The 261,315-nt window shown below is 49.6% G+C and overlaps 3 protein-coding genes and 1 long non-coding RNA gene across 55 annotated transcripts; 2 read left to right on the top strand and 2 right to left on the bottom strand.

The window, feature by feature from the left end:
* Positions 1 to 5,160: 5,160 nt before the first annotated feature.
* Positions 5,161 to 13,915, bottom strand: LOC119858817 (zona pellucida sperm-binding protein 4-like). The gene is made up of 12 exons (XM_038410265.2): positions 13,686 to 13,915; positions 13,228 to 13,349; positions 13,044 to 13,146; positions 12,259 to 12,414; positions 11,369 to 11,556; positions 10,778 to 10,875; positions 9,594 to 9,724; positions 8,993 to 9,182; positions 8,748 to 8,895; positions 7,249 to 7,327; positions 6,551 to 6,667; positions 5,161 to 5,316 (listed from the first exon to the last, which is right to left on the bottom strand). The coding sequence occupies exons 1-12, from the start codon at positions 13,897 to 13,899 to the stop codon at positions 5,222 to 5,224; spliced, it is 1,641 nt and encodes a 546-aa protein (XP_038266193.2). The 5' UTR covers positions 13,900 to 13,915; the 3' UTR covers positions 5,161 to 5,221.
* Positions 13,916 to 19,095: 5,180 nt separating this feature from the next.
* Positions 19,096 to 23,914, bottom strand: LOC119858990. Of its 2 annotated transcripts, none has more exons than XR_006282795.1 (5): positions 23,862 to 23,914; positions 23,435 to 23,528; positions 22,763 to 22,917; positions 21,616 to 21,829; positions 19,096 to 21,527 (listed from the first exon to the last, which is right to left on the bottom strand). It is a non-coding gene; the product is annotated as an uncharacterized LOC119858990 (long non-coding RNA). The 2 variants fall into 2 exon arrangements; XR_006282796.1 differs by having other exon boundaries at positions 19,209 to 21,527; positions 23,435 to 23,554.
* Positions 23,915 to 29,759: 5,845 nt separating this feature from the next.
* LOC119858811 (zona pellucida sperm-binding protein 4-like) lies at positions 29,760 to 35,772 on the top strand. Of its 2 annotated transcripts, XM_038410253.2 has the most exons (12): positions 29,760 to 29,972; positions 30,309 to 30,430; positions 30,512 to 30,614; positions 31,244 to 31,399; positions 31,866 to 32,053; positions 32,280 to 32,377; positions 32,772 to 32,902; positions 33,291 to 33,480; positions 33,570 to 33,717; positions 34,113 to 34,191; positions 34,643 to 34,756; positions 35,617 to 35,772. In XM_038410253.2, the coding sequence occupies exons 1-12, from the start codon at positions 29,786 to 29,788 to the stop codon at positions 35,736 to 35,738; spliced, it is 1,638 nt and encodes a 545-aa protein (XP_038266181.2). In that variant the 5' UTR covers positions 29,760 to 29,785; the 3' UTR covers positions 35,739 to 35,772. The 2 variants fall into 2 exon arrangements, with proteins under 2 accessions (XP_038266181.2, XP_043374891.1); XM_043518956.1 differs by having other exon boundaries at positions 29,762 to 29,972; positions 30,309 to 30,614.
* A 53,190-nt stretch (positions 35,773 to 88,962) lies between these two features.
* Positions 88,963 to 259,319, top strand: CAMK2G (calcium/calmodulin dependent protein kinase II gamma). Of its 50 annotated transcripts, none has more exons than XM_043519600.1 (24): positions 89,017 to 89,272; positions 91,165 to 91,259; positions 161,751 to 161,810; positions 180,671 to 180,725; positions 181,794 to 181,859; positions 184,880 to 184,952; positions 189,136 to 189,238; positions 190,128 to 190,211; positions 191,091 to 191,185; positions 193,975 to 194,097; positions 196,537 to 196,620; positions 197,190 to 197,232; positions 213,200 to 213,262; positions 217,462 to 217,502; positions 238,475 to 238,507; positions 242,125 to 242,193; positions 243,649 to 243,693; positions 244,345 to 244,393; positions 246,632 to 246,745; positions 248,233 to 248,358; positions 251,076 to 251,151; positions 251,721 to 251,815; positions 252,955 to 253,200; positions 256,973 to 259,319. In XM_043519600.1, exons 1-23 carry the CDS (start codon positions 89,208 to 89,210, stop codon positions 253,185 to 253,187), a joined length of 1,890 nt encoding a protein of 629 aa, XP_043375535.1. In that variant the 5' UTR covers positions 89,017 to 89,207; the 3' UTR covers positions 253,188 to 253,200; positions 256,973 to 259,319. The 50 variants fall into 50 exon arrangements, with proteins under 50 accessions (XP_038267218.1, XP_043375561.1, XP_038267217.1 ...); XM_043519599.1 differs by having other exon boundaries at positions 256,649 to 259,319; XM_043519598.1 differs by having other exon boundaries at positions 89,018 to 89,272; positions 256,646 to 259,319.
* The last annotated feature ends 1,996 nt before the right edge of the window (positions 259,320 to 261,315 follow it).

Here is a 261,315-nt window from a genome sequence, read left to right as displayed (position 1 = left end):
CCCATGTTATTTCTCGCCCCCACCCCACCGTTCCTCAGACATTCTTGTTAACTGCTGGAAATGGCCCACCTTGCTTATCATGAAAGGTTTTCCTCCTCCCCCCCCCCCCCCCCCCCGCTGGTGATGGCTCATCTTAAGTGATGACTCTCCTTGCAGCGTGTATGATAAAACCCCATTGTTTCATGGGTGTGTGTGTGTGTGTGTGTGTGTGTGTGTGTGTGTGTGTGTGTGTGTCCCCACTGTATTTTCCACCAAATGCATCCGATGAAGTGAGCTGTAGCTCACGAAAGCTTATGCTCTAATAAATTTGTTAGTCTCTAAGGTGCCACAAGTACTCCTTTTCTTTTTGCGAATACAGACTAACATGGCTGCTACTCTGAACTCTAAGGTATCGTTACAAAGCTTAGAATCTAGACTTTTTGCATAAAGCATATTCCAGTTTGTTATATTTACACTCAAGCATACGAGTGCAACATCTCACTATTGCTGCTACATAAGTCCATGGTACACCCACATCTTTAATACTGTGGGCAAGTATGGTTGCCCCCCCTCCCCCCAATCTTAAAAAAAAAGATTTGGAAAAGGTACAGAAAAGGGCAACAAATGATTAAAGATATGGAATGACTGCCATGTGAGGAGAGAATAATAAGACTGGGGCTTTTCAGATTGGAAAAGATGACTAAGGGGGATATGATCCAGGTCTATAAAAATGATTGGGTGTGGAGAAAGTTCTATTTATGAGAAGGCATAACACATGAGCTAGGGGTCACCAAATACAATAGGCAGCAGGTTTAAAAAAAAAAAAAAAAAACCACCACAAACCCCCCCCTCAAAACTAGATAAGTTCATGGAGGATAGGTCCATCAATGGCTATTAGCCAGAATGGGCAGGGACGGTGGCCTTAGCCTCAGTTTGCCAGAAGTTGGGAATGGATCACTTTCCTGTTCTGTTCATTCCCTCTGGGGCACCTGACATTGGCAGTTCTTGAAAGATAGGATTTTGGGCTAGATGGACCTTGTGTATGAACAGCCATACTGGGTCAGACCAATCTGGTTTTCAGTAGTCCTTGTTCCATGGAAAAGTTCAGTTCCTGGATGGCTTCTGCAATACCCCTTGTTCTGGCCTACTCCCTCAGCAAAATACAAGTAGAGCTGAGGAGTAAGTGTCTTTCAAAGGAATGAGTTGATCCAAAAATCAGCTATCTAGCCAATTCCCCATGGCTTGACAGTTCTGTAGTCTCTCCCCTTTAAGTTGCATACATTTTACACTGTCATTAACATTATGCCAGAGAACTTCCTCCATGTGATCTGAGAGGTGTACAAGGGATGCAGCGCAACCATTTGCTCGGTTGAAGGGGAGACTGCTGAGATCCTGATCTGGAGCAGAGTTAAGCAGGGCTGTCCCCTCAGCCCCATCATCTTTAACCTCGCTGTGGAGCTGTTGCTACAAGCGATCTCCAATGACACAGATGGCTTCAACCTCCACAGCGAGAGGGCGAGTGTCCTGGCTTACGCAGATAATCTGATTCTGACTGCAGATGACCCAGAGTACTTCCAATGTATGCTAGATGCCACCAGTCGAGCTGCTGATTGGATGGGGCTCCGCTTCAATGCGAAGAAGTGCGCATCTCTCCATAACGAGAGCAGCAAAAGGGACTCTGCAGCCGACAGGGTTCCAGATCCAGGGCGAGCCCATCATCCCCCTGGCAGAGGGGCAGGCATACCGGTACCTCGGCATGCCAATGGGTTTCTGTGTCCAGTAGACACCAGAGGACACCATCCAGGAGATCTTGCAGGATGCTGCCAAGATCAGTGCCTCCCTGCTAGCACTGTGGCAGAAGATAAATGCCCTGAACACCTTCCTGATCCCCCACATCTTTTGTCCTAAGGGGATCTGCCATGGTGAAGGTACCCCTCAACAAGGCAGACAAGATCATCCCACAGCTGGTGAAGTGGCTGTTCCTTTCCCAGAGAGCCAGCAACAAGCTGGTCTATATTGCCCACAAGCATGGTGGTGCCAATGTCCCCCGCATAGGTGACCTGTGTAACATTGCAGTGATCACCCATGCCTTCTGCCTGCCAACGTGTTCCTTACCATGGCATCAGGACACTGCAGCAAACTCCCTCCATGATGCAACAAAGAAGCCGATTGGCAGAGCCCCCTCCAACCAAGACACCAGATTCCTGAGCGGTTTGCTGGATGGCAAATTTGGACAGGACGGTGGCGACATCGCTTCACTGTGGTCCCGCGCTCGCAATGCCATGCGGTGCCTGGGGAAGCGCATGGGCTGCTGCTGGGAGTGGTGTGAGGAGTGCCAGGAGCTGGGAGTCCTGGTGCCGCAGATCAGGTCTGACGACAACACCATCATCACCCCAAGCGCCAGGGGCATGCTGGAGAGGACCTTGAAGGTGGCCATCCACTCGTTGTATGAAGAAACCCTGAAGCGTAAACCAGACCAGGGTAAAGTCTTTGAACTGACCAGCAAGTGGGACACCAGCAACCACTTCCTCGCCGGGGGCAGCTTCACCCATTTCGCTGACTGGTGGTTCATCCACCATGCCCATCTCAACTGCATCCTGCTCAATGGAGCCATCTGCCATGGGAACTGAGACAAGCATTGCAGGAAGTGTGACTACTCCAACAAGACCCTGCCCCACATCCTGTGCAGCTGCAAGCCCCACTCCAGAGCCTGGCAGCTGCACCACACCATCCAGAACCGCCTGGTAAAAACATTGCACCGTGCTTGGAGGAGGTTGCCGTGAACTCCACCATCCCTGGGGTGGACAGCCAGTTGCGACCTGACATGGTAGTCACTGAAGAGGACCAGAAAAAGATGCTCAGACATCATGGTCTCCTTCGAGACCAGGACCCCGGCCTTCTGTGAATCCCGAGCTCGTAAACTGGAAAGATACAGCCCCCTGGCCAACACCCTGAGAGTGAAGGGCTACAAGGTGCAGATGGATGCCCTGATGGTTAGGGCCCTGGGCACTTGGGACCCCTGCAATGAGGGTGTGCTGCTGACCTGCAGGATTGGTCGACAGTATGCATGGCTCATGCGGCGCCTCATGGTCTGACACAATCTGATGGTCCAGGGACTTCTACATCGAACACATCACTGGCCACTGACAGTACCAGGAGGTGCGAGCTGGTACAACGTTGTGCCTCAACCATGGGAAAGGGACTGACAGACTTTTCATTGGACCATATGAACTGGAACCATAAACTCACTGAACATTAAATCCCACCAAATGAGGTTAGATCCATCCTCATGGCATCTGCTCATTATACTCCACACCTGAACATAGTCATTATATGGACATTGAGATATGGGGGTACTTTGACCAGTTAAACTTTTACCCCCAATAGGGGAGATTGCAGATTTATTCTTTATGCCACCTGCTCCTAAACTGAATTTTGCACCCCTTGATTATCAGGGAATAAGGTACAGATTATCAGAAACTTCTATGCCTAAATTCTGTACCGTTGTCTTTTTACTTCAACATTATTGTAATAAAGTTAAGAAATCTGTTCTTGTCCTCCCATATAGAAGGAAGCTATCTTGTGTTTAGCAGGGAGGAGTGTTTTCTCATCCCCTTCTCTCAGCCTATGTGCTGACAGAAACACACCAACATGCAGTTTGACAGTTTTTATACTGGCAGAATTTAGGTGCTCTTATTTTTAAGGAGCTCTCTCTATATACTCCTGCATGGTTTTCCTATCAGGGGAAACTTCAGTTTCCCTTGCCCTAGATTCCTGTTCTGACCTCACCGCTTTGAGATCTGCTGTATCCTACTAACTCCTGTGAAGTGGTAGTACCAGACTCCTGATGTCCTTACAACTCCAGGGGAGCTTTCTGGCTTATACCCACAGAGTCTGGACTACTGAAACTGCAACCTAAGTAATCCAATCTTAGGCTAAGATCACTGAAGATAAGCAGGCTATTTTACAGTTCTTAAGATCAAGCCACAAAAAGGGTGGTGCGTTTGGCCCTAGGCCAAGCTGAGCTCTTACAGCTCAGCAGCATTAAGACGGCCAGTACTCTTGTTGAAAGTCTAACTGGTCATTAACTGCTCAGAAAGTGTTTACAAGTAGTATGCCACTCCTTTGATGCAGGGAGGAGAACTCATTTGGCTGATGGCCTGGGGCTGACTGTCACAGCAAGCTGTCCCCACAGAGAAGTATTCCTCATTCTGCAGCAATGGTTGCTCATTCTAGGGTACAGGTTGATCTTAGTCCCACTACGCTGTTAGTTCAAATGTGAGTGTAGCATCACTCCACCTCTTGAGCTTCAGGCTCATGTGTAGTACAACCACCACTGCCTGCCTTTCACCCTACCAGGAGAAAGCTGACCATTAACACTGACCTCTGCTGAGAGGACTGGTAAATGTTACTGCTACTTAACTACTGACTCTTCACAATTCCCCAGGGCTCCCACAAGGCCTTTCAGGCTTCCCTGAAAGGCTCCGTTTCAGGGAGCTGTACAATAGCAACCTGAGGGCACTGTAACTGAAGCAGTGTCCCTTGTAGCAGGAGGGGAGAATTGGAGGTTTCATTCTTTAGTGGAGATGGATCCTGCGAATTAAAAAAAGTTTCTGGGGCAGAAAGTTGTTTTTGAAGCCCAAAAACAAGGGAACCCATGCCCACACACAAGGGGCTACAGATGCCCCTGCTTGTATGCTAAGTATATTAGCAATCAAGGCAGGCTTTATTGCCGAGGCAAAAGGCTACAGCCAGGTGAATCTTGACAAGGTGATTGGTTTGAGCATTGGCCTGCTAAACCCAGGGTTGTGAGTTCAATCCTTGGGGGGGCCATTTATGGATGGGGCAAAAAATTGGGGATTGGTTCTGCTTTGAGCAGGGAGTTGGACTAGATGATCTCCTAAGGTCCATTCCAACCCTGATATTCTATCTGTTCAGAATGCTGACAAGCCAGCAGGTGTTCCACCACTTTATGTAGTTGGTGCTGGTAGTAGCCTTGGTCATGCACTTGACTGGAGACCATTCTAATGGGCATTGAGAGGGAAATTTCTAGGCACCAGGAAGGAGAGAAATACACTAGTCAAAGGCTACACATTGGGATCTCAATTCAGTTGAATACTAGACCTTGCCTGCCCCACCCCAGTAGCAGTAGTCTCCCAACTGATCAGAAAGATGCAGAAATGGTAGACAAGTCTGAAGTGTTTATTGCAATGTAATTTCAGGCTGCATTTCTTTGTACTCACTACATTGCAGAGACAAGTATCATGAACAGGGCTCCCACAAATGCCACACCAGCAACAGCTAGCACCTGGGGTGCTCCAGCAGTCACAGGCAGTCCTGTTAGAGAGATGGAGTATAACTCAACTTAGGCCCCACCCATATTGGGGAAGGAGCTATATACGCATCATGATTTTTGGTGTAAAACTCTCCTCTACACCTAAATATTAAGCCATTTGACACCTCACTCTTGCAGATTCCCTTGGTTGGAAGTCCAGAGCCTTCAGCCTGTGCTTACATCTGAAAGGGGATAGTTCTCAAGTGGTTTGTTAGCTGGAACATCTCTGGAAAATTTGACCTCCCTCCCACTGGTGACAGGCCTTTCATTTTCCCAAGTCTAATGTATCGAGGCAAACATTAGTATGTGGAAGCCTGTTGACTTCTGCTTTAGAAGCACAAAGTCAGGAGGAACACAAAGATCTGATCTAGTGTACTAGTTTAAGACGACAGGAGATAAACTAGTTTGGCATTAAAAGGGAAATGTTTAGAGATTGGAGCCTGTGTTATTCCTAAGTGTCTTTACCAAGTAATAGGCAACAAATTGCTATTTAAAGTTGTTTTGTATAGTTTTGTCTATGGTCTGATTTTTTTAAAATTAAAATAACCTACATCTAAAACAGAGGGAGCATGGGAGCTAGATACTTTATTAGTAGGAACCTCTCACTGCCATAAGAGCAGGACAACTTGTGGCACCTTAGAGACTAACAAGGTTGTGCATAAGCTTTCGTGAGCTACAGAAGTGAGCTGTAGCTCACAAAAGCTTATGCTCAAATAAATTGGTTAGTCTAAGGTGCCACAAGTCCCCCTTTTCTTTTTGCGAATACAGACAAACATGGTTGCTACTCTGAAACCTCTCACTGCCATGTTACTGATCAAAATGAACAGCAATTGCAGTTTTTACTTTGGGGCCCTTGTGATGCTACTATAATCTGAATTGGGGTTGTAGTTGACATTTCAGGGGTTTAGGTGCCAACAGAGCCACCTCAGAGTTTTCACCATCTACTCCCAGGGTGATGGAGTGAATGGGGTAAAGATCAATCCCCCACCTTGGTATTGGTCCAAGTTCAGACACCTAGGGATAGAGGTTCTAGACTCAGATGCACTGTCCTCCCTGCCAGTTGCAACAAGGGAATCAGTGTCAGACAGGGAGTAGTGCATCTTGGTGCTCATCTGATGCCAAGGTGAGATCACATCCCTACAACTGATGGAGCTCTGGCAGTGTCATTTATGGCTGCACCCAAGCTCCCTTGTAGAGAGACTAAGTGCTAGGAGTGGTCAGGTCAGTGGTACTCACGAAAGCTCTGCACAGCATCTTTTCTTTCTGCACCATCTTGGAAAAGAAACACAGGCCCCCTGCTGGTGATGGGCAAAAGGCCAGTCTCTGGGTGATGCTCAGAGCTCCTTCTACCCCCTGAGAGACATGAGGAACACGTTTTAGATTCAAAGCACCATTGCCCCAGAGTGAACTGGTAGCCTGTTCCCATCATCCCAGAGGAGACTGCCAGACAGTACAAGTTAGCATCCCCTGCAGCAAAGGTTGCAATGCATAGCCCACTCCCCCATTCTCCTCCAATGGGGATCAACTTGTGTCCAAGCTTTGAAGAGGCAGCTGCATTGATCTGCTCTTAAGAATGCAGCACCTAGCAAAAAGTAGTGACATGTTTGCACTTCATGGAAGTCTCATCTGCTGCACCATCAGAGGGTACTAGCCACAATCACTGCCATTTGAAAGGGTTGGTGACAGTCCTAGAGTCATGCTGGGCCCAAATCACAACTGACCTCAAATTATATAGTTTGTCTGTGCAACTCCTCCTACCTAGTGGCAATGCCTTGTATACAGGCCAATGGCCATTTGCCTCCTGAAAGAGCAGGCTTGCTTTTCAGCCAGGCATCACCAGCCCTCAGTGGTTGTTACAGATAGAGCATTGAGTACAGGAGTCCTGGCAGCAGCTCTTATCCCCACCCCCTAGAGAACAGAACTTGGGCACTTACTGGCTCCAGCAGGGCAGGAGATGGTGCAGGACTCCAGCCTGGAGGGCCAGCACATGGAGGCACTGCAGTGCAGGTACACCTAGAGGAAGAACAGGTGTTAGGAATCAGGCTCTTGCCATTAGCTATAGGAGCAGTGCTGCAGGGGATTCTCTAAACAGACTAGGGGCTGCTGTTATACCCCAGCACTTGACTTCAAGGCTTCTGGGAGCCCAGCCAGTAAGTGATGACCCCCCCTGAGAGGGGGGCCAGCAGTGTGGCCCCCCTGCTATCCCACACTAAGGGAAGGAGATTCAGTGTCAAGTCACAGACAAGCCTGGATTGTGTTTAGATGGTCAGAGCCACCCACTCTGGACAGGAAAAAGAACCAAGGGGTTAGAAATATAAATTGTGTACATCCCAATGGGAATGTACACAGCTAATGCAGTTGGAAGAGCTCCCTGAAAGGCAGATTTTGACAAACAGAGCAGGTGGTTAGAGATTGCAGGAGAGTTTCTCCCTGACATGTCACATCTACAGAGCAAAGCAATAGTCAGAGGTCTCAGTGTGAGCCAAGAGGTGGGGTCTGCACCACATACTTTAAGTGGTGAGACAACAGCACCCAACTCCAATTTACAAGTCAGTCCTTAAGCTTGTTCAGTCCATTTGATACTGTACAGTCAAGGCAGTTTAGTCAAGACTCCTGCTACCATAAAGCATCTGCTAGTATCTCTAGTATATGGAAGGAATGTCACCAGCACTTGTTTAAAGCTCTAGAAAGATGGTTCTCAACCTGTGACCCATGGCCTAGTCAGCACAGAGCTGTGGCCCACGTATCAGATGCAGCTCAGTGGTAAATAGGTTGAAAACCACTGCTCTAGAATGAGCAGCGTTGGACATTGCTTCTCCACTCACTGTAGGAAGCCTGCTCTAACATAGCTTTCTTCCTCAGTCAGTAAATACTTCATGTTTGTGATGCCTCAAGAGACCTGAGGCAAGTCAGTCTTTAGCATGGGGATATGACTGCCCCAGGTCCCAGTGAGGAACTTAGAAAGCAGGTTTAGAAACTATGGGACTGGTCACAACTCCAAGTCCTGTGATCTCACTGGAGAACTGGCCTCAAGACAAGTCTATAGGGCAAGTGTATTTGTACAGCCAATCAGGCATAAAAGGTTAGTTTTAAAGGCTTTTCCACATTGCCTGCCATTTACAAAGAGCAGCCGAGGCTCTGTTTTTGAGCTGCTTCTTCCCAGACTCTAGGAAGAGAGTCCCAGGCTCGCTGCAACATCCAGTTCCTCTCCCTAGTCACTAGCTACAGAACCACAGTTGGCCATTAGCTGGTTATGATTCAGCTGAGGTGTTGGTTTGCTTCAGCATGAATGGTCAAAGCCCCCCTTCTGCTTGTTTGAGGGCCCTGTAGGCCAGGTCTCATGTCCACTCTGAGCAGCTCATGAGAGGCTGGGCTGTTGTTCCAATGGAGTGGAGCTACAGTGGCTGACAAGAGCCTTGAAGAGAAGCCATACCGGCCCTGTGAGCGCCTGCTGGGAGGCAGGCTCCACGAAGGTGAAGGTGCTGATGATGAAGCGCTGGTGGTGAGATGGGAACTGCAGCCCTGAGGTGGCTCCCACAGGCACCAGCTGGGTGCGGTAGTTGTCTCCTGCATATGGGCACCTGGGAATCAGGGGAGGAGGGAAAAGCAGCTGTGAGAAGGTGCCCTGCACTCCCCAGGCCCAAATGGAGACCCCTCACCCTGGAGGCTGTCACTCACCCATCCACCAGGATTGGCCACTGTGGCTGCTGCTGGGGGTTGGCACTGGGAGTGGCCCAGCAGTGGTGCAGGACCAGAACCAGATCTGGGTCAGTTCTCTGCAGGATCCGGACCTCCACATAGATGGGGTCCTGCAGAACCTTCACCACAGGGTAATCTCGGTCTGTGTAGTAGGAGCCATAATTCTGCTCTGGAACAGAGAGGTCACTGCAGATCAGCATTAGATGCAAGTAGAGAATCTTAGTGCATTATACAGGGCCAATACCCACCGGCTGTTCAGGCAGCGCCTGGACTCCCAGCTTAGGGTAAGCATTCCCACTGTGCTAGATCTAGCCCACAATGCAGGAGCAGGGCTGCCTTTCCATACACCGAGGACAGATTCAGCCAGAAGTGAGCTGAGAGAGGTTAATGGAATCCTAAATCAAAGTGCAAAGGACAGTCAAGTCAGTCTTAACTCCCCCATCCTCCCTAGATCCATTCCATGGGGTCTTAGCTGCCCTTCCAGCCCAGATGAGGCCTTAAGCCAGAGACCAGATTCCTGCACCAAGAGGTAAGAAGGAGCCCCTGCTCCACCATGTCACTCTCCAAGGAGCTCTCCTACCTGTGGCAATGCGCAGCTCCAGCATCAGGGGGCCAGGCTGGGACACAGCAGGGGGTGGGGGCAGGGTGAAGACCTGGACACTCAAGGGAAGGAAGTTCCCACTGATGGAGTAGCTGCAGCGGACGTGTAACCTGGTGGTGAGAGTGCCAAGATGATGAGATGATCAAGGCCAGGCATGTACTGCAGAGATGGCATTGAGGGGAAGGGCATCGGGGGTATGAACCCCACAGTGGGAGGGACAGGGTTCAGGGAAGCTGAAGTGCCCCATATGGGGCACCTGGAGGTGAGGCAATTAAGGATTAGTCCCATCTAGGGAGAACCCAGTGGGTGGTTCCTATAGACGAGGGACTGCAGGGCAATAGGGAAGGACTGAGGAGAGCTGCCATAGGGAGTTCTACTTCAGGATTGGCCCCAAAGGGACAGAGCAGCCAGGGTTCCAGGCAGGTGCCAGGGGGGCAACTAGAAACTGCCAAGAGGAGGCTTCCCAGCAGGAAGCCTCACAAGGAATCAGACTTCCAAAGAGGAGTGGACGATGAAGTCCTGGGAAAGGCACCTGTGATCAGGCAGAGGTAGGAAGTTGAAGATCTTGTAAGGAGACAGCGATAGCTGCTTGATCCCAGAGTTCCTGGGCTGGAAGCCAGAGCAGAGGGTGGGCCTGGTTCCCCTCCCATCCCCAGGAGACGGGATAGGAAAGCCTCCCACAGGGAGCAGAGTCAGTGACTACTAGAACTGGGGCAGGTGACCCAACACAGGGTCAGATACTTTAGCATATTGGATTCCTACACCAGAATGAGTGAAGAGGGACCTGACCAGAAGGCTGGAGTCCTGAGCAGAGGCTGAATGTGGAGTTGGTACAATGCCAGGTCTGGCTGCAGAGGGACACACTGGCTGGTGAGTTCACTCCATTTCCTCCCCACACCCCAGCCCAGGGAAGGGTTACAAACCAATATCCTGTTTGTTGACTTGCTTCATGCTCAGCCCCATTCACCCCACAGCCAATCTTCCCCAATGAGCTGTGAGAGCCCAGGGTTCTGGGGGAATAGAGTCACTGTGCAGTGTCTGGCACCTGCCATGTAACAGATGGCTGGAGGAACAGCTGGCCCTGAACCACTCCCATGCTATTGCCTCACATGACAGAAGCAGCTCTAGAGATGCAGGGTAGAGTTACAAGCCCCAGGAGTTACCTGAAGGTGCTGTCCCTGGTGATGGAGCCCAGAGTCCAGGTGTTCACATCCCTGTCTGCCACCAGCTCAGTCTCATACACACCTTGGTCTCCAACCATCTGCAAGGAGAGAGCAGTCAATTTTATTTAGCGTGTGCTTGGTCGTCTAGCCAAGAGATGGCATCTTCAGTGGCGGCCTAGAAGAACTGCATCACACCACTAAACCTAGTCAGGCAGCATTCACCGACAACGTGCAGCTGTTATGGTACCCCCATAAGGCACATATAAATAAATAAAACTGGAATTTTTATGCTACATATGCCATGTAACATTTTTGTAATGGGTTATAAAAAAAAACTTAAAAGCAGTTTAAAAATGTTTAACACTCAAATGCCCAGCTTTCAATGGAGTTTAAACCCCAAATAAATTCATTTTATCCTGTATAAAGTTTATACAGAGTAAGCTAGTAAATTGTTTGCCCTTTAACACTAAAAAATGCACAGGTGTTTGCCCCCCCAGGTATTAATACACACTCTGGGTTAGTTAAGTAAAAAGTGAACCCCCTTCTATTGCTGAGTGACCCCATCCTGGCCTCCCCCAGCTCAAATCTTACCTGGAAAGTCGTGCCACAGGCAGACAGTGGGAACCGGAACAGGACAAAGGCGTTGTTCTGCCCCACAGGGACACAGCCAGCACCACGCCCATTGGCCAGATGCACCGAGTCCAGGATCAGGGGGGGCAGAGTCACAGCCCGAGAGACCACGAGGGAGAAATGGCCATCTGGAGTGCACTGTGCTGTCACTGGAAGGGAGCCGGGGACAAGTCAGGGTCACCTTCCTACCTGGGTTAGCCAGTCTCAGGACACTGGAGCAGAAGCCAGCAGCTTGTCCTGGAGCTGGATAAGAACCCACCATGTTCTACTGCACCCCTCCAGGGCACAGGCTGGCACTGCAAGGGACCCTGGCACATATAGCTCATGGTAAAAAGAAAAGGAGTACTTGTGGCACCTTAGAGACTAACAAATTTATTAGAGCATAAGCTTTCGTGAGCTACAGCTCACTTCATCGGAAATGCATCCGATGAAGTGAGCTGTAGCTCACGAAAGCTTATGCTCTAATAAATTTGTTAGTCTCTAAGGTGCCACAAGTACTCCTTTTCTTTTTGCGAATACAGACTAACACGGCTGCTACTCTGAAACCTGTCAAATAGCTCATGGTGGAGCTGTAATGGCCATGAGGCATGTGCTGTGGATTCCAGGGCATGAGGCTGGGTCTGTTATTGGTCACGGCTAAAGCACTCAGCCGTCAGTTTGAGGCTGGATGGAAAGCATTGCACGTGGCCTTGCTATCACACTAACTAGCCCAGCACCCAGCTGTCTGCAGGACTGGGTACATGGAAACCCCACTCAGCTTTGATGCCAGGTATCTCAGCCACTGCCCCCCCACACCCACATGTGGGACCATTACAGTCAGCTCTGGACAATTCATGTGCACAGAAACTCACCTGTGTTGCCATAGTAACAAGGCTTCACCCTATCACTGGGGTTGTAACAACAGCCTTGTTCTTCACAGACTCCACGAGCAATGGGTGGGGAGGCACAGGGCAGCCTGTCCTGGCTCTGGATGGCAGCACAGACATCAGGGCTTGGAGCATCCAGGGCTGGGGAGAGACAGGTGGGAAGCAGTATGGAGCTCAGAGCAAGGGGAAGGAACTGAGACTAGGCTGGGCTACAAAGCATGCTCCCTCCTGGCCTGGCTAGGGCCTTTGAGGCTCTCTCAGGACCCCACACATTCTGCAGGGCAGACATCCTGCCTCCAGCTCACACTCTGCTGAGGGGCTTCAATCTGAACCATCCAGCACCAGGGGGAACCTGGTCTGTGCACTCTCAGCCCAGACACTCACCATTTCATCCAGGACCAGTTTGGGTAATGGGGGAGTGGAGACATGGCCTCTAGGGAAGCCTCCAGCACCTGTCACCATTCCCAGGCCCTGCCTGGAGCCCTTAGGGGCTAATGCAATACAAAGACCATGAACGCCAGGCTCTCCTATGTGAGGAGAGCAGCCAAGCAGGAGGGACTGCTCTCTGCCAGGGGCATTGCCTTGCTCAGCCTGCAAAGAAGGGCAGTCACTGGCCACCTGACCCCAGGGAGGAGAAGAGGGAGACACAGGCCTTCCTCATGGAGGCAGTCCAACATCTCCCTTTGTGTAACTGGGGGAGAGCAGCCATCTCCACAAGATCATTCACAGCCACAGGCTGGGGCATTCAGCATAAGACACTAGGCCCTCACCTGGCAGGCTCCTGGGGCACCTGAGCACCTTCTCCTCATGCAGGGCCCTGCGCCCACCAGCAGCCATCCCCTCAACACCAACCACCATCAGGTAACCGCCATCCTGGGGAGAGAGACCCACAGACATCAGGGCTGGCAGAGCAGCAAGCACAGAACCCAAGGCAGGTGCCAGAAGGTCACTCACCCATTCAGAGACATAACAGCCACCATAGGAGGCACCAACTGTCCTGGAGCCATCTGCAGCCTGGGAGACCCAGACCCCACAGCTGGAGTCATTCTGCAGAGCATGCAGCTTCCCAGCCACATCTAGGGAGGAAGAAGGAGATCAGCAGCCAGTGCAGGGGAAGAGGGCACAAGAGTCATCCATGGAGCTACTGCCCCCTGCACAGAGGGGACAGGCTCTTGGCTATGTGTGGGGGGGGGGGCAGGTGGGGGTTGCCTAGGCCAGGCCAGCACAGAAGCCCTGCCCAGCTCAGGTCAGCCATTGCTCAGGCTCCCTAGGACTCAGCCAGCTGCTAGGCAGGGCTTGGACAGGCAGAAGGATCCCTAGGACAGCATCAGTCCCTTCCCCTCTCCCTAGGGCAACACACTGGGCTCCCTCCAGACACCCAGGGAAGGTCACACAGGTCTGGCCTCACTTACCCCAAGCAGTCAGTGCCAGGGAGCCCTCCCCAGCCTGGCCAGGAGGCAGCATGAACTGCAGGCTTCTCTGGCTACAGACCAGCTCCCTAGGATCCACCAGGGCTCCCAGAGCCAGAACAAAGGGGTAATACAGCAGCCAGAAGCACACCATTCCCCCATAGAGCTGCCTCCTCCACCACACCCCAGCCATACTGTTCTCCTGCCAGTGACCCATAAAGCATCTGCCCCAGCCTGCCTCCTTTGTACCCTGCAGGCAGCTGGGATTGGCCAGAGCCCAGGTGGCCATTCCTGCAAGGCCAAGGGAGAAGAGCCCAGCCCCTCCCTTAAGATCTCGCCACACCCTGCACCAACAGGGAGAAACCCTGGGGGTGAGATGGAGCTTCCTGGTCCTTCTCAGGAGGATGTGGAAGATGGGTCTGTGTTCATGGCACTTTACTGAGGGGAGGTCAGTTTATTCCTTCCTATTGGAACCCCGGGAGGGTTCAGACCTTCCTTCCTCTCCAAACACTGGCGCTGGGCCTCGCTCTGCTGAGGGGTCAGCCTGGCCCCTTGCCAAGGTCCCCCTGCTGCATGATAGGGCATCCCCCACTTCCAGGGCATCTGCCACCAAGCCAGCTCTGGACTCACTCTCTAGAGCTGCCGTGGTACCAGACTCCCCCTGGAGCAGGAAGGCTCCTCGGGGACAGCCCCAGCTGGCCCCTGCTCAGTTCACACACTGGGCTGGCTTGGGCTGGAGGATGGCCAGGTTCCTTGCATCAGGCCCCTGCAGAGGGAGCTGTGAGTGGGGGAGGGCCTGAGTCTCCATTGCTATAGTTACCAAAGCAGAAGGGAAGTGTTTTACCCCCTCTGCTGTAAATGAGGTGCAGGCCAGTGTAGAGTCAGGCCCAGAGAATCCAGTTCTAGTGGGAAGCTAGGTTTGGTTTCTCTTTGCACCCTTGCCTCCCAGCCCAGCAGGGACCCAGGACTATCCAAGTCTATTGAGTCTTGGGGACCCCAAACTCATCTCTATTTCCTTTGAACAAATGCAGGAACTGGACTTGCCATAGCAGCTTGGGTCGAGGGAGGGGTGCATGGGATGTGCCTAAAGCTTGTGCTTTCCTGACAGTTTCAAAGTACAAATGGAAAACTATTTTTATCCCGTGGAGCTGTATGGATCCCAACTTCATTCATCAGGAGCGGGGGACCTTTAGAGTTACAGCACAGCCCTCTACCATTGAGCTAGAGGAATAACTGGTAGGAGCACTAGGCTGTTAGCCTCTATGGCAGGGGCGGGCAAGCGTTTTGGCCTGAGCGCCACATCTGGGTATGGAAATTGTATGGCAGGCCATGAATGCTCACAAAATTGGGGTTGGGGTGCAGGAGAGGGTGAAGGCTCCGGCTGGGGTTGCAGGCCCTGGGATGGGGCTGGGGATGAGGAGCTTGGGGTACAGGACGGTGCTCTGGGCTGGGACTGAGGGGTTTAGATTGTGGGAGGGGGATCAGGGTTGGGGCAGGAGGTTGGGGCATGGGAGGGACTCGGGGTGCAGGCTCCAGGTGGCATGTCTCCCCTCCAGCTCCTATGTGGAGCCGCAGCCAGGCGCTGCCCCGTCCACAGGTGCTGCCCCTGCAGCTCCTATTGGCTGCAGTTCCCAGCCAATGGGAACTGCGGGGGCAGTGCTTGGGGCAGGGGCAGTGTGCAGAGTCCCCTGGCTGCCGCTACAAGTAGAAGCCAGAAGGGGGACATGCTGCTGCTTCCAGGAGCTGAAGCAAGCGCTCATGGAGCAGCCTCCCACAACGCCGCTCCCTGGCTGGAGCTCAGGAGCGGAGCAAGCCCCAGACCCCACTCCCGGGGGAGCTCAAGGGCCAGATTAAATTGGCTGGTGGGCCGTAGTTTGCCCACCTCTGCTCTATGGGTATGTCTGCACAGCTTGCAGCAGCAACCTGCGGGCCCATATCAACAGACTTGGGCTACTGCACTAAACATAGCTGGGTAGACATTGTGGCTCGGGCTCTGAAGCCTAGGGAGTGGGGTACGTTTCAGGGTATTAGCTCCAGCCAAGCCCCCACTTAAAAGTGCTCTTGACACAACTGTTTTTGCTGTGGTAGCATGAGCCCAAATCTTTCAGCCTGGGCTTGGAGACTCAGTGCCATGGGTTGCCGCTGGCTGCATAGATGTACCCTACATGGCTGAAACGGAGGAGAGATGCATGCTTTGCCAGCAGGTTTCAGAGCTGTTTGCTGACAGCCAAGGACTGGTTTGGCGCAGGACTCCTGGGTTCTCTTCCAGGCTCTGTTAGGGAGTGATTCGAGTAGTCATTTTCCTTTCTGCCATCAGGCTCCCTTCTAGTCTCTACCCCCTCAACTGCTGTTATTTATATTACCATAGCATTTGGGGCCCTGTAGTCGCCCACACTAGCTCCTGCCCCTCCTCCTATCCCACCCAGACCATGACTCCTGCCCTCCCAGCTCTGTGTTTATCTTGTCCCTTTCCATTGTCCCCCCCATCCTCTCTGTGTGGGTCAGGCCCATTACTCCTCCGCAGTGCAGCCTGGCCCAAGCAGGGGGCATTGAGATCACAGGAGAGACAGGTGCCTTGCTCTCAGTTCTGGTGCTCAACACCACAATGTCCCCTCCCGACGAGCAGGAAAAATTTAAGGGAAAGCGCTGCTCAGTGGAGATGGAAACTGAGAATTTAGCTCCAAACAAACCTCCACTGAGCCTGAGCAAACTGATTTTTTCAAAGGCTCCTGACTTGGCTCCATGTGGGAGGAGCTTCGCAGAGCCAGCAAGAGGTACAGCCCAAACATCAAAACAGCCACTCTGGGACGTTTCAGCTCCCAGCTCCCCACCAGGAGGGTTCTAGAACTTCTCAATGAAGCAGCTATTTTCTCTCTAATGGGGCAAAACCTATTCTCTTCCTCTCCCCACCCCCAATTAATTCTTGCAAACAGCTGCTGCATTTTAGGTGAAACTTTCCTTTAAAAAAAAATTCAGCCTGAGGCGGACACCTGTGCTGGAAAACTTCAGCGCAAATGGCTCAGAGCAACTGAAAACAGAGCCCTAGAATGGAAAACATCAGGCCAGCGTTCACTAAAGGCAGAGCTGGTCACAACTGACTTGTCTGTTTTAAACTGTCTCAGCTATGCACACATGCCGCTATTCCAATGGACCTAGGTTGCATTAAGGCAAAATGGATCTTCCTACAGTTTTCAATAAAGAAAAAGCACTACAGATTGCACCAGCCCAGAGGTTGGGGCACTCAGTAGGGATGGGGGAGATCCAGGGTCAAGGCTCTGACTCCAGGAGAGCAGGGACTTGAGCATAGTTCTCCCTCATCCCAAAATCCCCTAACACTAGCTATGGGTTATGCTGGGACAAGTCTCTGTGTGAACAGACATTCTATCTTGGACTCCAGAAAGTGGGTAGTGGAGATCACAGCAGGGTTGCTGGAGCTCTGCTGACTAATTCTGCACATCTCTCCCGCTTTTCTGGGGAAGCCTGTAGCTCAGCCAGGATCTCCCCCAAGACTGGTACAGAAGATGTTATTGACCTTTGTACAAACACAAGATTCCCATTGCTCTTTGGGCTCTCTGTCCCGCTTGCCAATTCTATAGCCCTCTCCTCACTCTGGAGAATGTCACTTCCCCAGGGCAGCTATTAATTCTCTCACCAGCCACTGCCATCCTGCTGGTCAGCCAGGATCCAGTAGCAAACACGAGAGAGGAGCGCTGGGATTAGTTAACAGTTCACTCAACTAGCAGTTGGTTTTATACAGTTCCTGCCTGTATTTCGCTTTAGTATCCTCCACTGGTTGAGCTGGCCAAGCACAGGGGAAGCATGGAGGGAGTCCTGAGCTTTCCAGGGTGGTGGCATTTGGATCATACAGAGATACTAATTGACCAAGCTAACTAGCCCCATTCAAGCCTGCCTAGCAAGAAGACTAGTGATCACACTGAGATGAGGTACAGCACTGATGCGCCATATGCTGTAAGACTCAAAACAAGCTAAGTTCCTTGGTGCTGCTGCCAGATGAGCAAAGCATCTGGTTTCTGGCTGGGAGGTCACAATTGTCCATTCCTGCACAGCTGGTCAGACAAGGAGTAGGCAGGGTTGGGCCCACCTCCCTTAAGGCAACAGGCAGGAGTGGCAAGCCCTTTCCCTGGTGCTATCACTGAGGCAGGAGCAGACACATGGTGCTTCACTGGGCCTCCCTCCACAGGCTGAGCAGGCTTGAGTTCAAACCCATAACTGCTCTGTGACGTTGCACCCCATAATGCTTTATAGAAATATGCTTCTGAGTGTAAATATGACAACTGGAATATGTTTTATGCTAGATATGCCATGTAGCATATCTCTGCAAAGGTTATGATCTACTGGATATATTCATCCTATTTGTATGCATGTATCATTTTTGTATTCGAAGTTATGAATATTAGCTGTGTACTTGTTTGATTTTAAGTAGCCTCAGTGAAGCATTTGGTCAGCTTCTTGAAAAAAGACTATTATCAGGAAACCCCCAATCAAGAAACTCTTAAGTTGACAATGGACTTTGAGATCCACATCCGAGCTTTCCTGGGAACATTCAAACTAACATGTAAGCAATGGCATGGGCCTGTAAACAACTGAGCCGTGCATGGACATGCGACTTGCCCATATGACTCCAAAACTCCATCGTGTAGCTGTGATTCTGCATAGGAAAACACAAGGGGTTTCCACCCATAAGAGAGACTATATAAGGCCCTGGGAAACCCCTCCATTTTGTCTTCAGCTGGCTCAAAAGATAGCCTCTCCACCCCAAAGAGATGCGTGAAAGAAACTGGAACAAAGGACAGTAACTACAAGGGTGTGAGTGATTGCTGGACCCAGACTAGGAGGAAGGCTAGGCTGTCAAAGAAGCTTATTGGCACAGCTCTGAGGGTGAGATTTACCTGCATTTAGTTTCTTACCGTTAGGCTTAGACGTGTAAGTTTTATTTTACTTGGTAATTCACTTTGTTCTCTCTGTTATTACTTGGAACCACTTAAATCCTATTTTTTAAATTTAATAAAATCACTTTTTACTTATTAATCCAGAGCAAGCAAGCAATTCCTGAGGGAGCAAACGGCTATGCAGATCTCAGTCAGTATTATAGAAGGTGAACAATTTATGAGTTTACCCTTTATAAGCTTTATACAGCGTAAAACAGATTTATTTGGGGTTTAGATCACATTGGGAACTGGATATTGGGGGCAGGAGCACTTCTTAAGCTGTTTTCAGTTAAGCCTGCAACTTTTGGGGGACGTGGTTCAGACCTGGGTCTGTGTTTGTAGCAGGCTATCATGTCTGGCACAACCAAGCAAGGTACTGAAGTCCCAAGCTACCAGGGAAAACTAGCTTGGAGATAGTCCCAGCATATCAGGTGGCAGTCCCAAGGGGGTTTCTGTGACCCAACCTGTCACATGCTCACCATGATAAACAGCTTCCGCTTAGCCATAGCCAGTAATCGAGGTGAAGAGACAGGGCAGACTATGCCAAGGGAACCAGGAGCTGTGGCAGAAGCCAGGAGAGTGGAGGGAAAGCTTCCATAAACAATGTGTCTAGCAGGGATTTTGCCCGTTGCTCCACCCACACCCATCTCAGGTTCGTTCTCCCCTTCTCATGGGGAGACTGCAGAGATGGGCAGAGAAGAGCCAGAGACACAGTATGTCTGGAATGGTTTTAATTCAAGATTCTGGTTTCACAAGTGCATTTCTCCTCCATCTCCACCATGCAGTTGCCAGGAGTGACATGGACTGCCCCTCCCCCAACTGCTGCGCTGGCCCAAGCTGCAGTCCAAGGTGCTCTGAGACAAGCGTGCAGGAAGGAGACAAAGCAGTTATTAGCCATACACCCAGTCTGCACGGCCCAGGGAGGGGTAGGAGGAACAGGAATCTTCTCTCTCCCACTGCCAGCCCTTTCCTGCTCATGGCAGACTCCCACCCTGCCCAGGGGCTGGAGAATGTGGCAGCTATAGATGAGGCAGTAGATGCTATTTCAGATGTGACCACAACACCCAGAATGCAGCCTGAAATGCAGAGTCACCCAGTACACAAGTTGTTGCTCTGGCTTAGTGCCCTTGTTCGATTGCCCAGCAGCATGTACGGTTCCCTTGAAGGGAATTTCTACCACTGGGCAGCTCACACCAGGCTCAGGGACAAGGTCAGCTTCAGACTACAGTTACACCAGGGCTCAGATACTCACCCCATCCATCCACGGCAGCTTCTCCTCATCCAGTCCTGGAAGAGTACATCAGCCCCCCAGCTGGTGATGGGGAAAGGCCTATCTTGAGGGTGCTGCTTGGAGCTCCTCTTGCCCCCCATAAAGCCAGCAAGAGTTTAATTGCAAGGCACAGACAAGAAACCTGTACTCCCACACCACCAGGTCTCTACTTCAGGAGACCCACATAGCCTAGCACTCCCCGCCTTCCAGAACCAGGACACTCCCCATTGTTCAGGGATTGAGGAGTACATGTCCTTTTCCCTTGGGATGAGGCTGAATTTGGACTTCTCAAAGAGGCTCTGGGAGATGGAGCTGCTCACTGCAAGAACGATGTTACCCCCAGTATTAGAGGAAGTCTGTGCCCAGAAGCAACAGTCTCATGGCAGGAGGGAGAAGAGGAGGACCCCACTCCCAGGTTTCTCAGACCCAGTTCCAGAGAGACAGCTGATTCCTGCTAAGCCTTCTTATCCCATCCCACAGAGAGAAGGGGAGGCAGAGGGGCCAGGACACTCACAGGCTCCAGACTGGAGGGCCAGCACATGGAAGTGGTGCAGTGCAGGTACACCTAGAGGAGAGGGCATGGGTTAGGGCCTGGAGCTCTTGAAGTTCAGAAGCAGCCACCTTGGGGCAAGTGTAGCGGGGTTGGAGGTTGCCTTTGTATCCATGTGCCAGGAGCCCCAATCGTGTAGGCACCCATGTGTGCGTTCAGGAGTTGGGGGAAGCCCTATTACAGCTATGCCGAGTGCCTTGGGGGGGTCAGAGCAGCAAGGTCAATGCATTGCAGGGTCCCCGTCCCCATCCCCTCCCCCGCTTGTAGGCAAGGAAGCAGCACAGAGTTCGGGGCCTCACCTGAGCAGAACTTGGCCACATGGCAGAACTGGAGGAATCTCACCCTGCAGATAAATGAGACCTAAACCCATTCAAAGGGATGGAGAGACTGGACATGAGCAATACCTAGGGCTGGGCTGAAACAGCAGGTTAGGCTGGGAGTATCAGAGCTGGTCCGGAGCAGCACTAGGGACGAGAAGGGCAAAACCTGCAAAATTGGAGATTTGTGATGGAAAAGTGAATCAGGAGATTCAAACAGAAGCTGAAATGTGGTGCTGCATTACCTCATGGGAGTCGTAGCTCAAACACCTTCCTCCTGTGGGCTGAGCGCTCCTGCATCTCCCATGATGCACTGCAGTCTCCCCTCTGTCCAAGTGGGATGGTGCACCATGGGACTCCCACAGCATGCTGTGTGCCTGAGGTCTTAGAATAGAGACAGGCACAAAGCTGGACGTGCAGGGCTCTCTCAAAGTTAGAGCCCATCCTACTAATTTCTGGGAGTTACCCAGGTATCCACTGCTGCAAGCAAGAGAATTGTTCTTCCTCTAGTTGCTGGCAGTCAAGCTTGGCTTTTTAGAGCCAGTTTCCCTCCCTAGCTCAGGGGCTGGAGGAGATAGGTGGAAGGACCCTGTATTGTTCAGAAGCCATACTGGCCCTGTGAGCACCCGCTGGAAGGCAGACTCCATGAAGGTGAAGTTGCTGACAATGAAGCGTTGGTGGTGAGAGGGGAAGTGCAGCCCCGAGGCAGTTCCCACAGGCACCAGCTGGGTGCGGTAGTTGTCTCCTGTGTACAAGCACCTGGGAATGGGGAGGAGCAGCTGTATGAAGGTGCCCTGCAAATCCCAGGCCCAAATTGAGACCCTCACCTGGACCCCCAGTCACTTACCTGTCCACCAGGATCAGCTACTGCAGCTGCTGCTGAGGGTTGGCACTGGGAGTGGCCCATCAGTGGTGCAGAACCAGAACCAGATCTGGGTCAATTCTCTGCAGGATCCAGACCTCCACCAGGTTACCTGAAGGTGCTGTCCGAAGTGACAGAGCCCTGACTCCAGGTTCTCACATCCCTGTCTATGAGAATGAGCTGGTGGCACACCAGCCATCTGCAAGAAGTCAGATACCGGCAGATTGACCAAACCAATAAGGGTCAGTTTTGACTCAGGTCAGAAAGCCTGTTAAGTATTCATCCCACACAGCAGCTGGGCACTGACAAGCAGGCGCCTTGGCTCCCATCCTGGAACCCAGACTGCTAAGTCGCATGTGCCACTTCCCTGGAAAGTGGTGCCACAGGCAGAGAGTGGGAACTGGAACAGGACAAAGGCATTGTTCTGCCCCACAGGGACACAGCCAGCACCACGTCCACTGGCCAGACGCACCAAGTCCAGGATCAGGGGTGGCAGAGTCACAGCTCAAGAGACCGCAATGACGAATTGACCATCTGGAGTGCACTGTGCTGTCACTGCAAGGGAGTAAAGGGGAAGGTGATCCTGACCTGTCATCTGAGCTAGCCAGTCTCAGGACACTGGAGAAGAGACTCAAGTTCTAGTGCCCATTTGAATGGGACAGTACTCCCTCTCCATGCCCAAGGATGAGAACTCCTCACTGGAGAGGGACACCTTCCGGTCTCTGCACTTCATCTGGAGTCCCCTCATTTCCAGCCAGGTCACTGGGAGAGCCAGGCTGAGCCCCTAGCTGGATCAGGCTCCCCAGATAGGAACCCCATTGCATTAGGAACCCAGACCAGAGGCTAAGGAGCCAGGATCTCATATTCTTCCAACCCTGAGGACTCAGGAGAGGGACAGAGTCCCAGTTAGACCAACACGGTAGTTGTCCATGTAGCTGTGAAAGGGTCATGGCCTCTGCATTGAGTGGTAGTCAGCCCTTGACATTTCAGGCAGGGTGGAGTGTGAAGTTGGTTTTGCAGTCACCCAGCCCTTACGAGTGAAGTGGTAAGCCCCATGCAGCCGTCCGAGCACCCAAGTACCAGCAAGCTCTTCACAGCCACCGTCTGTATAAGGGCTTGCACACCAGCTCACCTGTGTTGCCATAGTAATAGGGATTCATCCTGTCACGGGGTTGTAGCAGCAGCCTAGCCCTTCTCAGTCTCTCTGGTTGATCAGTGGAGAAGCACAGGCTAGCCTGTCTGGGCTCTGGACAGCACTGCAGAGACTGGGGCTTGGAGCATCCAGAGCTGGATGGAGACAAGCTGGGGTTAGTGAAGAGTCACAGAGAGAATGAGGCTGAGACCCACTTCTGATTCTGCTGACCCCTCTGAGAAAGCATAAAGTGCCTGCAGCATCAACTTCTGCTCCAGACATCCCTGCTCAATTCCAACCCTGATCTATGTATTTAAAGAAATAGACTGCAGACTTTAACCCAGGGACACTACGTGCTATAGAAACACACAAGTGGCTTCCCTCTCTAACTGTAGGTTTGCACATCTCCTCCCAATTGGCCTGGTGGTTTTCTGGGCACTCCTCAGGCCCAGCCCGAGTTGAAGAGGAAGGTGTTTCCCCAGTCAGGGTCTCAGCTGGTGTGTGCAGAAGCCAGAAATCAATCAACCTGGCCAAGTCTATTTGATGTATCCGGTCACCCTATGGAAGGGCAGAGACCCAGACCAGAGAGTAGACAGAAAGGAGGAGAACATCAGATCCCAGTTCAGTGCACTAAGGGTCTGTCTGGAGCCACTGCTAGCATTTGACTCTTACCCGTCAGGGCACCTGAGCACCTTCCCTTCCCACAGAGTCTTCTGCCCTGCGGCATCCATCCCCTCACTCCTGACTCCATCATGTAATTGCTGTTCTGAGGAAGAGTCAGCACATTCAGGCCTGTTAGAACAGCATCAGGAGAGGTTACGGGCTCTCAGCATTACCCACAGCTACCAAGGACGTCCCAGCAGCTGTCCCCATTATGCTATTTGTAGAGTTAGGGAGGTGAAGTGACTGAAAAAGAACCAATTTCTTCACTGCAGTTGAAACAGAGTCCAGCTCTGCTCTTGCACACCAAAGACAGCTTTTTGGGCTCTTAGTAGCTGAACTCTGGAGAGGCTGCATGGAGTCCCTAGTACTACCAGACTTAGTTACTGACACCCCAGAGGTGGGCACGTTTGACAGATTATGACTTGTGAACTCTCACCTTCTTCAAAATTGGGAAGAGAACTCCACTCCCCTTTCTGGGCTAGGGGAACCCAGGAAGAGAGAGCAAGTCACTCAAGCCATGCTCTGCATTGCAGCTCCGCAGGTAGTACCACCAGCACCGTAGTCACCTTCTCATTGAAGCCTGTGAGAGGACCTCACTGCTCAGAACAGGGACACCATTGGCCACCTGCACTGTTTACACTAGAGCGCCCCCTGTTGGAGCTGCACCAGTTGGCAGTGGGGTTTCATTAGCAGGGAATAAGCCTAGCATAGATCAGCCCTCAAACACAAACAGCCTTAGTGAAGATCTCTGTACATTGTAGAGCATCCTGTCTATTACAGGAGAGGCAGTGGGAACTGGTGTATTTCAATGAGAACACATTGTAAAGACAGTTTTCTACCTTCTCCCCTCCCCCATAAGAAAAAGGGGATTTCTCACGCTATTGGAAAGCCACTCACCTGATATGGAAGTGCCATAAGAGGCACCAACATCACATGAGGGGCAGTGTAAGCCACTCAGAGATCAGGAGGATCAATGCAGAGCACTGCATCACACAGGACCCATTGTTGGGTGAGTGGCAATTAAGACACAGGTCTAGCTGGTTTTGATACCAAGCATTAGTGCCACAACCTAGTCACCTTTGGTTCAGGCACTACTACCCTAGGCCTTTTGAACAAGGGAGGGAAGCAGCAGCCAATGCCATCCTGGTGACCAGCTGGGATTCACTGACGGTTCCAGGAGACCAACAGGACAAAAGCTATGCCAGTCCCAGCACTCTCACTCACTCACACACTCTATGACATAGCAGCCAGCATAGGAGGCTTAACTCTCACAGAGCCACCAGGGGCATGGGAGACCCAGGTCTTACAGGCAGAGTCATTCTGTAGAGGATGCAGCTTCCCCTGGTGAGAAAGCAAAGAAAAGACTGGAGGAGGCTAATGTCCAGTGCTAGAGAAGTTAGAGTCTTGAGCCTTTCCTGGGACTCCTCCAGCCACCCACTGCCAGACCTCCCACAGGAGACAGAGACAGCACCAGCATTTCACTCAGGAGGTCTCAAACTGGGAGTCAAGACTCCTCAGGTGGTCACAAGGTTATTAAATGTGGGGGGTCATGAGCTGTCAGCCTCCACTCCAAACCCCACTTTGCCTCCAGCATTTCTAATAGTGTTAAATATATAGAAAAGTGTTTTTAATTTATAAGGGGAGGTCACACTCAGAGGCTTGCTGTGTGAAAGGGGTCACCAGTACAAAAGTTTGAGAACCACTGGTTTAGGTGGACCCCTCCCTGCTCAGTGCAGGCCTTTAACCCTCCTGTGAGCATTCCAGCCCTTAAAGCCACACCACTAATCAGACTGGCTCTCCTGCTATCACTGGAACAGACAGACAAGGACTCAAGAGCAACATAACTGAGTCAGTCCATCTCATTCAGCCCTTCCTACTGTAGACAGCCAGGCAAGACAGTCAGTGCAAGGAGACTCCTCCCATCAACAGCAGAGCAACCTGTAGGCTTCTCTAGCCACATACCAGCCAATAGCCCCCTTCTCTCCCAGCCCCCTGAACCTCTACAATCAGCCAGTCAACAATAGCCCCCATTCTTCATCTCTATTAGAAAACCCTAAAGCCCCTGTCCAGCAGAGACTCATTTATACTCAGCAGAGAGAAGGGACTGGCCCAAACCCAGCTGGAAGCTCTGGTGGGAGGCAGGTGCTAATCACTCAGTCCCTTCCCTGATCTCCCAGTGCCCCACCCTCAGCTGACGCTATTCAGGCTCATTACCAGTCCCTCTGCTGCCCTGTGTTCAGGAGCCCTGGGACACCCGAGAGGGCTCTTCCTCCGCGCCTCAAGCCGTGGGTCACAGGACACAGGAGGCTTCACTGTATTGGTTTCCCTGAGCCCAAATGGATTTTCCTGCATATTCCCAGGGGGCTCTCTCTGTCCCCTCCCTGCACCCTGGGCTGTGGGGCTGGGGCTCCTGAACCCCCACTTTGTAAATAGACATCTGGAGAAGCTTCTGCTGCCTGTGCTATCCTTGTGCTAGGGACTGAGAAAGGCCAGCAGCTGCTGGGGCTGTGTCAATCCAGGACCTCTCTCCAGTTAAAAACTTCCCATGGCTGGAGCCAGCAGGTCACCTCTTAGCACACACACCAGGGTGGGATCCAGCAGACAGGACTGACAGATGGAGTCCAGTTCCACTGAGGATGTGGGGTACATTCCACTTCTGCTCTGTGCTGCCAGTCCCCACAGCCCCATGAGCTCGGAGAAAGTACAGAGCAAGGGGAGAGCTGGGTATTGGAATCGGCACCCCTCCTTGAGCCCTTGTTTGCATTTCCTTCCAGTGCAATTGCTGCTGTGGGAAAGTGCTGAGTTGGCACAGCCTGGGGCCGAAATCATCTGTCCATGCAGAAAGGATGCTATGGGCTGGCAGCAGCATCCCCATCACCAATGGCCTCCCTCTGGAGCTGGAGGGCCTCTGAGTGAGTGGGTACCGGCAACTCCAGTTAATGCCCAGTCTGCCCTTCCCCCTTCTGCCACATCCACCAATAAGGCACACCTGGGGTGGGGGCAGGTTTTGTGGCATGGTCACGGACCATCATATGACCTGGCTGAGACCCTGCAGCTCATGTCAGATCACACTTGTTAGCATCTGTCCTCCGGGAGGCCATTGAGCAGTGATATCAGAATGACACCGAATCTGGCTCTCCCTAGTGCCCGAAACCAGCAGGTGACCAACAGGAGTGATACTAGCGAAGCACCAGGGTCTGGCCACTGCCTTGGTGAACGTGACCAACATTCTGCCCCCATTCGTCTACCCTTAGAGCATGTGCTGGCCTGGGGCTGAGCACTGCCATCATTCCACTCATGCCAGCCGGGAGGAGGAACAAAGCCAAGGAAGAGCTCAGGGGCAGAGAACGGAGACAATCTCCTTCAGCAAAGGAGATTCCCTGAAACGGAGTTGGCAGCAATGGCATTAGTGACCTGCGTTAACTGCATAGCTCTTTAGAGGAACCATTGCTACACACTGGTGCCTTTATCTAAAGGGCCCCACTGCCCAGTGGAAACAATGACAGGGTCACGTCCTCTCCTCACTGACGTGAGGCCATTGCACTCACACAGGGTCTGTCTGATCTTCCCAGCTGCTCTGTGAGACATCCACGTGCTTGTTCTGCTCTAGCTAGTGGCCTCGGCAGCATGGGCGGCTCAGCCTAGCTGCCTGATGACATCCCTGGAAGGTGGGTGGAACTGCACTCTTTAATCAAAACTAATCCAGCTCTGTGTTTAAACTGAACTGTTTGGTAACTCCAATTAACGTTTGCACATTAGCCCCGCACAGGGGCAATAGACAGCTACTATCTGAACTGCCCAGGAGAGGGCTGGACAGCACAAAACACATGTTTTGGGGAAAATCCAGGACTGGGAATGTGGAGGGGAAAGCGGGGGGGGGTCACCCTGCAGGTAGCAACTAAGGCTGGTGGAAGCCAGAGTGTGACTGGAGTGTTGCTCACAGGTTGCTGGGAGTCAGAGCTGCTGGACCAGGGCCGTAGCTATACACAGACAGGCAGGGTGTGACCTGCCTGCTGGCAGGCCGATTGTGAGTGACTCAAGTTGGGAGCTACAACAGCAAACCATGGTGAGGCATCCCCAGTTGCAGGACAGGGATGACACAGCCCTTCGCTAGTCTGGATTGCACCCTGAAAGGTGATAGGAGCAAAATGCAGAATGTATCCGTCAAAGAGTGCAGTTCTCATTTTAGGTGTGCACCTAATGATCATGGTTATACTGAGCAGGTGTGGACAGAGGAGCCATGAGGGTTTGTATCCGGCACTGTTTCACTACAGCTGGACTGGCCAGGGGGATAAGCAGTAGCTTTTGAGGAGAGGCAGACTGGGTGGACTTGGGGCATGGCTGGGAAAACCTGGCTGAAGCAGGGGGAGGGAGTCCAGCTGGGGTAAGTAGTGGGGATGAGGGCTCAGCTCAGTGTGCAGCTTGTGTACCATTATGAAGGTAGCATATGGGCCTTCAGTAAGCCACTGCCTGTGATATGTGCAGACAGGAGCAGAGAACTTGAGCCAGCAAGGAGCAACTTCCTTGTGTGTTAAAAGTTTCTATAGTGCTAACTAAGAGCTTAATGGGAGGGGAACTGGAAATGTTGGCAAGGGGGTGTTGGTGCAGGGAATGGTGGGTAAGTGCTGGAGAAGGAGGGAGGCACACCAGTCTATTCTTACACACTTCAAGTTACTGTAACCACCGGGTAATAAAATTGCTGAGATTTTGGGATATAGACCATGGATGAGGTTTCTCTCACAAGCCCAGATAGGAACCACACATTGCAAAACATGACTATTATCCTACATCCACTACAGCAAAATGTACAGGAATGGGGATGCAAACTGAGGTATCACATAGCAACTGTGTGACCTAATGGAAAGACCACTGGCCTGGGACTATTCCTAGCTCTGCCGCTGGCTGGCTGGGTGACCTTGGGTGAGTCATGTCACCTCTCTGTGCATCAGTTTTTCATCTGTAAAATGAGGATAATGTTGCAAAGGATCTACTGATGCAAACACTACATAAACACTAGGTCTTGTTTGGTATTACTTAATCAAAGTAGTCTATCTACTGCGACCCTAAGAATGAACTACAATTGCCTAAACAACCACTAACTCCTTCAACAAACTATTCTCTTTCTTTTTAAAAAATAAGGAAACTCACTGACTAAAAACCTTTATTAACATAGACTTAAGGTTGCCTGGAGATATCTCATGTCCTTCCAGAACCATGAGTTCAGTAAAACTTAAAAATCTGAAAACCTGGAAAAACATAGTTAAGGTACATGCCAGTGCAACCAGATCCACCTAGAGGTCTGAGGATAACAGCCAACTGCTTCTTCCAGTTACTCTGTTAGCTTAAGTAGTAGTGGACCAAGCTGTGGCTCTAAAGGTTCCTACCCTGCTGATGATTCAAGTTCAAGGCACTATGATCCCATGTGATTATTTTTTTAAACATTTGGACTATGTGAGTTCTAGGCACATCCCATGTCCCATGCACCCCTCCCTCAGCCCAAGCTGTCATAGCAAGTCCAGGCCCTGCATTTGTTTAAAGGAAATAGAGATGAGCTTGGGGTCCCCAAGACGCAATAGACTCAGGTAGTCCTGGGTCCCTGCTGGGCTGAGAGGCAACGGTGCAAAGAGGAACCAAACCTAGCTTCCCACTAGAACTGGATTCTCTGGGCCTGACTCTACACTGGCCTGTACCTCATTTACAGCAGAGGGGGTAAAACACTTCCCTTCTGCTTTGGTAACTATAGCAATGGAGACTCAGGCCCTCCCCCTCTCACAGCTCCCTCTGTAGGGGCATGATGTAGGGAACCTGGCTGTGCTCCAGCCCCTGCCAGCCCAGCATGTGAATTGGGGGGTGGCCGGCTGGGGCTGTCCCCAAGGAGCCTTCCTGCTCCAGGGGAAGTCTGGTGCCACAGCAGCTCTAGAGAGTGAGTTCAGAGCTGGCTTGATGGCAGATGTCTTGGAAGTGGGGGATGCCCCTTCATGCAGCAGGGAGACCTTGGCAAGGGGCCAGGCTGACCCCTCAGCAGAGCGAGGCCCAGCGCCAGTGTTTGGAGAGGAAGGAAGGTCTGAACCCTCCCGGGGTTCCAATGGGAAGGAATAAACTGACCTCCCCTCAGTAACATGCCATGAACACAGACCCATCTTCCACATCCTCCTGAGAAGGACCAGGAAGCTCCATCTCACCCCCAAGGTTTCTCCTTGCTGGGGCAGGGTGTGGCGAGACCTCAGGGGCGGGGCTGGGCTCTTCTCCCCTGGCCCTGCAGGAATGGCCACCTGGGCTCTGGCCAATCCCAGCTGCCTGCAGGGTACAAAGGAGGCAGGCTGTGGCAGATGCCTTATGGGTCACTGGTAGGAGAACAGCATGGCTGGGGTGTGGGGGAGACAGCTCTATGGAGGAATGGTGTGCTTCTGGCTGCTGTATTACCCCTTTGTTCTGGCTCTGGGAGCCCTGGTGGATCCTAGGGAGCTGGTCTGTAGCCAGAGAAGCCTGCAGTTCATGCTGCCTCCTGGCCAGGCTGGGGAGGGCTCCCTGGCACTGACTGCTTGGGGTAAGTGAGGCCAGACCTGTGTGACCTTCCCTGGGTGTCTGGAGGGAGCCCAGTGTGTTGCCCTAGGGAGAGGGGAAGGGACTGATGCTGTCCTAGGGATCCTTCTGCCTGTCCAAGCCCTGCCTAGCAGCTGGCTGAGTCCTAGGGAGCCTGAGCAATGGCTGACCTGAGCTGGGCAGGGCTTCTGTGCTGGCCTGGCCTAGGCAACCCCCACCTGCCCCCCCCCCCACACATAGCCAAGAGCCTGTCCCCTCTGTGCAGGGGGCAGTAGCTCCATGGATGACTCTTGTGCCCTCTTCCCCTGCACTGGCTGCTGATCTCCTTCTTCCTCCCTAGATGTGGCTGGGAAGCTGCATGCTCTGCAGAATGACTCCAGCTGTGGGGTCTGGGTCTCCCAGGCTGCAGATGGCTCCAGGACAGTTGGTGCCTCCTATGGTGGCTGTTATGTCTCTGAATGGGTGAGTGACCTTCTGGCACCTGCCTTGGGTTCTGTGCTTGCTGCTCTGCCAGCCCTGATGTCTGTGGGTCTCTCTCCCCAGGATGGCGGTTACCTGATGGTGGTTGGTGTTGAGGGGATGGCTGCTGGTGGGCGCAGGGCCCTGCATGAGGAGAAGGTGCTCAGGTGCCCCAGGAGCCTGCCAGGTGAGGGCCTAGTGTCTTATGCTGAATGCCCCAGCCTGTGGCTGTGAATGATCTTGTGGAGATGGCTGCTCTCCCCCAGTTACACAAAGGGAGATGTTGGACTGCCTCCATGAGGAAGGCCTGTGTCTCCCTCTTCTCCTCCCTGGGGTCAGGTGGCCAGTGACTGCCCTTCTTTGCAGGCTGAGCAAGGCAATGCCCTTGGCAGAGAGCAGTCCCTCCTGCTTGGCTGCTCTCCTCACGTAGGAGAGCCTGGCGTTCATGGTCTTTGTATTGCATTAGCCCCTAAGGGCTCCAGGCAGGGCCTGGGAATGGTGACAGGTGCTGGAGGCTTCCCTAGAGGCCATGTCTCCACTACCCCATTACCCAAACTGGTCCTGGATGAAATGGTGAGTGTCTGGGCTGAGAGTGCACAGACCAGGTTCCCCCTGGTGCTGGATGGTTCAGATTGAAGCCCCTCAGCAGAGTGTGAGCTGGAGGCAGGATGTCTGCCCTGCAGAATGTGTGGGGTCCTGAGAGAGCCTCAAAGGCCCTAGCCAGGCCAGGAGGGAGCATGCTTTGTAGCCCAGCCTAGTCTCAGTTCCTTCCCCTTGCTCTGAGCTCCATATTGCTTCCCACCTGTCTCACCCCAGCCCTGGATGCTCCAAGCCCTGATGTCTGTGCTGCCATCCAGAGCCAGGACAGGCTGCCCTGTGCCTCCCCACCCATTGCTCGTGGAGTCTGTGAAGAACAAGGCTGTTGTTACAACCCCAGTGATAGGGTGAAGCCTTGTTACTATGGCAACACAGGTGAGTTTCTGTGCACATGAATTGTCCAGAGCTGACTGTAATGGTCCCACATGTGGGTGTGGGGGGGCAGTGGCTGAGATACCTGGCATCAAAGCTGAGTGGGGTTACCATGTACCCAGTCCTGCAGACAGCTGGGTGCTGGGCTAGTTAGTGTGATAGCAAGGCCATGTGCAATGCTTTCCATCCAGCCTCAAACTGATGGCTGAGTGCTTTAGCCGTGACCAATAACAGACCCAGCCCCATGCCCTGGAATCCACAGCACATGCCTCATGGCCATTACAGCTCCACCATGAGCTATATGTACCAGGGTCCCTTGCAGTGCCAGCCTGTGCCCTGGAGGGATGCAGTAGAACATGGTGGGTTCTTATCCAGCTCCAGGACAAGCTGCTGGCTTCTGCTCCAGTGTCCTGAGACTGGCTAACCCAGGTAGGAAGGTGACCCTGACTTGTCCCTGGCTCCCTTCCAGTGACAGCACAGTGCACTCCAGATGGCCATTTCTCCCTCGTGGTCTCTCGGGCTGTGACTCTGCCCCCCCTGATCCTGGACTCGGTGCATCTGGCCAATGGGCGTGGTGCTGGCTGTGTCCCTGTGGGGCAGAACAACGCCTTTGTCCTGTTCCGGTTCCCACTGTCTGCCTGTGGCACGACTTTCCAGGTAAGATTTGAGCTGGGGGAGGCCAGGATGGTCTCCCTCAGCTGGAATAGAAGGGGGTTTAGGTCAAACAAGGTGCACTGGCAAGTCCCTTTCTGAGGCTGATGCAGCGACAAACCCTGCTGGACAAACAGTGGCTCCTCTGGGGCAAATCTCTGGCTTCCCCTCATCTGAAGCCTGGCCCTGCAAGAGTCAAAGCTGGGAGTCAGTGACTGATCTCTCCTTCCAGATGGCTGGAGACCAGGGTGTATATGAGAATGAGCTGGTGGCATCCAGGGATGTGAGAACCTGGAGTCTGGGCTCCATCACCCGGGATAGTACTTTCAGGTAACTCCTGGGGCTGGTACCTCTACCCTCTTCTGCTCTACATCTCCAGAGCTGCCTCTGTCATGTGAACTCTGCTCAGCTCATGGCAATAGCATGGGAGTGGTTCAGGGCCAGCGGTTCCTCCAGCCAGCTGTTACATGGCATGTGCCAGGCACTGCAGTGACTCTCCCCAGAACCCTGTGTTCTGTCTGCTCATGGAGTCTAACGGAGATGATTAAAAACACAGCAAGTCAATGGAAGGGCAATACTGGGGTGTCCCTCTTTACTTATGGTCTTGGGCTTCTGGGCAGTTGGAATTCACAGGTTCTGACTGATTCCCACTTCTACCCCTCAACTGAATCTCTGCAGTGCATGTCTGGCCATGGCCAACTCAGGCTTGTTGGCTTTCTGCTAGGTTACAGGTCCGCTGCAGCTACTCCATCAGTGGAAACTTCCTCCCCCTGAGTGTCCAGGTTTTCACCCTGCCCCCACCCCCAGGTGTGTCCCAGCCTGGTCCCCTGGTGCTGGAGCTGCGCATTGCCACAGGTAGGAGAGCTCTGTTGCGGGGGCTCACACAGATCTCTTGGAAGGATTTGGCTCTCAGTTGGAGGGGAGCTAAATACTGTGTGGGATGGGAGGGTTTGGGACATGAGATTCTAGCCTGGCAGTGGGACAAGGCTCTGACCTGTTCAGGCTGATGAGTGATGTGTTTTAGATTTACACTAACCTCTCTCTCTCTCAGCTGGAAGTAAGCTGTATCTGTCCTCAGTATTCACAATGCAGGAGCAGGGCTGCCTTTCTGGGCTAGATCTAGCACAGTGGGAATGCTACCCCCTGAACAGCTTGTGGGTATTGGTCCCATATGATGCACTAAGCTTCTCTACCTGCATCTCATACTGACCTGCAGTGACCCCTCTGCACTTAACTGTTTCAGAGCAGAGTTATGGCTTCTTCTATGAAGACCGAGATTACCCTGTGGTGAAGCTTCTGCAGGACCCCATCTACGTGGAGGTCCGGATCCTGCAGAGAACTGACCCAGATCTGGTTCTGGTCCTGCACCAGTGCTGGGCCACCCCCAGCACCAACCCCCAGCAGCAGCCACAGTGGCCTATCCTGGTGGATGGGTGAGTGACTGGGGGACCAGGGTGAGGGGTCTCTATTTTGGCCTGGGGAGTGCAGGGCACCTTCTGACAACTGCTCCCCTCATTTCCAGGTGCCCATACACAGGAGACAATTACCGCACCCAGCTGGTGCCTGTGGGAGCCACCTTAGGGCTGCAGTTCCCATCTCATCACCAGCGCTTCATCATCCGAACCTTCACCTTCATGGAGTCTGCCTCCCAGCGGGTGCTCACAGGGCCGGTATAACCTCCCTTCTATTCCAGTAGGGACGATCAGTCTCTGATCAATACTCTCTAGCACTCTGCATGTTTGCACCATGTCTGTCATATTGGTCCTGTTCCACAAGTCTTTCTCCCTTCCATGTTAGTCATCTCTTTCCCTAATGAGACAAGAACATCATGCAACAAAGTGTCGGGCAAACCTTAGGCTGGTTAAGATTCTTCATCTCCCTGACCTCCATGATGCTCCTCACTGCCCAGCCTCTCCAGTCCTCCTACACTAACAGGCCAGCCACCCACCCCACAGGTTCAGGACCCTGTAAGCTGGAGTGTAGCTTCACTCCCCTGTAAGCAAAGGCAGGGCATGTCAGGAGGGGCCTGTCCAACCTGAACCGTCATCTCTCTCTCCACTCCTAGGTGTACCTGCACTGCAGCGCCTCAGTGTGCCAGCCTTCCAGGCTGGAGCCCTGCACCCTCTCCTGCCCTGCTGGAGCCCGTGAGTTTCTTCCCATCCTCCTTGCTTGGCCTGTGGTGAAGAGGGAGCAGGTGGGGTGGCTGCCAGGAGTCATGGATGTATCTGATCAGCCATGAGCACAAACCCATCTGGCCTGGAGACAGCTGGGCTTCCTGTTCATCAAAAGGGAGTAGTTTCCAACTTGCCCTGCTGCTTGCACAGCAAGGTCACCTCTCTGAACAAACCAGTGAGGAGTTCTCCACTCCATTTGGAATGGGAGCTCACTTCCCCTCCTGCTCCAGTGGATGTGGCTGACAATGCAGCTGTCGTTCTCTAGTGCCATGTCAAGGCAACACCAGATGTTTCAGGGAGCTGTGCTGAAGCTCTGACTAGCTTGCCTCAGACATGAGGCGATGGAAGCATAGATGCTCCTTGGTTAACAGGACTTCCAGACTTGTCTGCTCTGCAGCTAAACAGCTGTTGTCTGTCATAGGGGGCAAGAGGAGCTCTGAGCAGCACCTTCAAGATGGGCTGTCCCACATCACCAGCCAGGGGCCTGTGTTTCTCCTCCAGGCCAGGCAGAAGAGGGAAGTGTCTCCAGAACTTGGTGAGTCCGGCCTAGTGTCCTTCTTTGTAGAAGCCTTAGTTTCAGGCAACAGGTTAAGCTCTAACATCTCCACTGTGGGGGAGCTCCCTATGGCAGGACCTCTCCAAAGATCATTCAGTCAAGGCCTCCCTGGGGTGACCCTACAGTGGTAGGGCACCAAGCCAGTGAGGCTAATTCAGTCATTGACCTGCCCATGGCCAGTTGTAAGGATGCTCAGGGAATTCACTCGTGTCTCCTTGACTAAATCTCCAACCTGACTGGCTTATCTGGGTTTACAGCCCTATGGCATGGGCTAGTAATATTTAATTGCTGATCCTCATCCCACTGTGTCCAAATGGACTTGGAGGGAGGGCAGCCTCAACTCATCACTAGGCATGCATCCCTCTGATTGTCCTAATCTGAATAACTCTTCTAGGGGCATCCTGCTTAAAGCCTTCAGGGAACTCTCAACCCTATGTTCTGAGCACACTGGTCTCACATTGCCACCAGAGAAGGCTGGGCCCATGACAGCATGGCCTAGAGACAGGACTGCAGGGGCATGCAGAGCTGCTACTGACTCTCCTACTGGAGGAACCACTGGCTGCACTAACCCATCCAATCTTCAGCAAACATGGCCTGGTGGCAAGGGGCTAGGACAATAGCCCACTCTGATATCAAGATGGGAAGGACTCTGGGTTTATGAGAGAACCAGTCTAGTTACAGCATACTGCTGTTAACTACTGTATAATAGGCTGAGCCTGTAACTAGGAAAGCTGGAGGAGGAAACAGTGGCTAGACCAAATAGTGGAGCAGGATGGGGGTCTGATCAGGGCTCTAAAGGAACTTGCTTGCTACAGACTGAGTTTCCTTTCTTTGAATAGGATCATCAAGGAACACTGGAGCAGCCTGGATCTTGGCCTTAGCTGGTGTGGTGCTGATGGGGGCACTGTGTGTGATGCTCATGGCCATCATGCAGGGCAGATGGAGGAAACAGAGCCTGTGAGATCCATGTGATACAATAAACATTATTGCAAGCATGCTTTCTCTGTTTCCTGGGCTGGGGCAGTATGGCCTGGCCCTGGGGGAGGCAGGGGAAACAACTTGCAAGTTTGGCACAATGAGTGATGGTATTAGAATGCAGAGTCCATCTATGTCCCCTAGGCAGCTACCATCCTGTCCTTCTACCACCTGTGTCTGTAGTGGGTGCTAGCTGGGAGCAGGACACTGACTAGTAAGACAGCTGTTGGGGGGGGGGGGGGGAGCTAGCTAGTGTTCTGTGCTCTTCAGCTGTCCCCTCTGGCACACAGCAGGTGTGATCTGGAAATCTCAAAGCCAAACAGCAGCTGAGCACCAATAGATCCAAGATTAGCTTGGGGGGGGGGGGGGGAAAGCCCTCTAACTTAGCTCAACTGACTGATTTTAATGATTGGTAGCAGTACTCTTCCACTGTCTCTTTGCGGCATTGGGGTAGTGCATAAGAACAGCCATACTAGGTCAGACCAAAGGTTCATCTAGCCCAATATCCTGTCTTCCAACAAGGGCCAATGCCAGGTGCCCCAGAGGGAAGAACAGAGCAGGTAATAAAGTGATCCATCCCCTGTCGCCCATTCCCAGCTTCTGGCAAACAAGTTATGGACAACATCCTGGCTATTGTCCATTGATGGACATAGCAGTGTGTGTGGGCTTCTTTTGTTTTTAAACCTGCCACCTATTTTCATTTAGTGACCACTAGCTCTTGTGTTATGAGAAGGAGTAAATAACATTTCCTTATGTACTTTCTCCACACCAGTCATGATTTTATAGACCTCTATCTTATTTATTCCCTTCCCCCCCCCCCCCCAGCAGGGAAGTCCCAGTCTTATTATTCTCTCCTCACCTGGAAGCTGTTCCATACCCCTAATCATTTTTGTTGTCCTTCTCTGCATCGTTTCCAATTCTAAGCTTTTTTTTTTTTTGTGCAGGGAGGGTAGGGTGTTAAACATCTACAGATAGAGATTCCACCTGATTTTTCTTTTCCTTTTTCCCAACAGGGGGACATTGTCAGGTGGAGTCTGATGGGGGCGGTACACCTGTCAAACCATAACGCAGGTGCCCTGAGGGAAGCTCAGGGAGGAAAGAAACCTCCTGTGGAGCAGAAGGGCAAAATTCAGACCATGAGGGTGGACCCTTCTGACGTTTAGAGGGTTTAAGCAGGAGGTGTCAGAAAAGTTACCACAGGGATATCTAGCTTGCAATAGCTAAGCGTTCATCATGACATCGCTTTCTGATCCTTTGTCAGCACTTCCTATGAGGGTGAAGCAGAATTTACCAAACAGTAGATTGTTCACCCCCAATAGGGAACGTGAGCTGGATTTAGACTGAGACAGGTTAGTTTGACTCTCCTGATGTGGTGTTGCAATAGTAATCCTACTCTGCATGAAGGGCATTGCGAACTCAGACACTTGGTGTATGTGCTTGGCAGGAGGGTCAAGGGGGTGATGCCCCCATCTGGGGGATTGACTAAGGGCCTCTGTCAGAATCCCCCTTAAATGTAACAATACAGCACCAGGGTCTCTATTTGGCCCTGGATAGCCAGCCGCCTCCTCTGGGGAGTAGAGACCAATGCAAAGAGTGGTGTCAGGGTTGGGGCATAGACAGAAGGAAGCTGCCTCTCTCCTGTAGCACACCATGTGTTTGTGGGGAACCTGGTGCTAAATCACTCACAGGCATTGTGGTTCTGGGCCAGGGCTTTGTATGTAACAGCAGCTACCTCGCTGGCATCTCTTGAAAGTCAGCCTTTGACCCAAGGTTTGGGGTCTTCTTTCCCAGCCCCTTGAGCAGAGGGGGGCTGCAGGGAGGTGGGGAAAGGTCTGCTTGCAGCAATTCTCAGCATGGGCTCCTAGAGCAGGTGGACAGGATGACCAGACAGCAAGTCTGGAAAATCAGGACAGAAGGTGGGGTGTAATAGGAGCCTATATGAGAGCCCCAAATAGCAGGACTGTCCCTATAAAATCAGGACAGCTGGTCACCCTACTCACAGGGCACATGTATTCTTTCTTTCTCCCCCTACAGCTATAGAACACCTGTTGCAAATGAAGTCTCTAAGGCAGGAGGAAATCAAGGCATGCAATACAAGCCCTTCCCTGTTGCCTTGGGAGGGGAAGGGTGCATTCAGTGATTATTTTGAGGGATTTGCTTTGTGTGGTTTTTTTTTTTTTTTTTCCCCCTCTTCTTTATCCCTTTCATGGTGTTTATCTTCCAGGAAGCTTGGGTGTTCCGTTGATCAGCTCAATCTCTCTCTGGCATGTGTCCTGACTGGTTGAAGGACTTAGGGAAATCTTTAATCTTTTTAGGCAATCCTGTGGCTTCATTCACCACCCACTTTGGGAATTGCAGCTTCTTATCTACTGGTAGTAAAATAACTCCCCTCCCTAATTGTCAGTTTTGATAACCTAATGACAGTGCTTTTAAAGTCCCCTTCGTATGGATCCCACTACCAGTAACTGCATACACACAGGTTTCAGAGTAGCAGCCATGTTAGTCTGTATTCACAAAAGGAAAAGGAGTACTTTTGGCACCTTAGACTAACAAATTTATTTGAGCATAAGCTTTTGTGAGCTACAGCTCACTTTTCCACTGAATGCATTCAACGAAGTGAGCTGTAGCTCACGAAAGCTTATGCTCAAAAAAAAATTGGTTAGTCTCTAAGGTGCCACAAGTACTCCTTTTCTTTTTCCTTTAACTGTGTATATACAAAAAGTGCCAGCAGGTGGCACTCAAGACTAGGTAGCATAGCTTCTCCTTAGCAGGACCCATGAAACTTGTTGCACACTTCAAGGCAGAGCTGTGCAAATTAGATTTGGGGTATTTTGGTTCAGCAGCTGAACAGAAGAATCGGGGCAGGGCATCATTGTGGGCTGATCCAAAATGAGAATTTCTCAACAAAACAAAAGTAAAATTCTGTTCCAGGTTCAGTGTTTTGTTTGACTGGAAATGGAGCCCCTTTATTTAGCTGTTGAGGCTTCTTACCTTTTGAGGGGGAGGGGCAGTCAATTCAAAGTGAAAGGTGTCATTTAAAAATATGTAACCTAAACCTTGTACTTCTTGGAATTGCTTTTTTCTGGCCGACCCCCCCCCCCCTTGAGGACTTCAGCTTGAATTTGTGAGGTATTTCAGCCAACCTAGATATGCCATTTTGGAAGGGGGAGGGGAAACTTTGTCTAGCTCTACAGCCGAGAGCTGCTAGAGAAAGCTATTCACGGTGGCTGTGTGGGTGAAAATAGGATCTGCCCTGCAGTGAAGGGCAGAGGCCCATACACAAAGCATAGGGCCAAGGCAGAAGTACAAGGATAGCTCTGTGCTGCAACAGTCCTTCAGCAGCCAAGGAACAATTGTCCTTAAGGGATGCCCACATGAGTTCTAGTAGGGGCATTCCTCTATCTGCATGCTCTACTTATCTTGTATGCCCCCAGCTATGGGCATTGCTAAACATAGGCTGGGTTACACAGAAAGAGGGGAATAACTGAATATCTAGCTGTGTGCCTGCTCCCCTGTAAACATCCCTGCTAGTACCCTCCCCATCTGTCCCTCTGCTACCTTACCCTTGCTCATTTCAGAAAGGGAGGAGCTCCTGCTGACACCAACAGGGTCACTGCTGAGAATCCAGCCTGGGTGGGCATCCAGAATCAGCAGCACTGCTGCAAAGTTGGGGGTGTAGCTTCCCTGTGCCCGTGTGTGTGTGTGTGTGTGTGTGTGAAGTGCTGGGGGCATACTGGCTGAAAGGTGCTATCCCTGTGCAAGTTTACTCTAATCTGTCCTTCTATTGCCAATCCCTAGGACACTGGCTCTTTCGCAATCGCTTCAAGTATCCCTTTAAAGGCCTGCGCCTGAGGTGCAGGTACCTAAGCAAAGGCCAGCAACCCCTACAGTGTAATGGTGGCTCTGATAGCAATTTTCCCTACGGCCCTGGGTAAGTCATTTTGCTGCTCTCTACCTCATTCGCACCCTGTACAAAAGGGGGAGGATAATCCTGAGCTCCCTCCCAGGTACTGGGGATGATTCATGATGGAATGGGTGGAGAACTATAAAATACCATGAAGGATACTGCTGACAGCATGGGATTGTGTTGGGTTACAGGGAAATAGCCAACAGTTCTCCAGCTAAGTAGTGATCTGCCCAGACTCTCAGGGGCTGAAAAAACTGAGTAGTGTCTGTAGAACAGCTTCCCTAAAGAACTACAATGAACCCAGCAATCTCCAAGATCTAATTGCCTACACGCTCAGTCCAGCAGAATTTGTAAACACCTCTGGTGGTGTCGGCCACCAGCTCTAAGTGGTGACCCTGGATAAATTATACTTTGTAAGCTGTCATTCCCTCTGAGCTCACATCTTCCCTTCCCACTTGCCACCCATGCCATGCTGGGACTTGTTCTCCCAGGGAGCTCCTCTCACAGGCGCTGGAGGGAGGTGTGGATGCCTGACACTGGACATGTCTAGTCAGGCTGGAGTTAAAAACACCTCAATTCCCTCACGCTGGCCCTGCAGCCCTCGGACGGCATGGCAGGTTGTGTGGTTTGGTGTCAGCCAGGGCCGCTGCTTCAGCAAGCGCTCGGTGCAGCATCTCTAGGGCTGCAGAAGGCCCCTGTCTCTTCTTCTCTACCAGCCTCTTTCTCTCTTCCCCCACTGGTGCAGATCCCTCACTTCCGCCTCTCCCCATGACTCCAGCTGGGACAGGCATATGGCATTGCTTTACCAGAGCAGAAGAGAGAATCTGAGTACAATTGCATAAGAGCATAACCTGTGAAATAGACCCATCAGATTAATTTCATGCTCCCCTCTCCTGCGCCCAACGGGTGCAGGAGGCAGCTTCATGGGCACTGCCCTGGCAGTTTGCAGGTGATCTGGACATCCTGGGGACTGTGACTCACTGTGGGGAGGATGGGCTGGTGCTGCAGGTGCAAATGCAATGGTGGCCAAAAGCGCCTTTGCAATTTGAACCCCTGTGAGACCCAACCCAACCCATCCCAAGGGGCTTCAGCCAATGCTCCCCCACAGCCCTGCGAACCATTACTGGGCTGTTAGGGTAAAGGCTGTGCCGATCTCAGAGTGGAGAGAGAACCGGGGGCTGGGACAGGGCTGGTGGAAATGTGCTTAGGTGCCATCCCTGGGAGCAGATTGCCCATAGCCGGACCCCACAGGGGGTCTTGCCCCTTCCTCTAAAGCAGCGAGCACAGGCTACTTGTGGTGGCAAGACACTGGACGAGCTGGACCCAGGCTCTGATCTATCTGGGCAGCTTGTGTGCTCCTAGTTGCATGGAGCCCCCTTCTGCCTACCCCTTCCTGGAGTTGTGTTTAGCCCCCTTGAAATCTATGGGCCCACATGGAGGGAGATGCTGCTCAGCCAGACTGCAGGGGCAGTCCCCACCCTAAGAGAGAGTCTGGGCATGTGTTGGGCTGCTCCCTGCCCTGCCCCTGGCTGGGAGGGGTGGCTCTCCACCCTGTGAGCATCTTCCCAGAGCTGCAGGACCCTGCCCGGGAGCAGTCAATGCAATGCTGGTTCCCAGTGAAGGCTGAAGGCGGCTGCTGGTGGTTGCCCAGGCAGAGATGGGCCCTTGGCACCATCCTGATGTGTGTGCTGGGGATAGAAAGACACTGGACAGATGGACAGAGCCAGGCTCTACAATGAGTGCACTGTTCCCCCTCGGATTCATGTGCCCAAGTCAAAAGACAGCCTCACTGCTCTGAGGGGCCGGGTGAAGCGGCCAAGGGTGGGCTGTGAGGTCATCCTTAATGAGAGCAGAAATGTAGTGTCAACAATGCCAGCCCTTGTACAGCTGTGTTTGTCCACCATGGCTGGATTATTTCTGCTCCCAGAATGGGGCTGGGAGCGGGGCCAGTGGGCTTGGAAGTGAGTCAGGCAGCAGGGACTGGAATAGACAGGGGAAAGCAGAGAGATAAAGGTCCTTTCCGATAACCCACCGGTTAGCGCTGCACTTCATAGCCGCTGATAAGATAACAGGGTGGATCGTGGGGATGTTAGCCACATCGGGCACATTGGCTAGTGTGACAAAGCTCTGTCCTTGCCTTCGTGGGTCCCCCATTTCCTTGCAGATTTCGCTAGCCTCAGAGGCTTACTGTGACCCTCCATGTAACCCTTCTTTCTCTAGAGACACAAGGGTCACAGTCTGAGCCATTTTTATCATGAGAAGTTATCCTTCCTTGCACGCTCTCTGTTGTCTCTCAGTCTCAGTGATTAAACAGGGGGCAAAGATGTGAGGGGAGCCCGAGCCCACCCTCTACTCCGGGCTCCAGCCCAGGGACCCTAATAGTGTCAGCGATGGTAGCTGACCTTTTAGAAACATGACATGTACAATTCCCTGGGCTACTTCCCCCACAGAAGCCCTCACTTCCTCAAGCTCCACTTCACCCTTACCTCAGGGCCTCCTTCCTTGTGCCTGATATGGTGTGTACTACTCAGCCTCTCCAACCACGCAACTTCCTGCCACAGCTCCTGACATGCACACCCACCTGAGTGGCTGGGAGGCTTTTAACGAGTTTCAGCCAGCCCCTGATTGGCTTCAGGTGTCCCAATCAACATAGCCTTCTCCCTGCCTTTTTGGAAAGTTCTTAATTGGTCCCAGGTGTCTTAATTGGTCCCAGGTGTTTTAATTGACCTGGAGCAGCTTCCATTTCACTGATCCTGGTACCAGGGATTTCTTTAGCATGGAGCGAATCTCTCTCTCTCTCTTTCCCCCCCCCCCCCCCCCCCCCCGCTCTCTCATAGCCTTCTAGCTTGCAGGGAGGGGGGAAGCTGCTACTCCTGCTGCTGGGCCCTAAGCTATCCCTGCTGCTCCCCTGGCTGGGCCAGACACCACCCCCCCGTTCTCTGCTACTTGGCTGCTGGACCCCCCACTCTTGGGTGCTGCTACTGCTCCAACTGCAGCCCTGGGGTGGGGAGGGGGCTGCTAGCCCACTCCCCAGAGAGGAGGAGTGAGGGACCCCAGCCACTGCTGTTGTGGATACCACCACCAGCACCACCACCTGACAGGGGTCCATTCTGCCTGCCTGGACGACCACCTGGAGTTCCTGGAGCTGCTGCTGCTGCTGCTGTGGAGTCTGCTGCCTGGAGCTGCTGAAGCCCGAGGAGGAGAAGAAGAGGATCATCTGCCAGTGGGGCAGCACCTAGAGACTTTGCAGACCACCGTGGAGGGGGCCCTAAGACTGAGTAATTTCCAAACTGTGCTCTTGTGGTGGGGGTTTTGACTGTGTTTGTAGGGACACCGGGGGTGTGGCGTGGAGCTGCCCCCTGATCCATCTGTGTGTCCCCCCAACCCCCACCACTACTACCACCACCACTGCCCCCTTCACCACCCCCACTGGCTGTATACCATCTGCCTCAGCTCCTGCCTCTGGACTCAGCTGCTTGCTTGGCTTGCCACGCCCTATTTCCACCCTTTGGGCCAGAAGCAGCAGCCAGCTAAAAAAAGACTTGTGCAAGTGCACATGGGCACATGTGCCCCCCCTGGACTGCCTACCCCCCAGCTTTGCCCTTTACTACCTGCCCCGTTTGCCACTTGCTTTGCCTCCTCTTTTGCTCCAGCACCCCTTACTAGCTTCAGTTTGTTTGCCTGCTCCGCCCATTTCCTTCTGCAGCCTTTGTTTGTTTGCCCCGCCCCAGCCTCTGAAGCTAGCCCCTTGGTTTCCCTGTTCTACCTCCAGACCACTTAGCCCCTCGCTCTGTGTGCCCATGCCCCCTCCCATGCGCTTGTGCAACTCCCCATTTCAGTTGCAACCCTCTTCACTGCACCTTCAATGTTGTTGAATCCCGCCCCCCATAGTGCACCAAGAGGAGCCGGAATTTCCACCTTGTGTCGGTGACTGACCCCTAACCCCTGATTGCCCCCCGTCCAGCCCACCCCTTTTAGCGCCCTCCTCCCCTGCCTGCAGCCTAGCGGGGAGGAGTGGTCGACCTGTTTCCCCTCTCCCCTCCTCCTTTTGGTGTCCCCCTTCCTCCTTGCTCATGATGGCGGGGGATGAGACGGGTGAGACCTCTCCAGTAGCCCGAGCTCTCCCTCCCCCGCCTGCCCCTCTGTCACCCCCCCAAGCTTCTACGTCCGCTGCTAAACCATCTGCCATCGCCCCCGCTGGGGCACCAGCAGCGACGGGCACCGGGGTGACCTCCACTGCTGCCACGTCTATCACCCCCTCAGATTTGGGGGGAGTCCTCCCAGCCGGCGGGAAGGGCCAGGGGAAGAAGAAGGGGAAGGGCCCCGCTAAAAAGACCAGGCCCTCCATGGCAGGGGCTGCCCCCAATGCCCCGGCCCCATCTCCAGCTGGGGCGCCCCTCCCCGCTGTTCCCTCCACCAGCTCTGCAGGTGTCCCTCCCCCGGCCCCCAGAGCATACGCCCAGGTGGCGGCAGCCCCTTCGCCTGCCGCTACATCATTTCTCCAGCCCACCGCCTCCGCTACCATCTATAGCGGCCGGGGCCCCTTTCCCACCATGACCAGGAAGCACGGCGTCCGTTGCCTCCTGGTGCCCGCCTCACCCCACGTGGAGACCTATGTGCGGGCGTTGGCGAGGGTGGTGGGGCCCACGGCCATTGTGGCGGCCTCCAAAATGTATGGCAAGGTCGTCTTCTTCTTAGCATCGGAGGCTGCCGCCCAGGAGGCGGTGGAGAAGGGCCTGGCGGTGGGGGGCGTGTTCGTCCCCTTAGAGCCGCTAGAGGACCTGGGCGTCCGCCTGGTCCTGACCTCCGTCCCTCCCTTTCTTCCCAATGCTGCCCTGTTACCCGCCCTTTCTGCCTTGGGGAAGCCCATCTCTGTCATCAGCCCTCTCCCGTTGGGCTGCAAAGACCCCGCCCTCCGTCACGTCCTCTCCTTCCGCCGGCAACTGCAGCTTCAACTGCCGCCGGCGGCGCGCGACGAGAGGCGCTGGAGGGGTCCTTCCTAGTCCCCTACCAGGGGACCCCTTACAGGGTGCATTATTCCACGGGGGAGGCCCGGTGCTACCTCTGCCGAGCGATGGGGCACGTCCGGAGGGACTGCCCCCTGGCCCGGGAAGGAGGGGCATCCGGGACCCCCGAGCTCCGGCAGGGCAACGGCCCCGTCATCGCCGACGCCCCTGGCTGCCCGGCACCCGAAACTGCCCCTCCTCCTTCCCAGTCCACCATTGCTCCCGCTCGGGCCCAAGGGGTACCCCCCCCACTATGCCCAAACGAGCGGGAGAACCCCTCCCCCGCTGTTTGCAATCTGGCGAGGCCTGTGGAGGAGGGTGCGGCAGGGACAGCGCCAAGCATGGGAGAGGACCCGCCCCAAGGGGAATCTTCCCTCCCTTGTGCTGCCCCACCGTTACCCCCTCGAGTCCCTGAGCCATCGCCTCTGCCCCCTGACACAACCCCTGCTAGCCAGCCCCCGGATGATGCCATGGAGGGCTGGGCCCTAGTCCAGGGGAAGCGGGGCAAGCGGAAGGCTCGAGCTCCGCTCCTCCCATCTGACGTAGAGGCCCCCCGGAAGACCAGGAAGGGGGGCACCGATGCCGAGCCTTCCGCTCTACCCACGGGTGTGTTCCACCCACCAGAGCCGGCTGGGGAAGACGTGGCAGCACTGGAAGGCGGCATCTCCCCTCCACGGGAGTCCCTCCCCTCCAAGACCCCCGGGGCACCATTTGAAACCCCAGTGTGCCCCGAAGTAACCATCGCGTCAGGTGCCGGCGGGGAGAATCCCGGGGTTGCGGAAAACAATTTCCCCTCTATATATGAGGAGATCGAGGCCCTGGGTCTGACCCCGGTCACCCAAGGGGAGGACGATCCTATGCCAGCGGGCCTCGATCTGGGCGACTTCTTTCCAGCCCCCTTTTCCCCATACTCCCTCCCCGTAACTGTTGCTTTTGCTCCCACCTCCGAGGAGCCCCTGGACTCCTCCATCAACCCGGCTGCAGAGGGCACCCCGCTGAGAGCCGCCGAGCCAGTTGAGGCGACGGCCAGTGCCACGCGGCTGGAACCTGAGCCACCAGGGGCATCCCTCGCTGGTGAGGAGCATTCGACCTCCTTTCTGGGAGAGGACCCTACAGAAGAAAGTCCACCTCCTGATGCCGTGGCTGCCAAATCCACCAGAGAGCTTGCGCCCGGCATCAGTGAGAGCCCTCTCCCGACCCAGACTCTCACCTCTACCCCTGCCCCTGCCCTTCTCCCGCCCACCTCCCGAGATATTATTGCCACCCCTGGGACAGTCTCCTTCCCCTTTCCAACAGATGACTCCCAGGGAATGGCCTTTGTGTTTGCCCGTCCCGACCCACCAGGGGCTGCTATCCTCCCTCCGCCGCCCCCTATCGCCCCAGCATTCAGGTCAACCCATCAAGAGCCCCGCCGGGGGTCCGCACCCTGTCTGCCCGTCTCGCTGGGCCAGGGGGCTGTACCAAGGGCCCCATCGGGAAGCAACCAGACCATAACCCCAGCCCCCCATGCGCTGCGAGAGGAGTTGCGGGAGTTCCTAGAAGACGTCCGTGGCTCCCGCAACAAAGTCCAGCTTGCCCTCCAGTGATGGGGGGACTTTAATCAAATCCTCCGGGCCGCAAGGGCCCTCATGGGGGAGGGGAAAAGGACCGGGAGACAGGGCGCCGCGGCCTACCAGCGGGTCCGCCACTTCCGTGACTCCTTACTCACCTACGGGGTGGGTCACGGACTGCTACGCGGCCCGCCGGGAGCCACGAGCATCCCTGCCGGCGAGGATCCCCCCCAGCCCTCCTCATGGCACCCTTTACCATCGCAACATTGAACACCCGTGGCTGTAAGATGGGTCTCCGCAGGTCCCAGGTGCTCTCCTTCCTTCGAGAGGGGAGGTACTCTGTGGTTTTCCTGCAGGAGACCCATACGGATCCGACCGCCGAAGACAGCTGGTGGCTGGATTGGGGGGACAGGGTCTACTTTAGCCACCTCACAGTTCATACGGGTGGAGTGGCGACCCTGTTCTCCCCCGACCTACAGCCCGAGGTGCTGGGGGTCGCCGAGGCTGTGCCGGGTCGCCTGCTGCACCTCCGGGTCCAAATGGAGGGGCTCGTAGTCAACCTCGTCAACATCTATGCCCCAGTAGCTAGCCCAGAGCGGCTGCAATTCTATCAGCAGGCATCCGCCTTCCTCGGCACCTTGGATCATCAGGAGTGCCTGGTCCTGGGAGGGGACTTTAACATCACCCTTGAGGAACGGGACCGCTCGGGAACCGAGCAGAGCCCGGCCGCCGTCGCCGTCCTCCAGGAGATAGTCGAACACCACTCCCTGGTGGACGTCTGGCGCGACCACCACCCGGATGACACTTCCACATTCACCTTTGTCCGGGTGGAGGCCCATCGGTCGCGCCACTCCCGGTTGGACCGCATTTATTTATCACGCTTTCGTCTTTCACGAGCCCACTCCTCCAGCATCCGGCCGGCCCCATTTTCTGACCATCATGTAGCCACCGTGACAGCCTCCCTCTGCGCGGAGAGGCCGGGGCCGGCCTATTGGCATTTTAACAACAGCTTGCTGGAGGATGCGGGCTTCGTGGCGTCCTTCCGGGAGTTCTGGCTGGCCTGGCGAGGGCAGCGGCGTGCCTTTCCCTCGGCACGGCAGTGGTGGGACGTAGGGAAGGTGCGCGCCCGGCTCTTCTGCCGTGACTACACCCGGGGCACCAGCCGACGGAGGGATGCAGCGATAGAGCAGTTGGAACGGGAGGTCTTAGAGCTGGAGAGGCGTCTGGCCGCCAGCCCCGAGGATCCACCCCTCTGCGGAGCGTGCCGGGAGAAGCGGGAGGAGCTCCGGAGCCTCGAGGACCATCGGGCCCGGGGTGCCTTTGTTCGATCCCGCATCCGTCTCCTTCGGGAGATGGATTGCGGCTCCCGCTTCTTCTACGCCCTGGAAAAAAAGAGGGGGGCTAAGAAACATATCATCTGCCTACTGGCAGAAGATGGCACCCCCCTCACGGATCCGGTGGAGATGTGCGAGAGGGTAAGAGCCTTCTACGCAAGCCTTTTCTCCCCGGAGCCGACCCATCCTAACGCTTGCAGAGTGCTGTGGGAGGAGCTCCCGACGGTCAGCGTGGGCGACCGAGACCGGCTAGAGCTGCCCCTCACTCTGGCCGAGTTCTCGGAAGCCCTCCATCGCATGCCCACCAATAAATCTCCGGGCATGGACGGGCTGACCGTGGAGTTCTACCGCGTGTTCTGGGACATCCTGGGCCCAGACCTAGTCACCGTCTGGGCCGAGTCTTTGCAGAGCGGGGTCCTCCCTCTTTCGTGCAGGCGAGCCGTGCTGGCCTTATTGCCAAAGAAGGGGGACCTCCGCGATTTACGAAATTGGCGTCCCGTCTCGCTCCTCAGCACGGACTACAAAATCATGGCAAAAGCCATCTCCCTGAGGCTAGGGTCCGTGCTGGTGGACGTGGTCCACCCAGACCAGACCTACACCGTCCCGGGCCGCAGTATCTTCGACAACCTATATCTGGTCCGGGACCTATTGGAACTTGGGTGTAGGGATGGTCTGTCGTTCGCCCTCCTGTCCTTAGATCAAGAGAAGGCGTTCGACAGGATGGATCACGGGTATCTCCTGAGCACTCTGCAGGCATTTGGCTTCGGACCCAGGTTTGTGAACTTTCTCCGGGTGCTGTACGCTTCCGCAGAGTGTCTGGTAAGACTCAACTGGACCCTGACCGAACCGGTCAACTTCGGGCGAGGAGTACGGCAGGGGTGCCCCCTCTCAGGCCAGCTGTACGCTCTGGCGATCGAGCCCTTCCTCTGTCTCCTCCGAAGGAGGTTGACAGGGTTGGTGCTGAGGGAGCCGGAGCTGTGGCTGGTCCTGTCGGCGTACGCTGATGACGTGCTCCTCATGGTCCAGGACCCGGGCGACTTGGTGCGAGTGGAGGCTTGCCAGGCCATCTATTCAGCAGCCTCCTCTGCGCGGGTCAACTGGGTCAAGAGCTCTGGCTTGGTGGTAGGGGACTGGCGGCAGGCGAGCCCCCGCCCACCCGCACTTCAAGCCATCCGGTGGAGCATGGGTCCACTGCTCTATCTAGGCGTTTACCTTTCTGCCACGCATCCCTCTCCGCCGGAGAACTGGCAGAATTTAGAGGGCGGGGTGATAGAGCGGCTCCGGAAATGGACAGGACTACTCCGGTGCCTCTCCCTTCGAGGGAGAGCGTTAGTGCTTAATCAACTAATCCTGTCCATGCTTTGGTACCGGCTCAACACCCTGGTCCCGGCCCCGGCTTTCCTGACCAACCTGCGGACATCGATTCTGGAGTTCTTTTGGTCAGGACTGCACTGGGTCCCTGCAGGGGTTCTCCATCTACCTGTGGAGGAGGGAGGGCAGGGCCTCAAATGTCTGCTTACTCAGGTCCATGTCTTCCGCCTCCAGACCCTGCAGAGGCTCCTTTATGGTGCAGGTAGTCCGGCGTGGAGCATACTGGCGCACGCCTTCCTGCGCCGCTTCCGAGGGCTCCGATACGACCGACAGCTCCTTTATCTCCATCCGAGAGGTCTTCCGCGAGATCTCTCCGGGCTGCCGGTCTTCTACCAGGACCTCCTCCGGACCTGGAAACTCTTTACAACGAGCAGGTCCGTGGCGGCCACCGAGGGGGCAGATCTCCTCGCGGAGCCCCTGCTACACAACCCCCAGCTCCGTTTGCAGGTGGCGGAGTCCCGCTCGGTGCGCCAGAGGTTGGTCCTGGCAGAGGTCACAAGAGTCGGAGACCTCCTGGACTATGACCGGAGAGACTGGCTGGATCCCCTAACCTTCGCTCAGCGCATGGGGCTTTCCAGACCTTGTACTCCCCGACGCATACTTCAGGAGGTGAAGACCGCTTTGCCGCCCGCTGCTCGGGTTTATCTCGACCGGGTCCTGCACGAGGGTACGCCCCGCCCACCCACTACCCCAGGCCCGCCGGACCTTTTAATTGGACCCCTGCCCCGTGGACCCAACCGATCCCTTCACCCCTTCACTAGAAGCCGGCTGCACGAGATGCAGCCGGTCTGTTTTCAAACCACGCCAAGAAAACATCTCTACACGCTTGTGCTTCACACCCTTCACGCCCGCACCCTCGTGTCCCGCCCCGATACAAAATGGCGGGACCTCCTGCCACCTTTGGAGGGTGAAGAGCCCCGGTGGGCCAGCCTATATTCCATCTTAGTCCCAAAGCCCGCCGGGGATGTCAGTTGGCGGCTCCTTCACGGAGCCGTGAGCACGGGCGTGTACTTGGCGCGGTTCACCACAATCCCAGACACCTGCCCCTTTTGCGGCGTGAGGGATACCCTGGCACATGTCTACTTGGAGTGTGCCAGGCTGCAGCCCCTATTCCGGCTCCTCACCAATATCTTATTACGTTTTTGGTTGCACTTCTTCCCTCACCTTCTCATTTATGCACTCCCTATCTGTGGCCCCACAAAGTCACGGGATCTCCTGGTCAACCTCCTCCTGGCCCTAGCTAAAATGGCCATCTACAAAACCAGAGTGAGGAGGTTGGCCGATGGAGTCTCCTGTGACTGTAGGGCCTATTTCTGATCCTCGGTCCGTTCACGTATCCGGGCAGAGTTCCTCTGGGCGGCGTCCTCTGACTCCCTTGACGCCTTTGAGGAGCAGTGGGCGCTGTCCGGGGTTCTCTGCTCGGTGTCCCCGTCCGGTTCCCTTCTTTTGACCCTTTGACCGCACTCCTGTCCCTGTTATTTTATTAGTTGTCCCCCGGAATTTTTTGGGTATCTAGGTCCTGTGGATCCCCCTTTTAGGCTGGGGGGGATCCTTTAGCAGTGGACGGGCTTCGCCCGCCCACTTCCCGGATCCCAATAAGACCAGGGATTTCTTTAGCATGGAGCGAATCTCTCTCTCTCTCTCTCTTCCCCCCCCCCCCCGCTCTCCCATAGCCTTCTAGCTTGCAGGGAGGAGGGAAGCTGCTACTCCTGCTGCTGGGCCCTAAGCTATCCCTGCTGCTCCCCTGGCTGGGCCAGACACCACCCCCCCGTTCTCTGCTACTTGGCTGCTGGACCCCCCACTCTTGGGTGCTGCTACTGCTCCAACTGCAGCCCTGGGGTGGGGAGGGGGCTGCTAGCCCACTCCCCAGAGAGGAGGAGTGAGGGACCCCAGCCACTGCTGTTGTGGATTCCACCACCACCACCTGAGAGGGGTCCTTTCTGCCTGCCTGGACCACCAACTGGAGATCCTGGAGCTGCTGCTGCTGCAGAGGCCGCTGCCTGGAGCTGCTGAAGCCCGAGGAGGAGAAGAAGAGGATCATCTGCCAGTGGGGCAGCACCTAGAGACTTTGCAGACCACCGTGGAGGGGGCCCTAAGACTGAGTAATTTTCAAACTGTGCTCTTGTGGTGGGGGTTTTGACTGTGTTTGTAGGGACACGGGGTGTGGTGTGGAGCTGCCCCCCAATCCATCTGTGTGTCCCCCCAACCCCCACCACTACTACCACCACCACTGCCCCCTCCACCACCCCCACTGGCTGTATACCATCTGCCTCAGCTCCTGCCTCTGGACTCAGCTGCTTGCTTGGCTTGCCACGCCCTATTTCCACCCTTTGGGCCAGAAGCAGCAGCCAGCTAAAAAAAGACTTGTGCAAGTGCACATGGGCACATGTGCCCCCCCTGGACTGCCTACCCCCCAGCTTTGCCCTTTACTACCTGCCCCATTTGCCACTTGCTTTGCCTCCTCTTTTGCTCCAGCCCCCCTTACTAGCTTCAGTTTGTTTGCCTGCCCCGCCCGTTTCCTTCTGCAGCCTTTTTTTGCCCCGCCCCAGCCTCTGAAGCTAGCCCCTTGGTTTCCCTGTTCTACCCCCAGACCGCTTAGCCCCTCGCTCCGTGTGCCCATGCCCCCTCCCATGCGCTTGTGCAATTCCCCATTTTAGTTGCAACCCTCTTCACTGCACCCTCAATGTTGTTGAATCCCCCCCCCATAGTGCACCAAGAGGAGCTGGAATTTCCACCTTGTGTCGGTGACTGACCCCTAACCCCTGATTGCCCCCTCTCCAGCCCACCCCTTTTGGCGCCCTCCTCCCCTGCCTGCAACCTAGCGGGGAGGAGTGGTCGACCTGCTTCCCCTCTCCCCTCCTCCTTTTGGTGTCCCCCCTTTCCTACTTGCTCATGATGGCGGGGGATGAGACGGGTGAGACCCCTCCAGCAGCCCGAGCTCCCCCTCCCCCGCCTACCCCTCCGTCACCCCCCCCAAGCTTCTACCTCCGCTGCCGAACCATCTGCCACCGCCCCCGCTGGGGCACCAGCAGCGACGGGCACGGGGGTGACCTCCACTGCTGCCATGTCTCTCTCCCCCCCTCAGATTCGGGGGGAGTCCCCCCAGCCGGTGGGAAGGGCCAGGGGAAGAAGGGGAAGGGCCCCGCTAAAAAGACCAGGCCCTCCATGGCAGGGGCTGCCCCCAATGCCCCGGCCCCATCTCCAGCTGGGGTGCCCCTTCCTGCTGTTCCCTCCACCAGCTCTGCAGGTGTCCCTCCCCAGGCCCCCAGAGCATACGCCCAGGTGGCGGCAGCCCCCCCGCCTGCCGCTACGTCATGTCTCCAGCCCACCGCCTCCGCTACCATCTATAGCGGCCGGGGCCCCTTTCCCGCCATGTCCAGGAAGCACGGCATCCGTTGCCTCCTGGTGCCCGCCTCACCCCACGTGGAAACCTATGTGCGGGCGTTGGCGAGGGTGGTGGGGCCCACGGCCATTGTGGCGGCCTCCAAAATGTATGGCAAGGTCGTCTTCTTCTTAACATCGGAAACGACCGCCCAGGAGGCGGTGGAGAAGGGCCTGGCAGTTGGGGGTGTGTTCGTCCCCTTAGAGCCGCTAGAGGACCTGGGCGTCCGCCTGGTCCTGACCTCCGTCCCTCCCTTTCTCGCCAATGCCGCCCTGTTACCCACCCTTTCTACCTTGGGGAAGCCCATCTCTGTCATCAGCCCTCTCCCGTTGGGCTGCAAAGACCCCGCCCTCCGTCACGTCCTCTCGTTCCGCCGGCAAGTGCATCTTCAACGGCCGCCGGCGGCGCGTGACGGAGAGGCGCTGGAGGGGTCTTTCCTAGTCCCCTACCAGGGGACCCATTACAGGGTGCATTATTCCACAGGGGAGGCCCAGTGCTATCTCTGCCGGGCGATGGGGCACGTCCGGAGGGAATGCCCCTTGGCCCGGCAAGGAGGGGCATCCGGGACCCCCGAGCTCCGGCAGGGCAACGGCCCCGTCATCGCCGACACTCCTGGCTGCCCGGCGCCCGAAACCGCCCCTCCTCCTTCCCAGTCCACCATTGCTCCTGCTCGGGCCCAAGGGGCACCTCCCCAACTACGCCCAGACGAGCGGGAGAACCCCGCCCCCGCTGTTTGCAATCTGGCGAGGCCTGTGGAGGAGGGTGCGGCAGGGACACTGCCAAGCATGGGAGAGGGCCCGCCCCAAGGGGAATCTTCCCTCCCTTGTGCTGCCCCACCGTTACTCCCTCGAGTCCCTGAGCCATCGCCTCTGCCCCCTGACACAACCTCTGCTAGCCAGCCCCTGGATGATGCCATGGAGGGCTGGGCCCTAGTCCAGGGGAAGCGGGGCAAGCGGAAGGCTCGAGCACCGCTCCTCCCATCTGACCCCCGAGGCACCATCTGAAACCCCAGTGTGCCCCGAAGTAACCGTCGCGTCAGGTGCCGGCGGGGAGAATCCCGGGGTAGCGGAAAACAATTTCCCCTCTATATATGAGGAGATCGAGGCCCTGGGTCTGACCCCGGTCACCCAGGGGGAGGACGATCCTATGCCAGCGGGCCTTGATCTGGGCGACTTCACTCCAGCCCCCCTTTCCCCATGTTCCCTCCCCCTAACCGTTGCTTCTGCTCCCACCTCCGAGGAGCCCCTGGACTCCTCCATCAACCTGGCTGCAGAGGGCACCCCGCTGAGAGCCGCCGAGCCATTTGAGGACACGGCCAGTGCCACGCGGCTGGAACCTGAGCCACCAGGGGCATCCCTCGCTTGTGAGGAGCATTCGACCTCCTTTCCGGGAGAGGACCCTACAGAAGAAAGTCCACCTCCTGATGTTGTGGCTGCCAAATCCACCAGAGAGCTTGCGCCCGTCATCAGTGAGTGCCCTCTCCCAACCCAGACTCTCACCTCTACCCCTGCCCCTGCCCTTATCCCGCCCACCTCCCGAGATATTATTGCCACTCCTGGGACTGTCTCCTTCCCCTTTCCAACAGATGACTCCCAGGGAGTGGCCTTTGTGTTTGCCCGTCCCGACCCACCAGGGGCTGCTATCCTCCCTCCGCCGCCCCCTATCGCCCCAGCATTCAGGGCAACCCATCAAGAGCCCCGTCGGGGGTCCGCACCCTGTCTGCACGTCTCGGTGGGCCACGGGGCTGTAGCAAGGGCCCCGTCGGGGAGTAACCAGACCATAACCCCAGCCCCCCATGTGCTGCGAGAGGAGTTGCGGGAGTTCCTAGAAGACGTCCTTGGCTCCCGCAACAAAGTCCAGCTTGCCCTCCAGCGATGGGGGGACTTTAATCAAATCCTCCGGGCCGCAAGGGCCCTCATGGGGGAGGGGAAAAGGACCGGGAGGCAGGGCGCCGCGGCCTACCAGCGGGTCCGCCACTTCCGTGACTCCTTACTCACCTACGGGGTGGGTCACGGACTGCTGCGCGGCCCGCCGGGAGCCACGAGCATCCCTGCTGGCGAGGATCCCCCCCAGCCCTCCTCATGGCACCCTTTACCATCGCAACATTGAACACCCATGGCTGTAGGATGGGTCTCTGCAGGTCCCAGGTGCTCTCCTTCCTTCGAGAGGGGAGGTACTCTGTGGTTTTCCTGCAGGAGACCCATACGGATCCGACCGCCGAAGACAGCTGGCGGCTGGATTGGGGGGACAGGGTCTACTTTAGCCACCTCACAGTTCGTACGGCTGGAGTGGCGACCCTGTTCTCCCCCGACCTACGGCCTGAGGTGCTGGGGGTCGCCGAGGCTGTGCCGGGTCACCTGCTGCACCTCCGGGTCCGCATGGAGGGGCTCGTAGTCAACCTCGTCAACATCTATGCCCCAGCAGCGAGCCCGGAGCGGCTGCAATTCTATCAGCAGGCGTCCGCCTTCGTCGGCACCTTGGATCCTCAGGAGTGCCTGGTCCTGGGAGGGGACTTTAACATCACCCTTGAGGAGCGGGACCGCTCGGGGACCGAGCAGAGCCCGGCCGCCGTCGCCATCCTCCAGGAGATAGTCGAACACCATTCCCTGGTGCACGCCTGGCGCGACCACCACCCGGATGACACTTCCACGTTCACCTTTGTCCGGGTGGAGGCCCATCGGTCACGCCACTCCCGGTTGGACCGCATTTATTTATCACGCTTTCGTCTTTCACGAGCCCACTCCTCCAGCATCCGGCCGGCCCCATTTTCTGACCATCATGTAGCCACCGTGACAGCCTCCCTCTGCGCGGAGAGGCCGGGGCCGGCCTACTGGCATTTTAACAACAGCTTGCTGGAGGATGCGGGCTTCGTGGCGTCCTTTCGGGAGTTCTGGCTGGTCTGGCGAGGGCAGCGGCGTGCCTTTCCCTCGGCACGGCGGTGGTGGGACGTAGGGAAGGTGCGCGCCCGGCTCTTCTGCCGTGACTACACCCGGGGCGCCAGCCGACGGAGGGATGCGGCGATAGAGCAGTTGGAACGGGAGGTCTTAGAGCTGGAGAGGCGTCTGGCCGCCAGCCCCGAGGATCCACCCCTCTGCGGAGCGTGCCGGGAGAAGCGGGAGGAGCTCCGGACCCTCGAGGTCCATCAGCCCCGGGGTGCCTTTGTTCGATCCCGCATCCGTCTCCTTCGGGAGATGGATTGCGGCTCCCGCTTCTTCTACGCCCTGGAGAAAAAGAGGGGGGCTAAGAAACATATCATCTGCCTACTGGCAGAAGATGGCACCCCCCTCACGGATCCGGTGGAGATGTGCGAGAGGGCGAGAGCCTTCTACGCAAGCGTTTTTTCCCCGGATCCGACCGATCCTAACGCTTGGAGAGTGCTTTGGGAGGAGCTCCCGACGGTCAGCGTGGGCGACCAAGACCGGCTAGAGCTGCCTCTCACTCTGGCCGAGTTCTTGGAAGCCCTCCGTCGCATGCCCACCAATAAATCTCCGGGCATGGACGGGCTGACCGTGGAGTTCTACCGCATGTTCTGGGACATCCTGGTTGCACATCCTGGTTGCAACCTCCTCCTGACCCTAGCCAAAATGGCCATCTATAAAACCAGAGTGAGGAGGTTGGCCAATGGAGTCTCCTGTGACTGTGGGGCCTATTTCCGATCCTCGATCCATTCACGCATCCGGGCAGAGTTCCTCTGGGCGGAGTCCTCTGACTCCCTTGACGCCTTTGAGGAGCAGTGGGCGCTGTCCAGGGTTCTCTGCTCGGTGTCCCCGTCCAGTTCCCTTCGTTTGACCTTTGACCACACTCCTGTCCCTGTTATTTCATTAGTTGTCCCCCGGAATTATTTGGAATCTATGTCCTGTGGATCCCCCTTCTAGGCTGGGGGGGATCCTTTAGCGGTGGACGGCCTTTGCCCGCCCACTTCCCGGATCCCAGAAGGACTACTCTTTCATCACCATCTGGCCTTTCCCCGTGTATATGTGTATGTATATATATATATATATATATATAATATATAATATAGTCTTTTTTGTCTGGTGAAAAAATTTTCCCTGGAACCTAACCCCCGCATTTACATTAATTCTTATTGGGAAATTGGATTTGCTTAACATTGTTTTGCTTAAAGTCGCATTTTTCAGGAACATAACTACAATGTTAAGCGAGGAGTTACTTTAAGTGGTTTCCTTCCCAAATTAATACAGACAGACAATATATGAAACAATACAAAGTGAGGGCCTGATTCTGAAGATACTAACCAGCTGTGTGAGGACTGCTCGTGGTATATCCTTGTAGTGCATATTTGCAGAGTCAGGCACAGCATTTCCCGATCAGCCCCTACATTGCCATGCTTTACAGAGTTAAATACTAGCATTGCAGAGATCAAATGCAAATATCTCAAGAAGGCAAGAGAAATTCAGAGGCATGGCAAAGGGATGCTTTCAGACTAAACAGAGGAGGTGGGGAGATGCAGGATGGTTGTTCCAGATGGCAGGCGCTGCAGGGGAGAAGGCTCCTGCACCAGCATTGGGGATGTCACATGAAGGGGCTCAGGCTCTGCTACAGAACAAAGTGCATGCAGTGCAAAATACCGAACAGGTACATGCATAGCTTGTCTCATGCCCTTTAGCTGCACTGAGGTTCCTTTCCATGCATGTTGCAGCTGCAATGTACTGTATCTGGTGCCTTAAATGTATAATGCTGTGCTATTTATATCAAGATATCCAGGCCTGCATCCTGCAGCCCATAGTCAGGTGACTAGTTCCCTTGACTTTAATGGCCCCTCTTATCCCAGGAGGGACTGAAGGATCGGGCCCTCCAACGACTATATAATCCCAGTGTAACTACAGAATGGATTGGGTAGTGGCTGAGAGTGAGGGGACAAGTGCCAGGGTAGAAGGACAGGCTAGTGGTTCACTAGATGGAGACTCTGGAGACCTGAGTTCAATTCCTGGCTCAGCCACGGACTCTCTATGTGACCTTGGGCATGTCATTTAATCTATCCTATGCCTCAGTTTCCCCATTGTAAATCGGGGCCAATACGTCCCTGCCCTCCAGGGGAGCTGTGCAGATAAATCCAGTGGATGGCTGTGAAGGGGCCTACTTACTGCTGCCATGAGGACTTGATAAATGGAGGCAGGGTTAGGTTAACTTAGAACCCGAGTGAGTTTGAAATTAGGCTCCAAAAGGGCAGCCCGTCTTTCAGGCTCCTGATACCTAGTTTCCAGCTCAGCTCCCACGTCCCACCTGCTGTTAGGTGTTAATTGTTCAGTGGTTGGGGCGTCTCTTTGTCTTGCTGTTGATTTGAGTTGGTTTGAGCCAGTTCTTTAATGATTCTTAGGGTGACCATACGTCCAGTTTTGGCCTGGATAGTCCCTTTTTTAAGCCCTGTCCCGGGCATCCCAACTTTTTTGGCAAAACTGGGGATTTGTTGGCAAGAGCAAACAGGACAAATGCACAGTTTTGTAAAACAATTGGGGTGCAACCCCTAGCAGGGTGCGGAAGAACCTGCCGGGGGGAGGGAGGGGGCATGTCAGCACCTGCCCTGCATGGGAGTGGGGACTTGGGAGAGCAGCTTGGGCTGGGCTGGTCCCGCACAGGCAGGCAGCAGGGAGACCTCAGGCCAGCTCATTTGCGTGGGAGGGAGAGAGAGAGGGCTTGGGCTGGCCCTGTGAGGTGTCCTGTTTTCCCTTTGGGAAAATATGGTTACCCGATTCTATTCATTCCACCCCTGCAAGAGCTCTCTCTCACGCGCGCGCACACACACACACACCTGTCTCCTGTGCTGTTCCAGAACAAGGGTTAACCCTTTTTCTCTGCTAGGTAGCAAAGCAACATAGAGAGGGAAACAGAGCCAAGCCTAGGATTCATAAAAAGATTACAGAAAATTCCCCCTTTGTCACAGCAACAACCTAGAAGAGTCAATGGAAAACCATAAAAGACAAACACTGAACACTGAAACCACTTGGAAGTGAAAAGGAACAACAGACAGAGAGGGGATTGCCCTGTCTGTGAATAATAACAAAGATTGATTCACCATATTACAGGGTGCAAAGATGCTCTGCATCCATTCACTGAGGCAGTGCCTTAAAACAGTAGGGAGTGCTTCATGACAGACTGGCTCCTGGAGGCTAGTTAGTGCTGTAAAAGATTGAACTTTGGGGGTGAGGATGTACTTTATTAGCGAAGAAAGGTAACTATTGACAAGTGCAGGCCTTAGTTCACGTTCTCTGATTTTGGTCTGTGTCTCACCATTTGTTTACGTCACTCACACTTGTTTCTACTTTAAATGCTTCTTTTGTAAAATACATTTCCTTTTGTTTTACTGTAACCGAACTCACGGGCTGTGTGTGACACAGGAGCAGCGGGCTATGGTGAGGCTTGGGAACTGGGCACACTTCCTTTGGCACAGAGGATCTGGAATTTCTATGGGCATCCAATGATCAGGGAGGACACTTTAAAGGGACTTGGGGGCTGGGGTGCATCTGTCATCTGACAGAGGAAAGTACTTGTATGGCTGACAGGCTGGCTGTGCTGGGGAGCAAACAACCAGCTAGCACAGGCCAGACTCCCGCATGGTGGAGGAAGGTTGCAACCAGGTGATTACAGCTCTGTGTGTCCTGAGAAGTGTCACACCCTTTATAATCTTCTAGAGTGCAGGGCCAAAAGTGTTATCCAGCCCCTGTGCTTCAGGGAAAAAGCTGATCACTTCCTGGATCAGGAAGTAATTACTTTCCTCTCCACCCCAGCATTGCATAATTGAGCAGGAGCTTTCACAGGCTGCTTTATTGTCCTGTTAAGCATCTGGTGTTGGTCACTACAAGAGAAGGGATTGTGATGCTGGCGGACCAGGTGCCAGCTCATGCCAAGCCCCCTATGCCTCGAATGAACACTGACAAACACCTGTGTGTTAGTATTGTTAAAATAGGTAGCAGGGTTAGATAAATGTATTTAGACTTTATAGGATGCTGGTAAGTTGCTGCCTGTATTAGGCTATGTCTACACTGCCAAGTTTTTTTGCCAAAAGTTATGCCACTTTAATTAAAATGCTGTTGCACGTCCACACTAGATCCTTGTGTTGGCAGAGTGCATCCACACTAGCAGCTCTTGCATCGACTCAGAGAGCAGTGCATTGTGGGTAGCTATCCTATTGTGTAACTGGCTGCAGGGTGCTTTGGGAAGGGTTTGCAATTCCTCAAGGGGCAGGTACAGTGTCACATGATGCAGGTTTCCTAATCCCATTGTTCCATGGGCACCTTACTAGCTTGCCAGCTGTTTTTCAACTGAAAAGTGCGGGGGGAGTGTGTGAGACAGTGAGTGTGAGTATGGAGGGAGAGAGACAGACAGTGTGTGTTAGGGGACAGTGAGTGTGTCGGCATGCTGTCTTCTAAATTCAGATAGCCGCAGAAAGCAACCTGGCCTGAGGCAGGGGCCAGTGAGGGGGAAACACCGACATCAAGCCCGCACCTCCCTCCCTGGCTCTGCACAGAATCTCTCTCACACACACACATTCACCCCTGCCTTTTGGCAAAAAAAACCTTGGGCGTGTAGACCAGGCCTTATTCTCACTTTTAATATCTGTATCCCATGTTATAAGGTAACACATAAGTGTTTGCGCTGTACCTGTACATCCCCAGGCAGGGGAGAAGCATTACCAACTGTGAAATACTAGTTTGCCACAGTAGATGTTATTCCTGCCCAACAAAAGAAGGCCCATAGATACCAGACAAATCATTGTGGAACATCAGAGATCAAAAGACTTTGTTGATTGCCTCCTGCCCACCCCCAAGAAGAGGAGATGTGGGACTGAATTCATCCCAACAGCTGAACTTGCAACTCAAAGCATAAGGGGGGAAGGAATAAAAGGCCCTAACAAGGAGAAACAGTATTTTTTATGCTAGTTGGACTCTGAGAGGCAAGGATGATAAGCATAAACAAAAGATCCCCAGTGCTTGGCATGGGTTAGCCTTAAAGGACACAGGGAGTTTGCTTATCATAGAAGCTTCTATTACCTATCAAAACTTCAAATGAACTCATTTTGCATACTTATGTTTACCTGGTTTAACCTTGTAAATAACTCTAATTCCTTTTCTTAGTTTATTATAGGATTGGCTACAAGCGTTGTCTTTGGTGTGAGATCTAAGGTGTGATTGCCCTGTGGTAAGTGGCTGGTCCTTTGGGACAGGGAGTAACCTGAATATTGATGGTCCTTTACACCAAAGATCACAGCTATCACAAAGACAGACTCACCTGGGTGGCGAGACAGATTGGAGTACCCAAGCAGACTGTTTGTGACTCCATGTTAAGGCTGTTATAGTGTCTGAGGAGTTCACATTTGATAACTGGTCTGGTTGGTGAAATCTACATATAGAACTCACAGCCAATTTAGGCCTTGTGTCCTGCTACATAACAGCCTGCCCTGAGGTTGGTACCCATGTGTGACACGTGGCCAGAAAGGGTTAAACATCCTGTAAATTAAATGACTCAAATTCAACCCTTAAAGACATGTGGGGAGATAATGTTTGTGTTTTTGTGTATTTACATCTATATGGGTAGTGGTCAATAATGTAATCAACAGTCCCTGTCTATGCTGTATTCTGATAATTCAGAGATCAAAAGAACATCCTAGCATTTAAATGAATTGTAAACACAGGATATCTCTGTATTTGTCTCTCTTTGAAATGCATAGCAAATCATCTGTGAATGGCGAAGGAACAAGCAAATTGCCTTATGTTAATTTGTATAGCTAAGTACCAGTGATGGACCTCCTTCAAAGTCATCCTAATTACCTTTTGTTCCCCAAGGACTCCAAATTGTCAAAGAAGACATGCAACTGTATAAAAGATCCTTGAGTCCTAATCTTGTTCATCCCAGATCTGCTTGATGCTTCATCAGGGAAAGCTTAAGCCACCAGACTGGGATCCCAGTGCTGACAGGTCCGCCCTGAATATGATATTGGACATTGGACTGTAACCTATGAATTATTTCTGAAAGAACTCTTTGCAACTACAAAGCTCACCATATCCGTTATGTATCTGAACCTCAAGAATTAAGCTCATGTCTGTATGTATATTGATCTTTTAACCATACTCTCTGTCATAAATATAAAGGGAAGGGTAAACACCTTTAAAATCCCTCCTGGCCAGAGGAAAAACCCTTTCACTTGTAAAGGGTTAAGAAGCTAGGATAACCTCGCTGGCACATGACCAAAATGACCAATGAGGAGACAAGATATTTTCAAAGCTGGAAGGGGGAGAAACAAAGGCTCTCTCTGTCTGTGTGATGCTTTTGCCGGGAACAGAAAAGGAATGGAGTCTTAGAACTTAGTAAGTAATCTAGCTAGAAATGCGTTAGATTCTGTTTTGTTTAAATGGCTGATAAAATAGCTGTGCTGAATGGAATGTATATTCCTGTTTTTGTGTCTTTTTGTAACTTATCGTTTTGCCTAGAGGGATTCTCTATGTTTTGAATCTGATTACCCTGTAAGGTATTTACCATCCTGATTTTACAGAGGTGATTCTTTTACTTTTTTTCTTCAATTAAAATTCTTCTTTTAAGAACCTGATTGCTTTTTCATTGTTCTTAAGATCCAAGGGTTTGGATCTGTGTTCACCTATGCAAATTGGTGAGGATTTTTATCAAGCCTTCCCCAGGAAAGGGGGTGTAGGGTTTGGGGAGGATTTTGGGGGGAAAGACGTTTCCAAGCGGGCTCTTTCCTGGTTATATATCTGTTAGACGCTTGGTGGTGGCAGTAATAAAGTCCAAGGACAAAAGGTAAAATAGTTTGTACCTTGGGGAAGTTTCAACCTAAGCTGAAAAATAAATAACGAAATAAAAAAATAAATAACAAAATAAGCTTAGGGGGTTTTCATGCAGGTCCCCACATCTGTACCCTAGAGTTCAGAGTGGGGAAGGAACCTTGACACTCTCTCTCTCTTTTTCTTTTTCATAAATTTTAGTTTAGTTCATAAGAATTGGCTGTAGCGTGTGTTTGAGTAAGATCTGGAATATTCATTAACCTGGGAGGTAACTGGTAGAACCTTTCTTTTATATGATGAAAAAGATTCATCATAATCTTCATCATATTTGACTGGGTACCTGGATGGAGGCTTGAGGCTGGGTACTTTAAGGGACCTATATTATTGACTCCTGAATAACCAGTGAGGTAATTAAGAAGCTGTTTTATGCTGTCTTGGTAAATCTAAGTATTAAATTATCCACCAGCTTTGGGATTTGTCTGACCTGTTCTTTGCAGTTCACCCTAATTGAAAAGGAGTACTTGTGGCACCTTAGAGACTAACAAATTTATTAGAGCATAAGCTTTCGTGAGCTACAGCTCACTTCATCGGATGCATTTCATAATTAAAATTCATAATTAAGAATTAATAATTAAGAAAGCTTATGCTCTAATAAATTTGTTAGTCTCTAAGGTGCCACCCTAATTGAGTGACCTCAGCTGGCCCCCACTGGGACCCTGGTCAAGCTATGCTTTGAGCCACTGCAGGACAACTTGACATGGATAATGCAGTGGATGGACTGGCCTGGTGATGTCTAAGAAGTCATAAGGGGTTTAAGTAGAAAGTTCTCTGTGGCCATATCACTGCACTTGCCCCACAGCAGCCAGCAGGAATTGGAATGGTAAAGCCTATTGCTTTGGTAGTTAAATTAAATGCAATGTAAAGGAATTGAAGACGATAAGAAGGAGCTTGAATCAGGTGACAAAAAAACACATCCACGCTCCACAAACAAGACAGGGCTTAGGTGTGCCAGGGTTTTCCTTCCCTTGCTTTACAGAACCTTCTCTATCTTGTGCCTATCTCTTACTGAAAGTAGATGCCCCAGTTCCTCAGCAATCACACTCCCGACCCGCCCCCACCAGAACTAAAGCATTCCATGCATTGACAGTCACTCAGAATGGGCCATGTGGCTGGTAGATAGGGCACTGAGTTGTGAGTCCAATATCTAGGTTCTTATCCTGCTTCTGCCCTGAGCTGCTCTGGGACCCCAGATAAGTCACTTGACCCCTCTAGGATTTCTTCTGATGTTCTCGATTGAGCTGTTTGGGCCAAGGCCTGTCTCTTAACCTGTATGTTTGTACAGCACCTTGCACAACGGGGCCCTGAGCTTGGTTTGGGGACCAAGGTGCTCCTGCCATACAAATCATAATATACTGGGGGTTACCCGCCTGAGGTGCCAGCAGTTTGGGGGCCCATTGTGCCAGAAACATTGGCGGGTCGATGTAGAATGGCCCAACTGCTGAGATTGCAGGGCAGAGCAGGGGAAGATGAGATGAGGATCCTTTGACTGAGGCAGCAAGTTCGTTTTCACCAAGGCTGGGTGGCTGACTTGTTTCAGGGAGAGGCAAGAGTGGGAGAAGGGAGAGGAGGGTCCCCACTGTCTAGCTTGCAGCACTTACAATGAGGTAGGGGTACTGAGCTCCCTTCTCCTAGGATACCTGCAACCCTTGGGCTGGTGAGGGAAGTGTCTGGTGTTGGCAGAGACAAGAGACCCACACAGTTAGAAACCCTGGATTCGCTGTTGTGGCTCCGATCGCTGTTTGCTGGTCAAACCCTTCACCACCAACACACTTGGGATCCAGCTGGTGCTGACAACAGAGCAGAAGCTCTGTCTGTCTGGGTGTGTGGGTGCCAAGGGCAGGGAGTTGCTGAACTGTAGCATGCCTTGGAAACCGACGTTCACTGAACATTATGAGCGATAGGATTTCTGCCAAGTGGTGGGAGGACTGCCCTGCTGGAGCAACCCGTGATCTCATGGGCTGCAAGCACCAGCCTGCAGCGTGTACTTGGGTTCATGGGGGAGGAGGTCGCTGTCCCAAGAGGGTTATTAAAGTTAATGGAATTATTTGCAAGGCACTGCAAGTGAATGGCTCCCCTCTAGCCTGAGATCATCACCAGGAATGTATCTTTGATGCGCTTTGTCATAGGGTGGGCTGGCCCTCTCAGGGAGGAGACTTAGCCCCCCCTCACTGTAACCGATTATTTGCCTCCCAGGTAATAGTGTGGGGGTAGGGATCAGGTGCTAGCCTGCAGATCAGCTGGTCCTCAGATGAAAGGCCATCAGGCAGCCTGAGGGACAGACCTCTGCTCAGGCGAAGGGACTGGGTTTATTTGTTTGAGGCTGGACTGTTTGGGTTTTTGAGGACTCATATTCTCAGAAATGGGGGCTATAGCCATCCTCGGGCACTGGGAAGCGGCCAGACTTCCGAGCGCGGATCATCTAACGGTTCCCCTGGAGACTGATGGAAACTCCGACGATACAGCCTCTTGGGCTGTGAGCCAGCAAAGCGCGTAAGCATGTGGCTATGGGTTTGCAGGATCCAGGCCTAAGCATGGCTTTAGGACCCTAACTTTAGGCTCCTCGTATAAAAATAGCCCAAAGGTTCCATCATTATAGTATCACATGGACAAATAACCACGCAGAACCAGTGTTGAATAAAAGGATAAACACCCCCTCCAAAAATAACCCCCCTCCCAACAATTACAAAGGCACTCATCCCGGGGCGCCCCTCTAGCATCAGACCTGCCGCTGCCTCTGTTTCCCCCCTTCCTCCACCAAGGACACTGCTACAAACTGCTTTCAAATTACTCTCCCCTTCTGCGGGCTGAGTTATTAACCTCAACCAGCGGTTCAGCTTCGAACTAGAACTTCTCAGGCTCCCTCTCCCAGCTCAGCACTCCATTACGCCTCATCCCCACTCCCCACAGGCTGAGCAGCCCCTCTATAGGCCTTGCTCCTGCTCCTCACTGCAGGTAGCTCCAGCCAGGCCTTCTTCTCTAGCTGGCAGGGAGAGCTTCTTCCCCAGGCCGCAGGACCCCGGGGCCCTTTGGGATCTCCTACAAGTGCCCTACTGGATGTCTTTTCTCAGCCATCCCAAGGCCCCCACCAGATGCTGGGCCCCTCCAGAGATTCCACCCATTGGCCTTTCCCAGCCCTTAGGCTCCCTCTCTCCCACATAACCGGCTGCCTCTTATTGGAAGCCCCACTCCCAGGCTACCAGGATTCTGCAAGGTGCTGCTGAGGCAGCGTACGGGCTGCTCAGCAGGTCGCAGGACTGGGCTTTAGATAGGAGCCACTCACGAGGCAGATCACTGAGCTATTTATCCAGTTCCCTATTACTGCACAACAGATACACAAAGGTTAGAGGGACCTCTCTGGTTCCTTATACCTGAGTCATGGGGGCTCTAGGAACAGCTACAGGGACCACCTTTGGTCTGGTTTTGTACAGCACCTAGCCCAATAATAATACCTGGCTCTCAGTAGATCTCAAAGTGCTTTACAAAGGAGGTCAATATCAGCACCCTCATTTGGGGAAACTGAGGCACAGAGTGGGAAAGTGATTTACCTGAGTCACCCAGCAGACCAGTGGCAGAGCTGAGAATAGTCCTGAGGTCTCCTGAGTCCCAGTCCTGGGTCATGCTACAGCAATACAAATAGTAAATATAATAATAACACAATGAAGACAAAGGCAGCTATAATGCCACTGTTCTGGAGGCTAGAGTATGAGAATCGGAGCAGAAGGGATAGTACCTAAAGCAGAGATGTTCAGAAGGGACAGGGAAATGGACTAGCCAGAACAGATTGCATAGAAAGTAAATGAACTCAGAAAAACCTCAAAAACAAATTCATTCCTTTTTCACACTTCTGAAAATAACCAAATTACACCCCACAAAAACCCCCCCAACACAAGCCAGGTCGTGGCTCTTTGCTCAAACACCAGGTTGGCTCTGAGGTGAAAATGAGTCAATTTCTACCCAGAATTGAGCCCTACTGCATTTTTTGGGCAACATATGTGAAATTGTCAACACTTCTTAGGCCTGTGGAGAAAAAAACTCAGCTTGTATGGAAAAGACACGCATAGTTCAACATTCCAAATGTTTTCACTGTGAAAATAGCCACAAGTTTTACCACACAGGACAATTTCTGGTCTGTAAAATGGCCTGGAATTAAATGAGGACTTTTTCCAGGTGACACCGCTTTCACACAGCTGTAAGAAATGCCATCAGAGCACCACTGTACAGGAACGGAATTTAGCAGCCTGGGTGAATTTCCCTCTGTGCAGCGAGCACGCAAGGCTTATGTTCTATCCTGAGGTTGTCAGTGGCATTTAGCACTTGTGCTAACCTTCTGCATGGCAGCAGAGTAACCCTTGCAAAGGCGACTGGGGCTTAAGCAATAAGACTCAGTTGATTACATTGAGGTTTGGAGCAGACCCTCTCCCACCTGCCTGCACACCTCTCTGACTGACAGTCAGGGCAGTTCTTGCTGGGCTGGAAAACACTTTGTCTGAGAGCATTGGACCTCAGTAAGGCCTTTCCTGGAATGATCAAACCCAGAGCTGTGGTGAACGTGCATCAGGCTGGCATCAGGCAATGCTAGGCTAGTACCCAACACCAGGTCTCAGCCAATCTTGCTTATTGTTCATGAAATAACGGCTTCCCTGGGCTCTCTGTACAGCTCAACAGGAGATCAAGGATTCGAAGACAGAATGTTCCACAGCAGACGTCATTTGTGGCTCTTGTTTAAGATTTTGGAGGGGCACTGGCTCTGGCTTTGCCAGCAGTGCTATGTGTAGAGTGTATTTCATAATGACCGTTCACTTTGGTGTCTTCCTCTCACCCTGTGACCCAGACACCAGTCAAAGTCCTCACCAGCTGGGTTTGTTGGAGATTACTGGACTGAATATTTGGTAGAAAAGACAGAATGACTCATCAATCCCGGCTGGTGTGAATGACAGTGGTGAGCCCTTAAACTTTCGTTCACAGTATCATGAGACTCCCATATTAACAAAAGCTCTATCACATGGAGTTAAAAGCACAATATTAACTCTGTATATATGCTAGTATGTTCTGCTGAACAGGCTATTGTGCATGTGTCACTGCTGCCTTTTGCTGGACAGAATACAGGCTAATCAATCATGTGTCAGATGCCCTATACTGCTTGCAATTACTAGAGATTCTCCTTTAGCTCAAGTATTTGAGGCCAGTGCTCTTGGAACCAGGAGGATCTGAGCTCTTTTCCCATTGCTGTCATGAAGTTTGAGAAGCCAAGTAGTGACACTCAGTGGTTGTCTGGGTGACTATGGATTTTGTTAGGGTACTTATATAGCACTTGCTGCATTCCAGTGGATCGCAAAGCCCTTCCCAGGCTACCATCTGCTGCACACCACTGAACGCAGCCACTCCCTCAATGAAGAGCAGCAGTCAAAGAGCACATTCAGGCAGAAGGGCAGATCTTGACCAATGACAGCAGGGCAAAGGCCTTGTCTTTCAGGAAGTGTCATGGGATCTTTCATGTTGATGCAGAGCAGCCAGGATCCCTGTGCAGTGAGCTCCTTGGAGCTCAGTGGGCTCCAATTCTCTTCCCATTGTTGCCAACTCTTGCAATGTTATCGCAAGTCTTGTGACATTTGGTGTTTCTCTTAAAGTTCCAGCTTCTCAAATCCTGCAATTAGGTGGGAATCTCAGTTTTCATATAAAAAATAAAATTCTAGCCTTGCTGATTGCAGAGAAAAGGAACCAAACGCATCTGAGAGGCTCAGAAACCAAAGGGTATAAGATGAATCCAACCTTTATTACTTTTAAAATCTCATGATTTGGAGGGGCTTAAATCCTGATGTTTGATGAAGGGGTTGGCCCTACTGCTCGGCCCTGGAAGGGGTGATGCAGGAAGAACTGCACTGATGTTGCACCAGTGCAAGTGGCAAATGAGATCTGAGTGTATTGACTGTGCGGGGATGAAGAACTGTGTCAAACCTGCTGGGATTTGAATCGGGGCTGGACCTCGTGCTGCATGTCTGGGAAACCGGAATGCATGCAGGAAATGTGATCTTGAAAGTCCAGTAAGTGATTGTGTTCCCAGTCCTCTCACTCACTAAAGCCTGCGGGTTTAGGACCATCTCTTCTGCCCTCAGGGGTCCCCCAGCTTGGAGAGACATGTTTTCAAGAGTACCTGTGTTACAATGTGCCCTAGGGTTGGTCACCATCAGCAGAATCAAAGCTGGGACCTCTGGTTCTAACAGCATGGGCCTCTACTGCCTGAGCTAAAGGGCCCACCTCTGTTAGCCAAGGCTGTTCCAGGCTCATCAGCCCCTCTGCGGCCCTGCCACCCCAAAATGGGACTAAGTGTCATCCTATGTGAGTGCGGGCTACACTTGCTAATTCCGAGTGCCTCTGGTGGGCGCCCACCTGGATACAAGCCAGGATGTCAGGAGCCCTGAGCACCTGCAACACCCAGGGCCTTCAGCGGGCTCCTCAGAAAGTTTTGGCCAGAGAGCATGGTGGAGGCTAGGAGCAGCAAAGGCCTGGCGCGCCCTCTGGTGGCTGCAATAGCAATCAGCGTGATTGTAAATATAGCGCTCCTGGAAAGGTCAGTTCCTACAGAACAGTGGTTCTCAACCAAGGGAGTGTGTATCCCTGGGGGTCTTCAGAGGTCTTCCAGGGAGTACATCAGCTCATCTCGGTATTTGCCTAGTTTTACAACAGGTTACAGGAAAAGCACAAGTCAAGTCAGTACAAATTGAAATTCCATACAGACAATGACTTGTTGATACTGCTCTATATACTATACCAGGGGGTAAGGCAAACCTATGGCACGCATGCCGAAGGCGACATGCGAGTTGATTTTCAGTGGCACTCACACTTGCCCGGGTCCTGGCCACCGTTGCCGGGGGCTCTGGCATTTAATTTAACTTTAAATTAAGCTTCTAAAACATTTTAAAAACCTTATTTTCTTTACATACAACAATAGTTTAGTTATATATTATAGACTTATAGAAAGAGACTTCACCCCCTCCCACACCCAAACTCCCTCCGAGAGCCCACACCCCCTCACCCACCCCCACCCCAAACCCCTTGCCATAGCCCACGAGACCCGCACCCCACACCCAAAACTCCCTCCCACAGCCCAACCCCTCACCTTCTCCTGCACCCAAACTTCCTCCCAGAGCCCACACCTCCTCCTGCACTCCAACCCCCTGCCCCATCCCTGAGCCCCCTCCTGCTATCTGAACCCCTCGGCCCAAGAGCCTGCACCCCCTCCCACACTCCAACCACCTGCCCCAGCCCGTCGAAAGTGAGTGAGGGTGGTGGAGAGTAAGCAACAGAGGGAGGGGGAGCTGGAGTGAGTGGGGGGTGGGGGCTTGGGGAAGGGGCAGGGCAGGGGTGGGGCAATGGTGTTTGGGTTTGTGCGATTAGACAGTTGGCAACCCTTCTCCAGACCCTTCCCCCTTCCCTCCCTGGGCCCCAGGTCCACCAGCAAGCACAGCAGGAAGCGTTTAGAGCCAGATCCTTCTCAGGTGGCCCCAGGCCCAGAGTCCTCTTGGGACCCAAATTGAGAGCATGGTCCCATCACAGGCCTATGCGGGTTCAGTGAGCAACATACCATCATACATAAAACCCATTGTTTCAAGTTCTCTGTGTGTGTATATAAATCTCCCCACTGTATTTTCCACCGAATGCATCCGATGAAGTGAGCTGTAGCTCACAAAAACTTATGCTCAAATAAATTTGTTAGTCTCTAAGGTGCCACAAGTCCTCCTTTTCTTTTTTGCGAATACAGACTAACACGGCTGCTACTCTGAAACCTGACCATCATACTGTATCTTACCTGTAATGGATTTTTCTCTAGATTGGAAACAGGTCTTGGGTTAGACCTGGCATCAGTATCATGATGCTCACCAACCACGTGGGTCTCAGTGGGAACTGCAGGAGCTAGGCACCTCTTAGGACCAAGGCCTTTAGTGTACATGCAAACAAATGCTCTATTTGGGGTTGATTTGCTGATATGTGATTAATCTACAAGGTTTATTGCCGTAGGCCTCACTTGTCTGAACCCTACTGTGCAGCCATCAGAGCCAGGACAGGCTGCCCTGTGTTTCCTGGGAGGAGTGGGAAGGGCCAACCTGTTGCTACATCCCCAGTGACAGGGTGAATCCTGGTTACTATGGCAACACTGGTGAGTCTGAGCATGCTAAAGCCAGTGACTCTAATAACTACATCCCTTGCAGCCTCTGGCCAGCTGGACTTCAGATAGGTCTTTGCCTGTTGTGGGAGCAGCTAGGGACCGCAAATTCAATCCCCAGACAGCTCTATCCAAGGGCATCTTTGCCTGTGGACAGCATCGGTTTCTATCTAAAACCATGCACGTCTACTACTGGAGCTAAAGAGGCAGTGAGCCCAGAGGCAGTGGTGGACTTACAGACTTGCCTATAGGCTCCAGAGGGGGCAGAGCCACACAATTAGCTCTGTTAGGCACATGTCCTGTCCCTGCTGTTCACGTTACTCCACCCCACCATGTCAACATCTCCTCCTCTTCCCACCCTCTCACACCTTGTGGAAACTCAAACTCCTACATGCTCCCCACTGCATACCTGAGGCCTGCGTGCCTCGCGTCCTCCCTTGACCTCCCCCTGCCTGGCTGCTATACTTCTTTCTATATGGCTTCCCCAGGCATCTACTTGCTTCCCAGTTTTGAAAACACTATATCACACACACACACACACACACACACATACACACCCCATGTGAAGTTCAGGTGCTAATACAATTCATGTGACTATTGTGACAGTACCTGTCGCTTTGCCCCTACCTCGTCAGGCATTAACTGTCTCTTCGCGCTTTGGCCTCATCTAGACTGTTAACTCTTCTGGGCAAAAGCTCCATTGCTGAAAAACACCCTACCTAATCCTGGCACTGCACCCACCAAATGGTGACTCATGGTGCTCTTGGAAATATTCCAGTCCCCATGTAGTCCTGCTCCCTTTATGCATTGAGTATGGTATGACCCTGGATGGCGAGACTTTGCACCAATGTCTATGCAGTAGGTGTTGGCAGGGCGGTGCCATCCCTTCAGGCCTTATGTATGTCATAACAACTTCAGTGCAATCTGTTGAATTATTGGTCTGTTACTAGCATGTCAGGCTTTATCAGTCTCAGCTTCTTATTCTTGTGTGGCTCTGTACACCATATAAACCTCACACCAGCTGAGGACCCTTCATCTCCAGACTTAAATGCTGTCACCTGCCTTTCAGTGACAGCACAGTGCACTCCAGACAGCCAGTGCTCCCTCACGGTCTCTCAGGCTGTGACTCTGCCCCCCGCCCCCCGATCCGGGACTCGGTGCATCTAGCTAATGAGCACGATGCTGGCTGTGTCCTTGTGGGGCAGAACAACGCCTTTGTGCTGTTCCGATTCCCACTCTCTGCCTTTGACACCACTTTCCAGGTAAGAGGCAGAATTGATCCTAGATTCCAAGACCTGGAGGCACCACGGTGATCATCTAGTCTGAGCTGTCTAACACAGGCCAGAGTCATTGGATCATGTGAGATTATATTAAAAGCCTGGGGGTATTTACACTTTATCTTCCTCTTTTGCTCTCTGCAGGGTCTTTGTATGTGTCTGTGACATTAGGAATGTCTTCACTGGGCTCACAGAAATTAGAGTTGGAAAAGGCATTATCTGTTATCCTGTACAGTGAAGGATTTTCCTAAGTGTATTCAGGGAGATTTTTCCAGTTCACTCTTAAATGATTCAGGAGCCAGGGGTTTCACCATCGTTCTTTGAGATAAGTCCACATTCTGATAAATGTACTTGAGACACAGACAGTTTAGATATTCAGTCTAAAGTTTGCTTTGTGGCTACCTTCAACTCATGGAAATGAAGGAGAATATGGAGAACCCAGCTTTTACTCTGTCCTTTCTTGTGCAGATCTCTATTGGCTTGGGAGTTTTCCCTGTGTGGGGACCTGAAGATTAGTAACACAACTACTATTTCATTGCTATGAAATGTGTATTAGCGTGCACAGTCTCAATCCCTTCCCCAAGGAGCTCAGCCTGCACAAGACAGGACCCAGGGACAGCTCCACAGAGGGGATGGTTCTGGGACACTCTGTGAAGGAGGTGGGCCAGAGGGAGGGATCTGAAGAGGGAGGGCATTTGCCAGATTATCACAGGGAGAGTGTTGCAGGCATAGAGGATAGTGTGACAAGAAGCACAATGCCCAGAGCCGGAGGATACATGGCCTTGGAGAAGTGTATCTTATTTAATATACCTCTCAAACACCTTGACTGAAAGCAAAGCTGTCTCCAGGAGGTGAAGGTAATTTAGATTGGTTGCTTCTTAAGAGAAAAGCACATTGACTCCATTAGCTCTGTAATTAAGCCCTTTAGGATTAAAGACTGTAAATAACTGGATGTGGCCTTAATTCCACTGCAGACTGAAGGGGAAGGTTTGCTTAATATCCTCTTACATATAGCAGGGGTGTCCATTTAACATGCCAGGATATCATGGCTGAGATCTCTGAGCCTCCCCATTGGTGGCCGGACACTAGAGCAAAAAGAGCCAGTTAAATCCCTGATTGGATGGCTTGTGTCCTACAGGCTGCCCTTGAGCCTCTCAGGACATGCAGGAACCAGGTGAGCTTGAAGGAGGCTTCTCCTGGGATCAAGCTGATTTGCTGTGCTAGAACTGTCTCAGCTGAAGGTCATTCCCCGGGTGTCTTCAGACAGAGCAGTCATCAGTTGGCCCGTTATTAATTTGCCCATACTCTATAACTGTGCCTGTAGAGTTCTAGTACAGTGTCGGGTTAAAAAACAGCTTTGTACCCATTACATTAACAAATGTATCAGTTTCCTGTGCTCTGTCCATCCCTGCAGGACAAAGTTGCCTCTACCGAGGTTTCCCGACTGTTTGTCATCTAAATTTGTACTATCTAGATTGAATAAAAGCTCATATTGCTTTAAAATGTTTCTGGAGGAGACTGCCGAGCCAAATGGCTCAACCTTAACACTGCACATTGCATGACAGTTAACTTTTGCTGTTAATATTCACTGATAGTTTTCACCCGATTTCAGTTCTGTTGTGGCTCTTCTATGTAATGATCCCTTTTCTCCACTAGATGGCTCTATTCTAGGTATCTTAAGTAGCCTGGCTAGTGACACCAAACTTGTCGTATCCAATTTTAGTCATCCGCCACCAGCTTAGCCATTGCAACGCTGCTTTATGATGAACCTATGTTGTTAAGGACACAGAATATCAGCTGATTTGATTTGGGACCAGATCTCACATGGTGCTGAGCTGTTCCTGTGATGGGGCTGCAGGTCTTCTGGTCCCGCTGTAGGACTTGTGGGACTTGGGGGCAGGAGATGCTCTGTAGCTGTCAGGACCAGCCCTCGGTTTGTAAACCCTGACTTGCTTTGGTAACCCTCTCCCCTCATTGGCCTCTCCTTAAAGCCTCAGGGCCCAGGCCTGCTCCTATTGTCATCTGTGGGAGCAGGACTGAGCCCATGTTCAGGGACTTTCTCTCCTTCCTCCATTCCCACTTCCCAATTGCCTTAACTGTAATCTTAGCATCTCCTCCAGTGTTTTCTGTGCCTGCAAACTCCCTGTCAACACTGCTGCAGCATTTCTTGTGCGCACCCCTGGCATGCCTCCACCTCTGCTGCCATCCTCCACGCTGGCATTCTCTCCACTCACTCGGACTGCTGCAGTTCACTACTGCTCTCCAAATGGGGCAGGCACCTGGAGGGCCTCAGCCTGTGCCAGCGATTAGGGGTCATAGAAGAATAATGGGGATGGAGACAGTTGCTTGACTCCTCCCCACAGCCGACCTTCCCAATGCAGCTCTGCAGCTGAGGCTGTGTCTAAAGTAGTCAGTGGTCCTCGAAAAATCACTGGCCCTCTCTCCTCAATCTCCCAATAGTCTCTATGCTAGCTGATCACAGAAGCAGCCCATGGTTACAGTGTTGCAGGGTAAGACGCCAGCTTCTTTCTTCAATTCCCATGCTACAGAGCTAAACTGCAGGAACAGATGTAAGTAACGTGGCTCCACAGAGCCACCAAAGGATGCAGCCACCCCAAGCAGCATGTAGCCTTCTAGCCTGTGGGGAACAGAGAAGGGCAGCCACAAAACCTGACAGGGACAAAAAGAAGAAGGGGAAAAAAAGACAGAATGAGAGAAAGCGGATGCGTGGGGGGAAATAGCATCTGTCCCCCACCTGGTGGGAGAGGACACAATGTGTGTGTGGGGGGGAGGTGCCAATCTGCTAATCTATTACAAGAGAAAGAGGATGCACTAGAAAGAAGTTGAGTGCCAACACATTCCTTCAAGACCCATCCCATCCCTCGGGGTTCCCACAGATGTGGGATGCTGCTGATTGCCTTCTGACACAAATACAGAAAAGCTACTCTGGGAATGTTAACTGGGAATGTTCTGATTTTTGTACAGTTAAAGTCTCAGCATGGCACTAACGTAGCCTTGAGTGTGTCATTATACAAACATAGTAAGATGCAGGGGTTTGAATAATCAACTCCTCGGCCTTTAGCTTTCAGCCAGGGTGAAATCAGAAACCATTTCAGGTCAGCAGAAAAATCCAGCTGCAGTTTATCTGCTACTGGATTCTGTGAAAACTTTTAATTAACAAAATGTTCGCCACAGGGAGGTGCATTAACAAACACAAGGAAGTGCCAAACTCACTGCTGACAAAACTTCCATTGACTTCTCTGGGAATTCTGCCTGCCTAGGGTTTGACCCAGCAGGAGCAGCTAGACCAGATGCAAACAAATATGGTTAAGTTTTATGCACAGAATATACATGGCACCTAAGAGGAGGCACAGAATACATGAGCCCCATGCCAGCGCCTGTGCAAAACAGCCCTTTCTACCATGTAAAATGAGAATACAGAAAGATGCACATCTCATGAGTAGTGTAGCTGACCTAGTAAAATTGGATGAATGCTTAGAGTATGCATGCCCCACAAATTGTGTTCAGTAGCCTGTCTGGTTTGGATCTTGACAAATAGATATGAAAAAGAAAAAACTAAACAAGTCCTATCAGCTGCTAGGAGGTGCCATTGGAACCAGGGAAAACACCTTCTGAATAATGGATTTAAGAGACAGCCTGGAGAAACTGGTTTCAGAGTAGCAGCCGTGTTAGTCTGTATTCGCAAAAAGAAAAGGAGTACTTGTGGCACCTTAGAGACTAACAAATTTATTTGAGCATAAGCTTTCGTGAGCTACAGCTCACTTCATCGGATGCATGGAGAAACTATCACCTGTATGGCTTGGGAAACTCCAGGATTGTTTGACAAAAATATGGGGATGCATCTATAGATACAATCTAAGCACCACTTGCCCATCTTGTGGTGAGAGAAATGGAGCAGCCATCAGGAGCAGCATGCAAGCCCGCAGTATATTCTGTCCAAGTTCTGACTCATGAGCTCTAATACCCTTTTCAGTGCCATATTTTATTAGTTAAGTAAAAATCAATACAAATGCATTTTTAAAAGCCCACCTAAACTAACATGTCAGCTAGAAAGATGACTCCTGCTATGTGATCACTTGCTTGGCAAAGGACCAACACTGGGTTTCTGTGCCCAGCATGAATGGACTCTAGGTGCAAGTCCCTGGCAGGAAAAGAATAAGAAGTGGAATGGAAGAAGAACAAAAACCAGCTGAAACTGACTGGCTTCAGGCACTGAATTTAATTTCAATTTTCCTGAGGTGCTAGTACAGCCAGTGCCACGTCTCTCCCAGAAGAGGGAGCCTTTGCCTTTTCACACAGCTAGAACCAACCGAAACGGACTATTTGCTTTAGGGATTCAGCCAGGTGCACAAAGACACTTGGGGCTTTATCCTGGGAGGTGCTGAGCTGAGTAGTGTCAACTCCTGGTTGCGGAGGGCACTTAGCTCCTTGCAGGATTGAGCATTTAGTAACTGCCAAAAGCAAGTGAAATCTCCAAAGAAGATATTTGTTCTGCTGGTTTTATTTACACCAATCAGGTGCAGCTTGTGTGAGAAAGTGGCTCTTCTCATGGGAATGATTGCTAACTGAGCGCTGAAGCCACCAAAAACCTCAGAGTGCAGGTTCCATTCCACCATGCTGCAGAGCCAAAACACGGATAAAGGCTGGCCCATGCCAATACAAAAGCCCTTCATCTGGAGCCGTAATCCTTGCACAAGTGTAAACTTCTTTCCTCTTGATGAGCACAGTTCAGGGCTCCACTGCACCTGTGTATATAGATTGTCCTACTCCCAGCAATACACATGCACACACACACATCTGTGAACATATCAAGAGCTCCTTCACATCTGTGTGAGCAGAACTAGGGTCCCACTTCATCCATATGCACTTCTGTGATTTGCAAATACTCCAGAAACAATTTCCCGGTCTGGTAAGACCTTATTCCGTGGCTATGAGACAGCTTTTGTGAGAGCCAGTGTTCCATACCAAAGGGACACTTAACATTGAATTAATACCCTCTTCTCTGGCATAGAAATGCCTTTAAATATTTTGAGGCATTTTGACTGAGCAAATATTTGTGTTCCAGCAGAGTCAGGTGCCTGTTCCTTCTGGCCTTCACTGGGAGGAAGTCCTTGTCACTGCAGCGGTCACAGTGGTGGCTTTTTAATGGGGATCCCAACCCAGACTGACAGATCCTGGATGTAATGTTTTTAACCTGTCAAGAACTATCTTTTTTTTTCTTTTTGCAGTATTTTTTATTAACAAGATACAAAATATGCCCAGAAGGAGACTTAGGAAGAAATAAAATGTGCAGGCCACTCCACAAAAAAGTGCATCAGGAGCCTGGCTAGGATCCCAAGGCCACTTGATGGAAATCTGGTGAGAGTTGGAAGCCTCAGTGCCTTAGAGTTAGGACAACTAGTCGATCGTCTCTGGCTATTTGTGTCTGAGCAGGGACACTGAGTTCTAAGCCTTGCTCTGCCACTGCCTTGCTCTGTGGCCTTGGGCAGGTTCCTGCACTTTGCTCTGCCTCACTAACTACTCTTCTCCCATGGGTGTAGTGGGATTATCAGTGAATGTTTGTGAAGTGCTATATTATCATTACTTAGGAACATTAAAGTCAACGAAATGTACCTTTCCCTGTCTGCTTGACTCGTACCTGTCACATAGGTGAATAACTGAACCCCTGATAAACTGGAGAGCCTAGTTCATGGAGAACTGTAATACCAGCTACCTTTTTGCTGCATTTGTTTGTAAACAGTCAAAGAGCCTGTCTCTCAGATTGTTCTCTGGAGCCAAATATTCATTTGATGTTTAACAGGATGTGTGTGTTAATTAATTTATTTATTTTACTCAGGGTAGGAAATTGCTGCCAATGTTCTTTGAAGAGTCATGCACACTGTGTCTTTCCTCACATAAACACTCAGGCAGCTTTGGTTAATGTGTTTATTTTTTTTAACAAAGCATAAATGTTAATAGGGCTGTCTCACAGAGGAAGGGCTATGCCAGCTCCTTTAGACATGACCTTGACATTTTAAAACCAACTCGGTGTTTATACAGAGGAGATGCAGTTCTGGACCACAGGGATTCAGAGGAAACAAAAACCAAGATCTTCCATTAATGGATTTTTATTGTTTAGGGCTGCTGAAAGGTGCTGGCTGGATAGCCTTGGAGAGTGATGGACTATTGGCCTCTACATTTATTCATCTGCAGATAGTGCATGGGCAGTGATAGTGTCAATATTTCCACATGTGCCCCACTGCCGGTTGTATCTTGGCCCTGCTCTGGAGGGACCATTTTTGCTCAGTCCTTGGCTCTTTGCTGAAGCTGCCAGCAGGGGCCCACCAGCTGTGACAGTGGTGTTTGACGTGGAAGTGGACTGATACAATGAAATGCATTTCATGTAGCACAATGAACAATAGGTTGTCATGGCCTTTCAGCCACTGCTGAAGTGGGTCAGGTTTGAATCACTGTCCCAGAGGAAAAAGACTCCATATTTATAGCTGTCAAAGGATTATTCCATTTCATGCATTATATTGGCCTCCTCTGAACACTCCAATTAAGGTTTAGAAAGGGGTTTCTGTTTTCTATTTTCTGGCAAAAATAATCCTTTTTTCTCTGAAACTTCTCAAGCTTGATGAAATTCCATTAAGCTAGTTTAGAGTTGGAAGACAGTAAAAACCTATGACTTTTTTCATGTAAGTTATTTTAAAAAAAAATTAAATAACTCAATTGCAGTTTAAAATCCCATAGATATGAGGAATTGGAAATGAATGCAATTAATATTTATTCACATCTGTTATATATCTGCAAAGCTGTTCACAGCATTTTATAAAACAGATTAAGATGGAGTCTCTGCCCTGAAGAGATAGTAAGATAAAGCCCTGATCCTGAAGTGAGGTCTAGGTGGGCAGATCCTGAGCCCCCAGGGATCTCCACTGACTACGCTGAGGCTCGGCACAAACTCAGGAGTCTGCTTGAACAAAACTCACTGCAGGACTGGGGCTCCAGGGCCCTATCCTGCAAGACACAGAGGCTCAGATCCTCAAATGATATGTAGGTGCCTAATTTCCATTGAAATAGGTACCCACATACCTTGAAGGATCTGAGCCAGAATGCCTTCAACAGCTGCCTAAGCCAGCAGGAGCTGAGGTCACTGAGCATGTCCCAGAAAGCATTGATCTTGGCACCGGTTTGTACTATAAGTGAAGATGACAATAGGACGAAGGGGTCAGAGATGGGTTGAGTGAGAGATCTATGGAGCAATATATCTTTAAATATGGGGTTGAATCCGGCCGATAGTGACCCAAACCATATGTTGGTTGTTCAGTGGCCTAAGTGAAATTAGATTGTTTCTCCATGGTTAGGTGTCCACATTACAAAACTTACCACATCTGGCACGAAGTGGAACCCTTTTTATCCATATCTGTTCTTCAGATGATAGAGCACACACTGTTAATCATTGACATAACAGCCAATGCATTGGCTTAAGCTTGGTACAACAAACAACACAAATCTCAAAATAGCCACTGAACGTTCCATCATGATGGCCATTTTAAGATGAGTGTTCAGAATGTTCATGCCAGTATTTCATCACCACTGTACCCTCATCTAGCTGCCATCCAATGGCAAGAGACTTCAATGTCAGGGCCAGGGCCAGATTTTGGGGGCTTCGGAAACACGGACCCTTTCCACTTGACCTAACATAGTAGGAGTATCTGCCTCACACTTGCCCAGCCATGGGATGAGTGGCACCAATCTGAGACTGTGTCCAGTTGAGGGTAATTTTAACACCCACCCCCACAAACTGCAGTGTTATCAGATGAATCATGATTGGTGTTTGCAGTGTGATATTTTGTCTTCATTTTATATTCATGTAAATTATGGCAATGTTTCCTGCTGCTGACTTGATTAACAATTGATACTGACTGTGTTTGTGGATGAGAGGACAGAGGAAGAAGGACTGGAAGCTTGATATCTTTCTAAGAATGAGGAACTTCCACGAGGGATGAGCACTGCTGTAGTTCAGCTGTGCTACGCTTCCTCAGTGTTTTATATAGCTCCTGTTGTTACCATATAATAAATCAATCAGCTAGGGAAGTAGCTAGGGAGTGGGATCAATCAGCTAGGGGAGTAGCCAGTGGCTACTGCAGCTTAGGATGCAGGGAGAGAGTAGCGGATGGTCCCTTCCTTAGCAAGGCTGAAAGCCTAAGAGAGGGGGTCACAAAGGCTACTCCTGCTGACAGTTAAGGTAGCCTCTCCTGTAGCTCTGCCAGGTACCAGTGTGGGAGCCAGATATGGCTGGCTCATACTGTGGAAGGGCTAGATTCCTCCCCAGACAAGAAACATGTAATGCGATTGTCAGGGAGACTCTCACAGCTTTGCTGGTGCTAGCCATGCTTGTATCAGGAACCAAGAACAGACTTTCTGCCTGCCCCAAATGCCCATAAATGACTGTGCCTAGGGCAGGGGCGCCACTTCAGATGGGGGGTGCGGGGGCAACTTTAACCATGATTCCAAGGCTACTTAGGCACTTGTAAACTCTAGTTTTCTGGCAGATAACTTAGCAATTAGCCGACAGGGGCCTTGTATCTAATTCCTATCTAAAAGAAAGAAAATTAAATAAATTTTAGACCCACTGAGCTCTAATACTAGCATGTTCTGACCTCTTGTGGCAAGTCACTTAAGGGACACTGGTTGGGTTTAAAATTGTAATGTATATTCTTACTTTTTTACTAACTCTGTGGAGAGAGAGAGAGAGAGAGAGAGAGACCCCCATCAGGACTCCTGGGTTCTATCTCAGCTCTGGGAGGGGAGTGGGGCTTTAGTGGGTTACAGCAGGGTTCTATTAAAGAACATCAGAATGGCCATACTGTGTAAAACCAATGGTCCATCTACTCCAGTATCCTGTCTTCCAACAGTTGCCAATGCCATGTGCTTCAGAAGGAATGAACAGAACAGGTGATCAAGTGATCCATCCTCTGTCCTTCACTCCCAGCTTCTGGCAAACAAACACTAGGTACACCATCTCTGCCCATCCTGGCTAATGGCCATTGATGGACCTATCCTCCATGAAGTTATCTAGTTCTTCTTGGAACCCTGTTAGAGTTTTGGCCTTCACAACTTCCCCTGGCAAAGAGTTCCACAGGTTGACTGTGAAGAAATACTTGCTTTTGTTTGTTTTTCAGAGTAGTAGCCGTGTTAGTCTGTATTCGCAAAAAAAAAAGGAGTACTTGTGGCACCTTAGAGACTAACAAATTTATTTGAGCATAAGCTTTCGTGAGCTACAGCTCACTTCATCGGATGCATTCAGTGATGTTTGTTTTAAATCTGATGCCTATTAATTCAATTGAGTGATCCCTAGTTCTTGTGTTATGCAAAGGAGTAAATAACACTTCCTTTCAATTTTTCCACACCATTCATGATTTTATACACCTCTATTATATCCCCCCTTAGTCATCTCTTTTCCAAGCTGAAAAGTCCCAATCTTTTTAAACTCTCCTCATATGGAAGCTCTTCCATACACCTAAGCATTTCTGTTGCCCTTTTCTGAACCTTTTCCAAATCCAATATATCTTTTTTGAGATGGGGAGATCACATCTGCATCCAGTCAATGTTCGCTCTAATTTTTGACAGGCAGTGTACCCAAAAAATTCCTTCTGTGCAAATTTTTGACAGGCCATGTGTGCAAAAAATTTCTTCTGTGCAAATTTTTGTGTGCATGGTGTTTCGCTGTGTGCACGGGGTTTAGGATCTGTGTGCACGCGCGCACGCGCGCACAGCTTAAAGGGAACAGTGCATCTAGTATTCAAGATGTGGGAGTATCAGGGATTTATATAGAAGCAATATGATATTTTCTGTCTTATTATCTATCCCTTGCTTAATGATTCCCAACATTCTGTTCACTTTTTTGACTGCCACTGCACATTGAGTGGATGTTTTCAGAGAACTATCCACAATGACTCCAAGATCTTTCTTGACGGGTAATAGCTTATTTAGACCCCATCATTTTGTATGTATAGTTGGGATTATGTTTTCCAATGTGCATTACTTTGCATTTATCAACAATGAATTTCATCTGTCATTGTGTTGCCCAGTCACCCAGCTTTGTGAGATCCCTTTGTAACTTTTCACAGTCTGTTGTGGACTTAACTATCGTGAGTAATTTTGTATCATTTGCAAACTTTGCCACCTCACTGTTTACCCCTTTTTCCAGATCATTTATCAATATGTTGAATAGAACTAGTCCCAGAACAGACCTCTGGGGGACACCACTATTTACCCCTCTCCATTCTCACCATTTATTCCTACCCTTTGTTTCCTATCTGTTAACTGGAGTTCCTGACAATGCTTTCAGGATCATCTAAGGAACTTTAATTTACTTTAAACGAACTCCCTGCTCCAGAGGCTGTACTGCTCACAGCTTCCAAACTCACTGCATATCACACTCAAGCTGTGTTGCAGTTAAAAGCTCCATCTGGGGCTAGGATGTGCACTTTGAGGAGACCTCAGGTATGAAACTTGGGGGGGCTGCCCCTCCAAATGGTGCCCCTGGCCTCAGGTCCCTGGATATGTGCTGCCTGAGGTCCCACATAGGAGCACTGCTCAGAGGGTGAATTCAGCAGGCTTGTGGCAGCGCAGGGAGCCAAAACTCATTGTGAAGACGGCCATCTCATATGCCAGAATCCAAGCTTCACTTAAGAAATCCAAAGTCTCAAGCCCTTAGGGGTGAGAAGAAAACCAAATTTCTCTTCTACTAAGAGCCCTGTATTCCTGTCCTTGTAAAAAGAGTCCTGCAAGTCAGCAGGGCAAGGAGGAGAGCCAGCACCCAGTGGGCAACTCAGTAGCTAAACGGAGACCCACAGCATCCAGAGGTGGAAAAACTCTTGAGAGTAGCTGTTAGTCCCCTCCCAATTTCTTTGAGCCCCTTCCAGTGCTTCACAACACCATGGTATAGGCATATAAAACAGGGGATGCTGATCAGACATGCCTGTTTTCCTTCTCCCATAATATGAGAACTAATGAGGACTCAAAAAGAAAAGGAGTACTTGTGGCACCTTAGAGACTAACAAATTTATTACTAATAAATTTGTTAGTCTCTAAGGTGCCACAAGTACTCCTTTTCTTTTTGCGAATACAGACTAACATGGCTGCTACTATGAAAAATGAGGACTCAGTAACATTAAAACAGAACACATTTATAGTGTTCGTAGTTTGTATGAACCATATAATTAACGTGCTGTGGGATATTATTGACTTAAATATCTTTAGTAAGAATCAAGAAAGGATTAGGCATTGACATGAAACAGAATGGCATCTGCACTGACACAAGATAGGATTAAAATTACAAGTGCTACCAATCCTCATGCTTCAGTGCATATTCTGATTAACAGCTGGAGAGAGGACAGGAGGAAATACCCCTCCAAGATACAATATTGCACAAATGTGTAGGTGTATTGTGTGGGACTCTTGTTTGTTTGATTTTTTCCCCCTTCACATTTATCATCTGGAATAAGTGTCTAATGGAGACTAGGTACTGAATTAGATGGACTGTTGATTGGTATGTTCTAATATGGTTATTTCTATGATTGCCTCTTTCCAGCTCTCCAGAATCTAGTGAGTTTTTCATGTAAAAATTTTAAACTCATCTGTTTAAAGGTTCCTCTGTTTCCTTGCTCACTTCCTTTTGAGCTTGGGGATGTGTGTTACCTGGACCTGTGAGTCACTTAGATTTACCCAGGTCAAGATTGTCAGAGGTGAGTAGTGATTTTGGCTGCCTCACTTTTTGGGTATCCAGCCTGACACACCTTAAAGGAACCTGATTTTTCTGGTGGGTTCTCAGCATTTTCTGAAAGTCAAGTTTGGCACCTGAAATGACTAGTTAATTCTCAAAATCTGCCCTCTATATATTTAAAATCAGTTTTGTTCTGTACATGCTACCTTCTGCCTCAGCTGTCATTCCTGGGGAACTGTGCCTGATTAAGACAGCCCTCCACACTCTTCCTCTGCAAAGACAGAAGCAAACTCACTACTTTTCATGCCTCAATAGACACGCTTAGCACTCATTTGTAAGATGGCTCAGTATTTTGCATCTCCTCTCTCTGGTTTTATTACAGCAGTACCAAGAGAGCCCACCAAGAGCAGAGCCCCACTGTGTCCGGTGTTGTACAACAGGCCCTGCCTGAAAGAACTTGCTTTCTAAATAGACAGACAACAGGAGGAAGGAGAAATAGAGGCACAGAGAAATTCAACATGGTCAGACCAGGAATCTGTAGCAGAGTGTGAATAGAACCCTGAATACCTCTCCAGTGACCGATACACTAAAACCCGTTATTTTAAAAACTTTCACTGGTTTTTAGATTTTTTTAATTGGTTGCTTATCTCTTTTTTTCTTGGCTCCCCCTAATTTCCCCCCATTTGTTTCTCTCTCTCCCTCTTCAGCCTTCCAAGTTTCTTTATCATTGTTAGTGTCATCTGTTCATCTCTTACGCAGCTTGGCACCACCCTGCTTGGCACATTAGTACCTATTGCCCTTTTTGCTTGTTCAATATTACTGGAAAGATTGCTGTGTGCAGCTTCCCTGGCAGCTAAATATTATACTTTCCCATTTTCCACTGTGAGTTGAATTCCAGCCAGTTTCCTTTCACTTGTTTTGTAGCCTTGCACTTTGCTTTCCTAAGGTCCAGTGCTTTTATGTTCCTGCCCTTCCCACAGATACTCATCGACATTCCAAACCTAACATTAGGGTCTGGGGGTACCTGGGGCCTGAGCCAAAACACATTAAAATGAATGGAAAGGCTCCGATTGGTTCCAGTGGGCTTTACATAAGGATCTAGATTATTTACATTGTTTTTTGTTTGATCGTATCTAACTCAGTGCCAGTTATTAAACCCAGATTAATCCCTGACCTGACTGACGGTGTAATATAAGGAGCAAACCTCCATGAACATGTCTTCCTTAGAGTTCCCACTATTGTTTTCCTAGTTGGTGGGCCAAATTCTGCCCTCCAAGCCAGTGTAAACCTGGAGTACTCCACTACAGGCAATGCACTGTCTCCAGATTTTATATGGGGGTAACTGAGAACAGGATATGGCCCAGTATCTGATAGCTGAAATCCCCCATGACCACTGAGAAGCCCTTTTCAAAAGCCTCCTTTATCTCTACAAATATTTTCTAGTCTCTACAACATAATTCTGTCCAGGCACCATCCAAGTTTCCCCTTTACTGCAGTGTTATCCTTTAGCTTGATGCAAGTAGACTCTGCTGTGTCAGCCAGAACACTAATATTTCTTTCTATTGACACAATGTTCTCTTATCCATATTGCTTCCCCTCCTCCTGCTTCATTTTGCCTAGATTCCTTCTGAAAACTCTATACCCATAATTTAGTCTGCCACTCGGTACTTGGTTTAATTAAGTTTGTCACCCAATTTATACAGCACTTCTTTCTTAATGCAAGCTTCAAAATCAAGAATCTGGTATCTGCTCAGGCAGTGTAGAATACACGTTCAGCTTTTCATTCCACATTTTCTGCCTCCTTTTGTTGTCTCTATTCCCCACTTTTTCTTGTAGCATTTGTGGATACCAAACATCCTCCTTTGTACCCCTCCCCTTGCTATTGTTCATCACCTAGTTTTGTGGGATCAGCACAGCACTCAGTCACTGATTCCCTATTAACTAGATGAGCTTGATCCAAAGCCTGTTGAAGTCTATGGAAAAGTTCCCATTGACTTCACTGCAGGCCTTGGATCGGGCCCAGCGACGCTCATATAATTAAAAGAAAATGACATTTCCCCTCCCTTGTTTAAAGACATGATCAGTTGTGTGTGATCCCTGGAGTCTGGTATCTCTTCTGTCCCCTCCAAACTACCCTTGGTCATTACAGAAGGGTTTCTGGTTTCTAGTATGTCCTTTGCTGTCAATGGTTGTCCCTTTCTTTATTGAACGGTTGTTATGTATGGGGTTTTTCATCTCTGGATATTGCCTAGGAAGTGAAGTGCAGCCTGGTTGCTGGTGCATGTGTCCCAGTGTTGATCTTACTGAACCTGGCAGGCACTTAGCTGACCAGGAGGTGAAAGATGCAGGTTAGCAGTCTCTTCGCACTCTCAGTGCTACTCTCATCCTTTCCTTCCAAACTCCTCCTTTCGATAGGTAGGGTCAGAGACAGGGTTTAAAATGGACTCTAACATAGTGCTAGGTCATGAGCTGATAATGGATTTTCAACAAAATCTAGACTGGCAGTTCTCTGGGGCAAGGACTGTCTCTGTATTTGTTGGTACAGTGCCTAATACAAAGGGATGCTAATACCTCTCTGGGGTCCTCACATGCTATGGCAATAGAAATAATGACATTCTTTAGAACAACACCATTTTCTAACCTGAAGGGAGAGTTTTCTGGCTTTTTAAAAAACTTTCTCATTCTTTATATTTATTTCTATCTCTCCGCCCTCACCCACCCCTTTTTTTTGTTGCTCTATACCTCTTGTTCTTTTTCCCTTTTTGGCTATCCTTTCCTCTCTCCCTCTTCTGTCTGTATCCTCCTTCCCCTGGGTCCCCATCTCACTTGGTCTCTCTTCCCTGCTTGTTCTATCTCTGAACCCAGGCCAGACCCCACCTCCGTTTAGTATTTATTTTGGCTGCATCTGTGACTCTGCACAACCTGGCCCACTTTAAGTTCATAAGGTGCTAAGAATTAGGAGTCTTTCTCCATCTCTGTCTCTTTTCCCATCTCTCTAGCTTTCCTTCACAGTAAGGAAAAAAGAAGCAAGCAGCCTTACTTTGATGTTGGACCCCTCCATCCCTGCATGCTGCTAACCGTGGTGCTGCCCCTCTCCCCAGATCCCACCTGCATTGTTTGGATCTCTTTTGTACATTGTTGGGCTCCCACGCTCAGATTTGCTGGCTTAATACATGGTTTGGGGTGTTTTTCCTGCTGCTGTATCCATTTGTGGTGGTTTGTGCCCCTTTTTCTTAAATCCTCTTTTTTCTTCCTGCAGGACCCCAGGATCAACACACAAGCCCAAATTCTCTCCTCCTGACCATTCTTGCAGTACAAAGTGGTATGACCAGGCCACTATCAAGTGTCTAACCTAAAATTTGCTTCATGTACAGGAGCTATAAAGTGGCATAACAGTCTCCTCTGCCAACTACCTCCAAATGCCCTGATGCGGGGACAGGGTCAAGTGTGCCTGTACTACAACAATTCACAACTGGCATTAGGTCCCATCTAAATTAATACAAGAGACCAGAGCTAGCTGACATAAGTTAAAAGCAGCCCCTGAGTTGCTCCAATTTACTTCAAGTGCTGGGTTCAGCATAATTGCACTATGGGAATCAAGTGCTTCTTGCTGGCCCACCTCTTCTGCACTGAGTGTATATAATGAAATTTGGGCCACAGAAACCCATTACTGGGTGTGCATCTGCTGGATCCATACGTGCTGGAACTAGGGGTGTTGCTGCACCCCCTTGAAGTGGTTTCCATCATATACAGGGTCTACCAGTGGTGGATGAATGAGGCCATAACAGCAGCTTCCATTCAACACTAAAGGACCTGCAACTAGGCAATCTCAGTTAGGGGCACTGGCCGGTAAGATAATTTGTGGGTCTTTGAATGATTGTTTTGTCAGCAGGTTTCCAGCCTGGTCAGTATGGGCACAATAGGAGGTGTGGCATGCTGTGGTTTCTGACTCACCTTTCCGCTGTGTTGTTTTTTTTGTAACATTGTTGTATTGTCCTATTTTCGCTGCCTGTTTTCCACATTTGCCCTTGCTCTATTTCTATCATTTATGTGGCCTACACTTCGAAGGCTCAGACAGACTGTATAAACCCCATACAGACAGACAACTGTTCACTGCTGCTATCCGTTCCTGTTACTTTGCTGAGTGATAAAAGAGGGCTTCCTTGCTGGTCCTTTCACATACAATAATAATACCTCGTACTTCTATAGTGCTTTCAATCTTCAAATCAGTTTAATACTAATGCTTGATACTGCTCGGGTGAGTTGGTCTCCCTGTGTCTGTAACATGCTCCTTTTCCTGGCTCTTTGGAGAGGTCAAAGAACATTTGCCCTCTTCAGCTAGCCCTGCCACTGCCCCGAAACACAATTTCCAAACTAGACTCAATTTGTCATAAATCAAAGAATATTTTATTGGCAATCACTCAGAGAATCCTTAAATGGAGAGTTGACAATAAACTTGCCTATAAAGTTGCTATGGAAAGCATCTCCTGAATGGCACAAACTGCAGAGACAGAATGGAGTCTGGTTTACTTTCCTGGAGAGCGCAAGGCTGGTGCTTTGGTGGGTACCAAGTGGGACCAAGCCGTGTGTGTGTGTGTGCACGTGTGTGTGTACGTACGTACACGTACATGCAGGGTCAGGCTCCATCAGTTTTAAGGCATTGCATGTGTTACTATTCTGCCATTTCACCAGCTGGTTATTTTCCTCAATTTAGATTTCTGCATGTCACCAACAAGACAAAGCACCCTCTGGCGAACGTTTTTTTCCTCTCTCCAGCATGTGTCTATGAATGCTGGGGTAGCTGCTCAGGATGTACCCATTTTCCAGTTCACATCAGCACTCCCAGTTTCTCTTATCAGAGTGTAGTTCCTTCTCCTTAGTGTCTGCAGCTGGCAATGCCAAGGTGCAGCCCCCCTTCTTAGCTGAATGTTCGCCACCTCGCAAGGCATGCAAGGGGTTAGCCCCAATTCACAGGAGGTCTGTCAGACTGCAGCTACCACCTTCTATGTGCACGCAGGGGTTAAGGGTTAGTTTCCTCCCGCTTAATTCCCCCTTCCTCCCCCGCGATTGGCCCATGGAGAGGGGAAGGGAGAGACTGCCGCTTTCCTCCTCCTCTCCTCGTCCGCTGGGGTCAGACTGCACTAGTTCCTTCTCTTGGTGCACGCAGGGGTTACTCTCCCTGCAGCCTTATTTATCCGCGCGGGGCTCTCAGCCCGCCCTAGTGCACGCTCCCCGCGCAGGGATCTCAGGCTGCAGCCCTCCCCTTTTCGGTGCAGGCAGGAAGTTTATCCGGCCGCACTTCTACCCGCCCCTGTGCCTAGGAGCAACGAGGGGTCGGCCCCGGCCCCGGCCCCGGCCCCGCGGAGCTCTCGGGCTGGTTTCCTCCTCGCTCCCGCTCCTTCCCTTATGTCTCCCCGCCCCACCCACTCACCCACGCTCGTAGGACTCTTGCTGGGGGGCGGGGGCGGGTGCTCTGGCTGGGAGTCGGGGGCGCACGCGAGGGGGCTCCCGCGCCCCGGTTACTCCGCTGCGTCTCCTCCGGCTCCGTGCTGGCGGGGTCTGGCCGCAGCCCCGCGCAGACAGGCAAGGGGGGCTCTCCAGCTGCCGCCGGCACGGGGCTCGCGGGCGCCCCCAGGCCCAGCCCCGCCCCGCCCCGCTTGCCCCGAGCGCCAGGGCGCGGCCCCACCCTGGGGCCGGCCGGAGACAGGGGGCGGGCGGGGGGTGTCTCCCAGTAAGATCTCGCGGTGCTGGCGGGGCTCAGCCTCCTTCTCCTCCCTGGCGAGCGGTGACTGTGCAGGGCGACGCGGGGAGCCAGGCAGCCGCCGGAGGAGGCTGCCCCGAGGACGGCGCGATCCGGCCGGCCGGCAGCAGCCCGCGCCTCGCCCAGCCCCATGCCCGAGTGGCGCTGAGCCCAGCCCAGCATGGCCACCACCGCCCCCTGCACCCGCTTCACCGACGACTACCAGCTCTACGAGGAGCTCGGCAAGTACGGAGCCCGCCCGGCCCTGCGCCCCGGGGACCTCCGGCTGCGTCCCACCCAGCCCGGGAGCCCCCGCCCGCCTGCCTCTTCCCGGAGCCGCTGCGGCACCCTGGCTGTCCCGCTCCACCTTCCTGTGCCGGACTGGGTGCTGCTGAGCTCTCGGGCTCCTCCCGTTGCCCTGGTCCTGGGACCGGCAGCTGGCGTCCGCTTCACCGGGGGATCCTGCCACTGCCGCCCCTACAGTGGGACGGGGAGGGTCTGCTGCACCCTAGGGCCTCCCGCGTCCCCTTCGTCCCTGTTCTGCATGGGGAATGGGTGCTACTGCCCCCCGGGGTTACTCCCATCCCAACCCCAGGTGGAGTTGCAAGCCAGGGTATCCCCCATCCCTGCACCATGTGAGGCTGTGCACCCCAGGACTTACTTCCCATCTCCTAGCTCTGCTCCTGGACTGCTTGGGGCTGCTGCACCCTGCTCCCCCAAACCATCCTGGTGACAGCCAGAACCCGGGACGCTCACCCAAGCTGTCCCTGCTATCGCTCCCGCTTCCTCCTGAGATACTCCCCCAGCCCTGCAGAAGGACCAGGTTCTGCGGCTGTATAGGGGATCTCCCCTCCCCACTACTGGCATCAGGCACTGCTGCACCCAACTCTTCCCCCCCCCCCCACCAACCGCCCCACACAAACACACACTTAGACCTGCAGTGGGGACATGGAGGTGATGCAGCAGTATACAGGATGGGATCATTGGGTGTTGATGCATCCCTGAGTACTGCTGCATCTTTCCCCCTCCTTCCCTGCACCAATCTCTGGGCACTGCTGCATCTCTTTACCCGATCCCCACATGGATTCCTAGACTGCCGCTGCAGCCTGTGTCTCCACACCCAGCCCTGGGCCAAGGAATGGTGCTTGCAGTGTTTCTCCTTGGTTTATGTGGAGAGGTTGGGGGTGGGAACAGAAGCTGAGGAGGGGTCAGGACTCTGGAGTGTAAGAAGGGGCCCAGTTGCATAGAGCCAGATCCTCTGATGGATTAAGTTTTCCATGGGGCTGCTGTGGGTTTTCTGTTCTGTTTTTTGTTTCTAGTTCCACTGTACAGACTTCTCTGGTGGGACCTAGTTCCCCACTCAGAGGCTTGGATACTTCCCTGTCAACTTCCCCTTATTCGCACTTCTGACCTTCCTGAGTTTTTCTTCCGTAAAGCCCGTTCTCTTGTCTCTCTCCCTACCCTTTTTTCTGTTGGAACCACTTTCCAGGTTTTCTCTCTTCCCCACAACCTCTTAGGGCTTGGGCTGTCTTTCCTTACACCCTTTTTTCTTACGCTGTCTCCCTTTTCTTCTAAGAATCCTTCCCCTTTCTGTTCTGCCACTCTGCACTTCTCCCTACAGCCCGTCGCAGCAATAATAATTCGTATTTATAAAATGTTAACTTACAGACAACAGTTAGCCTGCCAGTCCCCCTGCACCTCTGGGAAGAGGTATTTATCCCTAGTTCACAGATAAGGAAACGGGTGTAGCAGAGCTAGTGGCTCATCGAAAGAGCTGCAGTGATTCAGTGGCCCAGCTGGGACAAGAACCCAGGAGAGCTGATTCCTAGTTGTCTTCTCCAGCCACGAGACCATTATGGGATGGACTTCTTGGCGATGTTTCCAACCTTCTGGGCTACTACTCCTGTTTCACTCTTTAGCCCCTGTATGTTATGTTGCTGCACTCTTCTCCCCTCCCCACCATGGTGCACTGTTTGTGCTTTCCTGCTTAAGGCCCCTAGGAGGCCTCAGCCAGGCATTTGGGTATACACTTTTCCTCTGGCGTTATTTGCTGACTTGACATGTCTAGGTTGGGGGTGGAAGTCGTTCCTGTTGCATTATTATTTTCAGTTTCACAGCCCCCGCTATCTTTCTTCTAGGGGAGCCTTTTCTGTGGTCCGCCGATGTGTGAAGAAAAGTTCATCCCAAGAATATGCTGCAAAAATCATCAACACCAAAAAGCTGTCAGCCAGAGGTTAGTATCCAGATCTGTCCTTCATCCCATCACCTTTCTCTATGAACAGGGGAAACATGACTGGAACTTTAGCTGCAGCAAGTGTATGGGCTTTGTAGGTGCTTGTCTTGTAGTTTGAAGTAATAAGTAGTTATGCAAATAGTAGACTGAAGGAGTGTTGCAAGGATCTCAACTTCTGGGAGTACTTCTTGTCATCTTTTCTCTTTTTGAGGACCTACTGTGTCCTCAGTGTGCCAGCATTGCTGGAGGTCTTCTGTGCTTTGGGGTATAGTCTTGTTGGATAAAGGATCTTTCTAGTTTCAGGGTGTCGTTATAGATGGCATATTCCTGTTGTAGCTAATCCTATGTCTAATATGCTCATATTTGAACTGGATGGAAGGATTCTCTATAACTTCTGAAAGAAGCAAATTAAATTTCTGTTGTTCTCTGCAGCCACCTAACTCCCAAAGCCTCTCTTCAAAACCTGTACGTGTCTACTGAGCTCCGAATAGTGGTACAGAAAGGAACAGAGAATCTGTCATCCCAAATTTATTTGCTGAACTTTGCTTGTGATTTGTCCTGGTTCATTTCACAAGGAAGGCTCTGTATGCATGAAGTGTGAGGTGGCTTCCACTGTGGAGGGACATGGGCAGGAGCTGAAATCGATTGGGGGAAAAAAAACCCAAAAACTGAATTGGATTGCAGTAGGAGGAACTATAAAGAGAGATGTAACTGGCTGAGTTCTCTAAGGGAATGAATGTGGAAGAGGAGGCTAAGAGAAGACTTAATGCACTTAGGCCATTCAGTTTTGACAAAAGTGACAAATACTATGTCCCTGATGAGCTAGATGATCAGCCGGAGGCTGAGAACCAGGTAGTATATTGACCAGCAACTGAAAGGGTGACACCAAAGAGGCAGAAGGAGGCGGCAGATGATTCTGATGAGCACTTTGGTTGTGATGAACATAACTCAGACTGTCTGACTCCTAAAAAAGAGAAAAGGATGATACACTATCTCCCCAGTGCCAGGGCGTGAAATATGATGACAAGAGCAAAGCATAGTCTGCAGAGTGGCAGTGTATGTTCACCTAGTGTAGTTCACGTGAAAGCTAACGACAGGCACAAAGGGAGAACCCGTGGATCAAGAATGACTTTAGAACCCTGGGAAGAGTGCTGCAGACCAAAGTCAACATGGGTGATGTTTTGTCTTTCTAGTAACTAGTGCAAGTAAAGTCGAGTGATGCTGGAGACGAGCCGACGGATCTGTGGATGGCCTAGAAGGGGAAGGCTGTCAATGTACAGGACGGATGCCAATGCTCTGTGAAATCTCCACTGAAGCACATGGGATCCCAGTTCTGTGGGTTCAGAACTGGCTGGGCTAGTTACGCAGGCTTTAAACTGACTAAGAAATGGGTAATTGGGAGCGTTTGCTTAATGAAAGGAGAATATGATGTAGTGGACATAACTGAAACCTAGTAATGCAGAGAACCATCCTGTCAGCATTAGTGGGTATAATCCTCTTTGTATGCGGGACAGGGTAATACTCTAAATTAACAAAACCAGCAAAAAACGATTTTCCCATTAACAGAGTGGTAGCGAAATAATCTGGTAAGGCTGCAAGAAATGGCTAAGCTGTAGGGCTAGAGGAAAATGACAACAAAAAATTCCTAAACCAGTTACCGTGGAGTCCAAAATCTCCAGATAATGTGGTCATGTAGGATTTCAAGTACTCAGACAGCTGTTGAGTTACAAATACAAAAAGTGTGGAACATGATCACTTCTCAGATTAACTAAAGGACAAATACATGAGCCAGGAAGTAGGAAATCCAGCTAGAGGAGAAATCCTCCTTGATCTATTTCATACCAGTAGGAAGTCCTTGATTGAAAGCATAAGTGGTGTTGGACACTTCTGTGCTTTACTGTGAGCTCTGTTAATTCAAGGTATTGGTGAATAGGTTCATAGAACACAGCGGCCCAAAGGTATCTGATTTGGAGAGAGCAAATGTGGGGGGGAATTATGAAACTGGCTGAAAGAGAGAAATATTGGGAGGAAGAAGTTGTGGCTGATCAGGCTTCTTGAGGTCCCACTGAAATATCTGATGGCCACAAGGAACTTGTATTGGAAACGAAGTGGGGAAAGACAAGACAACAAAGAATTAATGATAGTCAAAAGGGTTGGTGGGAATAGAGACTCAGATACGGTGGGGCTGGGTGCCATGTAAAGAACCTAGATGGATAAACACTGCAAAGGCTCTTCAAACTAGAAATGTTAGAGAGATGTTAGGGCTGTTAGCCAATGATAAGGGAGATGAAATCAACAACTGTAAAACGGCGGAGCTGATGAACAGTTCTTTTTAAAAAGCTGTCTGTTATGGCAGCAGGACCATGAGATGAATTCTGCAATAGCCTGGGTGTACCTTGCCTGCTGCTTCTCATTCCCACGTTAGCTCTTGCCTCATTGGGAACAGACACCCATCTAGCTTCTGCACAAATGGGGTATCCCCCCATTGCCCCACTCCCAGTACCCTTCTCAGACTTCTGTAAGGCGTCTGACTTGGTCCCACACAACACTTTAATTAAAAAAAACTCTAATGGTATGAAATTAACACGGTACATGTTAAATAGATTACAAACTGGATAATTGATAGGTTTCTAAATGTAATTGTAAATGGGGAATCCTTATTGAGTGGGTGTGTTTTTCAAGTGTGGTCTTGCAGGGATCTGTTCTTGGCCATATGCTATTTAACATTTTTTATCAGTCATGCGGAAGAAAACCAAACATCCCTGATGAAGTTTGCAGACAACACAAAGATTAGAAGAGTGGTAAATAATGAAAAGGATGGGGTCACCAATACAGAGCGATCTGGATTGCTTGGAAAGCTGAGTGCAAGCAAACAATGTTCATTTTAATAGGATTAAAAGCAAATATATAAATCTAGGACCAAAGAATGCAGGCCATACTTATAGAACGGGGGAAGCAGTGACTCTGAAAAAGATTTGGGGGTCATGGTGGATAATCCCAGTGTGATGCTGTGCCCAAAAAAGGGGGTTCTCAAAGTGGGTTGCAAGGTGTTCACCTAGCCAGGACTGGGCTGACAGCCAGAGTCCCTGTTAAATTAAATTAACTCCCATTGTTTTTAATTGAAAAGAGTGGTCTCACACAGAGGCTTGCTATATGAAAAGAGTCACCAATACAAAAAGTTTGAGAGCTAATGTAATCCTCTGATGCAGAAACGGGGATCTTGAGCAGGAGCAGGGAGGTTATTGTAGCTCTGTATTTGGCACTGGTGGGATCGCTGCTGGAATACAGTGTCAAGTTCTGGTGCCCACAATTCCAGGGCATTGATAAATGGGAGGGTATTCAGAAAAGAGCCACAAACATGATTAAAGGATTGGAAAAGTTGCTTTATAGTAATAGTGACAGACCCAAGGAGTTCAAGCTATTTATCTTAACAAAGAGAAAGTTAAAAGGTGATTGATTACAATCTATAAGTACCTACATGGGGAACAAATATTTGACAGTGGGCTTTTCTGTCTAGCAGAGAAAGTATAACATGATCCAGTGGCTAGAAATGGAAGCTAGGCAAATTCAACCTGGAAATAAGGTACACATTTTTAACAATGAGGGTAATTAACCGTTGGCACAATTTACCAAGGGGCGTGGTGGATTCTCCATCACTGACAATTTTTAAATCCAGCTTGGATGTTTTTCTAAAAGATCTGCTCTAGGAATGGTCCCTTCTGGCCTTGGAATCTAGACATTTGCTTAGCTCCTGCCTTCCACACAGGTCAGCCCAAACCTCCTGACCTGCCTCTTGCACTGAAGGAGGGTCCCCCTTGCCTTGGCTTCTGCATTTCAGAGCTCTCACATGCAGGGGAACCACACGCCCCTGAACCCGAATAGCATTGCTAAATTGAACATTTAAAATCTTCTGCTAGCAGGATTTGAACCTGTGTTTACCCAGGGTAGTTACTACTGCTTCAACGAGAGATGCCACACCACTGGCTAGGAATATAACTCATGCTCCCTTCACGGGGGTTGACCTGCTAGTATGCTTCCCATGAGTACAATCATAGACTATTAGGGTTGGAAGAGACCTCAGGAGGTCATCTAGTCCAATCCCCTACTCAAAGCAGGACCAACAGCAACCAAATCATCCCAGCCAGGGCTTTGTAAAGCTGGACCTTAAAAACCTCTAAGGATGGAGATTCCATCACCTCCCTAGGTAACCCATTCCAGTCCTCATCCTCTAGTGAAATAGTGTTTCCTAATATCCAACCTAGACCTCCCCCCTGCAACTTGAGACCATTGCTCCTTGTTCTATCATCTGCCACCACTGAGAACAGCTGAGCTCCATCCCAGGGCTTACTAAGGGCAAGAAACTCTGACCTGCTTCCGTGCTGGCTTTATGGAAAGAGGTACTTCCAAAGGAGTCTTCCTCAAGAAAAGCAAAGCAGTGGGGTGTGACTGACTTGGAAGTGATGGAGTTCGTGATGTGTAGCTGAGAAGCAGGGAAGGGAATGCTTAGGGAAAATTAAATGTAATATGAGAGAAATCAGTGAATCCTAAAGCCTCTGTTAATGAGCTTAATGAATTGCAAACCGTTGTTTTTATCTTGAAAGTCACAAACTGAAGGGGAACTGGCGGGTTAGAAATAACCCTACGTGGCACTCGTACAGTGTTTACCACCCTAAAAGCGTAGAAAGCAAATACTGTCCTGATTTTTTTTTTTTTTTAAAGGGAAGTCGTGGGAAGGCAATCACGGTCAAATAAACTCATCCCTTTATAAAATAATGGGACAAATATGAAGGGACAGATCTGTAAGCACCTCAACACAACCCTAAACCAACTTCCTGGCATTATAAAGAATAAACATTGTCAGACAAATCTGATCTAAATGCAGAGTCAGTGGACACATTAGACATCGTAGTTGCACTTCATTAAGCTACTTGGTATTTGTGTTAAGGTGGAGTTTACGAGGCAGGGCCCACGGTGCTAAGCACTGTATAGATGCATAGCAGAATGACAGTCCCTCCCCCACACAGCTTGCAGTCAAAGTCAGGGGTTCTCAAACTGGGGGTCATGACCCCTCAGGAGGTTGCAAGCTGTCACCTCCACCTCCAAATCCCGCTTCATCTCCGGTTTAGTGTTAACTGTGTTTTTACTTTATAAGGGGGGGGTTGCACTCATAGGCTTGCTGTGTGAAAAGGATCACCAGTGCAAAAGTTTGAGAACCACTGGTCTAAGTACAAGACAATAGCCAATGCTGGGAGCGGGATACAGTGCTTCAGCCACCTGAAATTCAGGTTGGCTTGGATTCAGTCTTTCACATGGCCTGAGAACTGGCTGGCAGGACTAAAGGGTAATGATAAACAGCCATATCTTGACTCGTTGGGAGGTGTATTGTTGGAGCTGCCGGGATAGTTGTGTAGCCTTATTTTGACTTTAGATCTGTAGAGTGGCTTGGAAGATACCTGTGAAGTAGGAGTGAGTGAATTGCTTAAGGTGAGCCAATGGGTCTGACTAGCAGTAATTGCCTCCCTCCAATAGTAAGACTAAATTTTCCTTGGTTCTTTCCTCTGAAGCAAAGACTAGAGATTATTCTGTAGGGAATCCATCTCCTGAGGGGAATGATGGAAGCTCCATCAATGGCTTCTTTTCAGAGTAGGCTGCCACATTCCTCCAGAATAAATGGTATGAAACTGTCCTGCATTGGACAGGGGTGGGCAGGACTTTGCTGTGGTTCTTTCATCCCACCAGGCCCATCTGTACTCTTGACTGTCAGGGAGGTTTCTGGAGCAGTTCACAAACAGTAATGGGAGGCAGGAGAGGATTTTCTGCTGTTGGCCTTTGCTGCTGTTGTATTTGCTGCTGAATCTTTGGAAGGTGACACCCCCAAGGACACAACGAAAAGGGCAGCTTTCTGCTCTCTGCATGAAGAAGGACATTCTTTTAGGCCTGATCTTTGTTTCTGAATCAGCACCTGTAATAGGGTAAATGTCCTTTTTGAGATGTGAGGTGGCACCTAATTTGGAACACAGGCACTGCTCACCCCTGACTGGGCGCTGGAGCTGAAGCGTAGCCTGGGGTTTATTGCCAGGATGTGGCCCTTGTGGGGTTCAAAGCAGCAGAAGTTCTGCAACTCTTGAAAGGCTCCCCGGAGAGGCCTGGCAATCACGCCTGCTCTCCCTCTCCTGCCACTGGAAACAGGAGATGATGCTCACCCTATCTTGGGGAGATTCTCTGCTGCACCCAGGCTTGTAGTCTGCCTCATTTGTTGCTCTTGGGTGCCCCAAGGAGGCAGTCTGACAGTTGCCCCTCTCGGGGGTCTGGATGGTACGAAAGCTGGGGATTGCCCTCCCAGCCCGCCTTTGGCTCCGAGAAGCTCATCACCTTGGACTGAGTTCTGTCCCCTGTAGCTCAGTCACAGAAGGGGCTCAGTTCCATGAGGGCTGTGGGTGGGGTTTCACAGTAGCAGTTTCCTGGCCTCCAGAGTGTGCAGAGTGTGCAAGTGGTGTCCTCCAGTTGAGCATGGACTACTTTAAACCTTAGTCTGACAATCCTGAGAGCAGCCCACGCTCCTCCGTAGCTACAGCATGCCAAGCTGAATTGGGTGCAGGCATCAGTAGTGCATTGCAGCCCAGTGCGTAGGCTCCTCATTAAGGCAAGGAGAGCCCACAACACCACTCACAGGAGCTTGAAGCACAGATTCTGGGGTGTGTACAAGTGCCTGTGTGTGTGTTTCCTTGCAGAGACAATGCATCAGACCCTGCCTGTCTGGCTGCACTTGGAACATCAGGATATGTTAGATGGAATCTGGTGGTCTGGGCAGGGAGTAAAACCGCTCTTCTGTCAGGGTGGGCCTTGCTGCTAACTTCTTCCATCCCAGCCCCTTCCTCCTCCTCTGTTAGCTGTCTGAATGGCAGTATGCATAGGAGTGTGTGAGAAATAGACTGCAGTGAGAATTTGGGATTTTTGCTGGCCGTGTGTGTGTGAGACATGGGAAGTGACACTGTACAGGTTTCTGGGTTACTCACTTATTGTCTGATGTGGATAATATTCAAATGTGTGGGGTGGGATTAATAAGGGGTGGCCCCTGAAAAATATTTCAAGGGCCCATCTTCTCCATTAAATGTATCGATTGCCACTGGCTGGACTTCTCCATTCTGAATTTTAATACACATGCATGGAGCAGGAAAGTAGGAAGCCGAGGGAACGGGGGGGGGGTATTAATCCGCTGACATCATCAACTGCAGCCTTGCACCTCGTGCTAGCTGCCTTTCTCTCTACCTCTCCCTCCTCCCCCCGGTCTGTGCTCACCTCTTCATCTTGCAGTGTCACTTTTTAGAACACTGTTTTGAATCATGATTATTTATCACTGCAGGAAACTTACTTGGAGAAGGGGGGTGTGCATGTGGGGAGAGAGAGAGAGAGAGAGACCCTGACCTTGAAGAGGTGGGGGAAGGGACCGATGGCCCCATTTCGCTTTCACCAACAGCATTAATTGCTCTCAGTGTGGCAGGAGGGCCAGCAGTGGGGGGTGCTGTTTGTGCTGTGGTTTGCAATGGCCAGAAGCTGCTTGCCTAACATGAGTTTCAGTGCAATGGCCAGGGTTACCCCAGGTTGCCTCTCGATTTACGCTGTATATTTTATAAAGGAGCTGGAGCGGGGCAGGCAGGATTTCAGCTCGCTGTCTGTCTGTCCTCTTTGGTCCCATGGGGTGTTAAATTACTGGCATTAACAGTGGGGAGGGGGAAGGGAGGAGTGGCAGGCACACAGATTGAGCAGGCATTCCTGGTGTGGAATTGTGGCCCCTGCAGAGGCCTGGGAAGGGGGACTAGGGTTTTTTCCTTTCCTGTTCTTAAGACTGGGTTTGTGCACAGCCCAGATGTGATGAGACTAATTCCTGCCAGTGTCCCAGAGGTCCTGGGCTCTGCAGCACTACTGGCAAGCCTGCAGCACCTACTGGCAAGCCTGGTCTGACACATGTCCTGGTGTTCCTTAGGCTGAGCAGGTAAGGGTGGGGGTGGATTCTTGGGACAGGGAGCATTAGCTGTGCTTCTTGTGTGAAAGATGCTGTGCAAAATCAAGTTGCACGTAGCTCTTGTGTTGAATTTGGGGGAGTGTGGAAATTTCCCTGCTGCGGATAGATTTAATCTCCCTCTCTGGATATAGCTAAAACTATCCCTGCCAGAGAGAATGCTTATCCCTGGATCATAAAGACACTTCTGAAGAGGGAATTTTTTCCCCTCTTCTATCAAATGCCAGGTTATTATCACAGATGTTCTCAAGGAAGGATTGTACTAGCCTCCTCCCCTTCCCCCATAGGATTTTATTTCCCCAACCCCTGCAAATTAAAGCACTGGCTGTGGGTATTATTGCATATGCAATAACTTGTCAAAGACGCTCTATAAAAGGGGAAACATACAAATATAAAACCTAGGTTAATTTTGTCCATTTCCCCCCCCCCCCCCCCCCAGCCCCTTCACCTGCCCACAGTCTGCTTAGGCATCTTCCCCCTTTCTCAGGTTCTCATGGTTGTCACACATAGTGGGTCTTTCCTTGTGTAAAGAGTTAACTTACCAAACATCTTAGTGAGCATTTGTAAGCTGTAAAAGGAAGGGAGGACACAGGAGTGAAGTAAAACAGCCGGTTTTCAGAGCAGCCTGTAGCTGGGGAGCTGCTGGCCAGAGAGGTGCTTGGGCGCAGAATCACTAGCATGGGAAGGTAATATGGGATGTTGTAGGAAGCAATTCGCTGTCCTTGCCTCGTTCTGCCCACTTGCAAAGCAGCTGTGGAAGGTAAGAGGGAAGAGGAGCAGCCAGAATGAACAGGTTTGTGATGGGCGAACACACTTGCTCACTGGAGTTTCTGCCTATGGAAGAAGAGAGGAAGTGTAACAATGCAAGTCATACAATTCTTGTTCCTGCCAGCCATTACCACAACACTAAGCTTAATGCTTCAGGCCATGGGGTTCTGTGAGACAGGTTGACCTCAGATTCTCTTCCATCCCTTCTTAAATTAAATATCTGTTGAAATACCGCTGCATACTGCAGTAATGGCTCCCCAAACTCTCTAGTGTCATTGCTTCTATGCTCATTGAATATTGCAGTAGTTGGAAAAGGAGTGGTAGAGTGGAAAATCTTCAGCAATATGCATCTTGATTATTGAAAGACTAGTAGGGCATGAGCTTCAAGTCCCTCTTGAGGGAATTGCTGGTCCCTGATCCTGAGGCTTTGTGCTCTGGTGGCTTTTTGCACCTGCTGCCTCAGGTTTCAATCCTAGCTCCTACTTGGACCACAAGGTCCTTGTTGGGTGAGTGTTCAGTGTGTCCATCAGTGGCAGATAATTTAATAGTAAAGTACTTGATCGTAACAGTTTATTCTAATGTATGCCTTTTAAAAATTGATGCGCCCCCACCCCCCATCTGATTGTGTTGCAAAGCTGCTGTTATGTGTAATTCTGAAGTAGGGGGAAGCTGGTGGTTGGTGCACATGGCTGGCTCCAGAGAACTGCAAGCCTAATTTAGAGCTGTCTGGAGAGCTGATTAATGTTGGATATAGTCTGCCAGATCTAGCCTGTTTTGTTACCAGGGGGCAGGAAGTTAAGAGATGCCTGTGGCTCGCTGTGTATGCTTGAAACTCTGTTCTAGCTCATACTGGCATTGTAGAGTCTGGAGGAGAATTTTCTCAACTCTGGTCTCAGAGAGAGAGTAAATACACTGACCTTTTGAGGAGTGTGTGTGTTCATGTGCCCAGGTGTGATACTGGAGCCTCAGCATTTGTGTGTTAAAGCTCTTGAGAGCTGGAGCTACCAATGTCCTAAGTAATGAGCCTGTTGTTTTGATGGCTCAGTACCAGGTTCCTGTTCTGGGGGTAAGACCTGTTCCAGACACGCACCGTTCTTTAAGGCCTAGTCTGCACTGTGGCAGGAATCATACTATCGAGGACCATGCACCGATCTGGTGGTTATGCTCCATTTCCCTGATCAGCAGGGCTACTGGTCTCTTTCTGAGAATCCTGTTAAACAAACTGTGCTGTAGGCCAGCCCTCTTCACGACCCAACATGCTTTCAGCTGTAGCTCATGAAAGCTTATGCTCAAATAATTTGTTAGTCTCTAAGGTGCCACAAGTACTCCTTTTCTTTTTCGCGAATACAGACTAACATGGCTGCTACTCTGAAACCTGTTATCAAGCAGAGTTGCAATACAGCTCTTCAAATACACAACCCTTTCTGCACCAATAAGCCCTGGGAGCAACAACCACAGTTAAAATGTTATTGCTAGCATTGTTCAATGCTTGGGGCCTAAGGCCTTGTCTACGTTGCAGTTTTGTCAACAAAAGTCAACTTTTGTTACAAAACAGTGGAGGTGCACACACTGAAATGGTCCTCCCGCCAGTGCAACTCCCCTGCTATGCCGACAATAAAACCGCCTCAACAAGGTGATGCAGTGTCTGTGCAGTAATTAACGTGGTGGGTAACCTAACATAGGCCAATTTATCTTTGTAGTGTACAAATGGGAGTTCTGGTCTGCTGAGGAAGGAGTGGGTGGGGAATTGGAATAAGGACCTGATTGCCTGAACAAAAGTGGGGGAATGGTGGCTGGACAGACTGGCTCAGTGGTGGGCACAGGGATTCAGACAATAAGTGCCAGAAGAGGTCTAGGGATGGCATTGAACCTGCAGTTGTGGAGCTATTGGATTAGCTTTTTGGGGGTATTGCTGTGATGGGGGGTGGGGACAGGGATTGACAGATTAACCAGATGCCTGCCAACCACAGGATTCAAGCTACTCACTGGAGGGAGGGGGATCTGCCAGTAAAGCCAAGAGAGAGCACTGCTTTGGGAAGCCCAGCTGCCCCGCGCTTCAGCTGCTGGGATTCCTAGCTAGGTGCAGTCTTTGGACTCCATATGTGAGCTCCATTTGCCAGATCTGGCCCTGGAGAGTAGGGGTCTGACAGACTTCAAGTTCTACTTGCTCCTTAGCTTCAGAAGAGTCTCTCCTTTCCCAGAGCCTTTTGGGTGCGGCAAGTTTGCAGTGAGAAGGGGCGGGGGGGAGAGAGGTCTCTGCTACTCTTCTCCTCTCAGCCTCTTTGGTTTGGTGTGTGGGGAGGTCCTCTGTCTTCCCCACCAGGAATTGCTCTAGTTGCCTACCTTGTACTCGGAGCTTTCCTAGGAAATAGGCGTGATTCTTGAGTTTCACTGGTGCCCACAGGGTTCAGAAGAGCAGGCACAAAGCTAACCAGCCTGGCAAAGTTCTGAGCATCAGCTGAGGCAGCAGCTTGAGCTGTCTGCTTGCAGATGCTGCATCAGCTTAATCCCGGTTTGTCCCCAAAAGGCTTTCTTCACAATACAAGCTAGAAATTTACTTCACTTTTTAAATGAGCATGAACAGTTTCTATAGAAACTGTGGTACAGGTCTCCCCACTCATGAGGGGGGTTTTCAGCCCCTTTGGGGTGCCCTGACTTGAGGATGAGAATCATAAAGTTCAGAGACCTTCTGGTGAGAGCTAGGGACATGGGGAGAGGGGTCAGGGAAACATGCTCCCCCTCCCCTTCACCTCCATTTCTCTTTCTGCAAGATGCTGGGGAGCTGATGCTTGGAGGCCTTAGCAACAGACTGTCCTGTGGAGGCTGCTTGTTTTCCCCTCTTACTCCAACCGCCTTCTAGCTGTGGTTTGCAGTATGGGGGTTCTTGACAGGTGATGCTTGTGGAGGGGGAGGAGTCATTGCTTGGAGATGGTGGCTGTTATGGAGGGCAAGGTTCTCCCAATCCCAGGGGATCTCTGAGAAAAAGGGGAGCACTCTGTTCAACACCCCTGGGTAGAGTCAGAGGTGCTGGATGGAGTCGGGAGTGAACAGAGAGGTTCTTAAAGATAATCTGAGAAAGCACTTGTTTCCCCTCTCCTCCCAGGTGGGACTGAGCACACATTAGCGCAAGGAGAGGAGTTTCCCCTGACTGGTCTCATGCAGCAGAGCCTGGATTATTTCCTGTCACTGCAGTTCTGTTTTTAATGCACCTTACATTCCAGAGGGTTTGCAATGGGTGGCTGAGCTGCTAATTGAGGGATCTCCTTATGTGTGCAGCAGAATGTGGTATGGGTGTAAAGTTCTCCCTCATCATGGAGTTGATGCGTGTGTTCAACCTTCTGGCTCACTTGCAGCCTGGGACTTGATGTCATGCACCTGATCTGAAGTACGAAGCATGACTGCAGAAGGGATGGTTGTTCAGAGCCAGCTTTGCTGGGATATGCCTGTTAGAGGCATGTCGCAAATAGCATGGATCCCGTGGAAGCTCTCCTGGGGAAAGCAGTTTGTTAAACCTTCTCTTGTATTGGTCTCCAGTGCTTGCCAAACATGTTTTAGCATTTCTGCTACGGCACAGAAAATTCTAGTACAATTTTCAGTGCTGGAGAGCACTGGCCCTCCTTGCACCCAACATATGTTTGAACTAGGTTTTCAGCTACTGTGGGCAGTGTCAGCTAAGTCCAGTGCTAGCTCTAACACATGGCTTACTCTGTGTGTGGGGTCCGCTGTGCGTTGTTGGTCAGCTGAGTTATCCCAGACTCTCTCCTCCGCCCGCCCAGAACAACAGCGTACATGGCAGGCGGAGAAGCGTGGCAGCCATGTTTGACACCCATTGTCAAATACTGTTGAGAGGTGTAGGTGACTCTGGTGGCTGCTCACATCTTGAGCTGCTGCAGAGCAGGTGACCCAGCTTTCTGGACACGTGTTGCCTCCTTAGCTCTTTGTGGCTGTGTCGTACACTTAACTTGGGCTGGTGCCTTTACCGTGAAATGGGCTGCTTATCTACGGCACCAGATAAACGTGGAGAGGTTTCTAAGCTTGCAGATAACTTGTTTCATAACTTCCTCTGTCTCCTTTGAGCATGTGGCTGAATACCTCTGCTTTGGAAGTTCACTTTTCCTGTATAGAAATACTCTTGCTCTGTGTTGGCACTAAATTCAAGTATCCTCCACACCTTTAACTTCTTTGGAGAGAGGGAGGGTCCTGGCTTGGAGAGGGACTGAGAGGAGAGCCCAATTGAATGATTAGAACATGGGAGTTAGCCTTCCTCCTGCATCTCTGACTTCCTGGTTGCTGCTTTGCAGTTACTTTGAGCTCTTTGCTGGCACCTAAGTAAATGGATTTGGGTACTAGTAAAGCGCTCCTTGTGGCCTTTGATCTGGCCCGGATGGGTTTCTTCCAGCTGAGTGATGAAATGAAGCAACGTGGCGGAAACTCATGAGACACTGGATACTGTGGGCCTGGTTCCCCCTCTTGCTTAAGAAAAACAGGGGTGACTGCACAGAATTCAGTGGCGTTAAATCAGTGCAAAGATATGTGGGAGGAGGATCAGGCCCTAAATGTCTGTATAGGAAAGCGTGACTCTCTCCAAAGTGGGATAGGGGCTCCCTTGGTAGAGAGGCACGTTCTGGACTGAACAAATGTGGAGCGTGAATTTTCTGAGTGAGAGTGGGTCACTCTAGGTCAGTGGTTCCCAAACTTTAACAGCTCGCGAACCCCTTTCACTAAATTGTGAAATCTCATGAACCCCCTCCTAAAATGAATATTTCCAGGGATTTAAGTTAAAATTTCCTCTGCACTCCTTGGGGCTCCTGCTGCTGGATCCCGTTGACCTCCCCGGTCAACTGAGCTCCACTGAGCTGGGGCTGCAGGTCCCGCTAACCGCCGGGGCTCAGGCTGCCAGCCTCAACTGCCCGGCCCCACTCTCCCTGGGGCTCAGGTTGTCAGCCCCGCGCGGAGTGTTGGGGTTTGGGCGGCCGGCTCCCCCACTGACAGGGGCAGGGCTTGGGCTGCCAGCCCCAACTGCCCGGCCCCACTCTCCCTGGGGCTTGGGCTGTCTGCCCTGCAACCGGGTCCCACCTGCTGTCTCCAATGCCTGGGGTCCTCTGGCCGCCATTAGTGAAATTTTTCTGGCGAACCCCCTGTAATGTTCTGCAAACCCCAGTTTGGGAACCACTGCTCTGGGTGATCGTGGGTCCCTGCTAAGCCAGTAGCTTTTACCATCTCCTCTGTCAAGCTAGTGGTTGATACGTAATTCCCTCAGCCAAGCCTAGCTCGAATTCATTCAATGGGAGCATGCTCCTGGGGCCTGAAATGAACTCACTTGGTTGAAGGTGTCTGTATCTAGTTAAGTGCTTCAGGACCCTCTGCTGTGAAGTGGCAGTGGGCTTAAGGCAGAGGTTGAAGTCCTGGAACAAACAGGTCACTGTGCTTATTCAAGAGAGGCAGCCCACGTATCTGCATCTGTTTCTGAATAGCTCTGTGCCCTGCTGTCTCAGTTGCAGTGTGTCCACTTTAAGAGGGTTCATCTGCAATGCAGCTGTTAGCAGGGAAGTTCTGTAAATCAAGAGGGAGCGAGCACAAGCGAGTCCAGCGCCCGCAGTTGGTGTTGGGCCCTTGTTGTGGCAGAGGGAAACTCCTTCAGAGAGAGAGAGAAGGAGAACGATGCAGATAATAGAAGCCTCCTTTAGCGCTTCTGTGTGCACCAACTGCTTAGGGGCTGAATGAAAAGCATAATGGGTAACAGCCATGGAACTAGAAAATCCTGTCATGTTCTTCTCCTCTCGGCCCCCGCCCCTATAGTCTAACCAGGTGTTTGCTTTGAACTGATATGTCCTCCTGTCTTTATTGCCTGCCCTCACCCCCTTCTCACACAGGATGTCCTGTTACAACAAAGGGCCTGGGAGCTTCCGTGTGGAACTCTGATCCCAAACTTGGAAATTCAAGTCAGGCTGCGAGTCTCTAATCTTTCCATCTGCTCCACCACGCGCTGCACAGTCTGGCTGGAGAGTGGGGCGCTGCTGAAGTGGGGACTGTGCTAGGGACCTGGCAGGCAGGATTGAGGTGCTGCTGCAATGCAGGAGCTCTGGGGTGGGAATTGTGTGTCCAGCGAGCAGGGTGCTGCTCAGGGCTCCTGGGGTATGAGGTGTGTAGGGCATGGCTGTAGCATGGTAGCTGTGGGGGCTGCACATCCAGTGGGCAGGATGCAGTGGCTGCAGGGACCTCAGCCCAACAGGCGGGGCACTGGTCTGGGGCAAGTACCCAGGAGGCGCACTCAGTATTCAGTTTCCTGCTTAATTCCTTTCCCCATTTGGCACACACAAGCAACTGAGTCCCTGAAAGACTTTGCCCAGCAGATCAGCGTGGGCTGGTATCACATTTGGAGTGAACTCCCTGGTCTTCCAACAGGAGGCTGGCTGCCTTGCATGTTTGAGGAGGAAAGTGCTCCATGGTTTCTGGAGTCAAGAGTGTGTCAGTTCAGAGCAACTGCACCTTTATTCCCCCTCGGTGTCTACCAAGGGGACCCACCCTCAGGCTTCTGGCTCTCCAGCTGTTCTCTCCAGGGCGGAGACAGGCATCTCTCTCTCTCCTGATCAGGGTATTACCAGGCTGCACAGCTCCCTGCCTACCCGATGACGTCTCCAGTAAGCCAGACTGCCTAAGCAGGCCAATGTCTGCGCTTTGCTTTCTCTCCAAAGGCTGTGAACAGTGTACTGCTACAGTTACCACCCAGCTCTTTCTAGGCAAGCACTTATTCTTAAGGTGAAATCATCACAGAGAAACCATATTAAAAGAACCTACGCATGTGCTAACAAGCTTACCAGAGGTCACCCCAACTCCAGCCTCAGGCTCAGGTGGATGTCAGTCCTTCGAAACCCACAGCTGGGCTTTCCCCAGGTTACCAGTTCATCACTATGTAGATTGAGAACCACTGTGAATAGCTCAGTCTTTCCTTATTCAGCTTCGGCCTTAGATCTTGGTCTCACAGAACAGGTAACCAGCAGACAAAGGCCCCTCCTCAGGGTGTAGCTTCAAAAGGCTGGGTTTTTGCATGACTGGAGGTGGAGAATTTACATTCACCTCCCCCTACATATTTTCCAGAAAATTCACTTCACACATATTGTCCCCAAAGTCCATTCTAGTCTGGCATGTTGTTCAATGTAGTCCTGTGATCATCCAGGCCTTACATCACCTCTCCTCCCAGATAGGTTGCATCCAATCCCAGCCCACAGCAATACATATATTTTGCCTTAAATACAATAGACTCCAAATAAACTTAATTCCGTAAGGTCTCCTAAGAATATTGCTGTATCTGTCACAGAGGGGTTGGGGCTGTTGCTACTTTTAGACTGGACCTGGCTGGAGAGGGAAGAGTTGGGGAACAAGTATGTGCATCCTTTGACTCTGTCCACTTGACGTGTAGCCCCAGGGTTGGTTGATTTAAATCACCAATTTTAATTACGATTGAAATCAGCAAGGAGGAAATCTGGATTTAATTTATAGATTTTAATCAAATTTTGCATTTTAATTTTCAGTTATTTTCCTAAGGTTACGTGGTAAACATTAAAGCATGTTATTTACAACAAAATATAGCCTTTCGGCTAAACTTGATGCTGCTTTTTGCTGACCAAGAGGATGCACTATATCTATATACGTTTATTTAAGCAGTTATATAGCTTAACTTGTATTTATTCAGATTCTTAATTTTTGCATTCGTATTTTAGAAAATGGTGTCTGCATTTCTTATTTACTAGATTAATTTTTTACTTGTGATTTGTGTCACATACTCTTTGGATGGAAATTCAAATAGTGCACAGTATTTTAATTTTTTTATTAAATAAAACTACCTTAAAAGTGTTGGATATATAAGAAAAGAAACTGCTTATCAAAACATGTTTTGCATTGAAACGTAACTGATTTATTAAACAAAGGAAGCATTATCTGTAGATAATGAATTGAACTGATTTGTTCCTGGTCACAATGTCCTTCAGGAATTTATAACTAATAGATCTTATTCTCACACCTAGTTTTTATTCATAGTTTGGAAGAGAAAAACAAGCTTTCCTGTTTTGCAACTCCCAGTTGGTTATTTAACTTTGAATGAACTAGTCATTGAACTGAACTAGCTGAATAAACTGACATGAAGAAAGTATTCTCTCTGCACCTGCAGAAGAGGCTGCTTCTGTCAAAAGCTGGTTCAGCACGTCAGTAAACTCTGGCTCCAGGTGCTTGTCTGGTGACTTCCACCAGGTCAGTATTTACTTTCTTTAAAACATGGCAACAAACATGTACTACTTACTATTATTGATTTTAATTTAATTTAAATAATTTTAATACGTTTAGGCCTGAATGCAGGTTATAGATTTCAAATTGGATTTTAAAGAGTTTTATTTTTAATAATAAATGTGGATTGAATTTAAATAAATACTATCAGTTTCTTGTTTCTTAAAAAAGTCTATATTTTTCCCCTACCGGTGCAACACTCCCTTGCCTGTTCCCTTCCCACCCCCTGTCCTATGGTTAGAAGTGCTTCTGGGAAGGTTTGTTCTGGGTTTTCTTCCTCTGCTTTCTCACCTCCCTCGTGCACTTTTTCTCTGATTAAGTGCTAGCATTAGCAATGCAGGAGGGTGTGTTTTGTAAAAGGCCACCCGATCTCCATCCTTTTCCCCCATTAGGTAAACTCTTACTCCTCCCTTTGCCTTCATCATGGGCTTTCATCCTCTTTCTGTTCTTGTCCTGACTGAATTGCTCTGACCATGTATGAACCGTGCCCCTCCTCCTTTGCTGGCGGGCTAACTTGCTGCAAGAAGCTATTTTTAGGGTCTGCTTCCTGGGATATTCTACCCACGTCTGGTTATGGTGATAAAAATGTCACTGAGGCACAGGATGAAAGGGCTTCAAGCCCACCACGAACATCCCTGCTTCTCAGTTGTAATGGTGAATGGCGGGGACTACTCCACTGCCTCCTCCCCCCTCCCATAAATAGAGAGACAACCACTAGGACCCCATAATGTATGCCCCTGAGAACAGACTTTCAGTAGCATCCTGAATTTCTAGGGAAATGCATTACAGTATGCTGTATTGCATCTGAACTTGTAGAGCAGGGGTGGGCAAACTTTTTGGCCTGAGGGCCACATCAGGGTGTGAAACTATATGGAGGGCCAGGTAGGGAAGGCTGTGCGTCTCCAAACAGACTGGCCACTGCCCCCCTCAGAATCCCCGACCCATCCAATCCCCCCTGCTCCTTGTCCCCTGGCACCCCTCCCAGGACCCCCCATCCCAAACTGCCCCCCCGCCGGGATCTGACCCCCTATCCAGCCCCCCCAACAGGCCTCCTGGGACTCCTACACCCTATCCAACCCCCCTGTTCCCTGACTGCCCCAGAACCTCTGCCCCATCCAACAGTTCCCTGTCCCCTGACTGCCCCCCAGGACTCCCTACCGAACAGTTTCACCGCCGCGCATGCGTGTCGCTGCTGCCCCCTTACCATGCTACTCACAGCGGCAGGAGCTCACAGCCCCGCTGCCCGCATGGCTGCAGGCGAGGGGGGACAGTGGGGGAGGGGCTGGAGCTACTAGCCTCCCCGGCTCGGAGCTCAAGGGCCGGGCAGGATGGTCCCGCAGGTCAGATGTGGCCTGTGGGCTGTAGTTTGTCCACCTCTGTAGTAGAGGGAAATGAAAGGCTTGCCATGGTTCTTTTGGCGTTTCTTCCCATCATTCTTCAGGGTTGGTGGAGGGCAACCAGTTTCCGTGCGCTGGGAAGTCAGAGCTTCAGAGTGGTATTCAAGGTTGTCCCAGATTGGCAATTGGCTTCCTTTGCCCAGTGAATTTGGCAGCAATACAGTGAAATTTAAGGTGGAGGCTAGACTACAAAAGAAGATGCTTTTGAAAAATGTGTTGGTATGTGGCATAGGGCTTGACATTTGTAAGAATCCCTTCGGAGGTTGTGGTCAACCTGGGCTTCTGCGCAAGGCTGACCATGACCAGATGACATTGTCTTAAAGGCATCAACACCTACTATAGGCCACGCTATACCTGGTTTTAAGTAATCCTTAATGAAAACTTGTTAGTTAACCCTTTTTTCTCTGTCTTTTCCACTCACTTCCCCTGGTCTAGATGAGGCAGAAATGTTTCCAGTGCATGTAAGTGCAGTTGGTAAGGCTGTGTTGCATTCTGTGTCCATGACTTATCTGCTGGGATGAGGGTACTACTCTGTAATCCTTGGAAGTGAGAGGCAGCCATTTTTCTTTTCCTTCACTTGTTCTTGACCATTGGCTGGACTGCCCATTTTTCTAATCTCTGCCTTATGGTGTCCTTTGTTCTTTAATATAACATGCATTTTTGGGGGGTTGGTGTGGGTGACATCTAAATTACAGTTGATTTGAGGCTTGAGCCTTCTCTCACTCACTCAAATTCCTAGGGAATTTGATCTGTACTTACAGGGGTGTCTGCTTAATTTAAAACCATCCCATTTCTGCTCAGGGAAATTAGGCCACATTGTCAACTTTTAAGACTTTCTTTAATTGCTCTGATCCCCTGAGACTTTTCTCTCTTGAGTTTCTCCCCCTCCAGATCATGCTCTGGCAGAGTTTTCCTTCCCTTTCAGCAAGTGGATGTTTAACAGTTGGCTATAGAAGTGCTTCATCTGTGCACTGGTCCCAAGGAGGGTACATGTCTAACTTACTCTTCCAGTTTCTTTTTAGTTCCCACCCCTTGAAATATTGAAGAGAGGGAGCTTTTCTGGTGGCTCTGTCTCCTTGTAGAAGTTTTTATAGGGGATGTGGTGAGCACTGGCTGTATGTTATGTTGACCACATCTCTGCTCACCCCACCCAGCAAAGCATGTTCTGCTGCATCTTGGGTGTGTTTAGAACATGCAAGGGTTCTCTGCTTTTGTTTCCTTTGAATCCAACTCCCACCCCTTGTCCAGAGCTGCATCTCCTTCGGATAAACAGTAACTCTGAGACTGAAAAATGTCAGGGTCTTTTGGAAAAGAACTCTCATAACCCCTCCTCTGTGAGAGAGCCAGGTTAGCACTTAACGCATTGTTAAAGATACTTTGATGGAACCTGGAGTATCTACCCAAGGTTTTGTGATGGATTTGGGCTGGCTCTGGAGAGGTGCTGTCACAGGGTGGCTGGCTCCTTAAAGGGAGATGGGTCGCAGTTCACCTGTGACAAGATTCACTCACATCCCCAGGTGGGGGAAATAAAGGCCATGTAATAAAGGACAGGTGTTCTTCATGGGAAAACACAGGAAAGTGCAAAATTAGACAGGCTCCTGCAGGAAAGGAAGACCCTGTCACCAGGTAGCCAGAGCCTAAAGGCTGAACTCCAATCCAGTAAAGCTTTGGGGATAGTGATTGAATCAGAAGAGGGAAGATAGGTCTCTCGGGAAGGAAGGGTTCGGCCCAGTTTAAAACTGGTGTAAAGGCTTTGATTGTTTTGTACTCTCAGGAAAGACCATTGAGTTCTGTTCATGACAGACTTTGTTGCCAATCTGAGTGGAACTGGTGAAGGGTGAATCAAAGGACCAGGGAGGAGATCAGCCCAAGCCCAAGATCTGCGGCCTAGAGAAGTAGTTTTCAACCTTTCCAGACTGCTATCCCCCTTTCAGGAGGCTGATTTGTCTTGTTTCTCCTCACTTCAAAACTACTTGCTTACAAAATCAGACATAAAAATACAAAAGTGTCACAGCACACTATTACTGACAACGTGCTGACTTTCTCATTTTTATCATATAATTGTAAAATAAATTGACTGGTCTATAAATAATGTACTTACATTTCAGTGTGATACTTGAGCCTGTCTTTCACATATGAAGCTTGTCTGAAGCCAAAGCCCCACTGCCCAGGGCTGAAGCATGTAAATTAGCAATTGCTCTGCTTGCCACCCCCTAATGTTGGCCCTGCACTGGCAACTCGCCTAAATTCATCCCATGACCCGCCTGTAGGCTGCAACCTCCAGGTTGATAAACACTATCTAGATGAGTTGAGTACCCCTGGAAGACCTCTGAGTACCCCCAGGGGTACATGTGCCCCTGGTTGAGAACCACTGGTTTACAGGACCACTGGAGACTCTGTGCAAGATTAAATAAATGGGACCACCGAGAAGGGGTAATCTTGTTTGAAATACTGTGGATTGTGCAGTTTTTAGAGGACTCTGATGGTGGGGGCGAAACAGAGGCAGGGCATTGCAGAGCAACCTTTGCCCATAAGGGGATGCTCGGGAGGCAGCTGCCTTGTTCCGGATATCAGTATTTAGTTTCTGGATCATTTGTTCTCTCTCAATCGTGATTTCCTTCAGCATTTCCGCGCCCTCCCCCCAAGATGTCTGCTTCTGGCACTGGCCTCTCCCCTTTAGAACACCGAGACATGAGTCCATATCGCTTCTTAGCAGAGTCTGTTCTGTCAATAGCTCACTTTCACTGACTACTTAATGCTTGTGCCTTTCATCCAAAGAGCTCAGAACTGCTTAAGAATGCTTTATCCTCCCAGTACTGCTGTTGGATAGGCTAGTGTTAGCCGCCTTATTTTATAGATGAGAAAACTGAGACGTGTAGCAGCAACTCATGGATGTTAGAGAATCCAGGACCAGTTTCTCAATATGAAACTGATAAGAAAAATTAAGATTGTAAGGAAAATGGCATCTGGTTAAGAACATGTGTGTGTCTGGGGGGGAGGGCAGTGTAATCTAGTAACCGGAGCAGGAGAATATTGCTCCATCCTCTTCCTATACCCTTGCTGGGTTATTTCTCATCACATAAGCATTTGGAATTCCTTTTGTTACCCTATTACTGAGATGGCTTACACCTCACACATGTAGCTTTAGACTCTCTTCCACACTCCTCTCTCCTGGATGACAAGAGGCAACTCAAAGATATTGAGAGAAACAATCTGTTCTTGTATATGTGTGAGGAGTAAAAAGCATGTGGATATGCTGGACCCGTGGGATATGAAGAGTTGCTGAAGGGGGTAAAAGAGACTGCATAGACACATCAGTCATCACTACAGAGGCTGAGAAAGAAATACCTACCCAGGGCCTACTTTACACAGGTAGTTGAAGGGGAGGCCCTGTCTGAGGCAAATAACTTTTAAAAAATGGTGGGACAGCTAGCTTAAGGAACTGACCTTAAGTAAAGCAGTAAATCACCCAGACAGGGAAACATTCATCTGTGAGATCTGAAGGAACTGAACTGCTAGCTGTAAGCTTATTTGTCACTAATTTGTCACTAATACAAGCTACTGTACTTGAGCGTGACCGCCATATTCCGCATCTGTATAACGTCTCTGAGCTCTTTTTAGTATAAGCATAGCTTTACCTCAGAACCAAGAAAAGTAGCTGAGTCAGTCACAGAAACTTTGGACAGCATAGTTAGGGAAACTGGGTTTTGTTCCTTCCTTGCTGTGTCTTTGGGCAAATCACTTAGGCCACATCTACACTACAGGGACTACAGTGGTCTAGTCATGGAACTGTAGCTATGCCAGTGTAACCCTGTAGTGTAGACACAACCTACAGTGACTGAAAGGGTTTTTCTGTTGCTATAGGAATTCCACCTCTCTGAGCAGTGGTAGCTAGGTCAACAAGTATTCTTCCTTCGACCTAGCTGTGCTTACACTGGGGTGTAGGTCGGCATAGCTGCAGCACTCACAGGGGTGGATTTTTCACACCACTGAGCACTGCAGTTGTGTCAGCCTAAAAGGAGGGGTAGATCATGCCCTGGTCTCAGGCCTTGTCTACACAACGAAATTAGGTCAAATTTATAGAAGTCAATTTTGTAGAAAGCGTTTTTATAAGTCGATTTTGTGTGTCCCCATACAAATGCTCTAAGTGCATGTAGTCGGCGGAGTGCGTCCACAGTACCGAGGCAACCGTCGACTTCCGGAGCATTGCACTGTGGGTAGCTATCCCACAGTTCCCGCAGTCTCGGCCGCCCATTTGAATTCTGGGTTGAAATCCAATGCCTGATGGGGCTAAAACATTGTCACGGGTGGTTCTGGGTACATATTGTCAGGTCCCTCTTCCCTCCCTCCCTCCGTGAAAGTAAAGGCAGACAATTGTTTCTCGCTTTTTTTTCCTGGGTTACCTGTGTACACGCCATACCACGGCAAGCATGGAGCCCACTCAGCTAACCGTCATCGTATGTCTCCTGGGTGCTGGCAGACGCTGTACTGCATTGCTACGCAGCAGCTTATTGCTTTTTGGCAGCAGACAGTGCCAGACGGTAGCCATCGTCGATGTAGTCCAGGGTGCTCTTTTAACCGACTTCGATGAGGTCAGGGGCGCCTGGGCAAACATGGGAGTGACTCAGCCAGGTCATTACCCTTTTAAGTTTAGTCTCATGGCGATTCAGTCCTACCAGCAGTCCTACTGCACCATCTTTTAATGAGCAGCCAGGAGATGAAGATGGCCAGCAGTCATACTGCACCATTTTCTGCCGAGCACTCAGGAGAGGACGATGGCTAGCGGTTGTACTGCACAGTGTGCTGCCAGCAAGATGTATAAAGATAGATGAAGTGGATCAAAACAAGAAATAGACCAGATTGTTTTGTATTCATTTTCTCCTTCCTCCCTCCCTCCCTGAAATCAATGGCCTGCTAAACCGAGTTTTGAGTTCTATCCTTGAGGGGGCCATTCTCTTTCTCGCAAAGCCACCCCCTTTGTTGATTTTAATGCCCTGTAAGCCAACCCTGTAAGCCATGTTGTCGGTCGCCCCTCCCTCCGTCAGAGCAACGGCAAACAATCGTTTTGCGCCCTTTTCCTTGGATTGCCAGAGCAGGAGCAGATGCCAGAGCACAGCAAGCATGGAGTCCGTTCAGCTTACCGCAGCAGTTATGACCATTGTAAACACCTCGCGCATTATTGTGCAGTTTATGCAGAACCAGCACCTGAAAAACCAGGCGAGGAGGTGATGGAAGCACAGTGATGAGGACATGAACACACCTTTCTCTAAAACGGCGTTCCCCCGCAATTTGGAGATCATGGTGTTAATGGGGCAGGCTCATGCTGTGGAATGCCGATTCTGGGTCCGGGAAACAAGCACAGAGTGGTGGGACCACATAGTGTTGCAGGTCCGGGATGATTTCCAGTGGCTCCAAAACTTTCACATGTATAAGGGCACTTTCATGGAACTTTGTGATTTGCTTTCCCCTACCCTGAAGTGCAAGAATACCAAGATGAGAGCAGCCCTCACAGTTCACAAGTGAGTGGCAATAGGCCTCTGGAAGCTTGCAACGCCAGCCAGCTACCGGTCAGTCGGGAATCAGTTTGGAGTTTGCAGATTTACTGTGGGGGTTGCTGTGATGAAAGTAGCCAACGCAATCATTGAACTGCTTCTATCAAAGGTAGCGACTCTGGGAAATGTGCAGGTTATAGTGGATGGCTTTGCTGCAATGGGATTCCCTAACTGTGGTGGGGCTATAGACGGAACCCATATCCCTATCTTGGGACCAGACCACCAGGGCAGCCAGTATATTTCAATGGTGCTGCAAGCACTGGTGGATCACAAGGGAAGTTTCACTAACATCAACGTGGGATAGCCGGGAAAGGTTCATGATGCTCACGTCTTCAGGAACTCTGGTCTGTTTAAACAGCTGCAGGAAGGGATTTACTTACCAGACCAGAAAATAACTGTTGGGGATGTTGAAATGCAAATAGTTATCCTTGGGGACCCAGCCTACCCCTTAATGCCATGGCTCATGAAGCCATACACAGGCACCCTGGACAGTAGTAAGGAGCAGTTCAACTATAGGCTGAGCAAGTGCAGAATGGTGGTAGAATGTGCATTTGGATGTTTAAAGGGTCGCTGGCACAGATTACTGACTCACTCAGACCTCAGCGAAACCAATATTCCCATTGTTAATGCTGCTTGCTGTGTGTTCCACAATCTCTGTGAGAGTAAGGGGGAGACGTTTATGGTAGGGTGGGAGGTTGATGCAAATCGCCTGGCCGCTGAATATGCGCAGCCAGACACCAGGGAGGTTAGAAGAGCACAGGAGGAAGCACTGCGCATCAGAGAAGCTTTGAAAACCAGTTTCATGACTGGCCAGGATACTGTGTGACTCTTCTGTTTGTTTCTCCTTGATGAAAACCCACCCCCTTGGTTGCCTCTAAATTCCCTGTAAGACACCCGCCCTCCCCCCTTCGATCACAGCTTGCTTGCAAAGGAAATAAAGTCACTCGTTTAAAAAACATGTATTCTTTATTAATTGATTATAAAAATAGGGAGATAACTCACAAGGTAGCCCAGGTGGGGTGTGGGAGGAAGGTAGGAGGGAAAGAAAAGGCCACTTTAGTACTTGTTGAATGACAGCCTTCTGTTGCTTAAGCTGTCCACTCGGGTGGAGTGTTTGGGTGCCCGGAGCCTCCCACCCCGTGTTCTTGGGCATCTGGGTGAGGAGGTTATGGAACTTGGGGAGGAGGGAGGGTGGTTAAGCAGGGGCTGCAGTGGCAGTCTGTGATCCTACTGCCGTTCCTGAACCTCCACCAGACGCCAGAGCATGTCCGTTTAATCCCACAGTAGCCCCAGCGTTTCCTCATGCCTCCTCTGATCTTCCTGCTGCCACCTCTCCTCACGTTCATCGGCCACTGTCCTGTACTCTGCTGTTGTGTCCCTCCACACAGCTCTGTCAGTACTAGATGACTGCATGAGCTCAGAGAACATTTCATCGCACGTGTGTTTTTTTTCGCCACCTTATCTGAGAGTCTTTGGGGTGGAGGAGGGAGGCTTGAAACGTTTGCAGCTGCTGGAGGGAAAAAAAGGGAGTAAAGTATTTAAACAGATACATTTTACAGAACAATGGCTATACTCTTTTACGGTGAACAACACTATTCACATTACATAGCACATGTGATTTTGGTACAAGGTCGCATTTTGCATCTTATATTGAGTGCCTGCGGCTTTGGTGTTAGAGATCGCACACGCAGTGCGAGGCAACAGAATTTGGCTTGCAGGTGGCCATGGTAAGCCATAGTCTTTTGTCTTCTGCAACTTTCATGATGGCAGTGCCCTCCTTTCCCATACCAAGCAAAGCCCGTTGAGTTGGCCATTTAGTGCTGCAGTTTTCCTGTTAACGTGCAGCAGCAGAAACCAAACTAACCTCCTCCCCCCCCCCCCCATCCAATTCTCTGGGCTGATCGCTTTTCCCCTCCCCCCACCGCCTGGCTGGTATCAAGGAAGATCCCCGCTAGCCAAATGCGAACAGCTCAGCGCCAATGCCACCTCCCCCATGCACCCACTGCATGGCTAACTGCGGGGAGGATTTCTTTTCAGCCATAGGCAAACAGCCCAGTAGGAACGGGCACCTCTGAATGTCCCCTTAATTAAATTCCCCTACTTCAACCAGGTTACCATGAACGATATCACTTTCCTGAGGATAACACAGAGAAATAAAGAATGGATGTTGCTTGAATGTCAGCAAACACTGGGATTGTATGCTGCCAGGCTTTGTCATGCAATAATACCAGATTACTTGCCACTAGCATGGCGTGGTAAAGTGTCCTACCATGGAGGACAGAATAAGGCTGCTCTCCCCAGAAACCTTCTGCAAAGGCTTTTAGAGTACCTCCAGGAGAGCTTCATGGAGATGTCCCTGGAGGATATCTGCTCCATCCCCAGACAAGTTAACAGACTTTTCCAGTAGCAGTGGTCACAAATGCATCCTAAGTCCTCAGGGCTACTTAATCATTAAAAAACGTTTGCTTTTATAACATGTATTTAAGAAGGTACACTCACAGAGGTCCCTTCTCCGGCTTCGTTGGATTGGCAGGGTATTTCAGTCAGGGTGATAAAAAGATCCTGGCTGTTGGGGGAGAACGGTGTGCTCTCCCCAAGTTCGTCGTCGTCCCCATCTTCCCCATCTGCAAAATCCTCAGGCATGGCGGAGAGTACCCCATCATTGGAGTCCACGGACAGGGGTGGGGTAGTGGTGGTGGCTCCCCTTAAAATTGCATGCAGTTCAGCGTAGAAGCGGCATGTCTGAGGCTCTGTCCCAGAGCGTCCGTTTGATTCTTTGGTTTTCTGGTACGCTTGTCTGAGCTCCTTAAGTTTCACGCGGTACTGTGTTGTGTCCCTGATGTAGCCTCTGTCCCTCATGGCTTCTGAGAATTTTTGAAATGTTTTGGCATTTCGTCTTTTGTAACGTAGTTCTGATAGCACGGATTCCTCTCCCCATACAGCGATCAGATCCAGTACCTCCCATTCGGTCAATCCTGGAGCTCTTTTTCGATTCTGGGACTGCATGGTTACCTGTGCTGATGAGCTCGCCTGGCCAAACAGGAAATGAGATTCAAAAGTTCCCAGGGCTTTTCCTGTATACCTGGCCAGTGCATCAGAGTTCAGAGCGCTGTCCAGAGCGGTCACAATGGTGCACTGTGGGATAGCTCCCAGAGGCCAATACCTTCAAATTGCGTCCACACTAACCCTAATTCGAAACAGCGATGTCGATTTCAGCGCTAATCCTCTCGTTGGGGAGGCGTACAGAAATTGGTTTTAAGAGCCCTTTATGTCGGAAAAATGGCTTCGTTGTGTGGACAGGTGCAGGGTTAATTCGGATTTAACGCTGCTAAATCGTCATCAACTTGTAGTGTAGATCAGGCCGTAGTGTGCCTCTGTTGCCTGTCTGTAAAATGGAGATAATACTTCCCTATCTCCCAGGGGTGGTTGAAAAGATTTACTTTATGGAAAACTCATTTGAGATCCTGGCAAGTAGCTGTATACTACTAGAAAGCACCTTGATCTTATGATACTAACAAACTAGCATGGCTTAAAGGTAAGTCATTCCTTTCCAACTTTGTGATCGTTAACAGAATTGTGGCTCTACTTTATGTGGATTTCTAATAAAATTCTTTCCAAGTAGCTGTTATGAGAGTCTAGTAACCACATGTGAGAAGTCCTGTTGTAAGTTAAAAACTAGTCCGGTGGGAAATGAAAAGTGGGAGGAAATGATCAGTTCTTGGATGGAAAGTAGTAAAGGGCCTCAGGGATCTGGGAGCTTTGTTCAACATGTTAATGATCTGGAAGATAGGATGAGTAGCAAAGGTAGGTGAAATTTGTTGGTTCCACAGTTACTTAGGATAGCTGGAAGTTTTGAGGAACTGTAGCGGGACCTAGCAAAACTGGACAACAAGATATGAGGTAACAATCAACAATTTAGCTACCAGTGGGTTATGAATTAGTTCTGATTTCTCAAGGAAAAGATCTAGGCCTTGTTGGAGCTCAGTGAATCTGCTCATTATGCGTAGGCTGTCAAATCCCAAGAATAAGATCCCAAGAATAAGTGTGTTACTGGGATGGGGATAGAAAACAATGAAGAAAATATTCTAAAGCCATCGTGCACTTTGTTACATGTGCCTTGGATGCTGCATTCAGTTGGGATTATCTGTTCTAAAACTCCCCAGAGGGCAGTGGAAAGGCAACAGAAAAAGTAATGTAGAGGTGTTGAGGGTGCTTCCATAAGAGGGAGAGGGAGTTGAATGGAAGGGAGAACAGTAAGAGAAGTTGTGACCGAAATTAAGCGTGCTGTGAAAGCCAATTAATGTTCCATTTTGGCTTGTCCCATAAAGGGTGTGACACGTTTGGGAAGACCTAATAAAAATTAACTCTTCTGTACAGCCAACTTGTAGAACTTGCTGTCTGTCTCTTTTTGAGGCAGATTCCTTGGATCAGGAAGAAGGATGAGACGCGTCTGTATAACTAAAGTTATCATGTGCAGCGATGCAAGTAGAAATGGCAAGGGCTCTCAATCATCTCCCTTCAGGTCATAGTGTCGAGGCCAGGAAGAAATCCCCTTTTTACCCTATGCTATGGTATGTTACCCATTGTGGCTTGTCTGGTTTTTCCTTTGCTTTAAACATCAGGCTCTAGCCCAGAGGTGGGCAAACTACAGCCCGCGAGCCACATCCGGTCTGCGGGATGCTCCTGTCCTGGGAGGCTAGCCCCCGGCCCCTCCCCTGCTGTTCCCCCTCCCCTACAGCCTCACCTCACTGCTCTGCTGGCACCATGCTCTGTGCAGTGGGGCTGCGAGCTCCTGGGACAGCACAGCTGCAGAGCCTGGCCTGACCCGGCGCTCTGCCGCGTGGTGTGTGGCTGGCTCCAGCTGGGTGGCGCAGCTGCCTGTCCTGGTGCAGCCGCGCCACCAGCCACCGGTGCTCCAGGCAGCGAGGTAAGGGGGCAGGGAGCAGGGGGGGTTGGATAAAGGCTGGAAAAAGGCTAATGTAGTGCCCATCTTTAAAAAAGGGAAGAAGGAGGATCCTGGGAACTACAGGCCGGTCAGCCTCACCTCAGTCCCTGGAAAAATCATGGAGCAGGTCCTCAAAGAATCAATCCTGAAGCACTTAGAGGAGAGGAAAGTGATCAGGAACAGTCAGCATGGATTCACCAAGGGAAGGTCATGCCTGACTAATCTAATCGCCTTTTATGATGAGATTACTGGTTCTGTGGATGAAGGGAAAGCAGTGGATGTATTGTTTCTTGACTTTAGCAAAGCTTTTGACACGGTCTCCCACAGCATTCTTGTCAGCAAGTTAAGGAAGTATGGGCTGGATGAATGCACTATAAGGTGGGTAGAAAGCTGGCTAGATTGTCGGGCTCAACGGGTAGTGATCAATGGCTCCATGTCTAGTTGGCAGCCGGTGTCAAGTGGAGTGCCCCAGGGGTCGGTCCTGGGGCCCGTTTTGTTCAATATCTTCATAAATGATCTGGAGGATGGTGTGGATTGCACTCTCAGCAAATTTGCGGATGATACTAAACTGGGAGGAGTGGTAGATACGCTGGAGGGGAGGGATAGGATACAGAAGGACCTAGACAAATTGGAAGATTGGGCCAAAAGAAATCTAATGAGGTTCAATAAGGATAAGTGCAGGGTCCTGCACTTAGGATGGAAGAATCCAATGCACCGCTACAGACTAGGGACCGAATGGCTCGGCAGCAGTTCTGCGGAAAAGGACCTAGGGGTGACAGTGGACGAGAAGCTGGATATGAGTCAGCAGTGTGCCCTTGTTGCCAAGAAGGCCAATGGCATTTTGGGATGTATAAGTAGGGGCATAGCGAGCAGATCGAGGGACGTGATCGTTCCCCTCTATTCGACACTGGTGAGGCCTCATCTGGAGTACTGTGTCCAGTTTTGGGCCCCACACTACAAGAAGGATGTGGATAAATTGGAAAGAGTACAGCGAAGGGCAACAAAAATGATTAGGGGTCTAGAGCACATGACTTATGAGGAGAGGCTGAGGGAGCTGGGATTGTTTAGTCTGCAGAAGAGAAGAATGAGGGGGGATTTGATAGCTGCTTTCAACTACCTGAAAGGGGGTTTCAAAGAGGATGGCTCTAGACTGTTCTCAATGGTAGCAGATGACAGAACGAGGAGTAATGGTCTCAAGTTGCAATGGGGGAGGTTTAGATTGGATATTAGGAAAAACTTTTTCACTAAGAGGGTGGTGAAACACTGGAATGCGTTACCTAGGGAGGTGGTGGAATCTCCTTCCTTAGAGGTTTTTAAGGTCAGGCTTGACAAAGCCCTGGCTAGGATGATTTAACTGGGACTTGGTCCTGCTTTGAGCAGGGGGTTGGACTAGATGACCTTCTGGGGTCCCTTCCAACCCTGATATTCTATGATTCTATGATAGAGAGCAGGGGAGTTCCGGGTGGTGGTCAGGGGGCGGGAGTGTGGACGGGGTGGGGGCGGTCAGAGGGTGGGGAACAGGGGGGTTGAATGGGGGCAGTTGGGGCAGGGGTTCCATGGATGGTCTGGGGACAGGGAGAAGGGGTGCTTGGATGGGGCAGGAGTCCTGGGGGTGCAGTCAGGAATGAGAGAAGGGGTTGGATGGGGCTGCAGGGGGCAGTCAGGGGACAGGGAGCAGGGGAGGAATGGGGCAGGAGTCCCGGGGGCTGTTAGGGAACTGAGGGGTTGGATGGACCAGGAGTCCAGTGGGCATCAAGGGGTGAGAAGCAGGGGATGGGGGCGGGGGCCAGGCCAGGCCACGCCACGCCTGGCTGTTTGGGGAGGCACAGCTGCCCCTAACCGGCCCTCCATACAATTTCTAAAACCTGATGCGGCCCTCAGGCCAAAAAGGTTGCCTGCCCCTTCTGTAGCCTCTGTCAGAGGCAGAATCCTAGGCTTAGTAGGCCCTCGGGTTGGGCACTGAGCTCATGTTTACTTCCAAAGCTTCGCCAACTTTTTCACCTGTGAATGGGAAGTTGCATTTGTCTTCACCTGGCTTTGAGCTTCATTTATTTAATCTCCAGCAGTCTGTAAAGTGCACATGATCCTATTAGGCTAATGCACACATGTGGGGTTACAGTACACTTACAGGCCATTGCTTTTTGGGCTCCAGGCTGAGAGGAATATCTTTCCACCTGGAGACTCCTTTTTTGCAATCACAGGAGCACTCACTCATAGACTCATAGATATTAAGGTCAGAAGGGACCATTATGATCATCTAGTCTGACTTCCTGCACAATGCAGGCCACAGAATCTCACCCACCCAGTCCTGCGATTAAACCTCTCACCTATGTCTGAGCTATTGAAGTCCTCAAATCATGGTTTAAAGACTTCAAGGTGCAGAGAATCCTCCAGCAAGTGACCCGTGCCCCTACAGAGGAAGGCGGAAAAACCCCCAGGGCCTCTTCCAATCTGCCCTGGAGGAAAATTCTTCCCGACCCCAAATATGGCGATCAGCTAAACCCTGAGCATATGGTCAAGATTCACCAGCCAGATACCCAGGAAAGAATTCTCTGTACTAACTCGGATCCCACCCCATCTAACATCCCATCACAGGCCGTTGGGCCTATTTACCATGAATATTTAAAGATCAGTTAATTGCCAAAATCATGTTATCCCATCATACCATCTCTTCCATAAATTTACCGAGTTTAATCTTGAAGCCAGATAGGTCTTTTACCCTCACTGCTTCCCTTGGAATGCTATTCCAGAACTTCACTCCTCTGATGGTTAGAAACCTTTGTCTAATTTCAAATCTAAACTTCCCGATGGCCAGTTTGTATCCATTTGTTCTTGTGTCCACATTGGTACTGAGCTTTAATTCCTCATGCACTAGAAGCTTGAAACTTCAGAGTGCCACATTAGAAAAGGATTAATTTTGTTATGGTAATTAAAGTAACTGCAAAGTAACTATCTCTTAATAACTCACCAGTCTGCTCTGTTTTCAGAGTTGTCTGTTGACTTTAGTAACAAGGGTTTTGTTTTGTTTTAGTTTTGTTGGTGGTTTACTGCACGACAAGACTTATAGGACAGTGTGAGCAGGCATCTGTAGTGGAATGCCAGTCGTCAACAACTATTAGCCAAGTTCCAAACTCGGAATCTGATTTTGGTGGTTATGTATCAGCCAAAAAGAATCCAGCTTGTTTGTCTGCTCGTTCCCAGGGGGATTTTGCAGGGCTGACAGTTAGGAAAACTCTCTTTAGCTAGGTTTCAGAGTAGCAGCCGTGTTAGTCTGTATTCGCAAAAAGAAAAGGAGTACTTGTGGCACCTTAGAGACTAACAAATTTATTTGAGCTGTAGCTCACGAAAGCTTATGTTCAAATAAATTTGTTAGTTTCTAAGGTGTCACAAGTACTCCTTTTCTCTCTTTAGCTAGATACTGAGCAGATTTGACTCGGGGCATACATAGGAACCCACTGTGCCATTTTTATAGTCACTTCAAGGTATGCCTACATGTCAAGAAACTGTGGTTCTTATTGTCATACAAGTCTCTTCCCAGCATGGGAAGGTGCGCTCTCCCTGTGAAGGAAGACGTGAAAAGCAATATTCCCAGGATAAATGTTTGAACAGTAGCTGGACATGATAAATGGATCCAAGTAATTATTACACTGTGAATATGAACAATGTTCTAGTTAATGTGAGCTGCGCTGAAATCAACAACCTGACCTGTTTTCAAGGACTAGGAATCCAGTTAGTTTTAATTAGTTTCAGTCTGAAGCATTAAAAGTGCACTGCATAGCTTTTTTGTAAATAAAATAAGACCCCGAATCACTAGCCAGTTCAATATGCAAGCTAAAATTACAAATACAACCAACTATTTAAAAAAGTACAGCACAGCCCCCATTACCCTGCAGTCTCTGTGGGACACCTGAAACCTCTGGATAATTTGGGGAGCCAGTCCAGCTCCTGGATTCTTAAATGCTGACTTTAAGCATCAGCTGGGGTGACTCCTGTGACTATAGAGAGCCTGCCAGATTCCCAGGATCCAGACGCTCTGCAGGACTGAAGTGCTTGCATAGCTTACCATTGCATTGCACTGCTCCGCTCAGACCTTCAGCTGAGAGTTTATTCAGGCTCTGTCTGTTTGAAAATGGGCTCCTCCTCTTATTTGCCTGCCAACCCTTGAATTCAAAGATCTGTGTTCAGCTATCAGAAGCGAGTCCCTTGGAAGTTTCTGAGCATATGTCCTAGAAGAAAGGTAAAGAAGAAAGTGGTGATTCTGAAATAACTTCAATACGTGAAATATTTAAGCCCACACAGGTATTACTTAATTGCTAATTGGAGATCTTAAACTGTCCCTTTTTAAAAGCCTTTCGGTTACATTGAGTAACTGTGCTGTGGACATGCACAAAATGCAAATAGCACTTGTTGTTCAATTATCAGCCTCTGTCCTCCCATAAAGTCAGTTCTTTCCTTTCTCCTGCCCTTGCTACGGTAAGGGCATTGCATTTGTGCAGTGTTAACTGCATTCAGTAATGGTCATGTGCTTAAGCACCTCTTGTTAATGAACAGTAAAGAAAAATGGGAGTCCTTAAACTGTAGATTTAGTCAGAAAAGTGACTCCCTAAGAATGACATTGTAGGGCTCCGTATTTATTGTTTGACTCCTACTGATCTAACTTGTCAGGGAAAAAGCCACCTTTTGACGTGTATACGAATTGCTCTGCAGCAAATGCTATTTGTGATCTGCAAATCCAGCTCTGCTCTCTTGGGCTCCCACTTCACTGGTAGTGAAAAGTTTTGCCTTTGGAACCCGGCTAACAGTCTTGCTGTGTGAAGCAAAATATGCTCGAGCTCCCTTTCCTGTAGCTGTGTTGGTTCTGCAGGACTCCCTGTAGTAAAAGCTAGCTTTCATCAGTAGAGTGAACAGATCTGACTCAGCAATGCAGAGCAGTGGTAAGAAGGTGCTGTTTTTACATAATTACTCATCTGACTACACTCTGTGTTGCCACCTCCACATGGTGTGCCGCGTTCGTTGGGAGGGATGTGTGTTACTCGTCAATGAATGAATAGTTCTGCCTGAGGAAAGAGGAGGACTGGCAACCTGTGCTGTACTATACTTCTTAAAAATAGAACATTCCTACTGAGGTATCGCAGAGACAGCTGCACAGATTAGTCTAGTCATGCAGATAATAGTACCGTGTGAGGGCTACAATACGCCACAGGGAGAGTCTGGAGAGGTGGGAGCACTCCTTTCTGATTTCTCACGCTCCTTCTCTTTGCACTGTGCTCAGATATCCTCTCCAATCTTCCGTAGCCCTTTCTAGACAGTGCAGCCTTTTGTGTCACGCTGCGGGCCTGGAATAGCTTCTCCTTTAATAACAAAGCTTTTGAGGAGGATAGATGGAGCTTGTTCTTTCTCTTGTTCCTCTGACTGGTGGTGTGCTGTATGCCACCCACTGTACCTCTAGATCATAAGCTCCTTAGAACCTGGGGTCAATCTCTATTTACCCCACCTAGCCTGGTGTAGGGTCCTGTGTATGTTGGAGCTGTTCTAACAAGTGTGGTAATGAGGATGGCCAAGGGAACAATCCCCAAGTTCTAGAGGCAGTTTGGGGGACGCTGGGAGGCTCTAGGATGGAGAGTCAGTGTTTAGAGTGAAAGGTGTATTTGGTTCTCCCATTTGGGGGCATAAGCTGGCTCCTAGTGAGGGTTCGGAAGGAATGTCCCTTCCTCCTACCCCAAACACCACCATATCTGTTGGACTAGTTGTGTTATGTGCACTTCACTTTTCATTGAAGCAAAAGCTATTAGCTACTGCCTGTGGCAAGATACTGCAGTAGGCAGAGCAGTGGGAAGCTTTATGGCAGCTCCTGCCTCTTTCCTCATTTGGTGTGAGAAGCAAGTAGCCGATTGCTCCTAATGAAAGACAGACGTGTCAGACCCCTGCATGGGGATGGAAGAAACCTGAGACACATGAATCCTGACAAACTGTGCCTGTGGATTAATAAAACTTTGAAACCAGTTCCTAAGGCAATTCCAGAGCCTGCTGCAGTGTTATCCCAGCCCTGCTGGCTTCCCAACTTGCTGCAGCCTTTATAGTGATATGGAGGTGGGCTTTTCTCCTTGAGTTTGCTTTATAGAATCCCACCTGGATTGTGCTCTCCACTTCCCCTCCACACCACAGCCGAAGTCGTCTCATCCTGGCATCCATCTCTCCAGAGCTTGGCAGGGTTACTTGGGAAACAGCCTGGTGCTTCCACCGTCCCCTGGACCTCTCTGCTGTCTCCTGCAGTGCAGTGTTTCTGTTAGCCTGGAAATGACAGGAAGGATTTTAAGTTTCCACGGCCCAACCTGTACGTGTGGGCAGAGCAGACTTTCTATGTCTAGCTCAGGGGTTGGCAAACTACGGCCCGCAGGCCAGATCCGGCCCCTCAGGGCTTTGGATCCAGCTGACGGGATTGCCATCACCGTGGCGCCGCAGCCCCTGCACCGCTCCCGGAAGTGGCCAGCACCATGTCCCTGCGGGGGAGGGGAGGGCAGAGGGCTCTGCACGCTGCCCTCACCTGTGGGTCCCACACCCAAACCTCCTATTGGCCGTGGTTTCCCCATTCCCGGCCAATGGGAGCTTCGGGTGTGGAACCCATAGGTGAGGGCTGCGTGTGGAGCCCTCTGCCCCCTCCCTCCCCCAGCTCCTGCAGGGATGTTCTGCTGGCCACTTCCGAGAGCGACCTGCTTTAGTGGTGTGGCGCCGCTGCCGGGCCAGAGCCTTCACCCCAACCTCCTGCCCTGCCCCAGCCCTACATTCATGGCCCTGCATGCAATTTCCCCACCCAGATGTGGCCCTCGGGCCAAAAAGTTTGCCCACCCAGTCTAGGTCCAGGGGGGATTGGAAAAGATTGATTGGCTCTGCCAAAGTGTTTCAGGCACGGTGAAGTTCCAAGGTATTGGAACATTAAAATATCACTCTGATTGCCATTTTATTTTTTCTGCCCCTTCAGTTCCAACGTGATTTGAGCACTTAATGAATCACTAATTAAAGAGCAATACATCATAGCATGTGAAAAACAGTTCTGCAAGTTTCAGGCTGCATGGAGCATTGGCCTTGTCCTATTCTTGGGACAGCAACTGCTAAACTTAAATGGAAAATTGTGGGAGAGGAAATATGAAAGCTATCAGCGTGACACAGTTTCCAAGTCTGATATCTTGCACTTGGTATGCATAGGTACTAATACTGTGTATCATTGCTCCAGGCTTTCCTGAGAAGATTAAAAGCCAGGTCTAGAAGTTCTGTTACATGCCTGACTCTATGATTGAGTCCCTGGATGGCCTTGGGTGGGAGTACTGTCATGTTTGTAAAGCACTCTGAGATCTTCAGGTGGAACGCACTGCAGAAATGTATATTTATCAAATGTTTCTTTCTAGCCCTTCTGTTTTTGAAGTTCTGATCTGCTTCTCAGATCTTGGTCTATCAGTTTTGGCACTGGTTCAGGGACTGAATAAAGCCGTCTTGGACTAGTGTAACTTTAGATTCCTCACAATGGATTGTGCTGTATCACTACACCACCTGGCTAGCTTTTTAAATGTGAAAGCTGAAAATAGTAACCTCTCTATTGCCCCCTCTAATACTGACACTCCTGGCCAAAATGTGAAATAAAGAACTAAAATGTTGTAAGTACATTGACTAGCATCGAATGGTCATTTACTAGTAATAAACAACTGTGCTGTGTTCTAGACCATGCTCGAGGAAAATTTCTGTATATATAGACAGTCTTTGAAACAAGACTCTCCTCTTCTTGGACCCGTTGCATCTTCCATATGGGGCCCAAGGGCTTTGGAACATATAACTTCTCAGTGGTGTGTGTGTGTGTGTGTGTACAATTGCCTTTTATGGAAGGAGGGAGAAGTATTCGCACACAGGACACCACAGTCCTACCTTAGGGACTGTGAATCCATCTGAGAGAGGCACAGTTGCCTGAGCAGAAAACACATCTGTGGTTTGAAGTCTCTCCTTTATGTACGGAAATTAGAAACTGATGGATGCCTGAAGTGTGCAGCCAGATTGGCTGGTGGTTTCAGCTATACCGAAACCAGAGCAAAGCTCTCTGGTGAATTATAGTATGTTTCCCCCGTGGTGCTGAAGGGCAGCAAGAGTGTAGAGCCGGAAGTGGCCTGTTGTGTGGAGAAGGAAGTGGCTGGCTGTCAAAGAGGAAATGAACCCCTGTAGTAATGTTGTTGTCCAGGACACTAGGGTGGAGATGAAAAGAAACTAGCCCTTAGAGCAAAATATTCTGTGGCCTGTTAGTTGGGTGGCACAGTAAGCGTGGCTAATCACAGAATCATAGAATATCAGGGTTGGAAGGGACCTCAGGAGGTCATCTAGTCCAACCCCCTGCTCAAAGCAGGACTAATTCCCAATTTTTGCCCCAGATCCCTAAATGGCCCCCTCAAGGATTGTACTCACAACCTTGGGTTTAGCAGGCCAATGCTCAAACCGCTGAAACGCTTCCTCCACTGCTTTTGTGCACACGGTTTGACTGGATCTTACTTAAGTGGTGCCACTATCCTGAGTGCACAGAACTAGGTTTTTGTGAGTTGGGCTCATGAGAATCTTCCAAATCGGAGGATGTTTTTATTCTGCTTCCTCAATTTGTCTTGTGTGAAAATTTGTTTATACTGCAACTAGAAACTTGCTGCAGAATCTTCCTGGGATTTGACTTAAGCATTTTAATATTTACAGTAAACACAAAACAAAAATGTCTTGCAAAGTCAAACGCTTTAAAGTCAGGAAATGCCAGAAGTTAGAAAATCCCAAATTCTGTCACTAGCATAGGCAATTCCGAACACCCAACCCTGTGGTCCTCTCTCTAGACTACACAGTCTTATGACCAGATGCACTGAGCAGTCACAGCTTTAGTTGCAGTTATCCGTGCCCAGCACTTCTGACCATCAGGCCTCAGGCATCTAGTGTGTGACCGTGGATGGGACTGTCATAATGCATACACATAAGGGATAGAATTAAGAGTGCACAGGCAGTATTAAACTTAGCATATCCTAGATTTCAAGTGTTTAACCAACCTAAACGTACTTAACATTGTTTTTTGTATGTAATTTAAAATCGCAGGAAAAAGGTTAAAAACAAACTCAATGTGCAAATACATGGTCCCAGAGAAGCCTTTTTTTCCTCCAACTGTTCATTAAGTGTCAGTAGAGTTTGAACCCTGCCTCTTCAGCCAAATATCTACCACTTGATCTACAAGAATAACTAGCTTGGCTGGCAGCCAGCAGGCCTTCACCCCCTTTAGCGAACTAGCCACTAAAGGAGGATGCATAACACACTGAGAGAATGGGTTACCCTCTGCACAAGTAGCTCTGTGTAACAGATAGCATAGGAAAGGACAAAGCTATGGTAGGTTCTTTGAGACGCAGTGGGGCTAAATGGATGGGATTGGGTCTGCTGTAGAGAGCTGGATTCTAATCCCAGTTTGTGTAACCTCTCACTGGGGGGTTTGAGGCCTGATTTAAGAGCTATAAAGAGTAAAAAATCAACACTAGTCATTAGAAGTGAATCTAGAATTCATGTTTTCTTGGTTCCCACTGCCATTATTTTGGCTCTCCTCCCGCGTGTCTCATCCCACACCCCTGGGGCATTTGGGCAGAGAACCCTCTTGCCCTATGCTGCAGTCTGGTGGCCCATCTTCCCCCTTAACCCAAAAAACAGATATATGCTGAGTCCTGGATGAGTCTGGCCCAATTCATCCTCTGCATGCCTGGCGTGATACACCTACTCCAGCAGCAGGGGCCCAACTCTAGCCAGGCAAAAACCCTGAACAATGTCTCAATATAGAGCGGTAACACCCCAGCCTACAGAAAAGAAATGGTAAAGTTTCAGGAGTTTCTAATTCGGTTAAATCTGATTGAGATTGTACCACACTAGCAAAAGGCACTTTTCTGATCCCAGGGCTCTTCCCCTGGTGAAATTCAAAGCCCTGCTACATGCAATAGAGGTTTCTGTGTCGCAGCACGTAGTTTCACGAATCCTTTATACTGGAAAGAGTTGGAGGACTTAAATATAGGGGTTAGGGTCAGTGCAGGCTCCCACATTAGTATTCAAATGAAAAGGGTAAATGTGTTGAAACAGCAAAGAATTCCCTGTTTTGAGTCTAGTCTTTTATTGGGATGTGGTGGGAGGGAGGAAAAACTGCAGAATGGTAAACCAGAGCCATTATGCTTACCTGCCACCCTAGTGTCTATAACAGACAGATGCCCCAGTCTCTGAGGCTTAAAACAGGAAACTAGATCGTTGGCAATTGTGGGGGGAGTTGGGCCTGTTTCTGGCTCTGCCACAGGTTTTCTCCATGGCCTTGGGCAACTCACTGTTTCATTAATTTTGGGTGCTCTACTTGCACCTAGGGCCTGATTCTTTTTCTAGAGGTGCTGAGCCCCTGTACCTCCAGTTAGTCCATTGAAACTGTTTGGGCTGTCAGCACTTACAGAAATCTGGGCCCAGGAGCATCAGATTGTGCTTTCCAAGTAAATGGATGCTTTTGGGCCTCACTTTCCTCTGCTGTAAACTGGCCTCTTTGTCACTGGGGTATTGAGATTAAATTAAGTAATTTATGAAGCACTTGTGAGATCCTCAGATGGAAGGTGTCATAGGACGGGCTGGATGTTTACATATGGAATACGGACTAACATGGCTGCTACTCTGAAACCTGTACATATGGAATAAGAAGCACTTACGCACTCTTCCCCCTCCAGGTGGCAGAAAGTCCAGGGATTTTTCAGAATACTGTTCTGGGTGTCATAACAAACCTCACTGTATTACCTTTCCTCCCCCCCCCCCCCGCCCCTTCTGTAAATACTTCTCAAAGGCCGGCAATTAAGGGAAACAAAATGAATTGGTTCAGATTACAGGGAAGACGCTGCTATTCTCCATGTGACTTCTTAGGATATGTCTACACTGCATTCACAGAGCAGCTCATACAGAGATACCCGAGTTAGCTTTACTCCAGCTAGCTTGGATACTGAACAGCGAAGCTGTGGTAGCACAAGTGAGTAATTAGCTAGCATTCCGGACGGGCTTTGTATAAAGCGCAATGCCACAGTCTCACTACTCCAGTCCTTGAGCTAGTTAAAGTTAGCTTGGGTCTGTCTGCCCTCGTGCCCCACGATTGCACTGTAGCCATACCTATAGTGTATTAGCCTTGCTAATAGTGATACTGTCTACTGCAGGGCAACTCCAGTCTCAGTTGAGGTAGCTATGCAGGGGCAACACAGTGTGCTCACAGAGCTGTAGTCAAGCAGAATGACAGTTGTTGAGTGGTGGGAGCAAATTGCTAGATTTGGGAATTTCTCTAACATCTTACCTTTACTAGCTCTTGTAAGATCCCAACGCACTTCACAAACTAAATAGACCATGCATGTAGCACCAGTGATGGGAGCTGCCTTTGGGAAGGAGCACGGAGCAATGCTGTGTGACAGGTACGGCTGGAAGTGGCGAGGTTTGGAGAAAAGGCAATTGGCATGTTGGAATATGAAACCAAAGGACTCAGTAAGGCCGCGTGACTTCCTCTTTTTCAGAAATTGGAGGAGTGACGGCAAATAGTTGGGTTAATCTGCTACAATAAATTTAAATTACAAAATTAAAGTTGCTGGTCTAGGATGGGCTGTTTATTCCTGCCCAGGTCTGGGTCAAACTGTACCCACCATTTTAGCCTACCTTAATCATCATGGGAGCATGTGGCATCACTAGAGCCGAGTGGTGTTCAAGCAAGCCTTATCCAGTGCAAAGGCACAAATATAGTGCATATGCATCATGAGGATAGCCAGCAGGCCTAAAATAAACGCAGCCTCCTGAGTCAGGAGCTGGCTCAGACATGGCAAATAGACATAATGGTGATAGGAAGTAGAGGACACTAGAAAAACTCATAGGAGCTCCAGCCTTGCTTATCTGCAAAGGGCATCCATCCCCATTCCCTGACTTCTAAGGTGGTGTGCAGCCTCAGGGTTCTTCGTAGCTACTCCTGGACATCCAAACTAGTCCAAAATGCTACCTTGCATCTGTGACAGGCTAGGAGATTGCATCCCCCCCCTCAAATGCAGCCCTAGCAACAGTGATCCATGCACTTATCCTCTCCAGCTAAACTCCTGCAGCATTCCCTACCTGGTATTGGCCAGGAAGGCCAAACAAGCTGTAGCTAGCCTGTCGTGCTGCAGCTTGCTTGCTACTTAAGACTGATGGTGCATGTCACCGCAAGGCTCTGTTCTCTGTGCTGGCTCCTGGTCCTTACCTGTGGAACCCTCAGTGACCGTTTCTTGCTCTAAGACCCACTGTGAAATAGCCCTTTTTAACAGACCAGCTGGAGAGAGAGACTTCTGTGGGGACCTGTTTCCACTTTCACTGGTCCTTCAGTAAATCCTGCATGACTAATGTCAGTTTTCCTGCATTTGCATTTCCCCTCGTACTAAGGAGAGCTGTGCGCTGGGCTGGTTAATTTGTCTCTACCGCCAGTACCTAATATTGTATTTTCTAAATTGGTCATTCCTTCAGTTATTGTTCCCCCACCAAAGCTTACATCTTTGTTAGTCATGGAGTCCAGTCGAGTGTCATTCTAATTGGTGCGGGACTCCACCTGCCCTTGTAGGGTGAAGGACTGGGAGCTCTAACAGGTCCTTTTCATTTCCAAATTCTGATCTGATAAATTTCTTAAGATCCTGGCCTGTTAATTCTCCTAACCAGCTAGTAGTTAAAAAATCAGTGTGAGTTATACGTAAAATGAGAGACTAGCAATGTAAGATATGTAAAAGGGTGGATCATTGTGTAGGCTCAGAAGTGAGGATTCTGTATTCTTGGCTGTACTTGTCATGTGGTAGCAGACAACCTGATAAGGGATGTGTGAACCCTGTCTGCCTGTTCATAGGTACTGTCTCTGGTACACTCGGACTATCAGCTGCTCTGCATATACTGGGGTAACTTTTGTATTGGAATCACTTATCTTGTGGCTGGCTGAGTAGCCCATGTCTAAAGCAATGAATCCATGCTACATCTCCCTCACATTACTTCAGCTCTCATTCTATATCCCTGGTATAGGGGACTGAATTTGGGCACAGGAACTAGGGGTTCCTGAGTTTTAATCCTAGCTTTGCCATTTTCTCATTGCGGTTTTAGACCATATAGTACAGAGAGCCAAACAGTCAGAATTTCCCCAAACACATCCGAAGAATAATTATCCAAAACATTCCCAGACCCAGTCCAGTGTGGTTTGGAGGCCCCTGCCTGGGACATATTCTGTTTAATTAGGAAGTCGACTGTGTTTTATTATGCATACAAACTCCATGGCTCTGTTGCTTCCATTTCTATTGATGGAGCCCTATACCATCAACGCTGATTGATAGATAGCTGGTGCCCAGCTGTTACATTAAGGGCCACACTTTCCCTCTGGTACATGGGATTTGAGATTTGGGGAACCATAGCATGAACTGTGAAGAACCGTTCCTCTTCCCCAACATTCCCCTCCCCATACCTCTCAAGTTCCTGCTGTTTGGGAAATCACTATAGTGAAGAAGTGTCTTGTAATTACCAGGGATCCTCCTGTGACTGCCATGGATCAGGCCCTATGGTCTGGATTCACCATGGTACAGGCATGTCAAAAGGAGAATGTCTCTTACACAGACACACCACCTCTAGAAAGTGGAGGCTGAGCTGAGCATGGATGGGGCCTTGTTCTTCTTTAGCTTAATAGATGATCATATGTGGAATCAGCATCCATATCTCTACTGGGGAATTTGTATCTTGCATGAGCAGAGTGTTGATTTGATCTGGTAGGTCCTATTTGTGTGAGCTTCACTTCCGTTGCTGGACCGCTGCTGCAGATACCATCTGCAAAATTTGGGTCTGGTGCGAAGGGTCTGTTTCCCTAAGGGAGTGGCAGTGGTGGAGCAGGAGACTGAAGAGGCTCTGGGCTGTTGGAGTGGTGAGAGCTGTCTGGTATCTCTTGCCCCCTTGGAGAGAGGTTTTGCTACGGGCCTACAGCTGAGCCTCAGGAGCTGGGAGCAGGTTTCTTTTGAACCCTCAGTGTAATCACGAACACAGGAAGTCACTGGTAGTGCCTGAGCTCTTATTTTTAGTCCTGAAGCTGCCATCAGTCTGTGGCCATTAGCCAGTAAGAGACTTAACTGAAGAGATAAACACGTTAATCTCTCTACGCCTTCCCCCTCATCTGCTGCCACTGCTTCTCTGTTCATCTCGACATACAGCTCTCCCAGGCCCTGGGTCTGCCTGGGCACCCTGGCACAATGTCATTCAAGTCTCTTCTCGGCAAAGTTGCTGGAGTCCTCAAGTGTGTGATTTGTAGTGTTCAAGGGGGAATATTTGCCCCCTTATTTTGTCCTCCACGCTAGCAGCAGGAAGATCAGCCTTCTTCCCCCCCCCCCCCCCATTTGGCAGGGAGCAGCCTGAGCTCTCCCCTTGCTTTATCTCCCTTTTCCCTCCTCCCTTGGAGAAATCCCATATAACTTAATGGGGCTGGAACAGAAAGCTATGGAATGTAATGGAAGATGCTTACCCCTTTCTATTGGATTTAAAGCATCCTGTAGAATTCTACAGCAGGGAAATCACTCTCTTTGAAATTCTATAGGACTTTCTGATAAAAAAAAAAAGTGGTTCATTCCCCTCCCACTTCATCAGCTGCTTTCCTGGGAGGATGGGGGACAAGACTGATTAGAGCATCCGTCCCCTAAATGGCCATTGAGCTTGAGCATGAGCGGAGGATCGTTTTCCAGAGCCTGGGATTCTGGCTGTCTTTCCTCCCCCACACCTTTCTGATTGCATGCCCAGGTGTGACTTCATGGAGCCTTTTGCACAGGGTTATACCACATGGAGTTTTAGAGAGGAAGTGCATTCCACCTGGCTTTCCTCTGGTTGTGGGGGCAGATGAGTTTTAAAGGCTGTGTGTGTTTGGAGTTTGGTTTTGTTTTATTGGCGGGGGATGAGGGAAGGTCTGAAAGACAGGATATAGTGCTAACCAGCAGTGGTGTCCTTAGGCCTGTGTGGCAGTGTAGGACCCTGTTCTCCAGGGAGCCCCTGGCCACAATGCTCACCTCCACAGGCTGAGGAGATACTGGGCAATCTTGTGAGCATGTTGAGGATGGGACCAGTCGTGTGGGAAGGAAGCTGGATAGGGATAGATAGCTTCATATTTCTGGATTCTAATGGCACCTCCCTGTAGAATCAGCCCTATTCAACGGTATAGTGTTTTTGCAGCTGTGTCCCATTTGTGTGCCCATGCATGGTGCTTTGAGATCCCAGTGGAGTAGGAAAGGAAGTAAGACTTGTGCGTAGGATGCAGTTAGTTTTCATGCCCAGGTACCATAGTGATGGGTACTCAATAAATGTGTGCTATAAGCTCCATACTGCACTGCACTGCTCTTGCTCGTGGCACTGACACTTGAGTTGGCTGCAGATGAGGGTGCTGTGCTCTCTTGCCTACAGAGGATTTAGAATGAGCTGGTTTGGTGTTGAAGGGGTAGATTTCTAGGGTGACTTCCCCTCTGCAGCTGCTCAGGATTGAGGGTATCTAGTGGGAGCAGGGTTTGACTCTGAAGTTGAGCCTCGTGTTGTATCGAATCCTTGTGTAAGATCAAGAGCCAGTCTCAGTGGAGGTGCTGCAGGAGATGGCTCTTAGAGCTGGGTCCCTGCCAGGCTTAAAGCGAGGTTGCAAGCCTCCCATTCAGAACTGATAGTGCCCAGCGGTAATGATGTCAGACATCAGGTGTCTGTGTTTCCTGCCCGTTTGAGAGCGCCATCTCCAAAGGAGGTTATTTTGTAGCTTGTTCGGCCCTCCCCTCTTTTCCTGGTGTTCAGTTTGCTTCTGCAGTTTAAAGTGACAGTCTTGGCTTCATGAAGAGGAGCTGTCTTTGGTTTCCACTTGCAGAGGGTCTTGTTCACTGAAGCCTGGCCCCTGGGAAGTTGTCCACCCACCGAATCTACCAGGATAGCCCCAGCTGACTGCTTGAGCCAACATGGACAAAGCATCCTTGCTAATGCCGGAAACTTTGCTGGCCAAGTGCAACAGAGGGCATTCCCCGTCTTCTCTATGTTGATGCAGGTGGGAAAGCAGGTGTCCGAAGGTGCTATAGGGACAGCACTGCTGTCAGCTCAGAAGGAAGGAGTGAAGGGGGCAGTGGTGTGTCCTTGGAGGTGATGATGTTTAGCAGTTGGGTAACTCTTCCTGTCCTCAGACTCCCCGTTTGTTGGGAGGTGGTATTCTCTCCACTATGTGGGTGGGGACACTGTGGCATAGAGCTGTGTGCCTTGCCCAGAGTCACAGACCACGTTGATGGTGGGGATGGGATTAGAATGTGGGGGGTCTGCCTCATTCTGGTTATGTTTTGCATCTTTTTTGTTGAAAGAAATTGTCGTATTTCACACTCCACTTCCTTACGGAACCACTGCGTTTAATAAGCAAATCCCTCAATCTTCTCATAGCCTTGCTAGGAAATAGGGCAGACTTGACTGAGCTGACTCATAGGTTTGGCATGGGCCACCACATAGTTGGCCAGGTGACCTAGAACCAGCCTTGCCCCTTTTTCTGCTCTGCTGTGGAGCCCAATTTCTGAATTGCTTATTTGACATCCACACGATCCTCCTCACTGATCAGTGGCTTAGTGGGGGAAGAGAGAGATGATAGCCTTAGTGTAACTGTGGGGAGTGTCCTATGGTGCTGAGCAAGACGCAACACAAACGGGAGTGTATGAACTCTGGTCCTTTGGCTGAGCAGTGTCTGGAGTTGCGTTGAAATTGATGTGACGAGGAAGGGTGGAGTTCCAAGATACCGAAGACCCTGAATGCACATCAGTGTGCCATGACTTCCCCTCTTTGCCTAAACCAAAGGAATTTGAGTTCAGCTGTGGCAGGTTTGTGCCGAACCACCTTTCTACACAGGAGAAACGGCTCAGAGCCATTAGACACAGTGGCCCTCCTAAATCCCAGCAGCTGCATTGCTTTTTGGCTTGAAGTGGATAAGCGGAGGCTCCACTTTGCTGAAGGCTCCGAGACACACACTCTCCATGGTTTGTACGTGCGTACTCACATACCACACAGCTCCTTGGGGCTGTGTACCTAGCTTTCTCATACCAGGAGCAGGGCTGGGGACATGCACTGGGTTGTGGCAGGAGAGGAATTCCAGGTGCTGGTGGGGATTTCTTCAGCTGCTTCTTGGGACCAGGGTAACAAACTCAGGCTGTAGTGAAAAGTGATGGACATGGCACTTCCTAGCACACACGGGTGATGGGAAGAGGAAGGTGGAACCAACCCCTCGGGAGCTGTGATTGACAGCTAACCATCTCCCCATCGCTGGCACCAGTGGCTTAAACACTGAACTGGAAAACGCCATCAGACTTAGGGTATCCTTGGCAGATGGCTCCTTGCCCCAGCTCCCCCACTTGCTGCATCCCAGTACAATACCATCCCTGCTTCAAGCTTCTCTGGACCCTCTTGGACTCCCTGAAGCAGGCCATTGGGCAGGATGTGACCTACCCTTAGTCTGCAGTGTGGTTAAGAAATTGATGCAAGAACCTGGCTGATCTGTTTTGCTGGACTTGTGTAGCCTCTCCCTGGCTTAGAGAGGGACTTGCATGCAGGAGCAGAGAACAGCTTCTACGCAAATTGTTTGGCCAGCCCCCTTCCATGGCTCTCTTGTCCCAGTCTAGCTTCCCCTTTTGCTGGGTCCTGCGGTGCTCGGTTTGTGACATCTCCTTTGCTTCCACAGCCACAGACTGCAGCATCCCCCGCCCAGGATTGTGACCTCACTGCAGGCACCAGCTGAGCCCTTCTTTTTCCATAACATTCCTGCTGTCTTTGTCTGCCACAATTCCCAGGTCCCCTGCGTCTGTCTGTCCTGCTTCCATCCAACAAAGATGAGGGCTTAAAGCCATAGAGCTCACTCCTGTACTGTTTTCTGGTCCCGGTCTCCATATCGTTTAGGCAGGGGCAGCTGGAGCTCAGAGCAGTCTGTGCCCACTGGACGGGTGCAACAAGAGACAGGAACTGCTATCTCTGCCTTCAAGTGAGGGAGACTGGCCTCTGCTGTAGAGGTGGCATGATTGTGGGGCATTGTGTTGCTGGTGACAAACAGAAGCAGGAACAAGGGTTAAGAAGTTCAGGGCAGCATCTGCATAATCCCTTTGCTGTTTTGCCTGAAGCCAGTTGCTCTGCTCTTGAGTCTGGGAGACAGAAAAATAAACCCTGTTATCAGGGCATATCAGGGCACACCGGAGTGTGCTTCCAGGTTTGGTTTGCATGAGGGAGGAATAACTTTTAATTCATTATTGTAAATGAATGTTAAGTGGTGGGGGGGCGGGGGGTTTCCCAGGAGATTTCAAGAGGCCTCTAGAGTTCTCGAGAGAAATCAGATTTGAATGCAAGGAACCTTTGCAGTCCCAAAGCCCTTGAACGGTGCATAATGAGGCTCATGATTCCAAGGGGCCAACTCTCACTTCCCCCTGGTGGGTTGAACACCCCCCCCCCAACTGGCATGTGCGTGTACCGTTCTGCAAGTGCAGATAGAAACAAAGCCCCTCTGTCACCTCTGCACCTTTTCTGCATTGCACGGCGTGGCCTGCTTGCCCATCTCATCCAGCAGGCTGCAGCCAGCTCTCATGTGTGACAAGAGGTTTGCAGCAAAAGGAAAGCACAGACTTATGTGCAGCAGGGAGCTAGAATTTCTGCCTCCTGCCGGAGAGTCATCTTTTGAGGGGCTGGGGAATCTGAAAGAGTACCCATTTTAGAAAGTATGCGACAGTACAAGCCTCGACCCAAGCATTCCAGCTTACAGTAGGGTCACTGCAGTGATTGGATCTATTGCTGCAGCATGCTGTAGTTTATTAGGGACAGTCTTGGAGTGCTTCAGAGCTGCCTGCCCCCCAGCCTTGCCTTCCTCTGTGGATGGATTTTCATGTGAGCTCCAGCAGCTGCTAGAGAGGCTGCAGCCGCAGTAGTTTCCCTGCTTTCCTCAGTAAGGAACTTGCTGTACGTTTCGATGTTTAATAGTCTGAGCTGCCAGAGGCAGTGTAGGACGATGGTGATGTAGGGGGGGTCATTTTCCACCTGCAGCTTCTGAGTCAGTGTCTGTCTGAGAGCAGGAAGCAGTCCCTGGCAGAGGAAGTATGGATGATACTCTGATACTAAGCACACTCGGGAATGAGCGTACCATGGGTAGAGATTGCGCTTTTGAGTACAGAGGCCTCCTCTCCCTTGGAAGCCAGGAACATAGAAGCCTCTGGTCCCTCTGGAATGAAATAAGCTGTGTGCTGACTACCATACTTCATGTATTTATAACTTACCCTATCGGTGACTGTTTGTTTTTTTTGTGACTTGCTAAAATAAAAAATGTTAGTGTGAGCACGTGTATTGATGGGAAGTCTTCCCCTCTGCCTCCCTTACCAGCAGTGTGGTCAGGGGCTTCATGAGGGGCTGCTTGGATGGACTTTATTCTGAGTTCGAATTGTAAACTGTGCCCGCATAAGTGGGCTTTCGTTTAGTGCCTGCTTGCTGACGTGATCTCCTGTCTCACGTTCTGATCTCTGCTCCTTCCTATATTGATTTCTGTATCCTTTCCACAGATGTATGTACTCTCAGGAGGATAAAATCTTATTTCAACTTTCCTGCTAAGTGCATTGACCATTAAGTAGAAACCTAACAACGTGGCTGTAGTATGAAGTGTTTGGACCACGATCAAATCACTCCTTCCTGGTGGCTTTGTCTGCATGGTGGTGGTGTTAATAGGGAAGCCGGCTGTAGTCAGTCCCTGGGTGCTCTTGCTCCCTCCTGGCTCCTCCACCTGTGAGTTGGTAGTAGTATTAGGGAAGGGAAGTAGGTTGCAGACTGGTTCCCATGGCTCTTCCTGTTCTTTGTGGGTGATTTGCAAGTGAATCGATGATGGGCTGATGGGGGGGGGGGCAGGGGGGAGAATGGTTTGCTGATTTTTAAAGTGCCCTACTGTCCTCCTTCTGACCAGCTTACCACTAGTGCTAGCAAGCTACCCTGAAGTAAAGCAGCCTAGCTACTTGGGGGATTGTCACCCCACTCTCCTGTTGCCCTGTAAGCATATTGCCGCCACCTGGAAGATTCCAGGGAGCCCCTGGCTATGGATGAATCCCACCCCTCTCACCCCAGCACTAGTGATCTGCCTGGAAGGAGCAAGCATCAGTTCAATCAAGTGTTACTTAATGTTTTCGTGTGCCATATTCAAAGCCTGTCTGATAGCTCCACCTCCTACACCATTCCGATTGAACAGACCCACCTTCGCCCCAGTCTCCTTGTTTCCCTGTGGTCGCTACGGCAGTAGCTTGCGTGCAGTGATAACGATGGGGGAGAAGTGTTTGTTTTTTAACTTCATTTTATTTGATGCCAGAAATATTATTCTCTTTTTTGGAAAAAAGTGAATCTCGCCATCTGCTTCAGCTCTCAGCTTCTTGCCTCTCCCTTGTAGATAAGTCCCTGCTTCCCTGGATGTGTTGCCCTGTTGCTTTTTTTCCAGGACACTTCCCTTCTGCTGGTTGCCAACGTCTCCTGTCCCCGCAGTGACTCCAGTTCCTATTGGTTGTGGCTTTGCTTTCCACCTCCTATGTAGCACTGGCTCATAGCTGAGACAGCTGTAGTAGGATGGCTGCCCCTCCTTACATACAGCTGCTTTATAGGCCTCCAGGGTTATCTTTGCAGTAAAGAACTGGGACCCCTTACAAACAGCTGGGAACAAGAACCAGTCAACTTTCACAGATAGTCAGCGGTACTTGATCCACAGCTCAGGAACCTCTGCGTTAGAGAGCTGGATTACAGCCTGTAACGTTTGAGCTAAATTATGTCTCCACCTTGTGGTCAAAAGCCAAAGCACCACTTGTAGTGCCTGGAGTGCTCCTCATGACTCTTCTGCAGAGTGGCTGAGTACTCTGTGATGCATCATTCAACTGAGGGGGAAAAGCTTTGGTTTTGTTTTTTATGTTTAGTAGGAAAGTTAAGAGAGATTTGATTCTCCTGCAAGTGTGTAGGTGTGTGGGGAGAAGCAGAGAACAGTTCAGTCTCGTGCTGCTTTGCGAGCAGACATTTAAACCAGACTACCAGAACAAAAGCAATGTACCATTAAAACCCAGCATCAGTTCTGTGTAGAAGAAGAGCATTGAGCTGCTCCTTGTGCTCAAAGGCAGAGCCTGTTGCATGCAGGCACAGCAGTCTATTTCAGATGGCTTTTCTCTTTCTAGAGCCTCTGTATTTTTGAATACTAGTGCTCAGGGATGGTTTACTGAGGATTCCTGCGCCCCAGCTCGTGGGGAGCTTGGCTACAGAGGCGCCACTTGCAGATATGATGAATGGTGATCGATTACACAGACAGGACCTCAGCTAGTTGATAAGAATCTGCCTCTAGCCACACATGTATAACTGCTGGGGCATGGGATGTGGGCCGGGCCGTCCTTAGGCATACACAGCATACACAGCTGCGTAGTGCACCGTGAAATTTGGGTCACCAAATTGGCACAAATTTCATGGTGCCCTAGGAAGCTGCGTGCTGCATACATGGCAGCACCAGCCTCGCGACCAGCCCTATCCCCTGGCCTGCCCCTCCACGGGCTGTGCCCACTCCCCGCTCTGCCCCCAGCCCGCCCCCATTCCACCATTCTTCCCCCAGCAACCCCGCACTCACCGGCAGCAGCGGGAAGCAGAGCAGCCTGGCCCCAGTCAGCTCTGCTCCACCAGCTCCCAGCCGCGGTGCTCCGCTTCCTGCCGCCAGTAAGTGCAGGGAGGTTGGGGAAAGCATCGCCTCCCGCACTCGCCAGCCTGCTCCGCTTCCCTTGCCCTAGCCCCAGCCGTGTCACTTGCGGGGGCGTGTGTGTTAGGGAAAGGTCGTCCTGTTCTCCTCTCTCCCTCCCTCCCCCCCGGATTCACTGGCGGCGGGAAGCGGAGCCCCGCAGCTGGGAGCTGATGGGGTGGAGTAGAGTGGGCTGGGGCCGGGCTGCTCCGCTTCCCACCGCTGCCGGTGAGTGCGGGGGGGATCCCTTCCCGGAGTAACACGGCTGGGGACGGGGCTAGGGAAGCGGAGCGGGCTGCTCCCAGCTCCCCGCAAATCCCCCAGGCCACTCTGGGCCTGTGGGGCCCCCAAAAGTGTGCCCCCCAGCTCCTGCCTCCCAGACCCTGGGGTTCGGGGCCTGGGGCCCCACAGAGCCAAATGGCTAGGGATGGCCCTGGATGTGAGTTCTGCGCTCCTGAGCCACATGCTGCAGGCAAGTTAAGCAGAGATTAAATTGGGCTGGGATTGGAGGAGCCAAGTCATCTGACAGAGACCTGTGAAACTTCCTTTATTTCCATACCCCTTCAGACATGCTCAACAGGGCTGTCCCTCCCTGTTCGAGGGCACTTGGACCTTTGCTTTTTAAACGTGGTGGTAGTGGAGACCAGGGAGCAAAAGGGGAAGCTCCCTTGATTCTGGCTCTTCCTTGTATGGAACTGGTGTTCTGAGATTGTCAGCCAGGGCTTAGAGGTGCGAACTGCCCCATTTATCTCAATTAGGGAAGGACTCTGAAGCTGACAATCTAAACAGCCACCTGGCTAACTTCTGCTGCTGATTTTAGCAGCTTATTCTAGGATCACAGGTTCCTTTCTTACCTCCCTAGGGGCCAACCCCCTAACCTATCTCCAGACCCTTCAGGTCCCCCCCACACACACCTGCTTCTATAATGCACTTGTGTGATTGATTTTTTTTTTTTTTTAAATCTGTGGCACATTGAAAGCTGAAGTGTGGAGACAGTGTAAAACTGAATTGAACACCACAACAAATAGCACAAAGGCCCCAGAATGGAGTATGGTATTTGGGGGGTTAATTTATTAAAACCCTCCAGTCTTAATTTAAATGAAGCTGCTGCCGGATTGGCAGTTTGTGGCACCAGGATCCAGGGATTTTTTTTACCACTTTCTGCAGGATAAGCAGGGCCTTAGCTATAAACTGGGTCCCTGATACAGCTGTGTTTCCAGGGCAGACAGTGTGTGTGTGTGTGTGTGTGTGTGTGTGTGTGTGGTTTAGAGTTGGAGGTTAAATTTTATACCTCTTCTGCTTTTGAGGCATTTGATGGCCTCACTGTCACCTCCTTCCTGAACTTCTTCCATGAAATAAGGAATTGAAAGATCACACCGCTGCCTGGACAACATGGTGGAAGTGGAGAGCGGGGGCTGTGAATAAGCTAGTGTAACTCTGAAGGAGAAAGAATGCCCTTCTAATCAGTGTTGAGGGCAGATCTTTCAGGATTTCCTCTCCTGCCTTTTTCACCTGTCCCCTCCCCTCTTTAACAGCTTCCCTGCATCATTCCTGCCCCTGGCATGTCCTGCCCTGAAATCCCAGCCCTTGAGAAGAACTTTCAGAAGCTGCAGCAGGGACTTGGGTAAAAGCCCATGGTTGCCTCTAGAAAGCCTGGTGGCCTGTTGTGACTCACTTGTTGGTTTCAGAGTAGCAGCCGTGTTAGTCTGTATTCGCAAAAAGAAAAGGAGTACTTGTGGCACCTTAGAGACTAACAAATTTATTAGAGCATAAGCTTTCGTGAGCTACAGCTCACTTCATCGGATGCATTTGGTGGAAAAAACAGAGGAGAGATTTATATACACACACACAGAGTGATCACTCTCCTTACAGTGTGTATGATAAACCCATTGTTTCATGTTCTCTGTGTGTGTGTATATAAATCTCTCCTCTGTTTTTTCCACCAAATGCATCCGATGAAGTGAGCTGTAGCTCACGAAAGCTTATGCTCTAATAAATTTGTTAGTCTCTAAGGTGCCACAAGTACTCCTTTTCTTTTCACTTGTTGGTGCGGAGGCTGCTGTGTGTGATGTAAGCATCGAGCTGGCTGGGAGAAGAGCTGCAGGAATGCTGTAGACTTGAGAGTTGGTTGGAGGCATCCACCACTGAATGGCAGCAGCACTTATCTGGCCCAGCAGGGATTCAGAGAATGAGTGAGTCACCCTAGGATGCTACGTATCTGTCACAGCTGTGGCTCTGCCATCAGCCATTTGGGAACTGGCAGCTTTGGTTGCTGCTAGCAGTGGAGAGTTCCTATTGATGGAACTGATGGACATGACAGGTTACCTTAGCCTGCCCACAAGCTGGAATTTCTTTCCCTTCACCAGAGGCCGCCGGTCACAGCTGTATTCTGTTCTTACCCCTCATTCCCATCTTCCTCAAACCAAAGGTTTTCTTTACTCTTTTCTTCACAACCCAGTGTTTCTTTGTACTGCTCTTCCTTCCATATTCCTTCTCTTTCCTGTCTCTTCTCCGCTTCTTTCTCCTCTGCTCTGGCTCCCCTTCTGGGATGCTCTCCAGTCTCCTTCCCCTGTCGCTTTCAGGTGCCTGCAGGTGTTTTTATCTTAGAAGCACACACGTGATGTTAATATTTCCAGGGTCTCTGGGGGACAAATTTTGGGCTGCCCTCTTGCTGAATCTTAAGATTCTGAATGTGCTTGGAGGTATGTTCACAGCCACAGGATTGCTGTCCTTGGAACATGAAAACACAGGCTCTACCTCCACTGCCCCTGCCCTCTTTTCTTCTGATTCTTAGTCCCTGTTGGTCTGCTTGTGCTGCAGAGCAACATATCCTTGCATGGGGTACAGAGCAGGGACCTATCAACATTCCCCACTCCGCACTTCCTGGACTTCTGTGGCCCACAGCAAAATGGGACCAACAGGTCTTTAATGGAGAGAAGGGGAAGCATGCAGGAGTGGCTATGGGTTTGCCAGTATTTGTCTTGGAAGGAGACAGCCTTCTCATCTAGCCACCAAGAATGCTAGCGGGGAGCCAGCTGGCTACCAGGCCAGGCATCCAGATTTGAGACTGCAAAAACAAAGGACAAAGACACTTCTGTCGTGCTTTCTGTTTCTTTGGGTGTTAGATATTCTGGGAACAGCTCTGGTGGTGTGGTCTGGATGAGATCGATACGTGTTGGGGTATGGAAGGGACGGGATGGCTTGGGGTTGCTCATGGGATACGGTCTTCCCCTCTGTGTTGCTAATTGGAATACAGGCCAGGTGGATAGGAATTGAAGGTTGTGACCAATGATCCTGGAAGTACTTGTTCTAGGGCCGAACTGAGGCATACTAGTGGGGCATAGTGGGGAAAGCCTGCACTGTCGCTGCCCATGTTCTGCTTTTCCCGTAGATAAATAAGACTAATCTCTGGGCCTGTCAGTTGGACGCTTCTCTGGAACTAAAGCTCACAAACAACCTAGATGAAAGAAGGTTGCTCAGTGCCTGTGAATAAGTATTAGTGTTTTGCTCACTTCCTTTCTTCTCCAGAGACTTCCCTTCCCCTGTCTGCATGGTATGTGGGGTAGATGACAAATAAAAGGTCTGCTCGCTTACTTGGAGTCTAGCCTAGTGCTGTGTGTCTCATTCGCTGCTCTCTTCCATCTATCTGTCCATCCATCAGTGCATGTGTGGAAGTATTGGCTCCTCACTAAAATCCCTTCAGCGCTGTGCGTACACTGTTCTTTTATGCACAGAATTCCAACCATTGGTCTCAATAGCTGGCAAATGATTATCTCCTTCCCGATCTAGTCCTGTGGAATTTAATGCTTAAATGCACTATTTATTGGAGCCAAACAATAAAAAACATCCATGCCAAAAGCTCTAGGCACCCTAACAGGTCATTAGACTTACAATAATACAGTAATTACCACCTGGCAGCCTTAAATACTCCTAGACAGGTGAGATGCTTAGCCAGCCAGCAGCGTCAACTAATCGTAAACGGGGTCACAAATGAACTTAGCTAGCCAGTAAATCAAAGCAATAGAAGAACCCCTTACCCTCCTCCCTATAGGGAAACCCTCAACTTCCCCCAGAATGCCTGCTAAGAAAACCCAGGTATGCTGCAAAAGCCAGTTACCAAGTTCTGACCGGGGAGGGCAAAAGTTCCAGAGTCTTGAGTGCCTTGTGGTGAATGACTTGCCAGCAGCTTCCTCTCTGCTATAAGGACACAGACTTCCCAGGAAGATCACCCTACCCAGCCATGGTTTAGTACAGGTTTTTTACACACTTCCTGAATGGTGAACACTAGGATGTAGACCTGTTAGGTCCCAGAGTAGGATTGTTCCCTACAGCATATTCCCCAGTGTCCTGTCTGACCTGGTCCTTATATTCCAGGCTTTGGAGTTGCTGCTGTCCCCTTTCATTTTGGGAAACTGTTCCACAGAGTAATGGATCTCATGGTTGGGAGGTGTGGCTTTCCTGATAACCTGCCTGAACACCTCATTTTCTTAGTTCTTCCTCCTTTAGGGGATAATCAACTTACAGGAGATTGTCAGAGTGAATTAATTAATGTTAGTAATTTGCTTTGAGATCCTCTGATGGAAGGTGCTTTATGAGTACAATTTATTATTACTCCTAATTATGCTTCCTTGTGCACCCCAAAACCATTCTTCTACATCTGTGGGGTTTGCACCCTTCAACTATTTGTTAAAGGTCTCCAGAATTTCCCTAAATCACCACTTTGTCAGGCTGTAGGTAGCTCTGCCTTAGTTGATGGAGAACCCCTCTGCATTGTCCTGGAAGTTGGCATGCATGGCTTGTTTTGCATAATTTACTTCCCAAATCATCATTTCCCCTCCCACTCATCTGCAGGGACAGGCTGGGATTACTGTTTGTTGAAATGCATACATGGCTATTCCACAACTGTTCTGTCCCGTTTCAGGAACATTTTAGGCCTTTGGCCAAGACACCCAGTTGGGCTCATTGGGGTGGGGAATGGGATGTTTGGAGGGAAGGTTGGAATCTTTAGTCCAAACCTCATGTCCCATGTTTCCATAACATATCCCCTTGTCTTCCTCTTAGTCTAGAGGGGGGGAGGCCAGATCAAACCTTCTGCAATATGGATTCCAAACCAGCTTCCATTTTACTGGGCGGAGGAAGGGGTGGGAGCCCATTGCAGACTCTCAGTAAACCTAGAGAGTCTGCTGTCCTGGGATAGAGGCTCATCTGCGCTGCAGCATTGCTGGAGGCTGTGCATGCTACTGTCTCAGGTGCCTTCCCTTATTGCCAGCCGCTTGTGAGCAGAGTCTCCCGCTAAGCAGAGGGAAGGACTATGTTCAAACACAATGGGAGCCCAGCATCACTCCTTCCCCTCTGCCCTGTCTCTGTGCCATGATGTTTCTCTTTAGTCCTTGTCTCCCCAGGGCCAGGTATCTCTAGTATCTTCCCCATTTTGTTGAATAACTCTGCTCCCTGCCCGGGAGCTTTGGAAGGTGCAGTGCAGTGAAAGAAAGGGGATGAAGATTGTCCTGTCTGGCCTGAAGCCTTTCTCCCCACGGCTGGCTGGTGTCAAAGGAGGGATGTGAAGGCTGTCAAGAGGGGCCTGGGAAAGGAGGTTAGCTGGGACAGGAGGGGGAAGTCCCGCTCTTGTTCTTGAAGTGGCTGGTAAGCTGGTCACACAAAACGAACCATAAAAGAACCTCTTCTCCCCTCCCCCTACTCATTGGAATGTTTCTTGGCTCTGTACCCAAACTAGCAGCTGAACACAGTGGTCTTGCATATAAAATGCAGTGTAAAAAGGGTTGGCATTAAAGAGTGGGCCAGGGAGGAGGGTTCAGCACTGACACTGCTGAATGCACAAGGGGGGCTCTGGGCTGGGGAGGGGGCCCGTACTGCTGGATTGCAGCATGCAGGAGCGGGCAGTGTGCTGTAGGAGGGCAGAACGTTGATGGAGGGACTGTTCTGTGCTGCAGGATGTGGTGAGGAGGGGTGATGCTGCAGAGTGCAGTAGCAGGATGGGGGCTCAACCAGTGCATGGCACTGCAGGATGCAAGGTCTGGTTGAAGGGAGTACTGGCTCTGCTCTGCAGTGCACTGAGAGGCCTGTGTAACAAATCCGGTGCTTGAGGGGGTGGAAGTGCTTTTAGCAGTAGAGGTTGGGATCTCCTACTCAGGAAAGGGTACACCTTTTGTCTGTCATCCCCCGAGCCCGTAACCCTCTGGACTGCAAAGCCCCTTCAGCTCCTGACTGTTACTGACCAGATGTGCCCAGCTGGTGCTAAGTAACCCTTCCCTCCAACCCGAGAGACGTGGCTGAAGCCCCTCAGCCTGCCAGCCAAAGGGGGCAGTTGCACCGTCTCTGACCACCACCGGGCACAGTGACACGGACTTTCCTGCTGAGCCAGCCCCAGAGCAGGCCCCCTGGATACAGGGCCCCTGTCCTTCGTGTGCCTTTGTGCTAATTGGCCCTTTTTCCGGCCATGTTGGGGGAGGGGTGGGTGCATGTCTTCCTTGTCTGTATGCTTGTGGATGATGGCCCTAGGCACTGAGGGCCCTTGCCTGTCCCCAGAGGAGGCACGGTATGTGCCGCAGCCTTGCGAACTCCCCGCGCTGCCTAGCCTGGGCCCTGCACTTGAGGGGCTCCCTCTGGAGGGCAGAAGGTCACTAATTCCCTGCCCGGACTGTCCAGGGGGCAGCCAGCCATTGTGAGCCATGGTGGCAGCTTTGGTGGTTGGTTGTTGGAGCTCTTGCTTTAGGCCACCGAACAGCAAAGATGGACACAGACCTTGGGTGCTGCCAACCTGGGCCGTAATTAGTGTGCCAACCTGAAGGGGAAGTGTTCAGAGTCCCATGACTGCCCTACCCAAATGGGGAGATTGCTTGCCTGGCATTTCTTGGGCATTTCTGGAAGCAGAGCATTCGCAGCCTAGCTTAGCAGCTCCGAGCTGTGCGCGCAGCAGTTGTTTCAGCTATCGAAATAGGAATCCAAGTCAGACAGGCAGTCAGAGGGACTTGTTATGTTGTTATAGCAACTACAGCAATTAGCTCACGGGAAGAGCAAGACACAGAATAGGGGCGTGAGCGTACGTGAAAGCCACACACTTGGAAGAAACTGGCAGGGTGCAGGGCTGGTGTCACTGGGTGGGGAAAATGCAGAGTGATGTCCCCTGTCCCACGAGGGGCAGTGGCTTTCTCCTGCGAGGCTGGTGGAGACCAAGCCCCTTTGCGGCTTTTACAGATGATCCACACCCAGTTTTGTTAGCGCCCTCTGGTCCCCATGTCGCCCCACGCTGGGCATGTGGCATGGATCCCAAGGTAATGGTGAAGTAGTCCCAAGCGCCCTCTGCCCTATGGGGGCCAGCCCCCTGAGGTCATTTGACTCCCTCCCGAGTGTGTTTTGGCCTCCGGAGGCATTTCCCTTCCCCTGAATGCTAGGGATGCTCAGACTCTGACGTGAGAGCTTTCCTCCCAGACTTAGGATAAGAAATAACCTCTTCAGGTGGGCTCTGGGATCCATCCTCTGTGCTCCTCGTCCAGGGGCACAGTCACAGGTGACACTTCTCTTACCTTTCAGCACCAGTCACGTGCTCACCTTGTGACGCACAGTCAGGTGCTCACTAGCTTTGTGCCATGACCTCCCTCCATTGAATGTGGAAACGCATTGAGCAGTGAAGACAAATGATCCAGTCTCTGGGGATCTCTCTCCTTCCATGTCCTGTTCCCCGCAGCACTGTGAGAGCGGCTTTTGTGTTCCCAGAAGTGCCCTGCGGGAGCTGTGAACAAACAGTATGTCAGGCATTTACCTCTTGAAATGTGTGGGTTGCAGCTCCTCTTGGCTGCCCCGCCCTGTTGGTGGTGGCTGCTCTGGTGGCTCGGCACCACTCGAATGGGCTGTGTCTGTGCTGCAGCGTTTCTCCCACCTGTCTGCCTGGGAAGGTGTTTCATGCACCTTTTGAGCTGTGGAGACCCTATGCTGGGGTGTGCCCTGGGGGATGCTTTCTCCTGCCTATATCACCTCACTGTTGCCCCAGCGTCTCATCATCCAGCCTGTGTGTGTTGCTACAGGCCAGCTTCCCTTCCACCCTCAAGAAGGGAGCATGTCCTATGCCACAGCAGTGGGATCAGGGGGTCTTGCAAATGGGATCCAGATGTCTGGCACATGGAGAATCTGGCATTTTCTTGGGAGGTGGGGGCAGGTTGGCGCTCTGCCCATCAGGAGATGTTGGGGAGTGGGGTACCTAAGTGTTGCAGGGATCCCCTGGCTCTGGTGTGTGTGTACTAGTTTGCAGAAGTGTCATGTGAGGTCTCTAACGAAAACCTGTGTCAAGAGTCATATGGGGATGGTATATAAGAAGGGTGTGTGTGTGTGTGTGTGTGTGTGTGTGTGTGTGTGTGTGTCTATTGGCCTTAAGAACATAATTTCCTTGTAGTTAAAGGCAGGTCAGTCAAAGGCAGCATGCCTTGAGGCATACTTATCTCCCTGGGGGACCACTGTGTATTGTGTGTCTCACAATAGAAGTCTATTAGCATACTGAGTCAAATGCTAATAAAGAGCTTGTGGGGACTTCAGAAGAAAATTGACAGAAAGAGGTAAACAGCATGAGATTTTCAAGTGAAGATCAAATGTCTGGTCTGGTTTGTCTTGTCTGGGGGTGAACAAGACTCCATGGGATCCTTCACCAGGACGGCAGCAGTGGGTTGGCTTCTTGAGAGAGAGCTCTTAGCCAGGCTTGGCTGAAAATGCTCGGAAGAAGTTTGGGCGAGAGACTTCTTTAGACGGGGGGATAACTTTTTTCCGCTGAGCTTAGGCCACAGAAAGCTTGTTACGGTTTTGTTTTATACGTGACCCTTTGTTTCCAATAGTTCCGTTTGCGGTCATGACCCCCCTGGTCTCTGTTAAATAAACTTGTACTTTTTTTCTCTATAAACAAGTCTGAGTGCTGTGTGTTGAGCGAAGCTGTGTTCAAAGGGGAGCTAATAGGCAGCAATGTCCTATTCATTGGGGAACAGCAGGCCTGGTAATTCTGTGAGCATCCAGTGGAGCAGGGGCTGGACAACACAGGGGATGCTTGGAGAGATCGGGGTGTGCCTGATGCTAGCCTGGAGAGAGAGAGAGTGAGGCTTGGAGGGGAATGCTTGTGTGGCTGGTAGCTGCTAGTGGTGTCAGGGAGCTGACCCTGGACAGCACAGGCAAGGCTCCCTCATGCTAAGAACAGGTAGTAGCAAGGTGCCTCCCCACCTTGGGTACCTGCGGGGAGTGTCACACCTACTATGTCCTCAGCTCCCATCTATGCCTTTCTGGCCTAAAGAAAGAAAAGGTGGACTTCTGGCACCTTAGAGACTAACAAATTTATTTGAGCATAAGCTTTCGTGAGCTACAGCCCACTTCATCGGATGCATGCAGTGGAAAATACAGTGCGGAGATTTATATACACAGAGAACATAAAACAATGGGTGTTACCATACACATTGAAACGAGTGATCAGGTAAGGCGAGCTATTACCAGCAGGAGAGTGGGGTGGAGGTGGGGAACCTTTTGTAGTGATAATCAAGGTGGGCCATTTCCAGCAGTTGACAAGAACGTGTGAGGGGAGGTCGGGGGGGCGGTGGGGGAATAAGCATGGGGAAATAGTTTTACTTCGTGTAATGACCCATCCACTCCCAGTCTTTATTCAAGCCTAAGTTAATTGTATCCAGTTTGCAACTTAATTCCAATTCAGCAGTCTCTCGTTGGAGACTGTTTTTGAAGTTTTTTTTTTTTGTTGAAGAATTGCCACTCTCAGGTCTGTAATCGAGTGACCAAAGAGATTGAAGTGTTCTCCAACTGGTTTTTGAATGTTATAATTCTTGACGTCTGATTTGTGTCCATTTATTCTTTTGCGTAGAGACTGTCCAGTTTGACCAATGTACATGGCAGAGAGGCATTGCTGGCACATGATGGCATATATCACATTGGTAGATGTGCAGGTGAAATGAGCCTCTGATAGTGTGGCTGATGTGATTAGGCCCTATGATGGTGTCCCCTGAACAGATATGTGGACAGAGTTCCTAGGTTAGTGTTTTTGTTGTGTGGTGTGTGGTTGCTGGTGAGTATTTGCTTCAGGTTGGGGGGCTGTCTGTAAGCAAGGACTGGCCTGTCTCCCAAGATCTGTGAGAGTGTTGGGTCATCCTTCAGGATAGGTTGTAGATTCTTGATGATGTGTTGGAGAGGTTTTAGTTGGGGGCTGAAGGTGATGGCTAGTGGCGTTCTGTTATTTTCTTTGTTGGGCCAGTCCTGTAGTAGGTGACTTGAGGGTGGCTATCCTTCAATAAAAAAACTTCAAAAACAGACTCCAACAAGAGACTGTTGAATTGGAATTAATTTGCAAACTGGATACAATTAACTTAGGCTTGAATAGAGACTGGGAATGGATGAGTCATTACACAAAGTAAAACTATTTCCCCATGTTATTTCTCCCCCCACCCCACCCCACCCCACCCCCCACTGTTCCTGAGATGTTCTTGTTAACTGCTGGAAATGGCCTACCTTGCTTGTCAACATGAAAGGTTTTCTTCCCTCCCCCCCGCCCCGCTGCTGGTGTTGGCTCATCTTAGTGATCACTCTCCTTACAGTGTGTATGATAAAAACCATTGTTTCATGTTCTCTGTGTGTGTATATAAATCTCCCCACTGTATTTTCCACCAAATGCATCCGATGAAGTGAGCTGTAGCTCACGAAAGCTTATGCTCAAATAAATGTTAGTCTCCAAGGTGCCACAAGTACTCCTTTTCTTTTTCGAATACAGACTAACACGGCTGCTACTCTGAAACCAGAGCAACCACAGTTACGGATGAGGCTATTGGGAGGGGGAGTTGATATTGTGCAGCCTATGCATAGCAGGAATGTCATGCTGCTGTAATGCACCTGACAACTAAGAATCTCTTCCAATGTTCCCTACGCCCTCCTCTCAAGTTCTCAAACCTCGGCCCCAGCTCAGTTGGGACTCAGCTCCTTTTTAGGTTTATTGCAGGCTTCCAAATCATTCAGGTCTGCCTTTTGGAGTCAGAATGAAACGCAACAGAGTTTCATCTTTGTTTGTGTTATGTAAACATTCCTGGTTGACAGCTCTAGACTGCTGTGGCTTGCAGATGTCCAGTGCACTGTGTGTCTGTCTGAAAGTATTCACCTCCAGGCTCTGATGTCCCTGCAAGAAAAAGCTTCCTAATTATAATTCTCATGGGAGGCATTGTGAGGTAGGGGCTGGAGCTGGGAGGTGGAACTCCTGGTCTCTGTACCTAGCTATGACCTTGGGCAAACCTTGGGTAAACCTCAGTTTCCTCATCTGTAATATTTACATATTACTTATATGTAATACAAGCTGGCTGTGAAGCTAGATTGAAATGTTCAGAAGACTGAGAACTTCTAACGACTGGGACTGGGGAAATGCGCATTACAGTGGTGCAGGAGTGTCACTGTAGTTAAGGTTGCATCATGACACCTGTTTAAAGGCTGGCCTTTCTAATTTTTCAAATATTGACATGCTTCATATGCTTAGTTGGATTTCCTTTAAATTTGGTGTGCTTCAAGAGAGTGAAGGGTAGGTAGTGATCCAAATTTGGAGTCATTTGAGCCAGGGGTTCCAGAGAATAAACCCCCAAAAGAATAACCATTTTAAAATAAGTCACTAGGTGGGACTTTTTGCAAAGTCAGAGACCAAACTGTTGAAGAGCTATGAGTGAAAATGGTCTCAATCTGTTGAGTTTTACGCCCGAGACTGCATGGCACTCACTAACTCTTTGGGGGATCCGAGTTCAGAACAGTACTTAGAAAAATATACACTCTTACACTGTACATGCACCAGTACAGAAAAGCAGCTAGAGGATTTCCATTTCTACCATTTTATATGCTTTAAAGCTTGATTCTTGTAAGCGCTCTAAAATCTGAGAGGTTAGTCTAGCTACTTTTGAAATTAGGTGTGCCTCATGGGGTTGCTAGGGTAGCATTAGTGATCCAAATTTGGGGTCGTATGACAATATGGTTTGAGTTACAAGCCCGCCCCATACTCCCTCTTTCCCCCAAAAAAACCTTTTCAGGGCTGTGAACTCACTCTTCAAGTAACGTAACTATGGATAAGTCCATCACAAGCCCCTACCTAGGCCAAAAGGAGTTTTGGATGGTGTTGCTGGAAGACGCTACGATTTGTGTGTTGTGGGTGGCAGTTGTATTTTGAGGGAATATAATCAAAGCTTTTAGGCAGGGGGGAATTAAACATAGTACTTCCTGGAAGATGAGGTGCATTAGGGGGCAGAGGAATGGGAGAATAGAGTGAGGGGGTGTGGGGCTGCAGTGAGATGAGGGGGGGTTATGATGAGGGGGTAAATAGGAGTGGATGGTATGGGAGGGGAGAGGCTGGGAGATCAGATGAGAGAGGCATAACCCTTCCCCCCAGCTCTGCCAGTAAATGCCAGTTCCTGTGTGCTGTGTAACTCTGCCAGTGGCTTCCAACCCCCTGCGCCACAAGGCTATGCCACTGCATTATATAGCTGTCCTTCACTCCAGGCCCTGGAGGTTAGTTGCGTTATAGGAAGGGGGAACTAATGGCAATAGAAACGTTTGTGTATCTGGGAGTGAAGACTTCATGGAGACCTTTCCTGCTTGGGAAATGGGGGCTGGGTACAGGAGAGCGGGCTGGTTGGAGTGGTTTCAGAGTAGCAGCCGTGTTAGTCTGTATTCGCAAAAAGAAAAGGAGTACTTGTGGCACCTTAGAGACTAACAAATTTAGTATGTCATGGATGTGGCTGGGGCTGTGTGCTCAAGTGAGGCTGGTGGGACTCTGCTGATGTTAGGATACGGGGGGAGCGAACTGTCTGTTAATGGGGCATTGCTGGAAGATGGCGGGGGTCAGGTTACATGCGCAACCTCAACTCAGCTTTTCCTGCTTTACAGAAGTTTGAGTTTTGCTCAGCTCCATGTTCTGCAAGCGTGTGACACGCCACCATGCAACCTTAACTGCACATTAATGTTTGTTTTTGCCACTGAATTATTATTCTTATCAAACGTGACTCTTCCAAGGTTTTAGGCTCCTATACATTGCTGATGTCCTATGTGCTTCTACACAGAGAGAAACAACAAGTCTATAAAAATCCAGTTTATCTAGGCTTGATATCATAAACCCAGATGTCTCTTTTCTCTGAGCTATTTCCTTCAAGTAGGGAAAGGAATCTGATCTTACCTCTAGAAGTTAATGTCTACTAAATGAAAATATTTATTTTAATTTTACTCCATTCCTGGACATTTCAAATAATTTACTTGAAATTACTGGATGTTTCTCCTGGATGGTCTGCATCAGGATCTCACTAATGAGACTTCTCCATTGTGGTTATTAATTTCCCCACAGAGATGCTCTTCAAACTCTATTAGAAATCACAAATTAGGAATTTGTTACACCATAAAATATGAGAAGATTAGTATTTCCTTGTATTTTATTTATTTAGCAACTTAGTTCAAAGCTGTTGATTTTCCCAACACCACTGGTTGGAGATTATGAAAAATTGATAGAACAATGTACAGCTGATATGTTTTTGCTATCAGTTCCCAAATCTAATATAACTTTGTTTAACCCATTCCCTTTGGTTTTTAATTGAATGTAATATATTTGGAACATACGGGCCAATATTGCCAAGATCTTGAATTCTCTCAGCTCACTCTCTCCTTTTGTCTTCCATACACAGTGGTGTGTGTGTGTGTGTGTGTGTGTGTGTGTTTTCCCCATATGTCTAGCAGATGGTCCATATGTTGTAGTGTACAACCACTTTCCTTACGCCCTGGTCTTGCAACAAGTGTCTGTTTTTAACTTGACACTTGCGAGTAGTCCCATTCATTTGAGTGAGACTACATGTATGTGTAAAGTCTATGAAGCAGAGGGTACGACTTTCTACAATCACTCATGGAAAAGCCCATTCTAGATAGCGCGTGAAAACTGAAGGGCAAATACAGGTTTTGTATTTGCATTAATAATTTTAACATTTAAATACGTTGTCTTTTTAAAACAATTTTTTAAAACAACCAGTTATTTAACTATCTGATTATTAAGCAATGTTTTGCAGAGTAACAGTATTAATAAGGCTTTTTGTTAGCTTGGAGTTGCTGTTTCAGAATAGTAATGTTAAGAGAGGTACTATGATCTAAAATGTACATCTTCCTAATTGCTGAACAAAAATCCAATAACTGTACTTGCTTAAAATCCCACAGTATTCTTGCCAGCAAGTTAAAGAAGTGTGGGCTGGATGAATGGACTATAAGGTGCATAGAAAGCTGGCTCGATTGTTGGACTCAACGGGTAGTGATCAATGGCTCCATGTTTAGTTGGCAGTGGTTATCAAGCAGAGTGCCCTAAGGGTTGATTTTGGGGCCGGTTTTGTTAATATCTTCATTAATGATCTGGAGGATGGCATGGACTGCACCCTCAACAAGTTTGCAGATGACACTAAACTGGGAGGAGTGGTAGATACGCTGGAGGGTAGGGATAGGATATAGAGGGCCCTAGACAAATTAGAGGATTGGGCCAAAAGAAATCTGATGAGGTTCAACAAGGACAAGTGCAGAGTCCTGCACTTAGGATGGAAGAATCCCATGCACCGCTACAGACTAGAGACCGAATGGCTAAGTAGCAGTTCTGCAGAAAAGGACCTAGAGGTTACAGTGGATGAGAAGCTGGATATGAGTGAACTGTGTGCCCTTGTTGCCAAGAAGTCTAACAGCATTTTGGGAAGTATAAGTAGGGGCATTGCCAGCAGATTGAGGGACGTGATCGTTCCCCTCTATTCAACATTGGTGAGGCCTCATCTGGAGTACTGTGTCCAGTTTTGGGCCCCACACTACAAGAAGGATGTGGAAAAATTGGAAAGCATCCAGCGGAGGGCAACAAAAATGATTAGGGGACTGGAACACATGACTTATGAGGAGAGGCTGTGGGAACTGGGATTGTTTAGTCTGCAGAAGAGAAGAATGAGGGGGGATTTGATAGCTGCTTTCTACTACCCGAAAGGGGGTTCCAAAGAGGATGGATCTAGATCGTTCTCAGTAGTAGCAGATGACAGAATGAGGAGTAATGGTCTCAAGTTGCAGTGGGGGAGGTTTAGGTTGGATATTAGGAAAAACTTTTTTACTAGGAGGGTGGTGAAACACTGGAATGGGTTACCTAGGGATGTGGTGGAATCTCCTTCCTTAGAAGTTTTCAAGGTCAGGCTTGACAAAGCCCTGGCTGGGATGATTTAGTTGGGGATTGGTCCTGCTTTGAGCAGGGGGATGGACAAGATGACCTCCTGAGGTCCCTTCCAACCCTGATATTCTATGATTCTATGAAAGGCAGCCTGGCAGAGGGATCTCAGTATTCACTGTCCTAATGTGCACATTAAGTATAAATAAGTTTTGCCCTTCAGTTTTCAGGTACATGCAAAAAAAATGTTTGTGTTAATCATAATATTACTCAACACCAAATTTTGTATAATTTCTACTTCACCACAAGTAGTCTATCTAGAATGGGCTTTTCCATCAGTGATTGTATAAAGTTGTGCTCTCTGCTTCATAGATTGTGGAATAGTCCAAAAATCATAAGATTTTGGTTTATGGCTAAAAGAAAAGGAGTACCCGTGGCACCTTAGAGACTAACAAATTTATTAGAGCATAAGCTTTCGTGAGCTACAGCTCACTCACGAAAGCTTATGCTCTAATAAATTTGTTAGTCTCTAAGGTGCCACGGGTACTCCTTTTCTTTTTGCGAATACAGACTAACACGGCTGCTACTCTGAAACCTGGTTTATGGCTGTAAAACATTTCAGCTGACTTAGAAAGATATTGTAGAGGATACTTTATTTTAGCTTTGTGAGGTATTAGCAATCATTGGGAGGAGACCACTCTTTAATTTAGCAAAAAAAGACATAATGAGATCCAGTGGTTGGAAAGCTAAACAAATTCAGAATAGATATTAAGGGCAAATTTTTTGCAGTGAGGGTAATTAATATTTGGAACAACCTAGCTAGGGCTGTGGTGGATTCTCCATCACTTGAAGTCTTTACATTGTGCCTGGATCTCTTCTTAGATTAGAAGTTATGGAGGTTAGACCAGATGATTGCAATGGTCCTTACTGGCTGTAGAATATGAATTTCTCCAATCCAAGTTAGGATGTGTTGCTTCATTTGTTATTAGCTGCAGAATTTACAAATTGCTGGAGATTTGGGAGGTATGGGGGAAGGAATATTTCCTCGCTCAACAGATGGTGTGTGAAAATCTGTGAAGTTTGATCCATGGGAAAAATGACTGGCCTTCTGAACTGTTGGTAAAACAGATATTTGAACACATGGCTGCCTTTCGTCACTCCTGCTGAAGCAACGAGCTAGTTTAGCAATCAGCATGTCTTACAAACTTCTCTCCTTGGCTTCTTAGGATTCCACTCTTACCTTGTGCCTGATGCTGATCCCTGAGACTACCTTTTTTCTTACTTCCTTGGTTTTATGTAATCTTGCTTTATTTGTGACCACAATAAACAAGCCAGTAAAAATTAGGAGCATTAGGAAAAGATGCAATAGGAAGCCACGTGTATTACAGGGCATAAGGTTAGACTAGATGGGACCAAGCAGACCTCTTCACCTCTGATCTCTGGTCAGAGATTGAGTGTACTGTGTGTGGCAAGGAAGAGGGATTTAAAAGGACTGTCTCATCTGGTGGGGCCCTTCTCGAGTCAGGAAGGGCTCTCTGCTGTCACCTGGAATCAGATCCATGATCCTCCAGAGCTCATGTGAGTCAACCTTTCTCTGTTTGCTTGCTGCCTTGCAGGCTGAACGAGGCTCTTGCTGTTGGGGGCTGGAGCAGCTGCACATGGTCAGGAGGTGCCTTCCCTCTCGGAGCTGTGCTGGAGTTGCCCTATTTGGTTACCCTAGAGACAGAGCATTGTGGAATGCTTTCCTCGGACCAGAAATAGTTTGCTGTACCTTGTGACTGGAGCGCTCTCCTCCTTCCCTGGTCTGGGGCCAGCCCTTGTGTGTGCTGGGAGATGGGGGTGTCGGGCCATGGCCCCATGTCACAAGCTCTGGTGTGGGTGGGGTCACAGTCACCAGCCTGGTCCCCTGCTCCTGCCCCCTGCAGTGACAGTGTAAGGTTTCAGGGGAGTAATTGCACTTGATTTCTGTCCCCCTTGATGTGTCAGTGGTTATGTCGTATCTGTTGAGGCTGTGACGCTGTAAGCTGGCTGTCAGGGCCCAGCAGCTGAGTAGCACGTGGTGCACTCCTACCTCTCTCTCCCTTCTCCTTTGCTCAGCTGTTTGGCCTTTGGCTTCCCTGTGTCCTTGCGCTTCACAACAGGTTCTCTACAGGCGTCACTTGTTCACAAGGGCAGTGCGATCCGTGTGGGCAGCAAGGTCCCCTGATCTGTAGGTGCTGCCATGTGGAGTTGGGAGGCCCTGGGTGGGAGGGGGAAGAGTTTATCTTAATCTTTGGCCACTGAGATGAGGCTGATAGGAAAGGGTGCCCGGTGCTCTACTCACTTATGGTTTGAATGGCATCAGGCACCCAGCAGGTGCAATGGGAGTGTGGGGCCTTCTCTGGAGAGAGCCTGCAGCTCTGGAATGCTCTGCCTTTAGTGTGTCACAGTCTCTCCATCTCATCCCCTGGGGGAGGCAGTAATCTGTCTCAGATCCCTTTGCCGCTTGTGGCCATGATTTCAGGCCAGTACAGTCTCTGGGCATTTGGGCCCTGTTGCTCTCTGGAAATATTCTGCGTTCAGTTCCTTCTTTTTCAGGTGCAGTCAGGCTGTGATACTATGCTCTGCTGCAAGGCATTCTGGGTAGAGTTGAACAGAACGTGGGAGTCTCTTTTTGGGAGGGCCTTGCATCAATATTTTTATCTCATGTTTTCTCCTGAGGTCCCACGCATTGTTGTGGGGGTACAAGTGTGTCTACACTCCACCCACCCATCACAGTTTCACATAGCTTTGATGCAAAGTTATATCGTGGCTTGAATTTGTTCTAACCCCAGCCTTCCAAGGGCAGAATTTACAGGGCAGTCTGGAAGCAGCAGGTTACCTTCCAGCTGCTTTGCACAACTTTTGCTGTGAGGGATACCGCTACAGGCAGAAGCCAAGCCACTCCTTTTTCAGCAATGCAGGCAAAAGACGGGAGCACTGCACCGTCTCCCCACCGATCTTGAGAGTACGGGGCTCCTCCAGGCATTCCTCCTTCCTGCTCTTTATTTTGGGATGATTCTGGAATGGAACAGTGAAAACATAACTGCTAGGACTCAGAAGGAGGGAAGGGTAAGAAAAAGATCCTCCCCTCTCCCCAGTGGCAGCAGATGAGGATGTGAGCATCTCTCAAACCATAAAGTCAGGATATTTGCTACACTGGAGCAACGAGAAAGCGAAGATAAAAACCCTGCTGGTCCTGGGCTGCTGCTCCCAGCCCAAGAGTGAGCTATGGTGTGCAGCGCCTTGCTGTGCTCTCCCTGCAGTGCAGCTGTGTTGTTACTTGAGGCTTTCAGGTGCAAGAGGCAGGGTGGTGAAGCCTCGTGAGGAGCCTGTCAATTAAAGCATGTTTCATTCCTGCCACTGACCACACCATGTAGTCAAGCCAGCCAGCCAGACCCCTGCTGCTCCTGCGGCAATATTATTCCCAGAGAGAGGGCCAGGGTGGACACACATTTTCAACTCAGCCTGATGGAGGTGAAGAGGGGGTCAGTGCCAGTTTCCTCCGCCTTCCCCTTGTGTTGGTGGGTGGGGAAGAAGGACAAAGCTGACTTCTCTGTTTCTGGGGGTCTGTACCCCTGGGAGTTTAGCAGCTGTTAAAGTTCCGACTCTTTCGTGCCCTCTCTGTGAAGCCTTGCTCTCCCCTCACACCCTCAGGTGAGCGTTGTTCCCTCTGGGCAGGGGTGGGCGAGGGGAAGATGAGGATGGGGAGAGCCAAGGCTCAGTCAATTTAATTACACCTCCTTTCTCTTGGCTCCTCGGTGACTGAAAAAACTCTGTTTCTTGGCTAAGATGGGCAGAGCCCCTGCAGCTCCCTTCCCTGCTTCCATATGTGTTAAATGTTAGGGGCGGAGAAGCCTTTTCCCCTCGCCTTGATATTTTTTCTTTTAATCCAGATGACAGCCCTGCTTGAACTGACATTGCCTGTCTGTTGCAATAAATATGCTTAGCACTTAGCGAGTACTTCTTGAATGCTTGATCCGCATTCCACCACAGAGCCCATGCACCGGTGCTGAACGCAACTGGCAGTGCTCCCCGCTCTGGTCCTCCGGCCCACGTGATGGCTGTGCATTACTGTAACTCAGTTTATCTTCTTGTCTCTTCTGATCGTTCCTTTTGCACTGAGATCTGGCAGAACTCATTTCACATGAGTGTTCCCAGGTATCTGCTCACACGCCCCTCCTTAAAAAGAAGGCCAGTCTCAGCCACTGAACTCAAGTTGGTATTTCACATCTGTGGCAGAGACGAGCCCAAAGCGTTCCACCCCTGCACTACTTGCTTTAAAGGCAAGTTGAGAAAACCCAGCAATGACCGTGGCGCGGGGGGGCGGGGGGAGATGTCGTCCACAGCCTTCAGTATGTGCAGATGCGTTGCCCCATGCAGCCTTGCCCCGTGACAGTCGTGAGTTCCTGGGAGACTGCTGCATTCCAGCCATTTCTAATTTCACTCAGCCTTCTGCTGACGGGTCGATTCACTGTCTCCCTATGCCATTGGATCTAAACAAAAGTCTTGTTTGCAGTTTGCCAGCTTACACCCTCTTTCGCTTTCTTTCCAGATCACCAGAAACTGGAACGTGAGGCCCGAATCTGCCGACTTTTAAAACATCCAAATATTGGTAAGTACCCCTGTGGGGGGATGGCTAGAGCTTGCTAGATTATTCCTGGGAAGAGATGGTGAATGCTCACTGCTAACCTGCCCAATTCTGGCCTTATTTGCCAGTGAAGCCTCATTAGTTATTCCTTCTTTCTGCAGTCCCTGCATGCAGAGCCATTGCAGTCCCTGCTGTGACGCTGGAGATAGAACCCTGAACCTCCTGGCTTAGGTGCACGCCCGTGGTGCTCCATGCCGTGCACAGAACTGTCCCAGATCTGACTCTGTAGCCTTTTTGTTTGACATTCTGCACTTGGAGCGGGCTGCTGTATTCACCCCACTTCCACCTCTTGGCACTTCTTCTGTACACTCCTGTAAAGGCTGCATTCAATGAGATCCCCAAGTCTGATGCACAGTTGGCTAAGCTGTCAGCTCTCTAACCACAGCGATCACTAGCTCTAGAAACAAAAGAGCTGATGCTTTGTTTCTGTTCTTGAAAGTGTTTTGTCTTCTGCTGAGTGTGGCTCACACATGGTTGGTTTCCATGGTTATACTGCATGCAGGTTTATTTTCTTTCTCTCAGTGAAATGGGGAGATGGAGAGAGAATTGCCCGCTTTGAAGGCTTTAGTGATGGCTAAAAATAAGTGATGGAGTCACGGGGACAGCTTTGACTTGAATTACAAGGAGGGGAAAAAAATAACTCAACTTTTAACAAAAAAACACGTTATTTACTAAACTGCAGAAACAGGAGTGGGATTGTTTTGCCTTCTAAAGCTCCATGGAAGTTTGCCCGTCAGTTCCTCTCCAGTGAAATTTGCCACTGATTGCTAGAAACTGCCTTGAGCAAAAACTTTGAACCCTATTCATTGCTTTTATTAATGTATTTTATTGTGATCTAAAGAGATGTTGGAGCCTACTTTGGAACTAATCTGAGGTGTTTGTGCTTCTCTGGGGCAGAATGTGGAATAACACCTTCCAGCAGGTCTCTAATATCGTTCCTGTAGAGCCATAGTGCCATGAGCCATAGGGAAGGCTTACCTTTGTCACAGCTGCCCTAGGGAACGACATGGATTTTCTTTCACACAAATATCCACAGTGGTGGTATCATGCCCCCCATCCGCCCCCAAATATTTATAAAAAGTGAATTGGAGCCATGGTACCAGATTTGACAGCACCAATGACTAACCCCTATAGCCTCAGAACAGGGACTGCCTGGGGAGCATCTGCACAAGCCTCCCCCAGACTGCTGCACCAGGGTTCTTCCATCCTGACCTGCATAGAGCAGCTCTGGCCACAGTTCAGTCTGCATGACCCAGCCAGTCCATGGCCTCTTCGCTGATGCTGCTAACTGAGACAACAGGATGGCCCTTGTTGGGACGTGGACATTTATATCTTAATTTAGATTTATATGATCACTAAAAAAGTGCTTGTCCAAAGCTTTGGGTGCCCATGGCATTTTCTGAAAATACAGAAATAAAAGGCAGCAAGTTTCCCAAAAAAGAAAGAGAAGGGGGAAGGTCCCCATCACTAGATGCAGCTTCTTTCCTTCATGGCACATGTCCCCACTCCCTCCCTAAAGGCCAAGGAAAGGAGGTGGCCCTTGCAGTGTGTTCTGAAGGCCAACAGGTATAGGCTGTTTCGGACCGAGGGAGGTGGTGAGTGAATTCCATTATTCACCCCCCATCCAAAATGCACTGCCAGCAGCCTTCAAACAGAGGCTGCTCCAACTCTGCTGACTGTGGCTCTGGCAGTATGGCATAGGCAACAGGTGGGGGGGGGGTGAGGAGAGAGAAAGAGGGTGCCTCAAATAGACTGATCCCAAGTTATGTGGGGCCTAATCAGCCTAAACAATTTATCCACTCTGAACTGGTGTCACAAACCACTTCAAATCAAGGCAGCGATTAGTTAAGGATATTCTAAATCTAACACAACTTTTTTCAAAGTCTGTTGTTCCATAGATTAACTGATGCATTTCCCATTTATCAATTGACAGTTGTTTGATACATAATCGTAATTCTGGTTTCTTGAGTATAAATGTGTGTGGATGAATAGGGAAGTGTGTAACATTGATTCATGGCGAAAGTATGTATATATGTGGAGTGGCCTTCATGGCTGATCAATGTACATCTATTCCTGTTTTTTGTTATTACTGAGTGTAGTATTTATTTTGGGTCAGAGTTCAGGTGGTTGTGCTGCACTAATCATTTCTTTCTCTCTCTCCTTGATCAGTGGGATGTATTTCAGCACCTCTTCAAAATCAGTAGCTCACATTGGGCATTCAAAATTCAAGCAACTTTCAAAAACAGGCATCCAAAATGTGATGCATGTCACTAGTGACAAGTTTGAACAAGCTTTGTTTAAAGCTTTATCATAGGTAAACCCTGAGCTTCCATACTGTCAGGGAAAACCCATCAGGAAACGAATGGAGCAGAAGCTCAGCAACAAAGAGCCAGATTAGTGATACCAAACTCAGCAGGGCCATCTTAGTACAAAAGCAGCCAAGTCAGGGCACCCACTCACAGTTAATACTTGCAGCATGCTTGGGACTGTATATGCCTGAGCCCATCTGCGCATGTCTCTAGAGTGCCACCAGCCTGAGGAAATATCTTGGGGAGTTCAGGAGGACTTTCACCTGGAGGCTTTAAAACAAGATCCTTGATCCTGTCTTCCCATCCCACTTATTTTAAGTGATTAGCCTCTGTGAATAAGTTGATCCATGGATCTCTTGTATAGTAATGCAATAAGCGGCAGTGACTCATTTTAGTAGCTAATGTCCAAACTTTTGGTGACCCGCAGTATTTTTGTACTGAGAATCATGTAGGAGAAATGGCCATCAAGGTTGTCTTAATATCTTTCTCCTAGTGTGGATTTTTCTTCTTTTTCCACTCTCCTTCTTTAAATTAATCCATACATCTCTTCTCTTGTCAGGCTTTTAGCAGATTGTAAGGCTGCACTCAAGGACAGAAACACTCTACAAGCAGAGCTGGCTGCATATGGAAACTGACCAGGATCACAGAAACCTAGTCAGTTTCTCTCTGCAGTTGGATCCATGTGTGAGGTACTTCAGCTGGTATTGGATGTGTCCCAGTCTTGTAATCAATTACCTGGTATAGTGAGCTTCACCACTCCTGGTGGGAAGACACTTATGGCCAATGGCCAGCAATCTTTCAGCAGAGGATTTCTTCTCCTAGAAAGAACTTTTTATTTTTATTTTTAAAGGCAACTAGCAGTTACAGAATTAATTTGAAGACCACAAATAATTAGGGACAGGGTACATTCAGTATATCCCCAGCTTTAAATCAATGACATTCGGACCTGCCAGGCTTAAAGGTTTCTGCTTGTTACACTGCCCCAATATGCACTATGCTGGTGACATTGCACCACCACCAAACAGTTCTGCAGATTGGAGCCTGCATATAAGGAAGTGGGTTAAGTCATCAACTTTTTGTTTGGAAACGCCATTCTGACAAGTACTGTGATACTGTGGTGAGCTGAAGCAGGCTATTACAGAGTGAAAGTTTTAAAGTTGGATGAATGTTTGCTGTCCCTCTTCTCCAGGTTATTTGGAGCATGCAACACAGTTGTTGGCTTTGCAAGTGATCTGTTGGGTCTGAAAAGGCCAGCTCTGGTGTGGTAACTCCAGAGTGCAAATCCATGACCACAGCATATGTCAATCATGTACCAAAAATGGCTAAAATAAAGGTTATTTGGGGTATAAAACAATTGTGGGGAGTGCAGGTGGTGTGTCTATTTCTATTACATTTCTCTTGCTCTTACTTTTTGTGCTGTGACCACCCGTCATTTCTCTGAAAATGCTACAGACAAATCTCAGCACTCGTTATGGACTACAGCTGTGTAATTGGTAGTTCTCTTGCTGTGTCTGTGGCTACATACTGGGGCCAAGGTAACCTCAGCAGTATACTGCTTCAGGGGGCTGAGTTTTTGGTCCAGTTATTCTGCAGTCCAGAGACATTGTCAGCCTCTGGAGGGAAGAGACTGATGTTGAGGCAACTTCCAGAAAGTCTTGCTTTCCAAAGGCAAATTGCTCTAATGCAGTGTATTGAGCGCTGTCAACTGGCTGCCATCCAAATGTGTCTGGCTTTTTGTTACCATCCATTTGTTACCATCCATTGTTGTTTTCAGTGGGGAAGGAGCGATGTCCTCTGGGATTTCCTTCCCCAGCCCTTCAGTTTCCGATGGGTGTAGCCTTGTTGGGCCTGAAGACTCTCTGAAGTCTATCCACACTTCTTTATGCATCAGAGGGGCTGAATGCTTTGTCTGTAGTATTCTGGAGTTCCTTCGCAAACTCAGATTCCCACTTCACCCGCATAGCCCATTGCTCTGTGCTGGCCAGGAGTGGCAGTTAAGTGCAGTCAAATGGGAGGGGGATTAATTGGTGACCAGTCTACCTTCATCCTTTGTTTCAAAGGGAAAGCAAATCTGACTGACTCATAATGAGGGCAAGGAATTACACAAGAGAGGGCCTGATGCAGTGAAAACTCCCACGGAGATCAGTGAGAGCCTTGCCTCCCTAGGGGATGTTGGATTTCTTCTTTCGCTGTCTGATCTGCCATTCAGACAGATCTCGAAAGCTTTGCAGAGCGTGTCTGCATCAAAGGCTCGCAAAGCCCTTTCACTTCTTTGAAAACCAGAGACAAGTTTTTTAACTTAATGGGAGGGGCAACCAGATACTATCTCCTGCTGTGAGCTGCAGAACCAAGCTTCCCTTGCTGGAGTTCTAGCCATTCTCTTCAGGAGGGATATTCAGGCTCTGCTCCCTTCTCATCACTGAACATCGTTGTGACTGCCTAGATACTTTTTTAAAAATCAAAACCAAAAAATCCACCTGGCTTGTTGAACACGTAGCTCGGCTGTCAAACCAGATGTGAAGTTAATCATAGAATCATAGAATATCAGGGTTGGAAGGTACCTCAGGAGGTTATCCCTGCTCAAAGCAGGATCAATCCCCAACTAAATCATCCCAGCCAGGGCTTTGTCAAGCCTGACCTTGAAAACTTCTAAGGAAGGAGATTCCACCACCTCCCTAGGTAATGCATTCCAGTGTTTCACCACCCTCCTAGTGAAAATTTTTCCTAATATCCAACCTAAACCTCCCCCACTGCAACTTGAGACCATTTACTCCTTGTTCTGTCATCTGCTACCACTGAGAACAGTCTAGATCCATCCTCTTTGGAACCCCCCTTTTGGGTAGTTGAAAGCAGCTATCAAATCGCCCCTCATTCTTCTCTTCCACAGACTAAACAATCCCAGTTCCGTCAGCCTCTCCTCATAAGTCATGTGTTCTAGTCGCCTAATCATTTTTGTTGCCCTCTGCTGGACGTTTTCCAATTTTTCCACATCCTCCTTGTAGTGTGGGGCCCAAAACTGGACACAGTACTCCAGATGAGGCCTCACCAATGTTGAATAGAGGGGAACGATCACGTCCCTCAATCTGCTGGCAATGCCCCTACTTATACTTCCCAAAATGCTGTTAGACTTCTTGGCAACAAGGGCACACAGTTCACTCATATCCAGCTTCTCATCCACTGTAACCTCTAGGTCCTTTTCTGCAGAACTGCTGCCGAGCCATTCTGTCCCTAGTCTGTAGCGGTGCATGGGATTCTTCAATCCTAAGTGCAGAACTCTGCACTTGTCCTTGTTGAACCTCATCAGATTTCTTTTGGCCCAATCCTCTAATTTGTCTAGAGCTCTTTGTATCCTATCCCTACCCTCCAGCATATCTACCTCTCCTCCCAGTTTAGTGTCATCTGCAAAGTTGCTGAGGGTGCAGTCCACACCATCCTCCAGATCATCAATGAAGATATTGAACAAAACCGGCCCGAGGACCGACCCTTGGGGCACTCCACTTGATACCGGCTGCCAACTAAACATGGAGCCATTGATCACCACCCGTTGAGCCAGACAATCTAGCCAACTTTCTATCCATCTTATAGTCCATTCATCCAGGCGTGAAGTTCATTCTAAGGCTACGACTACACTAGCACTTTGTTTGGGAAAACTTTGTCTGTCAGGTGTGAAAAAACTCCCAACTCCCCTGACCAACATAAGTTTCACCGACAAAAGCGCCAGTGTGGACAGTGCTGTGTTGGTAGGAGACCCTCTCCCGCCAACATAGCTGCCGCCGCTCATTGGGGTGCTTTAATTTTGCTGATGAGAGCGCTCTCTCCAATCAGCATAGAGCAGCTACCCAGGATACCATACAGTGGCACAGATGTAGTAAGGTCCGTAGTGTAGACGTAGCCTAAGAGAGCCCACTAATTCAGGCACTGTCTATACTCTGTTCTGGGGAGGAGGGACTTCAGCCATTTTCTACCCTTGCTAACAGCAGTGCAGCTCTCTGAGGTCAGGATGCCCAAGTGTATGAGATGCAGTATTGGGGTCCTGGGTGCAGACAAGGCTTCAGGTGGTCACCAGAATCTTTGTGTTGCTCAGGGCAGGTTTCAGCTCCCTGATGCTAAATGTGGCCTTGCCTGCACTAGGTCTCCTTAAAGCTACAATAGTGGGAAATTTTTTGAAAGCGCCAGGTTTCCCTTTCTCCAGTTGCACAGGGATAGTGATGCATATCTGTGTGCACTGCGTGGGGTGGGGGTGGGGTGTGTGCTGAGAATTGGCCAATCATCCATCCGTTCATGTTCCTGACTTGGATTCTCTCCCTCTCACTTTTTTTCTCTCTCTCTCTCTCTCTCTCTGATTTTTCTCCTCTTCCCTTCATCCCTTCCCCACCAGTCTTGTTCTTTCATCTTGGGAACTATATATCCCCATTACCGCCTCATCTTGGGAGCTGCACAGTGACTCTCTTGGTCCCTGCTTGTTGATGTGTGTCCACTACACAACTCCAACTTTGTGCTAGTTCATAGAATCGTAGAAGATTAGGGTTAGAAGAGACCTCAGGAAGTCATCTAGTCCAATCCCCTGCTCAAAAGCAGCACCAACTCCAACTAAATCATCCCGTCCAGGGCTTTGTCAAGCTGGGCCTTAAAAACCTCTAAGGATGGAGATTCCACAAACTCCCTAGGTAACCCAATCCAATTCGCATCACTTGCAGCAGCATTGAGAGCGGTGCATTATGAACAGCTATCCCACAGAGCACCTCTTCCCATTCTGGTGCTGTGGCTTGTGGGAAGGAGCCCGAACTGCTGAGGAGGATGCTGACGAGTCTCGCCAGCACGTCACGTTTATCATTCGAGCTACTCCTTAAGATCCAAAGTGACAGTAAGGAGTCGGGTGAGGATATTGAGTCACGTAACGCGTACGACATGAAATTACTTCTCTCATTCACGGACATGCTCTCCACTGTGGAACGCTGCTTTTGGGCTCGGGAAACAAGCACTGAGTGGTGGGATCACATTGTTCTGCAAGTCTGGGATGATGAGCAGTGGCTGCAAGAACTTTCGGATGATAAAAGTCACTTTCACGGGACTGTGTGCTGAACTTGCTCCCACCCTGCGGCACAAGACACTAGATTGAGAACTGCCCTGCCGGTGGAGAAGCAGGTGGCTATTGCAATCTGGAAGCGGGCAACTCCAGACAGCTACTGATCGGTCGCTAACTAGTTTGGAGTGGGAAAGTCGACTCTTGGAATTGTGTTGATGCTAGTTTGCAGGGCCATCCTGCTCAGAAGAACCGTGACTCTGCGTAACGTGCATGACATTGTAGCTGAACAAATGGGTTTCCCTAACTGCGGAGGGGCTATAGATGGGACGCATATTCCTATTCTGGCACCAAACCACCTAGTCTCTGAGTATGTTAACCGAAAGGGGTATTTCTCCATGGTTCTCCAGGCGCTTGTGGATCACTGTGGGCGTTTCATTGACATTAACGCAGGCTGGCCCGTACAGGTGCATGACGCATGCATCTTTCGGAACACTGGCCTGTTCAGGAAGCTGCAAGCCGGGACTTTTTTCCCAAACCAGAGGATCACCGTAGGGAAGTCGAAATGCCCGTTGTGATCCTTGGAGACCCTGCTTACCCTTTAATGCCATGGCTCATGAAACCCTACACAGGGAGCCTGGACAGCATCCAGGAACGGTTCAACTACAGGCTGAGCCGGAGCCTACTGACTGTGGAGTTTGCTTTTGGCCGTTTGAAGGGCCGCTAGCACTCTTTATGGGAAGCTGGACTTGGCTGAAGCCAGCATCCCCGCGTTATATCCGCATGCCATGCCCTCCATAATATTTGTGAAGGGAAGGGTGAAAGCTTCACTCAAGCATGGGCCTCGGAGCTTCAACACCTGGAGGCTGAATTTGCACAGCCAGAGAGCAGGGCTATTAGAGGGGCCCAGCATGGGGCTGCAAGGATTAGGGATGCCCTGAGGGAGGCTTAAAGCCATCAGTAATGTCTGTTGCTCTGCATGGGAGTTAACTGCAGTGGCTGTGCTTGGTACACTGAATTGTAGTGCTTGTTGCTTTCCTGGGCTAAGGTATATTTTGTTTTATGCATAAAATATGTTTTCAAAGTGGAAAAAAACTCCATTTATTGAAAAGAAAATTCATTTATTGAAATAAAACAAAGTAACACAGCAATACCACAATGGCAAGGGGGTGGGGTGGGAACCAGTTCACTCACAGACTTGAGTATGTCCTAATTTCATACTCTGGAATCCTGTCTGGAGTGCTGTGCACTGAGTGCTGCACTTCAGGATGGCTGTAAGGCATGTTGAGGGAGGTTGAGTGCAGTGGATAAGGGTTGTAGTTTTCATGGGTGGATGGTGAAGCTAGGGGTGTAGGAGGCAGCTGGGGGCAGTAAGAACCTGGATGTTAGGGAAAGTGGGTTGGAGGGGACATGGGGGCACAAGGGAAAGAGTTTTGGGACAAGGGCTGCGGCGGGGGCGGGGGCAAGCGTGGTAGTGCTCCGCCTGCATGGTGACGAGCGCCTGGATAGAGTCCGCTTGGCACTCCATTATGCTAATCAGCAGATCCACGCTTTGCTGCCGGAGCACCATGTTTTGCTGCCAGCGATCCTCATTCTTCCTCCTCTCACTCTGTCTCCACTTCTGTGCCTTTCGATTCTCTTCCACAGACTGCCGCATCACTTCCTGCAGCATGTCTTCTTTGCTTTTACGGGGCTTCTTTCTGAGCGCTCTGTCTGTTGGCCGGTGATAACGCTGGCGGCTGAGATCTCAAGGTTGCATCTATACAGGCAAAATACAACACTTACCAGAGGAAGCACTGTACACACCAGACAGAGCAATGATTCCCCTGCACTTAAGGAGGGCAATCACAGTCCATACAAAACGATACTTTGCCTGTCCCAAAGCGAGCGCACATAACCCACATGAGCCCCAGAAATGGTGAGTAAGCATAGGGTCCAGGGGGACTGGTGGTTTCGTGGATGTACTGCCCTCTGGGTTTCTGTGCCTTGGGGGGAGCCAACAGCTGCAGGGGAAATCTACACTGAACACTGTCACAACGTTCTCCACAGGAGTTCGTCTTGGAAGATATCTTGCTGCTGAGGGTAACTGGGGAAGCAAGGGAGGGTCTTCTACTACAATGCGGCTTCCGGCCTGGCCCATATGCAGCTTGCGTGTGTGCAGCAATGGTCCCCCCACCCCTCGCGGCACAGTGGCGCGGACACGTTAGCCTGACTGGGACAAGAACAATGTTGGCTCTCCCAGTAAACCTGCGCAGGTGCATTGCCCATGTTCTGTCTGAGACTTTTGAAGAGATCACCGATGCCGATTACCGTGATGTGATAGAGCACATCAATGCGCTATTCCGCATCTAGGCATGCATGCATCCCAAACCCGCCTCGCCCAAAGAGCCCACACCAAAGAACTTCCTTCCTGGAAAAAAAAAAGCCATTTACTGGGAACCTCCTCTGGTGTTTGTCCTTCCCCAAGCACTGGACACTGTGACTGGCTGCCTTCCTCCTGGCTCGAGAAGAGCTCCTGGCTGCATGCATCTAGGAATTCCGGGGTGTCTCCCCCCACCTAAGCACCCTCGCTTGCATTTTCATCCTCCTACTCCTCTTCCTTGCTTGCTATGCTGGGCTCAGAAGTGTTCATGGTGGAAGTGGGGTCACCCCCAAGTATCACATCCAGTTATTTGGAGAAATGGCAGGTCACGGGGGCAGTACCGGAGCAGCTGTTTGCCTTGCGGGCTTTGCGGTAGGCATTCCGGAGCTCCTTCACTTTAACCCTGCACTTGCACAGCGTCTAGGTCAGGGCCCCTTTCCATCATGGTCCTTGATATGTGCCTGAAGATATTGTAATTCCTATGGCTGGAGCGCAGCTGGGACTGTGCAGCTTCCTCCCCCCAAACACTAATGAGGTCCAGCACCTCGCCATTGCTCCATACTGGGGATCGCCTGGCGTGTGGAGGCATGGTCACCTGGAAAGATTCATTGAGAGCACTCCACGCCTGGCTGAGCAAACAGGAAGGGTATTTTCAAAATTCCCAGGGAATTTAAAGGGCGGGTCTGACGGTTGGTCACCTGAGGACAGGGCATCAGAATTCAAAAGTGATGACCAGAGTGGCTAGAACAGGCATTGTGGGACTCTTCCAGAGGCCAATCAGAGCGCATTAGGTGTCCACACCCGCACCATTGCTCTCCAGCGAGAGCGCAACAAACGTTATTCCTCTCGGGGAGGTGGGGTACCAGGAGCGCTCCAGTCGCGGAGTCAGAGCGTTCTATGTGCCTTGCCAGAGTGGACGGGTAGTAAGGTAGAGCGCTCTTGGTGGCTTTATTGTGCTATAACGCACAACTGTAGCCAAGGCCTAACTTTCTGGCAAGAATACTGTGGGAGACCATATCAAAAGTTTTGCTAAAGTCAAGGTATATCATGTCCACTGCTTTCCCCATGTCCACAGAGCCAGTTATCTCATCATAGAAGGCAATCGGGTTGGTCAGGCATGAATTGCCCTTGGTGAATTCATGTTGACTGTTCCTGATCACCTTCCTTTCCTCCACGTGTTTCAAAATGGATTCCTTGAGGATCTGTTCCATGATTTTTCTGGGGACTGAGGTGAGGCTGTAGTTCCCCAGATTCTCCTTCTTCCCTTTTTTTTAAAGATGGGCACTATATTTGCCTTTTTCTAATCGTCCGGAACCTCACCCAATCGCCACGAGTTTTCAAAGATAACGGCCAATGACTCTGCAATCACATCAGCCTCCGCATCCTTGGATGCATTGCATCTGACCCCATGGACTTGTGCATGTCCAGCTTTTCTAAATACATACACTCGTGCACTCTGAAAATTGCAAGGTACTGTGCGTAGCTGGTACATGGATAATTGGGAACTGTTGCTAATTGTCATGAAAAGGAATGAGCGCACTTTAACCAGAATGTTTGCTACTGTTCCAGCTAATGTAGACTCACTTGGCTGGTTTCCCTCAGGTTTAGGTGGGAGATGTTGGGCTCTAGTCTGTCAAGACAGAAGTTGCAGAATAAAGACTAAAAGAGGAAATAAAGGCTAACTAAAACTGAAATGTCACAAATAAAACTTCTATTCAATGAAGTAAGTTTCTCTTGTTACTTTTAAGCGTGTCTGTGAAAGGGAACAGATACTTGCGATGCAGCAGAGTGTCCTGGAAAACAGGGTTCTGTTCTCTGTAGAACATTCTCTTTCCGGAGTCCTTTCATGGCAGGGATAGTATTCTCTTGCCTTCGCTTTCCAAGACTGGAGTTGTTACGGGTTTCTCTGGCCATAAGAATTACAAGAAGCACATGGTGAAATCTTCCTTGTAGTTTTTCATACTAACTTAGCCCAGCTCATTTTGCTCTTTCAGTGGCAATCCTTTGGCTACATCTGCAGAAGCTTGGTCCTGTCTGAGGGGAACTGTGGGTTGAGATGGGAATGCATTGCTGTTCTCTGGGGCTTTAAAAATTCAGTTAGTGTGAAATGTTTGGGGCTTGGGGAGTGTGCAACCAGCTGTCATATATACAGCATCCTGTAACCTCTCTCTGTCAGAGCCTGGAGGGGCAGAGGGGAGATGCCATCATCCTAGGGGACTGCTTAGCAGCAGCAGGAGCTAACCATCCTGCTCCTGTTAGTTACCGCTCTAACGAAGCCAGTCATTAGCTGCTGGAACAGATGACTTCCAGAGGATTATTTGTATTACACACTTTAATGCTTTTTAATAGCAAAATTTTAATTAAAAGGAAAGTCTTTTTGGAAGCAGCCTGAGCAGCTGCAGCTGAATTCTGCGTGTTTAATATAATTAGGGAAACAGCTGGAGTGGGAGCTAAGCTGCCTCCGCAGCCCCAGGTTCACCATGAGCTCCTGGCTGGAGAAGGTGTGTTGTATGTTGGGAGCTGTGCTGGGAGAGTCGATACACTGTCCGTTATTGAGGTGGTGGGACAGTTTCTCTCTCAGGCTGTTAGGATGGTGAGCAGGTGGGGAGATGGGGCGTGGGTGGTAGCCATCTGTGTCAGTTCACTTGTTAGTTGCGATGTTGCAGGTAGTGATCAGTTTTCCGTCTGTTAAGCCATGTGTATTTGTATTTGTAGCTTCAGCATCCTCTGGCTAATGTGAGAGCATTACTTTGGACGAGGGAGGGGGGCAGGTTTTCACAACTCGTTTTATTTCATCTCTTCTCCCAGTTTGCTGGCTGCTTGCCTGCAGTGTCTGTCTTTTGCCACCGAGCTCAGTAAAGTTACCACCCCAGTACATCTCCCCTGCTAGTCATGGGGGCGGGAGAAATCCAAGACCTCGCTTACTCCTTGAGGGAGGCAAACGCTGCCTAATGCTTGGCTGGAACCTGCCCAGAGGTGAGGCTGCTGCCGATTCGAATGAGCAGCTGATATTTATACAGCACTTTTCATTCCAAAAGACCCCAGAATACTTCTGAGATCGTACCGCTACGGCTGCTTGAATGAGTTGCTGTGCTGCAATTACCATGACGTGGGCTAGGAATCTCCATTACAGTATATTGGCTCTGCCGTGGGTACTGCGGCAAGGGCACCTATGGTTCAGCAGCTTGAGTGGTATGTAATCACTGCCCAACGTCTTGGTTAATGCAGCTAGGGATGACTGGTGATGCCTCATAACCATTGAATGCACTTAAAAGCCAGGAAATAGAGAGCTACGGTGTAGCCCTACCTTGCCCTACAACCATCACTCTGCTCCCTGGAGCTTGTAACAGACCCTGGAGGATAGCCTGTGTAGTCCTATAATAAACAGACATGAGGAATTGCTACGGATGTGTTTCGGTCCAGGTAGCGTGTGGTGTCCTACGGAATTGTTCTCTCTCATCTGCATGCACTCCAGTCGCCCTTCGCTGTGTTAGGGTTCGCTGTGGCACAGATTGGTTGCAGCAGGCTGGCAGAGCTCATGCTGCGCTCTGAGAAGGGCATCAGGACCGTTCATAGCAGTGCTGAGTCATGTGGGTTGTGTTAACAGGAACCCAATAGCCTATTGCTGTGGGGCTTTGTAGCTGTTGGGTCATGTGCATGACAGTGAACTATAAGGCGGGGCAAGTGCAGGGTCCAGAGGAAATCTTTAGGGACAGGGTCACATCTGGCGGTGGCTTGTGCAGGCTGAGTGAAGTGATTGAGTGTAGGCCAGGCATAGCCAACTGGTGCCTGCTCAGCCCACCCTAAACGCAGCTGGTGCCTTAGTGAGGACACAGTCTGGCAGATACACCTACCGTACCTGTGTGCTACATCCCAGCACTGAGCCGGATTGTGTTTAAAAGGGACGCATAGCTAGAATTCACCATAAAAAAAGGAGGACTTGTGGCACCTTAGAGACTAACAAATTTATTTGAGCGTAAGCTTTCATGAGCTACAGCTCACTTCATCGGATGTCAGCCTCCCGTTTCACAGAAGCTACAGGCTGGGGAGGTGTGAAATGATTAGGCGTGAGAATCTTTGGTTTGTGCCGATCAGATGAATTATTGTAGAAAGGAGAAATTTGGTTTTGTTTTTTTGTGATTGATGTCAATTGTGGTCTCGAGTGAGCAGTGTCCTGACCCTGTCTTAGTCAGTGTCGACCTTACACCAGTCATTAAAATAGAGCTCCCAACAGAAGTGTGCGTTCGTATGCTTGGCCACCCCTCTGATCGTGCAAACATTTGAGATGGCAGTTACTTGCTTTCCTTTGATCGTACTTGCTCCCAGTTTTCAGGAAAGGGGTGAGGAGCCTCTGGCATGATCACATTACCCTAATAATGCTGTGTACTCGTCGTTCACCTTCTCTCTCCAAGATCCACCTTTTCCCTGAATAACTTTTTAATATTGCTTCCCTGAAGGAGCAATGGGCACCAGATGCTATCTGAGATCAATTCTGAGCAGATGATATCAGTTTGGGGGGAACAAAGTCATAGTTTGAGCTCCAGGAATGTGTTAAAAATGGGAGAAACATCGGGTTGTCCTGGGTTTTTTTTTTTTTTTTTAGGGGAGGTTGTATTGCAGGAACTGTTTGCTGAAATCACCCAAATTGCCATGAGACAGAGCAACTGAAGGCAGAGTAAGCATGTAGATGATTTTAGAGCACTTTGGAAAAACCAGTAAGCTAGTCTCAGCCTTAACTATAGTGCAGCAGTTTAACATCACAGCACAAGGTTACACTGTAAGACAGGACCAGAAGTGAAGAATAATGTATACAGTTGAACTGCAGAGGTAGTTTCAGGTGGCAGGATGTAATTATCTGAGCATCTAGATGTCCCTTGGAGGGCTCTCCTCCATGTAGTGACCTGTCCAGGCCCTACCTAGGTTGCTGGATCTGACTGTTCACAGCACCAGGTGGTATGGCTGCAGACAGCAAAGTAGCCAGGCATTTGTTACCTGCCCATTTGATTGTGGGTTGTATGTGCATCACTAACCAATGGTATTTAGATTGCTGAAGGCACCCTTGGACTTGTGCACTCTACAAACTCAGTCCAGGGACCTGGTTACAATGCTGGTACAATTTATATTGTAGATAAGACTTCTAACTGTATTCAGTAACCAGTGAGTGAGATCCTTTACTGTGTTATGTAGCCAGGTTAATGCCTCAGTGCCTCATTCCTGTTTTCTTTTCGACCTCACCCCAGTTGGTTCAGTGGTAGGCTCATTCACTTGCTTCACCTCCGCTTGTCACTGCCGCTCAGGTGTCTCTGGAGCAGTACCTCTGACTTCCTCGCTGCAGCATGTCTAACCTGGAGCTGGAGGTGTGATTTCCAGCTCAAGTAGACTAGCTCTGATTGAGTGAGCATATGGAAAATTGAAGTGTAGCCGTGATGGTGCAAGCAGTGGGATGGACCAGCTTCCCTGAGTAGTATCCCATCTGAAAGCCTAGGTATGTACTTGGGCGTGTGGCTGCCCTGCTTCACTGCTGACGCTGCCACGTCTGCGTTTGTTTTTAGCATGCTGGCTTGATCCAAGCTACACAGGTATATCTGCCTGAGCTGGAAATTACAGCTCTAGTGTAGACATACCCTAAGATGCAATCATGGGGCAGGCTGTGAGCATGCAGCCTTGGCAGGGTGGTGTTTCTCTACAGCTGCAAGATGCAGGCAATCATGCTTCCGCCATCCGCCTCCCCTCCCTTGTTTTGAGAAGAGCCTTTGGCTAAAACAGCCCTGTTGGGAAGAGAACCTGGTTTGAATTATCTCTTTGTGGCTACTGTATCTGCCAATAAAAGTAATTGTCCCTCTCTGTTAGCATGATGTGAGGAGGGAGAATGGACTCCTCAGGGAAGTGCTAGGCATTCACCTGACTAGTCTGCAGGACTCCAGTATTTCCTGGGTGCCCTGGTTCCTTGTTAATGCGACTCAAAGCTCTGTTTGCAGAGCATGCACTTGGATAGCTGGCTGTGCTCGATGTAGGAGACCAGGAGCTACAGGTTTGCAGTTGTCTCAAAGGGAGCGATGGAAGCTTCATTGCTTGAATAATTAAAGCACCGTTGAATGCTTTGTAGGGAACAATCCTGCATTGCAGGAGGATGGCCTGGATGCACCAATCCATCTTTTCCATCTCTCATCTATGATATCATGTCTGAAATTTTTTCTTGGCTCTGCCTGCCCCGAGCAGCTATACGTGAATTTCCCCCTCCATCTGTTCTGAGATGCTGTCACACCCCACGTCAGAAATTAGGGAAAGGTCCTGGGGTTTCTGCGCAGCGGTCCCGAGATGGTATGTCAGGCCTCCCCAGTGTGTGGGGGAGGAGAGCACTAGGCAAGGGTGATGGGGCTGGCAGCCTCTACAGGACACCCCAGGGACCTTGTTAGGAACAAGAAAAACCTCCACTCTTTCTGCAACTTTTGTGCATCAGCCCCTTGTCCAGGGAAGTCTGAAGCTGAGAAACTGCTCTGCTTTGGTCCCTCTTGGACACATTTGGAACTGGTCAGAGCCAGGACCCCATCTGCTGGTATGCAACATCTGCTCTCTAGCAGGCCATGGATATGGAGGAGAGGGCTATATGCTGGCTGGAAGGAGGGGGAGTTGGTCAACTGGAGATTGCAAGATGCATGGAAAGTCATGGTGAACTAAGCAGAGAGGATTCAGAGATTCTTTTAACCAACCAACTAACTAACCCACACCCCCCGTGCTCTACCTGGAGGGCAGGGGAGACATTTGCCTGTTACGTGCTGAGTGGTGGCGGGAAGGGGAGATAATGTCGTTAAGCTGATAGACTCTGGTAATTGGAGTTGCGTTGAAACTAAATCATTTTAATCTCTACGTCAAAGCAGTAATCAGGCAGGGTGGAGGTTAATAGCAATATCAAAACAGGAGCCTGGCTCTGATGGCAAGACTGCAAAGTACGAGTCAGTTTGGTGGGCAATGCCCAGGACAGAATGAGACAGGCTGTGTCTGGCTGGCTGGTTCTCTTCCTTCGGATTAGCTCACTGCATTAGCTAACTCCAATTAAAGCAGCAGCAAAGGCTCTGCTTTTAACTCCGGTTAGCAGCTCATGTTCACCCCGGGTCTTCTGCAGGTGTCCATTCAAACTCTGAACCAGAGCTAAAAGTAGAGTTTCTTTCTCTTCACTGCTGTCCGAACTGGAGTTAGCTAACCTGAGCTAAGAACACACTTTTTTGCAGTGGAGATGGACCTTAAAAGAGCACTTCTGCTGTTGCATTGCTGGGGAGAAGCGGACTCAATACACGCCAGTGGCACCCGTGGGCCGGGGGGGGCGGTACTGGGCTGGGATTGAAGGGGTGGAGAGTTTTCAGTATGTTCCCCACTCCTCCTCAAGGTCTCTTTCCTTTCCTGCTCTTTCCGGAGCCTTCCCTCTTCAGTCTCCTGACCGTTGCTTGTTACGTTACTGCCATTGTTGGTCAGCCTGCCAGCGTCCAGTCTCTTCTTTACAGACCTTCCTTGTCCCTGAGGCTCCAGCTGCCACCCTCTCCCAGAGCTTGCAGCCTCAGCAAACTGCTTAGGAAAGGGGTTCTCCTCTCCTAAGTAATCTTTTAGTGACCAGACTCCAGGCTGATTTCCATCTGAGATCTCCAGGGGCCGTAGCAGGGAAACGGCTCTTCTCTATGTAGCTAATAACCTGGATTGGTGGGAAGGCTCATTCTTCTTTTCTTCTGTGCAGCCTTTAATGCTGAGGGCCATTCCATCTTCCTAGCTGTGCAGGCGTCTCTGGTTCCCTCCTGTCATGACTTTACTCTTACTTAACACGCGGCTCTTCGGCTGTCTTTGAAGATGGCTCTTCCACAGCCCATGCTGCCTCGTGCTTCCAAAGCTCCATTCTTGGCCCTCCCTTCTTTCCTCCTGTCTGCCTTTGTCACCTGCCATCTTTGCCTTTCCTTTAACCGTAGGCATGTACACCGCACTGTCCGTGTCTTTGAGATGTCCTGGTCCATGTTCTCTGCCTGTCTTGACCAATTGACGCTCCACTTCCTTCATCCAAACATATCAAAGGCAGAAGTGCTGCCCTTGGCCAGGAAACGCATTGTGAACCACAAACCTAGCTCCTTTGTGTGTGTCCATAACTCACTCCCCAGATCTCTTCACTATCTACATCCTTAGCATCATCCTTGATCCTGAATTTCCTTGTCCTTCCCACTCTCCTGGACGTGAACACCCATTCGTTGCCACCTCTGCAGCACTGCCCTTGTGTGCCACTGGCTCCACTCCAGCTCTGCTGGAATTTTCACCCCCTCCACCTCTCTCCTTGCTTGGACACTGCAGCGCCCTGTCGGTGACCGCTCCTGATCCCAGTGCATGGAGACTGCTGGTGCCTGCCCTCCCACACATGCAGCATCTCTGGGGCCCCACCTTTGTCTCACAGCGTCACAAACTGAGCTTTCCTTCTCGTTCCATAATCCTGGCTGTGCTTTGCTGTTTCTAAGATCCTGCCCTTGCCTTGCTCCCATTGATCTCACTGCTTGTGGAGTGAGAGCCTTCTCCTCTGCTGCTCTTGCCATCTGGAGCCAGCTGTCCTGTTCTCGTCAACTTGCCTTCTCATGTCCAATTACAGGTGGAAATCTCCCCCTGGAAATTGCTCTTCCCCACTGTAATTCTTTTGTTAACTCTTTTTGACTCAGCAAAACACTCTTGAGGCTAGTTAGTAGGACAGATACTTTTAAAAGCAGACTTGTATTGTGGTTACTGCATAGATCGGACAGTCTGAACAGATTTTTCAGGGAGAGCAACTGGCTGAACTGGATTCCTGAAACATAAGGTTTGAAAACAGAAATCCCTCATCTTGAGGACCATGTGTGTCCCCTGAACTCTTTGCTTTATGCTCTCCTCAATAGCACCAGTATCTTGGTTCCGGTGCTAGAGGGGGAGGAGGTGAAGGATGCTCATACATTATTTGGGATAAGGGATGGTGGGAGGGAGGGTTCTAGATTCCAGAGTGAGAGTGAAGGGGATGAAGGGAGCAATAGGTTGCCAGATGGGACTGGGGAAATGTGGTCATGGATTTCCAAGGGGGGTGGATCAGATCTGGAAAATATTAAGTGTCCCTTGTTTCTTGCTTGTGTTTTTACAGTGCGGCTCCATGACAGTATTTCAGAAGAAGCTTTCCACTACCTCGTCTTTGATCTGTAAGTGCCTCCCTTTAGCTCTGGTGCTTTGTGGCTCAGACAAAGCTGTGGGCTGCTGATTTAAGAGCAGAATGAAAGATCCTTGAACCTCTATTTCTCACCGCCTCCTTTCCCCACCAGGACCTGTATCCCAGCTCCCAACAACAAAGCTATAATCCGCTGACAAAGAACCTCCTCCTAAAATAGGGTTTTGGTCTCCTCTCCAGGGATAATAGTCACTGTGCAACAAAACCACAGGTGGTTTCATGCTGTGTCAAGGAGCTGAAGATCAGTGTGTCCTAGAGCCAAAGACTCATTGGACTTTACACCTTTGGAAATGTTGGCTGATGTACAGTGCTAGCTTGCATGATTTTGTGTGTAGTGTTGAGCCTTCCCAGCTTCTTCTGCAGCATGAACTCTGCATTAAAGGGAGGTGGATAGGGGTACAAGATGTGGGTGTGGAAAGGGGAGAGGGGAATAGATGATGTGGGTGCCTTGTATGAGAGAGGTCAGAAAGTAGGACAGAGGGTTCCGGGGGGATGGGGGGAGTGTGTCCGGGGTGTGTGGGGGGGATGGATGTAGGAACTGCTCGGCAGCAAATTTAGGGATGAGAGGTATGTAGTATGTCAGTTTCTGACCTGTCTGCTATCTAATTTTAGGGAATGATACGATAGTTCCAAGGGGGACAGGTGTCCTTTCCATGCCACAGATGCGAGAGGCAGAGGGGAGGGAGGGCACCTGGTGTGTTTATGGCATCTGTACTGGCTACAGTTACGTGGTTCAAAATGCTGGTGCCCACTGTGCTTGTTTGCCAGGGAAGTGGAACCCAGAGCACTGTGGATGTGAGTGCAAAGATGCCCCACTGTTTGGGTAATGATCTCTTGCTGCTCTCGATGCTCTGCCTGACCTGAGTGGGGACCTGGTGCTCTGAGGTTTCTGGCCCAGGCTCGCCCTCCCTCGGGATAATCCCGGGCAAAGATTCAGGCAGGCTGGCAGAGGACAGCCTGGTACCCCAGGAGTGAGTGTGTATCCCTTGTGCCTCCTCGCTGTGCATGAGTCTCCTAACCTTCCTTGGTCTGTCTCCTCCAGGGTCACTGGTGGAGAGCTCTTTGAAGATATTGTCGCCAGAGAGTACTACAGTGAAGCTGATGCTAGGTAAGAATCTGTGCTCAGACTCTCCCTGTTATGTGCCGGTCATGTCAGACAGTATGGCGTGTCTGCACGTGGCCGTGTTGTAAAATAAATGCTCCCCATGTGGGAAACCCCTCCTCTGCATCCCGTCACTAATGCAGCCTTTCAACTATAGCTGTGACAGACTCAGTGTAGCTGACTCAGTGTGGCGTTAGGCCCTCCCCCTTAGAGACATTGCTTGTCTCTGGAGGGCCTGCTGCTGGCGTCTGTCTGACCTGGCTGCTGGAGTGGGAGCAGCGATGTGTGTTTGGAAGGGTAAAACACAAGAGAGAGAATTGTTTTCAGTCACATTAGAGGACTGGAAACCTGGACTATTGGCTTCTTATCCCAGCTCTACCAGGAACTCATGCTTGCCTTAGGCAGTTCTGTGCAACTGACCTGTGCCTCAATTTCCCCATGTGTAAAATGGGTGTGCTACTTGTCCCAGTGTGTGTAAAGCATTCACAGCCTCTGCTGACAGGTGCTTAGAAGCACAAGGCACAGTATGGGAAGGGAAGCTTTTGGTTCTCAACTTTAAACAGACTTAAGTCCTGTCCCTCCTCTGTGTGTCCCCCACCTTCACCCCTGAAGAGTTGGGCTTCCCTAAACGAGTCTGAACTGGGCTCACTCCTGATATCTCTGGCCACCCCTTAATTGTTGGTTGACAGTATCCCATTTCTCATCAGTCCAGATGTGGGCTCTGGATACCTCGTCTGCCTCCAGAGACGGAGGCATTTGAAACGTGATCTTTTCAGCTCTGGTCTTGAGGAGGCAGGAACGGGGGAGCAGAGGCCTACGGTGAAGTTTCATGGAACCCTGCCCTGCCCCTGCAAGCTATCCCTGCCTGCCCTTGGCTGGAGGGGGAGCTGAGTAGAGCCTGGGAGGAGACTAGAATAGCAGGTGTGCAGCAGCAAAGGAGCCAGCTCCGTTGGGGTGTCTAGATTAGGGTGACGGGGTGCAGCAGTTCTGGTGTGATGTGCACTCCTGGAGCTGCTCTGTGGCATATGTAAAAGAACAGAGCGTGGCCCTTGCAGGCGTTTGGGTGCTTATTTGCCCCTGCTGTGGCTCAGTTAGAGCCTCCACCTGCTCCCTGTCTCTGGAAGCGCAGCATTACACATCACTCTCCCCTGCAGGATGTGCTGCAACAGGCAGCTGTGTGCTGAAGGTGAAGGAAGTCCAGGGGGGCAAGCTCTCTCTGAGGGAGCGGGTGATGTTAGGATCCAGGAGCCCTTGGGATGTGTTTAACAGCTCTGGGACTGTTGCATGTGTATTTGTCCCAGACCAAGTGATGTTCCCTGGTTCATCCATTTAGTCCAGTGGGGGAGGGAGGTGATTGGGTTGTCCCCGCCTGCCCTGGAGGGGGATGGGAATGAGGAGCAGTAGTGAGGGACAACACTAGTGGCAGAGGAGGGGGACTCTGGTTAGGTTAAGGGAAGAGGAGAGAATGTGGCACTGCTTCTTGTCTGTGCCTATGCAACGCCCTCTTGTCCTCTCCAATTCAAGCTGGGCTGATTAAACCGTGCCCACGGAGCCCAGCATTTGCTGAGCAAGTACAAAGACCTCCCTTTCTAGCCGCACGCCAAGCTGAGCTGAATTCCAGAGCAGGCTGGGAGAGTGAGGTTCGTGCCAATCCGTCTCGCTTGGCTCGCCTAGGACACCTCGCACTTTTGCCATTTTTGGCCAGAATGTCTCTCACTCAGGCTTGGCTCTGTTCTAATTATACATTTTTTTTTTGTTTTGGGAGCGGGGAGATATTCACAGAATCTGACCCAATGGTTTGTGCTGCCAATTCCAGTGGGAAGGGCTGGTGGGGTAACGATATACAGTGCAGCAATTACACCCTCCTCCTCCCCCCCCCCCCCACACACAACTTCACCCATTTCCAATCTGTAAGATCCATAAAGAAACTCCAGGCCCCTGAGACTTGGAAAAACATCTATTTATTCCCAGTGGGGCAGCCTGCTCTGGCTTCTCCAGAGTGAACTGCCAAGGGAGGCCGACCATCCCAACTTCCCACAGACAGGCTATGACTGCCTGGCCGCAGGAGCTGTTTAAATCTGTGCTTCTTTCCACATCAAAGAGGCTTCCTCTCTCAGGATGACACCTATGTAAATGCTGCTGCATCTGCTCCAGCCTGAGAGCTTGGGAACCGCTATCTGGCTGACTAGCCTCCTGCAGCAATCTCAGCTGTGTGTGCGTGTCTGGTGCACACACTCTGTGGGTGTAACATTGACTCTGACAAGCCAAGTGTAAATAACGTCTTGCTCCTCTCCCTGTGGCGTCAGTGCCGAGAATGGCACTGGTTTTCTGCGGGCTGGGGGAGTGCGGCACGGTGCACTCAGCAGGGAGCGAGTGTTTTTCAGCTTCTAACTCCCTAAGTGGGATCTGTACTTAAAAGGCGCCCGGCTAGCGGGTGCGTGGGGGGGGGCGTGCACATTGTGTGTATATAAAGTGCTTGAAATGCTGCTCTGAAAGCCGTGTCAATTGGCAGGCGCCCAGATTCTTCGTCCGGAGCTCGATGGAGTAGGCTGCTGTTTCATGAAAGCTTAGGCCAGGCCTAGTTGAGTATTTATGTGGCTTGGCCTTGTTAGCCCAACCCTGAGCTACTGCTTACACACGTGCGGGCGCATGTCCTCAGCTGATGAAACAAACACAGTGCCTAACGCCAGGAGCGGGGAAGGAGGTGGACAGGGAAAGGGGTGGTCAGTGGGATGGTAGGAGGGAGCAGTGAGGTCATGCTATCTAAACCCACTGTTGAGCTGTCTTTGAAACCCTGTTGCTAAGCAACAAAATTCCAGCTGTGGTAGTTTGACGGCAGCAGCAGCAGCAGCTGGTGGGCATGATGGGGTTGGAGGAGTGTTTGGGGGTAGGTAACTGCTGGGCCTGGCCCAGAGTCCCTGAACTCTCCCTGCCAGGGCTGGGAAGGGTGGGGAAGTGGAGGTTAGAGGCCGAGACCGTGTGTAATCCTATGTCTCTCTCCTTTTCTCCCTCTGCTCATCTTGAAGCCACTGTATTCACCAGATATTGGAGAGCGTGAATCACATTCACCAGCATGATATCGTGCACAGGGATTTGAAGGTACTCCACTACTCAGGAGAGGGACAGCAGTCGGTGTCATGGGCAGGAACCTCGGTGGCTGATGTCCGCATCTTGTGTTGGTGGCTAGTTGGAATTCTTGCTTGTGCTGGGCATGAAAGTTCCTGAAGCCACCCGTGTTCTCCTTGGGGTTTCCCCAGAGAGTGGGTGAGCTCCCATAGAGCTCTCTGCGAGGCAGCCCCAGGTGTGGGGAGGAGCCAGGATCAATCTTTGAGGAGGGCGCAAAGAGGCTCTCTAGTCTGCCAGGATGAGTCTGTTTGTTTGTATAGTGCATGGATTTATTGATTCCACACTTGGATTGCCAAAGACGTGCCATTGGGCTAGGCCGGAGTCATGCAACATGAGTCTCTTGTGCTGGTCTCTCTTGTCGCTGGTCAGCAGAGCCTTATAAGTAAGGCTGCATGTCTGTCACGGATTCCATGACTTTCTGTGACCTCCACGACTTCTGCAGCGGCCGGTGTTGGCTCAGGGGCTGCCCAAGCCTGGCAACCCCTGAACCAGTAGCAGCAGTTTGGGTGTGTGGGATGAGGCTCAGGGCTGAGGGTTTTGGGGTGTGTGGCAATGCTTACCTGGGTGGGGGGAGGGCTCCCTGGCTTCCCCCCAGCATGTCCCTGCAGCTCCTAGTCGGAGTGGCCGGGGGGCTCTGTCTGCTGCCCGCCCCCACAGCTCCCACTTGGCTGTGGTTCCCAGCCAGTGGGAGCTAAAGAGCCAGCGCTTGTGGCTGGAGCAGCTTACAGAGCCCCCCAGCCGCCCCTCCCCCTACAGGGGGAGCTACAGGGACATGCCTCCCCTGCTTCCCCCCCTCCCCCCCCACAGCACCAGTGGGAGTCCCTGGCCACGTGCCTTCCCCTGCAGCACCAGCGGGAGTCCTGGGCCAGCACCCACGGTGCCCTCAGCCCACCCTCCTCGAGCACCCGCGACGCCCCAGCCCAAGTTTTAGTTGAGGTATCTAGTAAAGTCCTGGACAGTTCACAGGCCATGAATTTTTGTTTACTGCACGTGACCTGTCCATGACCAAAACTTAGCCTTACCTATAAGTTTAATCAAATAGTTGATCCAGTAAGCACTGGCTGAATCAGGCTTCTACCATGTGACCGCACACTTATGCCCCCAGAGCCCCCTCACAGGAGAGATTTCAGCTCCTTTCCCATGGAGTGCCTGCTGCTGTACTGGGAGTTGATCTGACTCCAAAAAGTGAAAGCTTTGCACCAGAAGGCCTATCTGTCCAGCAGCATACTCTGTTTTACATGGGAATGTGACAGCCAGAAGCTGCTCTGCTAGATTACTACAAGGTGGCGCCCCCTTCTGGCGGTGCTTTGTAGTAGGGTGAGAAGGATACATGAGCCTGGGAGTCTGAAGATAGCAGCCTCAGCAGAAGCATGATATTAAAAAAAACAAAACAAAAAAAAAAAAAAAACTTCCAGAGGGCATAATAAACATGTCTGGAAGCTATACGGTGTCAATGAAGCCTGCATTCTCAAGGATGGAAAAGGTGACCGCTATGCGTGCTAATGCCCAAGGCCAGGGAGTCTATGGAAGCCCGGGTGGTTCTTTGTGCCACAGGATAGCAGAGTCGTTTTCCGCTGTAGGCCTGCACTCCAATCCCTATATTGCAGTATGAACACATGCTTTGCTGCTCGCTTCTCCAAAGGCCACCAATGGGATGAGCGTGAAAGGTCTGACAAGCTCCCCAAAGCCAGGGAGTTCTGGTAGAATTGGCCAGCAGCTGGGCTCCCCAGATGGCTAGTTTTTCTCCTCACGCCCAGTCCAGTTCCCTGCAGCTGCTCCTCAATCTCTGTCATTCTGCTCTTTAAAAATAAATTACTCCATGCTCTTTGCTTAACACATGACCCCTAGGGGCTCGGCCCTCATCAGCTGCCCACCATAAAAGACCACAGGTAGTCTACAGCTGCAGAGCTCGGGCGTATTTGTTTTTGATATTCTGTTTTTTGTCCTCCTCTGTTACAAACCAGTCCTAAGGAGCAACCCTACAATCGCAAATCAGCAAACCCGGCCCATGGCTTGTGAGCGTCCCTGCAGCTACAGTGTGTTCCAGAGGACCACAATTGTGCATGGGGGGGGGGGGAGGAAGACATTTGGCAATAGGTTTCAGATTCTGCAGGGCTGTAGTGAAGAGCTAGGGTGAGATAAATGAAGTTGATCATGGCCCTTTTTAAAGTAGAACCCTGGGTGTTGCAATGGCATGAATTAACTAATGAGAAGAGAAGCAGGGTGGTTTCAGGAGGTGCTATCACAGCAGATTTGTCTTGCCTAGGAAAAATGGTCATGCTTAGATCTGGCTCCGCTCACTCATGTTAGCTAAGCCCCACCTAAACTCAACCTGTTTCTAGGGTGAGGGAAGGGTAACAGCTTGAGCTTGACTTCAGCCAGTGGGATTCTAGCCTACAGAACATGCAGGTAGATATGCCTGCACACACAGCGGAGTCCCACTGAAGGGGTTTCCCTCTAGGTAGATGTCTGCAGGGAATAGGTGGAGTTTCGGAGGGATTTAACTAGCATGAGTTGCTGAGCCCAGCCTAAGCACGACCACTGTCCCTAGTTGAGACGTATGCAATCTGAGTTGTGGGTGGGAGGGAGGTCCTAGATTTCCCACCAGGCTTGTCTACACTGGTGAGTTTTCCTCTGCGATAACTGCAGTGGCACTGTTCCCGCTGGCCCAGAGAAATATGCTGACACCAGTGTGAAGTGGGGCCTGACTCTCAGGCAGGGATGAGGGGACATGTATTTCTAACTCCCCACCATCTCCTTGCAGCACAGGCAAGGCAGAGGGCTAAGCATATCTGATCTTCCTCTCTGCCTCCTCATCCCACCCTCAGATCACCACATGTACCTAAACCACCTTCTGCGCAGTACAGGCAGGGATGGGGTTTGTGTGCATGCCTCACCTACCCCATCCCTGCCGTGCAAGTGACTGAGCCACACCCCCTTCCTCATCCAGCAGGACTGCAGTTATAGGTCACCATGGGAGACAGATGCCCTGCTGTGCAAATGACCTCCAAGGAATGTGAGAGTCCAGTTTGTGGATTTCCAGCCTTCTGTCCTGCTGGAGGCCACCTTTCCCACCCTCCCATTGGTGCCTGCTGAAGACTCCAGTCTGTGTAGTTTGTTATATCCTGCCCAATTTAGGAGAGGTTCTGGGCTCCTCCCCCTTCCTCCCTTTCCAGCACACCCTGTGTCCCTATCTGTAAGTGCAGTGGGAACTCCATTTCCTGCTGAGCTGCTGCAGCCAGTGTCTTCAGGGCATGTGTGTTAGAGGCAGGGTCCCCGTTGCTAGCTGCTCTGGCAGACAACAGCTCAGTCTGGATGAATGTTTTGCAGCCACTTTAACCCCCCTCGCTGCTTTCTCCTGCTGAAGCCTCCAGAACACAACTGAGTTCCTCGAACGCCTGAGGTTCTATTTGAGTGACATCCTTTTTCCTATTACTTCAGAGGTTAGGGGTGTGGGGCCCCATCTCTGCTATAAGGTGTTTTCAGGAGCAGGGGGGAGAGCAGCAGCATCCCATCCTTGGCACAGGAAAGGTCTTGTCCCTCATCAGAGGAGAGGGTGATGTAGGAGCATTTAATAAATTCCTGTAGATGGGGGTTCACCACTCAAACAAACGGAGCTTTCATTAGCAGCATCAGCAGCACTGCAGTGAGCTATGTGGAAAGGCACTCTCCATAAAGCTACTGCCTGACTAGACTGGGCCTTCCCACATTAGATTTCTCTTTGGCAGCCCTTATTATCGTGTTTGCTTGTCCACTGCCTTAGGGACTGTGTGATGTTCGTGGGGAGCCACATCACTGCAAATTGTTGTATCTGCAGCATCATTTTCTCTCTCTGCATGGATGGGTCGGAATCGCATCCTGGAGGGACTGTGCTGTCAGCGCCACCTGGTGTCAGCGCTGGGTGTATGGGTTGGGCTGGGAGCAGTGCTTGCATTGCGCGTGAGAGCAAAGGGAGATGAGATGAGTGTGAGACCGAGGAGACTCTCCCCTTCCATCAACAAGGCCATTGGTGATCGCTGGGCCTTAGGCTGAATGGTTGCTTTCACACAGGCCCTTGCCTGAATCTAAACAGATTGAAACACTGAGGAAAGGAGATTAATGTAGATTTCTCTTTCTCCCACTCCTCCCTCCTTTCTCTTCTCTCTCCTTTCCCCAGCCTGAGAACTTGCTACTGGCAAGTAAGTGTAAGAGTGCTGCTGTCAAACTGGCCGACTTTGGACTGGCTATAGAAGTGCAGGGGGAGCAACAGGCCTGGTTTGGTAAGAAGTTCTGAGACTTCCCTTTTCTAGCTGCCCCTTCCAGCCTCCTTTGTACATGTCAGGCCTTAGGAAGGGTCTAGTTTATTTGGGTCTAGATTATTTGACCTCTTCCAGCTAACTATTAGACAGGTTCAGTTCCACACCTTCCTTGCCCAGCACCCCTGCTTCTGGGGCCTTTGGACTGGGTAAAATGGGAGCGAGAGAGAAAATGTGATCATATATGAGCCTTAAGGCTGAATCTCCCCTCTTGTTTTCCTTCCCAAATGTACAGTAGGAGTTAGTCACAGAGGCTGCCCCAGCTGCAAAGTCCAGACCCTGATACAAACTTTTCCCGCTCCTCAGGAGGGTTGGGATCTGTGGATTTTGTTTCCCCTTTTTGTATAAATGGGGACAGCTGCAAAGTCCAGGCCTTGATCTGGACTCCTCAGGTGTGTTTGGGTCTGGGCTTGTCTCTCTCGAGGTATAACAGAATTAGGGGACCAGATCTTTTCTGGCTGAACATTTCTGAGAGATGGCAATTGCTGTGAATCTGTTCACATCCTTTGGCTAAACCATAAGCCAGGATTTGTTTTCTAACTCCAAATCTCACAGATAGCCATGGTCTCAGATGTGGCACAAGGACTTGTGCTCTAGAGGGTGACATGATCCCATTCACTGCTCGCTCTTTGCTTGCTTATAGCATTTTGAGCTGGTGGACTGTCAACCTATCCCTTTGCCTTCCCTTTCCTGTGTCCATTAGCCTCCACAGAAGTAACTCAGGGAAGTCTAGGCAAGAGGGGAAGCATGGGCTTGTGAAAGTTAAATGTTAGTTTTCAGATCGTGTGGTAGGAGTCAGCAGATCTTTCTAGCTGGGTACTATGTGTGCCCCATGTTGTTCCTCTCCTGACAGGATTTGCCGGTACTCCAGGCTACCTCTCCCCTGAGGTGTTAAGAAAAGATCCTTATGGAAAACCAGTGGACATATGGGCATGTGGTAAGATCTCATAACAGTGATAACACTTTGCACTGACACTGCATTGTTTACAAACGTCAGCCATTCTTTGCAGCCCCCTGTTAGAAAGGGCCTCATCCCCCTTTCACAGATAGGGAAAGGAAGGCACAGAGGGGTTAAGGTTGCAGATGGGGCTGATGTCGGAGCATGGATTGCAATTCAGTTGCTCCTAACTCCTAGTTCTGTGCTCAGACAAGCCATCAGAGCCTTCTGCTAGGGCTAAATAGTCAGAACCCATCCTTGCCTCATCAAGCCAGCGCTCATTATTTAGCTCTATAATGCTCGCTCCGTAGGTGCTCCTTTCTAAAAAGGAAGCATAAGTGTAAATATAACTGAAGACTGATCAGTTTAAAGCCCCAGGATGTGGGGGATGTTGAACTGATATGTGGCAGAGACCTATTCCTGCAGGCCTGGGTGTTAGGCTTTTCTGCCCTGTGAGCGTGTGAGGCCAGCATGGAAGAGTCTTGGAAGCGCTTGTAGAACCTTGCTCTCCAGTGTCCTCGCTGGGCTTGGTTTCTGGAAGCAACTGGGAGCTGTGGCTCACTAGCCATGATATATGGGGAGGTAGAAGGACAGCATATGCCTGCTGTGTCCTAGGAGCTGGGGATCAGAGCCGATCTTGGTGTGCCAGACCAAGTCCAGCAGCTGAGGGGAGATGGAGGCTCCTGGGGCTGCTCCTGCTCCTTGTTCACCATCACTTTCAGACCTGCAAGATACTGAAGCCATTGATGGAGAAGGAATGTTGAGAGGGCAGGATGGTGGGGGGGTCTCCTCAGCTCTGAAGTGGGTGTACAGATTGAAGACAGGAGTAATCAGAGCCAATGAACCTAACCACAGCATATCTGTCTGTCTCTCTCCCAGGAGTGATTCTGTACATACTGCTAGTGGGTTACCCTCCCTTTTGGGATGAAGATCAGCACAAGCTCTATCAGCAGATCAAAGCTGGAGCCTATGACGTAAGGACACTTCCTCGCTGAGTACCTGCATGGTGTAGAAAGCCTGTGCCATCTAGCCAGCCAAAATCTGGCATCATTCCACATGGTGACCGATGGCAGCCGCACAGCTGCTGTGCCGGTGGTGCTTGGAGTGTCTGCCTTGTGTTCGTTGGGCTTTCTTTTTGCTGCGTGCTTAGTATGATACTGTGTGGGGCTACCATTGGAGTCTGGGGTGGCAGGGGCGTGGTTGTGGGTACAGGGAGCTAATTGGGTCAGGAAAAAACTACCAAACTCAGCTGCTCTACGCTCGTGGTCTTAGTGCAGTGAAGTGCTGGAGAAGATACATATACTGACTCTCCAAGGGGGACGTAAGGAGCATGAACTGGAAGGATCTCGTCCCACCAGTGCCTTATAGAACAATGTGGGAAAAACTTTCTAGAGACAGCTTGACCTGTGACCCATGGCCTCCTGCACCCCACAGTGGAATTTGCCTGCAGCTGTGGAAAAACTGTCCTGATCGGCCCAGCAGTGAGTGTTCTAGTGGACGGGGTGGCTCCGAGGTGTGTGTGACTGGGGAAACTGGGACTGGCATGAGGGATCAGAGGCTGTAGTGAGGGTGAAGGCATCGGCATGGAGCTGCTCTTGGGACTGTGGCTAGACAGGTGGTCATAGGATGCACATGTGATGTCTGACCAGATCGAGTAGCGACTTGGTGGGAGGTTAGAGCAGAGAGGTTAAGCATTAAGGACTGTTCTCAGACTGCAGAAGTTTGGACGCTTGGAATAAATCTTCCTGAGTGAGGGGGGACTGTTGGAGTGGGAAATAAACCTGGAGCTATTGATCCAAGAGTGGCTGGCATACGCATTGCAGGGAAGCTGCGGGGTTTGCTCTGTGGGAAGTCACAGTGCCCGGTACTTAGCTCAGAGCAGACGGAGATGAAATGGTGGGAGTAGGATGTTTCTGCTGGAATCAAGTAACCTCCCCTGCTGCCAGGCGCTGCTCTGTCTTATTGCTCCTTTTGTTCATAGGCTCCTTCTCTTCTGTGTTCCTGGTTCTTATACTAAATGTTACATTTAAAATGTGTTGCCGCAGGAATGCAGAGTGGGATTCTCAAAGCACCTAAGAGGTTAGACACCCAACTCCTCTGGCAGGTGACTGGGAGTTAGGTGCCCATCCCCCTAACTCCCATTGACTTTCAGCCCCCTTCAGATTTTCAAAAGTGTCTATCTGTCATGAGCTAGTTCCTGCAGCCCCCTTCTGTGCCATGTATGGCAGGGAGCAACTTCCACTTTAAGAGTAATAGAGAAAATCCCGCCCGGGGCAGGGTGTGTGTGGGTTGGGAGTACTCCATTTTACCTCTTGACTGAATGGGAAGTGGCCATTGTGAATTTCATTCTCCAGAAAATAGGGCGTTTGTACTTCAGAGGAAGCCCCTGGGGTGCATTTAGACTCAGTACTTGGGTTTTGTGAAATGTGACCAGTAATCTGTTTTGTTTGGAAATAACCTCCAGATGAAAACTCAGGGTTTTCTGAAGGTTTTTAAGCACTCCACTGCAATGTTTGCAGCACAGACATTGCAGCACTGTGCCTAAGACCAGGGATGTGAAACTGGCACACAGCAAGCGTGACCATGACTAGTGCATTTTTGTGGTCCGTGTTGAGAGCACAAAGCATAAGCTAATGGAGTGAATGGGAAAAGTCAAGGAGCTCTTTACGCTTTTTTCAGCTCTAATACATGGAGGAAATGTTCACAGCACAGGGAAGGGCATCTTGTTTTAAACACAGGTGACTTAAAGCGACCATGACCCTTTAACTGCCCTCTGGGTCATCTCTGTGTTCAGAGTCTGTGTGTTTCGCTCAGGTGGCCTAGCTGTAGTCCACTTAGGGTGTGTCTGGGACACCAGCTCAGGGGGACATGCACGCTCTGGCTCCACTCAGGCTAGCACTTTTCAATTAGCACTGTAGCTGCGGCTATCCGGGTGGCAGCTTGGGCTAAGCGCCTGAGTACAGTCCCACCTGACCCTTGAATACATACACAGCCAGCTGGCCTGAGCTGCTCCCCATCCCCCATGGCCACGCTGCTATTTTTAGGTGCTAGTGTGAGCAGAGGTACATGATCTGTGGGTTACACTTCCCAGCTGCTGTGCAGATGTGCCTGTAGTTTCACGGTGCTTTCATTTGTAACCTCCCAGAAGACCTGGGAGCACTGTCCTCATCCATACTGATGTGCTGAACTGCACATGGAGTGTTGTTAGTTCAAGGACTTCAGATCTCTGCCCTTCATCTCCATACCCACATGTTGCCAGCCTCTGACGTGTCTCCCATTCCCCAGGCATCAATTTCTGATATTACAAACATGATTACAGCTTTTTAGTGTGTGGGGACAGGGAGTGGGAGGAGGAGGTGGAGGAGGGTGGGTTAAAGGAGACTGTGCATCTGTTTTCTCATGTCTGCACCAAATGCTCAAGAAGGGAAGCTACAGATCTTTGAATTGACTTACAGATTTGAGTAAAAGCCCAAGGTCTGAATGAATCCTGAAAGGCTCCTTGAACTGTTTGGCTGCCCCGTGGACATCCATTGTACAGCCATCAAAATGGTGCATGTATGGTCTTAAGCTATTTGTCAAGTCCCATAGTATTTTCATACCGTGCATCTCACCAAAAAGTTTGTGTCCCACAGGTGCAAACTAGATGTGGTGGTGCCAAAGGGGTGAAAGCCTGAGTAGGGTTCGGTGTGGTGGAATGGATTTCCTTCAAGCGGAAAGGAGGGTTGTGTTTAGCATCTCATCTCTTCTCCTCTCTCCTTCCTAGTTCCCATCACCTGAGTGGGACACAGTGACTCCTGAAGCAAAGAACTTGATCAATCAGATGCTGACGATAAACCCGGCTAAACGCATCACGGCTGATCAAGCACTCAAACACCCATGGGTCTGTGTAAGTGTCTCCTTCCTCACCTGTTAGGAGGTCACGCCATTGCGCATGCTGAAGCCATGTGCTGGGAGGGCAGGCTACTAGAGCAGGAGGACAGAGCTAGGGGAAGAAATCAGGTGCTGTCTAATCAAGCATGTTCGTATGCTTTTGAACTGTGAGCTTGTAGGTGCTGGCATGGGAAAAGCCCACCTGTTTTATATCATTATCTAACCACTGCTATAGTGAAGAGATGCAGAACAAATGGCTTTTAATTTCAAGGCTATTTTATTCAATAATCATTGATTGCCAATGCAGATCATCGTCATGTTCCATATCCAGGGAGACATCAGCTTGAATAGCCTGGCACCTGGGGATCCTGAACTCTGCATCCCAGCCCCAGTTTGTTGTAGTGCTTCTTCATTTTTCACAGGCATATGTGGAAGTGCTTCCATAACTCCTACAAACATTCCATATTGCCTCTAGCCATACATGTAATGCTAGTGGCCATGAAGCAGCTTTGACTGTTCTCTCCCTTGAGAGCTTTCTCCTTTCCAGACCAGGAGCATGGTTGTTCTCCCATTTTCTGCAGAGTTGTTAAGAGGATCCTGAAGTATAATTGGGAGAGTTTCTCTCAATCATATAAGGAAGGAGTGTGCACTAGAGACAGGCATGCCTCCGCTTTCCAGTGTGTTCATTGTGCATACCCACCTTCACAATTTGTTCTTGACAGGTGGTGGTGGTGATTTCCCCCATTCCCCAAGAGAGATCTCATTAGCGATTCCAATTGATATGTGTTGTACACACTGTATACATTATAAATTGGCATAGTTCCAGAGATGTCACCAGAGCTATGCTCATTCACATCAGCTCAGGCTCTGGCCCTCCCCTTTTTGTGTGTCTGTACTCTCATAACTGTGTTTCATTTTGTGAGCCTTGTAGCCTCAGTGCATGCGACTGGCATCGTCTGAGAAGCAATGACTGCCCACATTGCAGGATTAATGTGAAATGTCCCGAGACAGTTTTCCTCTTTGCCCATGTTGGCTTGGCTGGCCATTCTGCAAAGTGTAATGGTTTCATTCCATAAATCACTTCAGTCCCCACCCACTTTCCCCTCTATTAAAGTTGTTGTCGCCGAGTGCCCGGCATGCTCCGTGTATGTACCCTACACGGATTCCCTTTCTAGACACTTGCTGTGCTCACCAGTAGGCAGCAACTGGTCTTGGCTATGCATTTCCAATGGCAGTATAGGGCACTCCTGTTCTCCTAGTGCCAGTGACGGTTGTGATTTGTGGTCAGTGAAGATGTCTACAGTGCCAATAATGTATTTTCTGGTCCATTTAAGGCCAAACTAGCAAGAGACCTGGAATGACTTCAGACATCTCTGGCTTCACAGGAGACGGTGTGAACTTTAACAGCAAAAATCTCTTTCAAAGAGGACAATCCAGCCTTCCCACCCCCCCACAACAGCCAGTGCAGATTGTAGCCAGCTTTGAGAGCGGGGATGGCTAGGTCTGAGGTCACAGTAGAGGTTCCCTACGTTACTTTGCAGAATCTGAGCACAGTGCATGCTGTTCTCCCAGGTCTTAATGAATTTGTTTGAACCAAGAGAGAGCTGCTCATGGCAGATCTGTAATGCCTATGGGTCAGCATGGTAGTCCTTCACCCACTGTCCTTGTAAAGCGAATGCAGACTGGTTGGTCTGTGTTAGAGCAAGAGCCAGTCTGGCATCAGCCTCCAGTTTCTGAATTTTCCCTGCCTCTCTGGCAGCACTTCTGGGAAGTGCTCCTCTTGCAGCTGATGTGACCCCAGCTGAGTGCTGGTGACAAGTGTGCCCCGCTGGTTGGACGCTGCACTCACGCTGTTGGCTGATGTGGTAGAACTATCTATCTGAGCCATATGACTCCCCAGCAGTATGCTGAACATCATATTCTGCATCTGATGTTAGGGTGCTGAGGGCTGGCATTGTGCTCGCAGGTTCGAAGAGCAGCCTTGTCCAAGATGCATCAGAATAGCCAGACAATGGTCTTCACTTGCCAGCTCAAATTTTCCTTTTGAGATTTAGTAACAAGATCCACCTCTTCCCCTCCCCTCCTCCCACCCAGCGTAATTGCTGGTTGTGCACTTTTGCCTCAAATCTGTTTTTGTTCTTTGGTGTCTGAATGGTGGAGAACATTGCTCTTTAATGACTCACTTTCTCAGGCATGGGTCTGTGATAACAACCCACCTTGTTTAGAACCTCTCGCCACAGGGGATGGTTAATGTCACCTTGCAGTTGGTTTCTGCAGCCAGGTCTCTGAGGTTTGGAGACAGGGTCCATTAGGAGTAGGGCACCCAGAGCTGAGCTGCTCAGTCATATTGGTGTGCATATTGGCTGTAGCGTGTGAACGGAGAGCTGGAGGGAGAACTCGACTTGGTGATTTGTTTACAATTATTTAACAATCCTTCCTTGTTCCTGTCTTCCAGCAACGATCCACCGTGGCCTCCATGATGCACAGACAAGAGACTGTGGAGTGCTTGAGGAAGTTCAATGCCAGAAGAAAGCTGAAGGTGAGTAGGTGTTTGCCTTTTTTGGGAGTTGGGATTGGGGTGGGTGGTGGTCTTGTGGCTGAAGTACAAGGCTGGGGAGAGCTGGGATTTCTTCCAAGCTCTGCCTCTGACTTGAAGTGTGCCCCACATCATTTCCCCTGTCTGTGCCTCAGTTTCTCCCTCTGTGCCGTGGAGCAAATACCTGCCTTGCAAAGGTGTGCTTGAAAATTAGCTCACCGTTTGTCAAGTGCTTTTTGAAATCCTCTAATATAAGGTGCTCTAGAAGTTTCTTTGCAGGTTGGGAGATTTCTGTAGGTACAAAATTAGTTTCCCTTAGGGTCTGTTCTCTCCATGCACACCTAGCCCCCACTTAAAGAGAGCTGAAATACACAAATGAGCGCTCCATGCTTAAGAGCTGTTGTCTACCATGCTGATCGGTCTTCTGGCTTCCAGAACCAGTAACTGTTGAATAGCAGCTGCTGGGAGGTGGAGAGGATCCCAGCAGCCTGTCTAACCCTGAACCACTTTCTGCATCCCCAGTCTGAGATAGGCAGCACTATTTATCCCTGCTCTCTCCTTCTCCCCCACAGGGTGCAATCCTCACAACAATGCTGGTCTCACGGAACTTTTCCGGTAAGTTCTCCCTACCCTCATCCCTTCCCGCTTATTTCTACATAGATCTGGATGCATTTTAACCCTTTGGGGGTGAGTCAGAGAAGACGGGGGCCTGTTCTGTTTAGCATTCCAAAATCCATTAGCTTTGCCCTGGCCAGTGACCAACAGGGAGAAACGTTAGACTAGTTGGGAGAGGAGCCTGCATCTGGAACAAGAGGGGAATCCAGTCTGCTACCAAAATACTCTCATGTTTTATTGCAGGCTCATGTTTGGAATGTTCTAGTCGGCATCTGTCTGTTTTCCCTTTGGAAACCCTAGTTATCAGGGACTATAACTGCAATAATGGTTCCCTCAGACCTGAGGACCTGGCTCCACCACTGGATAAGTTACGATATTTGCAGTAGCCATTAGGGTACTGGGTATCCCTGGCTCAACTAGAAAGGATCTCAAACATGCAAGCTATTAGGTGTTTCCATCTCTGTCTCTGAAGTGGCTGTGGTCATCTGAGGCTCGGTGACCATTAGCTTGGCTGCCTGCTGAGCATTCTGTGCTGTGCCCTTACTGAAAACACAGATCCAAATGTTTCCGACAAATGAGTGTTTGGAAAGGTACATTTAAAATTGCCACGCTGCTGGTTTGTGCTATCATTAGTGTTTATCCCCAACTGATGCGCCTCTTCAAGCGGGTGACCTTTCTGTGCCCATGTGCCTGTCATAGCTTAGACCACTTGCTCACCCTGAGCCATGTTTTCCTCTTTAAAAGGTAGTGTCTGGGCAGTAATTCAATCCAAATTTTACTGACCCTGGCTGTATTACAGTCCATACACCAATTCTCCATTTGGAGCGTAATTTAGGGATGGTTAATGAAAAGCAGCCGTAATGGAATCTCCTCCATCCCTTTTCCCTTTGCTAAATGCTTTAATAGTGGCCACCAGTACATACTATCTATGGTATAATGCAGGAAACTCCTAATTACACCAACAACAAAGGACGCATGTGCTCTCGCTCATGGCATCTCCCTTCCAGCTGGGATTCATGTCATTCTGGTGGTGGTGGTCAAATAGAAGACCTGTGCACCAAACCCCAAAACTGTAGCAGGGCAGCCCACAGGAGCTTGAGAATTGATCCTTGGTCCCGCTATAAATTAAGTCTGTGCAGGCATGTCAGGACATGGAGAAAGATCAGGCTGGCTATAGCAGCAGTTTTTATGCACACTCCTTGGTAATTGTGCAAGGGGTTCATCTACACTGCAGCTGGGAGGTGAGATTCCCAGTGCGTGGAGACAGATGCATACTAAAAATCGCAGTGTGGATGTTGCAGCATGGGCAGTGGCTCAGACTAGTTTTCAAAAATCCAAGGCCTCTTGATCCCCTGAGTCGGGCGCTCCGGTGGCCAGCCTGCGTCCCCGCCCATGCGGTAATGTCCACACTGCGATTTTTAGCGTGCTAGCGCCAATCTGTCTACTTGTGCTGGGAATTGCACCTCCCAGCTGCGGTGTACACGTAGCCACGGGAAATGTATCTGCAGGAGCTGAAAGCCATACCTTGTGGGCCTAGAGTGATTCTAAAACAATTTAATTGTTAGGAGGGCCTGTGTGCTCTCATGCAGCCATTGCATCAGCTAAGGGGTGAAAACCCTTTCCCCTATAACCGTCCTCAGTTCCCCTCTTCCCGCTTGTACAAGCGGTCGTGGGTCTGTTTTCCTTCGGTCAGTGACACAGCTGGGTTTAGTTTAAATGTTAATGTAGTTGTTAATTCTTAGACTGGTGTTTACAATAAATAGAACTGAATTAATTTTTTGTAAGACTAATTCTGCACTCTACTTATGATGTGACTGGGAAAGGGTTTGGGTTTGGAACTCATCTCTTTGGGTTGGAAAATGTCCCTTGTAGACCAGCATGTTGGTTACTTGAAATGCCTGGGAGAAGTCAGTGGTGCTTGGATGTGCATCCTTTATTCCCAGACCTAGAAGCTTGCTGGAGAAAGCTTGGTCTGCTCATTCGTCTGTATTTCAAGAGCTAGTTGTTGGATCCAGAGGTTTGTTTCATCACTAAAAAGAGGAGAAAATATTTGGGTCTGGTGGCCTATTCTGAGCCCCTGTACTATTTGATTCAGAGACTTGGAGACACTCTGAGAAAGAGGCCTGAAAGAAGTGCTATGAACCTACAGAGCTGGTCTCCTAGTTCCAAACCTCCCATGTTCATTGATGGGGGAGACTCCACAAAAACAAACTTTCAGGGGCTGCTGTAATGTGAGATTCCTCTAAAGGGCTTTCAGAGCCAGCCTGGGCCACTTTAATACTTCTGATACAGAGGTCTCCCCTTCATGTGCAGCCTTACAAATCTACAACCCAGTCCAGTATGTGGTTAGCTTTTGCTCCTGTTTCCCCTGCTGATGGCTTCCCTACTATATTTGCCTGGTCAGAGGTCAGACCTCTAACATCTCAGTGAAAGTTGGGATGCCAAGTCTTGGTTTGTACCAATTGGGCCTTATGGCTCTCGGGGCATGAGACCATCTCTTGGCAGTGGCAGGCTCATTTGAGAGGTGACCTCTCTGCATTGGAGGAAGAGGAAGAGTAGACGAAATTTAGTTTAAGTTGATCTCCTCACTGTGATGACAACAATAAGGCATTACAGGAAATGATGTTAAGCTGAGCTTAGCCCTTGGACTTCCAGTTGCTGCAGTCCTGGAGAAGGTGTACAAACTTGCTGGCTTGCTGGAGATGAAGAAGAAGGCACCCTGCTTATAAACAAAGGATTGATAGATCCAGCCAGGGAGATCTGGCTGGTAATGCTCAGCCTAATCCTCACCAGCCAGGAAACCTGGCTGGCATGTTTCACACAACAAGGTCTTGTTTTTCTTCCAAACCTCCAGTCTTTGGTCGAGAGAAGGCAGGGTCACCTGATAGTACACTTCTCAAAGCAATGCTTCAGGTGCCTTGCACATGTCAGACCAGTCAAGGGTCCTGGATTTGCTAGGAAAGGGTTCCAACTGGAGTCACCCTGTTCCCCACTCCCATTGGAGGGATTGAAATGGGACAGGACTAGGTGTCATGCTGTGACCTGCTTGTGATGTCTCGAGCCTTGGCTAGTCCTACTACTCTCAAAGGTCAAACTCTCCTCCAGTTCAGTCATGATGCTTGGAGGCCTGGGTCTTGAGCCCTTAATGTCTGGTAGGGTGGTGTATTCAGAAGGGGTGAAGCAGCAGGCTTGTCACAGTCCCATGTTCCTGCCACCATAAAATTATGTGTTTGTAAATGGATACATTTCTTTTCTTAGGTGTGTAGTAGTAGTAGTAATGTGTTACCCCTCACAGTGCTTGGCTCCTCTAATCCTCAATCAGTTACTAGAGATGTCTTGGTTTGATCCCTTTCCACAGTTAAGGAACAGTTAACCTGAACGCAGCATTTCACTATTCTGTTTAAAGGACCTTGTCTTCATTCAGCCATACACTGTTATCAGTCAGTTCAAGGTACTAGGCCTATGTCTACGTCCCTTGAACCACTTGGGAGCTACTGTTAGCTCCCTGGTAGCTATCTCCTCTGCCAAAGGGGTGAGTGAAATCCAAACTCTGACACTGAACCTTCTTTACGAAGCAGTGCTGTATTGCTCACCTAAAACTTCTGCCCAAATTGACTTCAGACGTTCATCTGAAGCAAACCATCTCTCTCTTCTGGTCTCGTCCCCTGCAGCCTCATAACACACTCATGGAAGTTTGGGGGAGTGGCTAGACTGCATATATTGGATGTCAAAAATAGTTACTACTTTTGAGAGTCATCCTGTTTGTTTATAGCCTTTGAGGGAAGTGAGATATATCCAGAAATCATCCAGATGGATGAAACTCAGTAGCCAAGCTGAGTACAACCAAATGAGCTCTAGACTGGAGGAACTTGGAACTCATTCTGTCAGCTGAATGGCCATCTACACAGCTTGTCTCCATAATTTATCTATCACCAAGATTTGTAAGGCTGCCATTTGAAGTTCAAGTCACATCACTTGCCAGCTCTGGATCTAAACTGGATGATCATTTGTAGAGCAGTTGTTGTTCAAGGTGAAATTCACTACCATGCAGTGGGCCATCCCCAGTCTTGTGCACCACTTAAACTCTCAAAATAGACCATAAGTGGGATTTAAGTGTGCTTAGACCTTGTGCTTGATCCTCCATCTTTAACCACTCACTTCTCAGCCCTGTTGTTGGGAATTGCTGTTGCTTGCTCATCTATGGGAAGGAGCAGCAGAGGAAGCTTTGTGAGGGAGAAAAGAAGCTAACCTGGCAATAACTGGAGTTCTCCACGTGTTGCCTCTACAGATTCATGTTGACCCGCCTTCATCCTCTCATCTGAAGTTTTTATAGCTTGTTTGGGTGAGGCGAGCAGAGGACAGCTCTAAGAATAGAGTCCTTTATACCCGTGACAGGGAGACTGGATCTGCAGACTGTGTGTGCGCCCGTAAATGTTAAGCTGTAGACCTGAGTGAATAGTAATAAATATTCAAATTCCAAAACCAAATATGGTTATATACTCCCCAAGCCTATTATGTTTGCCTTCCATGAAAGTTTGAGTGGCTGAGCTTTTCTAATAGGAATACTTGGAGGGTGAATTTTAAACTCTGTTATTTAGCAAAGGCAAAGTTTGAATTGTGTACGTGATTAATATTTGAAATCATACCGCCCTGTGTTATGTAAGCGTCCATTCATGGAACCAAAATGAGACCACATGTCTGAAGTAACTCACCAGCTCAGGTGGCTTTTTTGAAGGTGGATTATGAAGTGGGAAATTAGCCAAGAAATTCTTAAGCAATTTTGAACAGCAAACAAATTTTGAGAGCTATGTGATCTATTTGAGGATACTTCCCAAACAGGAAATGAAGTCAAATTTAATGAAAAATTAGACAATGCTATGAACTGTTCGTCCATCACTATTAAAATGCTTTAGAAAGATTCAGGAATGGCTCAGGACTCCTAGAATGTGGATCTGCTATGGTAACGTACTCTGAAAACTCCACTTGCTGGTGAGTAAACTTCCTTTTTACTCACATCTCTGCATCCTGTCGATTTTAATTATTTTCTCAGCTGTGCATTTTTTCTGGTGTAAGAGTAAAATTATTATGCTTTGGCAGAGCCAATGAAATTATGTGAAAATGAGGACCACCACCGGCCTTTGTCCTCCTGTCGCACCAACCCCCAAACTTCTCTGAGGTTCACAAAAAGTCCGTTAAAAGTTTTTTTTGTTGGCATCTTTGCATTCATGCCTCTTCCCAGCCTGCTTATGGTAGGAAGTGGGGGGTGATGAAATGCTGCAAAAGGGTATTCTTGCAGCATCCTCAACCTACTGAATGAGGAACGTGCTGGAATACTCAATGGGTCTGGCAAGAACTCCAGCCTAAGGGGCAGTCAGACCATCTGAACCTTATAAGTCTCAACACTCATGTTGCGTGCCACACAAATGCACTGGGGTAAGTGTTTTAGGAGGTGGATTTCTGCAGAAGTAGTGAGATGTTTGAAAACATCTACTGAAACAGACTTAGCTCCAGATTTTTAAAGGTGTTTTGGTGTTGCTGTGCTCAACATTGTAATGCCTAACCGATTTAGGAGCCTAAATATCATTTTCAAAGGGGATTTAGGCATTTAGTCAATGGAATTTAGGCTCCGACATGCCTGGATCCCTTTTGAAAATGACACTTAGGCTCCTAAAATCAATTAGGCATTGCAATACTGAGCACACCAGCACCTAAATTCCTATACAAACCTGGCCCTTAAAAACTAACTTTCTCTCTTCCCTGTCTGGTTTCCTATGTTAACCTGGCTTAAGGATGTTTGATTCTGTGCGGGGTCGACAGAGGCTAATGGAAAAACCACAGGGCTATCTGTCTGCTCCATACACCTTCTCCAGTAACAGCCACACAAGAGAGAACCAGGGTTTCTCTGGTTGATGATGATAGAAGACAAAGGATGCCCCTGGGTTGAGTACTTGAGGATTGAGCCTCAATGAGTTCTGCCTCCCCTCCTTTGCCCCAAAGTGAGGGAAGCCAGGTACATCTGGGAGATGGAAAGGCAGTCTCAGATCCTGCCCATGAGACTTTCCTGTGGAGCTGAAGTGGGTTAATTCCTCTGAAAGTGCCATTTGATCTTACTGCATTGCAGACCTGTGCGTGCCTGGGACTAGGTATTTAGAAATTTGATGATATGAAGCGTATGGGCAAAATGCAGGTGCACAGTTTTCCCCTGCTAAGTGTAGTGGCCTGTGCAGGTGGGTGAGAAATCCAAATAAAAGGGCTAACTTACCGTATATACTCATTCATAAGCCGAATATTTTTGGTAAAAAAGTTACGCATCAAAGAGCGGGGATCACCTTATAAATAGGTCTACACCAAAATTTGATGATTTTAAACTCTATGAAATCATTGAATTGAATATCTAATACATTGTCATTTTGTTTACCTGGAGCGTCTGCAGGCAGGGAGCCCCTCAGCTCCCTGTGGCTGCGGTTCGCATTCCCTGCCAATGGGAGCTGCGGGAAGTGGCGCACCAGTTCCCGCAGCTCCCGTTGGCTGGGAACGGTGAACCACGGACACAGGGAGATGAGGGGCTCCCTGCCTGCAGACGCTCCAGGTAAACAAAACGTCCCGACGCACCAGCAGCTTACCCTGACGGGCCGGGAGCCAAAGTTTGCCAACCCCTGAAGTGTAGGGTTGGCTTATGAAAGAGTCATACAGGTTTTACTATTTTTACCTATCCATCTTGGGGGGTCGGCTTATAAATGAACAGGCTAATGAATGAGTATATATGGTATATATTAACAGAGACGTTTGCTCCTTTTTAAAGCTGCTTTTCCTCCTTTCCCCCTCGCCTTTTCTCTCCCTCACTCTCTGCTTAAAGGAAAGGAGTACTTGCGGCACCTTAGAGACTAACAAATTTATTAGAGCATAAGCTTTCGTGAGCTACAGCTCACTTCATCGGATGCATTTGGTGGAAAAGACAGAGGGGAGATTGATATACACCCACAGAGAACATGAAACAATGGGTTTATCATACACACTGTAAGGAGAGTGATCACTTAAGGTAAGCCATCACCAGCAGCAGGGGGGGAAAGGAGGAAAACCTTTCATGGTGACAAGCAAGGTAGGCTATTTCCAGCAGTTAACACGAATATCTGAGGAACAGTGGGGGGTGGGGTGGGGGGGAGAAATACCATGGGGAAATAGTTTTACTTTGTGTAATGACTCATCCATTCCCAGTCTCTATTCAAGCCTAAGTTAATTGTATCCAGTTTGCAAATTAATTCCAATTCAGCAGTCTCTCGTTGGAGTCTGTTTTTGAAGCTTTTTTGTTGAAGGATAGCCACTCTTAGGTCTGTAATCGAGTGACCAGAGAGATTGAAGTGTTCTCCAACTGGTTTTTGAATGTTATAATTCTTGATGTCTGATTTGTGTCCATTCATTCTTTTACGTAGAGACTGTCCAGTTTGACCAATGTACATGGCAGAGGGGCATTGCTGGCACATGATGGCATATATCACATTGGTAGGTGCGCAGGTGAACGAGCCTCTGATAGTGTGGCTGATGTGATTAGGCCCTATGATGGTGTCCCCTGAATAGATATGTGGACAGAGTTGGCAACGGGCTTTGTTGCAAGGATAGGTTCCTGGGTTAGTGGTTCTGTTGTGTGGTGTGTGGTTGGTGGTGAGTATTTGCTTCAGATTGGGGGGCTGTCTGTAAGCAAGGACTGGCCTGTCTCCCAAGATCTGTGAGAGTGATGGGTCGTCCTTCAGGATAGGTTGTAGATCCTTGAAGATGCGTTGGAGAGGTTTTAGTTGGGAGCTGAAGGTGATGGCTAGTGGCGTTCTGTTATTTTCTTTGTTGGGCCTGTCCTGTAGTAGGTGACTTCTGGGTACTCTTCTGGCTCTGTCAATCTGTTTCTTCACTTCAGCAGGTGGGTATGAGTCATTACACAAAGTAAAACTATTTCCCCATGTTATTTCCCCACCCCACCCCCCACTGTTCCTCAGATATTCTTGTTAACTGCTGGAAATAGCCTACCTTGTTTATCACCATGAAAGGTTTTCCTCCTTTTTCTCCCCCCCCCCCCCCGCCCCCGCTGCTGGTGATGGCTTATCTTAAGTGATCACTCTCCTTACAATTTTCAGAGTAGCAGCCGTGTTAGTCTGTATTCGCAAAAAGAAAAAGGAGTACTTGATGCATCCGATGAAGTGATCTGTAGCTCACGAAAGCTTATGCTCTAATAAATTTGTTAGTCTCTAAGGTGCCACAAGTACTCCTTTTTCTTTTTGCGAATACAGACTAACACAGCTGCTACTCTGAAACCTGTCATTATGCAAGGCACTGAATTTAGCCGTATAGAGTGGAAATCTGTCAACTTCATGAAAAAACTCGCACAGATACAGACAGACATCATCTTCCTCTCCAAATGCAAACAGATGGACATCATACCGAAAGGACTGAAGGTAAAAAATCCATTACAATCTACATACCACACAGACTATGCTGACAGCTTGTGCCACACGCTCTCAAAGAAACTGCGGAACCACCTGATCAACATCCTCTACAGCAAACAAGGAAAGATTAAGAATGAGCTCTCAAAACTGGATACTCTCATAAAGAACCAACCTTCCACACAAACTTCCTCGTGGCTGGACTTCACAAAAACTAGACAAGCCATTTACAACACACACTTTGCTTCTCTACAAAAGAAAAAGGACATTTAAGCTATCTAAACTACTACATGCCACAAGGGGCCACAACAGTGGTTCCCGTAACCCACCCAGCAATATTGTTAATCTATCCAGCTATACTCTTAGCCCAGCAGAAGAATCTGTCCTATCTCGGGGCCTCTCCTTTTGCCCCTCCACCCCCACGAACATGATGCAGTTCTGTGGTGACCTAGAATCCTATTTTCGACGTCTCCGACTCAAGGACTATTTCCAACACACCTCTGACCAACATATTAACCCACAGAGACCTTCCTACCAACACTACAAAAAGAAGGATTCTGGGTGGACTCCTCCTGAAGGTTGAAACAGCAGCCTGGACTTCTACATAGAGTGCTTCCGCCGACGTGCACGAGCTGAAATTGTGGAAAAGCAGCATCGCTTGCCCCATAACCTCAGCCATGCAGAACACAATGCCATCCACAGCCTCAGAAACAACTCTGACATCATAATCAAAAAGGCTGACAAAGGAGGGGCTGTCGTCACCATGAATAGGTCGGAGTATGAACAAGAGGCTACTAGGCAGCTCTCCAACACCACTTTCTACAAGCCATTACCCTCTGATCCCACTGAGAGTTACCAAAAGAAACTACAGCATTTGCTCAAGAAACTCCCTGAAAAAGTACAAGAACAAATCCGCACAGACACACCCCTAGAACCCCAACCTGGGGTATTCTATCTGCTACCCAAGATCCATAAACCTGGAAATCCTGGATGCCCCATCATCTCAGGCATTGGCACCCTGACAGCAGGATTGTCTGGCTATGTAGACTCCCTCCTCAGGTCCTATGTTACCAGCACTCCCAGCTATCTTCGAGACACCACTGACTTCCTGAGGAAACTACAGTCCATTGGTGATCTTCCTAAAAACACCATCCTAGCCACTATGGATGTAGAAGCCCTCTACACCAACATTCCACACAAAGATGGACTACAAGCCATCAGGAACAGTATCCCCGATAATGTCACGGCTAACCTGGTGGCTGAACTTTGTGACTTTGTCCTCACCCATAACTATTTCACATTTGGGGACAATGTATACCTTCAAATCAGCGGCACCGTGATGGGTACCCGCATGGCCCCACAGTACGCCAACATTTTTATGGCTGACTTAGAACAACGCTTCCTCAGCTCTAGTCTCCTAATGCCCCTACTCTACTTGCGCTACATTGATGACATCTTCATCATCTGGACCCATGGAAAAGAAGCCCTTGAGGAATTCCACCATGATTTCTACAATTTCCATCCCACCATCAACCTCAGCCTGGACCAGTCCACACAAGAGATCCACTTCCTGGACACTATGGTGCTAATAAGCGATGGTCACATAAACACCACCCTATATTGGAAACCTACTGAACGCTATTCCTACCTACGTGCCTCTAGCTTTCATCCATATCATACCACACGATCCATTGTCTACAGCCAAGCTCTATGATATAACCACATTTGCTCCAACCCCTCAGACAGAGACAAACACCTACAAGATCTCTATCATGCATTCCTACAACTACAATACCCACCTGCTGAAGTGAAGAAACAGATTGACAGAGCCAGAAGAGTACCCAGAAGTCACCTACTACAGGACAGGCCCAACAAAGAAAATAACAGAACTAAATATGTTAGTCTCTAAGGTGCCACAAGTACTCCTTTTCTTTTTGCGAATACAGACTAACACGGCTGCTACTCTGAAACCTGTCACTCTCTGCTTGTTTATCTTGTCCATTCGAAGTGACTGGCTACTTTTCATGTTCTCTCTCACCCGCATTGGTTTCTTCTACAGTATGAATGTTGTAGTGCTGAGGAATAAATGCTCCCCTCATCCCTGCCCTCATGTGGAGGATGGAGCTATTGAGTGCAGCTCTTTCCGTCTAGCTGACTGACTTCCTGGCAAGCTTGATGCTTTCCTAAGTGCTCCAGTGTTCTGGTCTAATGCGTGAGTATGTGACTGTTTATAGCAAGGCTGGAGTTAGAAAATACCTCTTCATAACTGGGAAGAGTCCCACACAGATAACTCAACCCCATCCGGCAACTTGTCGGCACCTTGGGAACATGAAACGCTAAGCTATAAGTCATATAAATTGCTGGGAGCCATTACTCCTGAGCCATGTTTCAATAGCAAGTCAGTGGCCGTTTCCAGAGGAAAGGTCCGAGACTTTCAGATAGAATGATTGGAGCGCAGTGGAGAATACTTCTTCTTTGAAATAACTGCAACTTTACATGGCAATTACTAGAGTAATTGTGCCTCTGTTGTCATCATGCCAGATGGTTACACAAGTTATTTCAGTTCGGTCGTAGGATGCCCCATTATTGTGTTCCGGTGTCCGATGCATGGAGGCCTTGGGTTACTGATCCAGTGGTAGAAGGGATATTCTCCCTGTGAATCCAGGAGAAGTGTTAAGAGGCTCTGCGATAGACTTGGGTGGCACACTCTGGTTTATGCTGAGCAGTGGCAGTTGAGGTGAGATTGGTATTAGTGGGCATCTTTTGAAGGTTGCTGTCATCCTATGAGATCACAGAAGGTGGTCCCCTGACCATCTCTTCCATAGTCACCTTTCCTCAAATGCATTCTACCAGCTGTAGTCACTGAGGCTCTGTATTCCTTGGTGGAAGTCCTTCCGGAGTTAAACAGGTGTACAGTAGGCAACATTCCCCTCCACTTCTCCCTCACTAATTTTCCTCTCAAGGAGGATGCTGTCAAGTAGTTTAGGCCTCAGATATTTGTATATATTAAGATCTAGTGAGAAATGGCCTCTGGATTTTAAATACATTATCTCTATTTTAAAGACCCCTTTGCCCCACTCCATCACAAAGGAGTTTATTTTAAAATAAACTTTTATAGGATGGACAAACAGATGTCTCCTCCCTGTCAGTGTTGCAGCAGCTACAGCTCCTCCCTGTCAGTGTTGCAGCAGCTAACTAATACATATAGCTTCCACATCTGTGTTCCCTGCAGCTGCTAACATTGATGATCCTAGCACACAGGTAAATAACCGAACCAGAGAATCTATAGAGCCCTTCCACTCTGTTTGAAATACAGGAAGATAAAATACAAGTGTTCACCAAAGGGAGAAATTATTTATTTGTATTATTGGAAGTACGTAGGGAGCCTCAGGCATGAACCAGGACCAATTGTCTTCTCCATAACAAATGTATCTTCATATATAAATATTATTGGAGAGTGCACAACCTCTTGGAGCTTTGCAGTGGAGTCAGTGGTGTTTATATGCCTTGACATGTGTTACACAAGTGCACTACAGGGCAAGGTCAGAAGGTATCTATAAAGAGGTGCTGAAATCCCCCTAGTGCTTTTGGTTCCTGTTTTAGTGCTGGTCTGTCAAATTTGGAATTGCTTCATCTCTGACAGTCTTTGGGTGAGTTTTTGTGGGGTTTTGGTGGTTTTGATTTATAAAAAGCTGCTAAATTAACTGTCCATTTGACATCTTGTTTTCAAAAGAGAAGAGATTCCCTGTTGGTAGAATTTCTGGGTCTAGAAGTTTCTTACCAAGTTTCCTTCCTGGCTCCTTTAGAAAACCAGTGCTAAAACTGAGAGGTGAAAAAAGTATTTTTACCACCAACATTCACTGTGTCTCCTCTCTTTGAGATGGGCCTGTTCCCTATGAGCTTATGGACAAATTTCTGAATATTCCTGGTGGCAGGACGGAGGGAAACAAATGTCTCACTCCTCTGTGAAAGTGTATTTGTTCCCAGCCTGTCTTTCCTTTGTTCCTCTCCCTTGACATTAGGGGAATTTGTCCCAGCTCCAAGTGATAGGCAATTTGAGATATGAGGCAACCTCCATATTGGGGGGGAGGGGGAATCTTTGAAGCTCCTTCATTTAGACAAGTTGTGGTGCTGGTACTGCTCAAAACCCTATGTTTAAATAACAGCGTGTAGCCCTATCTTCACCATCACCTCCTCTTTCACAGACAGTCTGTGCCAGTATTTTTATGGTTTGAGGCCAATACCTTGATTCTCATGGTCTTCCTTTGCATCTGGTTCTTGTGTACAAGTATAGGGCCCCTCTCAACAGCATTCATAATGTCATTGGAAGATCTTACTTTGGAAGTACAGGTCCTTTCTTACTTGGAAGTTCAAATTCCAGTTCTTCACCAAAATCCTTTGGCATTTGAGCATCCTGCCTTCCAGTGCTTATGTTTATCCCAAAATTGGGGTGGGGGAGTTTCTAAGGAGCCTTTCTGGTGATCCCAGGAGCCTGCATATTTCTTTTGGGTCCTCAGTAAGGTACAACTCCTTGTACTTTATAGTTGTGTGTCATCTTTGGTAAAACAATGTGGAACCTCTTCCAAAATGCCAGGTTGAAAAAGTTCTTTTAATTCTCTCCAGACCTGTGTTACACACTTAGAGAAGCAGGAACTGGATGATTCTTTGTTCTAAGGGGGACTGGTCGATCCTGTGTTCATTTCTCCGGAGAAGATTTCTGTTTCTGCCCCTTCTCCTGTGGCCAACAGAATGATTTCTCGGGTAGTTAATGATTTGGATGGGCATTTTTCTTCTGTTAAGCCCCTTCTTCAGATTATCTAGTGACAGCAGCTGCTAACAACATGGCCAGAGCTCCCAGGATCCTTCTACTGTCCCTCTTGATAAAGTATCCAGGGAGCTAGTGTGTCGGGGAAAGGAAGTTGCCCTCTGAAGATTGGCCACAAGTAGATAATTACCGAACCCTGAAGAAGTCATCGTTACTCTGTTTGATCTAAAATGCAGTCAAGTTGTGAAGGTTTATTGGAGTCTTACAGGTGATGCTTGTTTTGAAAGGTGGGCAGAATATACAGTTGCTGGCTTCTTTCATGTTCGTTTGAGGGAGAGGAGCTAGTTGCCATGTAGCAAAAGATGAGTGTGGATGGAGTGAGCCCAGAAGGAATCAAGGGAGCCCTTTTAGCAGCATTCGGGGCTATAGAGACATGGGGAGGGTTTCATCGGCTGGAGCTCAGAGCCATCAGATTGGCCATGCTGGCTGGAGCTGAGCTCTTGACAAACTTGTCTTCATCTAAACTGTCAGAGGGTAGGAATTATTTTTCCTTTGAAATCTTCTTTGTCAGTAGCTGAGCTTTTTCTTGCTTTTTCTTCTGCTGCTTCTCTCACGTGGCTATTCTCAGACTACTTTGCGTTAGTGTGAGATCCCTCTGTTCTCCGTCTGCAACTGGAAGGAGCTCTGCCCCCCTCTTCCATAGGGAAAGGGGAACAGTTTCTCCTACCGGGAAATGGCTTTGCTTTAGGGGTGCTGTTAGTAGCTCTTTCAGAGGAGGTAAATCCACTCTTCCTTAGAATTCTATCACCCTTTGGCCAGGAAAAATTGCCATCTGTCTGGGGTAAGAATAAAGACCTGGTTCCTTTTTAGTTCCTGAATGACTGTGGTTCTGAAAGTCTAACCCACCTTTTTGTCTCTGGTTTAGCGACTCTTGTCCATTAGAGTTCATTTGGTACCTATTGCTGCTCACTATGATTTGACAAATAACTGTCTGCTCAGCCACAGAAAGCATCTTCTCAGGATCTGTCCTCATCTTTATCAATTGGTTAGACTCTGTTAATACATTTTGGTAAGATGATTTCCCCTCCTCGGTTTTGGGAAACCCATCTCTGTGTAGTGTGTCCCCAGATGGCTAGAAGATCATTTGGAGATTAGGTATAAGGTATCAAGTTGCTTGTTCCAGAAGTTTTCATGGGCTAGTTTAATCAAATCTTCCATGGCATTACAGTTCAGACTTGGGCTAGGCAAGATGCTCAGTTTTCTAAGGCAGACTTTCAGTGTCTAGGAGCTTACTGCCAGGGAGACTACTCTTTGCTGACCTCCAAGGACAGAGGAACATAACACAAGAATGGCTGTAGAAAAACTTGTGAAGCTGCAAATGGGCTGCATGCCAGTAGCTGGAGTCCCCTCTGGATGTTCTCCCCATAAAGCCACTCTCTCTCTTTTTTTTGCTCTCTCCTCTCCCACTCCTGCTAACTACAGGAGAAGGATTTGGGGCAGCATGTTGGGAAGGCTGGGTCTACATATTCCATTCTATAAATGCAGCCTTGTAATCTCCCAACTGTGCATGCATTAGGACGTGGTCACTAGCTCAGCTGATTCCATTCATGCACGGGAGCACGTGATTCCCAGAAGGGTGGATATGTGCGAGCACTGTAGTCAGACAAACCAGTCACGAGTGACTGCGTTTTTATTCCAGCAATAAAAATGTGGTGTTATAGGGCAGTGGTGTGTGTACATAAAATATTTTAGATGGAGTTAAGTGTGTCCTGAGCGGTATTTTCCTCTTATGTGGTGGATTTGATCATTTTGTCGATGAGTGTCAGCATTAGAAAAAACTTGCAGAACCAGAACTCTGCTGAATTCATGGTCCTATGAATAATGGATAGGTGACTGGAAGATCCTAAGTTCTCTACATCTCTTGAACAGTCTGCATTGCTGCATAGTGACCATCGATTTACTGGCACTTAGACAGATCCAGGAAAAGCATTGAGCAGGTTAAGAATGCAGTAAATCAGGTTTCCTCCTAACCTACAGTACAGAGGGCCAGATTACGGTGCCGGATCTGTGTTGCTGAATATGCCATGTCTGAAGAGTCTGACTTCACCTTTAAGCACCCCTGACTCTGGGTGAGGCCAGAGCTTTTTCCTCCCAGACTCTACACATTTGGGGATGAGAATTCCAGGCTGCCAGAGGTTTGGTTGTTAGCCATTCTTATGGAATTTAGTTCTTCTACCACAGAAAGATTTGTTATGGATGCCCTCCAGCTTGAGAGGTTCCTTTCTTCCTCTATTTGATGTTTATCTATTCTTTCTCCTGTTGGGTTTTGTTGTATGATAATGCATGACTTCATGACAAGATTTAGATAGGGTCTGCAGCCTCCTCCAAAGCCTTTCCCAAAACACTTCACTACAGGCTCATTGATTTTAAAATAAACAAATCAGACCAGAAACCCCACTGTTTGTTCCTTCTGGCTTTGCTGATGTCGGAATCCATAGCTTGCAAATTGATTCTCAAAACTTTGTTATGACTAAATCCATGGCTTTCCAAAGTCATTCCTGGATCCTTGGAATCCACCCAGATTGTCTCTGTAGCCCAATTTGGCTTTGGCTTTGTGTTTTGAAGGACATAAATAAATTTTAATTCAGAACTTTACATTCTTTTCTCCCCACCTTTCTTTAACACTAATTTACTTGCATCTTGCTCTCTTATTGCTGATTGGTCTTTATTGCGTTACTACGGCTCCTCTTACTGAATGATTCTGACCAATCAGTTGGCAGGCAGAGCTCCGCCCCTGCTTCGGCCGCCATGAGTGCTGCCGGCCTGGCTGAGCAAGGTACGTGGCATGAGTCCTCTTATCTCCTGAGTGCCTAAACCTAACCCACACCCACTCACTGCCAGTAAAAAAAAAAAAAAAAAACCAGCATGCAAGTGCCTGCACACCCAGTGAGATATCATCCATGCTTGCTGGCTGAGAAATTGGCATGCAGAACAGATTTCATCTAATCTGGAACCATCACCATGTTGATTTTACTGAATTACTAACCAGATTTGCAGGCCAGACATGTATAGGGCCCTGCAGCAAGACCAGCACGTGAGAGTCAGGAGGGGGAATTGATGTGTGTGTGGCTAGTGCCTGCTATTTCAGCAGGTGGGGCTGAGCATATTAGCACAAGAATCAGAGTTTAAAACTTTGGGAAGCCCAGACTAAAGGGCTTTATTTGTATATGCTCTTTAGAACCCTGTTGTACTGAGATGGATCAGATTGATTGTTACCCTTCAATGGCAGGTTGCTCTGAAATAACCAGCTACTGTGTCCTAGGAGGACATGGAACTGGGTTCCCCTCTGCTTCCATTTCTTCGGTAAAATGGGGTGAATTAGAACAGTAGAGAGCCCTAGGGTTTCTGTTCCCAGTACAATATTGGCTTAAAGCAAGAAAGAAAGCTCTCTGTCAGGCTACTGTGGAGCAGTCAGATTTCACAAAGCTGAATTCAGTGCTCTTCCTTCACACCACCCCCAAAAAATGCCTGGCAGCTTGAGACCATAACAGTGTCTCAGCTCTGTACTGCTGCAGGGCTGAGAGAGCCAGTGTTGGTTAGTGAGCTAAGTGTAGGGATGGAAGTCATGAAATTCTGGGTGGCCAAATTGGGACTGGCAATCACTGATGTGTAGCATGACCTGAGGCCTGCCACCTGGAAGTGAGGCGACTGCGGAGCACACAGACCAAAGGACTGTGGTTGAGAAAGAAGAGTGAGAGGAATGGGGCTCGGAGAAACATTCCCTGGCATTGTTTGAAGTTGGTATTTTGGTCCCATGTGAAATGCTGCCCCTCAGCACATCCAGTGTGTCCAGTGTTCATTGCTGATGAGTTCAGCATGATGGGTTTGTGACTCTTAATGCCAAGACTGTGAGCCTAAGGGGCTGCCTTTCATTTTCGTCAGAGGCTAAAACAAGATGTGCCTGGCTGGCAGAGGGGGTGGGGGACAGAGGTTGTGCTCTGTGCTTCTCATCAGAGATTAAAGATGTTAAACCAGTAATAGAAATACATGTTAAATTATAGGACTTTCAGTAGGGGCTCTTAACAGCACTGTGGAGGGAAGGGGGTTTTGAATCTCCTTACTTAGAGGAGGTGGGGAGGGATGCGGTCAGTGTCCTATGCTTGGAAACCAGCAAGGTATGGGTGCACAAGACCTTTGCTAAACTTAAAAGGGTCTCCCTCACATTTCCCTGATATCTCCTGTGTTGAATGCTGAAGGTTTTTAACCATCAGAGGAGTGAAGTTTTGGAATAACCTTCCAAGGGAAGCAGTGGGGGCAAAAGATCTATCTGGTTTTAAGATTCTACTCGATAAGTTTATGGAGGAGATGGTATGATGGGATAATGGGATTTTAGTAAGTAATTGATCTTTAAATATTCAGGGTAAATAGGCCAAATCCCCTGAGATGGGATATTAGATGGATGGGATCTGAGTTACTATAGAAAATTCTTTCCTGGGTATCTGGCTGGTGAATCTTGCCCATTGCCATATTTGGGGTCGGGAAGGAATTTTCCTCCAGGGCAGATTGGAGAGGCCCTGGAGGTTTTTTGCCTTCCTCTGTAGCATGGGAAATGGTTGACTTGAGGGAGGCTTCTCTGCTCCTTGAAGTCTTTGAACCATGATTTAAGGACTTCAATAGCTCAGACATGGGTGAGGTTTTTCATAGGAGTGGGTGGGTGAGATTCTGTGGCCTGCGCTGTGCAGGAGGTTGGACTAGATGATCAGAATGGTCCCTTCTGACCTTAGTATCTATGAATCTATGGATTGCTTGTCTGCTCCTCTCATTAAAGAAGTAAGTCCTGTCTGTCTGTTGCTAGCTGTAGGAATCCCACCCACATCCTCCGATTTCTGTCAGATAACGTGTACGGATTAACCAGTGGGTAAATTACGTAGTCTCTGCTTTGCTTGGGATGTCTGCCACCTCTTTGTCACTGTGAGAGTGTGCATCTCCTGTATCCTCGGAGTATCCTTACAAATCATGATGATGCATGAGCTAAATGAGCAACCATCTGAATTTCTTTCTTCACTGCTGAACCAGTAACTGGATTGTGAGAGAACTGTATGTAACTGAAATGCTGAGATCACAGTGGGTACCAGCAGAGTGGTGGAAGGGGAAGCTGTGTCTTCCAGGGCCATGCCTGGTATTGCAGGGTGCTGGGCTGGGTGGGAGGTATTCTCTGCTAGAGGCTAGGCTGGCATTCACAATGCCTGGGGCAGGTGGGAAGACTATCTCCCCCAGAGGCCCAGCTAGTGTAAACAGGTGGGGAAGCTGTCTGCGGAAGCCATGGTCTCTGGTGTAACTTCATAATGTTTTACCTATCTACAGAGGTAAATGGGAGTGTCTGGAAGGGTGGAGAGTGAAGAATCAGCAGACTTGCAGCTTGTTCCTGGGCCCTCAGGACATGGGGCAGTAGTGCAGGCCTGCTCTGTGCTGTTTTTGGGAGCTGGAGTTTTAAGGCAAATTCCAGACGTGAGATGCTTGCATTATGGAGTAGAGTTAGGACCAGCTCAGCCATGGCAGTTGCCAAGTTTATGATGGTGTTTTCTTAGTATTGGAGAGAAGCAGCTGTTGTCTGCATCATTTCAGCCTGAGCTGAGCTAAAAGGTTTGTCCCAGGTGTTGTCTAACTAGTGTAAGTGATGTCTGTCGGCCATGTGGGATAGCTGAGGTGTATGGGTGTGGAGTTGAAGAGTTACACCGGTATTTTAGTCTTAAGGCCTTGCAGTTGCTGGTTTGTTGCAATGCCTTTTTGTCTAATTGTGGACAAATCCAGAGAAAAGCGTGAGTGCCAGTTAACCAGCACATCTTCCAGGAGTGGTAGGACAATGGAGTGTTTCATTAGAGGTTCTAAGCAAGGCAGGTTTGGTGTTGCACATTCTGTCACTTCCTCTCTCTTTCTGTCTCTTTGTCCATGTCCTCACTGTGGTTAGCATCCCAGTCTGGGGCCTGCTCATGCTGAAGAGGCCTCACATTTTTAAATAGATGCTTAGGAAAGGCATGTCAACTCCTTGTCACAGCAGGTGCCTCCTGTGCTTCTTGCCAAGGGAGTGGAAACAACTGGGCACCGTCCACGAGAGCTAACCAAACCATTCTGTAGTCGCTGAGACGGGAGGCCCATTGCTGACAACCATTGTTAATGTCTCACTTTCCTGTTGCACGTGCAAGCCCTGCCTACCCTGATCATGCATATGTGCACGTGGCCAGACGCACACGCTGTGGGGGTGTGACTCTCTCTCTCTCTCGTGCACTGCCAGATACTCCTCCTCCCTGTGTGTGCATCTGTCTGTTGGTTTCTCAGTTCTAGTTCTAGTTGTTCAGACCAAGCATGGCAGAGCTTCCATCACCATCAATGAAGAAATTCAGCTTTCCCTTCTCTTCTTTTTTCACTCTCTTTACAAGCTGGCAGCGCTGCCTTCGCTCCTTCCCCACCAAAGTCCTCAATCCCATTTTATTACTTGCCATTATCCCAGACATTCCTCTGGCTAATTTTGCATCTTGGCAGTGATTAGGATTTCTTTGCATTATCAACACCTCCCCACCCTCCTCCCCCCACTTCATAAATAAAGTCTCCCTTATGTAAATGGCTGTACTTGAGGGAAAATCTGTCCGGATATTAGAATCTGACAGATGTCTTCAGCTTTTTCTCTGTAATGGCTGTCATCTTTGGAGGAAGGGGAGTCTGTGAGAGAGTAGAGGACTTGAAGTAAAATCACCTTGGGAGCTCTGCACTGTTGGACACTGGATCTCAGTGAGGTTATGGAGGGTGGGAGAGTTGCTGGCTTAACATTAACTGTTGAATAGAAAGGGCAGGCTACCTTCCCTCTCTTGATCTGATTGTGATGGGTAGCGACACAAGAGTTTGACCTCTGTGCTTTCTTCATTACCAAGAGAAATTAGTAGGGGGTTGTCTCTTTAATTCTCGTGCAATCTGGAAGGGAAGGGAAGAGAGATTTAAAACCAAACCCTCACCACCTTGTCCTGTTTTTTTTCTCTGCAGCTACCAAAAGCCTATTGAACAAGAAGTCGGATGGAGTGAAGGTAGGTCCAAGCTTTCTACCTCCCCGCTCCTTTTCAATCCATTTACCAGTAGGCAGCTGCCTCAGGACTGGGGCTGTCCTCTGAAGAATGGGTTGTTAGGGAGCTGCTGGGTCAGATCCCCACACCTCTTACCCACACAGCATACAACTAGCAAGGTGTGTTATAGGATTTCCTTCCCTCTAAGCTTTGGGTACTGGCTGTTGCCTGAGGCAGGACACTGGGCTGGAGGGACCAAAGATCTGATCCCGTCTGGCACAAGCCCTGGCCTGTGCAGTTCGGCTCCTGAGCATGGGAAGATTTTGCTTTTTTGCAAAGCTATTGTCAGAGGATGACAAAGGCCAGCAGTACCCATGGAAATCTCCCCATCTCATCCCTTCGCTCCATTGACAGGGCCTGGGGGTTGTGGGGAGGGGGAGTTCCACCCATTGGGGATCTGTTGGGTCAGAATGTAACCATTTCACTGTGTCGGTTACATCTGAGTTGCGAGAAGGCAAGCAGTACTGCTTTCTCCACCCTCACAGACCAGGGACTCTGTGCTCCCTGTTCAAGGAAATCACTGTTTCCTTAGTTCACTCTCCTTATGTGTGTTGTAGCCTGATTTATTAATCTGATATTCATTATGTTGGTTACTTAAGAATTTCCAGTGATCACTCTGAGGTTTGACAAGTTCTTGTCCCAAGATCAGGCCCAGTATTGTTAGAATTACTGTTCAGTTGGGAACCCCGAAGGGCACAGCTGCAACACTCACACTTTAGGAATCTGTGTGTATTTGTAATAGTTTATTAATACATGTAGCAAAGTCACAAATACTCTAACCCAGCAAGGTAGATAGAGATAATACAGAACATGCATCAGAACATCCATTTACTCATGCCATCCCTTGCAGAACAAACTGAAATGTTAGCCATCACCTTCCTCATTATCACCAGTGGCCATCATCCTGGCACCTCCCAAGGGCTGTATCTCGCTCTCCTCTTGCCCCCAGGCTGGGATACAACTTTTATAACATGTTACGCTGACACCACTCTGTCTAATGCATATTCAGTTGTTTCTCCCCTCTTCCTTATTTGTATTCCTCACATTACTAATGTTAGGGGGCCCTTCTCCTATAGGTTAGGATGTTAATGATCTCAACTTATTATCATATACGTCAGTTCGTTGCCATGGCACTCTTGTGGTAACACATCTGCAGACGTTCCCTTCCTAAAATATCCAAAAGCCAACGTTAGCTCATGTTCCTGTGGCTGGCTGGTGGTTTTATGGACAATCCTCCCTCTTATACACTCTGTTCCCAGTTCCCCCAAACTCAGGGATGACCATCAGGCCATTCATGTGTGCCAAAGTGTATAGACCTCAAGCCTATATTTGTGTGTGTCTGTTTTGGCACACAAGACACAGGCCTGTATGTTCCTTGCATTACTGCTGAATAAAATAAATGCTAACGCTAGCTCTATGGGCTACACTGTGCAGCCTTCGGTTCTGGAGTTCAGAAAGAAGCCATTCCCCAGGACATAGGCCATGACTCCAGATGGCGACTTACACCTGGTAACCAGCTGTTTAGAGAAAGGATGAGTAGAAAAGTCCAGTAAATGAGGAATTCCATGCCTGTTGCTAAGTGCAACTCTTTTCCTCTCCCAGGAAGAGAGCACTTTATTCATCCAGGTTTGTGCTTTCAGTTGAAGCCCCAGACTTTCCCTGTTGGTTAAATGACAGGAAACAAAAGGTAGGAATAAATGGTAATTTTTCAGAATGGAGAGAGGTAAACAGCAATGTCCACCAGGGATCTGTACTGGGACCTGTCCTATTCAACATATTCATAAATGACCTGGAAAAGGGGGTAAACATTGTGGTGACAAAGTTTGCAGACTATACAAAACTACTCAAAATAGTTAAGTCCAAAGCAGACTGCGAAGAGTTACAAAGGGATCTCACAAAACTGGGTGACTGGGCTACAAAATGGCAGATGAAATTTGATGTTGGTAAATGCAAAGTAATACACATTGGAAAACATAATCCCAACCATACATACAAAATGATGGGGTCTAAATTAGCTGTTGCCACTCAAGAAAAAGATTTTGGAGTCATTGTGGATAGTTCTCTGAAAACATTCACTCAATGTGCAGCGGCAGTCAAAAAAGGGAATAGAATGTTGGGAATCATTAGAAAAGGGATAGATAATAAACTAGAAAATAATCACTTTCTTCTTCAAGATGTGTTGCTCATGGCGATTCCATTCTAGGAGTGCACATGCCCACGTGCGTGCCATCTGAGATTTTTGCCTTAGCGGTATTTGTAGGGTCATGCTCTTGAGTGCCGCGCTCACGCATCAGTATATTAGGCGCTACCGGCCCTACGCCCTCCCAGTTCCTTCCTACCGCCCGTGATGGTTAGTCAGAGCGCCTTTCCCTTGCCTCTCAAGGGCTCGCACCTTAGGCCCTGTAAATAGTTTACAAGTAGTTAGTTAGTAAGTAGTTTTAAGCCCTGCTCTGACTGCAACAGTTGTAGGCCTGTGCCTGTTAATGACCCCCATAGCAGCTGCCTCAAATGCTTGGGGGAATCACATGTGAAGGAAAAGTCACGTCTTGTAAGAACTTTCATCCCAGAACTCGGAAAAAGTGAGACCATCTTTCTCATGGAGGCTGCTGTCCTCCCGGTGTCTGAGCCTTCCTGGCTAGACTCTGCCCCAAGTACCTTGGTACACAGCGCACCCCTGGCACCAGTGCCTAAGAGGAAGTTGAAGGAGGGTGACTCCCTGACACCGAGCAAGAAGGGTAAAGGACCCAGTTCAGGCCAACAGCCCACATCAGAGCCACATGGGGACGCCCCACGCCGATGTGGCCCCTTAGTCCCCCAAGGGATCTCCCACTGACTCCAGGGAACAGTAGGGGACCCAGACTGGTGGCAGGACCGATGCCTTTCTAGGCTCTCCCGGCTCCCAGAGAGCAGAGGCCTCTATCAGGACCGCATGTGTCACAGGTCACAGGCAAAGGCTCCTGGTGAGGGCAAGCCAGCCGTAAAGACGGCCCAGAGGGTGGGCGAATGATGCCAGTCTCCAGAGATGAGACAGTACTCTCCATCTGCATGCTCCAGGTCTCTGTCTTCTGCAGGACGACCTAGATCTCTGGCGCCACACTCACCATCTCCACCTTCTCGATGCAGGTCGTCTAGAGGAAGGCACTGGTCACCATATCGCCAGCACCAATCATCCTCCCACCAGCTGTCTCCTTGGTGCAGATCCCAGTCTGCTAGACCACGGGAGCGGTCTGCGTCATGGTGCCAATCCCCCTGTCCCCAATCCACCTACTTGAGACGCCGGTCTCCTGTGGCGATGGTTAGCCATCAGACGCAAGCTTCGATGTCCCCTCCATGGTCACGGGAAGGTGATTCCTCTAGTTCAGAAAGGGAATTCAGCAGTTTAACGTGACAGCATCGACACAATTGGGCATCTGAGGCTGCGTCGACCTCCGTGATGCCATCAGGGCAGCGAGGCTAGTGGCTGGCACAATGCCCATAATGGGGCGCGTGGGGCATGCCTGCGGTGCTGATGCCTCAGTCAGTCCATTACTTGGTCACCACCTCAGAGCAGCAACCAGCGGCACCGAGCTCAGTGCACAAGGCGCATTCGGAGGCTGGAGGAGAGGAGCAAGTGCCCACCCCAAAACCCTTTTTCCCTTCCCCGGTGACCCAGTTGTCGTCGTTGTCCCCAGATGAGGGTGTGCAGGCCCCTCCCACGCCAGCCCGCCGGACGATTTTAAAGAACATCAGGCCCTGCTTCGTAGGGTGGCTACGAACTTGAGCTTGGAAGTGGAGGAGATGGCCGAACAGGGGGACACCCTGTTCCAAAGCTCTCGACCTCCACCCCCACCCGTGTTGCATTACTAGTACATGGTGGGGTCCTAAAAATAGCAAAAGCCCTTTGGCAAACTCCTTCTTCCAAGAGGGCAGAAAAAAATATTTTGTCCCTGCCAAGGGGTTCGAATATTTGGCCTTGCTGGTCATCTTGGCAGCCAATGAGAAGGACAGATGGGGGCAAACCACTCAGCCCCAGTGGTTTGAGCATTGGCCTGCTAAACCCAGGGTTGTGAGTGCAATTCTTGAGGGGGCCATTTAGGGATCTGAGGCAAAAATGGGAGATTGGTACAGCTTTGAGCATGGGGTTGGACTTGATGATCTCCTGAGGTCCCTTCCAACCCTGATATTCTATGATTCTATGATTCTATGAATAAAGAGGCCAAGAGGCTGGACATTTTTGGGAGACAGATTTATTCAACGGCCAGCCGTCAGTTCCAGGTGGTCAACCCCCAGGCTCTCTTGGAGAACTACAATTTCAACTTATGGGACTCCCTCTGTAAGTTCAAGGACTCGGTCCAGGAATTCGGGACCCTGGAGGAGGAGGGTAAGACAGCTGCAAGGTGCACCATCCAAATGGTGTGGGACACAGCCGATTTGGCAGCTAGGGTGGTCGCGTCGGCGGTGGTCATGAGGCGCAGTTCCTGGCTTCAGACCACTGGCTTGTCCCAGGAAATGCAGACCTCGATCCAGGATCTTCCCTTTGATAGGAATGGTCTCTTTGCAGACCACTGACATGAAGTTGCACAGACTGATGGACACTCAGGCCACCCTTTGCTCGCTGGGTCTGCATATGCCGCAGTCGGCGAGGAAGCAGTTCCGGTTGCCCCTGCCATCAAGGCCTTGGCAGCCTCAGCAGTAGCCTACAAGGAGAAGGGATAGGGTCACGAGTTTTAATTGTCACCGCCCTTCCTCCTCCCAGTCCCCTGCACAGCCCATCCCATCGAAGCCTCACGAGGGCCAGAAGTGCTCGTTTTGAGGGTGCACTCCAGGGCGACGCCACAGTCATCTCTCCGGATCTGCCTCATCCTTTCCTTAACCATCTTCGCCCCTACCATTCGGCCTGGTCGCACGTCACCTTGGACCGTTGGGTGCTAGAAATTGTATCTTGGGGCTACACCCTGCAATTCTCGGCTGCTCCCCACCCCTTCCTTGTCCCTCTGCAGGGACCCTTCTCACAAACAGCTCCTTGTTCAAGAGGTTGAGAACCTCATGTAGTTGGGGGCAGTGGAGGAGGTCCCCTGCGACAGGAGAGAAAAAGGGTTCTAAGACCCATTCTGGACCTGCAACACCTCAACAAGTCTCTCAAAAAGTTGAAGTTCTGCATGATCTTTCCAGCCTCCATCATCCCCTCCCTGGATCTGGGAGACTGATACACCACCCTTTGTCTGAAGGATGCTTTATTTCCATATCTCCATCTTCCGAGGTCGCAGGTGATTCCTCCGTTTGTGGTGGATGGGTGCCATTTCCAGTTCACAGGGCTGCCCTTTGGCCTCTTGTCTGCCCCGAGGGTGTTTACAAAAGGTATGGTACCAGTAGCTACTTACCTCAGGCATTGAGGGGTTCAGGTCTATCCATATCTCAACGATTGGCTCATCAAGGGCAGATCTTGGGGACAGGTGCAAAGGAGCCTTGAACTGGTTGGTTCCACCTGCCAGGATCTGGGTCTGTTGACCATAAACTAAAAGAAATCAACCTTAAGGCTGGAGCAACGAATAGAATTCATTGGGGCGGTTCTCAACTCCACGCAAGCCAGAGCCTTCCTTGCAGAGGCATGCTTCCAGGCCATGTCGGACCTGATCTCCCATATGGAAAAACTACCTGCTCACCACTGTTCACACCTACCTGTGGTTGTTAGGCCACATGGTCGCGTGTACGTACCTGATCCAGGAAGCCCACCTCCATCTCTGGCCACTGCAAGCGTGGTTGGCGTCGGTCTACATCTCCAACAGACACGATCTAGATTGGGTGGTCAGGGTGCCGGTTTACATCTGATAGTCCATAGACTAGTGATTGAGCCCCGAATTGGTGTGGGAGGGAGTTCTCTTCGCGACTCCAGCACCATTGCTGACCCTGGTTTCCGATGCCTTGGACCTGGGCTGGGGAGCCCACTGGGAGCTCAGCACGCAAGGCCGCTGGTCATGGGACGATCAGGGAGCTCAAAGCAGTTTGCCAGGCCTGCTAGGCTTTCCTGCCCTATGTGAAGGGCAAGGTAGTGCAGGTTCTGACAGACAATACTGCGGTGACCCTTTGCTAAGAAGCTCTCCACCTTCGGGGCTTCTGTGTGTGGCATGCCATCCATCTGGTGGCCACACATCTGCCTGGGGCCAAGAACGTGGTAGCAGATCACGTCAGCAGGACCTTCTCGTCTCGTCACAAGTGGTTGCTCCACCCAGAGGCGGTCAGTATTATCTTCCGGAGGTGGGGGACTCCCCAGGTGGACCTGTTCGCATCCCATCAGAACAGGAAATGCCATGTGTTCTGCTCATTCCGGGGATTGGACAGGGGCTCCCTGTCAGACGTCTTTCTGCTCCCATGCTCGGGGCTGTGATGTTTGCCTTCCTGCTGGTGTCACTAATCCACAGAGTCCTCATGAAGAATAAACAGGACAGGGCAAAAGCAATTCTGACAGCTGCTGCATAGCCTTGGCAGCACGGGTTCAGCACGCTGATGGACCTTTCAGTGGCCAGCCCACTGCAGCTGCCTCTCTGGCTAAATGCAGATGAACAGAATGCTCAGCCCAGGTCCAGCAGGTTTTGCTGGGTAGCAGAGAGCCCTCCACCAGAGCAACCTACTTGGCCAAGTCAAAGAGGTTCACGTGCTGGGCCTCAGGCCGGGGTATCCGGACTGAGTAGGCCTCACTGCAGGTGATCCTGGACTATCTTTTGCACCTCAACTCCAGGGGTTGTCCCTATCTTCAATCAAAGTCCACTTGGCTGCTATTTCTGCCTTCCACCCTCCGCTCCAGGGCAAGTCGGTCTTCGCTCACGACATGACAGTCCGATTTTTGAAAGGTCTGGAACGTCTCTATCCGGGGATCCGGTCCCTCCCTGGGACCTGAATCTTGTGCTGTCATGGCTCATGGGTCCTCCCTTCGAGCCTCTAGTTTCCTGCTCCTTTCTCCTCCTCCTCCTCCTCCTGGAAAGTTTCCTTCCTGGTTGCAATAACGTGTGCCCATATGGTCTCTGAGATCAGGGTGCTTACTTCAGAGCCACCCTATACAGTGGTCTACAAGGACAAGGTCCAGCTGTAAATGCAGTGTTCCTGCCCAAGGTGGTTTCACAGTTTCATACCAGCCAAGAAATATACTTACCTGTCTTCTTTCCGAAGCCTCACAAATCAGAAGAGGAGCACAAATTGCACGCCCTGGACATCAGGAGGGCGCTTGCTTTCTACATCGACAGCATCAAGCCATTTCGTAAGTCAACGCAATTGTTGGTTGAAGTGGCAGACAGGATGAGAAGTCACCCAGGGTCTGCACAGAGGATTTCATCCTGGATCACAGCCTACATCTGTTACTGCTATGACCTGGCAAAGGTGCCTCCATCGGCGACTGTGACTGCCCACTCAACTAGGGCTCAGGCTTCGTAGGCAGACCTTCCTGGCCCAGGTGCCATTTCAGGATATCTGCAGGGCTGCTACCTGGTTGTCTATACAGACGTTTGTTTCATTGTGCACTCACCAAGCAAGCCCAAGACAATGCTGGCTTTAGCAGAGCAGTGTTGCAAGCCCCATGACCGTGAATTCTGAGCCTGCTACAGGGATACTGCTTGTGAGTCACCTAGAATGGAATCGACATGAGCAAGTACTCGAATAAGGAAAAACGTTACCTACCTTGCGTAACTGTTGTTCTTCGAGATGTGTTGCTCCTGTCGATTCCATTACCCATCTTCCTGCCCCTCTGTCGGCTTTACTGGCAAGAAGGAACTTGGGGTGGCGTAGGGCCTGCGGCACCTGATATACTAACGCGTGAGCGTGGTACTCAAGAGGACGCCATTGCCAACCCTACAGATACTGCTAAGGCAAAAATCTTCGGCCGCACATCTGGGCGCGCACACGCCTAGATTGGAATCGACATGAGCAACACATCTTGAAGAACAACAGTGACGAAAGGTAGGTAACCATTTTATATAAATCCATGGTACACCCACACCTTGAATACTGCATGCATTACTACTTCACACAATGCACAGACAACTTGTGGAACTCATTGTCAGGGGATGTTGTGAAGGCCAAAACTAAAATGCGGTTCAAAAAAGAACTAGAGACATTCCTGGAGGATAGGTCCACCAATGCCTGTTAGCCAGGATGGGCGGGGAAGGAACCCCATACTCTGGGTGTCCTCAGCCTCTGATTACTAGAAGCTGGGAGTGGACGACAGAATGGATCACTCGATAATTGCCTGTTCTATTCATTCCCTCTGGGGCACTAGGCACCTGCTGCTGTCGACAGACAGGACACTGGGCTAGATGGACCATTGGTCCAACCCAGTATGCCTGCTGCTATGTTCCGATGCTGCTCTGTAACGGGAACAATTTCCTTCCTTGTTTTACCCTGTGACTGTTTTTTGTTCTCCTCCTGCTGGGGGTTTTATGCCATGCATGCTGAGGCAATAATCCTGTTCTCTCCTACTGACTGAGCCTTACTGAGGTAGTGATGAGGCTTGGCCCTGGAAGGCTCCATGGCAAAAAGGTGCAATTACCCAGAGCAGGCTGGTGAGGATTGGAGATGCATTTATTTTTGGTGTTGCTGTAGTAGGTCCTCTGGTGTAATGCAGCATTTCGGTGGCTGGGAGTGTCCTCCCTGATGAGATTTGAGTGAAATACTAGGCTTCTTTCCCCCCATCCAAAAAGACCATGAAATGTGTAAGTCTTTCCTCTAGAGCGCATGCTTATGAAATCAAGTATCGGGTTAGCCGTGTTAGTCTATATCCATAAAAACAACGAGGAGTCTGGTGGCACCTTAAAGACTAACAGATATATTTGGCCATGAGCTTTCACGGGTAAAACACCACTTCTTCAGTTGCATGCATGCATCTGAAGAAGTGGTGTTTTTACCCACAAAAGCTTATGGCCAAATAAATCTGTTAGTCTTTAAGGTGCTACCAGACTCCTTGTTGCTTATGAAATGTCTCCACGTGGGAGTCTCCCTGTCTGAACACAGGCTCTTGCTTCTGTTACCAGACACATGTCTCTGCTCCAGCTCTTCTTGTTCAGTGATGCAAGGAGGCTGGTTACTAGCCTGAGGAGTGTCTCACTGGTTGCTGTGTAAAACATCATAGCAAAACGGAGGAGGCAGGTCTGGTCCTGGAAGGCTGTGGACTTAGGAACAGCAGGTATCTGCTTCAGCGTCTCCCAGCAGCTCAAAGAAAAAGCTGAAAAAGAAGCAGATCACATAACTGCACGTCTTATTGGAATCTTCCAGGCTCGTGAAATCGTGCTGTCCTCAGAGACCTTTTAGTATCCCCCAGGCTCCCTGGGGACGGTGGGTGAATATTATTACTCTAGATCAAACCCTTGCAGAAGTGCAGTCTTTGACATGCAGCCTTTTGCTTGGAGGCATTGTGGTAGGGAGGAGACCTATATTTGGAAGAGATTTTACTCCTCCGTGAAATGTACATGCTGAGCAGGTCCCCGGAGGTGTTGGGTACCTTTTTCCCTGAAAAGAATAAAGCTGGATTCACCTTTGACAACTATGGAGGATTCATCAGCCCTGCAGAATAACTGTAACCCCTAAAGTTCAAATGAGCTTGTGTGGGAAGGCAGAGAAGGAAGCCCCTGGAATGTGCAGGAGGGGCGTTTGTTCTCTTGAACAGAATGCTCTGTATGCACAGAAAACAGGTAGCCTCCTTTCTGCCACTGTGTCATATCTGCGGACTGTAAGCAAATGGCCACATGTGAATTCTCTCCTCCCAAACACCAGCACACTCCATTCTCTTCAACAGAAACAAAGCTAAGATGCATTCTCTTAGCTCTGAAGGAAGCTTAGCAGCCCAGTAGTAGGGAGGGGGTCAGAACTGAGGGAGCAGAGCAGTGCACTGCACAGAAGGGGCAAGACTGAGATTACAGTGGGAGCTCTAAGGCAAGATTGAAGGGCATCTAGAGAGCTGTTGGAGCCTTCACAGCCCTTTCCCAAAGGCTGTCTGGCTCTAGCTGGTGCTTTCCGTTCCTTGCTTCCCTTAATTCTAAAACTGGCTAAAGAGAGAGATAGATAAACAAATATTTTTGCTTGGTAATGTATTTTGTGTGGGTCTAATGCTAAATAGCATGGAAGCCTTTCCATTGACCAACCCATATAACTTCTTACTCGATGCTGTAGTTGGAGGCACTCTGGTTAGGGGCAGATCTCTCCCTCTCCCATGTTACCTAGGTGTGAACATTCTTCTCCATCCTAGGGGTTTTGTTGCTTCTCTCTCTGTCTTCCAGTGGTGTCCATGACTGCAGTGGCTCTTCCCTTCAGTTAACAGGCTGGCTGAGTGAGGCTACATTGCCTCTGTGTCCTGCCCTCGGAGCTGGGTTGGCATATCTGATTGCCACGCAGTTGCACCGTTTCAGAGACCTCTGACATGAAAGATTTAACCTATCTTCCCTTCACATGCCATCCTCATCTTGGTCTTAGTGGAGGCTTCTTCTTGGGTCACCTCAGTGCTGCTATATTGATTGACCAGCAGCTGGCGCCTTCTCATTCTATACTCTTCTGTCTTCTAGATCAGTGGTTTTCAAACTTTTTTCTGGGGACCCAGTTGAAGAAAGACTCTGTTGAAGCCTGCGACCCAACAGAGCTGGGGATGAGGGGCTCGGGGTACTGGAGGGTCTCAAGGCTGGGCCAGAGGGTTGGAGTGTGGGGTGAAGGCTGCAGGTTGGGGCCAGGAATGAGGGGTTCAGGGTGTGGGAAGGGGCTCAGGGCTGGGGCAGGGGGTGAGGGCCCAGGAGGGAGTCTGGGCTGGGGGTGCAGGCTGTGGGATGTGACCAGGGATGAGGAGTTTGGGCAGCAGGAAGGGGTTCCAGGTTTCAGGGGGCTTAAGGCTGGGGATTGGGGCACGGGGTGAGGTACAGACTTACCTCCAGCGACTCTCGGTCAGTGGCACAGCCAGGGTGCAGAGACTGGCACCATGGACTACACTGCGCCCCGGAAGCTGCCAGGACGGGGACACACACACACACGGCAGCACACGGAGCCCCCGTGGCCCTCCCTCCTAGAAGCTGGACCTGCTGCTGGCCACTTCTGGGGCACAGCATGGTGTCAGAGCTGGTAGACACAAGCCTGCCTTAACTGGGCAGCACCGCTGATGGGACTTTTAATGTTTTTACATCCACCAGCCTAAAGATGGGTTCCATTGTCGCTCTGCTTGCCTCTCCTGCTGCTGCTTAGTGTGGTTTTTAATTTTAGTCTCTGGGTTGGCCATCCTTGCCCATTTCTGATCTGAGCTGTAGACAGGAATGCATAAAGGTTCTGTTCCTGGATCCTGGTAACTGACTGTTTATCATTCAGTCCCCTATTGTGATAGCTCAACTTCAGCTCTGTCCTCTTTACTATCTAAATATCCTGTCTGCTTTGTGGTGTCCCTCCCATGTCCCTCTCCCCTTAAATATCCTGTTAGCTTTGGGGTGTCCCTCCCATGCCTCCCCTTCCTCTAAAAGAGACAAGTTTCAGATGAGCATTGCTGAGTCTGGCACATCAGATGCAGGTTTAGAACAGGTGTGAACAGGCAGAGTACTTTGTTTCACGTGGTTACTTGGCCAAGTTTGGGGTACCTAGTCTGGTGCCTGAATGTCCCACTTTTAGGCTGCTTCTCACACTTCCCCAGAATGATGTTGCCCTCATGTTTCCCCCCATTGGGAAGCCTTTGCCACTGGATTCCTTGGGAATGTATAATTTTCTCTTTTATTAAGTGAGAGAGAAAATCTCTGTTTTTCCCCTGGCTTCCAGTTTGCAGTGACCAGACTCCTCCAGATTAGCAACAAACCTCCACATGCATCTTTGTGAAATGTACAGTGAGGCCATTAGCACAGAACTAATGTACTCTGTTTTAGGTCACTGAGCAAAAGCAAGATCTGGCTGAGCAAAGCGATGTGATATTTCAATCTACCCTCCATTATTAAACAACTTGAACAGGATTTGAACTCCTGTCAAGGCAGGCACTTTATCGCTGGGGCATTGGTCGGCCAGCAGAATTTAGAGCTGTGACATTGGCCATCACCAGGCACCTTCAGGATTCCACAAGGGCAATAGAAATAAATGGCAAATGGTGCTTGCCACATTGAAATAAAGCTTGTAAAGTTTCAGATGGGTTACATAGCTCCTATCCACAACTTCAAGCATAGTAGTGTCGGTGGCCATAAGATGCACCATGCCCCACGTTTTGCTGCTTTAGTAAAACTGAGGACAAGGGCAAAGAACTTTTTACATTTCAGCTATGTCGATGCACTCTTTGCCTCTTTTTGTGTGCTGTGGTTGTGATTGGGGGGTCTGAATTCAGGGCTTCAACGGCAATAGAGGTTGCACAGCAAGTGGAACTTGCACTGATCGAACCTTATGTGAAATGATGCTGTGGGAGAATTCAGAGGGAAGCAGAGAACCATTAACGTGGAACCTGCTCTCCTGGGCACACAGCGACAGGCAGGCAGAATGGGCTTCTGCTGCTGGGCGGGAGGGGAGAAAGACTGCTGTGCAAAGCCAGGGGCTGATGTGGGTGTCCCCCACTCCCCCATCTCAGAATTGGTTGCTCAGGTGGCTGTCTGAACTTAAATAGACAGCGTGTTGACACACACACACTCCCCCAACACACACTGTGTCTCTAACATATACACTCCCCACATACACACACTCCATGTCTCACACATACTCTCCCCCTTCGTCCCCCACACTTCAGTTGAAAAGCAGCTGGCAATCTAATAGGATGCCCATGGAACGATTTGATTGAGAAACCTGCATCAAGTGACACTCTACCTGCCCCATGAAGCATTGCAAACCCTTCCCAAAGCACCCTGCGGCCAGTTGCAAAGTGGGATAGCTACCCACAGTGCACAGCTCTCTGTGTCAATGCAAGAGCTGTTAGTGTGGATGCGCTCTGCCGACACAAGGAGCTAGTGTGGACATGCAACAGCAGTTTAATTAAAGCGGCCTAACTTTTGTCGACAAAACTCTAGTGCAGACAAGACCTTAGATTATAAAGCCCTCTGGTAGCTAAAGTCCTCCCCCCAGCCGAACGGGATTTGCAGAAGGCCCCAGAGAGTGTACTTTCAGACCTCTCCTGCCCCAAGCTCCTTCATGGAGCTGGGCCCTCATTTATATTCTCCAGCTGGGACTCAGACCCAGTCACTGGCTGCTGCCCAGCTGGGTTAGCTGATTCCCAGCACCTCCCTGCTGGCCACCTCTCCAGAACAGGGCTGGCTGCTCCCAAACCCTTGAAAGGAGTGACCACCTGGTTACAGGGTAATATCAGTGTAATAAATAGCAGCACCATGTAATATAAATGGATCGTGTAGTTTCGACTGTCTCACCTGCCCTCCGTCAACCATTGGATTGCATCTCCCCAGGGCTTGTTAGAACATCTCAAACAGCTGCTGTTTTTAAATCTACCTGCCGCACTAATGCATCTTTTTTTCTCCCTTCTCGTACAGAATCCCTGCCGCGCCCCCTCCCCCCCAAAAAACCCACTGGGCTCAGACCAAGGATAGTCCTGATTCTCTCTTGCATCAGCGATGATCTTTGTCTACATAAATACATCACAGTTTTAAAGTTGATCATGTCACTGCCCATGGTTACAAACAGTAGCATTCCCCATTTAGCAAGGGAAGTCCCATTGATTTGTCGTGGTCCAGCACTCATTCCTAGCCCTAGAGGGCCCTGGGAGACCTGATTACACACTCATTACATTTTTATGGGCAGAAGTGTTATTTTAGGTATTTTAGCAGTTTAAAATGTATTATTTATATATTTTTTGCCTCTGAGCTCTTTGCATTTGGTTTCATGGTAACAAGCACCTTGCTTTCTGGGTGGGACATACCAAAAAATGGTCCCAGTAACTTTTAATGAACACGCTCAACCAGTCTGAAAACAGTTTCTCTGTCGCACACAGCATATATGGGATGATGGTGGGTGCTGGAGGTTTCAGCAATGCTCAGAATGAGCTACATAATTTTATTCATGGCTCTGCCACTCGTGCATACTGCACCCATCGCAAACTCGCCACACCATCATTCATATCTCTCACATGCACATCTTCCACTGTCATCAATGGCAGGTGTGTGTACATAGCTTAAGAGAGAACTGGGCTGGAAAGTATTAAAAGTTTCAGCATTTGGTGTGGTGAGGTTTATGCTGCAGATCCAAACTCTCCTCTGTTCCTTCCCCACCCCCTCCTCCAAAGATCCCATGGAAAGCCCAGGAAAAAAAGCATGAGGTTGAAGCCATGCTATTTAGGGATTGTTGAGGGAAACAAAATAAAAAGAACCAAAGTCCAGCTTAACCTCTCACCCTGGGATACCCAAATGCTTTATACAAGAATCTCGGAGAACACTTTATATCGGTCACAGTAAATAGGTTTCAGAGTAGCAGCCGTGTTAGTCTGTATTCGCAAAAGAAAAGGAGGACTTGTGGCACGTTAGAGACTAACGAATTTATTTGAGCATAAGCTTTCGTGAGCTACAGCTCAGCTCATGAAAGCTTATGCTCAAATAAATTTGTTAGTTTCTAAGGTGCCACAAGTACTCCTTTTCTTTCACATTAAATAGTTATCAACGTCCAGGAATACGTGCTTCCAGCCATCAATGGGAGAAACTGTTACTCCATTTTCTTATTTATTTGTATTACAATAGTGCCTAGAGGCCTTAGCTGAAATCAAGGCTCTACTTTGCCCGGCACGTTATATACGCATAACTTCCAGTCTAAAGACACAGGTAGACGGAGGGTGAGGGAGGAAATGGGCATAGAGAGCTGAAGTGACTTGCTTGGTGAGCTTCTCTGTTCCCAGTATCAGTGCCATGATATTCCTTTACCCTTTAAACCCCAGAATAACCACACTTTGTGCAGCGATGGGTTTTGTAGCAAGCATGTTAATACCCAAGAATGCTCTTTCCAGTCTCACATTGAGAGAAAATTCCCTGCAGATGATTGCAATGCAATAAGCAGTGTAAAATACTTGTGCTAAGATCCCAGAATCCAGTTTGCGTCTCCAGAGCAGGAACCACTCTTGCTAACTTGATTTGAGTCACTGTTTACTTCCTGCAGCATTGTCTAGTCTGCTTTGTATTTTCTGTGGGGTTTAGAATGATTTCTGCCCTGCCATTTCTAAGATTACTGCTGGTTGTGCTGGGGGGTGGGGGGGGGTGATGATTCATAAGGAAGTGTTGTGTTTTCTGCTCATTTGTTTGTGGTTACCTAAGGCAAAATTCTGCACTCCAATCCCAATGTAGATATTCTGCTCTCCTTTCATGGGTAGCTGCTTGTTTTTCCTCCCAAACTTCTCCTTCCCATCAAATACAAGTGTTCCTAATCATCTCTCTCTCCTATTCCCAAAGGCCAACCCTTGGCCCCACCACCGCCTCATCCCCAACTCATCAAACACATGGGGTAAACCATTTCCATAAGTCCCTCTGCTTGGTATAGAGCCCAGATCTCCTAAGTCCTGTGTCCTTCCACAAGACCATTTTTCTACTCCAGTCATAACCTGTATTGTGCTCTCGCTGCAAGTGTTGATACAAGGGATAAGGCAGTGGCCAACTGGGCCCCCTTACCTTTCATCCTCCCATTGAAAACTCTCAGCTCACCTAAAGCTAGGCAAACATGTCAGACTTCTGATGGATAGTAATGTCTGTTAGGTGTGATTTTTTTTTTTGACATTTTTATATCAGCCAAATCCCTAATGTAAAAAGTGCTTTTGCTGATATAGTTTTTGTTCAGGGAACCTGTATAAAAGCTGTGCTGGCAAAAGCAATCTTTTGTTGATATAAACTGCCACTCTGCTAGGAGAGTTTCCCGGTATAGCTTTGTACTAGTAAATCTTTTCTAGCGTGGACCATGCCAACACATCAGGTCAAAAGGCAGCTACTAAGATCCTCCTCTCTCCAAGTCTGACCACATCCTCTCCTTCTGAATCCCCCCATCGTTTCTAGTTTTCACCATGTAAAGGTCGAGCTTATTGTTCTGCTCTTCAAGGCCCTTCACGTTTCTTCCCCTCCCTACTTATTCAGTCTTCTCCCTTATCCCATTGCCTGCCCCTGGCATCCTCTAGTCCACCACTGATTCTCGACTTGGCTGGCCACTGTCTGCTTCCTCACATATTCCTTTGTTCATAGAACAGCCTGCCTTTCAACAGGGCTGTAAGGCCAGAGCCCCCTCCTTCAGGTGGCTCTCAATACTCGCTTCTCCTGGAAATCCGATAAGGAATTGACCAGCCCAAGACTTGGTAAAGGCACTGCTGTGTATGGCTGATAAATCCCTCTGTTTTGTAGAAAGGCGTTACCTAACAAGCTTAGCACCTACCATCCCCATGGCCAGTTTGCTGTAGGTTGTATCCTGCTCCTCCTGCTGCTGGCTATTTGTCGTATTAGATGTTAAGGTCTTTGGGACAAGGATTATCTGATGCACGGCGCCTAGTACAAAGGGGCCCTGATCCTGACTGTGATCTCTGGAGTTAGGAAAAGAGATTTGGGGATACTTTATGGCAGTCTTAGGACGTGATGTTGCCTCATAAGAATAATCACATGGTCAGGAAAATAGTAAATACAATGAGATCTGTTTCCATCATCACTGGCTCAGAGGCATATTTCCAGCATCTGGAAACGCACTTTCTTTTGTTTAACGACAGAGGAAAAAAAAAAAAAAAAAAGCACCTTTAGCTGTTGAACAAGGAATCTCTCCCTGCTTTGTATTGTCTGTTAATATACAGGTGCTCTTCCTCTAGTAACTTCACTATTTACCATTGGAAGGTTGTTCTAATCGATACCTTTAGATTAGATGGTCGGGATATTTAAATATAGAATTTGCTATGAGCTGCAAGCTTTCCTCTATTGGAGACTGCAAGTATTTTATCATTTCTGGAGCGGTTATTTGGTTGTTTTAAGAGCAATTTGATAGATAAGTTAACTTCCATGGAGAGCACTATCTACCATTATGGTTTGTGTGTGCTAATACTACTGCAAGGGGCCCTCTGGAAGTGCCTGTAAATGGAGAATGAGTGGTTTTGGGTTTAGATATCATTCTGGCACTGCTTGAAGTGCTTTATTGCACTAGGGCAATTTGCTGTGGCTGTGATGGGCTGCATTTCTCTCCATGAGTGCCAGACAGTATTATCAAGTTCTGTCACTATCTCAAGTATATTTTGACATGGATGCTTTTTTTTTGGTTTGTTTGGTTTTGAGCACTGATTAATCATGTAGTATCTAGTCGTAAGATATGCCTAGGTCTGTCTTGTGGAACAGTCTTAGCCCTGGTCTACACTGGGGATGGGGTCGACCTAAGATACGCAACTTCAGCTACGCAGATAGCATAGCTGAAGTCGGCGTATCTTAAGTCGACTTACCTGGCCATGAGGACGGTGGCGAGTCTACCGCTACCGCTCCCCTGTCAACTCCGCTTCCGTCTCTCGCGAGCTGGAGTTACGGAGTTGATGGGGAGCACATTCAGGGATCAATTTATTGCGTCTAGACGAGACACAATAAATCAATCCCCAATAGATTACAATCACTACTCGCAGATTTTAATTAGTTTCCCTACCTTTTTTGTGTGTGTTTAAAATCTGTTCATCCACTTCTTATTGTTTATCTGGTATATTTTTCCTGTTATATGGGGTGGGGATTATGTGGTGTCCAAAACTTCCAGAGTCCTTCCTGTTCAGTTAATGGTGTTTGAATTTAAGCTGTACTTTGATTAGTGGGTTAACATTCAAATCTTCAGAGAGCTTGAGATTTCCTCTTCCCTGTGTAATTCCTGGAGAGAAAGGTAGAGGGTGGTTGTTTTTGTATCTTTTGTATTACTTGGTTGGACCCTGCATTGATACTGAGATCTGACAGACAACCGTTTCTTAGCTAACCATTTTCACAAGCTAGTTATTTAAGTCGGTTATGCCAGTGCTCTTGATGATGCTGTATAGATGGGAATCGAATATAAACTGCCCTGAAAGATCGGTATGTCTCATCTCGTGTCTCTGCTCCCCACCCCCCTTTTTTTCTTCTTATTGGAAATGTATCAAAGCTCAGAATGAGATTGATTTTCCCCCCTCCCCCCCCATGGAGAAGCTTCCCTGTAGCATATGGGTGCAGATCATAGAATCATAGAATCATAGAATATCAGGGTTGGAAGGGACCCCAGAAGGTCATCTAGTCCAACCCCCTGCTCAAAGCAGGACCAAGTCCCAGTTAAATCATCCTAGCCAGGGCTTTGTCAAGCCTGACCTTAAAAACCTCTAAGGAAGGAGATTCTACCACCTCCCTAGGTAACGCATTCCAGTGTTTCACCACCCTCTTAGTGAAAAAGTTTTTCCTAATATCCAACCTAAACCTCCCCCATTGCAACTTGAGACCATTACTCCTCGTTCTGTCATCTGCCACCATTGAGAACAGTCTAGAGCCATCCTCTTTGAAACCCCCTTTCAGGTAGTTGAAAGCAGCTATCAAATCCCCCCTCATTCTTCTCTTCTGCAGACTAAACAATCCCAGCTCCCTCAGCCTCTCCTCATAAGTCATGTGCTCTAGACCCCTAATCATTTTTGTTGCCCTTCGCTGTACTCTTTCCAATTTATCCACATCCTTCTTGTAGTGTGGGGCCCAAAACTGGACACAGTACTCCAGATGAGGCCTCACCAGTGTCGAATAGAGGGGAACGATCACGTCCCTCGATCTGCTCGCTATGCCCCTACTTATACATCCCAAAATGCCATTGGCCTTCTTGGCAACAAGGGCACACTGCTGACTCATATCCAGCTTCTCGTCCACTGTCACCCCTCGGTCCTTTTCCGCAGAACTGCTGCCGAGCCATTCGGTCCCTAGTCTGTAGCGGTGCATTGGATTCTTCCATCCTAAGTGCAGGACCCTGCACTTATCCTTATTGAACCTCATTAGATTTCTTTTGGCCCAATCTTCCAATTTGTCTAGGTCCTTCTGTATCCTATCCCTCCCCTCCAGCGTATCTACCACTCCTCCCAGTTTAGTATCATCCGCAAATTTGCTGAGAGTGCAATCCACACCATCCTCCAGATCATTTATGAAGATATTGAACAAAACGGGCCCCAGGACCGACCCCTGGGGCACTCCACTTGACACCGGCTGCCAACTAGACATGGAGCCATTGATCACTACCCGTTGAGCCCGACAATCTAGCCAGCTTTCTACCCACCTTATAGTGCATTCATCCAGCCCATACTTCAGACTGTGTTCTGTCTGTCATATGCTTCCATAGATTTGTAGAAGATGGTGAAGCCTAAAGTTTGAGGGGTGGTTCCTTGGCTGGGGTAAATGGTCATGGCTCCATTGGCTCCAGTGGAGCTGTGACAGAATACAAACAGATCTGTCCCTGGGGGAAGGAGAAGAGGTTGCCAGTGTTCTTGGTTCTGGTCGCCCCAGGGTTCACTGTCATGTTCCACGATGATGCTTAGGTCATTGCTGCTGGCTTTCCAACCCAGCCCATCGCTTTGCTCTTACTTGGCCTAAAAGGAGACTGGATTTGGCTGGCTGACTTAGCCGAAGGACGATCCCTATTCTGAAGCCCATAATGTGGTGTGTGGGTATTCAAAAATGGTCCTTTGAGTGCTCTTCCCTGTGGGTTATATCTTCATTGAGATCATTAATTGCAGCCCTTTGGGTGGCCCTGCAAGTTTCAGAAAAGCTTGTGGAGATGCTAACATTCCCTGGGGAAGCTCTGGAACATAGGCCGGATGAGGGCCAGTCCCTGCTGCCTCTGTGAAGATGGGTGCATGGTGGGCCACATGGTGAGAAGGTCTGCAACTACTCAAGAGCCCCAAACTCTCTCATACAGGCTCAGAATGAGGCAGAAAATAGATTTCCATTTTGCAGTTGTTCATACCCTGCCTGCCTGGTCCCAAACCATGCTGAGTGTCTGAGAATGCATCTGGAGCTGTGTGTGTGTTGGGGGGAGCATCTATTTCTCTGAATGACACTGTCTGTATGACTTCCTCTGTACATGTGTGAGAGAACTGGCAGAGCAATGGATTAAGGTTGGTTTCATGCCCAGGCCAGATGGGGACCCATAAGCTAACAAAACAGGGGGAGAGATGTCTTCGAGGACCAAGGCCCTTTGTGCCCCCTTACCCCACTTCTGTGTGTGAGAGGCTCTCTGAACACCAGCTTGCGGGGGGGAGGGGTGTCACCCTGTGAAGGGGTGGGTATTGAATGATTTAGCTGACCCCTGGGGGTTAGCTCCAGTGCCAGTACAGGGAGGGTTTGCCCCCAGGCTCCCCCATAGCCTGAGTTTAAGCTGCTCACGCAAGGTAAAAGCAGAGTTGCCATGCCTTCAGTGCTATTTTAACTTGGGTTAGCTGACCCAAGTTAGACACACCTTGTTTGTAGTACAGACAAACCCTGAGTGTGGGGGCCCGTCTCTGCCTGGCGGTGTGTATCAACTCCCCTGCCCCTTCCCCTTTCTGTTTGGGAGTGCCTTTTGCTTCCCCTGTCTGTATGCATGGGGAACCCTTCCCTGTTCTCTGCACCCGGAGGTGCCCCATGCCCTCCCACGTGCATTCCTTTTCCTGCCCTCTGAGTGCTTGGCACCCCTCCCTGTCATCTGCATGCATGGGGGCGGTCCCTTCTCTGTGGGAAGCGGTGCTTCTCCCTCATCCCCAGTCTGGGTGCATCTGCAGGCACCCTCTGCATGTGAACATTCCCCTCCTCCAGCTCTGTGCATGTGGGTGCCTACTTCCTCCCCCCCATCTCTGCACATGTTGGGTATCTTCTCCCTGGTCCCGTCCCTCCCCTCCCATGTGTGGCGGGGTGTTCTTTGTTAACACGGCCTGTACTTTGCACCCTTTCAGTGAGTCTGCATTTCTTCTGCTTCTCCTTTCTGCCCCAGGGGAGTGTTGGTGGCACTAACATGTGAATAGTTTCTGTGCTTTTCTTCTCATCGCCTCTCTTCCTTCTTTTTCCCCCCTCTCTCAATGGTGTGTCCAGAAAAGGAAGTCGAGCTCCAGTGTGCATTTGATGGTGAGCACCTCCCGTAAGCTGCCTGTGATCTGTGCGTCCACCATTCTCATGCCATGCACGCTCAGCTTATGCTCATCACCCTACATAGCATGTCTGTGTGGGGGTTGTGGGGGGAAAGTCATCTTGCACTTTAAAGGTCCATGTCCTCACAGAAAAGGCCACGTGATTGGTCAGGAGCTGGCCAGTCACCAGCTTCTATTATGTACAGAAAACTGGCTACTTAAAATGCAGTTTAATATATCCTGCCATTGGTGGCTGATCCAAAGGAGAAACAAATGAAGTCATCATCTCCCCGGTGGGTCTTGGCAAAGCAGAGCTGGGTCTTGTCTGAACATGGGCTTGTCGTTCTGCTGTAGAAGTGCCAAAAGAAGAGCAAGTGGTGGTAGTCTGCAGTGAATGAATAGGAGTTGCCCTTGATATGGCAGAGGCCTCTCATGGAGCTCCCAGGCACACAAAATAAAAGGTGCAGGCACAGCACCACCTGGTGACTCAAAGCTGCCCTTAATTTATTTTTTTTACAATTCTATATTGAAAAGGTTTGTCAGCCCTGTAATCCAGAACACCGTTATCCAGATCTCAGTTACATCTCCCAGCATGAATCAAGTACTCAGTGACACCTTCCCCACTGTATCCATTCCCCCTTCATGCATCCGAATGTGTTTGCTATCTCTAGAACATGTTGGATAAATGGTGATGCACTGATATCTCAAGTGAGCAAAAAGAAAACCAGCCAGTGCCATATTCCGGGGGACGATCTGCAGCCTAGTAGCTACTGCCCATGTCTCTGTCTCAGAGATGTGGGTGGTAACTAACATGCAGGAATCTACTGTATCGTCGTCTGCTGTGTTGCAGCCCTCGCCTCCTCTCAGACAGAGCAGGTGCTTCCTAAGGCAGGATGGCAAGCAATGTTGAGTGATGCCAGAGCAGAGGAGTCGGCTTCTCTGTTACTGCCTGGGAATTCTGCCCTCCCTCAATCACATTAAAACTTTACAAGTAATAAATCCCAAAGTAACACTTGGAATACCCCATGGCAAAATTTGACTCCTAGGGCTGCAGCCCCTCCTTCTCTCAATCCCTAAAGTATTAAATGTAGGGGTAGGAGTTCTTGGTGTCTGTCTGTCCTCTTCTCTTCTGCTCAACATCAGCACCTACCCTTATACTCCCTCTGCTCGTTGCATCAAGGCAGGTGGGAAATGAGAACCAAACAATGTCTCAGGGATCACTGGGGCTGTGAAGCTTGGAGAAACAACCAGTGAATACAGGGCAAGCCCAGGTGGCCAGTGTTTGCTTTCCTTTCTTCTAGCTGGCTGGCACCTGTGTGTCCTTAGTGCTATGGTCATTGGTCTGTTTTCTCTCTTGCACCCTCTGTGTTGTCTGTCTGTCTCTCGTTGTCTAACTCAGAGAGCACTTCCAGTGGTTCTGCCAAAACTGGTCATATCAAGTAGCTCTTCTCAATGGCCTGATGCTTTTCTATGTGGACCGCCTTCTTTTAAAAGTCAAGATCTTCATGTGTACTGCACAAATCTGTAAAGATACTTGGTGCCCATGAGGGGCAGGGGTGTACATGCACATGGCTCACTTGTTTGCTTACTGAGCCCACATGTGGGGTGCCTGCCTGTGAAAGTGAAGAGCAATTGGTTAAATGGCCACAGAGGCCAAATGAGCAGAAGTCACTAGATCAGGCATCTCCCTGCAAGGTACAGAGATGTGGAGCATGCCAGTCACATTTTCCTGTGTTCTTGGTTTCATAATGGCTCCATTCAGGAATTAAGTATGATGCTGTGGATCTAGTCAGCTGGCGAACGGCTGGGACCTTGATACGCCGTGCAGAACTACCTCTTCCTTCAGTTCTGTTGCGACAGCAGTGGGGTCGGGGTGGGCAGCCAGGTATTCCATGCAGGGTGGAGAACGGGTCTGCTGCATGCGTTTCAAAAGCTCTTGTGGGGCTAAGTTGAGTAAGGTAGCTGGCACTGAGACCGAAAGGGTGATTATCAGCTGTTCTGCAGCGAGGTTTGGGGTTGTAGTGGCTCCCTCAGAGATTCTTTTCAGTGAAGCCACCCCCTGTTCTAGAGCTGTGTCAGGTGTCCAGCCACACAGCAGCTCCTCCCCATGTCTGGCACCAGCAGGCTAGAAGCACCCCTGCCGAAGCAGTGTACATGGAAGGCCGCAGAGCAGGATAATGTGGGGCCAGACTGAGATGAAGATAGTGTCTGGTATGTGCATGGAAATGCTGCTCCTTTCCTGGCTTTGCGGTCTGGGCAGGTCCATCATGCTTTGTCCCCATGGGACCTGAATGGAGCTCCAGGAGGGCATGCGGCAGTGGAAGGAAAGCCAGAGGAGAAGAGAGTGGTGCGGGGCCGCACAGGCACATGTTATCTGCTTGCAGTGGGTGTGTTTAAACTCTCGCCAGGCTTTTTCTGATTTAGCATTTGAATTCTAAATCCTCCAGCCTCGGTTTTGGTTCCTGGGTGGTGAGGTGGTGGATGTACTAGGATCCCCTGAGTCACCGTCTCGGTGCTGCTTTTGAAGTGTGGGGAAGAGAGTGCAAGGAGGCCAGCCAGCTCTGAGGTCTGAGTCCCTACGAGTCTGATTTGTAGCCACGGGATTGCAGAGACCCTGCAGTGCTGCTGGTTTTACCTTGTTGCTGGCATCAGGTAGAAGGGAAGACATGGGGGAAAAGGGGTGAAACTGTCTCAGTCCCGAGAGCCCTGTCTCCTGTGTGGGGGACAGGCCTGTTCCCCCAGCATTGCACCCCTGGCCCTTGGGAGAATCATGCAGGATCATGGTTGGATTCCCACGCGAGGCAATGCACTATGGGAAGCAGCCTTGGTGCATGCTGGCCTAGCCTGCACGTTCTTGATTCAGCAGGGCCACTCTCACCAAACGGAAGGACTTCATGCTGCAAGCAAGAGGGGAGTTGGCAGCTCTGCCTCGCCGTTGGGCTGTGCTAATGAGGAGGACAGAGGCATTACTCACCAGCCCTGTCTACGAGAAACTCGCTGGGGAAAGACACAAACCAGCTAGGCAGCCTACAGGACTCACTCACCCCTGGCAGCTTCCTTCATGCTCTAGCCCTAAAGTCACTCCATACATCCCCATCACTCCTTGTCCCACCTGAACACCTTCTCTGCGGCCCTGCTAGCATCGTCCCATGCCTGGGTTCCCAAAGGCACAATCCCGGACCAGCCATATCTGAGATTGCCCCATTCATTTCCTGTATCTATCACACTTGTAGTCTATCTGTACGCAGCCCTGGGTCCTCATCTCCTAGAGTCACTGCCAGCTCCCAGCTCTCCTGCCCCAGAGGTTCTTGTTTGCACTTCTCTCTACCTCCCTTCCCCCTTTGGACTGCTGCCTCTTTTGCTCTCCTTTCCAATCGCTCTAACCATCCATGTATATTTGGGTATTGGTACATCTGCTTGCACCTGGTCACCCTGGGGGAAGGATGGTCTCTAGTGACCAGGGATGGGTTCCCTTGTCCTTGTCTCTTGCTCCAAGATGAGTGTGTGGGGAAGGGGGCTGAGGAGATGGTGGGGAATTACAAAGACAATACTGTAAAGATTTGCTGACTCTGCTACCCAGCAGAGGAACTAAAACAATCTGTTTTTCTGTCTCAGCCACAGAGCAACAACAAAACCAGTCTAGTAAGCCCAGCAAAAGAATCTCCCCCAGTGCAGACGTCCATGGTATCTTCCCTGACTACTACTACTTCCTTGTCTTTCCTGTTTGGGTTACTTTTGACTCTTGCCTCCCTGAGTGCTGCTTGTTCTGCTCTGTCTGAGCTTGTGTTTTGGCTTAGTTCTGTCTGTCCCTCTGCTGCTGTGGGGTCTAGTCACAGCTGTAGGGGGCTGCGGAAGCTGAGTGGAGTGGTGATTGGATGTGGGGACTGCAGCCGGCCTGGACTACCCTCTCACCGTCCCTGTGTAATTTTCATCTCTGACTTGGGGGACGCTGGTTTTGAAGAAGATAACAATGGAGTGATGGAGCCACTCTCCAACACCCAGAGCATGGACTTCAGGCCACCGTGAGCGGGTGGGGTGGGCAGACACATCTCAAAGGAGCCCCTTTGTGGCCCACTCGCACTATTGGCTGCGAAGTTAATCGCCTTCTGTGCTGTCATCACCCATTCATGTTCTGCAACATGCAGTGGGGTTGTAGGGCACACTGTGCCTGGTATGTTTAGCAGCCCAGCCCAAGTGCGTTCTACCTGGATACCTTTGGAAGATCAGGCAGCAGTCAAGTAGGTAGTGTAGATGGATGGGTGAGTGTGCATCGCAGCCCCTGGTGCCCTTGCCGATATATCCAGAGGAGTGATGTAGACATGGGTCAGGATCCCAGGTGTTGTCTCCAGAGCAAAAGGATAGGTGCAGAAACTAGCTTATGCTCCTGGAGACCTGGCAGCTGCTTTCTGTAACATTCCAGAGTTTTTTTTCCTGGGACATTTCATAATTTTAAGCTTCCCCTGCATTGGCTTTACCGGCTCCTCTTTTGGTGCTGAAGGCACCTTTCTGATGCTTTTTTTGTTACAAATGTCTCATTTGGGAGACGTTCGTTTTAGCAAATTATGCATTTTCCTTTACAGCCCAGTTCCCTGAGCAGCTCCTCTCTGGGACACACTGTCTTATTTTATCCCCTTTTTTCTTATGGAAATTATGAATGCCCCTTTTCAGAGTAAAAAAAAAAATCTGGCAAACTCAATGGAAAGCTGGGAGACAAAGGTCCTTGCCCCACCCACCACCATCCCCCTCGCCCTCTTCCCCCAAAAATCTGTTCTCTGAGAGAGAGCTTGCTGAGGGCTCATTGCTTAGTAAATTGCCTTCTAGAGGGTGGAGATTTATACTCCCAGCTGCTAGCTGGTCACAGGTTTAAGGTGTGTGTGCCAACACCGTTCTCAGAAGGCAAATTGGGACCTAGTGGGTGTCTGGGGGCTTTGTCTCCTTGCGAATATAGCTGTTAGTTGAGCATCTCTTTTCAAGAAGCCCTTGGAGCAGGGAGTGTGTGTTTGGACACACGTCAGCAGCTTGGAGTTTGTTTGTTTGTGGTTTTGTTTCCATGTTGGTCACTTGTTCTGTGCTTGTTGGAGAGTGAAAACAAGGGGTTTGAGAATCTGAGTTTAATTCTTTTCCCCCCTCCTTTCCTAGGAGCCTCAAACGACTGTTGTCCACAATGCCACAGATGGCATAAAGGTAAGGGCGTGTTGCTATTATTTTTCCTTAGAGAAACCTCCGTGACCCTAGTTCCTGCCCCTTTGATGATGCATCACAGGATGGTTGTGAACAGTCGCTCTGGCACTGGGAGGGTTCTGTTAGGTGACTGTGGACCTCTAGAACAGTTGGGCAGGGAGGGCTAGTAAATTCCAAGTCAGATTTCACTGTCCCTTTCCTGACCCAGTGGGCAAGATCCTCACCAGGTGCATACCCATGGTGGGCTCTGGAGTTGGAAACCGGTTCCTTTCGGTGCGCTCTAAGGTACAGTTGTAGGTGATCCATATCCCCTCTTCTCTCACCTCATAGGTGAACTCTCCTCAAGGTGAGTGCGGAGTTGTCCCCTATGATATATACTCCCAGGCTTGGTGCTGCCTTCTTGAATGGCCCCAGCTTTGAGGGCTTGTGCCACTTCTCATGAGATGTTACTCCAATGCCTAATTGATCTTGCTGCTAGGTATTGACTAATACTTTGCCCAGTTTCATCCCACTCCTCTTAGTAGTACTCCTTCTATCATCCTGTTCCTGTCTCTTCCTATATTTTGCCCTTCCCCCATCCTCTTCCACAGACAAACGGAAGTGTCTTCAGTCTACTGACTTTGCCATCTAGTAACATTTTCTTGTGCCGTGCAGGGTTCCACAGAGAGCTGTAACACCACCACTGAAGATGAGGATCTGAAAGGTAGGTGATATTGTGGGCTGTGGGCAGGAGACTCTGGAGGTCCGACCTGAAGAGTTCAGTTGTCATGGTTTAACATCCCCAGAGCTGTACATCTGATTCGGTTCTTGAGTTTGCCATGGCTTTGTCTGCCAGGCCTGTTGCAGTGGGGTCATGGGTATGCACCATTCAGTCTGCTTTGAGGAAGTGACCAGCCTGGCTTTTGAGGCGTGAGCCCTCCCTGCCCCAAGTTGTGTGTCTTGTTAGTCTCAAGGTGGGAATTCTGTCCTCACGGGCATTGGAATCTCTCCATTCCCAACCATTTACGGGACTGGAATCTCTCTTTCTTCCCCCCTCCAGATCTGGAATCTAGCTGTTCCTTTCTGTGTTTCGACACAGCTTGCAGGAGATTGAGATCTCCCTGTTTCACTCCTCTCCAAGGAGCTCTCTTGTTTCCACACTCATGTCTTTTGGATGGATGTACTGTCTCTGGTCCAGGGCAAAGGGACTCTGCTCTCTCTGTTCTGTTTTCCCTTTGCAGGTGGAAATGGAATTCCCGGCTGCCCCAGCATTGGGGCATGTTAGAGGAGAGAGATGTTAATAAAGGGGGGTGAAATTGTATACCTCTACATGACCACATTGTACAATCCTTTCTCCTTCTTGTGATGGACTTACATGAGTCAGACCTGCCCAGCCTGGAGTGCAGTGTTTCAGCAGCTGTCCAGTACGCTGGGAAGTGTAAGCAAGTCAGGGAAATTCCAGCCACACTGAAGAGGAATGTGGTAGAGGAGACAGTGCTCTCCCTGGGAGCAAATTCTGAAGTCTCTCTCTTGGGTGGGGGAGAGGCAGTAGGAAGCAGTGAGGCACAGGTGTACTCTCCCTCGTTATAACCAAAGCCTGTTCTGTCAAACACCCAGGACAGCACTAGTTCTAGCCCTGCCAGGCTCAGGGGCTGTTCTTACTTATACCACATGAGTCAGCTGGGATGATTTGTGACTCACTGCACAATGAGCTGCTGGCAGCTGTTCTGAGGAGTCATGGGGACCAGAGACAGACACTGCTGGTTGGACAAACTCTCTAATACAGGTCCAATTTCAAGGGGAGACCTGGCCTCATCACATGTTAATGCTGTAGCCCTCACTTCTGTCCAAGGTGAGGCTTGAATGAAGCCAACTTGAGGGTTGGGGACTGGATGACTCAGGAGACTAGTAATGGCTAGTGGAATATGTAGCTTCTGATCCCTGGAGACATGGGTCAGAAACCAATTTGGACTCCTTAATCTCGAATAGATGACTGTCCACATTCTGAAGTCACTCTTCATTGAAGCCCACTACCACTGGCAATTTGTGCTTGGCAGAGGCCCAGAACTGGAGCAGTGGGTGCTGCAGGTCTGGAGTGAAGGGCATTAGCAGAGCTGTGAAGAAAGAGGAGAGGGTCGGAACTGGCAAAGCAATGGGATAAGGTGTATTGAAGGGCTATGCAGGGAACCTAAGGCTGGAATGGCAGGGATTCTGCTGCTCAGAATTGGCATTTACTGACTGAGCTGTGTGGGTATCTTCTTAGGACTTGGAAGAGCAGAGGATGCTGCGGTGAGGGGTGGTGGCAGGGAAGAAGCTTGCACAGTTACTGTCTGCACTATGCCCGGCTCTGGCTAGTACTGTTATCCCTTTACTCCTAGGAGTGCCAGCACTCACCAAATGCTTCCTGATTTAACTCCTCCCTCAAAGTAGTTAGCTAATCAGAAGTTGAAATCCACTGAGAGGCTCAGAAGGAGGACCCCCTTTTCTCTATCACACACAGACACACTGCGGGTATCTTTCCCTGTTTACAATGTGTTCATCACTCGAGCCAAGAAATTCATCCTCCCTCCATTGCTGTGCGAAGCTTGGAGTCTTCAGCTCCCTACACAGCCAGGCCCCTGGGGAACAAGGAGCTACTTTGCTGCTGCAGAGTTTGAATGAGACAGACGGGGCAGGTGTACGAGGACAGGCCGATGCCAATGGAGCAGTAGACAGCTTCTAGGTATGTGGTCAGTGAGCCATTGGTTGGAGTGTAGCAGGGCTGAAAGGAGCATGCAGTTCTACATCGCACTGAGGGACCATGCCGTAGTGCAGGCTGCTTGCCTTTGTGGTGGAGGGGGCTCTTGCAGGTTTCTGTGCCCATCAATGTGATTTCTTTAATGTTCTCCTTCCTTTCTCTTTTTTTATTTACTGAACTGCGTGTTTTGTTTGTTTTTGTGTTTTTAATTCCCTGCCATGCTAGCTCCCCCTCTCTCCACCGGGGATGGCAGCTCAGTGCTTGAAGGACGGAGGCACAGTGAGAGCAAAACACAGACTGAGTCCATGCAGTCCCAGCTTTCTCTCTGTTTCTCAGCCAGTAAGTCCAGGGGTGCAGCGCTCCACAGCATCCTTCCTCCACCCTCTCCATGACCTTCCTTTCCCCAGTTCCCTTCCAGAGGGTGGATTTTCATTTCCAGTACTTCAGCATATAAATAAATCCATCTCCCCTCCCCCACATGCGGAAATTCTCCAGAGCCCCCTGTAAGGTGGACCCTCATCCTTGCTAATTCCATTCCCCTGCTTCCCTGTGGATAAGGCATGGCATTCTCTGCAGTGACACTCACTGGGTGACGTTGTGCAAGTCACGTGGCCTCTCGAGCCTCAGTTTACCCAGCTGTAAAATGGGAATGAGACTGGCCTGACACTCAGAAGTGGAGTGAGGCTGAATTGTTTCCTGTCTGTGTTGAGCTTTGAGCTCCTCAGATGGAAGGTGCCATGGAAGTGCTGAGTACCAGTAGTAGAGTGAGTGGCCTCGCAGGGTTCTCTGGGAGTCGGGCTGTGGCAGCTGGAAGACCCCTTCCCTGTGCCTTCTGCCGTGTCTGGAGCTCTTTGTGAAGCCTTGATTCTGGAGGCTCTTTCCCTCTGCGTGTGTCTCTCGCTCAGTGCTTCAGTGGGTTTGGACCTGAAAAATCCCATCACTTATTGCGTGTTCTCCCAGGTCTGTAGCGTCCTGGCAGCAGAGACACTGTAAGAGCAGATGGTCCAGCTATCCATGCCCCTCCCTGTAGGCGTGTCCTGGAACAATCTGTCTGGGTCTGTTCTTCTCATGGCCTACCCAGAGGGGACCGTAGTGGAAAAGGCCACAAGTGTAGTGATGCGTGGAGGTATTGGGAGCCCTCCTATCAAGCTGTCTGTAATGGGTGGGAGGGAACAGCTGCCCTCTCCTCTTGTCCCTCCTTTGCTGCCCCCCTCCTTGTTAGCTCATTTGGTGAAGTGGTTGCGCCTCCCATTTGGAAGCATCTTCAAGAATGTGTGACTTTGATAGGCACAGTGACTGGGAAGAGAGTCCTCTGGGCCAGGTGGGAAGAGAAATGATCTGTTAACTCCAAACCGCTGTGCCCCCTCCAGCACTGCTTTCTCCCTTGTCCAGCCGCCCTGGCCGTGGTGCAGTGTGACGTGCCGAGCCCCCTCTCTGCTGAGTGAGGAAGCATTCTCCCCTCCCGCTCCTCCTGTCTTAGATTTGCAGTGATTTGGATCTCCTACTCATTCCCCCCATTCTCCCCTATACTGCTCAGTCACTGACCTGAGAGGGTGGGCTGCTTCAGGGCATGCTCAGGCCAAGCCCTTTGGCATCAGTGAGATTTCCGCTGTGCTCCGAAGGATTTTCCCCTGCCCTTCTGAGCATTGTGCAGCCCACACAGTGTAATAAGAGCCAGCCTGGAAGATGGGGGTTGATGGGGTGCGGGTCTTTGTGGAGATGGGGGCTGGGACTGTGTGGTGTGCTTCTTTGTTGGTTTTATTTTGCATTCTGTTGTTGTTGTTGGGTTTTTTAATATTATTTTAATGCTTACGTTTGTTTTGCAGCCACGCAGTCTTGTGAGGAGAAGCTTCTTGCCTGGGACAGCCCAGGGCAGACACTGGAGTTAGAGCGTGCTCAGTCGGAGCCTTTGCTAACTCCCGTAGTTCCATTTGTACTTAACAGTGCAGCGTGTAAGTTAGTGGTTGGCTAGCAGTAGTGGAGTAGTGCAACTAATTCTAGACGTCTAGTTACCCTCCTCTTCACCCTTATGCACCCTGTCCTCCTGGTCCCTGCTCGAGGGGACCAGTTGCCCTTTCATGCTACAGCTACAGGGGTGACCCTTGTAGTCAGCTAGAGGCACAGTCACATTGAGTAACATGGCTCAATTCACGTCCACACACAATTGTTTCTCCCGTTGCAGCTGTACTACCAACTGCACTTGTGAGAGTGCATTCTGGGAGACTCCAGGCAGCTGCCCCGTACTTCCTCAGCAGCGGATGCAGTGCCTGAAGGACGTGCACACAGAGCGGCACGAGCAGCTCGTGGGGCCATATGCTCTGGAAAGAGGGTTGGCCCAAACCACTTACACAGGCATGATTATTGGGTCCCAGGTACACTGTAGACCAGTGTGGGGAACCAGTTGCGGGAGGACAGCCATGTGGTGGAACACATGGTCACTAGCCATGTGTGAACCATGCTGTGTGTGTGTACACAAGCCATGTTTAAAGCTAATCGTGCCTTGAAGTGGCTACAGACTTGGTTAAAAGTTGTAGTGTGGGCAGGGCCTTAGTTACTGGGTTGTGTTCCTCACTTGTGGAGATACTACCGGGCAACACTAGGGAAGATACAGCCGTGTGAGCCTCCCATTGGCAGCAACCAGACAGTATCATCCAAGGTGTGTGAGACAGTACATGGCGGGGAGGGTTTCAGGGACCGCTGTTGGTTGGTCCTCGATTACCCTTCCTAGAAGAGAAAGCAGGGCAGGCTGTGCTGACTTCCATCTTGACTGGGAGGCAGGAGTGCCTTGCTGTGTGAAAGCCAGGGGGTGCCCACCCTCGGAGGTAAGGCTACACACCACCTCTGTTGCTGTGGTAGCTCAGTGCATACAGTAAACACCGGGGCAAGGCACAGTGTTGTGTGTTGGCTTTGTGTCTGACCTGTGGAGTAGATGCTGCCGTGCATGTTGAGCTGGAGACCCTCTGAGATGAGCTAGCCCAAGGCTCTTGTGTCTTTAGGCCTCTTCACTCATCCCAAAGAAGATCTTTCTCTGCTCTTCCCCCAGCCCCTGGGGTTCCTTCTCGAGGTGCTGAATGTATCTGTACTCCCTGCACGGGGTGGGAGAACCCATTTGCCACGTATCCTAATAGGGAAGACCACATTGCTCATGAATGACTTGCTCATGAAGCATCATTTCGTAGCTAATGTAATCCAGTGCACCCCCTTGATCCATTTCCCATGCCCATTGGTGCACAAATAACACACTACACTACAGTATGCCAGCCCCACTGCCAGGACCTGCTCAGTTAGTGTGACAAGCTCATGCTAAAGGCCAAAATGTATCTGTGGGGAGCTGCATAGCAAAAAAAAAAAAAAAAAAAAAAAAAAAAAAAATCCACGTTCTTGGTGGATTACAGAAGTGGGTGTGGTCGCGTCTCTCAACAGCTGAGATTATGCTTTTGCACCCTAACCGGGGCCAGTTGGTGTTAGAAATGTGGGGGGGGAGGACGGACGGGGTGGCTTCAGATAGCTGGTGACAATAGCAACCCTCACGTTATTTATTTTGTAGCTTTACAGATACCACCACAGATAGTGCCAGCAGTTCATACAATACTTTCACTTACCGAGCGTGCGTGGGGCGGGGGAAGATGTAGGAGGCCTTGGGTCTATCTGTAGATGCATGCGTGTGTACGGTGTATACGGATGTAGCATTGGGATCAGTGCATACTCAGGTATGCGAACTGCAAAGGAAAGATTAGTTCTAGCAAGCCCCTAGGCACTGCTACTGAGAGTTGTAATAAAGCCCATTCATGGTGCACGCTTTGCTGCAGTGTTAGGTGCTTTGATATCAAAGGTAAGGATGGCAAGACGAGGGGAGCTGGGCTGCCTACAGCTGACCGGAGAAAATAGGTGAGCTGGCCAGAGAGGACTGGGATAGCAACAGGCAGTAGATCCAGCCATGTGAATGTCAGCTGGGCAAAACTGGGTGAAGTGGCAGTGCTAATCGAGTGCTGAGTGCCCCGAAGCCAGTTACAGGGAGCTGTGTGCCAAGCATGAGCTACTGCGGGGGGGGATGAGGCCCACCCCCGTAGAGCCAGCAATTTGTTCTGCTTTAGTTGCCTCACTAGCTTGTGGAATCTGTCCCTGCGTGTGTCCCGATGGAATGTTTGCAGTACTCGCCATCTGGGGAGTGTTGGTGATGGTGATAGGTAAATTGCTGAGGGATTCTTTGGCTGCCTTGATCTTGTTGTGGCCACTGCTATATCTGGATGTCGTGGGCGGGGGGGCTTCACATCCGACAGCTGGTGCCAGGTTTTACTTTTTCCTTTCTGTTGGCCTGTTCAGTGACCGGGGCCCTTCCTTGCAGTCCCTGGAAGCAGCCCGGGCTGTCGGGGGACGATGAGACTCCTGGGACAGGCCTGCTTTTGGAGAAGAAAATGAGTATGAGACGGTGTCTTTATTCCCCTTCTCCCGGCATCCGGGGGTCACCATTTCCCTTTCATACCACCGACCCCGTGCCCTTGAATAGATGGCTGCCATTATCACATATCTCTGGAGTGCAGGGAGCTCCTCCTGTGAGATCAGGGTCAATGGCGTCCTGCAAATTGTCCAGTAGGAGGCGCTCGGTTGTCTCACTTCCTCCCAGTCAAGGCAGAAGCATAGTTAAATTGCCTTTACTTCTCGCCCACAGTGCGCAAACAAGAGATCATTAAGATAACAGAGCAGCTGATTGAAGCCATCAACAATGGAGACTTTGAGGCCTACACGTAAGTACAGTGTCACTGGGCATTCAGTTTCTACATGTCAGCCTGTGGGCAAGAGGCAGAATGGCCCCTGCCCACGAGCGAGTCACGCAGGCTGTCCAGTGCAGTGGGGAACCATCCAGGCAACAGGGTGGAGAGGGTTACGCTTCACTCTCTGACAACTGCAGTTATGAGAGTTAGAGCTAAGGGGGCTCTTTAAATGAACTCTTGGTTCCAGGAGTAAGGCAGATACCAGGCAGCAGAAAGGGTGACCGTTAAAGGAGCACCTCTGAAAGCCCTGCAATGCAGGAGCAGAGGGAGATGGGGATGATAGGATTAAGGGACAGACTGTGTGTGATACGTGCTTGGATGCTTGACTGGACCACAGAACTGAAGGAAACACACCAGCTCCAGGTAGTCAACATGGGTCTCAGTCCCAGGTGAGGGGTGTGTCTGAATAAGCATAAGGAGCTAGCAATATGGCACAAAATAGCTCCTGGACTTTGGGGCTGGTCTGGGAGAGGGTGACAGCTCTGAGAGGTTTATAAGGGGGAAAAATCCCTGGGGCATGAATATTCCTTTTTTCTTTGCAGGAAGATCTGTGACCCGGGCCTGACCTCATTTGAACCGGAAGCACTGGGGAACCTAGTCGAGGGGATGGATTTTCACAAGTTTTACTTTGAGAACTGTGAGTGGGCAGATTCCAGCAATGCCAACAGCCCCCTCCTCCACACCTCTCTGCCCTATCTTGGGAAATGGCTGCAGTTCTCTGACTGTCTATGGACACCAGGGTTTAATGTGGGTGAACTGTGAAGGGTTATTAAGATCCAGCACTTTCTCTCCTCCCTCAGTGAGGTTTCTGTTTCCCTCATTTCTCTTCGCCCTAGGAATGGGGCTAGTCTGGCACAAAGTACGTTGTTGGAGTGGGAACCAGTGGTTCAAAGGGACCAAGACGCTGGATTTCCAGTCAGTGTAAAAGGGGAAAGAGACACTAACCCAGCTCAGCTGGAGAGCCCTGCCCAGTCATAGGGGTGGGAGGGGTACTCCCTGTCACACATGCCAGGATGTAGCTCTTTGCAGCGTACTGTTCTCAGAATTTCTCCAAGTTGAGGTCCCACGTGCCTGGTTCAGATCCCAAACCCCTGGTGAACCCTTTGGTAACTGGGTCAGGGGGGGACACCTTGTCCATGTGGCTGGGAAGCAAACCCAGCAAATGCCCTTGTGTGGGGTTGTCCTTCCCTTAAACACCCCTGTGCTTTCATGTCCCGCGTCCATCCCCAGGAATCGCCACAGTGTGGGGCGAGGGAAGTGAGCTGCTATCCTGAGCTGCCACATGTGGCTGATCTTGGGGAAAGGGCCCCCTTAGCACACACTGATCCTTGGCTTGTGAGGTGAAAGGGGCCCGCTCGCCTCTTTCTCGTTCTCTGCATGACAGCCCTGGAGTGCCTGTCACTCACTGAGGCCTGCTGGCGCCCAGGGAGGTCTTGGCAAGCCTCAAAGGGCCCTCGCACACGGCTGAGCTGCAGGTAACATCTGATAATGAGAACGGCCCTGTAATTGAGGCACTGGCAGCACTGATGCCTGGAGTGTGGAATGTGCTCTGTGCAAAGCAAATGGGACCTGAAGGGTCAGATAACCGGAGGGGTGAGGAGGTTGAATTCGGGGAGCAAGAGAGGTGGCTGGCTTGTGCCTCGGGAGTGTTGAGAGCAGGAGATGCTGTGGCCGAGGTGGGAGGGGAAGGAAACGGGGACAGTAGATGTAGTGGTGTGCGAGGCCTTGATCTTCTCAATGGGGACATGAAGCTGATGGTTTTGCATGTCCCCCCAGTATTGTCCAAGAACAGCAAGCCAATCCACACCACCATCCTGAACCCCCATGTCCATGTCATTGGCGAAGACGCAGCCTGCATTGCCTACATCCGCCTGACTCAATACATTGACGGCCAGGGCCGGCCCCGCACCACGCAGTCTGAAGAGACCCGCGTCTGGCACCGCCGCGATGGCAAGTGGCTGAACGTCCACTATCACTGCTCTGGGGCCCCTGCCGCTCCGCTCCAGTGAAGATCGAACACAGGTACGCTCCAGCAGGGAGGGCAGATGACATACCACGGGGCCATGGTGGCTGTACGTGGCAATGAAATACCGGAGGCCCAGAATGTTGAGAGGCCATTAACCGGGCTCTGAGAGATGGTCATTTACCATCTGGCTGCAGGCAGAGTGGAGCTAAGATAGTGGAACATTTCCCTCAGCCCTCTCTCCACCCCAGGTGTCCCTTTCCCTGAGTGTGCACCATAAGGAGGTGATGAGCTCGGTCTGTTGGCAGATGGGAGTCGCACTCTGCAGGTATAGCCCCTTACTGAGGATTTCAGAGTGCTACAACCGCCTCCAAGGGATACACTAGTGCTGGCTCAGCCTCTGCGGGGCCGCCAGGCACTAACCTGGGGCACTTGGGTCAGGTTATGCACTCTGGCCTTGGACTGCAGAGGGAAGCCATATGCCTGGCTCTGGGGTGGGGGTGGGATTGGGTCCCTGGCTGTAATGTGCTGGCCTCCACCTCTCTGGTCCTGGGGTGCAGGCGGGTCCCACTGCCTGGCAGAAAATGTAATGAGGTCTTGGGAGATTATTTAAAGTAGGAGCGTGGGGAGAGTTGCCTGAAGAGCAACTAGGTCAGACATGAATCTTTTCTAACAATGTCAGTCACACAAAGGCAAGGAACCAGGGAAAGAGCAGACAGAAATTACATCTGAACAGGGGTGGGCAGATTGAGATCCCAGAGGTAAAATTGCAGGAAGTAACGGTGTTAGACTGCGGTGTTGAATACAAATAGGTATCTAGCCCCACATGCAAACTATAAACGTCTGCATAGTAGTGAGGAGCATAAAAGCAAACATATGTGAATGAGACTGCCTGGCAGTGCAAGAGAGCTTGATGTGACAGGTGCTCCAGGAGCATGATGCAATGCTAAGTCAGTGGGATACTCTAATGCCTGCCTATAAACAATACAGGGAAGGATAGATAAGGTTGGAGAGAGAGGTGGGAAGTTGCTCCAGAGCTTAACAATTCCCTAGGATTTGAATGAGGTAGTGTCAAAGTAGAGAGGACCATAGACTACAATCTATAGGGATACAAATCCCAAGCCATAAGAATACAAATATATTAGAATGTTAATACTGGCCTTCTAATGGGCAAAAGGATTTTGAACGTACCGAGAGAGAGATCAAAGGCAAATAAAGCTAATGGTAATGGTAATATTGGTAACTTAAACTAGCCATATACAAAATGGCCAAACATCATAATGGAGCAAAGTTTGACTAAACCATTTGTTGACACCGTCAAACAATTGCTTCTTGGAACAGCTGGTTCTGAAGGATACCAGTTTGGCTCAGATAACCTATTGAAGATGGTTTCAGAGTAGCAGCCGTGTTAGTCTGTATTCGCAAAAAGAAAAGGAGTACTTGTGGCACCTTAGAGACTAACAAATTTATTAGAGCATAAGCTTTCGTGATGAGCTGTAGCTCACGAAAGCTTATGCTCTAATAAATTTGTTAGTCTCTAAGGTGCCACAAGTACTCCTTTTCTATTGAAGATGCTTATTTAGCCATGCTGGTTTACTTATCTCCTTGCTTTCTTTTGTGTTGAAATGTGTGCATGCCTTATGCATCCTTTCTTATGTGTGCCTATGTAGCTGTCATGCCGAGTCCAAGAATTTAAATTTCCTAATGTTAGAACCTTTTTGCCTAGATTCCTCCCTTTTTTAAAAATGCCTTTTTCTAAATTGAGTGTCACCGGATGAGGTTCTATATGATTTCTTCCCAGAGGATGTTGAACTTCATTATACTGTAGTCCCTGTTACTAAGTGGCTCGACTGCAGCGATGTCTTGAATGTAGTCCTGTGTATTGCTTAGGACTAAGGGCTTGTCTAAACTTACAATGCTACAGTGGCGCAGCTGCACTGCTTCAGCTACCTATGCCGACAGGAGGGGCTCTCCCCTTGGTGTAGGTACCCCACCTCCCTGAGAGGCGGTAGCTAGGTTGATGGGAAAATTCTCCTGTTGACTTAGCACTGTCTTCACTGGGGGTTAGGTTGGTTTAACTGCATATTTGGAGAATTCCCTCAAAAGTAAATGAGGAGACTGGGATATTTCTCACTAAAATCAGCTGCGGGGCTGGAGGGTAGCAAATGGTATAGCTATATTTGGAAAAGGTTCTTCTGGAAAGGTTAGCCCTGGGACCCTCCCTTTGGTAACAGGTCACGCTGGCTGAAACAAATTATAAACCAGTGTAAACTGCTTGTGCCCATTGCTGGGCTTTACATTAACTGTAACCCCCCAGGATAAAAGCTACAGAATTGTGGACAGCTGTCCGCAAACGTGCTCAGTATGGAGCAATGGTCAAAAGGCATTGAGGTATTAAGATGGAGAAGGAACGGGATGGAAGATAATACTAAAATACCATAATATACATCAATGGTTCACTCTCTCCTGGAATACTGAGTTCAGTTCTGCTCACTCCACTTTAGACAGGATATAACAGAATTACAGGGAGTCCAGTGATGAGCATAATTTAGACGTATGAGAACCTCCACGTGAATAGCGAGGCAGAGAAGAGTCAGACTGTTACCATAGAGAGGAGTCAGAGAGGACATGATAAAGGTGTCCAAGGTGGTAAATCAGTTAGTCCTAGTTACCTTCTCATGATACAAGAATAAAAAGCAGCAAATTTAGAACTGCTGAATGGAAATCCTTTTTTTTAACACAACACAGTTAGACTTTGGAATTCATTGCTACAAGACATCATTGAGGCCAGCAACTTAGCAGGACCCAGAAAGAGACTGGTGGTTTATACAGATAGGGGAAACATCCAGAGTTACCTTAGACAAGATTAAATAGAAAACAAAACAGTATGCAGGGTTCTGAACCCACTTCCACCAGAGCAGGAGCTGACCTGTAACTTACAGTGAGGAAGCAACTGTCCCTACGGGGAAGGTCATTCCATAACCACATGCTTTGGGGTGCCTTGCACCCTCCTCTGAAGCATCTGGGGCTGGACTTTGGACCTCAGGTTTGGTCTGGTCCAATCAGACAGTTCCTTCCACGCTGTCCCCTCTCTCTGGAGTGCTGGGATTCATCTTCCCCTCCTCTAAAGCATGATGTGAGGAGAGTTTCCCTCTGCTATAACTGGGCCCCATAGCAGAGCAGCGACTGCAATAACGGTGTCCCTTCTCACCATACCAGTGGAGATTCGTCCTCCCAGCCTGGAGAAAGGGGCTGGATGGGAAGAAGGGTCCCGTCCTGGTGTGTTGCAGGGGTGCACCTTCCCAGCCCAGGTCTGGGGCGCACTGTGTGTGGTGAGGTGTTCCTTCCTTTTGTATCACTTGTAGCGTTTTCTCCCTGCCTGGTGTGCTGTGGGAGAGTTTCTATATAAATTGTGCAGCTAACTTTTGGCTTTATTTCCCTTCCTTCTCCCACCCCATTCTTTTCTCTCCTTTCTGGGTGGACATTGCCGCCTCCTGGTGGCAGCAGCTTTTGGAGATACTCAGCTGGAGGGCAATATCTTCTTAGCAAGCAGCTCTGGAGTGCCTGAGTGACAGCGACGGTCATGTCCGTTTTGACGTTTAAAAAAAATTACAAATTACAAACCGGCAGCAGCCAAATGCACGAAACCCTGCATGCATCTGATGCTCCGGGCGCTGCCGCCTTTCTGTTGTTTTCCATGGATCCATCGTGTCTGTTTCTGCTGTACGAAGGTGTTTTTTAAATCTAAGAGAGACATGTTGTTTGTATTAAATAAAATAAACGGGAATAATGATAAATAAATGACAGACTATCCAACACCCCCTCCCCCAGGGCTGACGAAATGGCATCAACTGGAGCATCTTTCAGAAACCGAGCGAGGGGGAAAGCAAAAGGGAAGGCGAGAGAGCACGAGGAGGAGGAGGAGAAGGCAGCTTGAGCAGCGGATTGCTGAACTCTGCTCCACAAAGGCAAGGTGGAAGCTAACATTGCATTCAGGCTGTGCTGTGACTTTAATCAGTGAGCGGTGGCGAGGAAACACTGGAGGGGCCTGAATGAAGAATGGGAGGGAAAGGTGGAGGAATGACACTTCTCCACTTCCCGCTGCCCAGCGGACTGACTTCAGCCCGAGTTTCTTCTTAAGTCTTCAGCGTGGTGCGGATGCTGCGGAAAGCTGGCTGCTCAGCCGCCAGAGCCCACAGACTTCCTAAAAACAAAACGGGATGTCGAGTAAAACCAAGGCTGGAAAAGGGGACTATAAAAAATGGCTTAAATAAAAATAGGAGCTTGCTCTTGAGAGATCCTGGTTTTAGAAGTGGCCACTTCCTGGCCAAACACGAAGGTTTGCAGCCTGCTGACAAAAGAAGCGTTAAGAGCAAAGGTTTTAGAGGAAGAGGGTACGTGTATGGGATTTCTTTTATGGCTTTTCTTTTTCTTGTAGCGTAGCTGGGATCCGCAGTGCTGCAGAACACATATTCCTTAGGAAGCAGATGAGAAAACTAGTATTATGTTCTTTCATGAAGACTCACGCATCCACCTCTATGTGATGCATCATTAGCTTGTGTTTGATACTGAAATATATGCATCCATAGAATTAAGGGGCTCACTGGCTTCCAGTTTTGTTTTATTTTATTTTATTTCTTTGTTGTTGTTCTCTGGTAAAATAGCAGAGGGAGCCAGCAACCCGAGGCAGGTGCTTCTCCCCCCCCCTCCCATCTGTTTTGTAAGTGTCATGTGTCCTGGTGTATTTTTGGATAGCTTTTCTGTTTTTTAATGGTCATGATGCAACTCATAAAACAATCCGCTCAGAATCTCAGCAAACTGTAGATAGACGGCTTCAGGCCTCATGATACAGAGGGGAAAGGTAGTTACTACAGACCTTCTGATGCTTGTCCTTTGGGCAAATTCATCTTCCTTCCTTTGTTGGGGGATGCTGTCAGTTTCCTTTATTTGCTAGAAGGGGAATGTTGAATTATTTTGTTGACTTGTCTGAATTAATCCTGGCCCAGAGAAGCAAAAGGCCTTTTTTTTTTTTTTTAGTAGATTCTCTTAGCACTAAGAGGCACCCTGATTTCTGTGTCCTGATCAAGAGGAGGGCAGGGACTTAGTCATTATTGTGGGATACTGGCATGAGCTTTTAGCTGAAGTCCCTCCATCTACAAATCACTAAATTTGGTCCTGGGGCTTTACAGTATGTTATCCCTACACTCCTGAGGGACAGAGTAAACAGTATATTAAAAGGAAGGCAACATTGTAATGGATTCTAAGGGGAAAGGAGGGCTAAATTATATCTTGATCCTTTTTCAGTGGAATGAAGGGAAGGACCCGTAAGATGAGTGGAGTTACTGCCTTGCTCTGGAAATCCCTCCACTCCCCTTTAAAGGAAGACTCTTAGGTCAATCCCACACCATGATTAGAGCAGCTAATTCATGATGCAGGAAAAGGCCATTCATACTTCCCAGGGTTTGTCTGGACAAATAGTTTTCTTCCTTCCTCTACCATCCCAACTGCATGTGTGGGTGGGGTGGGGACTGAGACAGGAACACTGTCTCTTATTATTTCAGAACATTTTTAGGAGGGCAGTAAGCTAGTGAGTCAGGCGGAGAGGAAAAGCTTTGATATTTTATTCAGATTTTTTTTAAAAAAGCCACGCAGAGAGCAAACAGGACATTACAATTATCCAGTTTTAAAAAGAGAAATACAAAAAGTTATGCATGCCTTCTTCAGGTCTGATCTTTCCTTGTCTCTTTACCTATTGATTATTAATGATTAAAAAAGACCCTCTGTATTTAGTAACTGCATCTTTCAGAGAAAACTTGAAAAAAAAATGGTTGGGTTGTTTTGGTTTTGCACAGTATTGGAGACCAGCTCTCTGTTTGTTCTTTTAAGTTAATGAGAACCTTAGCTTGGTATGGCCATTATCAGACATAGCTGTACACCTTTAGCATTCTTAATGTTCTCTTACGGGGCTAATATAAGCATCTATATAATATATATTATAAATATCACATTTTAAACAGGAAATGGAAGGCGTTTGATGCAGAATTTTTGCATGATATAGAAATAATTAAAACAAAATTAGCTAGTGTTTGTTTGGTCTGAATGTTGGTAGAACCTTCATAGCTTTGTTACAATGAAACCTTGAACTGAAAATATTTAATAAAATAACATTTAAACAGGGCATAAAGTTGAATGGCATTCCTTTTTTCTGTGTACCATTGGACAATGTGGCATTGAGGATTTTGGGACACATTTTCTCAGAGCTATGTTTTTAGAGCAGCAGATCTATAGGTGGCATTTGTGATCACATGCGATTCTTCTCCTAATGTACGTGTGGGTCTACATGCATAACAAATAGGTGGTTGCTGACCTTTAGAAAAGACATGGGCAGTGGAACCTTCAGGAGTAAGTCCCAATAGTGTGGTCCAGTGATCCTGGACTGGGCATCCTTCCGCAGACCTGAGTTCTCTACCTGAACCTTCCACTGACTTGCTGTATGACCTTGGGGATGTCCAAGCCTTTGTTTCCTTTCCCCACCTTATGTGTGTCTTCTCTGCTTAGATTACAAGCTCTTTGGGGAAGAACATTTCTCTTGCTATGGGTTTGTCAAGCCTTGACATTTTTAACTCAAGTTAATTGATAGCTAACTCATAGAATCATAGACTTTAAGGTCAGAAGAGACCATTATAATCATCTAGTCTGATCTCCTTCACAAGGCAGGCTATAGAATCTCACCCACGCACTCCTGTAACAAACCTCTAACTTATGTCTGAGCTATAGAAGTCCTCAAATCATGGTTTAAAGACTTCAAGGTGCAGAGAATCCTCCAGCAAGTGACCCGTGCCCCGTGCTGCAGAGGAAGGCAAAAAAACCCCAGGGCCTCTGCCAATCTGCCCTGGAGAAAAATTCCTTCCCGATCCCAAATATGGCAATCAGCTAAACCCTGAGCATGTGGGCAAGACTCGCCAGCCAAACACCCAGGAAAGAATTCTCTGTAGTAACTCAGATCCGGTACTCCACCAGAAATCTGATGAGGTTCAAAAAGGACAAATGATCTGGACACTCCAGCAGTGTTTGTTCCAGGACACGCGTCCATGGCTTGGTCGAAATTATATCACTAAAAAATTGTGTCCAGGAGCAAAGGTCAGGAGAAGGCTCACACTATAAACATGTTGGCCGATGAGTTAAAACTATAGTCTAGGTGTACCCCATCTGTCAGTACAGTACCTGTTTTGACGGGGCCCCAATTGTGGCCAGTCCCGTAATACAAATAATATTTCAGTAGACTTTTCACACCACCTAGGCCTTGTCCCCACCAACATTTTTCTTAGTCCCCCACCCACCACCGCTGTCTGTGTTGCACAGCCTGTGCTGCACCACAAGTGGTAGCAATGATGGCCATGTTAGCATACACAAGGCATCAACTTTTTAGCACTTTTTTGTCAAGACCTGCTCAGAGTCAGGCTAGTAAACTCAAGGGTAAAAACACCAGTGCTGGGCTCCATTCGTGTGCTTCCTGCTACCACCCGTGGTGGAGCTGTGCTGGCAGGAGTGTAGCAATGAGTGAGTGTGTGGAACATGCTCATGTAGACAATTTTTCTCTCCCACTGTGAGCGTTCCATTGTGCGAATCCCCTTGGAAGATAACTATTATCACCTATCAGGTAAGTGTCAAGGGCCACTTCTCAATGGGATTATCACGTCTCCTCCCAAGAGCAAGGAGAATTACCCCTGCACCATGGGGTGGGTAAAGAGCAATCTGTGCTGTAGCTGCTGTCTGCTGGGAATTAAAATATGGCCTTCCAAGGACTCCTCCATTGATGCCAGTGTCCCCCTGAATTGCAGGGAAGAAGAGAGGCCCTGCTATCATTTCTGGTGTTGAGAGACAGGATCACTTGCCAGGTAAGCCCTAAACCACAACAGAGACATTTTTGGAAGAAAAGTATACTTCAGTGTGGCCAACTGAAAATGACCTCTTGTCCACAGGGGTAGTAATGGTTTCTCCATGACTGATCTTGAAATCTGTTTTAACTGCCAGTGTAAACAGGAGAAACCATTTCAACACTATTACAGAAAGCCTGATAGAGACAGAATTTCCCTAGCATGGATGGGGTGTTTGACAGGGTCTGTGCATACGTGTGTTGATACATATTTATACTGTATACATGTGAATTAATT

Source organism: Dermochelys coriacea, chromosome 7 (genome assembly GCF_009764565.3).
Source record: "Dermochelys coriacea isolate rDerCor1 chromosome 7, rDerCor1.pri.v4, whole genome shotgun sequence".
Lineage (NCBI taxonomy): Eukaryota > Metazoa > Chordata > Testudines > Dermochelyidae > Dermochelys > Dermochelys coriacea.
The sequence above is the reverse complement of the archived record's forward strand: the minus strand, read 5'-3'. Positions and strand labels throughout refer to the sequence as shown.

Coding starts and splice junctions, on each gene's coding strand:
- LOC119858817 (XM_038410265.2), bottom strand. CDS start 13,899: ATGGGTCACTGGCAGGAGAACAGTATGGCTGGGGTGTGGTGGAGGAGG. Junction 11,557..12,258: donor TTGTTACTATGGCAACACAG/GTGAGTTTCTGT, acceptor GCTCCCTTCCAG/TGACAGCACAGTGCACTCCA. Junction 10,876..11,368: donor CCTGTGGCACGACTTTCCAG/GTAAGATTTGAG, acceptor CTCTCCTTGCAG/ATGGTTGGAGACCAAGGTGT.
- LOC119858811 (XM_043518956.1), top strand. CDS start 29,786: ATGGCTGGGGTGTGGGGGAGACAGCTCTATGGAGGAATGGTGTGCTTC. Junction 29,973..30,308: donor CCTGGCACTGACTGCTTGGG/GTAAGTGAGGCC, acceptor CTTCCTCCCTAG/ATGTGGCTGGGAAGCTGCAT. Junction 34,757..35,616: donor GGAAGTGTCTCCAGAACTTG/GTGAGTCCGGCC, acceptor TTCTTTGAATAG/GATCATCAAGGAACACTGGA.
- CAMK2G (XM_043519600.1), top strand. CDS start 89,208: ATGGCCACCACCGCCCCCTGCACCCGCTTCACCGACGACTACCAGCTC. Junction 238,508..242,124: donor GCTCCAGTGTGCATTTGATG/GTGAGCACCTCC, acceptor TTTCTGTCTCAG/CCACAGAGCAACAACAAAAC. Junction 242,194..243,648: donor CCCCAGTGCAGACGTCCATG/GTATCTTCCCTG, acceptor CTCCTTTCCTAG/GAGCCTCAAACGACTGTTGT.